General features: G+C 38.6%; 2 protein-coding genes across 8 annotated transcripts; one reads left to right on the top strand and one right to left on the bottom strand.

The window, feature by feature from the left end:
• Positions 1-7,411: 7,411 nt before the first annotated feature.
• LOC306695965 (LIM domain only protein 7-like) lies at positions 7,412-34,815 on the bottom strand. 7 transcript variants are annotated; one of them, XM_079159417.1, is made up of 31 exons: positions 34,803-34,815; positions 34,525-34,604; positions 31,483-31,553; positions 30,832-30,901; positions 29,336-29,442; positions 28,906-28,936; positions 24,959-25,072; positions 24,726-24,876; positions 23,867-24,020; positions 20,979-21,038; positions 20,116-20,281; positions 19,455-19,600; positions 19,074-19,203; positions 18,276-18,899; positions 17,031-17,339; positions 15,975-16,089; positions 15,091-15,252; positions 14,789-14,964; positions 14,606-14,669; positions 14,431-14,490; positions 13,148-13,173; positions 12,907-13,014; positions 12,708-12,797; positions 11,499-11,677; positions 11,195-11,251; positions 10,824-10,876; positions 10,561-10,732; positions 10,244-10,429; positions 10,045-10,153; positions 8,164-8,266; positions 7,412-7,970 (listed from the first exon to the last, which is right to left on the bottom strand). In XM_079159417.1, exons 2-31 carry the CDS (start codon positions 34,591-34,593, stop codon positions 7,948-7,950), a joined length of 3,885 nt encoding a protein of 1,294 aa, XP_079015543.1. In that variant the 5' UTR covers positions 34,594-34,604; positions 34,803-34,815; the 3' UTR covers positions 7,412-7,947. The 7 variants fall into 7 exon arrangements, with proteins under 7 accessions (XP_079015543.1, XP_079015542.1, XP_079015545.1 ...); XM_079159416.1 differs by having other exon boundaries at positions 11,499-11,680; XM_079159419.1 differs by lacking the exon at positions 14,431-14,490 and having other exon boundaries at positions 11,499-11,680.
• Positions 34,816-122,293: 87,478 nt separating this feature from the next.
• On the top strand, positions 122,294-241,674 carry LOC306710993 (glypican-6-like; the record flags this gene model as incomplete). The annotated part of the gene is made up of 10 exons (XM_079179758.1): positions 122,294-122,453; positions 149,237-149,395; positions 185,025-185,416; positions 199,575-199,740; positions 212,532-212,662; positions 214,952-215,095; positions 218,350-218,379; positions 238,182-238,312; positions 239,454-239,629; positions 241,448-241,674. The coding sequence occupies 10 exons, from the start codon at positions 122,294-122,296 to the stop codon at positions 241,672-241,674; spliced, it is 1,716 nt and encodes a 571-aa protein (XP_079035884.1).
• Between the last annotated feature and the right edge of the window lie 2,119 nt (positions 241,675-243,793).

A 243,793-nucleotide genomic window follows, 5' to 3' on the forward strand; every position in this document is an offset into this window, starting at 1 on the left:
TAGCTTAGCTTAGCACAGGCTCTCTAACACCTGGCTCTGTCTGAAGGTAACAAAATTCACCCAGCACCGTTAAAGCTCCTCGATGACATAAATATAACCAAATCGTGTTTTTTTTACACTTTATTTTTTGTACAGTTTGATCGAATAAAGAGAAATAACATGTCAATTAGCTTACCGTCTGTAGCGTCATATTTACAAAATGGACGAGAAACAAGCCAAATGTAATCAAAAAATCTCAAAACAGGGACCCTGCTATTACTCCCTTCAATACATTGATTGATTGATATTTAATCTGATACTTAAACTCATAATTTTATTTAAAAGAAATATGGATTTTCTCTTTAAATAGTTGAGTTTCAGGTGAAATCCGGGGGCACCCTCCGGATCTGAAACCTCAGTAGAACATTATATACATCGGTTTATGGTCTTAATCTCTATTTTCAAGTCTTCTCCAATACAGCATGATGTTCATTTAGTAAATGATGGTCTCATTTAGAGTAAAATAGATGAAAAAGCAGGATATGCTTTAGGGCGTGGCTATCTTGTGATTGACAGGAGGCTACCACGGCATTGTCTGGTCTGGGAATTGTCTGTGTTTTTGTCTTGCAGCTTTAACTCTATCACGTTGCGTTGTCAGTTCATTAAAGTTAATTGTGTCACTTCTGGTTGCGAAAAAATAAGATGGCGACGGCCAAAATGCCGAACTCAAGAATTAAAAACGGTAGTCTACAAACCAATGGGTGACATCACGGTGACTACGTCCACCTCTTATAAACAGTCCATATATGAAATACTCTAATAGCAGAACAAACTAGAAGTTCATTCTTGAACTTGGAAACAGCCGTTGACAACAAAATCCTGACTCAAGGTCCTTACTGTCTGGAAGTTTTGATCATATCACATGGCCCACATCAGTCCACTGAGTTTGCTCAGTTGCCATGCAAATATGGAGACGATCCATGATTATAAGCACATTTAAAACTTCTTATACATATTTAAAACGTGAAGTTTTTATTTCGTTGTTGACCTTGGAAACAGTAATCGACCCTTCACTAAGCCCAGCCCTTGAAGGCAGACAATCATAATGTAGCATCTGCCAGGTCTGACCAGGGTCTGACAGCTATCCTGCTCTGCTTAAACTCTAATGCAATCGTTTCAGATTTCAGAAGTCATTGTTAAACGTTTTGTAATAGTGATACTCGTTACCCGGAGAGGTTTTTAGGAGATATACGTTTTTAAAAGGTTATGTTTCTACGTAAAAACCTGTGGAGCTAACATTAGCAGAGTACTTTAGCACATCATTAACTAGTGTTAGTACTTCCATGCTATGCTAGCTAGTGAAGGTGTACTGAATGCCTACACATACTGCTTTTGCTTCTTAATGATTGTAACAGTGAATCAAGATACCTGGCTTTATTGTGTTGTTCCTTAATTTCATTGTTTTCTGTCTCGATTGCCAGGTGATGTGGCGGTTCACTTTTACACTGTGATCTGTAGGCTTTATCTTCTATCTTCATCTTTTTTGCTCGTTGTCACTGCTGAATCAATTTGTCCAAAAATTAGATAAAAGTTACAGTACGGTTCTTGACGGAGTAGCAGCGTGGGGCGGGGCTTAGAGAAAGGTAAATTGACAAAACAACCTCAGCTCAAGGTCCACTTACTCGCTTGTTCTGGAGCTTTTTCATGGCTCCTTATTAAAGCAAACACTTTGCTGTTTCAATTAACTCTGAGAAAATCTGCAGCCATTGACAGCTAATGAAAAGTACACACATTGTCACGGATCACAGGCTTACATTACTGCCGACTCAGACTGTTAGTGTGTGTTATCAACCTGAACATACAATTAGCCCAGTGAAGTGTTAAAAAGCGGTGAAACCATTTAGTGTTCAAACATTCCTTGAATCATTAACCGTTCTCAAAACTGTGTTTAACTTAAAACATGTTGTGTGCAATTATAAGTCACCAGAGGGAATATGATGTATTATATACTTTCACAAGAAGACAAACTTCCCCTTTCACAAATCCTCTGCTGCAGCGGAAGTCTGCAGAGCCACTAAAACACTGTTTAAAGCCACAATCCATCATTTGAAAGCCAGGCTATGCTCTTGAATTTTGACACTCTAATCCATAGCAATTTGATGCAGATATCTTTCATTCTGTAGAATATTTATAATCTGACAGTTTAGTTATTGTTTTAAGGGATTGCAGCTTTATATTGCCTCATTTCCTCTTCAGTTAAAAGAAGTGACACATTGTCAGGTCAGTACATTCCATGGTTAATGTTTAATTATTTTGTGTGTGCAGGTTTGTGTTCAAGTACAGCATGAAGTCAAACCCTGGCTGCGCTGGAGAAAAGGTAAGAATCAGGAAATGAAAGCAATAATAAACTCAAATCAGAACTTCTAAGACTCCAGGCCAATCTGACATAAGCCTGTTTCATCTTATAAAGTGAAATGCAATAAGACAGGACATACAAACCTGCACACAACAAGCTTTTGTTCTTCTGCCATCCTGTTTCTTGTCGCTGATAGCTCAGCAATGCAACACAAAATGCAAATCTGGTCATGACAGCATTATACAAAACCTTCATACAATCAAGCTGTAGTCCTGAACTTTTGCAACAGCAAACTACTTTTATTAGATACAGAACACAACCAGCTTTGTGCACGATGTTAATTATAAACAAATATTTCACGCTTAACTTGTTTTAACAAAACTAGAGCAAAAATGAACAAAACACTGGAAGTACAGTGTTGTCTTCGGGTGATATTTTTGATTTCTTAAATGGGTTTCTTGTCCTGATCAGTCAAAACAAGCAAAGTATTTCTTCTTAAAGGCACTTTCAATTCACACATAAGAATGCATGCAATTACATTGAGCACTTCAGTAGATTGTGTTACTTAAAATACTTAAAATTCTCTGGAAATCAAATTGCTTTTGCATTCAACTTTCATACTTTTTAAACACTATAAAGTTGCATGTCACGCTATCAGACGGGGGGGGGGGGGGGGGGGGGGGGGGGGATAAAACAGCTGCAGACAGACTAAAATCTGTGATCCTGCAGTGGCCATGTTATCTGTCTCCTTCAAGGACTCAGCCTCTGTGCCTCTGACCATAAAGGTCTGCCTCCCTGTCTGTTCTGTGTAGTTTTGTTGGGTAAGGGGAGGGTGTAAATGTCGCCAGTCTCCGCTGAGCTGCTCTCAGCGCCCAGCAGCAGACCGGAGATTGGTGCAGCTCCCAGTGACAAAGCTGAGCCTAGCACTGTGCCGGTAAACTAAAAGGTAAAAGGCTGCCAGCATCAATCAGCTGCAGGGAACAGAGAGGAAAAGAGGGAGCATCCTCCTCCCCTGCTGTGCCTGCAGCAGGCTTCCTTTCACAAGAAGTGCAACCCCCCTCCCTCCTCTCAGGGCTGTCGGAAAGGGCAAGATGTGGAGAAAAGTCTGTCTGTGACACTGTTACTAATGTCATTTTAATTCGAGCTGTAATGCCATTTCATGAATAATAAGATACCGCATTATTTTTGTCCTTTGTGCAATGGTTCAACAAAACACATTCTGGAGAAAGTCGCTTTCACACCTTTTGAATTGACACCTCTCTTTGCCTTTTTTGCAGCTAGTCTTGGTTTTAAAGACTGTTCCCCTTAACGTAATATTCAAAAAATATTTCTGCACCTGCAACTTAAATGACAACTGAATCCTAATGACCTTTCCTGTAACGCCACCAGCAGGTTGACGCTTGTAGTTTTTGAGTGAAATACCTCAAGATCTACTGGATGGATTTACACACAAAATTCATATCCTGAATTGTAATATTTGATGATCCCTGAGTTTTCATCTTGTCCGATCATTATTTCAAAATGATGTCCAATACTTTATGGCTTTTTGTTTATGACCTAAAATAATGAATTTTTGTTAAGTGCAAATTAGCAAATGTTATATGCAACACACAAAACAAAGATGGTGAACACGGTAAACATCATACCTGCTTAACATCAGCAGGGCTTTATGACTGTGAGCATGTTAGCATGCTGATGTTAGCAGACCCCCTTGTATAAAGCAATGTTTGTGAGCTTGATGAAGTACGTCTTCTTAAGTGTTGACCTTGTTTAGCCTTTGTTCATGAATTATGGCCCAAAACACAACATTTTATCATTCATTACAGTTCAAGTGAGGATTGTAAAAGCAGATTCCAGGTCATACCGCCTGTCTGTCTCTGTCTGCTAGGGTTCTGGACAATGTTACAGCACTGATGTTGCACTGAGAGGACACAGATATCAGCGAGGCACAGACACGCCCACTTCCTCTTCACTGCTTCCTGTGTCAGTTTGTCAGTGTTTTAAAGTCAAACTGTGTTACAGACGCTCCCTTTGTTTGCAGTATTGGGAGAAAACAAATGTCAATAGCCCTGAGAGCTCATCGTGGGTAAGTTTGGGTTTGCTGTGGGCCGTGTGGTTCAGGGCAAACACACAATAGTCCCTTGTAGTCCCCAGTGGATTGCCCACACTTGCCTTGCAGGTTTTCTGTACAGCCCAGAGTTGTCAAACCCCCCTCCCCTCCCGGTGTCAACAGCACAGTTAAAATATTGTTTCATCATTACAGTTGCACAAAGATACTTGTGTTCATTTGAGCAAACCACCAAGAGAAAGTTACTTTGTTTATAAACTTGGATAAAGGTTAAGCAATTATTTTACAAAGACAACTATTTAAAGTAGATAAAGATGTCTTCAACTGAGAATGGACCGGGACAAAACCATTAATCAGGGAACTTTGGACCATTGATGAAACATGTGGCCAACTTAACAGAAAACCTCCCATGGAAACTTTGTGGGAAGAATTTTGCATGAAAAATGGTTTCCTGTAAAGCAAAGTACCATTCCTATACCCAAAGGCAGCAGACAGACAAAGACCAAGGTTATGATTTTCCACTTGGCTGCTCTGCAATCAAAAAACAGAATAAACGCACAAGAAGCTTTTAAAAACTGTCCCAGTGATGCTCAAGACCGATCTCTCTCTCCCATTATGTGCCTCATGGTAATGTGTCCCATTTACACTCATCAGTTACACATTAAAAAACGTACTGGTTTTGGTGCAAACATTTAGCACAAAAAAAAAGAATAAAAGCATTAAATCAATCTGGCTAATCTTTCAAATCTCAAGATAGATTTATAGTAACTAATGTCACTCCATGTTTAGCCTGCCTGTTCAGTTTGACCCTCTGCTGTTTCTGGCTTACTTAACTTGTGATATTTAAATGGGTCAGGCTGGAGTCACAAGAGTCATCCGAAACAGATGGAGCATGTCAGAAACCTACAAAATATCTCTACTTGTGCCTCAAGGGAACTGAACTCAACCTTCCAAAAGACCACGTCACAGCAAACCGCAAAAACATTTCCATCCATCAGGCTGATGTCTCTGGTCCAAAGAGAGCTCAGCGTTCCAAGACCCAATAGAGACATTTATTATTCTAAATGTATTATACAAATGATTTCTCCCAACGTGGTCACTGCCACATTAACGTCTTTGTAATATTCTTGCAGCTTCCTCTTCTCACTCGTCTGAGTTAATAGGTGGCATAAAGACATAACTGTCTGATGTGTGTGAGCTGTTGCAAATGTGTAATTTGCATTTCCACACAACTTCCTTATATGGATAAAATACTGCTTTGTGCTGTTCCAGTACTGTTTACTTACTGCAGTGTAACCTTCCTTGTGATACATCTCAGAACAGACTAGAACTCGGAACCAACTTTTGTTTTTCACCACAGTGGGCACAAAACCACAAACTCTTCTTTAATTCTTGATTTCAGAGCCTCAATCCACTGTTTTAGTTCATAGCACTTCCCTATCGAAAGGCCCGAGGACAGAAGACTTTCTCTTCCCCTTGTCACTTTAACCTTGCTTCATCAACTTTCCGTAAAAGGTCAGTTTACCAAAATAACACAAAGCACTTTCTTACTCAGCCCACACAATGGAGGTTTGGGAGAGTTGTTTTCCCCTTTTCATGGGAATTGGTATATCTAAAAATGGAGAACTAAATTAAGTGTTTAAAAATCTTTTACAGACATTTTGAAAAGCACAGGTAATTCCTTCATTGTTAAGCAGTGCAATGTTTCAGCTATTTATTAAACAGATATGTTTTACCCATTAGCAATTGTTGCTAAAATGTCCATTAAGCAGTGCATAAATGTACACACACAACACATGATCAATGTTTCAATTTGAAAACTACTTTTTAAATTCACAGGTTCACTTGCAGTTCCTCACTCTTAAACCTTACTGCATGAGAGCAACAGTAAATTTGAGATGTTGATGTATTACACAACAGATTGGCAGATTAATTAAAGGTTAGGCAGAAGATTTGTTTATTCTTTCTGTCCAGTTTCTTTTGACAGCATATAAAACACCTCATGTATGATGCGCTCATCTTTGAGTGTGTTTATATGGGCATGAATAAACTGTTTATGATCAAGTTTCCAGAGTATCCAGTTTGAGCATGTCCACACCATATCACGAATATGATCACATTGTGATAAGCCTCAAACGTTGTAGCGGACATCCGAGAGTTTATCAAAAGGAAACGTCTATGCCACAATCTCAACTAATAAACTTCGTTCAGGAACTGCTCTCCCAACCTATAGGTCACTTAATGGTTGAACACTTAATTTACCATGTGTCTGGACATTCTCTGAGCAGATAAAACTCAACACTCAAATTGTTAAGGCTCAGTCTACCATATTTTATGACCCCATCTTTGTGGTTTTTACCATCATTCACATTCCTGAGTACATAGTGAAGCATCCAAATGTTAGACAACTTAGAGAAACCGTTCTGTGATATGCTAGTCCTAGTAAGTCCCTGTATTTTTTATTTATATATATATATATATATATATATATATATATATACATACACACACACACATATATATATATATACACACACACACAGTATATACACATAAAATAGTGACATACTAAGACTAGCATATCATGTAAAAGTTTCTTTGAATTGTCTAATATATATATATATATATATATATATATATATATATATATATATAGACAAGAACTCCTTAGCAACCCTGAGATTAATTGATTAACATTTTTCCAAAATTGGGTGACTTTGAATCTTGTTAAATTGTGTTAGTTAAACCAACAGTGGCTTATGGCAAAAGCCACCATAGTACCATACTTTTTAATACCAATTTATGAATCATAATTGAATTACATAAATGTATATTATTTAATAAATCTGCTACCAGCAACGCTACGTGTTATTCATGTCTATGTATACACACTCATTGTAGATTCTTGGAATTTCTACCCACGGTACGAGACTAACATTTCTGTTTCACCATGAGACCAATGATGCCACCATGTGGTACACAAATAAATAAAAACCCTCAGATTATGTTCAAGTGCACTTTATTTACAAAAGTGTTTCAGTTAAGATTCTTACTTTCACATGAGAAATAAATGCGTTATAGGTACCCCTGATTTACCCCAAAGGGCACTTGGTGAGATTACAATAGAACAGAAAGTGCTTCAGTACAAGTTAAAATGTGCCTCCATACATGGGTTACATTGACATAAAATATCTTTAATGTACTATTGGACAAATATCAATTATGACACAAGGAAATTACAAATAACATTTATTTTATATATTAAACCTACATTTTCTTGGAAACATTAGCAGAAAAGAACAGAAACTAAGTACCACATTTACCAAACTTGATTAAAAACAGCCATTAAATGTCTACTTTGCATGTGGATCCACAGATTGTCAACATTTTATGTCACATCAGAGCGTTTATGGTTTTACCAGCAGTTATTGTTGTAGACAAAAGGCATGGCTTGGCTGTGTGGTCGATGTTTCCACTATTTTATCCAACAGAAGTTCCCAGTGATCCGGCTGCTCCCTCTATGATTTGGGGTACAGCATGTTGGTCACATGGAAGGGACACCAGCGGCTAAAATGGTAATAAGCTTTATTACTTGACAAGCAAATTAAATTCAAGTTTCCTGGACAGCTGTTCAGCGCAGTCCAAGTACATTTGGTTCAAAGTACATGATTAGGATTCATTCCTACTTTTCACGGCAAGGAAATCGGCCATAAAAGAACAATTATATTGATTCAGAAAAAAAAGTGAGACCAATACTCACACTTTAGTTGAAAATAGCAGGGATCACAGTGGGGCTTCCGGTTTCGGATTCGAACCTGGACTCCAGTCTCAGTTCCTCCGAGATGTCGGTGGCAGCCCACACACTGAGAGGAAGAGGGAGAGGTGAGAAAAAGAGAACTCCAGCTGACCAGTAATGTGGGCTTTTCGCTTCTAAATTACCTCACCACATTGTCTGCCACCCAAACAAAGAACTAAGCTCAGTTTCCACAAACACATAGTATATAAATATTCTATGGGTGTTATGTGCGTCTGTAGCTCATATGGAGCAGAGAGACGTAGAAGTGATTTTCACATCTACATGCTAATGAACGTAGGTCTACTAAATGCGGGGGTCCTCTGCCAGAGATTTTCACAATGAGCATCTAAAAGCAAAGCAGGACAGCAGGCTGGCTTCTCCCGCTAAACCAACCACATGCAGAAAACTAGAGCGCAACAGAGAAAAAGCACACAGGACTATGACACCAGACATAACCACCAGGCCAGATGCCTTACACAGATCAGGAAACACACGGGTTAGGAAAGATGGAAGTATAGAAAGCTGTCCGAAATGCTCCTGCTAGCAGATGCCTATTAGGTGGAACTACAGCTACGAGACTCCTAATGACCTTGTTAAGGGTGCAGTCACATTAGTCTTCAGTCTAATGAATTTTACCCCACAATATCAAAGAATGTCACGGTTCAGCCGCACGCAATACATATTGGGCAGCATGATCGTGGGTGTAAAGCATTCTCTAGTCAAGTTTCCATCCAAGTGTAGAAACAATTTCTTTTCATGAATTTCAAAAGAATCGGCAAGAGAAAATACAAATTAATGTGCGTTGCCATTCACCACCGTTATGTGAATATTAGGTGTTGGGTGTATCCACAGCTGGTGGAGCCAATTCTCCAATGGCTCCAATAAAAATAATGTGGAAAACTTCATTCATATGGCCATATGTTTCATGCATTTATCCATTATTTTGTAAGAGCATATTTTGTCTATTTATTTATTCTAACACATCAAGTGCATTTAAAATATCTTTGTAAAGCACTTTGGTCTCCACCATAGACTCAATAACATATGGTTGAGTCGCCATTAAGTCAACCGTAGGTTTCTGAAGAACCGTTGTGAAACTCAAACGAGTGTCTTCTGCTGTCGCCATCTTGGCAATGACGACACAGCCTAACTTCCAGGCTAATCCAAAAACAGGCAAAGCTGTGGATTGTTGGTGGAGCTGAGGCGGGCCAAGGTGACGCAGCAGAGGAGACAGTTAGCCGCCAGCATCTTAAGACAGCACCGGTCACTCAACTTGTCCAACTTTAAGCCTTAATATAATTTAAATGGGTCAGTTATATATAAATTCATCCCCCGTACAGTTGTCATGAATTTTGGAACCAGCCTTAAGTGGCCAATTGAGGAAATGTACTTTTAAATGTGCTTTATAAATACATTTTACTGACCTTGACCTGACGATTTGTTTTAAGTTACATGATTTGTACACAGTAAGTCATGATATATTTGCTGTTTCATTGCACTTTGCTGAGGTGAAAAGGTTGGTGTATCGATAAAAACTAAATGTGATAAACTTTTCTGCTATATTTGGATTTTATTTTTTTTTCTTCTGGTGCTTCCACCCACTATTTTTATCCACAAAGTGAAAATGTGCATAACAGGTGGAAGGAGACACTGTTTTTAAGTCTCATAGTGCAATACTGTGTTAAGGTGATGTCACACCACACTGTGCGAACTCGCAGAACAAAAGGTGAACAAAGACCTGCGACGGAGCTCGAACCAAAACACTTGATAAATGAGGGACGGAGTAATTATTTGCAAGGATTGGAGCTACTGTGACTGCACCTTAACCTGGTCATGACCTCTCACCTGGAAACAGGCGAGGTGGAAGCAGAGACTAAGGGTCTCTATGACCATGGCTGCACCAATACCCAGGACACGCTCACACACACAGCAAGTCTTCCTGCCACTGGACATCCTGGGGCAGCACATGTTAACAATTTGAGGCCAAAATGAATGATAAAGAAAAACAACAGAGAAAGGCTCTATGTTCAAATGAACTGCATACCCGCCATGATGAGAGGAGTCAAATGCATTTCTCTGGGATAATATTGCTCCAGTGCTGTAGCGGGAGGAGGAGTTCCTACTCGGAGCACAGTAACCTGCAGCAGCAGAGTGTGGACGAGGGTAACTGAATGTAGCGGTCGAGAGAGGGGTTTGACGCAAAGCATCCAGGTCGTCCAGAGACTCATACCTGCAGAGCAGACGTCACAGTTCAGCAAACGGTAGTAAAGAGGCTTAAGGGAAAAAAACTGTGGAAATGTCATAACCGAAAGATCTGAAACAGCTGCCTAAAAAGGTGCGGTGGAGTCCCAATACACCCACCTCTTCATAGGAACCCCAACATAGATTGGCTCCTTGTAAAAGCTGCCACTGCGCTGACGTATCCAGCTGTTGTCAGTAAGAAGCTGAGTCCTTTTCTTCATCTCCTCCAATATCTGCTTCCTGTCTTTCTCAGCGTTAGACACAGACTGTCCTTTTCTTTTCCTCTCATCACCTGAACCACACAAAGCTCGGCGGGGTTAGCCCAGTAATGTTACATCACCAAAACAGATGGGGGAATATCATGACAGAGAGGGTAGACTAACCTATGGCCAGTTTGTGGGGGCTGGCTAATGCTGGGGTAGACATGGACTTTGCCCTGTGGAAGGAAAAAAGAAATTAATTAAATTTTCTATCTTAAATATGATTCTTTCATTTCTTGGTTTTTAATAATTGGGCTTTCAGCATCAGCACCACGCTGGTTGCATGCTGACGTTAGCTTCCAGGTGGTTTATCTTATCACAAGAGGTAAAAGGTAGTTTTAAATAATACCCACTTTATAAAAATTACTAATCAACTTGTGTCATATTAATTGTCTTCAAGCAAACAATACTGTGCTAGGCTTGCAGACAAACAGACCGATATACTACACCCAAAGCTAAATGTTAAAAACTATTGGATGATAACTAGTCCTGACCTGTGTGCAAAAGACAGCTGAGCAAAACCACAGGAGTCTTTAGCCCTGAGGGACAGCCTGAGAAGCATTAAGGCCCAGCGAAAGCAGAAGAAAGCCCAGCAGATTCAGCAACCGCAGCAATGTAGAAGAAATCACGACAAGTCAGGGAGGAAAAAACAAAACAAGTCATGTTAAAGAATTTCTAAATAAAAATTCTCAATCTTTCATTCAATAGTCAGCACAATGATTACACACTTAACAGTGTTGCACTCAGCAAGGATGGAAAAGAGCTGACAATGTTGGGGAGAAAAAAAAATTGATTTACCAGGCTTGTTCAGAATTCTTGTCATGCTGCTCTCCTTGTGCATTACTTTGAGGTTTCGATCCTGCTTCTTTCAGCTCATCTCGGCTCTGCTCTTCTTCTCTGGATTTGTTTGTCAATCCATTCACATAGAGCTGGGTGCTGGCAGGGCTCTCACCACCATCAGTCATCTCAAAGGTGTTCTGCTTCAAATGCATTAAAAGAAAGCAGAGAAAAGAAATGACACTTTATAGAAACAATGTAAAGCACTGATATTTAATGTGAGCCAGGGGGCTCTAACATGAATCCTGTGATGAAAGGAAACCAGAAAACGTGTAATAAGCAGTAAAGGTGAGGTTTAGCAGGTTGTACTTGTTACTGTCAGCACGCGTGTCAGAGCTGATGATTAAAACCAACACTTACTTGAACCTAACAATGTTTAAGGAAACTAATTATGCTGCATTCACATGGAATCAGGTATCATGGTGGAGAGATAACACCTTCTGGATGGCACATGAAAAATGCATAAGCAATTATTCTAGTTATGCATGTGCTAAAACATGTAGCTTTCTCCTAACCCTGCGAGACAATTGCGGTCTTTAACAGGCTGTAGTGGGCATAGTCTGACAGCTAGAGTGAAGATACTGTTGGCTGCTAGCTTGTCTGGAAGGGATGAATAACGCTCCAAAGTTAGCCCAAATGTTGGTGAGGAAAATGGGCATGGCAATTTTTCAAAGGGGTCCCTTGACCTCTCACCTAAAGATATCTGAATGAAAAATTACAATTTCTGCATATTGGGCTCCCTAAACAGTCTTGGAATTACATAAATTGGGTTTCACTGGAAAGCCGAGACTCTTTCGGATTCAATGAGCCCAGTTGTATTCATGTGCGATGACCTTAGTCCCCATAGAAGCCATTTCACAGAGTGAGACTACTTTTTGAAACTTGACAAGTCCGTATAAAATGACCTGTAGTTACCTTTGGGATAATCACAGCCTCATGAAACTTTACAACCACAAACTAGAGACATAGGAGGTATTCCTCAGTATATTGACAATAAGGGGGTTTCTGACTGCAATACAGTCTACAGTTATCGTTATACAGTCGTGGGGTAAACTTTTTCTATGGCGACTTTATAGATGAAAATCTGATATAATATATTTCTTTATCACCCAGTTATAACAAAAAATGTTGTGCAGGTCGGAAAAGGCTCAGAGGACCACTCAACATTACCCCTGACTTCCTGCATAACTCCCCCTTTGCATCTTGTTGTGCCCTCTGCCACTGTGATTCAAGCCTCTCCTGATCCCGCTGACATTGCTCCTGAAAAAACAAGCGCCAACATATTTGCATGCTGATTTCAATTTAAGATGATTAAGGTTATCAAAGAGTGTGCTGTAGTTCTGTTTGGGGAAAAAAGAAAAGTCTTCACCTGTAGGAGGCGCTCCTGCTCTTCTTGCCACTTCTCCTGACGCCTTCGATCTTCCTCAGGGTCCCATGACCAGCTGGAGGAGGAGGGGCTGAGGGATGGCACCTGGAGCTGGTGATGCACAAACAGACTGTAGGCTCAAACACGATCACAGTGCAGCACACAAACTCTTTCAACACACATGCATAACTTATGTTTGAACATGCATACAAACATCCTTTGATCAAGTGGCGTGGGAACTTACATCAGATATTGCAGATTCTGAACCTCCTGTGTGAGAAAATAACAGGTCAGCAGAGAACACGATACAGCAGCTCCTAAAGATGATCAAGTTGTGTGTAATGCCATGAAGACCACAAACACACGCCACATAAAAGGATGGGGACACATTAGAAGACTGAGAATCCAAAGCATTTTGAAAATGGATTATCTATTTTTGCAGCATCCTCCTATGTGGCACAAAACCTTTGGCTGTAGCCGTAGCCAGAAACAGTATCAACATGAACCGTACAGATTGCATTGACTCCAGAGCTGGAGGGTTAGCAGGCCACTTCATAGTAAACAAGAGTTACGTGTACAGCCATGCTAGATGCCTAAGTGACTGCAAAACAATTTTCACTGCAGACCAAAATACAAACGTGTTGGACAAAATGAACAGGATTATTGTTTTTCCTCTTTGTAAAGCTTTTCCTGCAGGACTGGCTAAAACATTTGGTAATTAAACATCAAACGACAGCTGTGGATTAGATCTCAACTACTCTCATCTCCTCACAGACTTGACCTGACCAAGGATCAGCTCACCTATCTGCTAACGCATCCCCAGCCTAAAGATACTGCACGGAGCTACTGAAAAAGAAACAGCCAAGCAGAAGATTCAAGCATGCCGTAGTAAATTCAAAGAACGAGTATTCACACACTGCAGGGCAACACAAATCTGCTTTGTTCATATGTTGATGTTCCACAGCAGCTAGCACGCTGCTAGCTGCTGTGTTCACTACACGCAGTGCAAACATTTACCACACAAGTAAACCCATGAGCTGAATCCTGCCGAGCCAAAAGAGAGAAGCCATTGTTACAGGACACACATCAGATTCATTAACAACCACAAAGGACAGCATTACAAATCAGTCATTGTGCAGAAGACCGAGCAGTAAATGAAGAATCTCTTGCACACCATAAATGGTATGTTATAGACATGGTCAGTGCAGTCAGCTCTGTGGTTGCTAGGCAAAGTTGTGCCAAGACAACCCCAGTTTGCAAAAGCAATTATTTATAGAAATGCTACATCTTGAATACTTGGTTTTAATCAAAGCACCCTAAGTACAAGCCCTGTTAAAAGTACTAATTTAATTATGATGCTACTAAAGTAAAAACTCATCTAGTCACTGTGCAGCTTACGATTCGTATTAAAATCAGCGGCTCCCTTCTAAAAATGTGGCTTTAAATGAATACCCAACAACTAACTAAGCAAAGCACCAGCCACCAAAGCTGCTACACAAGGAGTGTAAGTTCAAACTGGAATTTTACCTTTCCGTTTGAAAAATTCTGCCCTCCTTTTCTGATTTGTCCTACTAATATTATTATAATCTATATGAAGAGGAAGGATTTATTAGGTGAGAAATGACAAATTCATACCGTTTACAAGGAGTTATTAGCAAAATATGTTTGTCATGTAATATTGTGCAGACTTTATTCTTGTTACCTTTACTTCTGGCTGTCCTGTGGCTGTCAGCGAGCTCTCCATGCATGACTTTACCTTGTGAAACCTGGGCAGGTGAAAGAACACCAAGATTCACCCGATGAGCACCACTTATTAAGCTGCACTAACAGAAGTTCTGAGCATCCTTTTTGAACTGAAGTGATAACTGGCTAAAACATTGCTCACATTGTCTGTCTGCCCATTCAATTTGGACACGTTCCTGACTGTGGTGTCTGTAGAGACACCACTGTTGAAATGGTGATCGGGGGAACCTATCAGAACAGGCGCTGCGGCAGTCAGATTCAGGGTCATCCTGCTCTGGCCTGGCTGGTTGTGATGACTCCCTTCATTGGTGCTCCAATCTAATGGGAACAACCAGCCATCAAAACTAAGGCCACACCGTTTGTGACCACTGGTCAGAGGTTAAATTAGCACAAATAATCAAGGTGGTACAAGGCAAGACTGTCTTCTTTGGCTCATTATCTTACCATTGTTGCCATAGCGCCGAATGTCCATGGTCAGATTGCCAGTTTGCAAGGACAATGTCATTTTATCCTTCCACTGGTTGTAGTTCATGTGTGCCACCGCAACTCCATGAATAGCAACAACCTCATCGTCCACACACAGCTGACAAAGCTCCGCTAGACTGCCTGAGGAGGGGGGGGGACAGACGCCAGGAATATGAAGACAGAGAAACATAAAAAAAAATAAAAATAAAAAAAACAGTGCCAGCTTCAGAAATGATTTGTTTAGCACAAACAGACGCAGTATTGAGGACAAGGTTGCTGTTCCAAGTTGAAAAGTAGGCCAGTAAGCCGCAGTGAGTAAGTGACACCTCTCTCATTTCTAATGAAATATTCATGGCTGACTTTTAAATCACTGGCTACCATTTGTAGCTTTATGCATGTAAAGTACATGCATAAAAATTAAACATCAACATGCCATTAATCAAATTCTATATAGACTTCTCTTTTTTGGCAATAAAAAAAAAATGTCGCTGCTCTTTTCACAGACACATGAGAAGCTGCTCGTTTTTGCTCTCAACAAACTGCCTCAGACACATAATCTTTGTGTTTCAATAGTGACAATTGTCTAAGCCCGTCTGTTCTGAAAGCGGTTACGGTCTTGAACTACTGTTCTTTTTGTAGGTGCAGGATGTTAGAACAAACGTCCTCTTGAGGAAGCAGCAAAAAAAACAAAAAAACAACAACTTGAGCGCACAATGTGGCACTGCCACCACCGAAACAAAAATGTCTGTCTTGTTCTACAACAAGAGGTTTAAAGAGTCATCACTTTGTCAGACTAACCATGAATGGGATGTCAGTGAGACAACATTTCAGCAATCCACAGATAAATATAGCAAGATTCTTACCAGGTTGAATGAATTTAACTCTCGCGCCTGTGGAGTCCCAATGAGTCTGGAAACCAAAGTCTGGTCTACTGTTGGGTTTAAGAGTTAGGCTCACTCTCATGTCACTGTGATCCACCTGAAACACACGTAAAAGGTGACACCCTGTGATCCAATGTCCTGTGCTTCCTGGTGGAAACTAGATCCATATAGTAAGAAACACACACCGAGAGGCCAGTTTATTATGTGCAATGCAGCGCAATCATCACGGCAGCCCTGCAACAAATGCCGTCTTTGGGAAGTTTATAACGTTCAGGTTTTGTTTTGTTGTCAGAGATGCGGATTCGTCGCTGTGTTAAGGTTTGTGCTGGAATATTAAAAACCACCTCAAACAATAAGGTCATTATTAGCTTTAGGCATTTTAGGGCTTATATCGTTGACGGCCCTGCACACCCACACAGGTGTTTTCACTTACTCTGCTGATTAGAGGTCGATTCACCTGTGTGGGTGAAGGAAGCCACTGTAAGAATATAAATGTTTGCACCATGTCTATTTACCTCATTGTTTTCCAAGTTTGACTCGCTATTCCAAAAATATTAATGTTTTGGTCTAGAATACAAGCTGCTCATTACATAAAGAGTAAGACATATTTAAATAATTACAACATGGAAATGGCCTTCTGCTCTGCATGCCTCTGATCATGACATCTCAGGCAGTGAAAACAATGAGTCCTGTTAATTTATTTACCTTAATGTCTTTGCAATTGGTAGTTTATTAAGTCGCAATAAAGATCAGTTGACCGATTACTGCCTCATAGTAAAAATTGCTGAAGACTACTTGCAAAAGTGATATTTGCTCAGTTCTTCTAATCCAACCTTGGCTCATTTAGTTTTTCTATTGATCAACGGGCCCCATTACTGACCAATAATTGAAATTGATTTGATAATCCCTGATTTATAGAAGAGTACATTTTGATAATAAAAAAAAAAATCCTAGAATAGAACATTACATGTTTCACCAAATTGCATCAATATATACACACAGTACAAATGCTGCATGCTGAAAAATAATCCAGCATACCTTTGGGAGGGTAGAGCTTTTGTTGTGGTGGGTCTGCAGGGTTGAATACGGCCGCAGTACCATCTTGGTTTGGGAGCGGGGCTGATAGTTGGAGCCATTGGTCTGAATGGAGAACGTGACACCTTTCACCGCCTCCCTCTGCTCTGTGCCATTCTGCTTCACCTGGTTAGCTTCCTTCTGTCGGATTGAGGCCTGGTGCTGACCTTTCAGATGGGCGGTCGCATTCTGTCTTTTGAGTGAAGATTTGGTGGTTGGAGAAAAAGACTCGTCTTTCTCACTTTTCAAACGCTGACCTTCGTTTTTGTCTACCTGGAGATTAACAATAACAAGATGTGCTCAAAAGGACTGTACAGATAGTTTTGATTTGCCACATTTTCTCTGCAGCATTTGACATGCGACTGTGCTGACGTTAAGACAGCTGGTACTGAATGTAAAAATAGAAATGTGGAATCTTGTAGTGAGTTGACACCGTTCACAATGGTGCGCCAGCGTTTCTAATATTAATGAGAAGGGCAATCCAAGAAAACAAAGGTAACACAAGCTCACTTACATATAGCACACACACACAGGAAATGCTCTCATTACATTAACTAGCTTGGCTTACTAAACAAGTCCCTCCTGAGCACTAACCTTTCATCAAGACTGGATTATAACCGTCCAGACTGACATAAAATCAGCAGGTGGCAAGTTCTTCTAGTTTAAAATCTTTGACACTCATTTTAATTTTCACAGAGAGAGGGAGAGACAAACGCCATCTATAGTTTATCCCAACATAGAAAGCTACACCATCTATTAAAAACACATTAACAAGCCACACTGCTGCACCAGGTGACATCTTCCTCGTTTATGATGACCATGGGAGTTGTAGGTTATTTTGAGTTTATCCCACTTCCTGTCCTGTTGACTTAAATCCTTGTTAGGGCACAAATGTGCCGGCTGAAACTAGTCCCAGACAAATGCACCAAAACCTCCATTTGAGTAATGTTTGATTAAAAGTAGGGTGCCCAGTTGTTTAAGGAAATTATTTTAAATTCATAAAATAATTTCTTTTTTAAAGATGGTTTTGGTTGTCAAATGGCTTTTTTGACAAAAAGAAAAAGTAGAATAAACAGACTTATTCTTTAAACCAATACAGGAAACGAGCACAAATAAAAAAGTCCCACATAATGGTGACTTACTGTGTGGAGACTATTTAATTAAACTCCAATACATTCAAAGAGCAACAGTAAGAACCAATGAACTCACGTTGCACAGTCTCGGCAGCGAGGACACCCTGGACGGCTTGGTTCCAAAGGGTCTGGCTGTGATTGCAGAGGAGAGACGAGTTGAGCCCTCGGACCTCCGGTAGCCACGAGGAAGGCTGGCTGAGCCGGACCACGATCCTGTGCTGGACAAGTACTTGTAGGCGCCTGCAACCTGTTGGCCTCTGCCTTGCTCCATGGCTGGTTCCCAAGACGTCTTCTGGCTCTCCTCCTGGGACTTGTGGTTCAAGTCGTCCAGAGCACCAACTCCTGCCTGATAAACAGCATCGGGGCACAAAGTGGGAACAACACAGAATGGAGGTTCCTGGTGACTCGACATGGATTCAGAAGGATCCCTGGTGTTGGTTGACTTTGTCATTACATTTGGCTGTAAAGTTGTGTTCAGAGTGGAGATTTGCTTTGTGAAAACATTTTCTGCTTGTGCCACTTCTGTTGTGGGCTGGGGAGGAGCTGGGCTGCACTGCGCTTTGACTTGCGTCTGGGAGCTGAAAGGATAGTCTAGAGAAGGGGTGGCAACTCCTGCTCCATCTGAAGCCAAGGAGGCAGAGTGGGTGTCCTCTCCCAGGGTGTTCCCATCAGAGGCCGGCATGGCTCCATCTGATGATCCCTGAGGATCAATAAGTCAACATTGGAGAATTGCAATGCAAAATGTAAAAGAAAGTCATAATTTTCACAATAATTACACTAAAGTCAATACAACCAGGGACAATGATCAAGGTCAGGCGGGCACAACAGAACCTATCACTTGGGTGATAAGTGGAGACGTGGGGCTGAAAGATACCTCTGTGGAGTAGCTGCAGGCCAGCAGAGCCCGAGTATGTGGCCGGAGATTAGAGCTCCATGATTTTGATGGCGAGGAGGTTGAGTAAGGACGAGGGGCAGAGAAGTTCCTGCGTGGCGACTGCTGGTCTCTGGGGATTTGTCACACGAGGAAGGAGAAGCCGATGTAATAAAGGAAGCAGAAAAGATTGTGTGTGTGTGTGTGTGTGTGTGTGGGGGGGGGGGGATGTGTCATATTAGATGAGTTTACTGTGGCGTACTGAACCAATATCAGGCAAGGTCGGCAGCTTTAGATACACACTTTAAATAAATTGTTGGTAGCAACAGTGTTTGGAAGCATGAACTTAAGAAATGTCCTATTGCATTTGTTGCAGGACCGTACCTTAGCAGTCTCCCTTGTGCTTCTTTCTTCTCAAATTTAATCATGGCCCCATTGGCCATCTGGTTAACGACATGCTCTCCGTCTTGCGATTTGCTGCGGGGGTCAAACTTGGTGCTCCTGCGACGATTCTTCCACTTTGTCAAGTCCTGAAACAAAATGCACAACCCGATAACCCTGTTGCTTAGAACTTCAATGCAATGATAAATTATTTGAAGGCTCAAAACTCACTCCATCTGATCATATTTTAGAAAACTTTTTGTTGACATTGAACGTTACTTTTTGACTTGTTAGGTTGGTTGACAAAACAATCTCAAATTGAACCAGATTTACTGGCATGATCATATTCAGATATAGTAATGCTAAGTCTTGCTCCACTCATTCCTATCACACATCTTCCTCAGCAGATGAAGTCGCTACATTAAGAATAAAGCATTAATGGCCGTTATCAAGGTAAAGAGTAAACTATCAATCCTAATTTTTAAATCAACATGGAAGAAAAGTGTTTAGAAAAAGAAATTCCAATATAAATTCCATGACAACTGAACAAACTTCATCTGCTGAAGAAAATGGGGAGCTTTTGAGCATATCTCACTAACCACTGCTAAATGGACCTTATAGATGATTTTGTCAACATTTTGGTGCAAGGCTTTTCTAGACTTACATCATGCCACTGAGCTTCACTGTCCTTGGCAGCAACGCTAGACTTCCGTTTGTTTTCTTGGCTGCACTCCTTTGCCATGTCCGTGTGGTCCAAATCATAGATGGTGTTCCCATGAGGAACTTTACGCACAGGGTACACCATCGGAATGTCACTGAGTGATTTGCTCCTGGTTCAGACGGACAAAGAGGCAGGACATGGGAATGAATAACAGATCTACAGAGCAAACAAACAGTGTAGCAGAACAACAATAACGAATAGTAGCAATGCAATGCAGCGCACACAAACCGCTGCTTTCTGTACATGCTCCACATCAGCTCAATCACACACACGGAGCACACCGAACATCACAGGCCAGAGTGCCACAGTATTCACAGCTGCAGCACAACACATTCTGCATCCAAACAGAATCCTTAGCAAATTGCGAGCAGGAGAGTCGCATGCAAGTCATGTAACGCAGCAGTATAAATGGCAACAGATGTTGCTGTCTGGATAACACAACAGCCATGACTTGCAACAAGTAATAGCACTGCTGTGGGCAACAGAGGGTGTCAGATGACATTCAAATAACTTACAGCAGCATTTAGCAAGCAGGTGGTATATCAAAACTGTGACATGATATAAATGGGCGGAACCAAGACTGATTACAAACAATCCTGTAGTTTGTCATAAATTCTACTGTCAGGAAAATTGATAGCGGGAGGTATACAGAGTGCTTCATCTTTATGAAAAGGCAAATGTTTGCAGCATAATTTAGGTAGGTGGGTAAGCAGAATACAAAAAAGCACACCCAGATGATGCAGCAACAAAGCAGTTATGGCGTGAGCGGTCTCAAGACAACCTTTGCTTAAAACTGAGGGACTCACCAAATCCAGCCAGGGTTGACCTGAACTGGTCTCTCAGGCCTGACCTGGATTTGATATGCTCTACATAATCAAAGAAAACAGACACGCAGACTGATCAACACCATTATCTAAATATAAGGCACCTGGTTTGATAAAAGTAAAACTGAACTAAAAACACATTACATAGAGAAGAGGCATTGTATAGATTACGAGCAGGCACCATTATTTGACAGATACAACACATATGCCCTCAGTACCACAGCTGTAATATAAAACATACCACAAAGAAGATCTTGGTAGAAATAATGTGCAAAGAATGCGCAATATTTTAGTTTATTGATCCACTCAATTTATCCACACCAAAGCCAGACTCACAGAGAGTGAATTGGAACACATTAGCGCTGGCAGAAAAGGTGTGATAAATTACATGACTCTGTTATGGCTATCAAAGTACGACAAGGCACATGAGTCATCTGTTTAACCATTATAAACTAATGAGTCACTCCGCATGATGCTGTTAAAAAGTCTGCACATCATCAGCACTATAAAAAAAAATAAAAAAAATAAAAAGTGACAGATATTACACAGTGCAGTAGCTAGGAAAACAATCAGTAGCAGTACAAATTCAAAGCATGTTTAATTTTCCTGATAACTTCATGAAACATCTATGTGATAAACAGGGCAAAATTTGCATATCACAAATAAATAGTTTGCCGATGGATTAGCGATTTGCAAATGCACTTTGCTACATGACGAGAAGAGAACAAGTAGGTTAGTGTTTTAGAGCTTGTGTCAACACTCTGTACAGTTTGCATTAGCTGTGGATCTTTAGGACAGTAGTGAATGTTCAGGTTTGGGAGAAAGCTTCTTAGAGATGGTTTGACGCTCTTCAGATGTAGCAGAGATGTTTTGCACAGTAGCAGATGTCGAAAGCCGGGAAATGAAGTCAAATACTTCCACGGAGGAACCCAAAGCTTTCCGGCTAGAGTCAAAGAAAAGGAATAGAAGATACATGAAATGAGTACAACATCATTAACGACTTAAAAAACAATAACTAAGAAAGAAGAAATTCGATACAAATTTGAAAGATGTTGGGTTTGGTTTTAACTTATGTCATCTTTCTTGCAAAGTAGAGCTAGCTATTTCCATGTGCCTAGCAAACTAGGATTTAGGTTGCTGCTGTAGTTAAGCTGGATTTAGTAACTTTTTCTAACGCTATAGCCAAAAACAATAATTGACAGAAAACATCGGACCACATGCAACCATGTCACACAGCAGGTTATTTTAGCACCACACACAAAATGTTTCATGTTAGATTTCACTGAACGAGGTACAGTCAACGTCACTCCAGCCATGTAATGTTTTCTGTGTAATGTGCAAATTAAAACAAAAAGCAACAGTACAAAACTGCAGCTTCAGCTTTGCCTTGTATTAGTAAATAAAGTATTTGTAAATCCTAAAGCGTCAACGCAGCTTTGCTTAAAAGAGCAGTAAAATCAGCCAACAGACCTGAAGCCTTGCATTTTACGATACCAGGGTCTTCTTTGAGAGCCGAGGTAGATCGTGCGCACACGAGTGTCCTCTTCGGGTGTCCAATATCGGGGTAAGAAGCGGTCGTAGTTTGGGTTGTTGGATGTCTGATGAAGGGTCTGCTGCACTCGCCGGAAATGCAAGTCATCAAGGACAGGGTCTGCGTCAGTATAATCATCCTCTGAGTCGTCCTCACTCTGAGCTCTCAAGAAAAGCTCTTCATCAATGGCACACTCTGAAGGACTCGCAGTGTGGTGGGGTTGAGGGGAGAAAGGGGCATCTTCAATGCTGCGACAAAGAGCGGTATACCCACGTCTATGTCGTATCACACAGACATCACTTTTGATAAAATAGTTACACCGAGTATCACAGAAATGATCGCTGAGCTGCTCCAAAATGTTAAAAAGGTAGAAGTGTGGCTGATGATTAATGCATGGAGGCAAATTCACTGCGTTTTGAGGAGAAGGTTACGGTCCAAGCAGTGGAGGGGCAAGTAGTGTGGTTGAGAAATAGAGCGAAGCAGAGCACCGGCAACACACTGGCCTGCCTCATCAAATATTGTATATTATCATCGCTTATATTGTTGCGCAACACTTTAGTTTAAAAACAGATATTTATTCGAGTCATAATATAAATCTCAAAACAAATTCCGAGCCAAAAATTCACCCACCTAAAAAAGTACTTAAAAAAAAGTCCACTTATATTGTTAACTAGAACGTGGACCGGCTGCTGCAAACAAGTGTTAAAAACAAAAGCACATCACTCTGTCTAGATTGACAAAGTAGTTCTGGTGTAATTCTAGCATGAAAGAAAAAATATATAAGGTATAAATATCCTATGGAAATAAGTTCCACCATGTAAAAGTGACTGAGTCTACTTGTGACGACTATGTTGATGAATGCACGTCTCTCCACATCACTGATTTGGGCTTTGTGTGAAGAAAAATAAGTTAATAGAAAAAAGCACATCAGTGCCGATTTGAAAACCTTGAAATTTGATACATAATGAGTTTCGAACAAAAACAATCCATGTCATTGAACCCAGTTCTCTCTCACACCATTTTTTGCCAGATAAAATATTAGAATGACAGCCGTCTTATTCGGTTGGAATGAAATGATCTTGTCTAGGGTATGTTCAAGTCAAAATGCCACATGAAGTAAATATGTGCAAATACAAATAGACAGATGTTCAAATCATCAATGAACATTCAAATCCACAGGAGAATTAAATGTGTGTTTTTTTTTTTTTATTTATATATATATATATATATATATATATATATATATATATATATATATTTTAAACAGTTCTTAAGCAGCTATGGATAAGTGAGTTAGTGGCAGTCAGTGAACTCTCAGTAGCCGAAACATTTGCAGTACCTGGAGAGTGGACTAGCGTAGCCCCTTCCAATCTCGTCTTGTCCTTGTTTTCTCCGTAGGGGCAGCGGTGAAATAAAATCTTTGTTTTGCTGGGTTGAGGGCTGTGTGGTCTCCATCTTGAACACCTGCTCAGCTTCAGCGTCACTTCCACAACCTTGAGACCGCAAAAAAATACGTGGAAAGTGAGAAACAAAAAAGGATACAAGTCTGGAGAACATAAAGAGTGTCCCTTAGAAGAGCGTTAGTGGGTGACTGAGTCTTTACACGGCTAAGTACTTTGCCCTTTCTCATCACACAAACTTTTATCACCACAGTGTGGAACTTGCCACAATCTATCACTGACGTGCACAGAGCCCAAGCGCAGTAGCGAGAAGACAAACGACACATTGAGTAAGAAGATCAGAATGTTGTTGATCCAACAAAAATTTGGTTGATCAAGACGAATAACTTGGTAGCATATGAAATAATCAACTTATTGTAATTCATGAGTTATGATGAATGCATTTCTTCTTTAGCAGACTGACAGTAGCAGGTAAGTCTTCTCATGGGGAAAAAAAAAAAAAAAAAAAAAAAAAAGTTTGTGGATTGGATGTGATGTCTTCGCCTCTAGCAAAAGTAGCATCAGCAGTTTGTTTAGCGAGGACAGCTTGCAAAAAACAAAAACAAAGAGCCCCGACAAACTCGCACTGCATCAAAATAAAGTTTGAAGCAAAAGGGAAAGAACGTGTCACTATTGGCCAGTGTTTGATTACAAAGTGATTTCAGCAAATTATATACTTTACAGTCAAACAAAAAGGGAGTCACACTTCATTCTGGTGGTGTGGAGTGCACAGGTCATTGACTAGAATGATAAACACACCTTCACTGTTATGGTGGAGGGCTCTGAAATCCAGAGAGTCGATGTTGTCCACAGAGTTCTGGGTCTTGTAGCTCGGTCTCATGAGACGACATTCCTCCCTCTCTGGGTACCAGCACTCTTTCACAAACACATTGCTGCCCTCATCAAGTGCCTGGATTTAGAAGGCAGAGTTAAAGTCAATAATAATAAATAAAGGACTACAACTACGTTAAAAGCCTAGAAGAGCAGTTCACCTTGGACAAGGCCAACCCTAAGAGCCCTTCGAAGGCCTTGAAATTCAGCTGAGGACCAGTGTAGAATGCGTCAAGGTGAGCCTTGCGACCCAACCAGTAGATTGTGACGAGAACCTGAGGGAGTAAATGGACAATGTCACTGACCACACACACAACTTCCTTCCCCTTCCCTGCTAAAAAAGGAAAGTGTAGGGTTTTCTATGTATAGAGTATATTTTAGCAGCCTGTCTATTTTACTCACTTATTATACCCCATGTACAGTATGGCCAAGGCACAAAATGAAATACCCACCCTGATCTAACTCATCTCCAGCTGAAAAGCCCACACCACAGAGAATAACTTGTTCAATAATGTACTTGTAGATGTACAGTTTAGGATCCAGGCAAACAGACAAAAACAATTCCAACTGTTGTGGTCAAGAGATATGACCCGACAAATCAATGAAAAGTTACAATGACGATACGAAAACACAGAGGTTATAAATGTATAAACTGTAGATTCTTCTCTGGGAACCATGAATGTCTGTACCAAATCCTGTGCCAATTCATCAAGTAGATGTTAAGATATTTCACAGGATGAATGAAAAACCAGACCTGCTGGTGGTGCAACAGGAAAAGTCAAAGGATCCCCACAGCCATTAGGATGTATCCTCTGGTGACCATGAATGTCTGTACCATATTCCATTGCAATCCCCCATATTTTCTTTTTGTTATTTCAGTCTGGAATAAAGTGGTGGACCGCCTGATCGACATTGCCTACAAAAATGTTGCGCAATTGTGAAGTTCCCTGCAGCATCAGCCACAAGAAATGTTGGTGAGGCGAGGCGCATGACCTTCACAAGAGCCCAAAACACTCCCCAGAATGCTGTTGACAGTCAGACACAACCCTGACACCATTAATTAAGACAGCGAGTAACGGCATGTGAAATATGGACCTCTTTCTGGGGTTTTGTGTTTTATTATTTGAGCTAGCAAAACGATTGGACACGATTTGTTTCTCATTTGCCTTGAGGCGAAGGGCATTATTTGACGGACGGCCTTTCTTCGGGGCAGAGCAGCAGCCTGTGTTGCAAAGGGATTGTCCACAACACTACATGTCAGAATGTTTCTGTTTGTATCTTAATCATAGAGCGGTCAACAGATTGCAAAGATCCACGTAGGGCCTTGAGAGATTTGAATCATTGAATAAATATTTTATAGCACAGTGCTCGATGAAAAAGACGAGGATTATGAGTGGTAATAAATACCTCGGTATGGATTCCCCATTATGCTTGATTACTGTCTGTAGCTGCTACCTTACCATTGAAGACATGAACAGACATTATCTCAATTCTAGCCATCGCAGTGGTGTACCAATATAACCTAATAAAAAGATTACTTTCATGTTTTTCAGCACAAATTACAGTCACTGTAATAAGCCATAGCAGAAATACACATTTCTGTTGGCCATCTACTCCCATTTAAATCATTGAAGCTACAATTGTTGTTAGTATACCTTTGAGTAAACACGCATTACGGGCTCATGCAAGTCTGAAGCACAGAGACAGGATGTGTTCATTATTTGTTAATAGCCTGCCACCAACCTCATGCAAAGCAAATCATTACACTGCACACAAGAAGGTTAATCCTATTTAATGGTGTTATTTGCCACATAGGATTTTATTTATAGTTAGTTATTTAGGCACCCTTAAATCATCAAGCCCTGTTAACGTTGGCCCTAATTCAAATCGGTGTTCGGCAATTAGTAGACACTATAGAGGAGGGATGTCAAACTCATTTTCACTCTGGGCCACATCAGCATCACGGTCGCCCTCAAAGGGCCGGTTGTAACTGTAAGACTGTATAAATGTAACTACTCCCTAACATATTGTTAAATAACTGTCTCTGCATTTGATTGCATGTACAATATTTTTACACTTGAATAAACAGTTATATAAATGTAAAAATATATTTAAGCACATTTCTGTTATTGTAACATAAATCCTTTTAATTTGGGGTTAAGAAACCCACATTACGCTATCAAAGATCAAACTTTGAAAGAAAACAACAAAGACAAATATCAGCAAACAAGTTATTACATTAACTTTGTTCAAAGCTATTTTGTCACCTCTCTGTATCACTAATATCCCTCCCCGTCGTCCCGTGCATGGCAGCTACATCCAAGAGCTCCTCACTGACAGTCTGCCTTTAGCCTCTTAGAAACATTGATAGATGCGCTGTGTCCATGTTGTCTGTGCTTTCATCAACAGCTAATGAAAAAGACAAGTACCTGCTCGTCTCTTCGGCTAGCTGTGTTGTTAGATTGACTGCTAGTTCCTGAACTCGGTCTGCGATGGCGTTTCTTCACAAACTGACATTTTAAAAGTCTGTATCTGGTCGGAGCTCACCTGCTCACGTACCTTTAGCATACACTGGGCTGTAACTTTTGTAAATATATTCTGCTGGGATTGCAGTCTGCCTTTTAATTCTTTATGTTTTTCTTGGAGGCTAAATTTAGCATACTTGTTTGGTGTCAAAATGCTGACGTAAATTGTATTCCTTCATCACAGACACTGCCTCAGCACACAGAAAACATCATTTTTTTTTTCCTCATTCATTTTGGGATTATTTGTCGATCATTTTCAACTCAAATCACTAGTTGGAAAACCGCTTTACCGGCTGTTGCCTCTCCTGTCCACTGTTAGTTGATAGTTTTAATGTTGGCACACAGACAACATGTTGCCATCAGTGAATAATAGTGTGTATAGCATGTGAACCCCGGATTAATTACAGTTTACCTTCACAGTGTGAAATAAAATGTAACTGACAAAGTTAAAAAAACTGCTGTCTAGCGGCAGGTTGTCGTCATTTCACAAAGTCATGCATTGTGGGAGATGTAGTTTATGGTCACTGTAAAGCAGCATAGACTTTAATTTTAAGACAATCATATGCCTTTTATATGGAAGCCCATTTTGGGCAGCAAAAAAGTAATTACCAAAAAAAGATGAAAAGTTAGACTTGATAATAAAAATATCCTCATGGCACTTTTGGTGCATCCATCTGTAACCGTGACACTGACCAGATGTTTCCAGTTGCTGTTCAATGAAGGTCACCACATCAGTTTCATTCTTTCTACACCAGAGCTGCTTCTCGCTGAAAATCCTTTTAAGGGTGCGTTTGCTCAGTACAATCCCATGAGAAACTGCAAGAAGTATTTCATCTGTTGTAAAGCGACGTTTAAAGTAGTCTTTTTGTAAAACAATTTTGCTGCCGGATTCGTGGGCCACATAAAATGACGTGGCGGCCCGGGGGCCTTGAGTTTGACACATGTGCTATAGAACATGACGTAACTGTAAGAATGAAGAAAATCAATATTTGCAATATTAAACAGACCTATCTAAGTACAGAAAACTATCCTTACTTATTGTAAATGTTTAGGGTGCAACAGTACACATCTACATTAATCCACAATCCATCACTGCTGTACGGAAAAACAGTGAAGCTCAGCTCTGTATTGCAACTTCAATTGTTTATGTATCTGGTTGGAGACCTGCATGAAAACTGGGGATTTCAATGGACGCAAATTGACCCTAATTGGTTTATTCAAAGAAAAATGCTACACCCATTTCAAAGAAAGGGTGCTCTGACAAACAGCCTCATTACTGTGTCCGAGTTGTCAGCTATTGTGTGATTCAAATGAGGCTTCCCAGATAACCAAACAACCTCATAAACTTCGAAACATGTAAAATACCAGCCCCACACACACACACACACACACACACACACGTTTAATGCCAGATTATTAGGAAAAATACCATGTAGACAACTAACTAAGTAAAGTGGAGTAAGCCTCTGATGCCTTTCAGGTATTAAAACTCAATAGGCAAGAGAGGGAATCAGGAAAATATATGAATGATAAAAAAAACATTTTTATATTTATGTTGGAGCAGTCATTCTGGTCAAACTTACATTTTTGAGTCGCCGGTCGCTTTCATCTTGCCTAAAATAAAAAAAAAAATAAAGAAATTCATACAGAAGAGCGATGCTCTTAATGCTGCCATTCTCATTTGCAACTAAGCTACTTATCAGCATGTACAGAGAGGCAGACAGGCTATCAACTCCTACAAAGCAGCAGCTTGTCGTCAGGCACAGCTCATACCTTTAAAAGATGCAAAGCACCTGAGAGACTCGGGACTATAAACTTTTTCCAGCACAGGCATTGCAGTTAAAACCACCTCAGTGTTAAATGTGCTCCACACAGCCAATGCAGACAAACATTGGAATCAAGCCGTCATACTAGTCAAGTGGGTTGACCTGCTGGCATGAGCTCCTGTAGCTTGAGGCAGTTGTACACATTCACTTAACCGGACAATACACTGCTTCTGTGAGTCATCTGTACCTGAGTGTTGCACGAGTGGACAGGTCCTGCAGGTCTCCTGGATGAAACAGCTGAGACACATTCAGTCCCACTTTCCCGCAGGCTTTCAGGAATACATTCACATTATCCTGGAGATTAAAATGACAGACAGCAAAATGAGTGCAGGTAGAAAACTGGTAGAGAATCAGAACAGTGTGTCAATGCGGTTTGAATTCATTCATTGATTATTATGAATTAGCCTGCAATAATTAAATTACTTGTAGATACTTTTGCACATCGAAATCCGACATTGGTGAATGGCAGGTTAAGTCAAAGCCACAGCTGATTTTAAATGTAATGTTAAAGCTTTCAATGAATGTCATGATGACCTACAGGTTTACTTTCACTACTACTTTCATTGAACGTTCATTTTCATTAACATTTGTTAAACTATGGAACTAGATTCTCATTTTTACTGCATTTAATGCAACCAAAAAAAAAAGATAATGAATCTTCTCATTTTTAGGTAGTGACCATTGGCTGAAATAAAAAAATACAAGCAGGTTTTATTTGCTCTGCTTGGGGCTGCCTGTAACATTATGCTCGATTAAAGACAGGCTTCCTCCGTTACGTGACGACACTAGGAAGCAGCAGCCACAATCTTAGCAAAGCAAATCAACAATGGCAGTTTCTACACCATAAATATAAGCCCTTACATCACTTAGATCGAGTTAGTCAGATAAAGCTTAGACAGCCTCTAGTGGCAAATAGACAAACTATGAGTCGAATATGTAATTAATATATATATATATATATATATATATATATATATATATATATATATATATATATATATATATATATATATATATATATACACACACACACACACACACACACATATAATCCTAGTTCCAATAACCTTTTATAGATAACATAAATCACAAAAAAAACAATATAGTAGCCAATGTAATAAGTTATGTCAGCGGTAATGTAAAGTGGCCTGTATGTACTTTCTAGTTGCTTGATAACACATGCAAAACCACAAGTGGGGTGCTTTTGGATTTCAAAGTATCTGCAGATTCTCTGCTGCATCTGCACCTCACACCCACCATCACTACCTTCAGTCCAGCATCCACTGTTGTGCTCCTTCTGTTTGTTGGCCCCTGATGGGAGGTGGAAATGTATCTTTCATGCCTTTCTCCCTTTGCTTTGGGCAGTTTTGCCAATTAAACTTGCCATCAAAAACCCAGCCTGAAGCCCAAATACAAACTAAAATCTGTATTTATACTGAATACATTGAAAAACATCAGCAGTTGGGCTGTCGCGCTGAAGTGCAGTTTCAGGATCAGTTCAGACTGTGGCAACACTGTCTCTCAGTGCCTTGAACAGGAAACCACAAAATACGTCAAAGCTTCCTGGCTAGCAGGTGCCTTTTTATTTTCTTATGTACTTGCTTGACACTCGAGGCCGCCTGCGCCATGCCACCAAGCTACCCGTTACGCTCACACACTATAACTGTAAAGTCTAACACTCACCAGGCCAGCGATGGGAGTAGAAAGCCGGTTTACTTTCTTAATAATGCCAGGTTTCAACCGGTTGATCAAGCTATAAGAAGCACAGACAGTTTTTGAATATTCCAGTTTGATGCTGCACATATTTAGAAACAATATATAGTGGTATCATCAGGGTCCCATTCTACAAAATAAGCTAAATAGAGCAGGTCTAGTTAAAAAGAGACATTATCTTCCAAAAAGAACATTTCATTAAAAAAGGAAATCTAGTTCATAAACGAGCTTGTATGTTAGCTTAAAGCTCTTGGTTATTTGTCTAACTAGACGTCTGGGCTAACCTGCATTTGTTGGCCTCATTGTTTTTTTGCAGCTACAGGCTGATGTCATGAAGTTCAGTGGTTACTTAGAAGAGAGGGGCTCATTCTTACACTCCACAGAAGATGGTACAAAAATAGAAAGTTGGTGTGGAAAAAAAAATCTTATCTGATGGTTTATGTAATGTAACATGTAATTTCATTCTTTGGATATGCATTTTTGTTTTGTTTACCTTAAAACGCAGGTTTACCGACACTGAGGCCACACCAGAGTGCAACTACGCTCTCTAACCAGAGGTTCCCTCAGTCATGTCACATTTACTGAAAGTAAAATATGACATCCGAAAAAAGGTTTACTCACTCGCAGAGCAGGACTCCATTCTCCAGAGCAGCACGGAAGTCGTTGCAGCCAAACGATTTTCCAGTCACTTCCTAAAGAAAGAAATAGATCAATTCATCCATTGATTGTTGCATTTATGTTTGACCATAATCAATATACAATGCTGTAATGACACAGTCAAGTGGATCAATAGGATTTCATACTAAACATTCACCTTTATTATTGGCTAATATATAAAAGCATACTGGTATTGGCGCACATGTTGATCTGGCATCAAAAAATGTAATCATAAATATGACAGATATGGTTGCGGAAATTACAAATAATGCCGCCATTTCAGAGTTTGTCCATCAGAGATCCCTGATATTTTTCAACTGTTAAACATCCCTCTCAGTAAATCATTGCAAGTCTTTAAAAATATATATGTGTAACTATTTAAGGGATCATTAGCAAAAACGTTTGTGCTGCATATTTCGTAAAAGAAAGAAAAAAATATGGTCAATCATCATTATCAGCTATTTTTTTCATACCCTCGAATATTAATATCAGCATCATACATCCAACCCTGCTATATCTTATACAAGCTCCCCAATTGGCTTCACAAACTGCTATTGAGTATTGAAAAAAAATTAAAATGTGCAGTGAGGTTTCTACAGTGTTAAAAGTATTTTAATTAAAGGGCTTGGTTCACTGTTGAAGAATGACTTAGTCCTTTATACACAAAGCTGTTCAGTGGCTGTTAGTGGGGAAAAAAACATATGGCAAAAATTAGGAAAACAAGGTCCTGGTGAAAGTTAATTAAAGTCATTCTTCAGCCCACAGTGAAAACACTCCCCTGTTTTGTAGTTCTCAACAGTAAGATAAAGTAAAGTAAATTAAGTGAACTGGATACTGTTAAGATTCAGCTGAAAAACCTTCCAACTACTGCACAAAAGCAAGGCTCTATACATACTATAAAAAAAATGTGTAGACAAACATTCCCACAAAAAACAGCAAATATGTTTTCCATCAAAACAAAGAAACAAAACGTAGCCTAAATTGTTTTACATGGCGTAAGCAAGCACACTGCAAAGTGGGCTTTGTAATGAGGACATAAAAATGGGGCTATTAAGGTTCAGCTCCATAACTAACAGAGGGCCCCAAAAGGCTATTCTTCTCACTAATTAGTTCCCCCGGGAATCCACAATCACAATTCATTTTCGGTAGAATTGGGCACCGGGCACGGAGCGGAGGCTTCTCAGTGGAATAAGACAAACAAAGCAGTGCCAGGTTAACACAATCACTTGGTCAGGATACTGTCTGTTCTATGGCACCAACACTTTAATTGGCAATTGTATTCAATGAATTTCAACCATACATATGTGTGACTTGCAAACCTTTTTTTGCTAAAAAAGGGAGTTTCCCAAATTTCAAAGGATCAAAGAAAGCAATTCTCTCAACTGGGATGTAAATACAGGCATCATTACTAAATCCATGTGCTCCAGTTCCAAGACATGAGGCCTATAGATCAATGTAACATTTGGAGCTGCAGTGACCAGTCGATAAATCTGCAACTATTTTGATAACTGAATAATTATTTTCGAACGTCAAACATTTGTTAGTTTCAGCTTCTCAAATGTGAAACAGGAAATTAAAGTGGTTATCTTTGGATTCCGAACAAAACAATTGAGCAAATAAATCAATAATGTAAAGAATTGTAAGTTGCAGTCCTATAGGTAAATAAAAAAATAAAAAAAAGGTAAATTGCACTGCATTTAGGGATGAATTTCTCTGGTTCAGTAGTGTAGGCACTGTGCTAATCCTGTTTCAGCAGAGACTATATTTCCCATTTACATAATGTAGAAGAGCCCATCCATTCTTATCAAGTCCAGTAGGGATTGAGCAAACATTTACGTGCAATTGCCGCTGGGCTAATGATGAACCAAAACCATTTCTGGACACTTGAATGCATGGAAGCTTATTATCCTCCAATCTGTTACACTGAACATTGAAGCCAATGTTCCTGATGTTGTTTTGCACGAGGGAGAGTTCATGAAACCATTTCCTTGAAAGCAGCATGCTTCGCTTCTCTCCTCTCTCACACACGCACGCGCGCGCGCGGGTGCAGGAGAATAGGGGTAAAATTGGCGTGGGCTTCCTGCCAACAGCGCGCTGGACAGGATTCTCATAATGATCCACTCAGACAATTGACATTAATGGTCCCATTTAGAGTTGGTCAACATTCAGTGCCCACAGTCTACAAGTTGTATTCATTGGTTATGATTTAAGGATTACAACTTCAACAATGTTTTGGCAGCAGCATGCCTGCAACAACCCAGAAAACGCATTGCCATAAAAAACACATTCTCCAAAATGTGTGCATGGAGTAAGCTGCCTGCACCACATCTCATTTGACAAACACCATCTATTTATTTTGTATTCATAGTTTATCAGTTCGGAACAGATACAATATAAATAGACAAGCTGAAAACAGCTTTCAGATGAAAGTATCAGTGTTTTTAGCAGGTGCTAATTTGCAACACCCGTCACTGGAAGAGCTGTTATGACACTAGGAGAATGAGACGGTGACAGTAAAGAACAAACCTCACAGTGAAAGGCTTTTCTCTTAAACATTACTTTATCTGCCTTGCTTCAATTCAATGCGCATTTCCCTCTGAGGCTCTGTGAGTGCTGCAGTCAAATCACTTTTTATCTGTACAACCACAGAAGATTCTCACAAAGGGCTCACTGTGTCAGGAGGCAAACTCCTACCAGAGTCTTATCGAGGTATATTTCGCATTTGAACTCAAGATAAGTCTATAAATGTAAATTAGTGAGTCAGAGCCGTTTAGAATATCAGCATTAACTGTTTTTAAGCAGTTTAAGTTCTCATGGTACACGTGTTTGTTTTTTCGTTTAAATGGCTGAAATATCTGCAACTGACTAACAGAAAACATTTCCCCTCTCCACGAGGGGTTACTTGACCGACGACTGGCCAAATCGTCATGGTTGTTTTGCGCGTTGATAAGTGAAGAGGAGCATAAAACACACGAATGAAACAGAAGGCGAAAGTGAACCGTGTACCTCAATCCAGCGTTGCGCCTCGTTGAACGCGTCTTCACAGCTGACACTGGTCTGCTGGCGCCACTCCATCGTTTTATCTCCTGAATAAGCAAACGGCACAACTCTGATGAAAAGGCAATAGAGGTCAGACTTAGTCAAACACACTTTAATTAAGGAGCGACCACGCCGTGAACCGCAACAGAGCGTATCAAATAAGTTTAATGTCATCAAACATGAGGAGAAATCATGCAAATTGTTTTGAAAAGAAATGGAGAAAATAACGCTGCCTGTTCAGTCACCTTGCGCCGTGTGTAGCTGCTCACCGGTGAAAGCTCTCCGCTGATTGACACCCAGTTTATCGCTCTGCACTTCTGCTGCCGACTTTTCCCATCACTGACAACTTTTAGCTTATTGGTTGAAGTGAAGAGGAAGGTTTCCGCCCACTTCAAAACTACAAGCAAAGTTTTGGATCTATAGAGAAACCCAGAGGAAGATCTCGGTCGACCCCTCTGGTGGCCTGCTGGTGTGTGCTGCTGGTGTGTGTCACGGTGCTCGCTGGTGAAAGAGACAAACTTAGTTAGTTACTTACTTTACTCTTACTGTCTTGGCCTTAAAGTCAACTTTAAATAAATTAAAACTGGAGTCAAAGTCATCCCATAAAATACTTATGATTATTGCAAAATGTAACTAGAAGAATAACAGAGGACATAGGGTCCTCAGTAGATAGCCCTGTCTGCACATGACCAGTAAAACCAAACAGCCTGCTTGTGCCTTCTGCATCTTAGATAATAAATATAAACGGCCTGCATCCCGTTGTTGTTTGGTGAACATGCAGTGGCCCCCGCCGAGCTTCTAGGTCCTCTCTTCTGGTTGATTCAGACGTCCGACCTCACAGCTACCATTGCGGCAGGTGAAAAGTAAGAAGCCTCATGTACAATCACCCATAACCTTCAGAGAGGATGGCGAGCATTCAAATGGCAAATGTGTGAATGAAAAATGTTCACATACAGATACAGAAACAATCTGCTTCTGTCTCTTCTTTCTTTCTTTCATGCCCACATCCTCTGTCCTTCGCTGCAGAGAGAGCAGCAGCCTGATAACCTATGCAGAATATGACAGTGTGTTTCAAGGGTAGGTCTCTTCACTCTCTTGCCTTTATGTGATGAACGATGGACTCTGACAATTTAATTTCCACACACCGTAGGTCACTGCATATGTCTATGAATAGAAAACCGTTGTGCTTTTGTATTCTTTTTACACAATTGAAATCGGGGCATAATAATTATCTGGTGCGTAGGCCTCATCTTGTATTACAGCACATGCTCACTCCAATCCAATTTCCTGCCAAATGCCCAAAGAGGTGCACTATATGGAACAAGGGCGGTGATGTAATCACAATATTTAAAAGTAAAATGAGGTGCAGAGGTGTAGGACACTGTAGAAAATTTAATGACATGCCTATTAAGCACACAGAGAACATTGTGTGAATCAATAATCTTCACAGACTTTGAATTTATTATCTTAAGTGGGGAAATTAAAAATACATTTCCCGCACCATCTGGTAGTATTATTACTCCAACAGAATAGTAGGGATTGACTTTTTTTCTCTTTAACCCTGAACCCTCTCACTTTTCTAAGTATTTAGAGTGAGAGTGTCCTCAATGTTCTGAAATGTTCTTAAAGCGGTTCTCCAAGCTGTACAAAACATCTTAAAAAAAAAAAAAACATCCAAGGACACTCTTTAACCTTTTTCCATTAAGTTATGAAAACAACAGGTCGACACTTAGACGCAGCAGGCTGCGATTTGAAACATTTTTCACAAAATCAGCCTTGCTCTGTTTCTGCACTTCTGAGTTAACTGTGCTATCAACGTGCAAAAGGCTCTGTTCACCCTAGTGCTTGGTATTTGCTTGAATTACCTTGGCTTGTTAGATCCCCTGGTATATTTACATCCATATCCCCATGTGGGAGCGTGACCGCAGCTCAGTCTTCTGTGTCAGCGATGTGCTCTTTCCAAACTGAAGGAAATAGCACTCCACCGTCCCTGCACATGTGATGCTAATTGATCTTGAAACTGAAGAGTGGCACACTTGAGAAAACAGATTGATGCTCATCATCTTTATTACAAGGACGAGGGTTTGTTGCACATACTGATCTGCCGCTGATTAGATGAGGAGTGAGATTAGTCAGTATCAAGCTCATACACTACAATGATGCAAATATCACTGGCACCATGAAGATTCATATCAATTCTGTACATAATATGATCTGATGGGTTTATCATGTATTTTCAAGAAGATATATTGATGTATAGATAGATATATATATGCATAGATATATAGATGTATAGATGTATAGATAGACAGACAGACAGATTTTTTTTATAGAGCCTTGCTTTTTGCATTATATTTACTATACTCATTGGCATGTTTGTGGTGTCTGCTCAAGCAGCCATCAAAGATTGCTTTATCTTTATCTCAGAGAGGGAACAAGTCTATCAATGAGCATGAACAGCATAAAAAGGAGGGATGCAACGGAAAACACAACAGGACAGAGATGTAATGCATTTGATTTCATTTTTGTTGAGTTTTCCTATGAATACATCATCTCATCAGAGCTAAGGAAATTATCTGTTGCATTTATTCATGACTACCAGTAGGTGTTGCTGTAACTCTGCATGTTCATGCATCATTTGGAGGGTGGGGGGGGGGGGGGGGGGTTGATGGCTTGGTATTGAGTTGGGAGACTGGGGATGGTAGACTGAGTGAAATGGACAATGACGACAATCTGATTTGCCTTCACATGAAGACGTTGTTTCCCATATTTCCCATTTGCCTGTTCCCCTGGGTCTAGTCCAGTGTGAGAAGAGTGATGTGATGCTGCTTAAAATACAGTTTTCAATTACACTCACTATCATTACTGTCATCAACAGCAGCAACATCAACGGCTAATCTCCTTTCCATTAATTTCCAGAGGGAATTTGAATTGAAAATAAAGAGCTTTAGACTTAAACTCTAATAACACTATATGCAGGATACATTTAGAATATTTTCACACACACAGTCTTTGTATTAGAAAATGGTCAAAATAAAGGTATTTTAGCATAATTATGACATCAAGTTATCTCTTATTATTTGTACTTGTTTATTGTATATCTATCCTATGTATGAATTCTGCTGTTAAAAAATTCTAAACACTTATAACCCTCAAAGTTAATAACATTTTCCATTCTTGAGGTCAATTTGAAACAAGTAATTTTAACCTCCAGAAAATAATTGTAATTTAGGGCACTAAATATTTTAAAACTGCACGTGATAGTGACCTCAATATCAGCCAAAACAACCTCCACACGTGTGTAAAATGTTCAGCCTGAGGTCAAATTGACCCCAAAGAACACCGATACGTAGAAAATGCAAACAGGACATTGAAATATATATATCATCATGTTAACTTTATGTTTAGCCAGTTTTCCCCATTTGATGGAGATAATTTATAAGCATCTGTTAATTCATTACATGTATGTTGCTGAATTTTGGACAGACACTACAACATGGTATGTAAACCATACAGAGTAATGAACCATTAGCTTCAGTCTCACTCCAACCCCCTTCACTGTGGCATCAACCTGATATGTCTGTCTGCATAGCCAAAGTACTCTTTGTACAGTATTATATTAGCTATTTTACACAATGAGTGAGAGCTATGTGGTAATGCAATACTTGGTGCAGAGACTGCATTAGTGAATCATTAGGGTCATGCTTCTCAAATCTAAGATTATTAGCTGCAGGGCTTGCCTACAGTGCTCCTCTGAGAGACCATAGCTACTATAAAAGTAGCTATTGTCATTGTTTTGCATATTTTATCCAGATAATCATACATGATAAAACAAACATTTGCATATTATTTCACCAATTTACTTATTTATTTTCGTAGCCTACAGGTATGTGCACTCTTACTTACCAGTTGCCTTGCGTTTCTGTGCTAAAAAAAGCAGAGAACGATAAGAATCATAATGTTATACTAGTATAATGTGAGTCCAATACTTTCTTTGTATTAGAGGATGGAGAAGCGATCCGATCCAAACAGCTAAAATGTTATCATCTTGTCATTAGGGATAAGGACCATATTTATGAGTAAATAGTATGTGTATGGCTTGACGTGGACAAAAAAAAATAATTGAAAATTGAGACCATACACTGTAGCAACAACTGGGGCTCTCTGGCTGTTAAAAACATGCTTTCCTGCTGTTGTCCTTTTACAGATAGTATATCAAATCAACACAACAGGTTTAAATTGGCTACTCATCTTCTAGGGACTTTGGGCCAGCATGCCACCAGTGCATTACCACCAATGAGTTTACAAATTGAAGCAAAGGATGCAGTGTGTTACAGACATTCAGATCATGAAATGAAAAAAAAGAAAACATGATGCAATTTCCTTAATTGTCACAGCCTTCAAGCTCAGGTTTGTAGTTCAGCTTCTTCTCCTCATCTGCCTTCCCCTCCCCTCTCCAATGGCTGGTGTGTGTTGTCCCTGCCAAGGTCTGAAACATTATCACAACAGGATGTGGGCTGGGAGAACACTGAGAGTGCTTCCTCTGCAGTGCCAGTCACCTGGGAGATTCTTCAATTATTGCATTTTAATGTAACTTCTGAGTCTGAGCGGGGGGCAACATGGGCATCAGACTTGTGGAGAAAAAAGCTGAATTGATCGTGGTTTGCCTTCTGATTGCTTTCAAAGTGGTTTTGTTGTATTGTTTGTTCAAATCTAAGGAATAGCACTCTCTGCTAATGTATGAATATAAGATACATGTACATGAAGGTAGCACTGCTGTCCAAGTGGCAGTTACAGCTACTGATTACTATTCATTACATGAAAAATGATAATAGGCTATTTAGGATATGTCACTTTTCAGGCATGCAAACAATTATGAAAATACAAAGTAAAAGCTTAAATTAGGCATTCCAAGTTGTCAAGTGGTCACATGATAGTGGACTATTTGCCTCAAAACTGCTCTCTCTGAAGCTGAACTGATTGTATGACTTCTTTTGTGGATCTCCACATCGTTTGTTTATAGTTTTATAGCAAATTAAACTTTTTATGGCAATGTCTGTTCAGAACGAGAAATGGTACCCCTATCTCTAGAACAGCGTCCCCTCTGATGCATGACACATTTGAATCAGGTATTTGACCGCAGGAACAATTCAAGTGTCTTTTGGGAGGCGTTTACCTTGAGAGACCTTTGGAAAAAAACAAGCTTTTGAGCCTTTCAGAAATGCAAAAAAATACTTCAAGGAAACAACCACAACAACAGCTTTAACAGATGTAGACTCACACTCTTGCTACAGTCTACTTCTCTGTGATGTTTCTGTGAATACTTTTTTCACAGCAAAAACATTTTGATTGTGATCTGTTTGCACGCTCAAGGTGCGACGCTGCCAGTGCATTTCCAAGGTAATACTTTTTAAATCGTGTTATTTTGCTGTAATTTTATTGTGAATATTGTGGGTATGACAGAGATAAAGATTGCCACGATCTGAGTGGACAGATGCACTACTGCTTGGACTTGATTACTTCATGTTGTGTGTTCTGCATCTGCATCTGTTATTTGTTCCTTGTCTGTGTTAGAGAAAATAATGTTTGCCATCCATTATGAAAAACACCCAAGTTAAAATAGTTAGCTTGTAAGCTTCTGTCTACAGTTATTAAAGAATTGTAAAATCTTGTCTGTGTCTCTTGTATTAAACTTTAAATTAAATTATTCATCAAGACCACTGTGAACATTGCTTACTAACGTTTTTCATTTACTCATCACTTACTGGGTTGAAGAGCATATATCATAATCTCTACACTTTGTTTCTTGAAAATAATGAGTCAAATCATTAAACTGACCACCACACATTCATTTATATTTGTTGTATTTATTTTCAGTATTGGTCATACAAAGCATCATGGGAATCTATTCTACATGCTTGCATTGACACTGAGACATGGTGCCTTTTTTTGGCATAGTTGAGCATTATTCTGTTAATTACCCCAAAAATACACTGAACTGCTATCTGTGCGACAGAGAAGACTGTTCTTACTTTCCTCTGTGCCACTGTGATACACAACTCTAGATGTCACAACTTATCCTAAAGGATTTATGAATTGCCTGCCTTCTGTCTAAATACAGTAATACATTTGATATCACGAGTGTGCGGGAGGATCATTTACTGATCATAGGCAGAATGTCATGGCACAGGTAGGTGAAAATGTGTTATTGGTCTAGACTCGAGGGGATTTAATTACTGATAATTACCACTAAGCTCCTAACAGGCCACACTGAATCCCTTCGACTGCTTAGCAAAAATTACAAATGTAGACATTTAGATTAAGTGTTGTTTGCAAAAGAAGCAAGCTAAATATTTATTAAAATTAACATTCATCAGATGTTTTGTTACAATAAAGCATCTGAAATAAGCTGTCTATATAAAACAAAAAAATTCAAATTCCTCGCTAACAATTAAATGTCTTACATGGCCTAATGCTGGCTTAAGTGCAGAGGAGGGTTTGTTTTTATCTCCACCTATGTGGGCGGCTGCTCTGTGCGCGCTGAGAATACCATGATCCAGTGAAAAAGATACAAATATAAAAATAAAAGCAAGCAATCCGAGAGTTAATACAAGACAGGGTGCAAGAGAGCATACTAACCCCAGTAAAATATGCATAAATGCTTTGGGTGTGATGATGCGTGTGAGCAAGCAGCATTCAAGATTTTGAGAGGCGGGTAAACAGCGTTTGCGTGCATTTACCCTCAAATAAAGCCGCAGCTACAGTGGTTTCAATCGGAGTTATCTTTTGCTGTCACTTCTCTCTCTCTCTACTTTTCTGTCTGACTATATTATAAGGAATCATTATAAATTGGAAAAGATCTTCCACTGCCTACAAAAAGAACTCAGGCCCATATTTCATTAAAGCCAATGATGCCTATGAGCTTGCACATCAAATCCAAAAATGAGGCGGAGGTAAAGCCATGCAGCTCACCAAGTAACGAAAATCGTACAGTGCTACCAGAATATTGAATGTTTACTGAAAAGTAAAAGTAGTGCATTCAATAACTTGCCAATTTCATTATGCCTTAGGCTGCTGCTTCGCAGCCAATACATCATTCAGTTAAGAATGGGTTGTATTTTGCATGTGCCCAGAAATGTGATACGTATACAAGGGTTACATAAAGCAATACCACTGTAGCTTAGAGTTAGGTCGATTTCCGGTTTTGCCAGTCCGGTCTGATGCACGAGTTTACACAGGTTTGATTTTATGCTAAGCCTCTGAACTGGCATTTGTCATTCTGACAAATTCAAAATTAACCTACATCAGTAACCTGCACAGACGGTGTCAAAGCACTGAATCCAGCTTGTATTGCATATGACAACGTGAATAACTTAATATTATGTTGATTTATAAACGGACCAAAGAGACACTCGTGTGTCGCAACTGCCACTCGCAATTTCCTGCGGAGCCGAGGGCATCCATATAAAGGAGATCAAATTCCAGCAGAAATGGAAGGGGGGAAGAGGTGCATGGCACACGTTGCGTTTGTTTTTTTCAGAAGTGTTTCCGCGAGCTTGGCGGCCCGTAACAGCAACGCGTGTGCGGTTGAGGAGAGAGAGGGAGATGGAGAGAGCAAGTGTCACGGTGAGTGTAAAATTGGCAGTAACTTTATAGCTGTAAACGTAGCTGTGTACAGTTTATGCTTTGTTGGTGAATAAATGTGACAACTCCTCAAGACCCAAGCCAAGTGATCAAGTTGTGCATACTATTGTGAGGAGGTAAAAGAAGTCTGTAATTCATACCAAAGTGAATTTTATGTACCGTAACCACACATTTTACAAGACACTATTGGTTTAGGAGGGTAAAAGAATTGTTGTGATTTCCTCAACATTATTCAAAATGCCATTTGTCTGAAATCAATGAGCTGCAATACCCTTATAATTTAGTTTAGACACATGCCAGTAATATCTGTTTACCTGATAGCGTCTATTGATTGTCGGGGAAAGACCGAAAACAGCAGTAGAATAAATCAAGGCCTTTGAAATGGGCTCTCTTATGGCTTTGGGATATAAAACACCACGATCCGACTTCATTACAGTAAAAGGAAAGTTGAAACTAAAGCAGAATGGTTGATAATGATAATGGCTTTAGCTGTAGCTATTTTTGAAACGTTCTTCTGTAGAAATGTGTGTTAATCTAGACTGCAGTGAGACAAGCAGGGACAAAGAAAATAAAAACTCTCATGGCCATCCTGTCAAAGTGACTGTGTCATAATGTACAATGTTCCCAATTAGTAAGGGTATGAAAACCACAAAAGTGTCAGTAGAATAAATTATGTAAATCAGGAATAATAGCATCACAGAGCTCTTATGGCTGTAGACACTTTGTCTTGTTATTAAGTCGTATCGTTGTCGGATTTTGATTACAGTTGGACACATTTTTCCAACTACGGTTGATATCATGTGTTTATTAGGGGTTGTTATAATATTAGTAATAATATTAACAATAATCATACATTTTTACATATACATACATACATATATGTCAGCAGCTTTCTAAATTGTAAGAAAACAAGTAGCAGTAAATATGAATGGCAGGGGTAATCCTTAAAATGGAAGCCCTGTGTTGTGCTGTGACATAAAAAGTTTTCCAGTTAAAATAATCTTTGTTCAAGTGTTCATGAATAAATGCAGTACTTGTAAGTGTAGAAGTGAGATTTTGACACTGAGAGAAAAAGCATTGGAGGGGGGAGGAGGCTACCTCAGCTTTGAGCAAACATAAATTGCAAGCCAGCCTGAGACCACATTGAGCCCTATACAATAACCTGTGAATGATAACAAGTCAATCAGGAATTCAGCCTGCGTCACCATCCCATCGCTTACTTCAAAGTCTTCAAAACTTAAAAAAACAGCTTACTTTGGTTTGGAGGTTTTAAGCTGTTGCTGGTCTTAAATCCAGTGCACCTTCATAAGGATCACTGTAAATAATGAAACCCATGAAACTCTTACTTTAAAGAGCAAAAATGTATATTTAAGTGAGTTTAAAGGCTCACATCTCTTTTAGGTGCAAATGTGCATCGCACTAGTTGTAGGAGACAAAGATAGATCGGTTTTTGTGACCTGCTACACTAACCTGTGTAGTTCTGTGTTGGAATACAAGAGAGCACAAAGGAAATGTTGAAGTCCTAAAATGGTATTCAGGACAAAATACATTATAGATATACTTACATCTAAATGTTTTTGTTCTTACGTTATGAGTTTTATCATCATAGATGATAACACCCCCCCCCAACTACAACTTGAGCCCCGTTTTTTTAGCCTAGTTTTTAGCAAACTAGCACCATCAAAAGTATGCCAAATTAGCTATTAGCAGTTCCTGTTTACAATGTACCCATGGATGTACAGACAACTGTCACTGATTTTGAAGACAACTTTAAAACGTGATGCTTCTCAGGCACATTCTGGAGTTTAAAAGGAGCATTTCATTTCTAGTGGATTTATGGACGTTTATTCTCTGAAATAATGATATCCTCAGGAACCATAAATCACACTGAATTAAAAAAACATGTGGATCATATTGGATCAACACACACACACACACACACACACACACACACACACACACACACACACACACACACATACACACACACACACACACACACACACACACACACACACACACACACACACACACACATTACTGTAACTATTCTGTTTTATTAATGTTTATACATCTTACCATTAAAGAATGCTGTCTGATATGGACAATAAAACTCGGGAATGACGTGACTTCCACCTACAAAGGCAGAGAGTGGCGACACATCTGAGTTAGTGGGCAGAGATTAATGCAAGGATTTGCTTGTGAGAGAACATGCGTGGAATGGTAAGAAAGGTGCTGCTCCTGCTCCGGGACAGTGAGGAGTTGATGCAAATTCGATATGATAATGACTGACCTGAAAAGAAGAGCAGAGGAGGCATTGAGATGCGTCAGCACCTTTGTGTCTGTCCTGCAGATGGAGGGGGAAGCAGAGTTTAGTTAAGGTGAATCTTGAGTTTTCTGTTCCAGCTACAGTACATGATTCAATTTTGAGATGGTTCAAAAATCCTTGTTGGTCATCACCTGAGAGACAACATGAAGAGGTTTACTTTACCAGGCTCCCTGTTCTTCAGGACTGGTGTCAAGCAAGTAAAGTGGAAATGAATGTGGCCAAATCAAAAGACCTTATAATACAAACCAGTACATCCTACCTAGGGCGACTGTGGCTAAGTGGAGAGCAGGGACGTCCTTCAATCAGAGGATCGGCGGTTCGCTAGTCGCATGCTGTGTGTCCTTGAGCAAGACACTTATCCAAGACATTTAACCAAAATTGCTCCCGTAGCTGTGCCTACAGTGTATGAATGTGAATAGTCTGATAGGCAGGTGGCACCTAGCCATTGTCGTGTGTGAAAGGGTGAATGATAAGTAGTGTGAAAGTGCTTTGAGTGGTCGGAAAGAATAGAAAAGCGCTATACAATTACAGTCCATTTACCTTTCACATAAATAACCATCCTGTAGGAAAAGTAGACTAATTTTAATCTTACTTTAGCACAATCATTGATCAGACCCCAACATTTAATGATAATTCAGAGAGTTGCTTTAATCAGGAAGCTGAAGAGCTGCTTTGGCATTAGCCAACACTTATCATACAGAAGCCTGGTTGAAATCATTGGAGCATTTAACGTAACAGCATGGTATGACAACTTGAGTGCAAAGAGCAAAAATAGCTCAAACTTAAGATTGTGAATAATGTTCTTTAGTAGTATTGCAGGGAAGGTGATTGGCAAGTCATAGAAACAACTTTGCTATATGTTTTTAACAGAGCTGGACAAAGGAAGGCACCATCCCATCGCTTACTTCAAAGTCTTCAAAACTTTAAAAAACAGCTTACTTTGGTTTGGAAGTTTGAAGCTGTTGCTGGTCTTAAATCCAGTGCACCTTCATAAGGATCACTATAAATAATGAAACCCATGAAACTCTTACTTTAAGCAAAGAAAATGTGTGTGACCTGCTACACTAACCTGTGTAGTTCTGTGTTGGAATACAAGAGAGTACAAAGGAAATGTTGAAGTCCTAAAATGGCATTCAGGACAAAATATATTATAGATATACTCAAATCTACATTTTTTTGTTCTTACGGTATGGGTTTTATTATCATAGAGCAGCGTGCCTGTTTAAACCCAGAAATACTGAATTGCCTGTTTTATTTTATGTGAGCATTTCAAATGCTCAAGATGCATCATTTTGAACTCTTCATGACAACTAAGTGTGTCGCATATTTCCTATGCAACATGCTTATAAAAAAAAGCTTCATGAATAGCTAGCAATAATCACCTGGCTGAGTATAAATCCTTGACATCAAATAAGGTGATGCCGGGGTCAGTGACTCACCTGTGTGGGCGGATGAGGAGACGGTGGAGGGTTGGCGGTAGACAGGGAGAATGATGCTGCTGCAGTCGGAATAGTACGCCCATGTGTGTGTAAAAAGAAATGAGGCAAGGACAAAATGATCAGTATATCCTATTAATATTGACTTGCTCTCTGTTTGGTTACTTTTGCAGAATAAAAACCAGCTGTGACAATCGGCTTCTAATACCAGTGCAACAAATGAGTGTGAATATTCACTGCACTGAATATAGTTGCATTTAAATAGAGCAAAAGGTTTGATGTTAGAATAAAAGGTTCAGTGTTATTGGTAGACTAATAGTAGTTTTGAGTCACACGGTTCTTTGCACCAAGGAGCATCAGAATTCAGAAAAATGGACAGGGAGATCACAGTGGAAGCAAAGAGCCATTATAGAGTGATTTACCAGACAGCTCCCTGCACTGTAGGAGGGTAATGAACAGGGCTTAGAAAAGAGATCACTCTCGGAGGAGTGCTATATTCACTACTTCCGTTGAGACAGGTGGAAAACAAAGGATTACCTAAGATTTCGCTCTGACAAGCTTCATTTTATTATATGACGCAGAAAGGAAAAGATGCATTATCTTCTACGACAGCAAGTCGTCCTACCCAAACCACAAAATGGATTGTTGTCAGTGGTTTTTAAAATGACCAACATTACCCCCATGGTGGTTAAAATGTGTCTGTCTTTAGGAAACTTCAAATACTTTATTAGGATTTAGAAAAGAAACCAATGTTGACTATTGAGCAGTCGGCACGTGAATCCTAGTATTTCAGGTCAAAATATTTATACAGTCAGCCATCCACTCCAACCTATTTTGTGCAACTTTCTACTGTGCTTTTAGGAAGGTCACACTTTTTTCTCTCTTTGGCAAAAAAAAGACTAAAACACATAACTATTCCAACACTTTATTCAGGAAATGCTTTTGGGGAGTGTAATGACGCGCCGCCGTTACTTAGACCATGGATAGTGTGCGAGGAAGGACATCAAGGACAATACAAGTTTATTGGATATATATATACATAGAGCAACAAATTACCTCTGCCTGTTTCCTCTTCCCAGGGTGTTCGGGCAAATTACTTCCCCGGGGGCCCGAGCACCCATTTATAGTTCCGGGAAAGACCAACTACAGGAAGCAGGTAGGGGGAAGTGAACATATGTGTTGCTGTATTTAGTTAGATAAGTTATGGGTTGATCATTTACGTTAAGTATAGGATTTATTTATATATAGTTGTTAATTAATATTGGTAGGGTTGGTGTGGGTAAAATTCGGTAAATATTTATTATACATAGATAGATAGCAAGAGACTTACCTGTAGGTGGTATGGCTGGTCCAATTAGATGGACCAGGTGTACAAAAGGGCCCTGATTTTGTTTGTGCGGGAGATTAGTGGAGGCCACTAGACACTGGTGGGAACGTTGGTGAAATGATTGACTTGTAAAATAAAAGAAGCGTCTTCTGAAACCTCTCTGGACTCCTGACCTGTTCATTTGCCTCCACGGCCGCTCGGGCATGTTTACAGGGAGGTTGATCCTTGAACACCAGTGGCCAAGCGTTCTTCAAAAAACTCGAGGATTTCGGTAATGCAGTTTTCGTGTACTTCTTGTCTCCCTCAGAACTTAACTCTTCAGCAACCTACAAACCTAACAGTGACTTTTTAAGTTGTTTTACAAAGTAACCATACCAGACATGGTCCTCACTACAGGGGTTTTCCTGTCGGAAAATGATCCGAAAAGGTGGCATATCAACCATGACCTCCTGAACTAAGATTTATTTTATTTGTTTTTGTAGAAAAATAAAGTTTTGCAGCAAATTATGCATAGACCATGACTTCGACAACCTTATTGATCTAGAATTGGAGAAATAGGAAAAATGCAGTGCTTTGGTGCAGAAACATGCCTTAAATATCTAAGAGTTCTTTTTGAAGTCAAACCACATCTGAATGAAACAAGACTTTTTACAGGCCACTTTGTGTGCTCCACTGCATTTTGCTACAAACACTTAACACAGTGCATCTGGGCTTTGTGCATAAATGTATGTTACAATTCTAATGCTACTGTGCACTAATAATAACACTAATAATACCCAAAGTAGATGTTTTTTTGCTAAAAACTGACATTTAAATAGAACTAAATTAAGAAGTGTTCTTCAAACACTGTTTGGAGGCTTTATTTTGAGGTGTTGGATCGACAGATCTGCTGGTGCAATCAGACTAAGGTCTAAGGACTAAGGTCACATTCAAACTTTAGCATTGCATTTCAAAAAGGCAGCTGTCATTCATTTCAATGAGACCACTGTGTAATCTTTTGAATAAATGAAATGAAAGAAAGCATCAATCTTCAGTAAAGGTAGCTAAAGCTATTAAGTTATAATATCTCATAACTTTGCCACACCATACATCCCACTGGAAAATGATATTATATTCTTTATCCTCAATTAATGTAATCGGCTTTATGAAAACTGCAGTTTTAAAGGACAATGCTGATTTATAGAATTGGGATCAGGGGCAACAATTATTTATAATTTCACAAAAATGAGCAAGACCAGCACCGAGTCTCTGGTTCAGATGGGAATGTACTGTTGAATATCGGTGGCATTGATCGCAGGATGGTTCAAATTACACACATCTGTAAGTGCTGGGTATGGAGAGACTGCTTTACATTTGTGTATATGTGCGCTGTCATTAAGTAAGAGAAAAGTTCAGCCTAAATGCACTGTTTGATGTTTAAAACCATCTGTGAGTGTGAGGAGAAATTCTCTGAACCGGGTGGTTGTGAAGAGGTTCAGTTACACTGGGACACAATCCATGCAATTAAAAAGAAATGAGAAAATAAAATCAATGCAGATCACTTACACTGTGGTGACAAAAGACTCAACTGGGGACAACACCGACCTAAATCTTAATTAGCAAGAATATTGATGCAGCAGCACAAAGGGCAATCCAAAGTAGGAGCACAGATGAAAGTACCCAAAATGTGTTACAGGTTTTGATTCTAAAGTAAACGGGAAGAAAATGTACATTGTAAAAAAAATCGAATCTGAAGCATAGTATTCAGTCTGACTCAAGTAATAATTGAAAATAAAATGGTGACCAAAGGTGAAGAGGTACTCCCAGACCTCATTAGTTTTCACGTGCCCCCAAAGTGCTTGACTTGTTAGAGAAAAATCCAGAGTGGGAATATGTCTGAGCTATCTGGGCTTGTAGGAATTTGCTGGTTGAGACTTGAATCCTTTGTCGCAGTTTAGATTCAAGGTGTAAGCTCAGTATCCTGTTATGTCTTGTCAGCAGATCAGTTACCAAAAGGACGGTGTGATCTATTCGGGAGAATTGTTTCGTCCATCTTCTATCCAATAATACATGTTTACAAGGCGAGAGCTATGGGGTCAGTTCTGTCTCAATATGAATGAATGCACACAAGAGGATTCACAAATGTATTTTGTGATTTATATATATGACTCTCTCCTCAATAATATTTTTAAATGGACACAAAATAGTTATTATCATATAAAAAATGTATACAAAATCCTCGTAAAAAAAGATTCACACATATTTCTGATGGACAGACAGACATTTCTGGTTTTAAATAAACGTAGTAGAAATCCACAAATATATTTATTTAAAAGAAACATTTTCATCAAAAACATATTTTGATGTTACATTTATATACAAACTGTTGAACCCACATTTACAAACTTCTTGCAATGTGTGAACTTAACTGCATCAACTGCTTTATATACCTAATAATTAGGCTGTTTAATACTTAATAATACATCATAGTTTATTAGTTGTTATATATTTTGTATTAAGAAATCTGAATCTGCAAAGTAGCCTAACTAGTAAGTAATATTGTTGCTCTGAGATGTAGTGAACTAGACGTTACATAAAATGGAAATACTCAAGTAAAGTAGTACTGTACTTGTTTACAAGAGCACTACATTCTTAGATCTTAATTTTGCTCTCAAAGTGCATCCGAGTGATGCATTTAACTTTAAATTGTACAACATTTTCTCCAGGAGGAGTATGCCCCCACGTCTAGAAAGTCCCAGAAAGCATGTACTGTGCAGCATTGTAGATCAAAAAAGTTTTAAAACTCCCAAATATCAATACCAGCATCGGCCTCCAAAAGCCAATATTGGTCAGCACGGTGTCGGCAAAGTTTGGGCTCCACGTGTGGTTGTAACCCCCCCGCCAATAAGCAGGGTGTGCAGCCCGTTCTCACTCCCAGGTCAAACACCACCGCTTTGTCACGCCCGTCAACATAGCGAGGCTCAGGTTATGGCACTGTATGATATAAAACAACGGTTGTTTCATCGCTATGTGTTTTCCCTGTCCAGTTCTCTCCTCTGCCGTGTGCTGATATCGGACTCTGTCAGCTGTAGGCCAGAGCAGGATAAAGCGTACCTTGGGCTGCATTCCTTCAAGATTCTGCCACTTCCCGCAGAGTTGTGTGGAGGTATGGTTGTTTATTTATGCGTGAAAACATAACTATAATAATGAAAATAATTATTTATTCTTCTGATTCACTGCTTTGTTCTCACTAACACCGGTCCCACTCTTCACACTTTAGCTCATTTGACTGGCACTGTGGTCTCTCTTCATTCGTTCAGTATATCTGTAAAGTCCCTTACAATATGGTTTCAAAATAACGGATTAGCACAGAATTTCAAATGAATATGCTCCGTGAAACAAATTATGGACTCATTACATGAATTGATTTGCAACACAAGGAAACCTTTTAAGTATATGGTGCCGACAGTCAGGAAATTATTAACCTCCACGGTGTATAAACATGGGATTTCAGTTGTCAATACCAACATTTCTGCTCACAATGCTCATATTCAGCTCCTCTCCAATTCTTAATTCTAAGAGAACATCCAACACTATTCATATGTCATTCTGTAAGGCCTTGTTCAGACTGCCAGCCCAAATCTGTTTTTGGCATAAACAGATTGTATCCAGATTGATTTTAGAAAGTATGGACACCAAGAAAACACATGAAAGCAGTTTTTGCAAATCAGATCCAAACCACATTTGGAGGTGGTTTTAAAAATGCGATACCCATGGGATTTGTACAGATGCGTCTCAGTCTGGACGCTCTGGCCATCCAAATCAGATTTCACACCTTTTTTGATGCAGTTGCAGTTGCAACCACACACACACACACACACACACTCACACACACCTACACACACACACACACACACACACACAGTACTTTGTGGATGACGCCACACCTCTCGCTGCAAAGTGAAGCACACCATGACTGCAGCATGGAACATCGCAATATCTACCACCCTTCTCCGTTGAGTTGAGTTCTGCACCGTGAGTTGTTGTCAGCGTTATTGTTTGAAGGGTGAAATGATGGATCTCTATTTGATTGATACAAGGAATTCTACTCTGTAAAGCCTTGTCTGTGAGCATGATTTGCCTGTGGCAGATGGATTTAGTCTGTAGGATTGGATGACCCAGACTGTCCTGTGTGTATCACTTTGTTAAAAAGACTGTGTGCACCAAAAAAAAGAAGGTTTAAGCAAGGTCAAGGTCATTGTGACCTCATGCCCATCCCATTCATCCATCTTCTACCGCTTATCTGGGGCCAGCAGGCTAGGAGGGTATTCTAGATGTCCCTTTCCCCAGCAATGCTCTCCAGCTCTTCCTGGGGAACCCTGAGGCATTCCCAGGCCAAAAGATAGAAATAATTCCTTCAAGTCCTGGGTCTACCCCAGGGCCTCTTAATTTGACATGCCTGGAAAAGTACTAAAGTGATCAGATGCCTTAACTTTCTCAGCTGGCCTGTTTCAACAAGAAGGAGCAGCGGCTTTACTCCGAGTTTCCTCCGGATGTCTGAGCTTCTCACTCTGTCTTTAAGGCTGAACCCAGATATCCTACGAGGTGAAGGTCGGAATGTAGATGGGCTAGTAAATTTAGAGCTTTGCCTTCAGGCTCATCTCCCTCTTCACCACAACGGTGCGGTACAACGCCGGCATCACTGCTGACCGCTCGCCAAACTGCCTGTCCATCTCACACTCCATTTTACCCTCAGTCGTGAACAAGACACCGAGGTACTTCAACTCCTTAGCCTAAGGCAGTGACTCACTCCCAACACGGAGGGTGCATCCATTGTTTTCCAACAGAGAACAGTGGCCTCAGACTTGGAGGTATTGATTCTCATCCCGACCGCTTCACACTCTGCTGCAAACCGCCCCAATGCGTGATGAAAGGTCAAGTTCTGAGGTCTCCAAACTGGACACTCTCCGCCCCCCTGCTGCACCTTGAAATCCTGTCCATGAAAATCACAAACATGATCAGTGACAAGGGACAACCTTGGTGAAGAAATCTTTGATATTGTGCCAAGTATATAGACAGCTCTCACTTTAGTTATTCAAGGTCCGAATGGCTCGTAGCAATGACCCTAGTCCCCTGTATTCCCGCAGAACCCCCACAGGACATCCCGGGGGACACGGTCGCAAGCCCTTCTCTAAGTCCACAAAACACATCTACACCGGATGGGCAAATTCCTGTGATCCCCCCACAGACCTGCAAGGGTGAAGAGCTGGTCCATTGTTCCACGGCCAGGACGGTATCTACATTACTCCTCTTGGATCTGAGGTTCAACAATTAGTAGGACAATTCCTAGTTTTTTAGTGGAAGGGGAGTAAATATCAGTAACAGCTACTTCCATGTTTAATTGTTAATTTCTCTACACTCCATTACCTATTAAAAATGTATGTGGAATTATCCCACTGTGGCTGTGTGACATGTGATAATAACTAGCATGAGAGCATAACAATTGGATTATCTTTTAAGTTATCTTGAAGCTCTGACATCCTATTGGGAATGATTTATTTTGTCATATATTTCAGTATCTGCAAACCATGAAATCATTTTGAATCCTGCCTTGAGAGCAAAGAAGAAATAAATTATTGTAGCAAGACATGTGAGAACTTAGATGATGGCATCTCAGATAGTAATACAACTTAGACATGTATTCTATTGAGCAGGAAATTCAAAGGAAGAATATAAAAGCCAGCTGTACGTAGCTACAGCAACCTCTTTTTCTGCCACCATCCATTGAGTTAGTTTTGTTTCCCTCTCCTTGCCAGGGGACATATACTGTACTGTACAGCTCAGTCTGCTACTGTACTGCATTTGCAGCTGGTCAGAGATAAAATAGATTTCTGTATACACTGCTGAGGAAATACTGCAAACAGAGGCTGAGGTTTAGCCTGCTGATGACAGTGGCACAGGCAAGCGAATGGCCATCCAGTCTTAGAAGCAACCAGCCCCGCTTTTCTAAATCTAGCGCAATCTTAAGATAACCAACCCTAGCTATAGGTAGATGTGAAGTGTAACACGATAGCATGTAGTGTGTGCGTTTCGTCCCGCCAGGCTGGCTGTCCCGTTTGACGAAGTTGTTAATTGACTACCTCTGCTGGCGGCTTATCGGCAGAGCAACAATGACATTATACATTGTTATACAACACAGCGAGGCAGAATAACAGTGTCTTGCCTTGAAAAGGCTGTGCAGACGGTGCTTTAGAGGCAGATTTCTGCCACATTATGAAGTTTAGTTTAGCTAATGAAATCATACATAAAAACATATCCAAGTAAAAACTCTCCTTCCCCAAGCTGCGCCTAAACATCCCGTCCGTGAAGATCACAAACAGGATTGGTGACAAGGGACAACGCTTGTGAAAACCTGTTTGATTTTGATTGGGTCCCATAACTGTTCAAGTGATTAAGATATTAATATGTGACCCGTGCATTAGCAGTGTTTCCCAAAGAAATACACTTCCACTCCCCAAATCATGCTTGGAGGAAATTTATGGAAATGAATGTCCATGTCCAGTTAATTGCTGAAGTAGTAAACACTATTAGCTGTTACCAGATTGCTATATGTTTAGTTTAGCTAATTGAATTATACACACTGTGCAGTGAGTTATCAAATGGTAAAGAACAAGAGGGTATCCCCTTTGATAAAGAGAAGTGGTCTACCTTTGAGCTGTTTCACGTCGTCTTTAAGTCTTTGTTCAACTCTATTGCAATAGGTAGGTAGCAAAACCGTCAACAGATCCTTCGTTGCCACCAACAGCGCTTTCGAAAGACCAATAACCAATAACAGACTGCTAAACGGTGGCAACGCTCGTCCCAGACTCTGGACTTAGGGTTCAAGAGGTTAGAGCAGAGATAGCAAGCTTGTTGCGTTTGTGAAGATATTATAGCATATATAGTCGCGCTACCAAAAGATGTCCAATATTAGACAGTGATGACAACCTTATATTGATTGCATGAATAACTCATCCATTAAAATGCAGTATTTTAAATAAAGAAATATTTTATTGTGATGTAATAAGTTCTGTTTAAATGGGCACAGTATCACAACTCATCAAGGACAGCACATGGCTCTCAAGCACAAAAAAACCTCTCACAAGGAAAAAGAGGCTTATGTTGAAACATTTATGGTACCAAACAGTGGAAAAAAACTAAACAAGCCTTCAGTCAACACGTCCCCATATAAGTAATCCCTGTGAGACAGCCACTGCAACTTTCTTTCAACTAGTTTATATCCAGACCTGTCAAATGAGACAAATTGCCTCAAGTTTTCCCTGAGTAATGAAAACATTCTCACATCGTCTGACACTTTCGTCTCTTTCTTTCTCTCTTTCTGTCATCCATACAATTCTTCAGTCTGATGTTTTGGATTGATGCAGGTGAAATAAGCTTTTATTTCTTCTGCTTTACTGTCTTTATTTACTGTTATTGTATCATTAATTCAGTTGTATTTGCATCTTTATGACATGAGTTCTCTTCCAGGTGTGCCATATTTTTATTTTAAAGCATATAAAGTTGCAAGAGATGTATATTGCATGAATACAGACTGCAGAAGAATTCCAGGGGTTAACTTGTATAGTCTAGGTTCTTAGGCGAGAATTTGCTTCCCATTAAGCTTGACCATATAAGTGAAGTGAAACAAAGGCATCCTGGATATGCGGGCTACTATGTTGTGCTTTTGATGTTGTTTGTGTAGTGAAGTGGAGCTTCTAAATAGGACTCTGACACATCTGGGATTTGAACGGAACACTTTAATTCTCTCTGCTGTATAACAACTGTTCATGTGAACAGAACTCGACATATCCACGTTTTTTCACTATCATTCTCGTCATTAGCGTCAAGAAGCACGTATCAAGCAACTTCCTGGCTTCAAAGTAAAAGCACTTCCGGTTTCAATATAAAAGCACTTCCGGTTTCAGTACAATCACAATCAAAGTAAATCAGATCAATGAAACAATTTACAACAGTTTGAAAGTCTGCCCAGCAGTGGTCGGGTGGTGCAGCTGCAGTATTTTTAAAGCATCAACTAACTGAAAGCAAACTTATCATTACAATTAACACTTGCACATACCTCAGCATGATAAGAACTACCTAAAATGACAGAAAGCATCTATGGGAATAGATGATGTTTACCAAGATCTTTTTTTGTTTGGCCCATGTCCCATGTGCTGACATGGGACATGCAGCCAGCCACCAGGAGATGATTTATATGTTTTGGCCTCACTTTTTGGGAGCTGTCTTTCGTCTATCTTTACAGTTCATGGTCTGCATATTGACAATGATGACACTTGATAAGAGGTTGAATTTGAAATGTATTATGCTATTAGATAACTCTTATTCTTCAGTTTTCCTAATAATTAGTCAAACATGAGGTTTAGGAATATCATATAGATGTTGTAAGCCCAACTCTTCTTTGCTTGCTAGAGTTTAAAGCCTATGTTAATGAGGACTCTTAAGGTTAAAAAAGATTCCGCTATAAGAATTTATTCGTGTTGTAACGGTTCTGCTGATTTCTGTGTGAAAAATGTGTTGCCCTGCAGGTATGTTGTTGTTGACTAATGCAATCATTAAAAAAATGTTTTGGTTTGATTTGGCGTTTTTTTATATTGCTGTGAAAGATGTACACTATGAAGTTGTAGCTTCAGCCTTAATACAGTGTGCACATTCAGGCGGCTTCACCATCAATAGTGATGAGACCAGAGATACCACGGTGGGACATTTGGATGGTAGCCTTGACAGACATGGACAGACGGAGAGACACACAGACAGACTGATCCATATATTGGGTGCTGTAGTGCTTTATGGTTTTCCATAAGCCTTTCTGGCAGGACACTATTGAGGTCAGAACTCCTAAAAGCCTGGTGGTGCAACAATTATGGACACCTCATTTTGTTTACTTCTCTTTGCCCTTGTATGTAAAGAGAGTTACCCTTTGTAATTACCGATCAGTGTAATTAAAAAATCACTATAATTAATTACAGATCAATCCTTAAGTAATAGGTGATACAGTGTCTCACTATTCATTTTGTTAGCAAAAAAATTATCAAGAACTTAACCAGAATAAGAAATGTGGCCAAACCAAGAACTTCATCCTAAATCTAGTTTTACTTTTTTTCTGTGAGGTTTGCTCTTATGAGTTATCCAAGTTGGATACACTAAACCAGGGGTCCCCAAACTTTTTCCTGTGAGGGCCACATCACTGAACATATCGTTTGACCTAGGGCCCGATCATGGGGGGGGGGGGGTGCTACTCGCAGGTGAGCGACTGTTGCATCGTGCGAGGGGGGGGGGGGGGGGGGGGGGGGGGGGGTGCTACTCGCGTGCTACTCGCAGGTGAGCGACCGTTGCATCGTGCGCGCGGATCGGGGCGGAACACTGCCGTGCGCGATACAGAGAGCAGGGGAATTCTCTCGGCTCTTCTACTTCTTCTACTCTTCTACTTCTACAGGGTGCGCGCATGACAGCTCTCATCTCGTTCGCCCCCTGGTGGTTGGCTGATTAAAATTCGATTAATTGTGCAGACTGAAAAAAAATCATAATGCGTCTCTGGTATTGTTCAGGGGGCCGGACCAAATGTGGAGGCGGGCCGCATCCGGCCCGCGGGCCGTAGTTTGGGGACCACTGCACTAAACTCTCTCAATTGGAGACATTTGCTGTAAATGGCTCATTTCAGCCTGATGTAATGCCATCCTGTGAAGCAAGATTACTGTCCAGAAAACTTCCTGACTCCAACACAGAGTGGCATAAAACTGCATGCGTGAGAAGGGTGGAGAAGTGGTCTGACTTACCTTACCAGTACCCCCACTCTTACTGGTGAGCCCAAGGTGAGCCCAATCCTTTGGCCGTAGACAACAGGAGGCAAGGAAGTGATCTGTCTGGTAACAGTACAGGCACTCCCCTGCTCTAAGACCGTCTGCTACCAATCTGCATCGGCTCAGGTTGAGGGAGTGGACTTGAACAACCCCCCCCAATCAATTTATACACGGGAAACAGGAGGAGTGTAAGTACTAGGCATCTTATCTTTATGTAAAATAAATGATGGACAAGATTAATACGTGTATCAGGTTAAATCTACTGCAAAAATCAATGTTGTTCTTGAAATCTTTGTCTTTAAAGGGACACTGATGCCAGAAATGACTATGCCCACCAAGAACTGGTGGTTTATACTGTCCATATAAAGTATGAGAGCTGGTCTCAAGAGTCTAAATGCACCGGGATGTGAGGTTGAATGTGAGTTTATTAATGGGGAGCTGTCGAGACCAGCCCAGCTTGAGCAAAGGTGTGTTCAACAGGCTGTTAGTCTACACTATTTTTCAGCATCTTGGTAATTAAAAAGGGTATGGTGACATGAACCGGGATATATTTGCTTTCCAGTATCCAACCAAAGCCATTATATTTCCCTAACCCTAATTAAACGTGCAGAATGCAAAATGTGAATCCAGGTCTCTGGTGTCAAAGTTTTGCACTTTGTGCAGCGGATTACAAGAATGTAGCAGTTTATGGACTTGAAAACCGTTGTTGGTGTAACACATGCAGCAAATCCATTGTACATATTACAAATAAAAGGTATACAGTACAAGCAAATGTAGGAGACAGGGTTACATGTCTTGTGCTCATTGTTAAATTGGGAGAAATGTATGGCTATCCAAGCCTCGATGTGTTTCAACTGCAAGTTAGTTAAATGTCACCTAGCATTTAGGAGAAAAGGAGCACGGCTTATGCATAGCGAACCTTGGAATTTTGCAATAATAATAATAATAATAAATAATACATTTGCATCATATGTGAGCAAATTATGTAGTATTACAGTATGTTGGTGATGGCTGTTTCTTTTAGTGTTCTGTCTCTAGATATTTTGTCAAACTCCTTTTCCTCCATCACTTTGCTCTGGTGTAGTCAACAGAATACAACACCAGTGTGCTAGTGAACGTCGACCTAGAATTTAAGCTGTACGTGTCCTGGGCATTTGTAAGGAATGCGTTCCAGCTACAAAAAATCTCACACAGATGGAACAACAATGTACAACACAGCATCATATTGTTAGATCCATTATTAGTCCCGGTGTTATGTTTTTCTTCTCTTCTCCTCTTAGCACACCGACTGTGCACCTCATTAAGAATAACCATGATTAATAGATCGCAGAACGCTCTGGGAAATGTGCAAACCCAATCGGACCATGAGACCAGCAGTCCCACATGTGTAATGGGAAGGTTTACGTATGCCATCCTTATTAAGAAAAATGAAAATATTTAATGTCTTGGTAATTCCCAGAATGCCTGAGGCAAAATGCATCATTTGTCAAAGTTAGCTTGTTCCTCATGAGAATGTGTGTCTGATGGCTAAGCTTGAATTTTTCAATAATTTGCCTCAGAAAACATACGGTACACAAATGCTTTTAAATATCCTGATTTCATTGCATTTGAAAAAGGTGTAAGTGTGTCTCAATTTAGATTTTAAATCAAAAATGGATCAAAATGAGCTTTTAAATTTTAACCTTCGAAATCAGAAACAGTATTGATGATTCTCCCTGTATTCATTTCATTTAAAAAAATCTTAACTCCTGCTTTCTAAAGGGTTCCGAAGAAAATAACACTTTAAAGACGACACAGCTTACTGGTATCGTGCAGCTGCCTTTTTCGAGACACCATGACCACTGCCGTAATTGGAGAAACAACAGGACTGGAAAGTCCCCCTGCTAACCTGAAGACACCGATGTGGCAACATTTTTCCTTCCCTGTCAGTTATATAAACAACAAACACATCGATGACAGAAAAACAGTTTGTAGGCTAAGCTGCACGCAGATCTCCTACCATACACCACCTCAGGCAACACAACAAATATGGCTGGACATATTTGTAGGCATCATAAACAAATAGATTTGAGTGGGGAAAGAACAGGATGTGGTGGCTTTATGATTTTATCTTTGTTACAACATAGTATTGTGCATTCCTGTGAGCTCATGATGAAAGATAATTGGACACCACGGATGGTAAAGTGCCCAAACTCTATGGAACCAGTTCATCAGTTCCATCTGTTATACTTCTGATGGCTGCTGACCAAAGGGCAGGCAATGATACATTCATCCCTGTCACACTCTCACCCCTCCACACAGCCATAATGACTAAGTATTCCTCTGAGCTCTCGCTCACACTCACTCTCTCATTTTCCCTTTTAAAGTTCTCTCTCTCTCTCATACACACACACACACACACAGATACAGATTTTACTCTAACAAAGCTCGGTTCTCCATCACGTCTGCCACCACACGGGTCCCAGGTTCCTGCTGCTGGCACACTGTCCACCCCTAGAGTCCAGTAAGAGGCCCTCTCAGAATCAACAATCTCAACAGAATGCCACAGTGAGCTCACACACTTTCAGAACAATTACTGCAGCAGGAAACTTGAGATGTTACATTACCCTAACTCAAGAGATGCTTGTCTTGCACTGTGGATAATATGTCAAGAGGGCCATATGTTGCATTTATTAAAGAAGCGTCTGATCAAATAAAGCATCTGTATTGTTTTTTTCTTTTTATTTATGACAGTTTTTCACATTACAAGAACAGTGAGCAAAAAGCAAATAAGAATGAAAAAGCAAACACATATGAGGTCATGGATGATCAGTAAATCAAGGAAAATGTGCCTCATTTAAGATAAAATAGCACACAATGTACTGACAATAGTCATGAAAGATCTGTCTTATTGACTAAATAAGCACACTATTTATCCACCTTCGATCTCCCAATTATTTTTGGAGTTGTCTGGAGTATATCTGTTCTTGAAGATGACAGTTTGAGTAAACATCATCTGCATTTTTGCATGCCGTGGGGCACCAGAGGGTGCTTTTGTAGGCTTTTTTATAGGCTTTTCTCTAATTCAAACACAATAATGATGAACTCAATTTTGTCTACTTCATAACATTTTTGCAATTTTACATCATATTCTGAATGAAATCCCTTCCTTAGAAACCTATTGTTTGTAGTCTGTGTAAATGTATCTTTATGCCTGATGCTATTTGCCCGTTTCCTTGGTGGGGCGTGACAGAACTGGCCTTACTGCACTTGTATCTCTGGACAGACAAACCATATGCGCATGTATGCGCATGCATTCACCGTGAACTTTCAGATCGTGAGTGGGGCCTGTTGGCCAGGGCCCCTATAAGCCTCCCATTGGTTGATTTTAATGGAGCATGGGTGTACACTTCATGCTAGCTAGCTAAAGGAGGATTGATATTTTACTTACGTTAATGTTACCACAGTAGTGATGAGTTGATTGGAATCTTTAACTACAGTACGATTTCGCACTTTACTCCTTGAGCAAAAACTGGAAACAAAACGTTTGGGACCACGTTGACCAGCGACTTAATCATATCTCAAAAAGGGAAAGACAAAAAATAATTCTTCAATCATGAGTGGTTCAAAAGGGAAAACTTGGTTAGCTGCTAGCATATACAAAAATAGCCCTGTTCTGTTATTCAGAGAGGAATCTGTCTGGACAGCAAGTAGATTTAAAACAGTGGAAACATCTTTCCAGAAAGGCTGGTAAAATACGAGAGTTGTGAATCTTATGTGGATGATGCTATCAAGTTAGGCTTACTGGGAACAACAGACGTTGCCTCTCAGCTTGACGGTGCGTACATGCATGGCATTGAACAATACAACCTTCAGATTGAAGAACACAGGTATGTTCGAGGCAGAATTATAACCCATATAAAACTTTGTGTAAAGTGCTAAATTGCCTCAATGTATGTGTCTTCTATCACATCTGTTGTTATTTTAAAATGTCCTCTGTATCCCTGACGCGTTTGCCGGCTTGTTAAACCCTGGCATTTTCAGATGCATATTTGATGTGCGATATTATGATGCTCAACCCTATTTTAAGGGCACTTCGGCCACTATTCAAACTTTTGGATTGGATTGCATGTACAATCTTTACAAGGATGATGTTGCTCAACAGATGACAAATGGTCATGAGTAGGCTATTTGATGTTGAGAGATCTTAAACATTGTCCTTTGGTGGTCCTATATGTTGGATAAGATATGTCGTCAGGTCTTCATTGTGTGATTTTAGATGGCATTAATCGGATGGAATTTTTGCTTTTGGTGATACATTGGTCACAGCAATCGCAGTGTCTCGCCTCTCTCACTCGCGCACAGTGTATTGGTTGTGAATGTGATACATCTATGGTATGTTTGGATTGCATCATCACATTTTCTTGTATGAATATTGTGTGGCAACCACCAAAATTTCCATACCAAATTTGCCACTGGAAAATACAGACATCAGTAATGTCACATGTGATGCATTGCATAGCTCCAAATGTAATTAATTGTGTAAAAGGACTTATAACACTAGATTGTTATTTTGCATTTTATTGCTTGTTATTGATAAGACTACATACAGTAAATATAAACAAATTGTATGTATATAATTCAGAGCATCATTTTAAGTCCATACGTTTATTAGTTTATATAGTCCATTTTAAGTTGAGTGGAGAAGCTTGAGTGAGTTTCTTTGTACAATAAACTGAATAGAATAAGTGTAATAATACATTTTAACGATTAAGTCATGTGAAATCTTAAAAACCTGTTGCTATAAGAAAACTCTTTTTGTGTATTGTTTGGAATTTTCCAACACCATGTGATAATTTAGAGGCAGAGGAAAGATTTTTTTGCAGAGATGAGCTAACTCACTTGATATAAAGACATTAAAGGCACTATCACACGGCATGTGAGGCAGTTGTTTAGATTGCTAAGCAGCTACTAAATTGATCTTAACAGAAGATCCCAGCTCAGCAGATGACAGTGATTTATTGATAACATCCTAATTTGCTTCAAGGTAATTAATCAGAACAGTATACTACAATGTCCGGGGAAAAAGGAAAAACTTACATTTTTCCATGTTGGAAAAAATTAAGGCAAAAGGCTCAGTCAGTCACAATCAGCTTTGGATGTGAGAGGAATAATTAACCTTGTGTGCAGAGAAATGCAGGTGTCGCCAGTCAAACCTTAGCTGAAATGAGTTTGAAGTTTTGTTGATCAGCAGACAGAATTTCATTTTACAAAAAGCTTCATGGTGATGGCAGTTCAAAGTGAGAAATCATTAGGTTTCTGTTTATTGCATCAATGACTCTTATCAGAAGGTTATTTTAAAGTACTGCACACAGCTCTGCTTCCCTGTCTGCCCTCAAAAATATTCTAATTCACAATCTGTCACAAAGGGCTGACTATACTGTATAAATATAAACACACCTAATGCATTAGAAATTAAATATTACTATATTATATTATATATTCTGCAGACATGTTTAGGGGCATTTTATTCATGGGAAGGCAAATTAAAATGAATCAAACCCAGTCCTAAAAACAGTTGTTTTTTTTTATTACAAATTCAAGCAACTCAAAATAAATCTGAAATGTTTTTAAGAATGTCCCATTTATTTACAGAGAGGCACGGAAAAAAAAGTTTGATAAACTAATCAAACAATTGTTTTCATGCTCTGGACATTGAACCAACCTTGTATACGACAATACACACACCCTGACTTCTGCCGCGAACATTCATTCGCCAAACCTTTCCCCCAGTTTGCTGTTTATACTCTGACCTGATCTTAAATTAGTTTCTATTCAGCCCTCTTTTATAGTTACTCTGCAGGGTGAAGGTTGCATTCTCCGCTGCTACCTTTTCTGGGGCTCTGCAGTTTCAAATTACTATATATTTTGGATTGAATGCTGTAATCACAAACCACAATCTATTAATGGGGTTCCCTATTATAAATATGAAGCGTTCTCTGGCATATACTGTTTGCTCTTGTGTCCTTGATTCAGTGCTAGTGCATTTACGCAGTTTATGGAATCAATAAACTTGAGAGTATTGCATTAGCCATGCATTTTTTATCACTGAAGGCTGTGAAAGCGTCGGGTGTCTGTCTACTGCTCAGGTTCACATGCCCGGATATATCATCAACACTTCTTCTCCTCAGTCACAGCCTTGACGGTCATGCAACAAATGAGCAATGTGTTAATGCACACATTGAAACCGCTCACAGCAGCCCTCAACATCACATGTCAGAAATACAGCCAACAAGCCAACCTACATGTAACACACACACACACACACACGCACACACACTCACACACACACGGCATGTAGCCATATGTACTTACAGGCTTACTTTGATTGTGTTTGCCTTAAAAGTGTGAAAATGTATTCATGACATCTACGTATGTGGATACGTGTGGATTAAACGCATGTTTGTGAACACTGCAGTAGAGATACTTCCGAGGAGCATACATGTGCTGCGAGCTCTGAATGAGCATGGCTCAGGCTAAAGGAGGCATGTCAGATATGGTCAGCAGCAGCATTATTCTTTAATGCAGATGCCAGAAACAAGAAACCAAAGGTGTCGTTTTGGTTAAGAACTCACCTTTAATGACTTAAAAGGCCTAAGCTGTGAAAAAGCTGTAGTCAAGACGACTTGTGTCAATCTTAGGGAAGTCACTCATTTTGATGAGCTGAAAGTGGCTGAAAGCTGCAGTGAGCAGCAGGAGTGAGCGTTGATTCTCAGCAGGGTTTGTTGCACAACTATTTTACTTTTGCAATGAGTCATTACAGTCTATGTTAATATCACAAACATTGCTTAAAGTACTTCCAACTTCTGTCTGCCAGCCCATCTGGAGTTACTTTTTTAGTTGTGTAAATGACACAGGCCCATCATCTTTCCTGTTAATATTTACAAGGCAGTGTAACGGCAGATCAACCAACCTCAAGCTATCAGATTCTTGGATAACCTCGACATACTCCTCCACCAACATCTGCACCTTGAGGGCCTCCTCACCCACACAGCTTCCTCAGCATATTCTCTCTGTCTCTCTCTAACACACACAAACAAACAAACAAACAAACAAACTGTGTGTTCAAAAAACTGCAGACTTATGGAACAGTTAACTGCACTTTTGACTATCTTTTAAATAAATGTATCTATTTGTTTGTATGGGAATTAAGAATATGTTATATGCATGGTTAAGAAAGAGCAGTATGGAAGTGTGCACTAGCACATGGCGGATGAGATTTAGAGTTTATTAATACAACAAAAAGATTAGAAACACTTTGTTTGTTTTGTTTCATGTCATTAAAAGCAAAACCATGAGCAAAAAGAAGCTTTAAAGCTCACCATTTACATTAGGGGCCATACATAGCATTGCAGCGTGTAGTCATTTAAAATCCATTACTACGTTAACATTCTTTGACACATTCTTTCTTAAACAGTTCCATGAATAAATCTCCTGAAAACTAATTGTAAGTCACACTCCATGTCCTCTGTAGCAGCCCTTTGGCTAAATGACAAGCAAAGGTGTGTCAGTGACACAGGGGCACTTCAGCGGGTGCCCCAGTCTCCAGTGGCAATGATACATGCACTCCCTTATAATGGATCCTCCCTATATAGATTTTATTCCTGCTGTAAATATACAAGACACTGTTTTATGTGGTAAATCACTGTGACTATGACATGTGTGTTATAGTCCTTGATGTGCTTTATGCCATTTTCCTATATTTCAGATTCTGTATGTCTTTGTAAGCAGGATGAGGTTGAAGAATGAAAGAAGCAGTTGCTGTTGTATTTTATGAAGGCTATTATACACACTATTCACATATAATAATAGTATTTAAGCATCAGCATCTTGGATGTTTTCTCCAATAAGCAGTAAAGTAAGGCAGTCATGTTTCTACAGATGTGACCTCTTGTTTTTAAGATTTTTCTTCCGATTGAAAAGCGAAGGATGGTACACGTTTGCTAATGTAATTAATTTCTGTTTGTGAACATACACGACTCAGTATTTGGTGGAGCACCTTCCTTGAACTTACCACAGTGTAAGATTATTTTCTGCTTCAATGGGATCCATCAGCTAAGTCATTATTTCCTATTAGCCGCACAAGTTTTGATTGATTTTGTGAGTTAATGTGAAAATGAAGCTTCATCACATCAGCTTGTGTAGCAGGTTTTTTATCATGGTAGTCAGTGTTATCACAATTCCTCAAGGCTTTAGACACATTTTCATCAGTGTCTTTTTTTTCCATAACGTCTGTTAATCTGCAGTTTGAAAGAAGAAAAAAAACTTCACACTTCAAAAACAGCTTTAACTGACAACTCTTTTTCTTTTTTGATTGCCATATTCTAAAAACACATACAGAGCTATGTTTGTCCTAAATCATGACTAAAATGGCTTTGCCAGATGGTTACGTGATTGGCAAACTATGGAAATGACATAACTTTACATGTTTTATCTCTTACACACACACAAGTTTAAACAAACAAATTCAAACATAATATATCTTGCAAATGGTGGCAAAGTACCTACTGGAGGCAGATGAGTAGCAGCATGCAGTGTTTTGTTATACAACTTATAACTGGCATAATGGTAGAGCGTCCTTTTCAACTGCTTTCTGTCTAAGTTTTTTCGTGTGAGTTATTTATGAAGAGCATTCACACGAGTCATGAGAAAAGTGGAGATAATGCAATTTGCACCGTTTTGCTGGATTCTCAAGTAAAAATAGAGTTTAGATTGCTAAATTCCATAACTCCCAGCTCTTATGTCTGCAATAACTTAAAAGTTGAGCGAAATTGACTGTAAATTAATTATCAACATCAAAAAGTTTTCACGGTTTACGGGGTAGCTAAGCAACAGTACGCAGTGTGTTGCCTTTGTGTTACTTTGCTTCAGAACTAATCTGAAAATCTCTTACCTGCTCATAAAGGCAGGAACGCCCACTGATTCTGGAAATTGCCCCTTCCCACAGGGCTGTTGTACTGCACAGCTGATAGAACTATTTATAGAATACCATTGAAATCAAGTGCAATTTTCTAAATAATTACACGAACAGTTCATGTTTTTTATACTTGAATAATCACTTGAGAAAAGTTTGAAGGTTTGAAACACACACGTAAACTCACACATTAGGCTTGGAAACTAAACTTTCAGCTAAGATCCAACCTTTTCTAATCTACTCCTGTTTCTGCCCTCTGGTTCTCATCGACCTTCATTTTCCAACCTTTCAAGGATGTGTTGAGGAGAGATAATATAACTTAATATTGAATTACCTTTACTTATATTTATTTTCAAGCAATTGCTAAGCATTGTATATACACTGTCCAACATTATACCGTTGGTTCACTCCATTCGTGATGGGAAGAGAAGTCACATCTGTCAAAGCAGAGTTTGCTCATTAGTAGGTATAGACCAGCAGATAAAAGGTTTTCATTTAAATGTAAATCAGAAGGGTAACAAATCCATTATAGTCATTTGGAAAAGGATGACTCTCTTTGCCTTCTGTGCCATATCTTTGACTCTTATTCCCAGTCAGGGTGTTTTTACTGCTTCTCATTCTGGCCAAGGAGATACCAGTGCTAAAAGCTTCAGTGACAACAAATTACAGCTGGACACTGGCGGACAATGCTGTGAAGTCTGATTCATTTGAAATTCATATTTTAATAAGCATCACTATGGATGGAGGCAGGCGTGTTATTAATCAGTTGTGGCCCAACAGCTCTGTTCCTTTAAAATGTCAATCTATGCAGAATCCATTAGTCTGCCTAGCTGCACATCTCATAACAATTGCTTTCAACTGGGTTCAGTAAGCTTCCTGTTTGGGATATTTGCAGTGTTTATACAGACATTATCTTCTGGCTGTATAGTGTCAACCTCTGGGTATTTTCACTATTGATCATTCATTATGTTTCAATTAAAGAATTATTTTTTTAGGCTGTAAAATGTCAGAAAAATAGTGAATAGTGACCATCACAGCACTTCAGGGCCCAAGGTGATTTGTTTAAATGTCTTGCTTTGATAAGTTGGTGCTGAAATTACTGCTCATTGCAGTAATGTATTAGTCAATAGATATCAGCTTATATCAACGTATATATCTGTCAATAACTACAACAAATTCCACTATGGAAATGCCAAAGATATGTGTTTGTAGTTTAGAAATACTTATGGAAATACTTGTAAATTTCCCCACTGCGGGACTAATAAAGGATTATCTTATTTTATTATAGAATCTGTTCACCAGGCAGTGCTGACAACACTCTCGGGACGGCAGTGTCCGTCGGTCAGTCTGTCCACCTCTTTGGTCCAGACAGAATGTCCCCATAACCTTTGGATGGATTGCCATGAAATAAAGACATTCATGGTCCCCACAGGATGAATCCAAATGGTTTTCCTTTAGTGCTACCTTGAGGTCTAAACTGTGGATGAATTGTTTTGGAATTTGATACGGCTATTCAGTGTAAATTGAAAATGGCTTTTGATTCCATGACTTTCAATCAGCACTAGCATCAAGTTAAAATTTTCATCTGTAGTATAGTTTAGTTTATGATCAAATTCCTGAAGAATTAATGACATTATATCAACCTCTGCTGTACTTTGTGTTTAGCACATATTAGCTATTAGATATTGTAACAGGCCAAATTAAAATGGTTAACCTGGTGAATATTATCTGCTAAACAGCACAGGGGCATATAATACCAGACCAAACTAACAAGACTTTTCTCTGTTGTTTTGGACACATGTCCGTCTTTCATAATTGCATGCATTGCAACATGTTGTTGAATTGTTTCATTTAGCTGTTAATACTTTTACATACAAAGCCATACATGCTCTCATACTCAGGCATGTGCACATTAAAGTGGGCACATTTATCCTGTTAAATTCTCAGAGTCGCCCCTTTTAGAAGAGCCCCCTAAAGGTAGATGGAGTGTGTGTTTTCCTTTGGTTGTCTTAATAGGGTTATTGATCATTCTGGCAACTGCAACATTTCTATAAACCAAATGAAGGCCATGCTCATAGTGTGCTGTGTCAGAGCAGAAATGCATTTAGATTACTTCATTCCACAGAACCTCCTCAGAGATAGCTATCTCCTACATTCCCTTTGCCTCTTTTATATCTAATATTTGAATTTTCATGATATTTTGAAGAAAAGCCTTTTCTTCAACTTAAAGTGATGCTATTTTCTTTCAAGGTTGGCTCCATCCCCTCGGAGCTGATGATATATTACAGTGCTATTAAAAATAAAGGATTCTTAATGGAACACCTAACATCAAAATGGCATAATTATTCACTAAGGAGATGCCGTGGAGTAAGACTCTATATAATAATAATAAAAAAAATCCTCAACATACCCACAAGGATCATTAAGGTTTCATCTAATGTAGCTTGAATGCACATGTCCATTAGTGTAACGATGTTTAATAAGTGCAGACATCTAGAAAGTTTCATATGGAATACTGTGAAAAAGCAAATGTGATATTATTATTTATAGTGAATTTGCAGCTGCAATTTGACATTGCTGCATAATGTGTGTACTGTATCATACAGTAGGTTAAAGAGGGGGCTGTAAGGGACATATTTCAACATCCACAAAACCCAGTGTTTCTCACAGGATTTTTTGAGACTAAGGGACTAGGTGGGTCAGGACAAATGCTCCCACAGAGAACATTTTGTACATTTTATTTGCACTTTGAGAGCAAAATTAAGAGGCTAGATCAATGAAGAACTTCTTTTGTGAGACAGGGTTAGGACCGGTCGGGTGGGTTCCCGACATCGCCTCAGAGAGGACAGTCTGCCCTGGGGAACAGTCGCGCCGGGAACAGCAGGCTCAGTCACTCCCCACCGGGAGAGAGGGCGCAGAGAGCACTGAGTTCACAGCCAGCCTCCACAGCCTATGTGATTTTAATGGGAAACACTGGCAAAACCACATAAACAATTGACAGGGAATTAGGGAAGCAATGCACACATTAATAAAGTCAGACTGATCGGCGCAGAAAAGAAAGGCCAATCAGTCGCAAGTAACATTTACTTCAACTTTTCTAAAAAACTGGACGTAACAATTATGGCAATATAGCAAACTAGCAAGCAAACATAGACTGTATAAAATATGAATGTAGACATCACCCACAGGTTTCTGAAGAGCCGTTGTGAAGCTCAACGTGGGTGGCTCCGGCCTTCGCCATCTTGGCAGTGACGACACAGACTAAAAATGGACAAGTCGGTTGGGCCTGTTGACGCAGCAGAGCAGACAGCTAGCAACCTAAGACGGCACCCACCTGTCAGACAAAGCAGCCACACTCTCAATTACACCTAAACATGTTCGTTTTTGCTGTAAAGTTGGGCATTTCAACATAGGGCCGTTATGGGGATTAACTTGCTTTTGGAGCCAAACTCAAATAACAATTTGAGGAACTGCAGTTTCTTTCTTTCACATTGGCTTCATATTTCAGCACTGGAGGTTGCCTCTTATAGGCAGTTTTTACAAAGACAGACAAAACAGCACTCAAACTTTTGTTAGAGATACCAACGTCAATGTTTGGAATTTGACCTTTTGGTCATAGTATCCGCATTCAAAAAATCTGTGTAATTTCTTAAAGGTTGAACATGATTGCAAATATGAGTCATCCAGCCAAGTCTAGTTAGTTAAAATTGGATCAGTGGTGCCACCGAGACACTTGCTGGAATGTAACCATAAGACAACAAACCCTCTTTATTGCAATTCATTTGATTCATTGGATGACACACGGTAACAGTGTCAATGATAAACTGACCGTTGCATCTTCCCAATTAAAAAATGCTGATTGACAATAACTGGTTGTAATAATCACATTTGGAAATGATTCGTCACAGACACATCATGTTTCTGATGAAGAAATTTCACATTTTTTCTTCATTTTTTACTCAAATACCATTGTATTTGACAACAAACCAATGTAATTAATTTCAAGTCATTGTTGCATGAATATAATTCCATAGACTACAATACTGTGTGTCTAATATGCAATTACCGTACATAGACAAGTCTTGCTAGGTTTAAGTACTTCTGGAATATTGGATGGATGGATGGATGTATGGTAAGGCTGACGAATTTTTGACTGTTTATACTGACTCCGAGAGGGTTGAAGTGAAAAAAATAAAATGAATTGGGATTACTCGATTAATCTATTACATAACCGGTAGAATATTTGATTAGTCGATAGCTGCAGCCCTAAACTAAACCGACCCCTGGTAAAAACTGAACAGGGATCATGCTGCAAATCTTAGTTTGTCTGTCTGGTTGTATGTGGGTATGTGCTTTGCATACATCCAGAACCGGACTTTGGTTTCTATTTTGGTTCTTGAGTTCACATTTCAATAAAAAAATCGATTGTCGATTCAAAACGATTGAATTTGATTCTAAATTTGGAACATACTGGTGCTAATTACATAATCTACTCCAATAAAGATGCTGTGGCAAATTGTGGCATGAAAAAAAGGAAACATGATATTTTTCTATTTGAAAAAGTTAAGTGAAGTTATCAACTGATTGCATAATATAAACTCAACAGTTATTCATGCTAAACTTTTTACTAAAACGTTTTAGCATTCCTTAATTCTGGAGCTGTGAATTAATTCAAAATCAAGAAAAATATAAGAATCTGGATTCTTACATGAATCATTATTTCCCCACCCCTATTTGGTTCGTGTATTGATTGGCATCCCAAGGGATTGCCGCGTTAACATGTGGGGGCTAAGCAATCAGCCCACTCCGAACAGGTAGGCGCTCCGTACATGCATGTGTTGTGAACGGTCACACGCTCCAAACGTTCAAGCCTCCTGATATTGTTGCAAATGGCAATACGGTAGCCAAGTAATTGGCCAGCTGCCCCCCCCGACAACGCAGCAATCGGCCTATTTGAAACATGAACGCACCCTAATGGGTACTGCACTAGTACAATAAAGCAATGTATGGAACTTATTTTAGTTTACATTTAGTTTACTTAATCAGTAAGTGTTTCACTGTGTCATTTTTTTAACAATGGCAAATCCATCACTTTAACGGACAGCCCTAAAATGTTATGTCTTCCCAACAGCTGAAGTCTAAAAAAAGCTTCCAGTGAGAGCACCAGATGTGTTTCTGTTGTTGATGTTGCTTTTAGTAAGACACCAGTATCTTAAAGATTGATCCGTTCAGCAGCAGGCCAAATCAATCCATTTAACAGTCAGCTAAAGTCAATAATATCAGGTCCATGTTAACAGAGTGTCCATTAAAAGCTGTCCAGCAAACAGACTCCAGCCACTTCAAAAACTAAAGCCACTGCTGCTCTGTTCCCAATGTGCTCTTGTTCTCTGTAAGCATCGACAGAGACCATGTTGACATGTTTACGACTGTAAACACCTTTGAAGTGTATTTCAAGATGGTTTTCTTTGAATCATCCCAGTTGATTAGCCAACTTTGAATACATTGCATTAAGTTGTTTGTGGAGCCTTCTGAATTCTCCGATCCTCCTTTTATTATACTGCCAGAGAAGCTCAGTGTCGACCTATAGGCAAACAGAACTTTGTGTCAGCCTTTGTATTTGTTTTTTAAATATCTTGCTGTAAGATATTTGTTCAGACAAACACTCACTGCTGGCTTTTTTAAAACAAAAAATGAGAGCTGAGCCCACAATGTCACTCTTTAGTGAATGCCCAATGAAAGATATTGAAAAAGTGAAACACAATGTGCTCAACACCGTATTGATACATCTCTCTGCAGGGTGGGCTCTTTGTAGTCAGCGACTTGGAGCAGTTGCTACTTAGTATTTTGCTGTAAAAGGGAAACGATGTGACATTTCTCTGAAGTCTTTGACTGTGTTTCACCTAGAGCTGTAATGATTCATTATTTGCATAAGTGCATCAATAATTAATAGTGCCGCTTCACCTGCATTGATCTGCTAAAATAAATAATTGGATTGAATTTTCGGTCCTCAGCCCAAAATCTGTGTAATTAGCTTTGAAACTAACTATTTACAATCTTTTAGATGTCACATTTACCCAAATAGGATGTATTGTTCTGGGAGTAATTTTTTGGTAAACAGAGTTTTTATTACCAACAGGAGCTTAATTTAGTGCCTCGGTTTTGCTGATTAAGGGGAGTGTTAGAGCCTGGTAGAAACTGCAAAATAGGTTTTCCTGAAGGGAAGTGTGGGTCATCACTGTTTTGGGAAACATGTGACTCTGGTAATGTGTAACTTGGCCTTTCCGAGGTGTCAGGTCCATCACCTCAAAGCCTGGAAGACCTCTTGATCAGCTGTCCTCACCATGACATACTTTATTCTTTGTGAAAGGAAAAAAAACAATTACAACATCTTATAATGTAATACTTATTAGACTGTCAAAGTTATAACTTGCATAGTGAGTCAAGATGCCAATACTTCACCCAGCATCCCAATGCTTAGCAAGTCCAGCAGGAAGCAGAGACCATGCAGGGAATGTGATCCCTAGCTCTGAGGGTGTCATCTGGCCCTGCAGCAGCAGACACACTGACTACTCATGGCGTTGGGGTTGTACTATAAAAGATGTCCGCCAGACACATTGGCAGCAGGAGAGACACAAATCGATTCCTTGCAAGAAAGCACAGAGAGCCTAAATGGGGGAGGGCCTCTTTAGCAAAGCTCTTATTAATTAATAGTGTCTCAAGAGGGGATTACATGATCTGATTCCTTCTTCTTCATCACAGCACAGCAGCTAACGATATCTCACACCACCCGCCAATGTATATGATCGTTACAGTGGAGTATGCAACACTAGTAGAGCATCCTCTCCGCCTTAGTATGGGTATCGTATAACAAGATCTCAGTCATGTGTTTCTATTCAACTGAGACCTGAAAGACAGACTATTGCAGTGAGCCAGCTTTGCAGTCCATATCATACCATCCAAGGACTGTTTAGAATGCGCCTATCATGTGAAAAGTCCTGTTGTTACCAACACACACAGCCGACACATAGGCCAAGGTCTCAGTGTATAAATACATTATTTCCTTTATAAGCACATGAGTCAGTATATACTTTAAGCACTATTTATTAGCTGCAGGAATTTACAATGTAAAAGTGCTGTTATGTATTTTATTTCCTCTACCTATGTACATTTCCCCATCCATATTTCCCAGGCAGGCTAAATGAGCTGTAGCCTGCGCGCAGCAGAACACATCAGCATTAATAAACCATGAAAAGGTCATTTACACGTCATTCTGTGAATTGTTGTGACCATTTATAATCAACCTTGTGTCAGCTACACTTAAATCCCCTTACCCAAAGAATTCTTACATCATTACCAGTCCATACACTCTGGTTCCTACCACTGTTATTCTGCCAACGTTAATTCGATTTTGCCCTCCCTTGGAAATGATGCAAGAACTCAACTACTGTAAACAGCTAACATTTGAACTGGTTTAAACTTTATAGTACTCCTTATCAAATCACTAACGTTTGCTGGCTTTCTTTACATCAACAGTCACCCACAAAGAATGGTAAACAACTTATACTGCTCTGCTACTGTGACTACTGCTCAATGGCACCCAGCCTTTGCACTATATTGTGCAGTCCTTGTGGATAGCATCAGTTTATCTTTCTGTTTTGCATTATAGTAAACTGACACAATTTTCTCTGTTTGCACAGTTGCTTGTTGGGGTCTCTTTCTCAGGCATTGCTAAATGGAGTGATGAGATCTCAGATAGCATTAATACCAAACTTGAAATATTATTTAAAGTGTCATAAAGCACTGACAAAAAACAAAACAAACAGAAAATGATTCTTACCTTCTTGATTGCTAGTGAAAAACAAGTAAAGCAGCAGTATTTTGTGATGCACCTTTGATCTGCTGTTAGAATTGTATAATAGAAACATTTATAAACCTCAGAATTGAACAAATCTCAAATTAAAATGTTTCATTTTTTTGGAGGGTGTTGCAGTTACACTTTTGATGCTTCCATTAAGACCTGTGACTCTAAACTCAAACACAAAAAAATCCATTTCACCAACTCTTGCTGGGCTAATGAAATATGCATTTCAGATGATGGTGTCAAAATACAATAAAAGAGGGATGTCATATGTTGGTAATGTCCATCCTCCACCTCTGGGAATGTAACATCTCCCCACCACCCCACAGCCTGACCCCCATAACCTCATACGAAAAGCAACAGCCAGGTCAGGAGGATTTGATGTAATGACAGTGTCAGCTGGCTCAAAAAACATCAGCTGTGTGTGTACTTGTACCACTCAGACCGTAAACCATGCATGACTTCCTTTAGGTCAGAAATATACTGATTCACTCACTCTAGAATGTCAGATGAAGAAAGAGATTCACAGTTAACTTTAATCACATTCGTTACAGTAGGTTGACAAAATAGCTTTAAGGACAGATGGGGACAGGCATTTAGGTGAAGGTGGCTTTCAAATAGAGATGGCCCAGAGAGTGCTTCATTACATCCGTGTTGTCTTCTACTGGGCATTGATAGAATGTTTGTTGACTTGAAAACTTATGCTTTCACTTATCATGTTTTGCCTGATCAGCTCTGCTTAACATCTGTTAATTTATGTTAAGCAGTGTAAGTTTAGATGATATTGTGCTGCCCCATATTTATATTGTTTGTATGTATATATATATATATATATATATATATATATATATATATATATATATATATATATATATATATATGTATGTGTGTGTATAACTGCATATATATAGGTGTATATGTATATATATGAAATGTGTGAACACAACGCACCTGATTTTGCAGTCGCTCCTTAACTTAATGGGTCTTTATGATGTACCGTGTTTAGCTAATTGTTTTGGTTTTATGGCCTGCAACTTAACTGTCATAAGCATTGTTTCCAGATGTAGCAGGCAGCTGTTTTCAGTGAAATAGCTCTTATAAACCCACTGTATGCTACTTGTCCCGCACCAAAAGGCAACTAGAAGGTGAACACAGTGGAGCATTTAGCAGCTAAAGAGCTGGATATTTTTCTCGGCAATTAGTAGGAACCTAAAAATAGGTAAGAGGTTGGGTGGCCAGGAACACAACAAATATAATCTAATGTTACCCGGTAACTGCTAAATGTACAAATAAGCAATTATTCAATTTTAATTTTTGAGTTATGTATGTCAGTGTTCTGTTAACTGCTGGTATTCACTGCCCCCACGTGGCCAACAAAGTTTGTTGATGCAGAGTTTAGGAATCTTATAGGACTCCTTCCTGATCACTGTCTGTGTTCAAGTCTAAGTGCTCAAGATTATTTAGCTTTGATTAAAATTTGATACTACTTTTAATGTGTGTAAAATAATTAACCATACTGCTATGTATAATGCTAGACTCTCCCTTATAGCCCCATTAATGTGAATGAAATCACAGCACTAGCTTAAGGGAGGCATCATTAAGTCTCCAGCTGTCAGTCATTAAGTTGACATATGAACTTCAGCGAGGTGAAGGAGATGTCAGAGGTGTCCACTGCCCTTCTCACCAACTTGTGACAATACGCTGTAAATTAACTGCATGAAGAATTCTGTAGGAATATTTATAAGGTGGTCAGCATGCTGATAATCCACCCACCAAATTGTTTATTGTCATGTTTTATGTGCGTATTATTGCAGCAATTTTTCAACAGGCAGTGCAAGTTCAGAAGGTAATTTAATAAAAGATGTAAAGACGGAGATCCACATTGAGATTTCCAGTTTACCCACTAAACGTTCTTCACTTGTCAATAGCCGTGATTCAATGCAGCAATTATAAACAGCTCAATATGCCCTGTATATCTGTCAGTTAGCATTTTCATTGCACAATTCTCTGGTCATCTGGAGTTTAAACCTTGGCAGCAATTTATCAATGCTGGGATTCTAATGCTGTAATTCCTCAATTAACTCATCGTGTGTCGATAGGTTTATATGTTGCAAGGGTCCATGGAGAATGATTGACTGTGTGATGCAATAGACCTGTTATATTCAATTCAATTCAATTTGTTTTTGTATTGCCCAAAATCACAAATTACAAATTTGCTTCAGAGGGCTTCACCATATGTACACATGACATCATCTTGTCCCGGAACCCTCACATCGGAACAGGAAAAACTCCCCCAAAAACCCCTTTAACGGGGAGAAAAGAGGAAGAGACCTGTGGGAGAGCAACAGCAGAGGGATCCCTCTCCCAGGATGGACAGAAGTGCAATAGATGTCAAGTGTTGAAGCATAACAGAATTACAAGACATTCAATGTAATTTCAACACATTCAATGTATGACAGAGCCACGGCAGTTGGAAAGACCAGTTCCAGGTATAACCTGATTATATTTAACCTCACTAATCATGTTGAGGATGTCTTCATTGGTCACTACAGTGACCTGTAAAGCCTTTCATCCACCTGTTTATAGTCTCCAATGGAAACAGGTAATTATCCAATTGCACACAATCAAAGGTCTTATTTAGGAAATGTGATTGTTGCTGAAGATTAATCATCATTGATTAGAGACCCTGTGATTTGAATCCGTCCCTTCTCAAGATTAGTTAGCCATTGATCTGTGACATCAATTTCACGCCTACGATCAACCAATCGACCCAGACGTAATTTGTGGCCTCTGCCGGGCTTTTTCGCCACCTCCTCATTCATCAGAGTGCTACCTGCAGTGGCATTTACCCTTCCAGTGGCCATACAGGATGAATAGATTGCATGCATTACTCAATGCATTAGCAATGTGTTTCTTGGTATGTTTACAGTGACTTATCTTTGAAGTTCTAGCAGATAACATTCCTACAATTTTCCCTTTCCTCAGCCTGAGAGCAAAAGTTAGTGCCGGGTCTCAGCGCTAACTTGTGGCACAAACCTCTAGACCAGTGGTCGCCAACCCGTCGATAGCGATCGACAGGTCGATCTCGGAGACTTTCCCTGTCGATCTCCAAAATAAAATAAAAATAAATAAAAAACAAAAAAGAAGAAACAAAAAATCCTCTGCTTTTATTTTGAAGGGGATTTTGTCTGCAGCCTGTCTGCTCATCATCCCCGCTTGTGTTCATGTCTCAAAACGCGCAACTGGTGGGCCCCACCGAGGCGGGTCTATGAAGCAGTTTAGTCAATTGCTGATTAAAGATATAAATGAGTGACATACAATTTAGCCAATCAGCGTCCTCAGATAGATTCAGAGTGGGGCACTGCTCCTCCAAGACCCGTTTGAGAGGAGAAGTTTCGCGGAGATTCTGCAGTTAAAGAGCTGATCCCAGATCAGCCTGACCTCACAATCAGACAGCAGACTAGCGGGAAAGGGAAGCAGAACATGAAGCTTCTCTACTAGCTACCTAGTACCAGACAGGTTTGGCTAGCTCAGGGGTCGGCAACCTTTACTATCCAAAGAGCCATTTTGCCCTATTTTCCACCAAATAAAATGTGTCTGGAGCCGCAAAAGCTATTTGATGTCAAATTTCTCGCCACATATCAAGCATTCAGGTAAGCCAGCATCGTTGGCAGTGAAAGCAAATTAATACGTCCATGCAGAATTAAACTCTATTTTCCTCCGTGACTTTTCTTCTTTAGGATTTATCCATCGATAGTTTACCGAGGGTGGAGGTCTGCAAATCATGATCAATCAGTTACAAGAAAATGCGCATTACGACGTAAGATGCAAGTGGCGGATCGCGTAGCGCGACCGTTTTTGAATCTATTACTATTTTGCTCGACAGGGTTCGAATCCAGGTTGATGCGATCTTTCCATAAATATATTTTCTTCAATGTATTTCTTTATACGTGGCTGTGATGTACTGCTCACTTATACAATCGTAATCCCCACAATATATATGAGATGTGGCTTTTAGATCTCCAGCAATATGTTTGTGAATGTCATGCTAACAACTTATTTAGCTTTTTAAAACAACGGGGACAGATCCAGCACGGACAGTTAGGGAGTGAGGGATGAGGAGGTAAGGAAACATGAGAACAGCAATGTAGGGAGTGAGGGATAAGGAGGTAAGGAGACAGACACCTCACCGACTGCCTCAGACTGGCTGTCTGTGCTTATGAGCCGAACTACAAGGCACTCACAGACTCACAGACGGTGTTCAGTCACAGCATCACACTGACTTGAGTCACATGACTTCTGATGGCATTGTGATGGGACACAGAGCTGAACTGCACTTACATTAGTTGCACTGACTGAGAATGTTGTCAGTGTTGTGTTGTAACGTCAGTTGATAAATACAACAGTTAATATTGGTAGTTCATCCAGCCTGCTCATTGCAAATGTGTTTTTTCTTGTTCATATTGTGTGCGGTTAACCAATAATTTATTTTTTATGTTGCACTGAAATGAAGTCATGTAGTGTGTTCTTGGTCACATCCATTTGAAAGCTGGACCAAAGTGTTTGATTTCATTCAATTACAATTAGGCCAAATAAAAAGCCTCAAGTTGTAAGTACAGTCTGGACAGTCTTTTTCTCTCAACGCCTCAATAAGTAGATCTTGTCGGTCACCATGGCAGAGGTCAGGGATCTTGGGCTTAAAAAGGTTGGTGACCACTGCTCTAGACTCCCTGATTGAATGAAAAGTCTGCTGACATGTCTGTCAAGTGAGAAGTGTTTGTCAGACTGGGCATATTACCTACTGAATTATGCTTATTTTCAGACGCTGTAAGAATTTCAGTAGATTCTGCTGTTAAGCAACATCTTTTCAGCAGCCTGCTTTTTTCGTAAAAAAAAATACAGCGACAAATTGTCAAAAAATGTATGACATCATTGATATTGATATACCTTTACAAATTGTTGTAAGTTGACTTAAGGAAATAACTCTTAAATGGACATACTTCTCAGATGATTTTATGAGATAAAGTTGAGTGCTCCTAGCAACCAATGTGGTTGCCTCTGTTCATCCCTTGCTACTGATCAGTTATGGCAAAATGACACCCTCTTAAACGAAAAAATAGCTAACGTGAACACAACGTCAGATTGAAGAATAAAAATGAAACCTCAATTCTCTGATTATCAAGTATCTAATTGAAGGCAATAGTGTCAATGTGTTGTTGATTATGAAGAGAGACCACATACTGTGCTTAAGTGTTCGACTGGGCTCTTATTTTGATGTTAATCCATGTCTCAGAAAATTAAATTTTTATATTAGTAATTTGCAGACTATAACATCATTAGAAAAGGTAATTGATTAACGTATTTGGCAAATTGCTAAATTTTGATACTCAATGTATCTGCTGAATATGCACTGACACCATATTTCATTAATTATGCTACAGTAGAATGTCTGCTTAGCCCCGAGCGGGACCCAATTGGGTCCTAGAGGGGAGGGGGGCGACAGAGTGTACACATGTAGTACAATCACTTCTGAGAACGAATTAAATGATATTTTATGATATTTCAAAAACCTACGTGATGAAGAAATTCTGATAAAATGGACCATGTAACCTATTTTAATCACTCAAAAACATATATATACACAAAGTACTACAAGATACTACAAGTACTACCACAATTTCACCTATTTTTCGCCAGGAGAAGGCGAGCTATGTTCTCCGTTACTGATCCCAGGCGCGACTTACGGCACTTTCACAGACACCCCGCATATCAAACAGCACCAGGACAACACACTGAATCAAACTATATCTTCCAAACGTCTCTCTGTGAAACTGTTCAAAAGTTAAATCGAAGAAGCCACAAAAAGCACAACACCACACTGCCAAAACATTACAACCGTAGCATACCTTGAGGTGGTTTCCAGGGCGAAAACGGAGAAAAACGAAGTAAATCCAAATGAGAAATGTGTTCGCAAGCTCATTATGTTCGTCTGAAACCTAAAATGGCCATTTTCCGTTCATCTGACACAAGATGATGGTTAATATGCAGACCGGCGAATCATACAGGGGCTTGGGAATTGGGGCGGGAGTGCGGCATGGTTTTGGCTTTTTAGTGGCTGAAAATTCTGTCAATCACTTCATGGAACACACTGGTGTGTTTGAAATAACCACCCGCTTCGAATGCGGGGTTACATGACAAGATCCGCCCACCATAGGCTGAGCAAGGGCTCCATAGACACAGACAGAGACGAGGAAATTGCATGGAGGAGAGATATGAGAGGTCAAAATGGCTCAAAATGATGCCAAACAGAGGCTAAACAGCTCTGTTATGATAGATTGTACAATATGAGTGATATACAAAGTGAAATATAGCGAAATATATAGTTATATAGTATATAAAAGTACAATGGAACAGCTGCAAATCCTGGTTCGAAATTGAGAATTTGGCATGTTTCTTCATACACAAACTGCTATAAATTGGGTTTACTTCACTTTATTTACACCAAATCTTTTTTGTGAGGCACCTGCACCGTTTTTGCTATGAATTGGGAATGTTTTTAGGCTTTCCAGGGCCTCATTAAAAAGATTGCAGTGCTTTTTCTTCAGGCGAACCTGGGAATTTTCCCTGTTTGCTATTAACCAGTAACATATACACAATATTTACTCATCTCATCAAATCTCACAATTCCTAGTGTTATTCAACCATCAACATTTTTAAAATAGACCTTGTAGTTACAGAATTTTAGTCTCTTTAGTATGGGTTACAATTTTCGAGCAGAGGACTAAAAATAGGCCTAGGGGTTAAAAGGAAAACATGACATACGTTATCTATGGTTATTTAAGGCCCTCACAGAACTTGGTTAAAGTTAGAGTAAATGGTCTTGGTTGAAAGAGTCAACTGTGACTTGAGGCTTTTGTTGACTAAACCTTACCACATGTGGAGATCCGGATATTATTCCCTGTCTCCTGTGTCATGAGTGCTGCGCTTTGTATACCCCCCTCCACCCTGACCTTCTTCCTAGACTTGCATGTGGTACAAAAACATATAGCAGCAGGAGAATGACGTACTGGTAGCACAATAGATACAAACTCACAGCTTGCATACTTATTATGGAAGACAGGCAGTAAGGCCTGATCTGCAAGCTTGGATTAGTAGTGTCAATTTTGCACAACAGATCAAGGGAAAACTCATTGCTCCCCAAAACCATGTTTTCCACATAAAAGCATAGATAATTGCTGGGGAGATTTGACACACAAATGCATAATGCTCAATTTCTGTGTAAAGCAATGATCTGTGCTATGCAGATGGAAATGCATCATCAGAGAGAAACTAACTTTCTATTCTAAAAAACACACTTTGTAAATGAATGAATTTAAATGAATGCATTTTTTTTCTTTCTGATTTCCATTTTCATTATCGAGCAAAGGGGAAACACTTCATTTTCAATACTCTCCATATTCCTCAGCTTTCTTTCCACTGACAATGAATGGAATCCTGGTACTTGGTGGCCGGTCACTTAATATTGAAGGATGGAGATCTTATACAATGGTCAAATGTACGGACAATCTACGTCACTATGCCAATCTCTCTCAACTTCTAATAGCATAGTATAATGGTTGTAGAACATGTAGCAATGGAAACTGGTTTATTTTGTGTGTCTAACACATGATGGGAGATATAGCTTTCCTATTTTTTAATATGTTTAATTTGCGGCTTACAAAAGATTCTTCCTAGCAAGAGCTATATGACCAATATATCAGACAATATTAGAGCTGGGTATAGTTACCTTTTTAAGGCAAGCATTATTCGATTTAATGCAACATGTCATTGTCCGAATATTTGACGGAGTTGACAGTTCAGAGTGTCGAGATGCCGTCAAAAAGTTTAAAAGTATGGCTTTACTACACGCCAGTGGCGTCTGACAAAAATGAATGTGGTGGTGGTGGTAAAATTGTACGCAACCGAATGCTTCCATTCACATGATGGTATTGAATTAAGTAGGGTATTGGTAATGTTACCACAATTGTTTTAAGATACCCAGCTCTTGATTACTGATACCGATACATCAGTATTGTCATTCATCAGTCAATAAGTAACAACAAATGGCAAAAATATATTTCAGGATACATTTTCCGAGACATAGTTTGTCTACCAGTGTTGCAGTTTGTGTCTTGGTCTCAATTCTTTAATAACCAAATGTAAGGGATCCTTATCCCAGATTTGTTAATGTTATCTTTTTAAGAAAATGAATATAAGCTGATGTACTGTTAGGACATTTTTTATACTCTCCAATATTGAAATCAGTATGGACCTCTGGTAGATGGCCTGCCCCAGAAAAAGTGCAGACCGTTCCAAAGTGTCTACATTTTTTAATTAATGGAACTTATCATGCTTTTGTGAGCCCATGGACATTAGGGAGTATTTTGTAACCTACTTTATATATGTGCTTCCTCACAGTTCTGTCCTGTTTACACAGTGATTTACATTATATTTTAAAATAAAAAAAGTATTCATTTGTTTGTTCTTTAGGTCATGTTCAGCCAAAGAAACTAACGTGTACTCTTAATTAAGTTGTGATAATCATACACCACTCCGTCTTGCTGTTCAGTCTTGGGGCTATTTCCCACAGAGAATGTCAACGTAGATCTCAGTGGATTTAGACTTTTACAGCACAATCGGCTGAATGGAGTGTTACTATGGTATTCATTCAAGAAATGTCCTAGTTTAGACGTGCTGTATGGGTTAGGGACGTTACCTGATCGTTTGTAGTTGGGATAAGCTGATTGGTCAATGAAAGATATTCACTGTATGTATCACGACTCTGAAGATCAGTGAAGCATATTGTGTCAAAACATTAGTTATTGCACCTGATAAAAAGTGATTAAACACACAGCTGGGTGCTCCAGTTTACAGTTTGAACTCAACCACAAATAGACTGTGAGCTGCTAATGCAAATGCATTATGGCCACACATGGTGGGGGATATTTCTCTGCGTATGCACTGATTGAGCAGCTTTCATGGAATAAATTGGATTCCTCATTCCTTGTTTAACACGTCTGTGGCTAACACCCCATTAGCAGCCTAACACTGACCTGTGTTGCGTTTGTTTTTGAAACACTGGTGATGGTGTGCTGAATAATGTTTGCCACTGGCAATGTGAAGACTATACAGCCCGACGTTTTTGTTTTTTAGCATCAGCCCTTGGTGCACAGGTTGCAAATTTTGATATCTAACTGAGGAGCCCCGATAGTGCTGACATTCGCGCCTCTTTAAGTGCTTGAGCTAATTTAAGATTCACAGACTTCACAGACTGTGATAAGGTGCTCCACGGCCCTGAGGTCCTGATTTAAAGCTGTCAAGGTGATAAGCTTAAAAAGATGATCTGATATGGGAGATTCTGACTATTATTCCCTATCTGCCAGATGTTCGTCATTTACACTTGACAACTACCAAGCTTGCTGCTAGCTACTTGTCGGAAAATTACAAGTAACATCATCTAAAATGTTCCTAACAATGCCAATGGTGACATCATGGGTAGCTAATGAAACATATGACATTCATATATGACACTCTGGTTTGCAGATCAATAAATGTTTGTGAACCCTTTTAAGAGACTCTCTGAACAATTAATCAAAAATTATCAAGCACATATACACAGATTGAGTTGTTTAGTATGCTTCCCACCATCTTCAGTGTTGTTAATAAAAAAAAATAGAAATGAGCTTTGGCATCCTGCTTGCTTTGCATTAAATTAAACATCACCAAGCTCAGAAACTCATTTCATGGCACATTCCCATTTCTACTGGGTCAATATAGAACATTTCTCTGTACTGTCGCTCTCAGCCCTCCTGCTTTCTCACCATTTATCATCCATACTTGACCTCTCACTTTGCTCAAGAGGCCCAAAGCACACTGCACATTGGCCTTCTCATATAGAAACAGTAGAGGGCGAATCTGGGATTTCAGAACAAAAAAGTAAGTCAGGTGTAGAAGTGAGAATATTCTCTGTCTGAAGTGATGTTATTATTACCTTATGTGTTATCAAATCTTCTGTTGCAATAATATTTAGTGTCAATTTTCACTTGACTTGCTTCAAAACCTAGTTATTGTGTCAGTAAATTCGCCAGTGCCACCAAAATGAAACCAGTACAGCATAACCCTTCTCCATTGCAGTCAACCCTGAAATTGTTACTTATATGCAAATCTATGTTTTGTTCCACTCTTTTGTTGACACCGACTGCTTACTTACGTAATATACAAGAATGTCAGTTTTGTCTAGCTGGATGCTGTTGTGTATCGCACTAACGCTTTTTAGAATAGGAGCTGCAGCTCTATCAGCACTTTCAAAACCAACTTAAAAGGTCTGTTAAAAGCTGCTCAGCTCTGTACTCACTGACCTTGAATCTTATGGTCTTTATGACTTGCTTTTATCTGACAAGCATATTTGTGATGTGCTATTGTGTGTAGCTTTGTATTGTGTGTCCTGTGTGTTCTTTTTTGTATAACTTAGTATTGTGTCTTTACCTTGTACTGTTTGTTATTGTGCTTTTATTGTTTTGACCTGCCAAGGGACTACAGATGCGAATGAGTTTAAAGCTATAATCTGGTACGGTGCATCAAATGGTGACATTTATGTTTTAAACTGTACATGGTCCCTTTTAAATAAAATAAATAGAAAAAATATATATATATTATTATTTCAACAGTAGCTAAAAGTTTACTGGGAAAAGTAAAAAAGAAAAAAAGTCAATACTGTACACTACTATAGAACACAAAGGATATGCACATTTGTATACTTTTAATTTATTTGTGTAACAATGTGTTACATGCACTGTACACAGATTTACATTTGATCTTCCCTGTAAAGTCAATACATGTCTGACAGATAGATTTATGGAATGGTTAATGGACTTACAATTATATAGCGCCTTTCTATTCTTCTGACCACTCAAAGCTCTGTAAACAACATGTCAACATTCACCCATTTACGCACACATTCATTCTTACACTGAAGTGTTTATTGTGCAAATTATAGACAATTTTACTTTCTCTTTTGCACATGTGCCAAAACATGTGCATTAAAAAAACAAAACATTCTCATTCATAAATGTTGCCAAAGCAAATGAGAAGAACTGCAATGCTAGTCTTGCACCTGGTCTTCTGGATGTTTTGCCAGCACATCAGCTATAACACATTTACATGATGTTAAATCACAGGTGTATGTCTCTCAGCTTGTTGTTGAGTTTATCTGGCCCCAAGTAGTTAAAATAAAGTCCCACTACCCAAAACGTATGTAACGTCATGTTTAAACTAATAGGGTCAAACCATGAGAAAGGTTTATATGTAAGATGTGTTCTTAAGTGTTAAGTGTACACTGCCATTACTTTGCAGAAGCAAAGATTAGAACAGTGGTTCTCAAACTTTTTCTGTCGCACCCCAATTTGGAGGAAGAAAAATATTCATGCCCCACCGCCCCAACAAAATTGTAACAAAATGGTCCATGTTGAACTTTTATTGAAATAACATTTTGTGACGCCATATGCTCACACATACCAGGATAATTTTATTTTAAATATGAGCTTTAAAATGTAGCATTCTGGTGTACTCTGAGAAGAAAATTAAGTGATAAAACATTTACTTTAAGCAAAAAACGAATTTATTATTCAGTTATTAATCAGTATTTCAGCTCTATTATTATTAACCTCTAAAAGTTTGTCATATAAAAACAAAGATAGCAAGAGTAGCAAGAACCATTGTCTGTACAAATAAAGTGATTAGTTTTCATTACTGTGTGGGTTAATATTAACTTCTACTGTTACTGTACAGCTGTTAGGATTGTGGCCAATCTTCTATTTGCAAATAATATGCATGCAATCCAGTTCAATTATTTAAATGAAAATGATAATCTACTCTGGCTAAGGTAGCTTATCAAGAGTAAAATAATAGCTGTGATTTAACTGCACGTGGGACTGTTAGTACACTGGCTGTGGTCATCACAGTGAACAGTGTCTGCAGTGTGATGAGAGGGCACGTGAGCCCTTGTTGCTGTACTTTATCTCCTTGGAGCAGAGGCTGCATTTCGAATACCCTGCCTTATCAATGTATTTAAAACACTGTGACAGCGGGAAGCTGTACTCACGTCTGTTTAGACCTCAACCTTTATCCAGGCCCAGCCCCACCTTCATCCAGGCCCAGCTCCACCTTTATCCGGGCCCAGCTCCACCTTTATCCAGGCCCAGCTCCTTCACATCTCAGCCCTGCATCAAGCTGCGCTACACAAACAGCCTCCTCTTCTGAAGCTCTTTGACCTCATCATCTCATCAGTATCTGGGCCTTTCATTCTACTTTGAGTTAAAACAAACAACCTGCAAACAGATCCGCCGGTGTTCCGGTTTAACGTTAACGAGTGACCGCGTGAACTGAACCGGAATACAGGGGGCTGCATGTTTCATCACGTTACGTTTTTTCCTCCTAAATCGCGATAATGACGAACGTTAACAGACCACAGAGTTCCGCATGCAGTGAACGTTAACTTAACCCAGCAAGTCTGAACTGTAACGGAACATAACGTAACTAAAACTTTAACGGAGGGAAAGACCCTGTAGACATCTTAACGCTGATTGGCCAAGACTCGACACGTCACATCAAAGAGGTTTTATTGTGAAGATCACCACATGACCTTTTCTCCTCGTCTCACTCCAACCTGAGAAACGCTGGCTGGCCAGTTGACCCCCCCCCCCCCCCCCCCCCCCAAGAAAACAGCTCTACGGATCGTGGATGATATTTTGATTCAAAACGGCGAATTTTGCCGAAAAGCGACAAGTTTGCAGGTATGAATACAATTCTGCATTTCCCCTCGCGCCCCACCTGCAATACCGCTGCGACCGCTGCAACTCTATTCTTGGAGAGAAAGGTGCTCAGGCTATCCCATTATTGAGACACATAATCACTTTCATTGTTTGCACGTAGGTGTCGAAACGCTGAGCACTTGGTGAGCTCTTTCAATAAGTGGTGCCAACCTCTGTGTCTGGAAGTTGTCACTTCATGAAAGTATGTTTTTATGGGTCCATTAACAGCCTTCGTTTTATTCACTTGACCCATTCTCAGTCAACATGGGTAGAGCCACAAAACATGCATAAATGAGAATTATTATTCTTTTCTATTCACAGTAGATTGATTTCTCACACAGAAAAAAAATACTCTTAGTAATGTTATTGAAGAAAAGGAACAGTCTGACAGCAATTCATGAGTTAAATTGATTGAGCTCAGTCTCGCCTTCCATTGTGAGAATTCACAGAGGATATTACAGAAAGGCTGTTTTCCATCACAGACAAGACACAGGGTCTCCTAAGCAGATGGACATTTTAATTAACACAAAGCCACTGACTCTGTTAAAATGCCAGGAAGCCTTATGGGAGCAATCAGAAAGCAGTACTCTAATATGTTGGTGGAACTTGGTGATTATACAATGTATATGGTTATCTTTGTTCTATCAAAGAAATACAGTTTATAGCAAATAATTGTGTGTAAAATGTAATGCTTTCATGTTACATTGTTGGAGTTAATGCATTTTAATCAGAGTAAACGGTATAACACTAACCTGAAAATAGTGTTTATCTCCTAAAGAAAGAAAAGAAAAAACACACTGGCTGCTTGTTAATTAATGCCTGTTTCAATCAATGCTGAGGAAGTAGTCCAGGTATGGTACAAGATGTGCTGATCCGGGGAATGACTGTTGCTCTCTGCAGTGTTAATGTTGGAAATGGTGTATTCTGACGAGGTGACGCTTGCCAACCTGCAATGGTCATGACAACATGGACATAGAAGGCAAAATGTGTGGGTGGTTTGAAACACTGCATATGCCATAGAGGGAATTAAATTAATAGGCCTACTTGTTTATTGTTAAATGCAGAACACAGAGGGGCAATGGGGTGCAATAATAACGCCAGGTAGGCTATATACGCCTTTTGTCCTCACAAAAAAATGATTAAGCCTGATCGAAAATCAGCAAAATAGTCAACAGCATCAGGGTCATTAACAAAAGTATGCAACATTCACAAAATGTGTCACTGAACGGAATTAGATTGGCTGTTTTGCTGTTAAAGCCCCCCCCCATAATAAAGTGTTTTTTCCCCAAAAAGGGTTGTCCAAATGTAAATGACTCTTGATATACAGCAACCTTTGTAAAGCCAGTAACAGTCCTTCACAGCTAAGTGGTTCTAAGTCGATCCTTACTGTGACACACATTACTGATTTTTTTTCTTTTTTTGCACAATGGTTTTTCATAGTTAAAGTTCGTTTTTAAGCACAGAAAAAGTTTAATTTTAAGCACCACAAATCTTTTTGTCTTCAGTGTTCTTTGACAGTTTGGCAGCATAATCATAATCTGCATGAGTTTTTTGTCAGCTTGATTTACCCCTTTCCAACTGGGATGGAAATCGTTTCTTGTAGGGATTTTTTTCCTTCCTTTTCACTTTTTGGTTTTTGTAGTTTCTATGTAAAGTATGTACACTGTATATATTTAAACACTAAACATGTACCAGATTTGTCAATCATGTTACATAAGCCTAAGACAGGCTTGCTAAACCTGATCAAAAGTTGAACAAGGGCCATATTTGGAGTGTTTACAGATGTTTATGCCAATGTCTCCCTGTACCCATGTCCCAATGTACAATCACTCAAAGTCTCCACATTATCAAATAATACATTTGAGGAGTAGCATAAAACCCAGCCAAACATTTAATGCTGCGTAGGTGTGTGGGGGGCATTCAGAAACAGCATGCATGCTCAATAAACTCTCAATGGGGCAATAAAGCTTAAAACCCCTTTGCTATTCATTTTAACGAGATAATACATGCAGTTTGAATGTAGGGTTTCGTCTCCTTCTGCAACGGAGCGCTTCCTGGACGTGAGCCCGAGCCTCCCATTCACAGATGCTCGGCATGTGAGAGCTGAACAGAGGGCTCCCAACACAGAGGTAAACTGAGGGCAATTGCTCGGTGTGAACACCGTAAAGTAACTCATCAGCAAAACAGCAACCTGCCACCCCAGGACAGCAACCCAGTATGCTCAGGTCACGCTTTTCAAGAAAATTACAATGGAGGAGTGTGCAATCTGTGAAGAATCTGTGGAGCATAATTCTGTTCATCAACTTGAGTATCCCTGAGAACAAACTGGATCTGCCCTTGGGAGGGCAAGCTGTCAGCTGATAGCTAACCGTCGCTAACTCAGAATTGTGTGTGTGTGTGTGTGTGTTCCTAACATAAATCTAAGATGTGTTACATACAGGCAACGCGCCAGCAGGGTTCACTGTAATAAACTGTGTTAAATCTCAATTTATGACTGTATATTTTAGACTAGTTGTCAGTTTGTACTGCATTGGGTTGACGTTTACACAGAAACATCACTTATGGACACTGCAAAACGGAGGTTGGTGTCTTTATCTTCTTTAGGATGATGCATTTCCAAGTGAAATGTAAAATGTGGGCAAGGTATGGAGGCCTTTCAGTCAACATATTTAGCTGGACTGTTTGAGATACAGAGCTCAAAAAGATTTTGACATCTATTAAGCATATAATAAGAGATGACTGAAGAATTACCAAAGGGACACACAATCATGATTTTTCTTTTTTTCTGTTTAATGTGTGTGTGTGTGTGTGTGTGTGAAAATGAACCATTTAATTCAGTTTCCTGAAATAGACTGTAACAACCGTTGTCAAAATTGCATCAGCTGTACATGGCCTTTATAAAGTGACCCCTAGTCAGTGTCATTTTTTGTGTGTCTAAATGCAGTGCTATAGAGTTAGTTCCCGTACAACAGGGGTGCCCAATACATCGACCGGTCGATCGCGGAGGCAGTGCCGGTAGATCGCATGCCATTCTTTTCTAACACACGGGTCACCACGTATGCACAGTGAACCGCGCGAGCTACTGCAAAACTCTGCGAGCTAATTAGTTAGCCTGATGCAGCAGTCGCCCTCCTGCAAGCACCGCTCTCCCGCAAGCACACCCCCCCTCCCCCTAAAATGTTAGGGGAAAAGGCTGAGCTGTTGTAGCCTGACAGAAAGTGATTATACCACCCTTTGTTGTATCGTATTCTCTAAAAACTGATCTTGATGTTGGGCGTGTCAGCTTCAGTAGGAACATTTGCTTCAAAGCTCACAAGCTTATGCAATTAAGGACATAACAAGACAGACACACCAGTCACATACATGATCTAGAACCAGAGAACGTTTCTAGTTGGCCCCTAACACATGGAAAATAGCACTGAAACAATTACTTGCTGACACTCAGGGGGAGGCAGTCTCATGGCCTAAGAGCCCCCACATCATTTGCATTGCAAACAAACCGGAAAACTTTTGAAACTGTTGCAACTTGAACTCTGGACAAGTTTTTCAGTCACCAAAGCAGCGTGACAACTTTTACCATGGGAGCGCAGCCTATGGGGCTGTGATGAGAGGCTCGCAGCGCTCACAGGGCCCGTGCTTCTTGCAGAGAGAACACATTTCTCTTAACAGCTTGGCTGAAAATGGACCACCAGATGGCATCTCTGCATCTCTCCCGACACTTGATTAAGATCCGATGCCTGTGGTCTATCCTCTCCAGAATCAGGGCTCTCATGTGGAGTCGAATCAATATTTGATTTCCTCTTTTAAGTTGTGTCCATTTGAATATGTTTTTCACCATAAAGACCTTTAAGGCAGACACAGATATGTATATGGTACTGAAATGCGCTGCTTGAGTGAAAGTATACCTGTATACTTTAAAAACAGGTGTGCATGAAGTCAAAGTGAAACCTTGAAACACAAGGGATTTGGATGGGAAATTACTTGTGAAATGTGTCTTCTCAGCATACAGTATATCTTGGTCTTCCAGGTGATGGACGAGGCTGTCTCAGAAAATACAGGGGTAATTAGAGAAAAAATAGGGAATTATGCTTCATCACGTCTTGGCCTGAATGGTGGTTTTCTAAAAAGACATCACTTTCGCACTCAAAGCACATTTTAAATTTATACTTGCCAAAACTTTTCTGCTTGCAATGTGTAGTGGTTCGCCTAATAATAGTGGTTCGCCTAATAAGTACCCTTTGGTTAAGGTCAAAATATTTGAATGTGCATATTGGAAACAATTTGTTTATTTTGTATTTGTATCAAGGGCATATTTCCATGCAGCATTTTAAAGAAATCTACTTATTAATTTTATAGCAACACCATACTCAATTTCAGTAATAGTAACCCTATGTCAATATGTAGAAATTGTTAATAAGAAATCTTAAAAAAAAAAGAAGTATTTCTCAATTTAACAAAATGTTAGAATGCACAAACATATAAGTGTTGGCTTTTAAAAAAAAATTCAGTTTTAGAGTCAATGTGTCAAAAATGTGCATAAAAATACAAAACCTTGAATACTTGAAAAGTGTTCTTTAAAAAATTACAAAAGGGAGAGCATTTACAAATACTTAGTAATGACCAGACAGTGTTGTGTGATAATCATCAATTACTTGAAAATATGGTCTTTACATTGTTTGAGTTGTATACCTAGTATACCTCAATTACAGTCTTCATTGGTATGTTTATTTTTCCCTCTTGCAATGAACTTTACTTATTGATCCCAATATTTCAGGTGTTGAATAATTATGTTAACCTTTTTAACAGCCAGCTTCATGGATATGTGGGAGGGGAGATAACAATTTGTAATGATACCCGGTGAGGCAGATGACCTCAATATCAGGTCTGGGACTAAGAGCTACTGGAGCACTGTGTGTTGACAGAATTCAGTGTTAAAAGCTAAGAGGGCCAAAAGAACCAATGCTTGTCATACACTGTCATGCAAATGCTTCAACCTCTGTGTCAAACACAGCATTACTAATTAAACACTGTAGCCAAGTAAGCCAGTTACGAAATGTCAGCCAGCACATAATCATCAGTCAACAAACATTAATTTGTCTTGGGAATTAAGTAGACTGAACTTCAATCTTGAACTTTACCTTTACCCTTTTCTAAGGTGTTTTTTGCTCCTTGTTTGCTGGATATGTGAAAAAAGCAGTTTGCTAACATACCAAAATAACTTTGTAATTTTAGCAGCCCGTTCCTGAGTTCTTCTGCCTCAAAGTGGCAAAACAAACAAACAGTAATGCAGCTTTAAAATCAATTCCGCTTGTGCACAAACACTGTCTAACTTAGTTTATCTCATTGACGGCTTGTCCATGTTATGATGCAGAGAATCACTGTTCGTCCAAAATATTTGCGGTGCTGTTTTTCTTTATCTCTCTCCATGCATCTCTGACTTGGACATACTGACTTGGTATCCACGGACATGTAGACAGACAACAGTCTTCCAGCAGTGTTCCAGAATTGTTGAGGGCCTCTTCTACTAATCTGACTGTGTGCTTGAGAGTGACTGGAGGTCAGAGCACATTATTGACTGGTCCTTAGATGTAATAGTGGAGAGTGATGGGATCAAGGAAATGAACCCTTGTTGTGACATCCACCTCCATGAGAGCTGCAGTAAATGGAGCATTTTGAAAATCCCCACTTCTCTCTTTTTCTGACTTTTCTTGAAGGCCAAATATTTGTGATGGCTGGTACCCGAGATAGAGGTCAACACATTTTGTAGGTAGGTCAGTCGAGCTGATGTGCAGTCCACTCCCCTGTAAAGGCAGGTTTTAAAAGGGTGGATATCCTAGGACAGATTAATTACTAATATATCTGGTGATTTTTGTATTTTTAGCCATGTGACAAGTCATGCCACCAAACATAGAGTACACCCTCTTGCACAAGCCTTTTCTGTTCTTACTCGGGTGAAATCAAACAGATGTGTCGCCACCGCCATGTGCAACTGCTAGAAGTTCTTGGTAAAATGAAATCTTGTGTAAAACTATGATGAAAACTAGAGTTGAAATTTACTTTTAGAATTGTTAATTCAAAAGCAATTAATTCTAAACTCAAGTAAAATGCAATATCCATCAGAAAGTGAATAGTTTGAGAAACATATCATGTATGCCGCTGAATTTCCCTGCAAAAAGATGATCACAACATGCAAAGAGTAAAAGGCAGTGAAACACTGGTTAGCTCACCAATTGCAAGTATACCAAGAAATAATTACAAAAGGAAACCCTCATGCGCACAGGAGAACATGCAAACCCCACGCAGAAAGAACCAAGGCCAAGATTTTTACTTTATCGTTAGTGCCAACGCTTACCACAGAGTCCACTTGTTGCCCCAATTGGAAGACTGTCCTCTCACCAGGAACAACAGTATCAATCGTTTGATCCAAAACAATTTACGGCAATTATGACGGGAGCAAAAGGGGGAAGGGGTAACAGCTGTTACTTTTTCATTTCCAAGCACCATTTAATGTTTAGTTTAAAGCATGGCCACGATCGCTTCATAAGTCAAACCATGACTTATTATTGTATTCAAGTTACTGTTATTTTTTAACCAAACCATTCTCTTTTCCTAAACCTAAACCATGTCATTTCTGTGCCTAAAACTAAGTGAACTTTATCCATGGTGTTGAAACTGAAAATCAATATATTGCAAAAGTTTTAGAAGGCTCAGACAAATTATGCATTCCTGATTGTAGAGGCATCATATCAGAAATCACTTCTGCGTGTCGTTCTAGAGCCAATGGACAAAGAACATATTTGGTTGTTTATTATAATTTAGGCTCATTTGCTATCGCAAAACTGGTTTTATTGTTTTCCTGAGTTAAAACCACTGCATGGTAGCCCAGGCTAAATTTTACCCCGAGAAATAATGTTCACATTGGGTGACATGGCTGCACAACATTTTACTTCCATTGTCTCCATTCAGGTTGGGGTGGTGGATGAGCATGTAGTTTGTCTGACTCATTAAAGGTAACCATGCCTTAGAAATATCCCATATCTGTTGAAGATCCTTCTCAATTTGTTCTGTAGTGTAGCTGTATTTTGCCTCATGAGATATATCAATTTAAGGGATGTTATTGTTTGTATTGGAAGGTGTTACAATGCCCTATACAGCTGCGTCAATCTCCTCCAGAGCCATTGTCGCTTTTGTTTGTAATGTCTGGCTCTGGAAGATGACCTATCCATTGTTAATACTAATGCCACAAAGCTCTGATTAGCTAAGTTGTTTTTCCAACTGAGGAAACAACACCGGACCCATTTGACCTGAAAATATCTGAGATGTGGGCGGCATTTCAGAGGTCTCGAACCAAGCTGGGGACGCAAGTCAAAGGCTATGTGTCCACACAACAACAGGTCAATTCAATTTGAACTGGGGAAATTCAGTGCAATTCAAAGCTGGGTATTCTAGTGGTGACCTGTGATCTAAGACACATACTGTGTGATTTCCAGGGGAATGGCTGCTCTTAAATATATTTGAAAAGTTGTATTTTTCATTGTGGAAAAAGATTATAGAAGACATATACAACATGTGGTACAGTAGTAGGATGGAGAGACAGGATTTATCTTAGGAGACTTCGAGCACATATTTTACATTTCATTGTGATCCGTGCATATTTCTCATAGTGCTGCTCATGTTGGGGGAGGATTACATTTCATATGGATTCATGTAGAGTCTCAAAAGGGTTAGTGCATTGACTTGCCACCACCTAAATATTACACCTAACATATGACATGAGTGCATTGCCAATGCATACAAACAATTTGAGAAATGTTTTGGGCAGATCATTCAGGTTCTCATGAGGTCGCAACCTGTTAACGCAGAAGATCAAATTCAGATAATTGGAACTGTGCAGTGATGCTTCAGAATGCTCAAACTTCACACAATAATGGTGGGGGTTGGCTCTCATGTTGCCTCAGGGTGCTGAGCAGAATCCACAGTTTAGCATGTCTCTTGAAAAAAGCTTGAGGAAAAGCTTATTTAGGCACACTGACACAGGGAGTGGAGTAGGAGGCAGAGGATAAAGAAGCTAATCTTGTCAGCCTAAAGACTGCTCCTCTTTCTGAATAATACTGCAGTTTAGTATTCTTTGTCCTGGCATTTAAATGGAAATATTATGAGACTTGGGCCTGTTAAGGAACATTTCACAGCTGCCTCTGCCCTGAGAGAAAGCAGACAATTCGGCATTAAGGATTCTGCAAATGTGCTGCATGTGTTTATCGGTTCTAATGACCTTAAGAGTATGGATATTACCAGCATACTAATCACCTGTGTGTGTGTGTGTGTGTGTGTGTTTACGTGTGTGCGTGTGTGCTGTGCTGCTGTTTTGCATTCCAATAGCTACTCTGGAACAACATACATGAAAGCATTACAATTTGTTTTTATTTTTGTTCCCACTCCCACCTTAAATATGACATTGTATAGCTGCAAGGAAGTACCACCTCCTGCCATCATGAGAGAGAGGGTACAATTAGGTTGATTTGCAGCGATTAAAACATTATGTGAGTGCTTTCCAGCCACATCTTACGGGTCACAAAAATATCACTCATACACAGTAGAAGGCAATTTAAAAACCTACAGACTGGGTTGCTGACACTTTATATGTATTTAAGTGGAAAACTATTGTCTGAATCTGCATCAAGGCCACACTTTTCAATACTGTGGGGGTATTGCTTCAGTCTTTTGTTCAGACTGATAGAAGCTACGTGTTGCCTCAAACACCCTTACACGTGTTACCTCAAACACCCTTACACCCTAATCTGTAATTTTGTATACCTCCATAAATTATTATTCCACATTGACAATTGAGTTTGACATGTAAATGGAAGTTATTGGATTGCAAAATGGTAAAAGGAGCCAGTTATTTCCAAGGACTTTTGCCGTTATCGTTAGTAAATAGTCACAATTGAGAAACATTCACTATTTTACCATTTTTTTAAATTTATGTAGTTCAATATATTCTTTCTTTCCTCAGCATTTTGCACCATCACCCCTTGCAATTGTAGCAGCTCAAACTGCCACTTTATTACAACAGCCACAAACAAAAAGTGGCCAACCACACAAAGGAAAACCACAGATCCATAAAGAAAATCACTATAAAAGCAGTACCAACGGAATATTTATTAACCTCAAAGGTGTGTGCCGTAGCTATTGATACATGGGTTCATATTAAGACACTGCAACATACCCTTTTGCCGAGCATGTATTATTCATAGATTTTAGCAGCACAATAAGCAGTTTGTAGATTTCGGGCTGCCAATCATTGGCATTCTTTAAGTGGTCTGGCTGCTCATTGAGTGGGAGATACATGAGGGTGGGGTGCTCCATCACTCTTCTCCTCTTCCACTAAAAGGCTCTGACATATCTCCCTGGAGGCCTACAGCCAGCCTGGTGCTCTCTGTACACAACTTAATGGCTGCTGTCACTGCACAACTCATCCATGATAGCCTGCTCAGCAGCAACCCAATTACCAGTTTTTTGGGACAGTTTTGATATACATGTTACATTGTAGCAGAATTACACAATGAATGTCAACATTTTCTCAGTTGTTGTGTGTTCAAAGCAGGGACGCAAAATGTAACCCCCTATATCTACATAGTTCACCATATACTTTACCAACCCTTGAAATTCTGGGTATATTTATTTGTTTTCACAAATACCTTTCGAGTGTCATCTTTCTATTGTCCTCTTTAATAAGGTTATAACATGTATTTGTTGTTGTAAATTTGTTTACAAGCATAATATCTAGGAGACAGGGCTGACAGTAGTGGACTCTTAACTGGAGAGAAATTCAAGACTCTATGACCAAAAGAAGGCACTCCAAGTCCCGGAGTGCTCTGACTTCAGAGCAGTTTGCTGGCAAACTATCTGAATGCAGTACCCTCAAATAGCTGTCTTGGGGACTGGTCTGCTGGTCTGCAAGCATCATACAAGTAAAACTGAGCAGAACACCTGCTGAAACCCCGCAAACAGAGCAGTACCCTGGACAAACCTTATGATGCTTTGTACATCATTGACCAGGGTTTAGTCTGTCTTCTATTATTAGCAATGTCTTCGCTGACCAATTGATGTTTTGACATGGAACATACGTTTCAGTTTACAGCAAGTTTGTGTATTAGTCTGTTGCATCTGTAGTGCGTTGTCTGTGTGTAATCCTATTTAGTACAGACTGAGGTGATACACTTCAAAAGTCACACAAAAGACCAAAAAGGCTAGAAGACTTACTTTGTATAGACAACCTATTGTGCTACATTCAAACCCCATGTAAGTGCAACATATTTCATTATTTAAATCATTATGTGAATCTTTGTACCAGGCCATTCGCAATGAATACATCAAACTTCATAAAAAGGAATTGTCTAAAATGGAGCACTCAAGCAATTAAGTTTCCTTCACCATAATTAATCAGTGAAATGAAATCCATTATTTCTGTCTTCACTGTGATTCACAGCGACAAAGTCATAATTGCTCTCCATAAGCTAGAGGAGCATAGGTGTTTCTGAAGGTTTTAAATGCTCTTTCTGTTCTTAAAAGGCAACTCAGCCCGACAGAGGGTCACTGTTGACGAAATCTAAAGCGTGTAATCTTTTGAAATAATGTTTATTTGAGTCCCATCTTTACAGTCGAAGCAGTTAAAAGTGTGTAAACACGAAATATAGAACGACAACAAACTTGATAAAATGTCGTTAAGTCTCAACAAGACGATTATGCCCAATATTAGAGTGAAATGTGAGAAAAACTGATTATCAGTACAATGCAATGAGAATAATGACACAGCATTTTGACATGATTCATTCCTTGCAACTAAATTCCTCACACATGGAATTTTGAAAAATGAACTATTGATTGTGTTCTGATGCTCCAATAAGGACACATTCAAGGATGCCTTTTAATTTCTGAGTAAAAACGCTATTTACTTGTACGAAAATATTGAATAACTTACAAGATCATAATTTGTATGTGTGGTTAAATTAATTGTAGATCATTTTAAATTCATTTTTTTGTTATTGCAATATTTCTGAATCCTATACACCAGAGGTCTTCAACAGGGGGTCCGAGACCCCTACGGGGTCCGCGGAGGTACTGCAGGGGGTCCGCAAAATTGTAGGTTGATTAGAAATCTTTTTTCCAAACAAGAATCTTACCATTATTTTAATAGTTCAGTATTGTATGCAAGATAACAGGTATGTTTATGTATGACAGTGGCACTAATAGGCCATCACTCATTTCCGTTTCCAAATTTATGTTTAAAATAAAAACGTAGCTTGTATGCATGATTATCATGCAATTGACAGACAATGTTGATATTGACATTGGTATCAGTTGACACGGTACGTTAATAAATGGCAACCTACTCACTGTACCGTGCACATGTTTACAATAAAAACATGAATATATGAACCTGTGTATTATTTGAATAGCTTAGTATTGAATGCACAATAAAGAGGTATGTTTATACATGGCACTAGGCCCAGTTTAATATAAAACACAATTTTATACACTATGTATAGTCGGGGGTCCCTGCTCCATCTCTCTATCAGTTTGGGGGTCCTTGGCCTGAAAAACGTTGAAGACCCCTGCTATAGACAAAGTTACACACATTCTTAAAATGTGACAATAACAGTTTATGTTTGCTGATATTAGATATCATTTAATATTTGTGGATTTCTATCATCTTACAAGAAAATACTGCAGCACAAGAGTGACTTTCTATTGGAAAAAGATTTTTTCTGATTAATAATCCTTGAACTAAATGCATGGTGTGACAGAGGCTAATGGGGTGAAGCGGGGGAAAAAGCAGGGTGGGGAGAAAGAGCAATAGAAAATGATGAATTTTGCCCAGCTGTTTGCCAAGGCAGCAGGTTTCTGGAACTATTGCTGATATGAAGTCGACTTGGATGTCATCCATGAGAGCTTAGTGTTATTCATGACAACAGCAGGAATCACTCACTCATCATCAGGAGGAGAAGAGTCTTCGCGAGGCAACGGAAAAATGAACTGAAGGAAAAGAGTTCAGGGGATTTAGGTGGTTGGAGCCAACTCCATTAATTACACTTGTATTGTCTAATAACACATCCACTTAAGCACCGTGTGTCTCTGATGGTGTTTTAATATCAAACTGATATTCCTAGTGTTTGAATGTGTAGTTGCCGTACAGGTGGGAGCAGATAACAAATCATCTGTGCAGTAATGTTTTCACTGTAAATGTCCTGTGTTTATCTTAATAAAAACCCCATTAATATGGTTTGCTTCATACACTGACTTTGATGCAGTGTCACAAATGCACTCAACTCCAGCAAAAGAGATGTTCCTCAGAGAAATGTTTGTTATTTGGATAAACTATATAGTTTCTTTGGGGTGAGGCAAAACATTTTTTTAGACTTTATTGCCATTAATTAAATTCATTGATTAAGGTTTCAGAACCCCCAATCCACCATGTTTTAACTTTAAAGTTAAGGTTAATTCAGGTGCAATATTGAGAAGAATAAATGATAATGAGAGAAATAATGATGTATTTGTAATGCTAGTGAAGCATTTACATTAATATCATCAGGAAGGACAGGAGAGATGTTTACTTATATTTACATACTTTCACTCAGTTGTCAGTTTGTTATCTTAGTCCTGCAATATATCTTTGATGAAGCTAGTTTGTGGTGCCTTTGAACTGTATTGCATTATGCAGAGAGGTGTTTCTGTTATGTAGCCTAGATTCATTGATTTGAATGGGGTGGAAAAAATCAGTACAATACAATTCAACAGCACCACAAACTGCAGCCTCCATGATGATTTTAAAGTTGAATCAGTTTCAACAAAAGCTGAACATAGGTAGGTAAGTCCTGTACCTAATAAACTGACAACTGAGCATTGGATGCATATAACTTTGTGTGAGCATATCTCAACATTTAATAACATCTACATGTGTCTCTTACTTGATGAAGTGATTTTGTGTTATTCCACGATACTCATGATATAAATGAATCACCAACACATCTTTGTAACGCATACAACGTCTTAAAGATCGGTTAATAATATCTGCATACGAGCTGATAGTATCTCCTGGCACAGCCAGCCTGTCAGGTGGTGTTTAATGTTCCTATTAGTCAAGTCATTGTACATCTTTATGAGAAGGGCTTGTGTTACTGGGAACAGTTCATCACAAAAAAAAAATCATTATCTACTCACTCCACGTGAGTGAAAAGACAGCACTTCTTACAGTTTCATCACAGTTGTCCTGCCAACGCTACCAGACTTCCTCCTGGATTTATTCAGTAATGAGCACTGAGTATTAACTGACCCAAAGTCATAAAGTTATTGCCCGTTGAGAACACCTCAACAGGTCTACTTTAAGATAAAATGAGTCACAAGAATGTAGACAAACAAACAACCAAAAGAAGCCAATGTTTGGATCACTGGCATTGTAAGTCACTCTGTCACACTTTGTAAAAACTAAATAGCCCTTAAATATCATGCTTGCTCAACTCAAATAACTGCCTTAATTTATATTCAGTCATGCTTTCCAATTTTAGAGATGACAGAGTAGCTGGTGTTTTTTCAATAAATACTTCTCTCTACTTTCCTCTCTCCTCATCTCTTTATGCATCTACACGTATGTGTAGTCGCTTGAATGCAGAATTTAAAAAGACAAATTCATGAATTAAAATACCTAAACTATAGCAGCTTTGGCATGTCCTGATGTACTGGAGTTACAGAGAAGTTCCTGGTGAAATTAACTTGCAGAGGACCAATTTTGTAGTATGCAAACTTAAAACATGAGATAATTTCCTCATTGTTTCATGTTTTTCAAACGGCCGATACATGAGCACGGGCCATGTAAGACCTTACTTTTGTGAAACGAGTCAAATGCTCAACCCTCCCACTGTTAGAAATAAAAGCATTAGAACAATTTATTTCTATTTGCAGCACTGTTTGTTTATGTTTGCCTTGGCCCAAAGTAGACTAGATGGTGTCCACGGATAACTGTGGTGACATACAAAACATTAAGCACCAAGGAAATTGGATTAGCTTGGCGAGTGAAAAATGCTTCCTGTTGATGGTCCTGTAGATGTATGTGTCTGATGTCCTCTGTTAAGGTCCTGTAACACAATCCTGAGTAATACAAATACACGTGGGACTGTTCCCAGCAAGCTTTGTCTTATTTTGCACCATTAGTTTTTCTTTTTTGGAAGTAGTCTCTGCCTTGTGATATCTTTACTGGTGAGGGAGGTAGTTGTTTTGGCAGATACAGGGTACATTTAATCCCCAGTTTTCTCACACAAGGATGTTTTGCAGCAGTGGTGGATGTAGGTTTGATGTTATTACAGAATTTTTAGCAGCATTTCTTGTAGAAATAGAAAATACACACACATAGATTTTTTGTAATCTATGAAGGGATTTTACTGTAAGTAGATCAGCTTTTGGAATAGTATAATACCTATAGAATTGCCTTGCAATGTTGTAAAGCTTTCATTTGTCCTTTTTTAGGTTATTTTAATTGCTTATGGCAGCAACCTCAGCATTAACAGCCACAACTTAATCTTGTCCTTAAGCTTCGCTTCTTCAGCAGACGTTGCCTTATATTAGCCAATGAAGATTCCCTGAAAGCTAAACTTCACTGTTGACCCGTAATAATATTGCCTGAACTAGAATTCCCTGAGAGCAGGCAATTTATTATTCTCTTTGTTGTACTTTTGCTATTACACCTCCAAATTAGACAATCACGCCTTATGTAGCTGCAAACTGGGATAACTCAATTACCTCTCGCATGTGGGTCGTTGTGAAAAATTGGGGTGTTTAAACAACATAACACAGCAGGCTGTGTAGCCCCCATATAGCTGTTTTTTTTAGGCATTCTTGTTGCTGCTGCTGAATACCTGAAAAAATTGACATATTGTTTTGTAATTGAAGTGGAAATATTTGACAAGACTATTTTCACAAGACTGTTCTTATTTTGATTTACTGTTTCAAAGCAAAGAAGAAAATGTTTGACATTTTACAAACAGACCAGCATTTTGTTGTCATGTCTGCAATGAAAAACAGGATATTTTCTATTTTTCCTCAAGAAATCAAGCTTCTATTTGAAACTTTCTAGAGTAATTTGTTAACAAATCTGCTAACATGTGAGGCTACAATGTATCTTGATCGCATGTTGTTTAATCAATTCTGCTGACAGACAATCTTTAACTGCCCAAGCATCTTTAAGAGCTCAAAGTGATGCATTTGAACTTCAAGGCAGGGTCCTTGCTTCCTCTGTTGCATCTTTAAAGGTCAGTGGAATCTCTGGAGTTCTGGAGCAGATCTGATGCGTGCATTTTTTTCATTCTAAGCTTCACAGAGTAGGAAAGGCCAACCTTGTCATCAGAAAGGAGATACAAGAATGAACCCTTTCAGGTGAGACTAAATAAAGAACTAGAGAAGGGCCAGGGACTGAAACTTAATCCTCTACTGGTACTGTCCCCAATTGGAGAGCAGCTGTCACAATCTTGGGTTTATTTGGTGTTGTGACTTTTCTCTTTTGGTATATATATATCTTCTTTTTTTAGTAGCATTTAGGTTGTAAATGTGTGCTCACTGGCGTATGCCAAACATAGTGACTTATAGATGAATAGCATTTTATAGGCTTCCAAACTGATCCTGACCAGGCAGCAACCTCTGGGTCTGAGAAAGTGAAGCCAATGCCAGATAAACTTGCAGTCTTTTAAATAGCCCTCATGGGGCGACTCCTCTGGTTGTAAAAAGAAGTCTGATTGTATAGAATGCCCGGCAATAAGACTGTAATGTTTTATATATTCAGTCAAGCATTTTAAGAAGTTTCAGGTGAGGGCCAAGACAAATTTAAGAGGCAGGAAGTTATTTATTTCAAGGAATGGGGTGGACGGGGTGACAGAGTCGATAAGGCTACAAGAAAATGACTGTGTAGTCTGACTGGGGGAATAAAAGATGAGCTGAAGTTAAAAAAAGCCCTACTTGTGTCATCATAATGACAACTTTAACATTTCACCACAGCTGTCATGATCAGTATTTTATTTTCTGTCGTGAAAGAGTGCAGCATCATACAAAGAAAAACGATCTCTTGAAATGCCAGGCAAAACAGAAATTAGCAAGTACTATTAAGTATACTGATGCATGTGACATGAAAGCCATTTCAGTACAGTGGCAATAACCCTAAACAGTATACATTTACCGTTTTAAGAGGGGAATCGACACAGATGGTGTAAGAAGTGCCAGCTGAGACCCGAGATTTTACAGTTTTCATTTTCAGCCTCGTTTCAACCTCAATGTCTAGATGTCTTCACCAGTAAACGACCAAATCAAATGCTAGAGTGAAAGCTTTGGGTGTGCTGCCTTTGTGTTTCAGTGTCCACAGAGGAATGGCACACATATTCTAAACAAGTCTGCAGCCATGCTAGCCGCTCTATGAGACTAGCATGGTGTTTTGGGTAACTTTAGCATGCTAAAATGCTCACAATGACAATGCTAACATGCAGATATTTAGCAGGTCTAATATTTACCTTTTTTTTTGCCAAACGTGACTAAATTCAAATCACAGCTATGGCTGATGGAAATGTCATTTTTGCAGGTAATTGGTCCTAAACCAAAGCACTGGACAAATCAAAATTCTGGAGCTAGATGGATGTGAGGGATCACCAAAGTTGTCAATATATAGCATGGGGGGGGGGGGGGGGGGGGGGGGGCAAAGAATGTCTGTACCAAATTTCATATTCATATAACATTTTATATTTATTGAAATATTTCACCTGAAAAAAGTAAACTCACTAACAGAAAAGTCAGGAGATCACCAAAGTCACTAGGATTCATATTTTTACAAAATGTATTTGTATTTAATCAGCAAACATTTTCTAACGGATTGGGTTGCAGCCGTGGTAAATATTTGGGTGCCTCATTAAATCATTAATGAGTATTTCAACCTCACCTTTGCTGTTTTGATATCCTAACAAATCCCATCTCTAAACTGCACTTTTTAAGCTCTGCTTGACTCGTAGAATACAACTGATTGTGTAATTAACTGCTACCTTAATAGATTAGATGTTGATTTCACACAGATACAAGCACAAATTAGATACGGTAAGAGCAGGACCACAACCATGTCATTTGATGCGCATAAAACTGGCCTCAGAGATGACAGTATTGTTAAACATGTTGTGTATTGCACCAAATTCTGCCACCCAGAAAAGATGGACAGAAAAAGCAGACACCCTCATGTGTTTTCTAAGGCAACCAGGCAAAGTGAGATGGAAAACTGAGTAATATGATGGTGTGGATTTGGTTCAGTCTTAACTCCTCTGGAGATTTGACGAGAGTGGAGTGGCATTCTGGAGGACAAATCAACTGAACCTGACTCAGTCTTGTCATGAGACGTATTAACAGCACTCCCTAAGAAAGATATTACCGAAGGTTGCCTCATATCTTTCCAAACTGTACCCTCACTCTATCAGACTCTGCTTTTGCCCAACTTGTTGCTTTGTATAAGAGAAGTCTCATAACCCTCAGGCGCGTTCAAACCTGCTTATGCAGAGCGTCCCAAAAGACTCTTCCACACCTGAGTCATTCATTTCCATGGAGATATGGTTTACCAAGTTCTCACTTCATTCTGCGATTGTGACTTTGATCAGTGTCACCCCCAAGCGTGCCGTTAATGAGCGGAGCCTTGTGTACGTAAATCAGAGTCATCATATTCGTCACCTCAAGTGTTGATGTGATAAGTATGAATTGCGTCTGGAAGGAGGCTGTGCGTCTTCTACTGCACTCCAGGACAGAGTGAGTTGGGCACAGAACAAATGTAGCTAGTCTTTCCTGACTTAACTCATGGTCTCAATAAAGCCCAAAGTGTACAAACTGCAGCTTAAATGCTTGGCTCTTTCGACCATATTTCAACCTGACACATTCCCCTTTATTCATTATTAAAAGCCATAAATAAATATACAGACAGGAAATCATTTTGTGATGAATAACTGCAGGTAAGCTGTGTCGCAACTAGGTACATTTACACCGCATAAGAATACAACCCAGCTGAGTCTAGGAAACCTGCAATTTTAGTGTACATTCATTTGTCTGTGTGACAAGTTAACAAGAACAAATGGCTTTGTTCATGTCTACTTGTTGTTGGTACACACACAGCTAAAAACAATGACAATGCTGCAGCTAAATACTTGTATAAAATCATACTAGAAGGACACAATACAAATAGATGTAGTACTTATTTTTATGGCAAAAAATAGATACTTTTAAGTCTCAAAGGCCAAACGAGCATTGGCATTTATCAGCACTGATGGTCAATGACATATATAACAAATTGGATCAATATAAGTTTAGTATTGACTTAGACTTATATAAACCTGTATTTACATGTTTTATCCTCTTGTACAGTAATTATCATTATGCATTATGTAGCCTGGTTAAAAGTTTCATTATTTAAATCCTACCTTCCAATCACAGAAGCAGTTTCTAAAGTCATGGGTGTGTCCCATCTTTACTCAGTCCTCCTATATTGTCTAAAAAAATCCTAAATATCTGTAAATTTGATTCGTCAATCAGCACTTGTCCTGTCATGCCCATATCTATGTTTAGAATGTACATGCGACTGCGTATATCTTTGATCAGAATGTACAGGTAGGTTATTCAAAATTGCCATAGTATCAGTGGCTCTCGCGTGTCAATGGTTAGCTAATTTGATATAATGGACAAATAATGACTTTTAAAAAAGCTATGAGGAATCGGAGGCACTAATCATGTCGATGGAGGAGAGAAAACCCCACGTTTTAATACAATATAAATATATATATATATTAATTATCCTAAATCATTTAAGATTCCTAACTTGGGAAATCCTTAGATTAGGATTTTCTGTAATAGCTAAGGTAAAATAGTTTTTTTTCCTACATGTAGTTAGGAAACATGCATCCTAAATGTCATCTTAAATTGAGATACAATTTTAAAATAAAAGAAATGTGGCCCCAGATTCCTTGTTGACATAAAAAGATGTGATTATAACTGCTTACTGCTAACTGATTACAGCTTAATATTCATTCACAGTATATTTACGTAACGATTTGTTGTTATGAATAGTAATCAGTAATGTAAGGTGTCTACATTATGCAACAAATGCTGTCCCTTTGTCACAAAGATAAACACTAGAGATTGTGTTGCGTGGCCAATGAATTGTAATGCTGTACTATAGAGGTAAAGAACACAGGCTGTAGGGTTCTACATGATGCTGCTCTGTGTGTGTGTGTCTCTCTCTCTCTCTCTCTCTCTCTCTCTCTCTCTCTCTCTCAGTGTGTGTGTTCGTGTTCCTGTTTAAAATCATTCTCCACTGATCACCTTGATAAATCTAAACTTCGGACTTAACTGGTTATGTGAAAACGAGAAAACTGTCACAACTGAATAGCATCTTCATTTTTTTCATTTCTTTATCTTACAAACCTCTCTGGATCAGATCTTTGATTTAAACCTACAAAATGCAACTTTTTGCCCTGGGGCAGGAAGTGTGCTGTTGGTCCTGCACGCCTCCACTGCAGTTGGTCAAATCTCTATCCCAGCGCTTGTCACTCATCTTGATGAGCTGTCGTTTCTGAAACAGCATCTGTCCTGAGGCGGCCGGCATCTATAAAGCTCACGTCAGGTGTTGGAGAAGCAAGTAAATTGTCTGTGCTCACCTCCTCAGAGGCCATATGCAACAAAACGACAATGCTGTATTCAACCTTTGCTTTTGCACAGCTTCCCTGCCACACATTTAGCATGGTGATAGCTTTTTTATACTGTTGACATTGCTTTGACTTTATTGAATTTGACTGCACCAAGCTTTCCCCTTTGTATCCAAGGCACAAGATGTATGCTGAAAATCAACAGCGGGGGATACATATTATATAGCCTTACATTGCTTTGGCAGACACCTATACCCCTGTGGTACAAAGTGGTGCATACAGATTAAAATGATTGCCAAAAGTGACTGTCTATCTTCTGTCCTGGAGCAGAACAGTACAGCAGAATGGATTTATTCTTGCAATAATACACAAATTCATTATTTGAGTATCCTGATGTTATATCTTAAAGCAGAGCAACAGGACAAAGAAAGACCACTTGAATTTAATTAAATTCTAACTAACAGCTAACTTAGACTGCTGAAGTCTAAGTTGCTGTGCAGTCGCTCAAATGTGCTGCTTCACAGCCGACATGGACAAGACGAAGGATTATTGCAATCAATCACTCTTAGACTGTGCATATGCCATGCGAGTGATGTGTTAAGATAGAATGACTTGAAAAAATCGAAACATATCCTTTAAAAAAGAAGTTATCATGAGTCCTATCTAGTTTTGGCATCCTACACTCACTCTGCGGGAAGAAATTGTAGCAGAATCTACTCACAACATGGAACATTTTTATCCTTTCCACAATTACACACTTTGCTTCTTAAAACCAGTTCCATTGTATATTAGATGGAGTACTGGCTCATGGCTGATGGAGTGTTGACATTGGTTGTTACCATGGTACTGCATTCACTTTGCGAAGAAGATCTCCTGGAAGTAAACATATAGGTTTAACATTAAAGATGTGGGAGCAGTAATAACCTGAATGTTGGCTATATATATATATATATATATATATAAGTTAGTCAGTTTGAAATGAAGAAATAGTTTTAGATAGCATTTTAGTTGTCGTTCCATATCCTTTGTGTGGATGTGTGGGATACAAAATATATATATATATATATATATATAAAAAAGAATGGTATTAAAATATTTTTATCCCACACATTCTTCTTCCTTGTCAAAACGTGGCACCTACATTGGCCACAATGCAACTTTTGAGAGATTTGGTTTTGCTTGTACGGACTAGCCTCAAGCAGAGACGAGGCTGGGGGGCTTCAAATCACACTAGCTAAAAAGACACAACATAAAATGATCAAAAAATCCTGTTTAATATCTTACACATTGGACAACAGAACATCAGCTTATATCTTAAGCAACTCATTTTGATGTTATGATGATTCATTTCCATCCGCAGCCACACTGTTTGTCATCAGACCCTGTTTACAATAAGATTCAGATCCCTAATTACTAAGCCATAGGACATCATTAATTAGCTCAAAACTGTTTTCATCCCAGGAAAACAACCACCTCAAACTATTTTCAATTATGTATGATACATAAAAATGACTCACAGTGCAACAACTTGAATAAATTACCATGGCTTAAATGGATATCAGAGAAAGTGAAGTCTTCTGTTAAAGGAACAGTGTGTAAAATGTAGGGGGATTAATTAGCAGCAATGGAATATAATATCCATAACTATGTTCAGTGTATAATCACCTGAAACTAAAAATCATAGTTTTTTCGTTAGCTTAGAAAAGTTAGTGGGTTGTCTTCCACGGAGTCTGCCATGTTGCACCGCCATGTTTCTACAGCAGCCAAGAACGGACACTGGCTCTAGCGAGAGCCTTTCACGTTTTGCAAAGGAAGGGATACTTTCCGAAACCCGTTATTAAATGGGCCCTGGTGCTAAATCACCAAAGTATTGAAAAGCCCCGACGGTAATGGTGTTTTTATTGGTACTTTTTTAATTTTTTGATGTCAGTTATTATCACACTGCAGCACACATTTGCTCTGCTCTCTCTGTCGGGCTTTGGTCCTTCAACTACACACACACAGGCGCGGGCAGACAGGCCGCTGTGGTGAAGTGAACCGGGTGAAGTGAAGGATACTTGAGTTGACGACAACTACGCTTGTTACTGTATGTGCAATACAATTTTTGCAAGTAAAAAGCCAATACTTTATCAATACATCAGTGTAACAAGCACGGAAATGTAAACAAAAGTGAAACCTAATTCAATCGGCCACCGCCGTTATGTTTACACAAGCACGATCAGCCTTTTTATTTTCGTAAACTTCTCTGCTAGCTTAGACAAAGCAGCCAGAAGGACAGAGGAAAAGAGGGCTGACGGATGTCTGTGTTCTTCATTCTATACAAACTTCACTCAGAAGTGCTATTTTCTTTTTTTTTACATTTGTACTAAAGTTGTACTAAAATCTAAAAGATAACTATCCCTACCTAAAGGCTACCATAGTTCTCCAACACACTTTGAAAGGGAGAGGTGAGCTGAGGGGTAATTAGTTGGTTGCAATCTGCAACACACCACTGGATGCCACTACATCTTACACACTGGGCCATTTAGGATTAGAGGAAACAAATTTACACTGCCACCGCAGCACGTTAATCTGGAACATTTGATTAGAGTAAATAAAAAGCAAAAAACAACAAGACAATTGTGTTCGAGTTTAGTTTTATTATTTAGTTTGTTTTATGTTCGTAATACCTACTGTACATTTACTGGTGTGCTTTTCTTTTAGTGTCTGTGTTTGGCACTCTCACCCAGAGAACTTTGTTGAAATAATAGGTGATCCTGTCTGCTTGTTTATTCTACATAATGCCTGTCAACAATAGATTGATGCTCCTCTGACATGACCTTTCCCATGTTGTGTGGAAATGATTAAGGGCATACTGTGATTTAACATTTGAGCCAGCATGCCCTTTATTGATTGTGTCTTCACATCTGAGATCATTAGCCAGTGTAGACGTCTTGAAATATATTTGATTCTTTTTATATAACTTTTCATTCATCAGTGTACAACGCTTTATTACAGGCATTAATTAGATATTCCATTCATGCAAATTGTTAAATTGGACATGCCCATATGCAGATGTGATATAAATTAAGGTGAGATGCATGTATACTGGTAGAAACAACATACGAACTATGTGGCATTGATACTGCAATAATTTTGAGCTTTGGTAAATTAAGACAGTTTACTTCAAAGCAAAACAAAAATTAAAGACCAAACTCTCACAATGCGACTGCCAGTAGCTTATTTTTTCAGAATTAAGAGCAGTGGTGATGGATCATGATAAAGTTTGTCTTTCTTACAAGACTTTTCCACCTATTTACGTTGTATTGCAATTCACAAGGCACTCATTGCACATAGCCCTCATGGCTAAATTGGGATCCACCTTTAAATTATACTAATGGAAATGATTTACTTTTTGAAAGTTCTGTTGCTAAACTCCATGGTGCATAAACACATAGAATTATGGCTTTTCTACTTTGGGTTGTGCCTAAAAAGATACGGTTCTCCTTGGATCAACTGTAGAGAAGGATGAGGAGCCTTAGACTACTAGAGTGCTGCTCCCTCAGTTTAAAAAGAGCCTGTTAGTATGATTTGTGCAGATGATTAGGATGTCTCAGTGATTCCTCTATGTCGAGATATTCCAGGCATATTGAACAGTAAGGAGGCCCCGGGTCACGCCAGATGTATATTATATCAGGGACTGGGAATTTAGATATCACCTTGGAGAAGCGGCAGGTCATTGGCTGTGGGAAAGGACGCACAGGCTACTCAGTTTAGTCCCCAGCTTCCAGGACACGTTTCTAAATAGATGGACGGTTTTCATGGTTTTAACACAAAACGTTTTTTTTAGTTTGAAACATGCAAAATGTAAACACTCATGAACATACAATTAGAGGAAAAACATATTATTAACCCTTTTTTTAAAGTTATGTTTAAATCCTGTATGTATTCTCAATCTATTTGCTTGGATATTTTAGTTTTCAATAAAGGCATCAAAAAGTCAAGTCCTTCTATCTGAAAAAAGGAGCACATATTTGTCTTAAACATCCATGAATTATAAGTACACAATTAATTATTCATCCCCTCGCTTGCTGTGCTAATGTGAACAAAGTGACCTTATCCTTCCTCTGCTTACACTGTACGTCACATACAAGCTTTGGCATTGCATCCCACACTGCTTAAACCACACAGTGATTCAAAACTGTGAAGTGAAACGCACCGTTCAAGCAAACACTATACAATAGTGTCACTTGTTTAATATTTAATACAATGAGTTGTGCTTTTTATTTAAATGCGTTCTGTTGTGTTTTGTTTTTACATGCAGGTAAACAGTTCCGTAAGAGTTGGACATAGATGATCTTTTAAGTGGAAAAATAACAACATTTGGCCAAGGCCATGAATGAAATGTTTCTTTTCCTGTTGAATCCATGTGCACCAAGCTTTCCCCTTTGTATCGAAGGCACAAGATGTATGCTGAAAAACAAAAAAAAAACAACAGTGGGGATACATATTATATAGCCTTACATTGCTTTGGCAGACACCTATACCCCTGTGGTACAAAGTGGTGCATAAAGATTGAAATTATTGCTACATACCAGGCCAAAAGTGACTGGTATGTAGCATACCAGTCACTTACGCCACAGTGTAAGATAATGGCGTCAGTCAACTGTTTGTCCTCTTGGTTGGCTCATGTGCAGGTCCTCTATCTATTGATTTTGATCGATTGGTCCATCTTTAGGTCTACCTGTCTGTCTTGCTATGGATTCAAAGTTAAAATACAATTTTGGCATATTAATATCACATTAAAATGGGATTAACTCTCTTTTTCTTTTTTTTGTGAAGCAGCAAATCTGCCTAGTGAAAGCTCAGTTTTCCCTGTGGTGCACTGAGTATGAGTCATGATGAACCCTGTGCTGACTCCTCGTGGTGAGCTATCGATCCACTACCAGGATCACCTTCTGGGTATCATCTCTAGGCCTCATTAGCAAGGGCTTATTGGCTGAGTAGGGCTGTTACAGTGCTGTGCAGATGAAACCAATGGTGAAGGGGGAAAACACATTTGATCTTCTTTTGATCACCTTTCATGCCTCACTGGCATCGCCTTCCTAAATGGAATAGAACAGATCCCCGAAACAGTGATAAGACATCTTGTCTGCCATGAAAAAAATCAGTCAATCATTTGGCCCCATCATTCCAACAAAAAGCATATCAAACAGGTTTTATAGAATAAAAGCCCCTCTCATAAAACCATCGCTCACTTATTGTAAAAAGTATCAGTTGAACAGTGAATGTGCAGAATGTTGGTTTTCTTTTTAAATTAGTTGTGATTAATTAATTGGTTATTGTGACATACTGTCTTTATTTATTTTTCATTATTTAATTTAATTTAATTAATCCATAAATCAATTTTATAATTTAACAATTTTCACAATCCCTGAGAAAAAAAATATTTTACACAGAACAAAGTTGAACAATATAGATGCACTGTAAAAAAAAAACCTTGCCAAAACTTAAAATATCAAGGCAACTTGATGCAACCGATTTTCAAGTTTTCTCAACTTTTGACTACGGTAGTTGACTTAACTAAGATTTACAAGTTTGGACAAAAGTTCTGCCAACTTAAATTTTCTTGTTCACAGAATTATGAAATTCCTGTGAGGGTAACAATAAAATTCTTGTTTCAGTGCCATGTATTTCTACCTTTGACAAACACAGATATTTGTGTTGAATAAATATACTATTCTTGTTTCAGTGAGACAAAAAATATACGTTAAAAATCAATACAAATTTATGTTGCTATATAATTGTATTTCGAGTTCTGCCAACTTAAATTTTCTTGTTCACAGAATTATGATATTTCTGTGAGGCTAATAATAAAATCATTGTTTCAATGCCGTGTATTTCTGCCTTCAACAAACACAGATATACTAGTTGAATAAACATATAAATCTTGCTTCAGTGAGATAGAAATGTTCCTAGATAACTCAATGAAAATGTATGATGCTGTAATTGTATGAAAGGAATTCTCAATAAATACATTATAAATATAATAAAAAGGCACACAGCTCAAAGTTAGCTAAAACCTTGTTTATTTCACCTTGGTAAAAAGGTTTTGAACACGAGTTAAATGTACTCAATGAGGTCAGTCTGGCCTTCAGTAAATGGATTGGCACTGGATTCAACAAGGCAATTATGCAAACAGTCAATGCAATGAACTTGAATATTTAAAACACAACATACATGTCCCTGTATATATACACATGTATATCTAAATATATGCGTGTGTGTATATGTAAATATATGTGTATGTGTGTATGTGTATATATACACACACACACACACACACACACACACACACACACACACACACACACACACACACACACATTTATATATACATACACACATATGTATGTCCTATGTGCAAGCTTGTACATAACAATGGATTGGCACTGGATTCAGCAAGGCAATTATGCAAAAAGTCAATGCAATGAACTTGAATATTTAAAACAACATACATGTCCCTGTATATATACACATGTATATGTAAATATATGCGTGTGTGTGTGTGTGTGTGTGTATATATATATATATATGTGTATATCTCTATTATATGACATAAATGGTTAAACGAGAACAAACAATGCATTCAAACAGGAACAGAACGGAACAAAACAAAGCTTTAGGTCCTGTCTGGCTTCTCCATCAGATTTAAAGCAAAAGCTTTGTTTTCAGAGACCGTATGCGCTGTGAGCATCGAGAGCCAAGCTCAAAAAAGATCGTCTGAATCGATTCGAAGGTATACCTCATCTCCTTTGGATAGTCAATGTTCATGGCATACAGTAGGCCAAAGAGGTATCCAAAGGCAGTAGAGAGGTCTGGTAGGTCATGAAGTACGATGGTCCCTTACAACACAACCGCTACATCGCGCACATTTGGTGATATGGCAGCATCATCATCTTCAATGATGGTGAGGATGGCAACAGACACACCTCTGAGGACTGTCTTCTCATGGTCAGTGTCCTGAGGAAGAGCAACACATGCATGATTGAGTGCTAAGGAAAGTTTAAAGACAAAATACATTTCTACTCATTCTAACTTTAGTACCATTCTACTGGCTCTTGCCATTTGGCTTGTGGAAGTTTTAAAAAGAAATGTTAAAATTGTGACTCAACAGCATGGTTGCTATCACCCACCAGTGGGACAGTATAGAATTTTATTGTGGATCGCAATTAAAACACTCACAATAAGTTGATCATGAATATCCTCATGAGCGATTTGAAAAAGCGGTCTAGCTTTTGGTATCACGGTGGAGGAGTGAAAAATAGATCCTGATTTTAAAAGAAATACACAAATTATTGCATCAGAAATAACAGACTCAGTAATTTTTCTTATTTATGCAGTAAAGTAACAAAAAGTAAGATTATGTAATTCCAGTATATTTTAGTGCCGTTGTATGAGTTATTATCGTGAATATTTTGGCCAGAATAATCATGACATGACATTTTTATATTGTCCCATGCCTGTTCACCAACCTTGTATTGGACGAGTATTCTTAAGAAGTATTTCTGCCAAAGAACAGCCAACAATGGCTAAAATTGGGAAAAATGGAAGCTCCACGTGCTGTATTGAAACTATTTACATTTTTACAACCTTGTCCTCTCCTCAAATGCACTGTGTTCAGCAGCCTGCAATTCAGTCGACATTTCACGGTATTTTTGTCACATGACTGATGGTCTTAGCCAAATCAATCATGGCTTCCGAGTTGTGCTGAAGAACGCAGAATTTAATGCATTTTACAGGATCTGGTTAAAGCAAAAGGATTTTTTGTGGCGAGATTTTAAATGAGACATGTAGAATAAAATGTTTTTGATGAATTATCATCATTTTACTTACCAAACACTCCAGGAAGAACTTCGTTGGGTCATCCCGGACAAAAAAGGGCAGGCCCCTCAGTGCTGCTGTCTTTCGGTGAGACACAATGTCCGATGTCTAAGGAGTATTCAGTGGAAAACACAAAAGCATAACAATTAGTATAGTGCCTTAGTGAAGTTACACAACATCTGACATTATTTATAGTAATGAGGAGGATAAAGCTCAGGTCAGACCCAAGTATCATGCTTAAGAATGAAAAATCCAATCCTGCGGGCAGTTTTACTTTCTACTTTTACGAAATAGAAATACTATTTTCAACTGAGGAGAAAGGCTTTGGTGGACAAGGCTTCTTAGACTGCTTAAAATAGCAAGTGCTAAAAATGTTGAGGCCAAAGTGAAGACCGGCCAACAGGTTAACTTATGCATGACCTTAGCTTCAGGCACTTCACTCACCTGTTCATCAAGCTTTTCCAGGAGATCTTCCATCTTCTCACCAAAAGCTCCCTTCCTCGTCCGGTAAAGTCTCAGCAGACGAGGCACATATTTTTCAAGGGATGCACTTAAAGTCCCCAGGAGGTCTTTGCTGGTGATCCGGTTGAATTCTTCAGATATCTTAACATAACAAAACAATGAAATACGATGTGTACATAAAATTCCTGTTCAAAGTATGCACCATTTTAAAGGGATATTTCGGACTGTTTGAAGTGTGTTTGTATGAGGTTCTTCTCCATAGTCAGTGTACTGCTGTGGATTTATTTTAGACACCTAAAAAAACGTTTATCAGTTTAAGTGTACGCTAAATTTAGATTTTTTTTTCCAACTCTTTATCCTGCTGTCAGACAAATCTTACTGAAGGGGAAATTAAGCCTTTATCAATGCTCTACTCAAAGCCATTAGACAGATACAGTAATTTACCTCACAGAACACAAGAGTTGCTGGCCTGCCACTGCCTTGATCGGTTAGTTTACATTACTGTGACTTTATAAGTTAGTTTGGATTAACCAAAGTCACAACAGTCCCCCAATTCTACTAATAACTAATAATGATTTCTTTAGGTGTCTAAAATAAGTTTTGCTGCTGCCGTGTCCAGAGCATTACATTGCATTTCTGTCTATACACTGAAATAGCATACATTTGCATACAGAAATAGTTTGAAAATATATATAATTTAGTTCCAGCAATAAAGTTCCATTAGAAATCCAATAACCTTGACTTTAATTGTTTTCAGTTTGACAGCAGTTTTTTTTTACAAATTTCGGGATTGATGGTGTACTGGGGTGCAGTGTGTTGGAGGGGCCTGTAGTTGAGTGATAGGACAGGACAGGACAGGGTGTAGTAGAATTTGTCAATATATCTGTCCACCACCAACAGCAGTTCCTGTATTTATTCAGTTAGAGTCAATGTAGTATAATCGCTCTTGCCCAATCACACACACGTGATGTTGTGGACAATCTGGGACATGATTGACCTCCCCACGTTTGGGCTTTTTCAGGGTGAACGGGCTGTCATCATCATCTTCCCCTTTTCTTTTTCTGTTGACATCTACCTCAATGCAGCCCGCCTGACGCAGCTTTGACCTGTAGTTTCCAAGCTTGTACCTGATACTTGTTTTCCATCCATCATAGCCCTTAATGCTACCTGGCTCCTTCAGGCATGGATACTTGAGAACCAACGCAGAGGCAACTGATTCAAGTTCATCTTTCTCAGGGTAGCTTTTGATTTCAAAAATCTCACTATCCACATCTTCCACAATCAATTGAACATCGTCTGGTCTCACACTGTTCTGTGATGATGTTCCTGCTTCACTGTCAGATTGTTCAACATCATTTGCTTCATCTACAGTGTTGGCTCTTGCTATTGTTCGAAAATCCTTAAACGTGCAGTTTTTATGTTTTCTACTTCTGTGAGAACTGAACGTTGGGCGAGTGTTTGTTTTAAAAGCACACCTGAGAATGGGACATCGTACAGTTTCTCGATTCTTTAAATGATGTCCGAGATGGTTCCAAAAAGTTTTTTCACTGCAGATCTCTTTAAAATCACACAATTCACATCGAAATGTAGAATATTCAAGAATTTTCCCAGTTGTGTGTGATCTTGAGAGGTGTGATCCTAATGCACCAGGTGTTTTAAATACACATACACAGTCCGTGTGAATACAAGGCCAGTGTGCACCTTTTCCGTGACGAAGACGATAATGTTTCAGAAGAATCTCTTGACTGGAGCTTGCGAATTTGCAGAATTTGCACTGCATCCAAACCCCCCCTGAAACAAAAGACACATATAGGACATATTCAGTTTTTCAAAAAGCATTTAAGCTGCAGACCTTGTAATTTGCAAATATATAATAACTACCATGATACAGCTTTATCTCATCAATATGAGACATACATGTATCCCATGGAAACCATAACAACCCCATCCATGTGACTGAATAAATAATGGCCAGGTCTGTCATACAGGGGGAAGAGGACGTGCAAAATAGCCAACTGAAAACATATGCCTGCTAGAAAGGATGGCACTGCAGTATTGAGTGAGTGAATTTTCTTAATGACATTTTATATCAAATCATTTTAAGAGGTAAAGAAAAGGTAAGCACATTGTGTTGATAGAGAAAACCTGCCACAAGTTGTTTTATTTACATGTTTAAGGATTATACAAAGAAGGCCAATTCCTTTATAGATGCTTTAGTAACAAGGTCTTAAAAATCTTAATTTGAGTATATATTTTGCTAGCCAAATCAATTTGTTTGGGATATTAAACCTTTGTTTCTTTATAATGCATGTAATACTTAATTTGTATGTATACAGAGCTTGTAAAATGGTAATATAGTCCATGAATAAGAGATATGATATTACAGATAATTACAATCCCTCCTCTATAGTGGAGGTTGGTTTATGGGTTTTAGCCGGTTACACCTACAGTCTATGGGCGTATCTATGAGTTACACTCGCTGTCTTTTTGATTCCTCACAGTTCATTATATTTGTACTCACTCTGGTGTTTCAGAAAATAACGCACAGCACAGCACAGCCCATACAGTAATGATGCATCTGTTCTTGTTCGGAGCTCACACGCGATCTGCGGAGACTCGCACTACGGCGACAAGCGCAAGTGTAAACAACGCTTTACCAGCTCACACGCGCCAACAGTCACAAACCGCCGCAATACTGACGTTAAAGAATGCTTCACATGCCGGCTTTTTTACTCTGAACAAAGTAACTTATAACACAACAGTGTTGGCGCCAACAGTGGGCGGCTCCCCCATTTGAACAGACCTTGATTCAACATGTTACTAACGTTACCTCAGCTGCCGCCCAAACGGAATGATATCACCCCATATCTCAAGTCCCCACGTTATACACAAAACATACACTACTTTATATACATTACAGCAGTAAAGAGGCTGTGTAAAACGTTCTAACTGGCTTGAACGTGAACGTAACCGCCATACTGGACCGGTGTTTTAGCCGGGCAAACACCGGGAAAGACTGGCCTGTGTTCAACAAATACAATTCAAGTGTCCACTATAGCATAGCGCGGGCGCATTGCCGAAGCAATAAATGCTGCATGTAGCCGTAAACATCACCGTTATATAACGGGGCTTACATAGTATTCTACACACAGTTAATAACGTAGCTAACAAAGCTACATGTGGTAGCTAGCTAACTAGTTGAACTCATTTAATTCATCTGTTGGTTGAAATAGGTCAGTGCACATTACTGATAACATTGGTTGTCTAGTAAAAAACACACTTACCTAACTAGGTAACTTCAGGTTAGTTTCAAATAGTTGTCCAATGTCCAACATCGGTCCAGGTAGTTAAACTTTCCATCCACAAGATGTCCGACCACCACGCTCCGCATCGCTGTCAGCCCCGACTCAGACGCGAAAACCCCGTACATGACAGCAACACGCATGCGCGCCGTCGTTACGGGGTTTCCAACTCGAAAAATAAGGCTTCACTCAGAAATGCTTGTTAAACCGTTTTGAAATTACTTATTAGGGAAACGATAGGGAGGAGTTTGCAGCTCCACTCAGAAATGCCTGTTAAACCGTTTTGAAATTACTTATTAGGACAACGATAGGGAGGAGTTTGCTGGCCTGGCACGTTTTTGTTAATTTCATATGGCAAAGCTTTGTTTCTGAGTCAGGTTGATTTGAAAACATGTATGAGGTCAACAATTGCTAGTTGGTTTTTTTACAGTGTGATAACTTCCCAAATAGAGAAAATAGAGAAATTATCTTTGTTGCAATTGTTTAAATGAAGAAAACTGAGTTCCTGAGCCATCTCTAAATCATCAACAAATGTTTCATTTTCAGTCACTGCTGCTCCTCACAATCCTCTATAGGCAAAAACTGATTTTCCATAATAAAAAAAAGGCCTTATATACAGAATAATATGAGGCAAAATTAATTTCATTTTCCATTTCATTAAGATCACACAAATGACTGAGTCTGTCCTCTGCAGCAACGAGATAATGTCCGCATCTGACACAGAAGAGTAATATCCTCTGTCTGATTTAGGCCTGCAGAGATCTTTTGTTCTTGTGATATATCTCATCTAAATGTCCAAACAGAGGGCATTTTTACTCATGATTTGACTCAATTGTGTGCTTCCTTATTCATATCTGATTATTTAATCATGAATTCACAGTCAGGTGGATATTTTATCACATTTTTCGTAATTTTTCACGATATATATTCTTAAATATTTTACACATAATGATAGTAACAGTACAGATATATTATAATTATCTAATATGAACAGCTCCCTTTAAACCTCGTGTAGATTTCCACAAAGTCAAACTTAACGGCCATTATATAATTACAGGGGGAAATCTGCATCTCTGATTGGGGCTGGTTTTTAAAACCATTTAAAACTTATTTTTAATTCAATAATCTGATAGCAACTGGAATTTGTATATTTCAGAGTCAGGGAGTAGTCTAGCTAACATGTTGTAGCTGCACCGTTTGGTAAAATAGATATGGTGGTGTCTCACACATTTTTTAAAAAGCTCAATTAAGATAAGTGCTTTTTGGTAGAAATGATGTGTCCTTTAGGAGAGGGTGTTCATCATGGTCCTTCCTGGAGCTCATATGGATAGTTTGTTAAGGTGTATGCATCTTAATGCATGTAGACGCAATCAGGCGCTCTCAAGCGGTGCTGCCAATACTGCGGTGGCACTGTGGAAGTGAACATGTTTACACCTAAATTGAACCCAGAGACTTTTGGGTTAGTCACAGTCAGTTTGGTAGCCTTTTTTCAATGGTATTTGAGGATTACTTTTTCAATATGTACTGTATCAGGTTCTACAGGATTTTCCTAACAGATTTCTTGGCAAAAGCTCTTCAAAAAAATGATGCTCTTAGTGCATTCAGTGCATTGCCAATCATATTTTGAAATATGATTGGCTGAAGAACTGTGGAGGTTCTTAAATTTGGAAATCATATACTGTTTAAAAAACAGTAAAAGCAGTGCCAGCAAAGTTTCCAAATGGATACTGTGAAATTACAGAAAAAATCTGTTCCACAACATTATAGCTAATAAAGGCGTCCTGTTCCATCTGCTGGGCCTGGGTCATATCACCTTAATTCTGTATTCAACAGATTCATACATTGATCTACAATGGAAGAGAAGTGAAGGATTACCAGTAACAACAAACACCTGTTGTGAGGTCCTACTCCTCCTCCCCTCGTGTCCGCACTGCATCTGCTACTTTTTTCTTGAATCCTGGATCGAAGGCTGGTCCAATAAATCAATATGCTATGCGTTTTGGAAATAAAATGCTGGCAAGCAAAACACAACTACACAATCATATAGAGCTCTTTTCAATTCAATTCATTTTTGTATAGCCCAAAATCACAAATTTGCCTCACAGGGCTTTACAATCTGTACACATACGACATCTTCTGTCCCAGGACCCTCACATCGGAACAGGAAAACTCCCCCCAAAAAAACCTTTAACAGGGAGAAAAGAGGAAGAAACCTTAGGCTTAGGGAGAGCAACAGAGGAGGGATCCCTCTATCAGGATGGACAGAAGTGCAATAGATGTCATGTGTACAGAATGAACAACACAACAGAGTTACAACACATTCAATACATATGACAGAACCACGGCAGGAGGCAAGACCACGGTCCAGGTATTATAACCAGGATCCACGCAAGGAAAATTATAATAGATCTGTGAGGAGAGAAAGCACAAAGACTACGTGAAGAAGGAAAATCAGTAATGTGCGTTAATGGTAAATGGACTGTACTTGTACAGCGCTTTTCTAGTCTTTCCGACCAATCAAAGTGCTTTCACACTACTTGTCATCATTCACCTATTCACACACTGATGGAAGGGGCTACAGGAGCAATTTGGTATTAAGTATACTTCAGTGGTTCTCAAACTTTTTCTGTCACGCCTCACTTTGGAGGAATAAAAATGTTCATGTCCCAACAATAGGGATCTGAACCTATTACTTGAATAACACACTTGCTTCTGACAAGTCATGTACAAACTACCCACAACCACCTTAAACTAACTCTGGCTGAAGACGGAAGTATTTATAATGCCATATATTCCGTAGTCATAGTGAGATACTAGGATGCTCTGGTGGTCGGATTTTAAGACCTCAGGGCACCTTTTGTTGCACACCACCCCCCTCTTTCTCTCTCAGCATCTCTTCTGTCTTCTAAAGCAAAATTAAATCTGAAAATATTTAAAATTAGATACTAAGAATCACTCTCCTTCATCAGGGCAGCTCTGTCAAATATGTTTCACAACCCTGAATCATGGCGAATTGCACTTTTGCAGTGGATATTAGAGTTGATTTTAACAAGCAAGCTGTAGCTCCTAATACCACAAAAACACACCGCGAGCGGAGTGTTTGTACGAGGTATTATGAGATGCACTCTACTTTTATACTCAAGAGAGAATCAAGTTATAACGAGATACTGTTCTTGTCAGATTTTCTTCATTATAACAAGACAACCTTTTCTCCTTATTCTTCAAACAAAGTTTTCTCTTTGTTGAAGAAAACATGTTTTTAATCATTAATGTTAAAGTGTGCTGCCATAGTTAATGCATTATTTGTGGCTGGTGAAGTTAAATTAGGTAATATCGTCTTTATAGAAATAAAACTAGCAAACGCCTCTGCCCCATTGAAAGCATTGTGGTTTTTGTACATGAGAATATGTCAACAATGTGAAAAAAGTGGACTCTGCGAGGTCATTTCACAAAATTGTATACACTGTCTGTCAGGATCTGACCTAAAAATGATGAAATTGAGTTAAAAAAAATAAAAATGGGAAAAGTTGCACATACTTGTTAGAGATGAAATAGCACCTAATTAGGAGATCTACTCCGCCTACGCCACCTCTAGGTCCCCGCGCCTCCACCAACACGTGTCTGACAGTATATAATGTGCTCTGGTGCGCATTACCAAGGAGGTTGCACTAAGGCAAAGGACAGTACGCGCCACTGGATGCGAAACCAGCTCAAGTCGTAGCGACTCCACTCCATGTTTTGCCCTGCCCTTGTGCGCTCTACTCACCGTGCAGCGTGCGTCTCCGTTGCATTTCGCTTTCCTCCCACTGACACGAACACAGGGCTGCTGCCGCTGCTGCTGCTGTGTGTGCGGGAGAAGTTGTTTGCACAGAGAGCAGCACCAGGTAGCAACTGTCTTCAGACGGATCTGTCCTAGCCGGGAGCTGTCGGGCTCGCCGGGGTCTTTTTTCTTTTATCGCGGGGGAAGAGACGCCGCATTTTGCAATGAGGTGGATGTACCGATATCTAAAGTGATTATTTTTTTTAATTTACATTTTTTGTTTGAATGGACATCTGACATCCTGCTCACTGGAGGAATCCCTCAAACAGCTTATTTTCTTTTGATAATCAGTGTGTTTTTTTTATCTGACGGAGCTCGTAAGCTATTTCCCTGCAAAACATTATCAAGGATTTCACTGATGTATGCGATGTGGAGACTGCAAGTCGCCTTATGTACTCTGTCGGTGCTGTCCCAGTCATCTGCTGCTGAAAGCAAAGCGCGGAGCTGTAGCGAGGCAATGCAAGCTTATAACGCTAAAGGATTCAGCCTCGTCAATGTGCCTCATCATGAAATATCAGGTAGGCGAAATCGACTAATCAATCACCGGTCGCCCCCGTTCGCCACGTGCCGTGTCTCGTTTCCCCTTCGAATGGAACATTTATGATGATGATCGCCAGACACACGACCTGAACTATGTGATCTCCGTCAAACCTCAGACATTTAAGTCGCCCGGGACCGTCGTCCCCCCTTTTTTAATTTTTATCAGAGGCTCCAAATAGAGTCAAAAGTACCAGTCTGTTTTGGCAACATGCCACGTTTCATGATAGGCATTGCCAAAGGATGTGTCTGAATGTAATGTAGATGCAGCCGGTATGTTTGTTGGGCTTATTGCGAGCATGTCATTGCAGTAGAGTGGAACAATATCAGTTTTTCCTATTTAAAGTTCAGTATGATCCTCTCCATGTCCACAGTTGCTTGATGATGAATCACTGCATTTCATTTATTATCTTGCATTAAGTCGACACCAAACACTGTATTTAAAATCTACAGCTAAAATGATCCACCTGTCATGTTGCACATCAAGTTTCCATCTATAGCTGTAGAGTTAAAGTACATTGAAATTGGTAATAGCACATCAACTTAATCACCCCAGTGAGTTGACTTCACCCACAGGTTATAGATTGATAGAAACCCAATTTAACAGCCCAAGACTTGCATGTGAGCCGTCAGTACGTGATGTACTTGCAGTCCTCAGATTAGAGATCGTTCACCAATACAGCTTCTTAAATGGAGACAGTGAAAGATTGACTTTGCGATAGTGGAACACAAGAAGATATATTTTCAAAGTAGCTGCATACCTGTTGCTGGCATTCAACAGAAGATCATGGAGCTCTTGTGTTGTATTTTGCCAAATAGTGAATGTAATTTACCAGTAGGGGGCTCTATGCACTCAGCACGAAATATTCCTTTTTGCTGAGGGTTCCTTTTTTTCTTCTTTTTCGATATTCCTCAAGGCTACAGCTTAGGTTTTAATTCTTGTGCTTTGGTACAGCAGAGATATGGGGTTTTATCTCTTGTGTGGTGGTAATCACATTTATGGTCAAAGCAGGAAAGTAGATTAGTCAGTAAACATAGTCAGCTTCATGAGAGGGAAGACGGGAAGCAGAGAGGGCTGAATTCAATCCCTCTTTTGCCTCGTACAGACAAAATAGAGATACCGTATTGGTAATTGGCAGTGTCAGGCAGTAATGATCATAGAGCCGCCTTATTTCACTTGAACAGGGTTTTGGCTGGATGGGAATTTGATACTTTTGTTACTGGTTGAACGTCTGTGTGTTAGTCTCTGTGTACAAGGGATCCTTGCAGTACGAATAGAGCTTCTGTATTTCATCTAAGAATTAGAAGTCCATGAGGCAAATTTTCAAGATCGTGCCCTTATTGACTATTCAGACCTTTTTCAAAATGTACCAAGTAATCACTTGATAGAATGCAGCATTAATATAATCTGCATCTACAGCAGTAGTGAAATATGCAAAAGCAAAAAGGAAAACTTTGTTCCCACATTTATTCTGCAACAAATATTCAGCATCAACTCAGAGGGAGACATTTTCAGCAGACGACTCAAATATAAAGGCAACACACACTGTGGTTGAAATAATTAATGTCCGGAGTTTTTTTGCATGATATCATGCAAGTGTTCAAAACTTACATCAACTAAAACAATGCTGCTGCATTGTTATTTTTATTCAATTATTTGTTTCTGATATGACAAAGCACCGCAAGACAGACGTAGTAGTGGCTACTGATGTTACCCCCATTTCCTTTTTGTCATGGTTTGTGATCGAAGGTGTCGGATAATGTTTCATGATTTATTTGGAAATACCTGGACATACTGTTATTAGATTATGTAGAGTTGTTTTTATTCTTCTATGTCATATAACATTTGTCCTCTACTTGGAACCTCAGCAAGTCAAAGTCAACGACAGAGGTCTGTGGCCACGTTACAGATCGCTATGTTTTTGGAGCTGTGATCAAATCCTAATTGCAATTCATCTACAGCCTGTGCACCGTGTGTAATTTGATTTTGTTGTCTCCAAATAACCTTTGCATAAATACAACAGGCGTAAGATATAAGCCTCAGGAGATGGGATAGTAGAAAGCACTCAATTATACCTAATTAGCTATGCTAATACAAACGTGTGGAAAGCTGCATATGCAGTGTTAGCGCTCATCCCTCCATCATTTGCCATGTCATGCTACTTTGCCTCTAGATGCTAAACACACAGGTTTAATACTTCTGGAGAAGTGGCTACCTCAGGTTGTAAGCCGCCATTTGCATAAGCTAATTATTTTTGACAGCCACTGACAAGCTGAGCTACATTATTTAAGAGGTGACACACACAGATGTGTTTACACAGATGTTAGTTTCTGCATATTAAAATACAATAGGCTAATAATTGAATACATTTTTAATTTGAGTTAATAATACATCTTAAACAACTTGAATTAAATAAATTGGACAGTTATTGTAAATATAAAAAGTATACCTTTTTTAATTACGTGCGTTTGTGTGTGGGGCTTTGATGGTTTCTTTCTTTGCATTTTGGTCAGAATAATCCCATTTACACGGCTACTATCTAATTCTAAAGGCCATCCACTATTGACATTTTACAACAGTGTTGGAATTGTTCCCATGAGCTCCAGTCAGAGTCATAAAACTTATCAAGAACATAAAGAACCTGGTTAACTATCAGAGCAGAAACCTCAAATTGATATTTCAAGGATCGCACCAGGACGCTAGCTTTTTGCTCTCTTTTTATCTAAATTTGTAAAGTGGTTAACTGATTAATCACCGCCGATAGGACGTTTTACAAACTATTGCTATCAGGGGAACTGGGCTCCGCTAGTGGCTGATGGCTGTTCAGTCACCATTCTGCATGGAGGCTCCATACACATGAATATCGCTTTTGCTGAAAATATCTGTGTGCATGTGATCAACTCCTGATGATAATCGAAACATTTGTTAAATACCCCATGGAATGGCACTCGTACCCCGAGACCTGGAGAGGGGAGGGAGCGCTGGGGCTCAAAGCGCTCCAGCCATAAATGCATGACAGACTTTAAACCAGGTTTTAGATATTTATTATTGTAATTGTCCATGAAAAAAAACGTCAATGCATAATTCTATAGATGGGATGGTGGGCTAAAATTTTGCGGCTCCGTGAACAACTGATTTTACAGCAAGCTGACAAGTGGTATTTATATCAACATTGTCATGTCATCAGTTTTCAGTTCATTACTCCCCACAAAAGTTTTCTCTCGATTATATAACGCAACACTATCAGCTCTTGATTGGCATTTTCCTGCTCCAAACCATCGTTTTGTATCATCTTGGCAGATATTCTGCCAATGCATTCCATTCAATGTATAACTGCCCAGTATGTCGTTTTTTTCAGTGACAGCGTGGCTGGGCGAGTAATAACCCCTGAAAATGACAAATGTAGGATAGAAAGCATAAACATTCAGTATACAGCCTCCCGCTTCTTCCGAGGCAGTCAGAATTACGTATGTGGCTTTATGAAGAGATGTAATGCACGTTCAGCAGTATAACACATCTGTCATACTCACAGCTGGGCTTGGCAAATTTACATCATACATCATTATATTTTGGGACTGAAATTACTGTTTGACACCGATGCAGACATACAGTTAGAGGTTGACTTCATTGATTAAAGAGGGCTACTTTCTCTTTCTGCCTAAGGACTCTTGAGAGCCTCAGATGCCTCACAGTGCGGGAGTGATGGGAGGTAGAGGCCAGTTAGAAAAATCTTACTGGCTTTAAAATAGTTTTTATAATGTTGATGTGTCTCGGAAGAGTGCCAGCACGCTGCTGAAAAATGCCTATGACTGCCTGGTGGACAGCTTCATTCAACCAGGTCAAGCTTATGATTCCTCCTCTCTCGTGTCCACGTTGTCATCGTACATTCGCCTGCCTGGTGTTTTACACAGCAGTCAGCCAACAATACAGCTTGCCTGTGAAGATCACCCCTGTGTGCATGTGTCAGCCGTTAGTTATAGTGTCATGCACACAATGCTGCTTGATTGTCAGCCCTTTGTTCATAAACACAACGGCTCCCGAAATGCCTCAGTCAGGCTCTGCCAGGGAACTCTTGCTCCGAGGCTTTGCTGTTAATATCAACATCTACTTACACAGAGCGGCTCGGATTCTCATGGGTGGACTCGGCTCTTTGCTTCGTCTTTGAAACAAAATCACTTGATGTGCTGCAGTTCCTATTAATGCAGTGCCCGACTCTTATATTTCTTTTCTCAAGAATAACAATTACCTTTGAGGTTCATGGGTAGCAACTCTTAAGAATATTATTTGATCCCTCGTTAACAGAATAGTTATTATCTGCTACACAATCCGGCATCATTTTTCCTCTTGTGGATTCCTGAAGCTGCAACTCTCTCTGCTTATGACTGTGATCTGTGCTTTGCAGGTTGTCAGACGCATGCAGTCCCCCAATTCCCTTAAATGCAACCCAGGTATCAGAAATCTTTGCTGTTTGTACTTAAATGAAGGATCCTCGTGAACCTTCTGTAACAGTTAATATTGTCAACATTTGAGCTTTCTCGACAGAGATCACTTTAGCTCCTAAAATAAACCATCTTACAATACTGATTAACATCTGAATTTAAGATTCTCAAGAGGCTGACTTAGATGCAGTTTTCAGAACTTCAAGAGAACAAAATGTTGTATTCATATGTATTTTTAAAGCAGGTTTAAGCCCGTGTTGTTCCATACCAGATAAATGTTTGAGGGTCTTATATTTAATTGGTTGAAATTGCAAATGATTCAAGAAGATGACACAATTTATTCATAATTAAAGCTGTAAGTACAGTTTATTTTTGCAAAGTTCCCTTAAGATTCCATTGCTAGAATCAGCTTTTCAAGTTTGAAGCTTTTTAGCAATAAACTGTACAGAAATTACAAACAATCTGTCTCACCATTCCACTGAGGATTTTTAAAATGACAGAATCTGTTGCACTGAACTATTTTTAATTACTCTACATGCCGGGCAGGTGTGTGAAATAAATTTGGGGGTGATTTTAGATGTGTTCACTGCCAGATGCCTAATCACAAAATAATGGCATGACATGAGACCTTTAGTGAAAGTGTGGGAATACCACTCTAAAAGCCCTTGCCTAGCAAATATCCATATAAAAATTCTGTAGGGCATATTTTCCAAAGCCCATTAAGATGCTCTTGGCTCTGCCAAATTGGAAATAAGTCTCTTGCCAGCCTGTATACATCTTCAGAGAAAACAGTTAATGAGATGTGAGGGAGATTAGGCTGTGTGTGTTTGTGAGTGTGTATATTTCTGTGTGTGTGTGTGTGTGTGTGTGTGCATAGCAGTTTAGCCTCACTTTCCCGATCTCTCTTTTTTCGTTTCAGCTCTATCGTGGTAGAAAACGACAAAAGTGTTTTGTTTTTCATTGAGACAGATTGTATGCATTGAACATCCAAATGAGTTTCAATGTAAATCATCCAGCTGTGCTTTTGCACCTTTTGTCGGTTCTGGCGATTGAGAATATTCGTCACCTGAAGAATGTGTCAGCCGTCTGCAGTCATTCATGCATGAAATGCATATGGCCTGCAAGCTTCCTGGCAGCCTTCCTCAGCCCCATTTATGGTGTTTTCTGAGTAGTGTGAAAAGCCTCTGGCTAGTGTAGGAGACTGCTATAGCTTTTTACCCCCCAGTTTTCAATCAACCGCTGGCCTAAATCAGTAATGGAGGGTGGGATTAAGGATCTCAACACTCCCAAGCCTTAAGAGGAACTAGAAAATAACAGCAAAAGGTCTATGGATGGATGTGATTGTATGTTTATAGGGATTAGAAGTGAGAGCACAGAAAATAAGTATGAAGAACAAATCTATTCGGTAGAAGAGAGCATATAGGCACGGAGAGCGTCCTTGACCAGCCATGTGTTGAACTCATGACTTGAGAGGTAACTCTGTGTGTGATACAAGGAGGGAGTCAGGTAGGATGTAATCCATGTGAATTTGAGGGATTAGTGATCTGACTCGCTGTTTGTGTTGCTCAGAAGTATCGCTACGTGCTGCCTTTCATACTTGTTTCTACAAAAAGAGAGGAAGCGTTCAACTTTGCTTCTCTCGTTAATACATTGGTGAAAGAAAAACTGCCTCGGGAGGTAACAGAAGGGAAAGTCACATGTGGTATACCTCCACTGGGAAAAATGATTCCCCTAGGATTCCTCTGTCAGTGGGGTGAGTGTGGTGCAGGAATGATTACATCGTGGCCTTCCTATTAATGTCTGAATAGGGGAGACCCTTAGGATTCACCTGGAGCCATATAAAACATACTGTTTACTACACAGACAGCGCTAATCACTCTCTAAGAGGGTGTTTGTGGTTTTTCTACCATCATTTCTTATAGCGTGTGTGTTGGAGAACCAAGGAGTTCTGTTGTGTTTCTTGCTATGGTCTTTCTTTTTACCCACAGAGACGTTTTGCCTCTGGAGGGTAGTCTGAATATAGAAGTCCCAAGCTTGACACCAATGATAAGGCTCAGAGAGATGAGCGCCACACAGTGCTTTTGGGAAAACCCACACGGGTATGTCATATCAAGGTGTCAAGGATGCAAATACATTTCACACTGGGGACTTTTTGTTTTTGTTTTTCAGTCACACACAAGTACACATGGCTGAGGAAATTTGCTAAATAAGCTGCCCCCCAGGGACTTGGAAGTAAACAAGCATTAAGGACAGATAAACATGACGTGCCAAAATTGTCATGGAAACATCAGATGCTGTCAACAGATTCAGACAACAGTGGTGGAACTGGCGTTAAAACTTGACAATGACACTGTTGTTGTTGAGAAAAAACATAGACAGTTTCTAGACCTGAAAGGCCTTCGTTGTGGGGGGCTTTTGATGTAGCAAAATCAAAAAGAGCAGATGCTCCAACATGCAGATATTTTTTAGTACAAAGAATGCCACAGCAGTGCTTCAATGGCTAACTTTAAGACCTGTGAACATCATTCAGGACTCTAAATATAGTTATACTTTTGTCACTGAGTTGTTGAAGCAGAAAATTGAATATTGGATACCTTCATGTAAGGTCGTGTGGGGGTGTAGTAAAGAATAAGGCTGGTAATATTCTGTCAATACTTTCCCCAGCATGCATGTGGCTTTAAGCTACAAGACCATTCAATCCTACTGAAAACATAAATCCTCAAAAACAGCTCATAAATATATACTTGTTTAGTTATTTCCCTAAAAAAGCTGCTCACTGTCGTTTTTACCAATCTCTACTCAAATAGAAGTAAATATTGTATTTATTGGGGACGATATTTAGAGGCGGATTTGTTGCCCGGTGGAGTCTTTACATTTTTGGGACAATTAAACTATACAATGCCTGTTTTAAATGTCATACAGTGCAAACATGTGGCTCATTTTGAAGGTTTGTGGACAAAAATGGAGCTCTATGCACCGATGAATAAGTTATGCCAGGCGTGGGCTTCACAGTCTATACCTGTAAGTGGCATCAATTCATTGTTAGTTTTCATGGGATCTTTTTGTTAAACAATATTTACTAGTATGTCACCTTATCCTAAATAAACTTTCTTGAATAAGTAGATATACCCTCAATTGATTGCGGTCCCGGTCTGCAGCAACAGTTCTTTTCCCTTTTCCAGAAAAAATCAATTAGTTTTGTTCCCTAGAGCAAAGGAAATTCTTTGACGTTGCCTTGTACTCCATGACCCGAAGTATAAGGCAGTGGCACATTCTCTCCAATCTGTGCAGCACCCTACCTAGATACTGAAATCAACTTACGGCTGAGTGGAGAGTTCTGTTTCCTTCTTCTATATCTGGTTACTACGTGCCGTCTCTGGTGGTCACCCAGGATTAATAGAACCCTAGTTACACATTGAGTTGAATGTATTTGCTGAAGCTGATGTTGATGATTTATTATGTGTATATTGGAGTAATGTACACAATGTGGCCTAACCAGGCTATAATATAACTGGAATACAGTGTGTGTGTAACATACTCGCTGAGATTAAGACATGCTTGGCTCTGATGCTGTGTGGGTGCTGCTTTTGTGCTATCTTTTGCCCTGCAATAGTGGAGGCTCAGTGAGGGTTCAGTTCAGGAGATTCAGTGATAAAGTAAACAAGTACTTTGCACTCTCAGTGAGCTGCATGTGTGAAGCCGTGTGTTACTCCTGCTTCTCTCATTTCTAATAAATGAGCATATGCTTTATGAGTCATATGCACTTGATCAACATTTGCAAATGGGACAACAGGGAAAACATTTCAACTTAATATTCTGTGGCAGCACGGTACAGTGTTTACCTAAATGGTGCAATCAGTAAACTGGGATTCAAGTTCAATGAATTCATGACAGCAGCGTTGCAGTGGGTGTAACAAGAGAGTTCCAACTGCATGACTGCATCTCTCAAGTGAATAGATGATACTGCCTCCGCGAGTAACAAGGCAATAGCAACCACAGTGCCAAGCTTGCAACACTCTTAAAAGTCTTCGGATTTGTTATAAATTGTGTTTTCAAAGAGCGGTAGTTGTTAGCCAGGACAAGACATGCAAGGAAAGCATGTTGTCTTAGTTATAAATTAGTAAATTCATACCGATTACAAGAGTTCATGACCCAGTTAAGTGTGATCTCGTTTGCGGCTTTGAGGTGGAGGGACTAATTGGGGATCGTTGTTATTTTTATCTTAATGCAAAAATGTAGAGGGCTGATCTTAACCCCGGGACACATTTCTGGGCTCTAATTATAACGTTAAATAATAGACTTTGCAGTGAAATGCCCTGGGGGGTATAATGACACCCGCATGTGTCGGAGGTCTGCCCTTTGTTCCTTTAACCTGTTCTGCTTCATTACCTTATTACTCCAGTTCATGGACAATGTTGCTTTTATACTCAGTGATCTGTGGGAGAAAAAATTATACTGATGTTAGTGGTTTTTATGATGATTGATCCCTGCAAAGAAATTCAAAAATGAACATTAAATAATTAACAACACTTTGAGGGAGACAAAGGCGAAAGAGCTTTTGCAATTGAGATAATAAAATAGTTATTTTTCTTTTGCACCGTTTTTACAACTTGCATTTTTTAATAGCTTGCATAACTGGATGCATTTTGCATGTATAATGGCACCACATATTGTATTATTTATTTATTTGTATCAAATTTGCTTGTAATTAAGCTTTTTGAATTAGGACTTGTAAAGTTCTTCAGAACGGCATTAGAATTCATCTGGAACTAAAGAAAAACAGCAGGAGTGAAGCAACGGTTCATTTAAATCACCCATCCTTGCAGCTGATGAGAGGGTAAAGCAGTCTTGCAGTGAAAGATATATAGGCTCACACCACTGACTTGAATGGGGCCACATAGTGCTTCTCCAGGGGGCCTCGCTGTCGTGACAAATGTGACAAGCTTATGTAACCCCAGTGGCAATAGAGGACCAGTTTTAAGAACTGAGAATATTGATGAGGCTTGAGAATATCTCCAGCCTTCATAGTTCCAATTTCATTAATCGAAAGCCTGTGGGGAAGGAGGTCCAAGCATTTTGGAAAGGGTTTATTGAAATGGATGGGTTAATGAGCCTGTGTCCAGTGTTTACATATTTTTGGTCCCTCGAATCTTTTCATGTGTCAAATGAAACATCTGCCATTGTGATGCTTCTTGGCGAGTCCTCGTTCTTTTGCTCCTGGAGGGTGCTAGAATCTGAAAAGAAGCCAGTCTCGTCTCCTGCTCCTAGAACCCCGCTGATTCTTGTCCCCTGTGTAAGCTGCCGGTAAATGAGTGGGCTGGTCATCTCGTACCCTGGGGCTCTACCTCGGGCTCTTCAGACCACCAGCTGTTGTGTTTAGGGCTGAGTCATGCACCAGTTGGCATGATGAATCCCAATGACCTCACCATATGTCTCCTCTTCTTCACTCCTAGCCTCAAATATTCAGTGTGATGAACTGAAATACACTACAATAGTATCAAACATCTTGAAGACTTGTGTGCTATATTTTTGAACTTTTTTTAGGGACATTAATGATTAATCATCATCATCAATAATTAGATTGATCAAGAACACGTGTGCACAGTTGGCATGACAGAAATTATAAATCCCGGGGCATTGGTTCTACTTAGTATAAACAAAACTCCACCAACACATCAGTGTGTTGGTTCAGAAATGCTTTGATTTCAGTAGCTTAAAAGCAAGCTAAATCCTGTAATTGAGTAAATGCATTGTGCTGGATAATGTGCGTCAATTTATATGGCGGACAGGTAATCTGGTAATGTTTAAAAGCTAGACTGTGACTAAAATGAGAATAGCTGGTCCACCTTAAAGGTCAGCCCACCTTAAGTTAGCCTGAGTTGGACCGATTACTTCCTTTCACTTTCACTTTAACCTGCAGGTTGCAAGCAGGACACAGCGGCTTGTCTTGAGTGTTCAGGTGTTGTAGCATTTAATCACGGACTCGAGGCTAAACTGTACACACACAGCAATGCTACGTTCACAGCTATAACGTTACTGCTGACTTCATTACGTTACTCACAATCTTAAGTCTGTTGATAGATATCAAATTCCTGTATCTTGGTATTTGTAGGCTCCAGTCCTTTCACTGATACAATAATGAATAAGGCACCAAGAGCCTTTGTTTAGTATCATGTCTTATGTATGTCCTTCAGAAAAAGCATTAGAATTATGAATCATATTTAATTGTTTTTGACTATTTATTGAATACGGACAGTTGAAGCGAGATCAGAGTTGGCAATTTCAAGTGATGCCATAGTTTCATTAATATAAGATCCAGAGATCTTTTTTTTTGTTAAATGTATGTTCTACCTCATTGACCTCATGCTTAATTAAATGAAACTTAAATTGCAGAAAGGCATGTTTAGTTAGTAATAAAATACTTTAGGAAGAAGTAAAATAATTGTCAGGACAATAAAATAACATGAATTGAACTTTATCAAATATATGCTTTAGTCAAGCTGGTTGTGTATTCTCAAAATCTAAATTTGACATGTTTGATATGACTTATGGTGCACATGTTACCTTATCATTATGAACTTGTTTAACATAAGAGAATAAGAGATTAAAAATAAGCTTTTAGCAGCCACAGATTGCTATAATCCAGAAACATCTTATGAAGCACTGTGTAATGCCTCCTCCCATGGGTGTGATTTGAAAACTCATATGTTATTATGTTCTTATTTTCACTTACAGGTTTCACCCTGAACACTGGTGTAAATTCTGTTTGGAAGATTTGTCACAGGCACTATCCATGACAGAGCCATGAAGCAGTACAGTATAATGAAGGTCTGCTTTGATAGAATTCATGCATGACTGGAGCTCCACTACGATGGCTTACCTTTGACATTTAACACAAGAGCCAACCTGGAAGCACGCATATCGGTTTCAGATAATAGCTGCGTAAGAAATGTAGGGTAAATTAGTCGGAATGCAGGAGTCAGATTGGACATTTGTAAAAAGCTCAACGTGAATGCTTCAACCTGTAAACTAGACGAAGTGAGAGCAGCAGATCAGATTTCAAAGAGTATTTGAAGTTGCCTGACTACAAATAATGAATACTTGGGTCTTGATATTCACTGCTTAATTTGTGACTCAATCACAATTCAAGACTAAATGTGATTTAGTCTTGAACTATTGTGCATTGAGGACACATTTTGTATTCAGGGTATATTTGATCTGTGTTTAAAAAGCCGTGTTCACAATCAGAACATTTTGGTTAACAACATTGTTGGTGTCAACTTTTGGGTTTGACTCAAAACTTGAAGGTAACTTCTGCATTCATGTCATATTGGAGTTAACGTGATTAATTATCAGTTTCTGAATGTAAACAGCATTCATGTCAACATCCACATCGTAATTATAACCTTTTCTGAAATCTCTGATTTAATGGAAATGCCTGAACATTGATGCCTCACTATAGCCAAAGTTTGTTGTTCTAGGCAATTAACCCCAAATTAAATAGATATAGTGTTATGTTGTCATTGCAGAGCATTTATAACTAGGGTTGGGTACCGAAACCCGGTGCCAATATGGAACCGGTACCTATACGACCGATACCTACCGGACCGAAACGCAACGCAGATTTCGGTGCTTCTTTTAGGTGCCTGAGCCGATTGAAATACTTTTTTTTAACACTACTCTGATGACTCCGTCCTGGCAGCAGGTAACGATAGCTACCGTTTGTATAGCTACAGCAGCTAGCTAGCCATCAACCTTTTAACAGAGAAAATGCCGAAAGGTAAACGGTCAAAAGTGTGTCTGTTTTTATTTTGAAAGTCCGTTGCTCACTGGCAGCGGTGGAGGAATGGAGACTACTGGACATCGCTGCGGTAAAGTTAGCAGACACTCAGGTCTCCGTGGTCAACTCAGCAGACACTTAGATGTTAGTGACCTATACGCTGAAATTCACGGTAAACGCATTCAAACGGCACAGATCGGGAGCGAGCGAAGGACTTTGAAAGTTAGCGGAAAGATTTAACGTGAGACAACATCCGGTTTCTTCAGAGGAACATCCGATTTTCAGAATAAGATGCCAACAAAGTATGGATTAAATTCACATTAAGTCTAAAACATGCTACCTGCATCTCGTGAGTTAAAGGGAAAATACACCTACATTGTGCGTAAGTGTGTCTTTATTCTTTGATCGCTGGGTAACCATCATCACCTCTGAGTTACAGCATTATATTGATGAACAGTAGAGCTGCATTCACATGCTCTGTCATGAAGACGACACACATTTAGATGAAACGTGCTGAAACATTGTATTCCTGTTGCACAGCAGTGGAACGTTTCACATGAAGTCACACACTGAGCACAGATAGTGAAGAGATATAACTGCTACTGTGTAAAGGGAATACTGCTGTTAAAAAGAACCTTATTTGTTTAAAGTGTTTGCAAACCAAATGTTATTGCACTTTTGTTCATATAGCAGTACTTTTAAAATAAAAGTGCACAATACACTACCTTTGAATTAATTATTGAACTTTGCCATAACAATGAGATTAATCGCAAAAATTCCATGCGATTAAAAATTGTAATCGTTGCCCAGCACTAATATGTATAGTATACTTTAAACAGTTAAATATATTGTTAAATTTGACTTGGCAATAAAAAAAGTATCGGTTCAGGCACCGTTTAGGCACCGGTATCGTTTTAAAAGTATCGTTTTAGCACCGGTATCGGAAAAAACCCAAACGATACCCATCCCTATTTATAACCGTCACATTTTTGCATGATCGATGACATGAATGCTTGATATTTTCCATCTCTGCTGTCCCACATGACATGATCCCAGCAGAAGACTTGCTTATGACTCACATACTTACAGTAAATCTGCTGAATTCCCTGCAATGTTGATGTCTATGCCTCTAACTTACAGTCATTGATTATTTGAGAAAAATGCTATTCCCTACTCATTGTAAATTTCAATAGCATGGTATCCCTGTGATTTAAATTAAGCTTTTCTTTTGACCCCATCTTTGAAACATGGTTTGAGGTACATGGCCATTCGCCTACAATTTGAGATATTGCCTTTTCATATTTTCAACTCACTAATAGCTTCTCATTTAGCCCAACTGGTCTTTCAGTTCAGAACCTGGCTGTTGCAGTTCTGTCATTGTGCAAAATGAAACGCCTCCAGCACTTATCATCTGTGGGGAAATTCTGCAAAAACATGTTTGGAGGAAAATAGAGGCAAAAAATGAAAAGACAACTATTTTTTGCCCTCTGGGATTTCAATCCAAACAAAGCAACACAATTGTGTACTCTCTGTAACAATATTTATGCACACGGTAAAACACTTTTACCTAACAGGTTAACCTGTTAGGTAAAAACTAGGTTTATTTACACCTAGTTTGCTGCTGTCCTGTTTCAAGCACACAGGCTGCTCATCAGACTAGAAGGAGGGTTTCAGATTGGCAAGTGCGCCAAAAATCTTGTGCTTGATTTTATTCAAGCTTTACCTCGCTGCTCCACGCCACACCGAACTATATAGTTATCTATCCATTACTGTCACGCAAGGTTTCAATTCTGGAAGTTATTTCAAAGTTAGAAAACCTTTTAGCTGCCTCCAAGTGTGGTAACATATGGCTGGGGCGATTGTGGGAATTATCTGTGTCATCTTGTTTGGACATATTCAATTTGGGTCCCAAGCCCCAGTGGAAATAGTTGAAAGTGGGTGATTTGGTTGATGAAGAGGAGATCCAGATGGCAGAGCAGCGGTGAGATCAATCGAGCTTGATGCATTTTTCCCACTTCAACATGCAGACAGATGTGATTTAACAGCAATTGAGTTTACCTAAAATTTTGGGATTTTTGTTGACAAGTAATAACACCTAAGACAGCATGTGCAATATTGCTTGTAAAAAAGGTTTATGTGTTCATGTGTGTTATTTCGTCATACCAATTGATTATTATTAATCGTACCTAGATTTAACAGGCTACAGAAGGTCCCTGTTTAGGATTTTTAACTGAATATTACACACAAGGATTGATTGTGGCTTCATTCAGAATACAACACATCTTCTATAGAATTATTCCTACATATGTTAAGATTGAAGGGATTGATACCAGAGCTGCACCTAACAATTATTTTCAGTTTTCCCTCTAGTAGTTGTTTTCATATATTGTCAGAAAGTAGATGAGAAAAGCCTGTTGTAATTTCCCAGAGCCCATGGTGAAGTTATCAAAGTGCTGGTTTCATCTGACCAAAAGTCCAAAACCCAACGATATTCAGTTTACAATCATACATGGAAAAGAAAAGCAACACAATCTTCACATTTGCGTTGCTGGAACTAGCAAATATTAACTCTTTAAAAAAAGAAAGAACAACAACATAGGGTCTAGTCTCTCAAATTGCCATACTTTGAACTTTGATTTCTTCCAGTCATTGCTAAATGATCACAGTTACAGATATGCGGTCATTTTATGATGTTTTTGTTTTTTTATGAATCACTGTCTAATGGTCAGTATTTTTTCCTTTCTGAACTGCATGTTTTAATAGAATGGACTGCAAGAGGTGATATCATGCAGTTAATCATAGAAAGTAAAAATAGTACCCAGAGAATCATCTGACAGTTGGTAGCCTACTTTTGCTTTGCATTTTAAATACGATGTATACTTCCAGAATGTAAGTGAATGCAATACTCCTTCATTATACAGATTTTAAAAGTTGACCTTTAAACAGAACATATTATATGGCGTAAGTATGAAAAGCATCGCTTGAGCCTCGAGAAAAGCAAATCTTCTTTTGCTCAGCATCACAATATATTGATCATAAAACGTTTTGGTCCCACCTTCGTCAAGAGTGTTTTTCCTTTTTATATAACATTATAGAGTATTCATACAGTCCTCCATCATTCAACAACCTTTAATTATATTGATGTGATTTTGCTCCCTTTTGCCCTCTAATCTAGGTCATGTCAGCTGATAAAGGGTCCTTTTAATGGGCTGCAGCTCAAATAAAGAAAGGACAGCCATTGGTTCAAATGTCTGTGGGGCCTAAGCTGTATCTGAGTCAATAGATCTCAAAGATAGTGGTGTCAACCTTTCACGGGGAGCTGAAGCTCAGCCAGCCTTTTAGTCTTTACTGTCCAGTGTGCTAAACTTGGCGGAAGCATTTAGTCCAAAGAAAGTAAACTTTCAGGGACTGTCATTGAGAGGAATTCTAGACTTTGCTCCTCCTCTCCTGGTCAGATAAATCCAGTTGTCTTTTAACCGAGCTTCATTACCATAGATTTTGGGTTAATGTTAATTGATTGTACTCACATTTTTGCCACTTTTCAATGACCTAAATAGCCTTTAGTTTACAGAGAGTACTGTTGCTTCAACACACAACACAATCTATTGAACCTCAAAAAGCTCGTCTAACATGCCTTTTCAAGACAATAACAATGATGAAATTAGATTTTATAATTCAGTGTGATAATAAGATTAAGGAATATGGTACAATTGTAAGTGTGAATTAATGTGGGTATATCCATGTCATTAACATCGACCTTTATGTTATCTTAAAAATTGCTTCCTTTAGTTAGCAAGAGATTGGAAGTGGTGGAAGTCACGAAGTGGAAACAAAATTAATTTAAATACTAACATGAAGATATACAGTAGGAGGTGGATGGTAGGGATTAAATCCTCTATCATGGATTATTATCATATTTCACAATATTGCTATTATCATATACTTTTTTCTGAAAAAATATATTCAGTGACTGCTAATGGATAAAATACATAACCAGACAGGAATGTTTGATTTTGGTGTCTGGTATTCCAATGAATTAAATACCTGACAAATCAGGTTGTTTAGAAAGTGGGGACGGATTAAACCTGACCAAACCCAAATATCACCGGTACTTACGGGTGTCTCCTGATTGCCTGCAGCCACCAACATCTTGTTTGTCTGCTCATTCTGCAGACAAACGTCCAAAGTTTAGATCAGTCATTAGTGTAACTGACGAATAACAAACACTTTGAAGCTGAAGAGGCAAAAGCAGTAGACCAGCATCAAACAAAGTAAAATGTGTGCATTTCATTATAAAATGTTGTACAATAATTCATCAGACACAGATTTTATAAGAATTAAAAACTCAATTTTGATTGTGTTGAAAGAAGGCACTTGATTGTCCTTCTGTGTTTGACTGTTGTGGGAAATTGTTGTTTGCGATGGATAGCTGTGTACCACTGGGTATGTAAATCTGTATAGTAAAGGAAGTGATAGATTTTAAACATAATCAATGCGAAAAACTGGGAAGCTGAATTACAGAAGAAATGAATTATGGATATCATAGGAGACCTGGCACAAGTAAACTCAATTGAATTAATTGAAATGTCAAGTATGGACTTCTGCAGGCCTCTGCCCTCATTTGAAGGCAATGAGTCTCTGTGACAGCCGGACGATAAGAGCAGAGAGGGGGCAATATTCCAGAGGCAGTTCAGTATGAGACTGGAGCTGGAATCTGCTGGTGGATCAATGATAATAAATGTGATTCATTCAAGATGGTGCTTCCCTGTTATTGAGCTTGGCCCTGCTGTATTGTGAAAACCCCACTAACAGCCAGCAGTCTAAGATATCCTGGAAGCAGATAAAAACAAATCCAGATTCCAATCAAATCGTGGGTTACTGGCATTGTACACGCTGTGTTGCTCTTTTTTATGCTCTTTATAGTAAAAGGTTTTTTAGGGAAGCACACTTGGAATAAAACTCACCAGCTCAGTGTACAATAGATGCTGCCACACTCTGCAGAAATTAATTTAATTTACCGCATCACTACACCTTTTTATGAATTTTCAGCATGGGTGAATAAAACATTTTCTTCTCTTGACTTCATGATCTGTTGGCTTGTTTGGCACGGAGCTTTGGCGAGGATGTCCTTACTTTAAAAATGCTGGCAAGGGTGGTCAAGGGATGTACCAGATGGCATGGCCCATATGCAGTTTGCCCTTTGGCCAGGTAGACTAATGAATCCTTTTGGGAGTGAATCACACTGTCTGGCATCAGACCCTCCATGGGTATTGAACTCCCTCTATTCCCGCAGTTGCCCTGAAATATTCTGTAGCTTTTTCTTTTCCCTGGAACATATGTTTGTAGTTATGGGGGATGAAATAGAAAAATGAATTATTTAGCATTTTAAATCTCCCAAGTAGAAGATTATGGAGTAGTTGTACTACTGTATGTGTCTTTCTGTGATGGACCCTCTACAATCAGCTGTTTACTTCAGCCATGGTGCTGTTTTTGGACTGGATTTTTTTGTAAAGCTTTCTGTTTCCTTATATCTTAAGATGTACATCTGATAAATGTGTTTTGCTCTCATGTGCTGTCACCAGGCCTGGGATTTCATAATTTTAGGGGCATAGCCACCTGGCCTTTGATGTTTGGTGTGAAGTTTTTGAGGGCACAAAGGCCAAATGCAAGGCCATCAAATGAAAGAATGATTTAAAGTCCACAAATATAATGAATTTGGGTTAAGGGTGATTTTATTTTGAATGCAAAGTATAACTATCAGTGAAATTAATGAATAAATTAATAATTTTGTGGCATAAAAGAAGTTGGTTGTAGTTATTATTTCCTACTTTGTTGTGCTGTAGCCTACAGAATAGGTTAATACCGTTAAAAGTCCAGATATGAACAAAGTGGGTCAAAGATTTGTGGCGGTATTTTAGTTGTTGAAATATATTTATCCTCTTAATTATTTCATATCTATATTTCACATACAGTGCCGGTTAGTAGAAGGAAAACATTCAGATTTATTCTCTTTAAAGACTACAAAGGAGGGGGAGAAGGAGAAGGAGCACAGTTTTGGGTGGGTAACTTTAGCGGAGCGGAGAACAGCTTCTGGTATTCTTCAGCATTGTTTAAAGTGGCCGGCATCAGCTCTAGCGGTTGCATCAAAGCCGGAAGTTGTGGGACAAAGCCCCTGCAATCCTACGTCTGGTGTGGGAGTTTCAGAAGCTGTTTGACAGTCTGACATGTTGTGACACAGTATCATGGCCCCTTTACACTGACAGTGGAAGCAGAGATGTTTGTTAACATACTACTTCTGTCCGACCTCTGCGGTCTAGATGTAGAAGTGCAGTGTGGAATTAAACGCAACAGGAACTACTTGCTATCTTATAATTTAAATAATCAAACTCCATGATTCTTTTGCATTGCAATCTGAAGAAATGCATAATTTGAAAACACTTTGTACTGTTGAATTTTAGCCAGGAAACTCTCCAGCTAGTGAGGGATATGCAGTCTATATATGCGCCCCTGGTCGGTCCATTGTTGGCATGCTACTCAGAAGGCAATCAAAACATGATGATTTAATGGAGATTCATGAAAATGTAAGTGGTTTCATGGAGCTGAAGCTTGTGGCTATTTTCGAAGCCTCAGTTTGTTGTTGGAGCAGTTCATAACCGCGCAGCAAAAAGACCTAAGACGTAGCCCATGGGCTCCAGCGCTATTTCATTCATGACCCTGTGGCGGTTGTTATTTAGCTGTACGGAACCATATATGTTGGTATTTGCTAAATGAAACATTCATTTCTTGTGTTGTTTCTTTTTAAATAAATGAGTATGAAATGACCCAATAGCACATTTCACACCTTACAGAGAAAAGCTTCAGCTGAGCTGTGACGAAGAACATTAGTGCATATTATGCTGTATGATTATGAGTGAGATGGGTTACATCCTTTATTTTTTATTATTGCATTAAATCGTCAATTAACTCGATCTACCATGTTGAAGTGGAAGCCTTAGGACCTCCTAACTTCAGCTTTGAAGCCTTATCCTCATCGTTCCCTTTGAAGCCTTATCATGAGTCTGCTGAGACCAATCGGAGTTCAGCGCTCTCTGACGATTGAGGTCCCACACCTTGGAGCTTAACAACACAATATACAGACCCACCTGCTGACAGCCATTTAGCAGGGTCAGAGTTGTATGTCCATGTGTAACACTGTACATTATCTACTTTACTATAAAATGTAAACGTGTATTTGCTTTGAATTGAACCATTTGAGTCCTTATACAAACACATTTCCCTCCTTCCCCTCGCTGTTCTTGTTATTTGCTGCCTCTGCTTTCTATCTCTCTATAGTAGAAGTAGACAAACGTTTTAGCAAGCTTACCCAAGTTTTTTAAATGAGCCAGTATGCTGTTCAATCCTCCCAACCCCCTGCTACTTTGCAGTATAATCATGCATGACATTTTTCTCCAGCTGAAGCAAAAGCGTTTTAGAGAAGTCTGCTTCTAGTACTTTTTTTTAACTTCAAATTCTACTTTATGACCCATTATCTATTATCTTGTGTTACTGTATGAAAATAAAAAAGCATGCCCTCCCTTTACATCCATTTGTAATAGTTGTAACTTAAATAAGTAATTTATCTAGTCCCAATAGCCATTAGTTTTAATTTCATCGAAATTGGCCAAAGATTTCAGAAAGATATCATATTCATTACTTCAATCTCGAAAATCCAGTATATGCTCATTTAAATCTGAGACTATTTAAATTAGTTTGCAATCCTACTTTTTTAAAATTATTTCTGCCAGGAGATTATGTATCCTGTCCTGCATATGTGTGCATGTGTCTGTCGGTTTGTCTGCCCAAGGCTAATCTGCAGCCTAACATTATTTGTGCTCACTTGTAACTGTATGCTCAAGGACCTTAAAGTGATTCACAATTTTTGGAAAAAATGAGATTTTGTTGATTGTTTAATACCATCATAGACTACTGACTCCTAACTATTCTTAACCTGGCAGGTAAAGACAGCTTGCTTGCAAAGTGAGATTCAGTTTTGCTGCATCGAGCCGGTGCAGACAGCTGCATAGTTTACAATGAGAGCGTATCTGTTGCATAAGACAAGTGATTGAAAAACACGTCTGCGGTCTAGACGGGAGGATGATAACGCCATTTTTAACCTTAAACAGTCTCTGGTTGCAGCTAAATCCTGCCAAGGTGCATTAGTGAGACGTGGCCAGCTACATTGTTTCAAATTTCAATTAAATATCTTTTACATACTTATTTGGTAGGAAATACACATGAAATAGCAATACTAGGTCTTATAACCATGCGCTGCATTCAGCAGTGCACTCTTCCAGCAGATGATGTACAGATGATTTACCAGCATCCCATGAAATAGGAATTCAATAAATGACAACCCTCTGCATGCACAGTGCATCCTCCCATCACATGTGCTGTCAACACTACTGTACTGTCTGCCAAAGGACTTCATGCTTTCAGGGAAGTCTTGATTATATTACTTGAGTGAATACATTTTATTTTTTTCAGGATATTTTAGTACCAGCAGATAGTACACAGTTAACACCTTCTGCGAGCTTTTGCTAGCTAGCTATTACCATGTGAGATTAAGCATTTGTCAATTGAAGAGTTCACTTTTAATTCACCTCTTTACGTTCATCTTGATTTGTAAGACATTTCTTCTAGAATTTAGTTGTTCGCTATAAATCCTAAGTTTCCACACATCCCACACTGTCGGCTCAAATGTTCAAAGTACGTTTCCCCATTAGTTATGTTGACAGCTAGATAACTCACCACATGGCACATTTCACATTGTGTGTATTTGAGAAAATAATGGATCTATTTGCCCGAATTAAAGGATTATGTCTTCTTATGAGATGGTAAATGGCTAGGTTTTATTTGCATATGACATGGTAAACACGGCCTGAGCAGACAACCCCATATATTTCCATTTTATTCTCGTTCTTTATTATTTCCCATGGAAAGGTTCCACCTTGAAGATTCCCGGAATTTAGCAACACTAATCTCACCAGGGCATCTGCTGCAATTGTTGAGCTGTAACATCACATGGCTGTCTAACAAACTGTTGGCTCTACTGCCAATTTTAATGAACCTCTATTAGAAAGAAAGGATAAGAAATGTGTCATCCTTCACGTTTGCCCATTAGACATGACTGCAGCATCTGCCTGTGTATGAAACCTCAAACACGCGGAGTCCATGCTTCTTTAACATCAAGGGACATAAAGCCAAAGGGAACTGAGGCCAAATACAAGGCAACTGTAGAATAAAGTGCACCATATGATGTTAGTTCTTCTTAACTCTCCACATGATCATACCTCCAGGTCCATCCATTTTCTCCCAATGACTTGTATTCCTGACATGGTTATTTAGCAGATCAGATTGTCTGTGGTTAAACATATGTGTCACACATGATAATCTTAAATTAACATTCATAATGGGTTGGGGAACTTTCTTCTTCTGTGAAAGAAGCTTTGTGGCTGATTGCATGTGTCAAACGGGCTTTGTCTTGCCGTTTTTTCACCAGCCGTTCATCAGCAGTGAGCCGGCCTGTGCGAGCATTCTCTGAAACTGTAGTCAGCAATTTCACCTAATTACAATGCTACGCTTCAATCAGGTTTCGCAGTCCATGAAGATTGTGATCCAGAGGAGCCAAACACATCTGTGCATCAAAGAAACTGAACAAAACAACCAATGTGTGATTGCATTTGTAAGCTGCACAATATTTCTTATGCCTCACCTCCTTTTGATTAGGAAACATTGAAGCTAATGCCAGAACTTTTCACTGTAAAATCCCTGAAGAAGATTAGCATTTATCCTAATTAGCTTGCCTTCTGTAATTACATACATTTAAATCTCTGATCAGCTTGTTCTGAAAGGGAAAGATGTGTACGATGCCTCTCTGACATCTGCAGTCGAAACAGCTGCAAGGACAGAGTGGTACATTAGAAAACTAAATACATGTGCAAAGGCCTTTATCCACGCTTTTTTTTTCACAGTGGTTGCATAACTATTTGCTCATAAGTCATAGATAAACCCGTGAGTAAATAATGTTTTATGTATGTGTCTATGCTGGTCTGTCTTTGCGTGTGCTGATCCATGAATTTGTGATTAGGTTAGGCGCATAATGAATCATGAATGTGGATGGATGTGCCAGATCTAATGTTTAAGATACAGCTGTGTTGTTTAACATCTAAGTGGAAGCAGGATTTTCTCATCTGTATATGAAGAACCTGACGTGAGACTTGTATCCTCTTTAATATATTAGCACTTCTGTCAGCGCTGTCACCGCAGGCTTACATTCAGTGTGGGATTCTCTGCTGCTCACTCAGTTAAAACAAACTTTCCACTCTCACTTTCATCCTTTGCCTGTTCGTGAAAGCACATGTTACCAAATAGCTGGACCCAAAAGTGTTTTTTTAACAAATGTGCAAAAGTTTCAGCAGCAGTAAAATACTTGTTTACAGTTTTGATTTGGCAAGCCATTTTAACAGATGCTATGGATATGCTCTGGGACTGTTCCCAACTTCCCACTTGCTCCTCTTCACCTGCAGCCAACAAAAATGTTAGCGACAAAAACAGTGTTCTGTTTCTTTGTTGTTGTTTTTTTGCTGTAGTGCTGCACTTCCTAACAGAGCTCTGATTTGTCAAAATCCATAGCTGAGGCTATTTTCTATACAGTAACAGCAAGGCTTAATTAATTAGCATGTTTCAATGGATTGTTCGGAGTCGACTGATTGTGTTTTTTATTATTCTCAGGTACTGAGATTTTTTTTATAATAATGATGTTCTTTTATTATATTTGTCATAATGGAAAGAAGGGACATTTAGTGCAACTCTCTCACATATCTATTTTCTTTAATAGTTTTGCAACTATATAGTAGCTATAAAATAGATCTGCACATTATGAAATCGCATTGTATCGTACTGCTTTGACAAAGGTGGGAATTGGGTCTTGGTGGCTGTTAAATGGATACATTGATTCTTTTTCATTACATAGTTAATTTAAACCAATTTATTGTATAAATTATCTTGATTCCTTGAGGCCTATCATGAAGGCACTCACAATTGATTTGTTTAATTTGTCTTTGTAAATGTATTCTTATAGCAACATCACTTGTGCTTCCTACCCGTACAGACGTCCCTGGGTTTCTACCGTTTCACCCTACATCTTCAGTTTTGTTGGTATTATTAGTATTGAGTCGTACAGGTTTAACTCAACCTGGCAGTCTGAGCACAACTGTGATCTTGCAAGCATAGAGTGTATTGGCAGCTTGGTTTCAAATTCCATCTTGCAACCCACTAGAACGGGACATATATGGTCCAGTGAGCCAGAATCCCATCTAGATTTGGGGACGATTATTCCCCAAGTTCACCACGGTAGGCCTTTATGTTTGTATTGTTTTTTTGGAGTAGAGCTCACAATGTATAAACACAGTGGAAAAACCGTGCAGGAAAGTTTTATCAGTAAACGTAGAATAGTTTTGTCCTTTATTATTTTGGCATTACTGCTGTCTATATGCTGCTGTTTATTTTGGTATCTGTATTGTGGAGAGCAGCCAGAAAAATAGACTAGTGAGAAAAGGAGAGAAGGAATAACATGTGGCAACAAGTCACAGGATCATAAACATGCAACTCAGACTCCTACCTGCTATTCACAAAGTCCTTTTTTATGTCGGTTGATATAAAAGCAGCATCACCACTTTTCAAAGTGCTGAAAGTAGCTGAATCTGTCAAATTATGTGTTTATACAAAAAAAAGACTGAAAGAGGAACAGAGGGGTGTGCAACCTTTAAAATCACCATGGTTTCCTTTTAGCTGTCATTTGCACTTAAGGACTTTTTATTGATTTAATTCTTTTCTCTTTCTTGCCAACCTTTAGTTGCCAACAGTAGTGTTCTACTTTGACACGTTAAGTCAATTTGTTGCATCAATGGAAACTTCACATTGAAATGGACTTACTTCAGAGTTGCAGAGCTTCCTAATGCAGCGAGTGAATGTCATCTAAAGTTATCCATCATGATGACAATAAACCATACTCTTGTGCCAAACTCTTGCTGTGGCATAGTTTCAAACAGCCATTTCAGATCCTGGGAAACAAGGTCCACACAGCTGACCTGAGGCACTTTCTTTGACATTTGCCAACCAGCTGATGCTTGCCAATTGAAACTGACCCCAAGTCAGCCTTAAATTCCCCCACTCCTCAATGTCAACATTTTCCTCGCCCCAAAAATGTGATGGACCATGTTGCACTACACGTTTAATGAAAGTGATTGAGCGCTCAAATGTAAGCAAAACGGATACAGCACAAACCGCCACGATAACTTCACCTGAGAAGATAAACAACAGAGATTTATGCAAAGAAAAGATGGAAAAACATATCAATGAAATAATACCACTAAGCTACAGTTACCACAAGCTCTCTGCCCTGCACAATATTGTTTTCTCTGCAGGCATGCGTGGAATGAGGATTATCACACAGGGTTGCATCTCAACAGAGTGGAAACAGCGTGTGCCAGTTGAGGAATGCTGTTGCGTTGCTAAAAGATTACAGCGCTGTCGTTTTCTAAAGGACTTCTGCATTTCAGCTTATTTTGTTGTTTTTAGAGAGTTTGGTCTCAGTGGCCAGGAGGCTTGTTCGTTACTCTAGAGACAATAGGCTGGTGTTGAACTGTTGATGGTGCACCTCATTACTGCAGCTTGGTGCCTCTCTAAGGACTGATTAAGGATTAAGCACATTTGAGAGTACCAACACGTACATACTGCGGCCTCCTTGTTTCACTATCCATGCAGAGCTCCTTCATCGATAGCTTACTGTATATGCATGCAGTACAACAGTGAGACTGTCAAGACTTGCATTGTGTAGTCGAATACATAAAAAGAAAAGTCCCACACTCTAAGTCTCTTCTGCACCAATCCACCACTAGTGCAGCGACAGTCATTTTCTCTGTCTCTTCCTTAAATGTTAATTAATAGGTAGAACTGAAAAAAAAAAAAACTCTCAAAACTCAAATCTTTCATGCTGGCCAGAACTTTTTTTTTTTTTTTTTTTTGACTAAACCTCTGATAATGATGTCTGATGCTCTCAGATGTAGAGCAGCAGAGGAAAGATTATACAGCAAGTATGCAAATGTGGCACCTCTAAAATTGCTCTATTTGTATGTATCAGTAACGAGTCGAAGACAGGTAATTATTTTCCAAAGAATTTGCACTACGGCTGCCTCTTTTTAGCAACATCCTTGCCGGCTCCACAAATGTTGCTGTCCAGGAAATATATTTTTGAAAAATATATTTATTTATATATGTATAATTATCAGTGCACTCTCATATGTTTACACAGTAACTGCAATCTCAATCTTCTGTTTGTTTCTTTTTGTTTTTTGTTCATTGGTCTTCTCTTCTGACTGAAAAGTCCATGATTGAGCCCCCAAGTCCGTCTCATAAGCTCTCATGAGTCTCATCAGTTCCATAAAGTGCTTTTTGACAGTAATTACAACAAACTAGATCCTGTAATCTAAAATATTTTTGAATAGAACCATGTTATGTATTGGTTTGTAAATGGGCCAATTTAGACCACAGGGTTCTCTGACTGTGATTCATTTTGGAAGCTCACTCACTTTCATTTTCTCATAACTGTCAGTTGTTAATGGCCAATTGGTGTGTTTGGCTAACCGCTAACAGCTAACTACCAATACACACACTGCTGTACCTCGCCTCCACTCACCCGTTGCTATGCACGCAGACAGCTTGAGTTTTGTTTTGTTTTTTGCACGATTGCATGACGTGTCTTGTACGACGACTTCGGGCCGCTGCTTGTTTTTGAGTTTGAACTAAGTGTGTTTTACGATGCCATACAGCCCATTGGTATCTGAAAGGGGAGTCAGCCAACTGTGAGTTGTATTCATTCAATCACACAATACAGCAGTGGTCGTTGCAGACGCACCGAAGAGCTGCACTCTAGCGAGTGTATTTTTCTGGTAGAGAGCACTGTGATTCTGAAATTCTAAAGCTGCAGTAATCCTTTTTTAAATGTATTTGAATAGTGTATTACATAAGTGTGAGGACTGTAGTATGAAAGGGGTTAGCATATTGTTTACTGTTTGTTGTGTTGTGACCCAAAAACAATTAAAAAATCAATGAAAGCAGTTGTCAAGATATTTTTGGCACATGTCTACTATTGGTATAGCCTTCACACTTCCTCGAAACAGGAATATAGTTTCTGAATGCACTGCCATTCATGTACATGTGCTCAGTTGCCTTTACTGCAGTGCTTTGAACTGATGTATAATGAAAATCCAGCATGAGGTGTATGCACTGCTATATCTACGTTTCTCTCTGTTTCACACGATAGCAGGGTACCGACAAATATTATCCTTCCCCATTTGTTACGGTCTGTCCCTCTTTGATAGCTTCGGTGATGAGTCCCAAAATCACAGGAGAGTTCTGATCAAAGACTCAGCTCAGCCTTTTGAAAAACTGAATCCTGCGGCAGTGATGGGTGTAAAAAAACGTCTCTGTCTCTGTCTCCCTCAGGTGAGCACCTGCGTGTCTGTCCCCAGGGATACACCTGCTGCACACCCGAGATGGAGGACAAACTCAAAGAGGAGAGCAAACTGGATTTCGAGAACTTGGTCAATGAGAGCAGCCGCAATATGAGGACGGCATTTGTCTCGAGGCATAAAAGGTTTGACGGTAAGCTATATCTGCTGACATACATATTAATTTGTATCCCAGACACTTCGACTTTTAGTAAATATTTTCCACACAAGCACTGTCAAACTTGCCGTGACGCCACGACTGAAAATGGCTGGCTATTATTAATGATACTGTGAGAGAATGTTTTCTTTTCATACATTTTGGTCCTCTTCTTCCTCAGTACAGTAAACCTTTTGTACGTTTTCTTTCTCTTGGCTCACACCACCAGCTACCTCATGAAACTTTCACAAGTCTAACTAAATTTAGTTATCATTTCTGTTGTTCAACACTCACAGACTTAGACTATATTATTTTTCTGACTGACTCATGGAGCATTGCACAATGTGATGGTGCTTTTGTGCTACTGGAATTTATTTACAAACTGACAGAACAAGACATTTGGTGAATAAACGTCATTGCCGTTCTGCATGCTTGAATGCAAAGTTGTCTGTAAAAGTAAAATCATGGTGCACATTATTAGATCAAGGTGTCACAGTGTCTTCATGTCACTCGTCATATTTTTTTTTTTTTTTATGTAAATCAAAATTCTCGTTGGTTTGTATTGGTAGTGTAACAGTTAGCAGTAATTAGGTAGGCAGTGGATCTGTGATCCGTACACAGGCACACATGTGAACCGCATATTAATTACACAGTTTAACAATCAGAGTATAAAATATTTGTAGCTGCTACTTTTGCCTGGAAACATTTACTCGTACTCCTGTAAGCAACATATGGTGAGGTTAGCATGTCACACACTCTTGATATGAAAGTGAAAAGAATTGTATCTTTTTTATTTTTATTTTGCTAATGTAGAGTCTGTAGTTGATAAAGATTATAATTACTTGTGGTGTGACGGATCATAAAACTCACCGTTCGTATCATATCACGGATCGGCTCAAAGATCGGATCAGCACAAAAGTCAAAAAGGGAGCAAATGTGTTCAAATGTAATCTTGTAGAATGTAGTTTTTGCCAAGAAACCTGAATAAATACAGTTGTTTGAAGGAGATGTTTTTACAGCAATATGAAATCGATATTAAAGAGGGAATGATGACCTATTTAACTTCCTAACACTAGCAACTGGTAATATATGATACAAACTACTAATTTAACAAAAAAAATATTTGTATTAATAAAATTGCAATAATTTATGCAAATAACCACTAAAGATGACATGTTTACAATGAAAAAAAAAAGTGTTGCATACCAGCTGCTTCAAATAAATAGCATAGCATCAAAGTGTCTAGTTTTGACAACACGTTTTTATTGACATTGAATACCAAATGTGTCTTACATTCTGTTTCAAGAATATCAGTGAATTTGCAGCCGTGACCCTATGTAGCAGATGGTAGAGGGTTATGCAGGGCCTTCAATATGAAAAAAGTGACGGCAATAAATGTTGAATCAGGACAATTTCTGTGTTTCTTGGCAAACTGCATGTTTAAAATCAACTCATTTTTTTTCTCTTTATGTGATATCAAGTGTGATACAAACTGAAAACTGAGTACCGGCACCAGAAAGGATATAGCTGGAATAAGAGAGATGAGCGTTTTACCTGGCCAGAGACAATCAAGAATAGTTTCTTTCAAGTTCGTCACTTCTGAGTGTTAAATGATCCATCTGTCAGGTTGGCAATCAACTGAGCACAATACCTGCATCTCCCTGGTAGAGTCGGATTCAATTGCTTTTGTTTTAAATGGCAATATTAGTTTATCAGTAGGATATTTATAGAAATGCTGAAGGGCTTGAGTGGAGAATCTAGATAATACAATATATCCTATCACATTTGAATCACAAACAGCAGTGTTATTTCCATTAATGTTCATGATGAATGTGAAGATGTATTCATTCACACAGAAAACTTCGAACTACGAATGTCAGAAGCATTGACTTAGTTATTTAACACTACTTATATTGAAATAAGAGATATATCGAAGGTAAGCGTCATTGGTTTCACTGTTATGCATGCAAGGATACTAGAGATGCCCCGAGCCAATGCTAAGGATCATCTGATATCTGCTGAAATAAAGCAGATCAAATTCTAATCCTTTCTTTTCTCTACTGTGATTTTTCCACATCTGCCTGCTAGTGTGGCAACACTGCTCTCCCTTATGTCAGCCAACGGTACAAGCATTTCCTGCATATGCAAGGGAAAATTGGAGCGTGTGAATGTAAAAGATTGAAGACACTGATGTTGGCGAAATGCTAACAAATCTCTCTTTCTCATTAGCAAAGACCAGTGTACCATACTGTATATTCAGGTCGTCATTTTTAACCAGTGCAGACCGTCACTTTCACAGTTGTTGAAATGACAACCATTGGTGGTGACAGGTTATATCAGCTGTCAGCAATTGATTCAGTGAGAAACATGAGGGCAAATTAAGTCTGTTTTGGGGTTAAAAGTGCTCTGTGCAGCCGTTGTCTTCACTGGACCTAAGATGGTTTGTGTGGGAAGAAGCTCAACTCTGTAACGCAACCGTGAGTGTTTCTGTAGTTCACACAACGACAACAGGCTGATCCGTCTTCTCTCTAGCTGATTGTGTCACGGCAATTTCAGTCACATTCTGCAATAAAACTTTCATTCACATCATATCATTAATTTAAGCTTTACAGCTTAATATTTTAGAACCAGGCTCTTCAGCATTTGGATCAAGAAGCTCATGAAAAAAATAAGGTGTGTTGGATTAAGTAGGCTACAATCGTTGAATGTGTCAGATATATATTCAGTCGGCATTTAATAAATGAAATACTGGATCAAACTCGGTATCCGCACACACTCAATATTAAAGGACTCATATTGGAATCAGGGGCAAAATAAACTTGATTGGGACATCAAACGGTTACTGAACTAAACCTTCAGTAGTAAGAGTAATTCTGTACTGTTGTGTGACCTATTATTGTTTACCTTTAGTTTACTTTTCCATCTAATTTTGACAATATGACAACCACTATCTTTTTTTCTTTAAGCCATCCTAATGGAATCCTCATTTCGAGGTAAAAGATTACAAGATTGTGTCTATTTAACGTCGAGGGAATACGTTTCTTTAAAGATTATGCTTTGAGTGGCCTCATTAAACCCTATTTCAAAACACTTTTAAGATACTTTTTCACAGAAGAGTGACGTTAGTGTAAGGCACACAGGAGAACTCCTGCAGAAGATGCAGAAGTTCAAGCTCACCATCTTTTACATTTCTGAAAGAATGTGTGGGAGTTTTGTTTTAGGTGCTCATTTCAACCCATATTCTTAAAGTTCTAAAAGTCATGTTTCTGTGTGCACTCTGTCTCTCTTGAACTAAGTTGGAATGAATGCGGAAAAAAGAGTTCTGTGCTCTGTTGCCTTCTTTTATCAGACACATGTAGACAATTGGCAACAAAAGATAAATATATAACATGTAATCACAGTTGAAAAAATATTGAATATGAAACTTAGATCTTGGTGTTGATTACATGGAATAATAAAATTGTACAGAACACACGAGGAACATTTTTTTAAGGCTTTTCTGTGGAACAGATGTAATACACAGACTTAGAAAGAAGGTTCTGCTCTTCTTCGTAACAACTAATTGGTAGCCATAGGTTATGCAAGCGTTGCCAGATTGTTTGAAATGTGCAGTAAAAGCTTTGTATTAGAAAGTGTGTTTCTACATTGATGGCGCCATTTCAAAGACAGTTCCTCTAGAATAATGTCCATATATCTGTGTAGTTATGTAGTGACACTGGTGACACAAATCACTTGTGCAATTCCATCTTCTTCACGTGCCCATATCGCCAGGCCACTCGACATCACATTCCTTCTCCTTGCGTTAAGCTCCCTCCACCTCGTGGGGTTTGAATCATCCCTCATCAATTTTACATGCCCTCATTTCTGTCCCCAGTTATTTATAGGGCCCTATTATGAAAACCTTAACTTACTTTTTGATTACTGACTGCTTCCCCTGGAGGCCTGTGGGTTTTGATGCATTATTGAGCAATCCTGAAGCTATAAATGACTGTTGCACACTAAAATTAAGGTTTGGGTTTTCTGAATGTCCAATCATGTGGCCAAGAAATCAGTGTGCTTTATATTCTCCCAGAGAGACTTGGAGTCTGGTCATATTCCAGTCCAATTGATGGACAGTATGGGGAAAGAAACTCACAATCCTACTCTACTGTGTTGCAGGTCTGCATTTCTTTGGCTCACTATGGTTACCACCCCCAACAGGTTTGTTTTATTAGTCTCTGAAAGCATTAGTGTTCTGTGCCTAGTGGGTGTCCTGAGGTAACCTGAATTAAGGAGAAGAAATTAGATAAATATTTACAATATGTATGTGAGTGAGAGAGAAAGCTGGAGAGACGAAGATGGAGATAAAGACAGAGAAAGGCTGGATTTGTGAAAGAGGCAGAGGGGGAGAGAGTTCCGTCACATCTGTTAAAGATTAATTGCAGGGGATGCACCATGATAAAAGATGCCTCATGCACAGTCAAGGGATTTGAGATTGAGACCTTTGAGATTGAATTTGATTGAATTAAAAAATGTTCTCATCTCTTTGAATTCTGGTCTAGTATTACATATTTAAAATGTCACTATCTTCGTAAAAAGGGTTTACTCCTAGGGCTAGTTGGCAAGTAGTCACTGGTTAAATAACGTGAAGCCGTAAGTTGGTTTTCTCCCTGTTTTTTATGTCACCAGCCACCACTGGAAATCTTATTTCATTGAAAAGTGAAAAAGTGTATTGATTTCCCCAACATAATGTTTTTCTCTCTCTCTCTCTCTCTCACTCTCACTCTCTCTCTCACTCTTACTCTCACTCTCACTCTCACCCTCTCACTCTCCCTCCTTTCTTCTTTATTTTTTTTATTATTTTTTTTTAATGGCTGCGATGTACATCAATTGAAGCTTCTTGTTTTGCATTTTATACATCCCTGCATTTCTGTATATTCAGAGTCTTTGACAACTTGTAGGTGTGTGGGAGTTTAAGAGGTTAATATACCGAAGTTTGACTCTATTATATGTCCAGTATAACGCTTTCTGTTTGTTCTTGTTGTATGGTAGATGCTCATTAGGTTCAGTTTGGTTGATGCTTTTCTGTGGAGACCCCGGCAAGAGATTAGTGTGTGTGGTTGGTTGACTAAAGTCTGGGTTGAGCAGCAGCCTTGGATGACTGAGCTCTTTGATCCTGCCCCAGTAGAGCTTCTCCGCTCAACGTTGAGAGCCGCAGTGCCCCTCATTCCCTTCAACGATCCCTTATTCACACTCGACTTAAACCAAGACTCACTCGAAACACAACAACCCATTCTCTCTCAGCTGCAGTCCCGACAAATTCACCAGTTGTTGCATTTCACAGATTCATTCTTTATCTGTAATATTTTAGCTCAAGGTGAAGCGCCTCACAGATGGGACATTTTGTCCTTTCAGGTTTCAATGGAAAATAAAATATTTCAGATTTCAGTAGACAGACAGAGACCAACAGTCACAGCTTTTCCTGGGCTCAACATTTAATCCTATCAGGACTTATTTTATGTTAATTGTTTAGTGCATTATAGTTGTAGAATACTAAGTGAGTAATTTGAAGAAAAAGCACCGAGCACATTTTTTTATGCATGAAAGAGCAGAAAATGGGACATAAGTTATGTGATTCATTATAGTCATCCTATTGGTTCTGTGCATGATACTAGCATCTTTGAAACAAAGAAGGAAAAAAGCCTCATTAAAAAACAACAGGGAGAACGACACAAATCTGTGAACCAACATGTTTCTTAGACTAATGCACCTTTATTTATCTTTAGTTTAAACCCATTTTCCCCCACAAAACAAAAAAATACAATAATGTTAGGCCACCTTTGATTTTTTGCAGTTGGTGAATCATGAAATGCTTTTGAACTTTCATATCCAATGAACCAAACCATGCAGCTTCAGCTTGGTGAGCGCTGCTGGTTGGTGCATAGGGCGAGGCAATATAACCATGTTTACTCTAAGCCAAGAGCCCTTCAAATAAGGATTAACAAAGCACTAACATTAAACTAAAGACCTTCTATGAAATGTAATTTGCTCTGCATTATAGTAAAATAATGAAGTAAATCTTCTAATTATGAGGTTGAGAAATAGCTTAAATTGGGTTTCGATAAGAGATGAATAGAAATTATTTTGGGTCCATTTATAGAATAAAACCATTATATTGTAAATGCTTTAGATGTGAAGTAGCTGAAGCAGTGTTTTTTTTGTTCTTTAGACAATCCAAATACATATTACAACTTACATAGCCTCCAAACCAGATCATTTATCAATAGCTTTTGTGTCAGACTGACAAGGAAAATATGTTTCAGCACTATGCTACAGGTATGGAGGTTTGGTATGACACAACACAGTGATGGATTGTCCTTTGTTCATAGCGTCTCTTTGTTTGTGACTCCTCAACTCTGCCTCAAAGAGAGACACTATGGTGTTGTCGCCTCAGTGCAGTTATTTTTTGTTCCACGAGTGTGACTTTCAAAGACTAGAATTATTTAATGCTGGATATTAACAGCAAGGCCATTTTTCTTCCAGAAATTCCAGCCTAAAGTTTCATTGGGCTGACAGTGAATAAACACAACAGAGAAAACGTTCTGACTTAAAAAATATTGAACTGAAAATCAGGACATCCAGAACCAGTTCTGCTCTTACATATCTCTCTATGTAAAACCTCTGGTATTCTACTAATGTCCCCAGACATCACAAACTCAGACTCTTTACATTTATTATTCATGTTCAACATTCATTGAAGTACTTACCAAGTAAAATTTTGAAAATGCCCACAATTCATTGCTGACATCAAGTGGTTACATCAAAACAGGATCTCAAAGGTCCTCATTATTCTATACTTGGCCCAGTTCAGCTCTGAAGTTATAAACTACTGTAGAATTATAATTACCAATTTTGTTACTTTTAAGAAAGTAAATAATTTCTTTACTCCAAATGTTGATACATCATCCTTAATATACTTAGTGTCACAATGTATGTCTGTTTTTTTTCTGCAAACTTGAATGATAACTTTTAACACATTTAATTACTCCATGCACAAACTCCACTTCTACAGACTGAGTACTTGAGTTTGTAGACTGATTTGTAATTCCCATTATCCTCTGTGCATAATATAATAGCCAACATTATTAATTTATACTATGAATAAATTGAATAAAGAGGTTACACTTGATACACAGTGCAAGATTCTGATGAGATTTGGCCCCATTTAGACATTGCTCTCTAGTTGAAAGTTTGGCTGCTATGACCCACTCGACACAAATTTGGCAGAGGTAAACTTGATAAATACATTATGTGCTGTGGGGGTCTCGGTGCCTATTAGTCAACAATATGGAGAGTATCTTGGTATGTAATAATACTCCTAAAATTCATTTATAAGATAAACGAGACAAAGTGTGAAGCTGCTAGTCATCCTGGTTACCATATTTGTTAATAAAGTTACGGAGCCATGAAATGTAAAGTTTGTTCTCTGGATTTCACTGCAAAAGGAAAGCCAAAGGCTCATCAAATCAAAAGTTCTCTTGGGAACGTTGGTACACTTTCATGACAATCTGCCTATTACATCAAAGAATATTCGTTTTGCAAAGTTAACGTCTTGGTGTGAGAATGATACCACAGGGAAAGCTAATGGAGAGTCCAAAATTGAAAATGTTTGTCCTCTGGCTATGTGTTCAAAAAAATGTCATGGCATGCTGCCTGCCCATAAGATTGTTATAGTTTCTGTCGACAATGTGCTCTGACTGTTTGTCCGAGATGAAATGTTACAGCAACACCAAAGAAATGAGAAATTGTCCTTTGTGACATGTCAACTCAAGTCAAATTAGTTTTATTTATGTAGGCCAAAATCACATGACCTTAAAAGGCCTAGCAATCAGTATAGCATGCGACACCCTCTATCTTTAAACCCTCAGTTTGGATATGGAAGAAAATGAATCCTTTGGTTCAGCAACAGAGGAGAGATTGCTCTTCAATGGACAGACATGTAATAGAGGACGTATCTATGGACAGAAATAACAATCATGAAACTGTCCTATAGACATGAATGTGAATACAAAATAGCAACTAGTTCTGAATATTTGGTTAGTAACTCTTTTCTTTTAAGACAATCTGTATCAAAATGTTTGATATAAATTATGCTGTACTGAGAGGGTTTGCATCTATTGTGATATTCTTATTTTGGGCAAGGTATCATGTTGCATTTATGTTACCTCATGATCCTCCTCCGAAGGTGATCCAATATCATGTTATGTACATTGTCTCATGAAATTAATTATTTCAATGACGAACCTATGAAACCAGCTGGCGTTAAAGGTGCCTTGTGGAGTTTTTGTGTAAACCAAAAAGTTGTGTTTATTATAAGTGTTACTCACATGTGTGTGTCCTTGAGGTCTGACAAATGTGATGAATGTATGCTGTTCCTTATAAAACATTTGCAACGGCGATTCGTCTTTTAAAGTTTGAAACTTGCATTTTTTTTACATCGATGTTTACTAGAAAGCAAGTTTGTGCTTCCCTGCCCTTGTTGGCGCATTGCTGCGTATCTTGGCGCATTCCCTTTAGTTAGGGAAAAAAAATGGATGAAATCGTGACATTGACCATATGACATTGAGCTTTACACCTCAGAGTACAGGACACATTACACAGGATAAAACAAATGTTCACAACTCAAAGGACACAACAGGACCCAATAACCATCAGATGGTACAAGAGCCTCATTACACAGGAGACAACACTAAATTACACACAGAGCGGGACACTGGCGAGGACAGGGCACACATTGATTTAACCCCTACAGTCCAGTGATGAAGCTGAAAGCTTTGTGACAGTCCCATGTCAATTTCTTATGAAATCTAAAACCATGTGGACACCAGTTCCTGGAAGTGTTCATAAATAAATAACCTCTGTTTTGATGTCCCTGTGTTATCCTAAGTGAATGTCAGAACGACTGTAATTCTCTGAGGACTGAGGGAATGGGGTCTGTCCAGCAGTGCTTTAGCTGAGAGTTGGTGGCAGCTTCCATCATCTGGCACAGGCTGCGGCCCGGTGTCACTTTTGTACTTCAGGATGGATGGCTCTGTATGGCCTGGACACTGTTAACTCTGTCCCACTGGTGAGCTTCAAGGAGAGGCTATAAGAGGCATACCTTTCCACAAGCCACTGTAGCAAAAATGAGGAGGAAATCCACGGGCCTGGCGCAATGTGATTCTCCTTTCCAATATATTTATTAAATTTAAACTTTGTGTCAGATATTGAAACATATACACTGTGAAAACTCACTTAGAAAAAAATCCTGTCTGCGGGATATTGAGTTTCCTCGGGCTACAGCTGCGATCGTGCCGTCTATTGAAAAATGTTTCCCTCCTCTTGTAAAGGTGGTGATTTGCCTCCCTCGTAGATCCCCACGGTTTCGTCTCCTTTTGATCTCCATGCATCATTTAAAAATTATGTAAACGCGGTGACCGCGAGGTTGGCATAATTTCTAGTTTACCACTTCACCTGTGATGAATTTTAAAAACCAGAATATGAGGAACGTCAGAGTAGCTCCCTCTACGTATATATATATATATATATATATATATATATATATATATATATATATATACAGTACTTGTACAGTAGGAGCATTTTGACGTTTTAATCAAACAGTAGCAAAGAGAGAGAGTGGAATTATTGAAGTATATGTCTATTAACATTTATGCTAAAATAAAATGGACTAAATTTAAATTAAAGAGGGGTTTAAATTTGACAATAGGCATGTGCTTAAGGGTTAAAACTTCAAATGTAGAATGCAGGGCAAATTGTGGTTTGGTTATCACATGTTATAAAAAAGGTAGTTGTTATACAACAAGGTAAGATAGGGTAAATCATTTCAATATAATATAGGGAAATTATGCAGTAATAGCTTGAGTTATTTTTCAGGGAGCTACAGTCATTTTCAAGAATTGAAGGTACAGATTGAAGAGCACACAATCTGTCCGTGGCCACAGCACGTCTGCATGTTAAGCCCATGGCTCTTGTCCTGAAAAAATGGTGCAGTTGAGAAATGACAAAATATCTTGTTTAGTAATATGTCTGTACAAAAATACATTTTTAATCAAAACAATAATTTCGACTGAGGAGCCTTAAATTAATGGGCAAGTAGACTTAGAGTTGTCAAGATTAATTTTTTTTTGTTTAATGTTTTTAATAAAACAAAATTGAATAAAAATACAAATTTAGAGACACACAATCAGGTTCTGGCTACATGGCTGTATAGCACTGCAACATTGTGTACAGCAAAAGGATTTTGACAATTTACATTGTTGTTAATAATTAACAATAATAACATCCCATGCGTAAACTTAGTGTTGTCCGCCTGCTTCCTCTTAAAGATTTTTACCAAAACACACAGATGCAAACACTTACTCAAAATGCCAGTCATATCAATCAAAATTAGAGAATCCTAGTCGCTTGGTCAAAATGAAAACATTGGAAATTGAAAAAAAAGCTTTATTGACAAAAGATAAGCCTGTCTTTCCGTTTAAAAATCAAAAGCAGACTGCAGGCTGAAGCTGCAATATTCTCATACTACGTCCTCCTAACGTCCTTGAGTGAGTAAATGAGCGACTACTGTCCTACCAAGGAAACGAGCAAATAGCATCAGGCATAAAGATACATAATGGTCACATTATGTGATTTTCACTGCGGCGTTGTGCTTCTAGCAGATATTGTTAGGTTGGCTTGATAAGGCCCGGGTGAAGTTAGCTCACTGCTCCGACTGTGAGCTTTATCGCACTCCTCGCCCGTCGCTTTGGGCCTATGCTTCAAGGAGGAGCAGGGCTCCAGGCGCAACTGTCCACCTGGGTGGATTGTTCTCAGTGCGAGGGCTCTGCAGCGATGTTGGAAACCCACCTGAGCCATTTTGAACCCCTCTCGTTACCCATGCTTTGTGTTTGACACTTTCTTGTTGTGACATCGACATTCATATATATACAAACGATTTGTTTGATTAAATTGTTTACTAGAACACACAAGTGTTCATAAAGCCTCCTAATTTTACTCTTAAAGTGTACCAGAATGATGAATTTAAATTTACAATGTAGCCTACAAAATGTAATATCAACTTTCCAGATTTTTTCATATCGCAATATATTTCTCAGAAAATGAAATATTGCAATGTTGTGTAGCCCTAACAACTGTGTAGTGTCTGGCCATGGCTGCAGTCCTGCTCCTGCCCCAACCTTCATCTAAGAAATGATCTGGTCACAAGGACACAAACCAACAATACACAGACTGTGTTTCTTCTTCTGAGAACCTCGGTGTCCTCACTCAGACTCAGGAAACACTCTGCAGGATGGATTAGTCTCACACAGCTCTGCATGGAAGCTTTCATGGGAAGAGGCACTCCAACAGCCAGGTTGAGACAAAGCTGCTTATCCACGGGGTCGCAGTAATGAAATAGTGTGTGCAGCCAATTTGCTCCTTGCTACTAACGGCTGTGAATATCATCCATGGGAGGAAATCACTTTGATTTTCTGAGCCTTGCTAATTGACTTCTCCAGTGCCGCTTAACACTGAACTCAGATCTTGGAAGACACAGAGATGCTCTCAGCAAAGTTTTGTCAATATAATTACCTGAACAGTCAGGAGCTTTGCCCCCGAGTTTTGGTTTAGAGCCACGTCTGTAAGTGGCTAAGTTGTTAACTACTTTATATTTTACTACTCAGGATTAATTACATCACTACTTTACTGGGATAATGGTTTATGTTGTGCCATTAGATTGCAAGGCATTGGCACCACTGCTGGTGAGGATTCACAGTATAATGTTTAATTATTATATTGTAGCAAGTATATTATTGTATTCATCATTAAAAAAAACTATCTGCTATGTATTATGAACGCATTGTGTAGCAAATACCAGGGTTGCTTGGAGCATTTTAGAGTGGAGGTGGCCTGCCCCAGGTAAAATAAAGAGAGAGAAAAGAATAAAGAGAGGAAATTATTGCATTTATAGAATATAATAGTTGGCTTCTTAAGTCGAAGAGATGAGTCCTCCAATTAAGCATTGTATTCGTATAACATTGTAAAACAGTTGGAAAAAAAAAACCTTCCTTCTCAAAACATGACGCCTACGTTACCCACAATTCATCCAGGTCACCTACAGTTCGGTCAGAGATTTCGATGTGGGATGCTAGTAGTGGCTAATGTAGCCTGGAGCTGCTAGCCTCAAGCAGAGATCAGGAGCAGCTGTAGAGGTCTGACTTCTTTCTAACTCCACACCCCCAGATTTTCAAACTTGTAGTCCCAACCGACGCTGACTCAAGTAACATCACTTGAGGTAATTTATCAGATTTTGCGCAGCTTCCTCTGGAGCCACATCTTTTTTCACGTATGCACCAAACAGACTTGGATATGTAAAGTCGGTTCAGTTCTCCTTTCAGGGAAAATAAGGCCGTGCATTTAATGAGTGAGCCAATTGTTTAAATCATCATCATCTACTCATCATTGATAACAAGATGCGTCTAGATCTGTCTGATTTAGCTCAGCATGTGATTACCACTTCCACAAACTAATTTCCTTGGGGAATATTACTTACCTTCTGTTATATTTAAATTCAATTTCAACATCCAATATAGAATATTTAATATAAAAGATATAATGTACACCTATCATGAGCAGTAATCATCAGTCTTCATCAGCATTCATATTTTTGAGTAAACTGATTATTATTTGTGACACATCAGTATGCCCCCTATGATTTCTCATAATTGGACATTCAAAGAGCACCTCATGCAGCATTTAAGTGAGCCATTAGAAATGACTCAACAGAACACTGTACATTGAGCTTTGTGAATGCTAACGTAGAGCACTGATCAATGTGACAAAAGAGCAATAATTACAATGCATTTTGCACAGGCATTCCAAATTCTCACACACATTTTTGTCTAGTGCCCTTAATAGTGTCATTAAACAAACATGACAAAACAAGTATACAGACATTTTCCTCTTGTCTGTTGCAGTTCAATTTAGCATACATTTATTTCCATTTCTAATAAACAGTATTTCACCTTTACTGACAGCTGGTGAGGCTCACAACCATCGTAGTTGGTTGTAGGACAATAAAGCCAACAACTTTGTCATGTATTGTTATAATCACTATTAATAATGCATGTTTGTATGTTTATGCTACTTTGTCTTATGTGAGTAAACTCAACAAATACGTCAACTAGATTAGGGGTTGTGTCTTGAAATCAACATTAATGATTTAGCTTGGAGAGGCGCCATCATCACAGGAGAATTTACAAATTATAGCTTACTTAACAATACAATAAGTTCTTTATATGTTGTATTCAATTTGACAAAGAATAACCAGCATTGTCATCAAATCATTATGTAATGTAAATTCATTAAGCAATTTAAGGTATTCTCCACTGGATGAAGCCAATGGGTAATTGCCTTATTATAGTAATTATGCAATAATGTAATGCTAGGACACAAACTGAAGCCTAACAAGCTTATAGGAGTACTCTTCAAATATTGATAGTCAGTGGGTAGAGGACACTGGTAGGGCTTTGCTGTCATGATTTATAAGTCAAACAACCCCCAGAAATACTTCCAGGGTTCACACTTAGTTTAGCAAGTACTGTAATACTCGACCCCGCATGCTACACAGATTTACATTATTACAACATTATTAATTGGTACATTTATGCAAGTTGCATCTGCTGATTTGTGGGCACTGTATGTGTGCAATTATTGATAAAGTAATAATAATTGGTTTCTGGCCCCATTGTTGCAAATTAACAACCAGTTTTCTGTTATCTCGTGAAGCTGACAGCCTGTTCTTGGCTCTGGGATGTCACTCGATGCAGAGATTGAGTTAAGTATTCTGCAGAGAAACAAAGTAAGATCATGAACCCATTACACTGCAGGTGTGTCAGCCAGTCAACCTCAGAACATTTATCTTTTTGATTTCTGTCCAAGCGCAGACCTCTAACTGGGCATCCAGAAAAACACACACACACACACACCACATAGTGATATGACTGTGCTGTTATCGGCTTAAACAAACCTGCTCCCTATCCTGTCTTTCACACCTCTCATTATTTGGGCTTTGTCATACAGTAAGCCACTTTTCTGTTTTGTTTAATTTTGAATCGGTGTGCCATGAAAACGGCAAAAGTATAAAAATACCACAACATTAACCAAGAAGAGTGGAATTAGATTAAAAAGCAGTGCTTGGTCATGATGCGGTAGTGTGAAGGACTGCAGGTCAGGAGGCAAGGTCGAAATAGAGTGTCGGGAAATGGAGACAATATGTTGAACTGACTAAAAAGAAAAGAAGAAACAGTCTTGAGTGAAGGGTTGAATAATGGTCTGGAAGTAGTAGAGTGCTGTGATAGGTTACCTGGGGCATTGTTTGCTGTTTTGGTGGCTGTTCGGTTCACAATGAACAAGAAAATAACAAGAACACATCACTAAACAATACAGTTTCTGTAATCAAAATGACACAACAAACAGCATCAATAACTCCCTGAGATTTGACTCAATTTCAACAGAAATCACTCAAATCACAAAGTCAGTGTAAGGCCGTGTTATTGAATTGCATAATATGGCATGGGTGTTATTGTGTTCCCCTACTTCTATTGGCCTAGACTTGGGTACATGTTGCGTACAGTGGGGATAATACTTCTCATCTAACAACTGTCCTATGTGCACATGAACATGTAGCATATAGCACCATTTTTGGGCATATATCACCCTCCTACTGTATCAGATTATTTAACTTTCCCATACATCGCTGTTAAGGTACTTTATAGGCTTATTCTGTTGAAGATTGTGCAGACCGGAGACTACCTCAGCATGCGTTGAGCAAAAGGCGGGGAACACCCTTTATTAATATTAAATGTAGATCTTGAATTTCTCTTGGCTTCCTGTTTCTGCCTTACAGCATTTATTTGAATGCCCAAATACGTACATGGTGTCTCATTAAATCTGAAGCAAAGTACGACCTTGTGCTGAAGCAGAACGGTGTCCATTTCTCACTGCAAAAGTGAGGCGTGAGAACGTGCTCTACTTTTCTCATTCCTGAAACTCTCCAAGCCTCATTAACTACGAAAGCAAGCCAACTAGCTGCTGTGAATTGTTTGTAGCATTAGCTCTAGCCAAGAAAAGGTTCTGTACCTCGCTGAGGGAGACTGAGTCCCTGCCTGAGCAGGCAATCACTGAGGCAGACAATAATGGGAAAAGTTTGATGTATGGGTTGTGTCTTGTGATGTGATGAATGGTCAGGTTTGTAGTTAAAGTATCGCAGTAAAAGTACATATAAGTACAATATTTTGTTAAATCTGAGCCAAACATTCCCAGATGTATGGAATAGATGTACTTAGGCACAGAGGTGCTTTAATAAGCTAAATGCTAATGTCAGCATGGCCATGTGCTCACAATGATATTGCTTACATGCTGATTTGTATCAGGTATAGTGTTTACCAAGTTCACCATCTTAGTTTTAGAGTATTACCATGCTGTACTTTGCTAACTAGAATTAGTACAGCTGAGGCTGATGAGGATTTTTTTTGCTGAGATTTTGTTATAAACACTTTTGGATGAATACAGATTTTAACTTATAGGAAAGGTCAGAGGATCACCAATGTTTTTACAATACATCCTGTGAGGGACATGAAGAGTGTTTGAAAATACACAGCGTAGAAGCTGTTGGACCAGTACAGTACAAGAGACACATGGGCCGCGACCAGCGCGGTTCTGCTCATTTGAGTTTTTCAGTGTGTGTTGCATATCTTTTCCCAGCTAAAATAGACCATGAAAATGATCTGTTTGCGCGATGTCAGTGGCAGCACTGCAGCAGCAATGCTGTCTGTGTGGACACCACATTCATACGAGACGCAGCAGCTCAGCGGCTGCAGCCACGCTGATCACACAGTCTGTGTGGCTGCTCTTACCTGGTAACATGGGTTCAAAATGAAAAGCAAGGGGCTCCACTACGAAAACAGAATGGCGGTAGCTGGTAATTTATCATAGAGAGTACAAAGTGTGTTCCGCCCTTCCCAAGCACCAAATTGCATGGCAATCCATATAATAACAGTTGTTGAGACATTTCACTAAAAAGCATAAATAGCAACCTGGCGGTAATGGAAGAAAGGTCAGGTTCTTTGCAGTTTTGTGTCAATCCATCTAGTAGTTGACATATTTCACAAGATGAGTGAAAACTTTGACCAGCGGGTGTTGCTAGAGGAAAGGTCAGGGGATCTTCTTTGCACGGTGAACATCTTGACACAATTTTATGACAATACATCCAACAGTTACAGATATTTCAGTCAAGGCACAAGTGGTGAACTGGCAGAACGACCTTGCCATCTTAAGAGCGACGACACTAGTGTAAATGAAAACTGCTCTCACATTGCAACCGACCTTATCTCTTGAATTCAGCACTTCTAACTTGGCTGCTGACAATGACTCAACTTCTCAAAATGTATAAACAAGTGCTGCACTCTTGCAATCTTGTACCCAAACACACACACACACACATACACACACACACACACACACACACACACACACACACAGCATACAAAACCACATCTCTCACTAGACATCAACGCATTTGTCTTTTATTTACTTCTAATAGCCCCCCTCACCCCCGAAACAAAAGAAAATTCGTAATTAAATGTCCAAAACAGTCGGTCTCAGAGATGAACCTTAAAGAGCCAAACCAACAGTGTTCTTCTTCAGAATGCTTATACCTCTGTGTCCTCTATGGAGTTAGCAGGCTTACATCATGTTTACAGCCTGCAGCCTTGTATAAGCAGGCTAAATTAAGATCCGTTGCTTAATTACAGTGTGTGTGATACTAGCATGCATACAAATTCAAAACAGTCCATTTATGCATTACTTAAATCAACAGTTCATGTAAATTCACATTCTAGTTTTCTAGATTGCAACTGTATTGATGCATTTGTGACTCCAGTTATCCAGCCGGCTCTGATGAGAGATCAGTGAGAAGTCATAAGAAATATATTGTTTGGTGGTGTAGGGAATGAGAAATGGGTCTGCATGGATAAGATGTAATGCACAAGAAAACTGAAACTCACCAAAGGTTAAACAGGCCAAAGAAATGTCATCAAAATGCCACTTAAACAGGATTTGGCCTTTTGGATTCTTTCATCGCATCAAACTTGTGCCAGCTGTGTGGCTTGAATATGAGTGAAAATGCAATGCGGTCCTCTGAAAAGGTCGATCAAGATCTGTTTTGAAATAAAACCTGGACTTCAAGATAAATCACAGAAGAATTGTGTGCATCAGAGAGCATGTTAATTTGACCAGTATCGCACAATTGAAGATCTAATTTGTCACTGGAAGTAGATGATGGAATTACAATTAGATGATGGAAGACAGTGGGGAAAAACTAAATATAAATATCACACGTTTTTTCAATAATGCATGGTTAACACAAGTTAAAATGCAAATAATCACATTCTCCAGGAGGTTATGTTATGTGTCTTACTGTCAACCTATTAATTAATGAAAAATACAGAACATTAGAGGTGTGACTAATGGAAGCTGGCCCTTGCAGCTAGGCAACTGAATGAGAGGCACCTAAATGACTGCCAAAGTAAATGTTCATAAATGGGATTATGCTGCCTACTCTCACTCAACTGCACTCCTGCTTCATTCTCTGCACTTAATTCCATCACCTGCTCAGGGCTATGATGTTCTAAACACAGAGTGTATGTTTGGCATGAAAAGTAGGGATGAGGGCACAAGGAAGTCACGCCAACCAAAACAAACAAACAGAATGCTATTAAATACTGCCATTTCCTTCATTTATTTACATTTATAGCAATCTAACAAATGACATATTATGATGAAATTGGTTATTTTGCTTTTCATAACAATCATAGTATAACAAGAAAATTGAAAGTTGTATGTAAGTGTTACATTATGAATGCTCTAACCCTGATTAAAAACACATTTAATTTCCTTAATAGAGACCCAATACTACTTTTGGACACATCATATGTCTTTCTTTACTGCAAAGAACACTTTACTGCCTTATCTTTGGTTTATGTGCACATCTTGCATCATTTAGAATCATAACAACTGTGAATAAAACCCAATTTTTTAGATCTGAAAAACATACACATTTGGTTTTTTGCTTTTTAAGGCTCTGATTCATGACTGCAGCCTTCCTTACCGGTAAATATGTATTATATGATCTTACCGTACTCCGAGATGACTGCCATTTATTTGAATTAAAATTGCTGACCAGGACATAAGCCCCAAAAAAAGCTGCTCCTTGTTTGTCGTTCGTTGTTTTTTAAATATTGTCTGGCCCACTGCACATGCATATCAGCGAATACATAATTGTAAAATAGTCATTATTTACCTTATTTGCAGCTCTAGATGTCCCTTCAACACTTTTACGGATTCACTGTCTCTAATGGGAAAATGCCATACAATACTGTATGTAGTAAACATTATATATAAACAGTTGCCACATTTTCTGCCAAACAAAACTGGTTCTAAAAGCTCATAAACTAATGTTCTTCCATTCGACACAGTCCGTGCTAATTAGTTTATGCCTGGCAGTCATCCCTAGCCTGCGGCCACCTTGGCTACACCTCACCTTCATTTCCCCTCGGTTACTAAACACAACAGGCACTGCAAGTGGAGGATTTCACCCCTCCATTCCTGAGCCTTAGGCTGATGGGCCCTATTCACTACAAATAAGAGGATCAAACTGAAACGGGTGTGGGTGCAGTGCAGTCGCTCAGTACATTAGGAGGGAAAAGAGGACAGTATCCATAAGCATGTTTTCTCCCAAGTTGTGTAAAATATCTTGAAGCAGTCCAATTTGGTTTGACAACTTAAAGTGCTGTTAAAAATGGCAACCTATTCTTTTCCCCTCTTTTTGAATCTGACATATCCAGATGTGCCTGATTGTTTCAATGACTGACACGTGTGATTATGTGAGGGTGTGTTTTTTGATTGTGTTAATGGAGGTTGGTGCAGTTATGTAGCAATGTGGAGGGAAGTTTATCAGCCAATTAACATCTCATACTAATTTCAGCTTCAAACCGCCCTTAACTTTTTATATGTTGCAGTAACATTGTATCAGAGTTCAACAAAAGCTTTGGGATACAATATTGGTAGATTTTTTTTAATTGCTTTGACAGTTTGTTCTGATAACGTGAATTGTCACATCCTTCATAATCGTATGTTAATCTTTGAAGTGTAATGCAATTAGCCGTCACTGATTAATCTCCTCACATTACTGCTGCTGCTGCTTGTTTTGCAAGTTTAAGGTAAAACGTGTGCCTGACTGAGATGATTTTATACTTCACAGGAGTTCTGAAGCAGAAATAACTTAAGGCTTTCTTTGTTGTTGTTTTTTCATTTTGTCAGGAAAGGAACAAAACAAATTATTTGTTAAACATGGTGTGCTCCAGGCAACTTTCAGTGACCCACCAATTCAACTGACTTTATTAGTCTGAAAAATGAGGGACGGTGAAAGAGATGACTGCTTCAGGTTTCATTAACTCTAAATCACTTTCCACATGGAATGCAACAGTGCACAAAGGTAATTAATTTCCTCAAGGACAATTATTTTAGTGCTTTGAGATAATGACAATAACTCCTCAAAGTTCAATCTCTGTATACTGCAGGTGGTTTTGAAGAAAAACTTATCCCCAAAGGCCCAATTTAGAGTCAGTATTGCGCCATCTCTGGTGATAAAGTTAATTCCCTGTGCAGCTTGGATTTATCTGAGAGAACTTACTAGGATCTATAATCCACAAATAGTAAGGGTTAGGGTTAGTGTATGGGGACAATAAGCCTATTTTTCAGAGTACACTATCTTCATACAGTGCTTCCAAATATACTGAGTTGCACTGAATGCTTTATTAGTATTTGTATGTCCCATTGTCAGACACTTAAACTAGTTTCCTGCTGTACTGTACAGTACATAATTAGAAAATATCTGTTATTTCATGATAATGTTAAAACAACACTAAATGTACTCTTTGACTTTTTAATACTTTTTCATCTTTTCATTTCTAAATGTTATTCTTTTTTGCACATTAGCCTTTTTAGCAAAGCCTCAAAGGAATACATGTGTCAAATAGTGTTTTGATATCTTCAAAATATTTGCCCTAGTAGAGTGAGCCTTTAAACCTAAACGTTAGGACTCAAACGCACCACAGATAGGAGCATGAGAAGTAATGCTGTAATGTGCATACTGTGCAAGACAGTTTTAATATCACCAAATGTAATTTCATATGTGTGTTTACAATACAAAATGTTATTACAAGTATTCATTACTGTCCAAGTCGCCAAGGTATCTGAAAAAGTCCAAGGTAATATTGTATGTAGATTTAATGTAAACATCACTTTGTCTTCAGACATTCCTTTTATTTTAAACATAAAATGTCTCGTCTTAGAAATAACGAAATAATAATAAATCAGCTGCACATAATGTGAAGCCCAGTGAATGACACACAGGCAGACAAGAAGAGGTGATTATGGATGTTATTTTTGAGGAGAGAAGCTTACAACTCACCTGGGAGTGGGTTGGGATCAGGAAGAATACATTATCAGTGGGTGTTTTAAGGTCTAGCATCAATCTTGGTCTATCAGATAAGTCCCTCTCTTTCCCTAAAAAAAAAAAGCAGAGCTCTTCCGTACATGGTGTGTCGTCAGTTGTGCAATGGAGTAGAGTTAGGAACGGCTTCTCCCAAGAGAAAACAGATGTCCTTGTCTGGGAGTTGCAAGGCGCAAATAATATTGCACCTCAAATTTGCCGCCAAGGGCAGACAATGTCCCAGTTTGAAGTTACTGAATTCACTGAGTATATTGAAATCCCTGTCACCATGTTTTCCAGGTGTAAAGTTGGCCACAAACAGGTTTAGGTTGAAAGATATTGAATAAGAAGATGTCCCCACCAGAAAAAAAAAAACGGCTTTGGATTGTTTTCAAACGCTTGAAATGTCACATTTACATTTTCCTGACAAGCGGTGTGGACGTCAGGGGGGATGGTTGGTCGGACAGTCAACAGTGGTTTCTTTTCCCATTTCTCTAATCTTCACCAAGTAGTTTTGTTAAAACATAACTGCTTTTTAGGTAATTTTGGAAGACACCGATAGTCTATTACCATTGCTTTGTTTTAGTCACTACCGGAAAACTTCCATTAAGGTCAATAAATCTAAATTGCATTCCGTCAAAAGAGAACTTCATTATATTTCAACAATGTCATGGAAGGTGTGAGTAAGGTACTTAATTAGAAGCCTCTTTTAAAACAGCACTTCTATTATTTGACCTCCTGAATGTAAGAGAAGACAGAAACCAAGGACATTACCAGCTGACCATCATGCATCATGGGTCCGCAGACTGCACATCTCCTGTGGTTCACAATGAAAGGCTCATGTAGCATGCGCTCTTCTGCTTCCACCCTGTCACAGGCTGCTGATGGGTGGCAGAAGTGATGAATGTGGGGTGAGATTGCCTCTCTCTTTAAAGACTGTGTATGCCGGTTGACACAGAGCGGGGAAAGATTCAAACTAGCAGAATGCCAAGGCTAGCCTGGTCACAGCCTCACATTCATATTACTGTGTGTCGTCTTTACTGCGCGTGCTTGTTAATAATAACCTGCTTTGTTGGTTTTCTGGTTTCCTCTTGGATGAGGTTGTCAGATAATGTTGATATTCTGTCACTTGGATTGGATTAGACAATGTCTTAGAAGCGCTGCAGCAGTGCAAACACAAACACAAGCCATTGTAAATGCCATTGACTGCATTACAAGTTCTTGTACACATCTGCCAAGAATTCATCTTTAAAATATATATTCAGGGTAACATTTAACATCAAGCTTATTGTCCATGTAAGGGTTAATATGTTTCTTCACACACATATATTGAGAATATTGTTTGTATCATATTTGGTAGTACTGGAGAACTACTGTATGTGAAAGTGGTGATAAGTAGAAGAAGAGAAGTACCTCAATGAGAGACCAGTCACAAAGGGCACTTCTCTCTTCCTCCTCTTCTTTTTATTTAATTACTATGCCAAAGCCATGCCTTTTGGCTCCAGTCCTCTAATATAATTTACCACCGTCCTTTATTTTAAAGGCAGCTCCCTCCTGTTTCATGCCATCATTCAGCAAGTCTTAAACTATCATAGCCCTGTCTTATCCACACCGGGGGCAATCGCAAATCAGTGTTCTCTTTAAATGATTTAGATGTTCTTTTATTGAGTCGCCTGCTGCTTCTTATGCTGGCGCCAACATCAGACCATAAGTTTAGGTACAGAGGACCGGCTCTGAATTGGAAACAGTTCCAATTTTATAATAGCAGGAATTTTAAGAAACATGCTTTTTGAAATTTTGTAACTAGATTTGTACTTTTATAGTAAAATTACTTTAGACCTACTGAGCTTCCATCTACATCTGGTTACACATGCATCAACACACAAAATACCGTAGTATATTGTTTTGGAAGAACAATATGGAAAAACACCTTTCACATACCGCCAGTATCTCAACTCCATCAACATTTACAGTATTGATGACCAAGCTAGGTGATTACACTCAGATTCAATAATCTGTCATTAAATTGTTTATTTCCCCAGTGCTATATATATTGTATATTTGACTCATTTAGAAATATGTCTGTAATTTAGTAAACCACTCATGTACTAAGCTAGAGACAGAGAAGGGAACAGAATGTATTGGAGGACAACTCCTGTACTGGTGTTGACAGTGTCACTGGAATTACCAATCATTGCCTGCCTTGAGGGAGCCAGTTTATTACAGTACCTGCTATTTGGATCATGTAGCTTCTCTGCATCTCTAGCAACAACATAAAGATAACATGAAGCAAAAAGCTTTTACTAATGCATTTCAGTGATGTGTCCTTTCTCTGAAACATGCAGTATTTCTTCCTCTGCTATGGGGGTTTAACGGTTGCTCTGTGGAATATAAATTCAGGGTAGACGGCATCAGGCTTTAATGACAGCGGTTCTTCATGTGAGAAATGACAACATGGGCCTGGCTCTACAATGATTACTGTAAACCAGGGTGTGAATCTTCATGTATACTGCTCTTGTGATTTATTGATTGTATAGCTTCTTTAAAAACTAATAATGAATCGTTATCCCTGAAATGTTCAGTTATACTCAATTAGTTACTTTATGTAACCCAGGGCTTGACATTAGGCTTTTTAAGTCCCTTGTACTTGGGCAAGTAGCTGAGATGTTTTATCCGCCCGATAGCCAACCGTACTTGTCCGAAATTAAAAGTGTAGGCCTATTAAAAGATAAATACATTCAACAGAGATTTGGACAATTGGATAAAGAAAGGTCAAAAATTCTAAATGGTATCTTTTTACTTTGTTCTTGACATATGTAGTGGTTTATATTTGCATAAAAACACAATTCAAATGATAAAAAATAAATTATTATATATATATATTTCAATATTTGCTTTGATTGAATATTTTTGGGGGGCATTAGTAGTTGTATTGATGTATTGTAAGCTGCTTACAGCTAGTGTAAGGAAGTTAAACAGGTCATAATTCCTACTCTAGTATTGCTGCGAAAACATCCTCTTCTACAACTGTATTTATTCTACATTATTAAAATGTATTATTGCATTTCTCGCTAAAACTAAATTTTTCAAGATTACATTAGCACACATTGTGATATACCTTCGCACAATACACATTTTTACTGTTTGGAGTTTGAACGCATCATAATGACTGAATGGGCCCTCTGTACATGTTAGCAACGTCATAAGCACGACTGTGCTAGGGCAGAAGAGTCGGTCACTGTAATTACTCTGAGCAGCATGATGAGAATGAATTACAATATAATAGGTCTACGTGTCTAATTAAGTAAGTTGTTCCAAATGTTACCATGCTGTTAGCTCCGTTTTTAGCCAAGAAGAACAGCGCTGCCAATTAGATGCTTACATCTAATGTTATCTAGCTCTATTTACCGATTTCAATGGATATGTTGTACAAAATCGAGCATTATCAGGGATCAGCGACTAGAAAGCATTAATTTCAATCTCCCGATTGCATTTGTTTTTATACAAATATCGGCCCCTTATAAAGATTACATTTACTTGCCAGATCGGACAACAGCATGAGGCATTCCACTTGCCCGAACACAGAGTTTACTTGCCTCGGGCAAGCGTTAATATTGAGCCCTGTAACCTAATTTCTTATACTTTGAATTAATGCTTTAGAACCCCAGATTATCAAAGGCCAGGAATTGTAACTACATTGAGCAACAATAACATGGAATGGTGCCTTTGTTTACTAGTAGTTCTATCTTTTTTACTCAGGTGTAGAGTGTTTGGCAAAATTGGTATGTGATAACATTCCTTCATTACCCTTTATTGGATACAAATTATCTTTCAGCTAATTTACAAATCTGCAGAGAAAACTGGAATCAGTATCCACTCATCCTTTATTTACAGAGCCAGATGGTACATTTGGACACTATCAAGCATTTCCTAATACAACAGATGCTGAATTGTGAAATTTCTCTGTTTTGGCTAGCTGGCTGTGTACCAATGTGTCTAAAAGCCCATTATCCAAGGCAAATATGTGGACCCCCCCACCCTCACCCCCCCTATCTGCTGCTATCACAGAGCATCAAGTACAGGCAGAGTTATTTCTTTGAGAACAGAGAATGGCCAGCTCTCTACATAAAAGTCTTCTACACTCAACCTTTCTCCCTGAGATTTCAGCAGAGATTCTCTGAGCTGTCAGAAAACAATTGCTCTCTGTGAAAGGCAGGAGCTGGTGCAACTTTAAATTTAAAGATGTTTTAAATGAGCTGCCATTGTGTGATTGATGGACTGTGTGAAACTTGCCTCCCGTTCCTCCTACAACAGAGGGCTTTAATTACGAGTCCTTTGTATTGATGCTGTCAGCTTCAGTGTGATATGCATCATGTATGGGGTGAGAATGGATTTTACCACCTGGTTGCTTTGTACAGTATCATTGCACACAATGTCATTGGTTGAAATTGCATTGTCATCAAAGTAGAGTGATATTGTCTGGAGATCAAGGCCTTTGGTATTCATATATGCACTCATCTGTTTGCTCCCCTCAGAGTTTTAAGTGAATTTGATTTTGATTGATGAACAATCATGCATGAACTGACCTACCATTTAATCAGTTTCTACTCTATGTATATGTATTTTTCATGCAAACAGTTAATGTAATACTACCTTTGCATTTTAGGAAAACAATATTTATGAGCACTCTGAAGGCAAATTTGAATAGCTTTCTTTTTGTCCATTAAAATGTACAGTATCCACGTAAATTGTGATTTTAATGTTAATGTAACATGGGCTATGCACAACATATGCATTACACCAGATGTAGCTAAAGGTTCATTTTCATCTGCAGTCCTGAAAGGTGTAGGCTGACAGTGATATGTACATTGACATATAACTGATTTAACTGTAAGAAGACAGTTGTGGTGTGTACACACTGTGTAGAGATCAGTGACCTTTCAGTACCACCAGTTATCCTAATATAATTAGGTAAAAACAATGTATCAGTTTAAGACTATGGTACAGATGTAGAAGGCTATTGATTTGATATTATACATTTTATAAAAAATCCAATTAACAGATGGGAATATCTATTCGTGGCTAATCGAGTAAATGTAATGCCCTTTTGAAATCAAGGATCTTAATGACATTGCTGCACAAATGCAATGTTGCCATAAAGCATTTTCATTGATATGCAAGGTTAACCTCAGTGGCTCAGTAAAACCAGATTTATTGAAGAGATCAGAGTCAAATGATTTAAAAAATTCTCTGATAACTGACACATTTCTATTGTCTCATGGTAGATATTGCATAGGTAATTTGATGTTATGAAGGTTACCGTTTACCCTGGGGAGGTGGACTTTAAATTGTGCTCCTATTCTGCTGCTTTTTCCTCAGATAGCTCGTTCCAACTTACTATTCTGCAGACTTATTATGAATAGCAAAATAAATCCTTTTATGCTGGGCACCTGAATGCTTTATTAGAAACAAAGTCAGTCACACAAGCAAGAGAACGCCATATTTGTGAAGAAGAAAAAATGAAGCTGAAGAAAAATGTGTAAAGAGTGTCAGTGGCCTGTCATCGACTATTGCTGTGCACCAATGTGTTGTGATAGCTGACTGTAATTTATATCCAACTCGGAGCATGGGTAAAATGTGTGCAAACTTAACAGATCATGTGAGCTTTTATGTTCTAATTCCATGTATGCTTTTTTTTCTGGATTTAGTACAAAGTCAGCCATATATTGTAAATGCCCATTTCGGTTTTATTTATTTTGTAATCATGGATTTTTTAAATGTTGTTCCCAAAGGTATCAAATCCTAAAGATTTGGACTTGAAGGGAAGTGAGATCATGGGGAGACTCACTTTCCTTCCTCTAGGTCCACAGTCTGATCCGATTTGTTCCCTCGAGTCCATCGGCTGGTGAAGAGTTTCAGTGGCGGGTATGATGTCATTGTTCCCACTTGGAACTGCGCCAGAGACTTAAACATGCCCAGTATAAATTTGGGAGAACAAACTGGTGTCTTCTCCTGTGACCTTTAACGTTCCTCTGCATTGCTGCATTACGTTTTGTTGAAAAGTCAAGGTAATTTTTTTGCTTGGTTTTCTGAAAGGATATAATGCGAGTTCACCTCCTCTGAGATCTCCTGTCAGGTTGTTCTTCTGTGAGGCAGTAATGCCTCGATAGTTGGATTTTAAACCCCTGAAGGATGAAGCGGAAGCTCTTTGTTACTTTCACCAATGCCACTGTGGTCCTCTTGATTTTAAATGTGGGTGTTCTCCACTGACTAATGTGACGTTTCTCATCCAGTGTCATTAGGATATGTTAATTCATAGTAATTAAGGTCCTGGTATCATGCTTTCCATTAATGAACGATTGGGAGTCATCAACATCACCACGGATATGATTGAAAGCAGATGTTTCTGAATGTTTAAATGAATCGGGCAATAGTATTTAGTCAAGACGTTCTCATGTGCAGAAAATGATTACATGAGAGATTACAGCATGTGTTTCTCAGAAAATTTAAATATGCAGTTAGCCATAATGTTTACGTAGTTAAGTAGGAAGTATTTCTAATCTTTTTTTTATAACTGTCTTCAAAACAGAATGTCACCATAGGGAATTTGGTGATTGGAGTTTTTCTGAAATACAACCATGGACTGTCCTGTCCCGCAAACTTGTCCAGTTACCACAAAAACATATTTTGCAATTCAATTCATAACAGACAGTTTGGATAGATATTAAGAAAACACTGTTCTTTGGCTGAAGCATAAATATGTGTCCAAAGGGAGAGAGAAAGTCAGACAGCCAGTAAAGAGAAAGCTCACAATTGTGTGCTAGTAGTCATTCCCACTTGCCATTTTCTTTCATGCATATCTTTTATCTAATACTGAACCAAAGGAATACAATAGCAGGGGTAGAATTGTCACACTGGCAACATATTTTGGATAAATGAGTATAGTTTGTAAAATGGGATACTATCACGATATCACATTTTTTTTAAATACCACCATACACAGAATATTAATTGCATACATGAAAATAATTTATTGCAAAGAAAATTGTCCACGGTAATCTTACATTTAAAATGAAATGGACAGTATTGATAATGTTAATACTTTTTGGTTTAGAGAGGAACAACAGAACCAAAACCATGTATTATTGTTTGTCCACTTTTGCAGCTAGTTCAGGGTAGCAAACAGAACAGAAAACAATGTTATCACAATTGGCTGAAGACACACACACACACACACACACACACATATTCTGCATCTTGTGCAGGTAAGACACACACACATACACACACACACACACACACACATATATTCTGTATCTTATGCAGGTAATGAATATTGCAGAAAACTACATCACAACAGATACTTGCAATGACTGCATGGCTTGTTTTGTTTAGAGTGCTGGCTTTAAATTGTGAATAACAATGAAATGTAAATTACCGGGGACTGTTTTGCTACACAGTGCACATACTGCTAACATATACTGTGGGCCTGTGATGAAAGTTTTGGCTATATAATAAAACATACATGCTTTATTGAATTTGTTTATGGAGGCCATAATTGGAGTAATGGTGAAATCAAACTTTGAAATTCTCTATTATAAGCATCATAAATAGAAAAATACTCTTTCATTTGATAGTAAACAGTATAGAAAATGTGTTACGGGTGTTTTACTATAAATTGTTTCTCATTTCTATTTGTTCATAATTGTGCACAGAATATATTTTAACTTTCATTGCAATTTTTCGTTACAAATGGAAAGAAGCAGAAAAAAAGGAGTGATTGATGGGTTTGACAGAGCAAAGGAGATACAGATAAGAACAGGATGGAAATGCATATTACAATCTCAGCATCTGATGTATATTGCTATAGTATGTTGCCCACATGCTACATGTGACCTTGTACAGCACATATCCTGTGTTGGGTGTGTTAAATTGACAGCAATCTCAAAAGATAAACATCAGATGTGCTTTTTGTTAAACTACAAATATGTCCCATGACATGTGACTTCTTAAATGTATTAATGATTTCTGGACTGTTCTCAGTATTTGAGAGAATGTGTTCACATTACCCAATGTCAAAATCAAATACGTTCATGTTCGGCTCAAGTACGGTAACACATTGAATATAACGGTGGATGAAATTTGACACCTTTGTCTTCAACCTGGAATATGAAACACTAACCTTGTCTGTAAGAGGATCTGGATTAAAATGGGCTGACGAGGTCAGAGATGTGGTTAGCTGCTAGTCCAGCACAATTTACTGGTCAGCCTTGAAGGTGACCAGTAAATGCTCAGTAACAATGTTACTGAGAATATTTATATGAATAACGAGAGATTGAAGAGTAGTGTATTTGTCTGCATTGTATTATATAAATGTTACAATAATCTCATTAAACAAGACTAAAGTTGCCAGTATACTTGTCTGATGGTCAAATAGCTCTGGAAAACCACCTCCCCTAACTCTTTTCTGATGTCGGACTAGGGATGGCTTTGTCCGACTATTTCTGTAAAGAATTCACACGTACTTCACTCCATGATGGGACACTTACAAGATGAGAAAAGGGTTTGAATTTATCTCGCTCCAGCTCTTTTTTTCCTTCTTGACACAACCATTTCTGTCACTTTTCATTTCTGAACAACTGAGTACAGCACAATGAATGCCTTACGGGAGCGACTATCTGAAAATGTGCGCCATTATCCCAAAATTTTAAATATATTGCATCTCCCCTTCCTATCACGACCACATGTTCACTCCGTCTGTGGGGACCATGAATGTCTGTGACAAATTTCACGGCTATCCATTCAATAGATGTTGAAATATTTCACTTAAAAACAAAAATGTTAGCCTATAAGTGGTACTAAGGACAAGTCATCAGATCACTACAGTCAGTTCGATTCATCTGTATGTGCGTTTGTACAAATGGTCGGGGCAGTCCATCCCCGATGGACTATCTCAACACCAATGGTTGTTGAGATATTTCGGTCTGGACCAAAGTGGTGGACCGACAGAACTAGAGCAATGTCTCATTTTCCCTCTCGGCCATGTTGTTCATGTGCACTGAACTGGTTGGAGAAAATCAACTGCAATTTGAAACCATACTTTTCCCTCAGTCTCTGAGTACTCCAGTGGTGAGAAGCAGTTTACTCCGTTAACTTGCAGTTGAAGTGGTTCACTTAAGTAAGGTTGTTACAAAATCGTTCCCCCTTTGACATCTTTGAGATATGTCAATGCTGCTGTGGCTGGAACAAACTGTAGAACATAGAGGTTGAAAAGTGTTGGTCAATATCAATGATAAGAGCCCTCTAAATGGTATAGTATAGTAGATATATGCTTTAAATTGTGTAATTAAGTGGACATAGTGTTTGCTAATGTGTTTACAGGCGTTCACGGGGTCAATATGCCAAGTACTTATGAACCATATTCTGAATTATGTGGGGAAAAATGTGTATTAATCAGAATTGTATTCATTGTATATGTTTTACATCCTCTGGCCATTAGATAGACATTGCTGGGTCTCTCTGACTCCTTTCAAAAAGTATTACATTCCTAGGCTAAAAGATATAAGATGTAATAATATCCAAGCTAAGCTTTACACAATGACTACCCTCGGGTCATTCAAGACTGTTGGACCATTAATTGAAATGTGTTCTTAATTAACCAAACTCAGAATTAGAGATCCCATTGTTTGAGCCGGTAAGAAATGGATTTTCAAGTGGTGTGAAGTCAAATTAATGGGTGAGTGCAGTTGTTTTATTTTAGAATAAGTGTTATTATCAGAGCAACAGAAAGGTCACCTTTATTAATCATGATAATTATTCATAGTAATTAGGCCAGATATCAAAGGAGCACTTTTCAACTGTTCAAGAATAATTGATTCATTACGCTCAGAATTACTTCAAGGGCACTAACACGTTTTATATTTTGTATATTACCGTTTCTGTATTGATTATTAAGATTTCTTTTTACATGCTGTCCCCTAGGAAAAATGTGACGGTGGCAAAATTATGCATTATAATAATAATGATCATAAGTCAGCAGCTTTATGTAACACCTTTACAGAACTTACAGATACGTAATGTTACAAAACAAAAACATAAAATGAATCAAGACTTAATCAAGAATAATTGTTATAATTGGATTTCTCGAGACTCTAAAAAATAAATAATTAATTTTACAAAGCCTGAAGACCTTGAGACCATTGTTCTTCACATCAAAAACTCATTAAAAATACAGTACATTGCATCACTGAGCTTGTTTTTGTTTTTATTTAATTAAAATGTTTATAAAACTCTTGAGTTAATAATTTGGTGATGGGATTCAGAAACCACTACACAGTTAAAGAACAATGACTTATCTCATGAAGAATGATACAAATTGTTTTTGTACAGTGGAAGTCAACAAATAGTTGTTGCTCAGGCTGTTGAACTGTCATTGTTAAATATGCCTTTATGTGTATTAATAAACTCAGTAAGAAGGTGTAGTTTTGTCTTCTCACATCATGCAGTTTCAAAATGTTAGCTGGGCTTTGTCCGTTCCCTGACCTCTCACTCAAACAGATCATTTTTATTACATCTTCATTTTACAGTTTGTTTGTACCGTAAAAAAATAGTACACAATCTATGTATTGTATTTTAATATATCTTAAAGTTAGTTTAATAAGCAAAAAATTACACTTTTATAAATATTTTGGTCAACACTATTTTCTGTTTCATAGAGATTGTTAAGCTCTGAAATTGAAGCCCATCCTTCTTTTTTTTCTATATTCTTGCAACATCCATATTGCCTTTGCCAACTCATTTTTTCTTCATTTCTTGAGAGATTTGGATGATTCCTCAATCTGTTGTGTCAGTAAGCAGCATACACCCATGTATTGACATGTTTCCAAGTATTAAAACCCTAAAGGCCGGATAGCTGAATGTTATCCAAGGTCAATAACTCTCAATGATTCCCTGGCCAAACATGTATTTTGGCCAGCAGAGAGCAGTTCACTCTTCATGAGTTGGCAAGCTGCTAACTGAAACTCTCAGTACAGTCTGTTTCATCAGGTAAAAGGCCTTGAAATCACATAAAGACCCATTAGTCACGCAGAAGAAGAGTGCTGATTAATGCAGTGTACTTGCTATTTAGTTCAAGAACTCAAGTTGAGATTATATCATTTTAAGCTTTGCTCAACTGCTTAAAGTGATATGTACTTACAATAATGGTTAACTGAAAAAATGAGTAACTTTTTTTAATGTAGACTTGTTTGTAAAAGCAAAGACTAGTATTATAATACCCGTCAAGTAATTTCCCTCTTACGATTTTGCAACATTAATTCAAGTCAAACAGGACTGTTTTTCAAACACACAGACATTGTGAATACTAAATGACAATAGCACAAAGACGATTAAAGGTCCTTCAATTGCTGCTCCTCACACCCAATGGTATGAACTAACCAACATTGCCACTCAATGCCTTGGTGGGGCCAAGAAAGACATTCTCACAAAAAAAGTGAAAACTCGTCATCAGGATGCATTGTGGATGCAAAAGCCTGGCACCCTTTATGTTTCAGTCAATGACCACAATCCAACAACGTGATCGGAGCTGGTTTAAATCAATTGCATATAATCATAGAAACCTTGAATGCCATCGGTCACCACTACCTGGAAATACAAGATTCTCAAAGCCATTATTTTATCAGGTTGAATTATCTAATTATTATCAGTCCTTCATAGTTACTTCACAGTACTGCACAAAAGAGTGCATGATCTGTTCTTAATGACCTCTAATTTCACTCAATTAGCCTGTCTGAAACTTCATTTTGTGAGCTCAGAATGTTCTTCCAGCGTAATTCATCTTCGTCAAGCCTTCTTCTACTGGTTAATTTCTTTCATGGAAATAATTGCATTGAACTTGAGAATATTACATGGACTATACAGACATGAAATACTGTCCTAATCTTTTTGAAAATATGTTACACAGACACAGAGAGAGTGAACTTAATTTGTGCCACTGTTTCCTTCTTAAAACCCTGTAATGTCAGGTAGCCTGATTTCGGGCATGATTCGCATTCTCAATTAAAACATGAAGAGTCAAATGTAGTAACTCTGGCCAAGGGTTCGTACATTTCTTTAAAATGTAAACATATGTATCAATTGCTTGACATATAACTACACTAAATCATATGATTAATATTGAGTTACTTTGGTTTTGTGATATGAATTCTCTTGAGTGCCACTAAAATGGTATCACAGATACAAAATTGCATGCCCAATACACAGGGGCTTACGTGTCCTTGATTTGGGTCCAATTGGAAAAATTGAATGAAAAATCCCTGCAGGCTTTTAATATTTAAACAAATGTGGGTGTAATGGCACATTACTTAGTTGCAAAGAAACTAGAGTGAGTGACTAGGGACTGATCTACTACCTTTTGTAAGGTGCCACTAGAGACAAAAGAGGATTGGCTCAGCAAGTTGCAAAAAAGGTGTGTAAAAGGGATTCCAGTGCAGTCAAAAAAGAGCTGTAACTCCCACCAGTCTTGAAAATGAAGGGACACTCAAACCTCTGGTTTCACATTAGCATGAAGAGCCAGAAGACGCAGACGTTGTATATTACAGGGAGTTTCTAAGGCACTGGCAATGGTGGTTTAGCCTACTTTGCAGAACTGTGGATTATCATGCAGAGGACAGAGTTTGACCCCTGAACCCAGCTGTTGTAAGAGTGTTTGTATTATCCCACTTAACATAATCACTAGTTCATTTACACATTTTCCCATCAAAACAGTTTACATAAAGCCAGAATGACCCTTGTGGTTTGATATCATTGAATGATTCACACAGTAATGAATGAGTGTGATGTACAGTGTGAGGCCATGATCGTCTGAATTATCCATCTTTTTACTCATGTTTTTGGTTTAAGATTACCAGCATGATAGTGTTCTTTGAGAATGTGATTTACAGCATTCTGTTAGTTTCTGACCATCAAATATAAAAGGATAGTAAAATAAAAATAAAATTAATAATAAAATGTCACTGTACCTTAACTGTACTTTTATACCCCACACGATTCAGTATTTTGCATGACCTCTTATCAAACTGAATACAAATTAAATATGAAATAGTCTTAAAATGTTAATCTTAAAATATTTGCAAACTGAGATTTGACTATTGGCATTTCTTATGTTTTTAAATGTTTCACACATTTCTTTGATTTTTGTTTTCCTTGATTACATACAGCACAGCCTGCCTTCACAATATACAAAATAGGCTACATGTGAACTTATTCATCGCTCCATATGGTTTAGTCATATCAACACAGGAGGGAAATGTATTGTTAGAAGTAAATATGTAACCCATGTAGCTGTGTGACAGAAATCATAAACAATACAAAGAAATGTCACACAGAAATACCCAACCAGGAGAAGAGTCCCTGTAGGTTTTGTTAGCAAGCATGACATGTGAAATGTCTGCAGTGTGTTTGTTTAGAAAGAAGGGAGGAGAAATATTTGGCATTTGTGCATGGAGAGATGTGTTATGATCTTTCCAACATACACGCCTGTGTACTCAGGAACATGGGATCCTGATTTGCTCAGCTTCAGTGAGACTCCCCAACAAACACTGCTTTTGTCTCTTTTTTCTTCCTTTTTTTTGGCTGAAGTGATGCTCAAGAGATTAGGTGCTCGAATGGAAGAAAGCCACTTGGGCAGATGACAAGAAACAATAATGTAATTGCTGGGAATGAATGTCAATGGGGAATCTTATAGTTACACTTGTGCATTTTATTGTCTGTGTTTACAGTAATTTACAATGTAAAACAATATAAATCACATATCTTACAGTCTCAAAAAAAAAGTAGTATTGTATCCTTTTATCATTAAGTATATTGAGAAATATCTCTTTCTCCTCATCCTCATTATTGTCTGCTCATGAATTTGTGGACTTCCACTGCACATCGACTTATAAATGAAATCATAAAGCTGATTTCAGAGGCATCTACATTTACTTAGGTATGACAGTGTACTGCGTGTATCTTTGTTATATTTTTTTGCGCATGCGGGTGAGTTCAGAATCGTGACCAGTTCACACTTTAATCTGATATTGGCCACATTTGAACAGCCAAACAAAAAACTAAAATCCGCAATAAATCAGAACTGAGCATAAGGCTTGCGGTGTGATTGTAGTCTATGTGGGCTTGTTGAAAAAAGAGAAGAAATGTAACTTGTAAATGTTCTTGTAACAGCACAATCGGTACCGCACCACCAGAGAAGGTGTCAGTCATCCGTTGCCATGGGAAAACAGAGGTTTGAAGCTAAGACACTGTTTCCACAGAAGGTGATTTCATCCTCTTTTGAAGGGTAGAATCATTATAGTTTATTTTTCCATGACCAGTGAGGCGGTTTCAAATTTCAGTTTAGCTTTATTATGAAGTTTTATTTTTGAAAGACAACGTTACACAGTGTAAGGTGTGTGTACTGAATTAACGACAAAAATAATGATAGAAATAAAACGGATGTGCTTGTCTCATTTTTTATCATACCCTTTAGATAATTCGAAGCGAATTAAGCCTCTTTAAATATACTGTAACACTATATTCAACTATAGGTCCAGAGGCCAGTTGTCTCGGTTGACAAATAAATAGTTTCAGTGAGGAACTAATGCGTTTGGGAATAATGGTGGATGCTCCAGTTGATAATGTATACTAGTGTCTGTGTCTAAAACGTATGAATATTTTGTTACAGTATGCAATCAGAACCTTTGCATTAATCATTCATAGTCCTTGTGGCCCATTATTTCTGCTACTAAATTATTAATTCTTTGGACTGACTTTCTTCACATAATCAAGTACCTATCGTTGGCTGCTATACATTAGTGCTGTATACGCAGACAGAGCCATAAAATGAGACATTAAAGTGCAACAACACTACTCTGACTAGATTAAACGGCCCTCTTCAAAGCCTTTTGTCTGGTTTATATTGCAGGAAAAGACATTAGATACTGTAAATATCGGCACAATAACCCAACTATTTGTCTTTTCCATCTCTCCCTCCTCTCCCCAAACCATCCATCCATCTAGAGTTTTTCTTGGAGCTGCTGGACAATTCTGAGAAGTCTCTCAACAGTATGTTCACAAGGACGTACGGGAAGCTGTACATGCAGAACTCAGAGGTGTTCCAGGACCTGTTCACTGAGCTAAAGCGCTACTACACAGGGGGCAACGTCAACCTGGAGGAGATGCTCAATGACTTCTGGTCCAGGCTGCTAGAGCGCATGTTCCAGTTAATCAACTCCCAGTACCACTTCACAGACGACTACTTGGAGTGCGTCAGTAAATACACAGATCAGCTAAAGCCCTTTGGAGATGTGCCAAGGAAACTTAAGGCCCAGGTCACCAGGGCCTTCATCGCTGCCCGGACGTTTGTCCAGGGGCTAATGGTGGGTCGGGAGGTCGCCAACAGGGTAGCCAAGGTGAGTTTAATTTTCTCCTCATACTCATTTTGATGTTGCTTGGCACTTAAGCAATCGTGTGCTGTTGAGCAGTGTTGCATTATGCTTTAAGATAAAGTATTACGTTTGCAAATATCCTGTAAGATTTAAACTGCCTGCAATTGCATATGTCTCTTCTATAACAAAGGATTGTTTATATGAGGTCATGCATTAGTCCATATTTTGTGACTCATTTAATTGACTCAAACACAGGAGAAACATGGTTTAATAGTTTAATTATACGCACTGTACCGATGGTCTATCCACCTACACCGTCTTGATTCTTAAGTCTTTGAAACCTCTTCATTGGACTTAACATCATTCTCCTTTAGATTTGGTTGCATCTGAATTATTTATTAAAGGCTAAGAAAAAGAGAAAACATTTTGATTCTATAAGAAGAATTTATTTTTAGATTCACTTGATCTCCGGATGTGAGGGTCAGTACGAGACATTTGTTTTTCATATGACATGTGGAGCACACAGTATGCAGTGTGCTCCACATGTCAGAAGAATCCCCCGCAGAGAGCAAAGCTTTGCAAAAGAGAGAAAATTAAAGCCCATCACCCCCTGAGATTTCTGATGTGGTGTTGTTTGCAGTGTTTGTCTTTGCTACTCTCTTTTTGTTACTTTTAAGACTTAGTGAAAATTATTAACATTTTCTACGCTGACATTTCATTTGGTGATATGAATAAAGTTTTCTTCTTTTTTTTGTTATTGCTAATGGTTTGGCTTGAGAAATTGGTTGATTTGATTCTGATGACTAAATATGTTTTCAGAGCATTATCAAACACTGGAGATTATAAATGTGTTTTTGAGGGCTTAGAGGATATTTTTTCTAATTCCATGTTAAACGTAGAAAGTTATGCAACAGTTTTTCATCAACGTCTAAACTGTAAACATTATATAACCAAAGCTGTTTGCTCTTGATGGTGCAGTGCATTGCTCTATGAAATATATCAAAAACTGGCAGGAACTATTTACACACACTCACATACAATATATATATTTTTTTTATTTTTATTTTAAATATTTTACTTACTATACATACTTTCTTAAAACACAAAAAAACACATGGAACCTTGAGACCCTTTATAGGCCTATAGCCATTGATTTATCTTTAAATTTCAACACTTTTACTGATTCATTTCCTCAAAAATTTTAATACATTTTTCACAAGTCAAAACATCAGTTTAAAAAATGTCTTCGGAGTTCAGCAGTACAATTATTTACTTTCATCTGGTTTCAGCTTGAAGCTCGCTGTGCCTTTCAGTCAAACTGGGGGGCCAAATTGTCAAAAGAGGAATGTGAGAGGACAAATAATAAATGAGATCTGCTGACTTTGAGAAAGACTTTAAATCATTCCCATGTTTGAACCTAAATCAACTACCTCTGTTATTGTGAACACAACTGTATGCATTATATAATAAAACAACTTAGGCATATGACCACATATAAATATTAAAAATATTCAACTCACACAGGTGTGCCCTCTACTGAACTCTATGGGTAATACTCTCTTCCAATCACAAGCTTGCATTCCCCGAATAAAAATTAGCAAAAGTGTAGCCGTCCAAACACGACGTGTGTTTCATACTGTTGCGCACATCCTGATTCCTGAAGAGTGGATATTTCAGACCCATTTTGGATCTCTGCATACTAAACAGGCACTGCCTGCAAGACGTTCCGTTTGTTAAGCATTAATACTAGAACTGGTTCTGCTGGGCGATTGGTTCACCAGTTCACTCAGGTTGAGGTGGCCAAGAACCGTAAGATATATTTGCATTTTCACCCTTCCAGGGAATAGCCTACCACTACATAGACTGCCGTTCGGCTAAGCCATGGTCCCATGGGGCATGATGTGTGGGCACCGTGCTTCAGACCGAGTGCGACCGATGCACAGTCTACATGCAGCATGGCACCGTCGGCGGCCTGTTTGGTAAGGTTACAATAAAGTAACCCTCGGTATTTAACAGAAAATGCTGTTTCAACAAAAACTATACAGTCAACAACAATAAACAAGGGCTACAACTAATTATTATTATCATTTTATTCAATAATCTGCTGATTATTTTGTTGATTAATCAATTAGTCTATGGATTTTTAGAAAAATGTAAAAAAAAAGTATATCATCCTCAGACTCCAAGGTAATGACTTCTAATGTCTTGTTTTGTTGAAACAACAGTTCGAACTACAAAAATATTGAATTAATTTATTATATTGTATTTATTTGATAAAAAATAAAAGTCCATTTTGCTTGAAAAATGAATGAAACCATTAATCGATCAACCAAATAGAAATGAATTGTCTTTTGATTATTTGATCATTACAGCTCCACAATCAAGTTCACCAAACTTCCTTTTCCTAACTTATTTAACGTGTACTCTTAAGTTTAAATAAAGCTTAAGTGTACACTGTCAATTGTGTCATTTTCTTACTCTATTAATATTTTATTTATATAGAAAAATACACTGCAGCAAGAGCCAATTTAACACCAACGCTGAATAGAACTTAATACACATTGGGTTTAGTGTTGAATTTAAATCTTAAAGCGTTTCACAAACACGGTGAACAGCCAAATATGTGACTCATCTTAGACCAATACCTGCTTTTTCATAGAAATGCCAATTACAGGAAACACGCCTGGCTGCTGTTAATCATTATTTTTTTATGAAAACTAAGACATCTAAAACTATTTTTGAAGTAATGCAGTCAGTTTATGACAAAACTGTGGCCACTAAACATGACGTGAAATAGAATAATTTAAACTTAAAATCAACATTATCTTTACAAACAAAAAAAGCAACATTCAAATTCATAATCTACTTTTTCCTCATCATTAGACCAGAACCTATACTGTGACCAACTTTTATAATTATTGTGTCTGAAACTGAACCATCAGCTTGATGTATCATCACCCTCCTCCTATAACAACAGACCTCACTCAATTATGGGGAGTTGTGGGAATTTACATCATGATAGTATTAAAGTGCTAAATCCTCCCTGCTGTATGTACCCTGCTTTCATATATAACCTCTGAAGAGTCAGTGATGGTTCATTGTTTATTATTGTCCTTCAGCTTGCCTCTGAGCAAGCCTTTCACCATTCCTCAGTGGCATTGCAGTTATTTAAGATGAAGAGTTAAAATGAGCACCTCTATACATTTGTCCTAGGCCTAAAAGGCACCCTCACTCTGGATGAAATCCCATTTTCCTTGGTTCCTCATCAATTATGAAGCGGAGCCAGGAAACAGTGTGGCATTGCTAAAGGCTGTCAGGTTGGTGAACAACCACACTGTAGAACTGGAGGTGAAACAGGCTTGACATAACAAATCACCTTGACCTAAGAATCAGATGTAAGTGACAAAAAGCCACTTACATCTCCTTACAACACAGTCTTAAAGTACATACCATGTTCTCGCTTCTTAGGTGTAAGCACACCACTTTATACAAGGCACTTTGTATTCCATAAGCAACAGGGATTTATATACTTTATGGTCGAACGTATCATTTGTGTGGTGTTATACCTGCAATTACTCAATCTTCAGAAATCAGTGTTTTGCTGTGTTTGGTCATTCAGCAGTTTGTGTTATTTTAGCAAATCACTTATGGGCAAACGGTGGTCAGGCTGTAAAGCTTTGTTCAATAACCCATCTGAGAGGAAGTTGGAATACCGGGTATAACGTATTATCATGTAGCAGTGGTGGAAGATGTAGACTTAATTAAAAGGAATAATATCACAATGTAAAAATTACCATTAGAATTAGGTATTTACATGTAGCTAGTATCAAAAGCACTCATCATGCAGATTATGTGTGTGTTCAATGCGCTGCAACAGTAACTTGATTGATCAATTATATGATCAACAGAAAATTGATCTGCAAGTATTCTGACAAATGATTAATCATTGAAGCAAAAGCAGTCCACAAAACAATACAGCTGAAGACATTACCTTGGATTCTGAGAAACCGTAATGACTTTGACATGCTACATACCAAAAGATTAAACAATTAATTCAGAAAATAATCAGTGAGTGAATAGGTAATGGTAATAATAGTTGTAGCCAAAGTTGAATGGGTTGTATCATTTATAATATTGCATTATTATTTATTATTGATGCATTGGTAGCTGATCATGGATCTAGGATGGATTCTTATCACTCAATCTTCTGAAGCAGATTCAGTGGGCTCAGTTGTCATGGAATTTCAAACATTTTCATTTATTTCCTGAGCGATTTCTTGTCTTCGTCGAATTAAACGTTTACATTGAAAGATCCTTCTTGACCTGCTGCAAATTTCTATCAACAATGATATCTTATCTCATTAATTATACACAAGGCATATTTTGGATCTACGTAGATCAAAAACTTCTGAGTTTCTCTAATTCTTCTTACACCACAACCATTTTAACACCATTGAAAAATGAAATCAAGGCATATTTTTTCCTAATTCTGGGAGTTAAAATGCCTTCTGGCCTATGATTCGTTACAAAAAATGTGATAGAAATTTACTTTGGCATGTGTTTTGCATATTGTACATGGCCCCTAGTGAGTGGATCTTACTAGAAACCGTTAAGGCTTTAACTCAAATAACCAAATCAGTCGTGAAAACCAGAGGTTTCAAAATGTCAAAATGTGCCTTTTATATGAAATGGCTGCTTTCAACCATCTGTCTGTTCAATTTCCACGTTACTTTAACACAGGATTGTGCACTGATGATGATGAGCCATACATAATTACTGGTAACCGGCAGCTCTGCATGCAGTCAAGTCAGAACAGGAGAGATATCGCTCCATAATATGGGATTGCACTCGACTTGCACTGAACAGTTTCCTGGACCACGATCCTGGATTAAGAGCAGAATCTCTCTGGATTACAGTTTATGATGACCATTAAGAGTTTTATCCTGGGTACTTAAAACACAGTCCAACCATATTAAGACCTGCTCAGAGAAGATTGCAGGGATTTGGACCTTTTGAAAGGTTTAAACTTCAGGCATTTAGAGCATTTATCACTCACTCTGCATACGCACAGGAAGCCAGCCTAATTCATGGTGCATACTTACTCGTGATGTTGGAATGAAGTAAGATATTTTGTACTAAGGGATTTGTTTTTCCTGATGGCTTAAACTGTCATGTTGATCTTATTATACACTCATTTCCGACCACGAACTGCCAGATAATTTGACATTAAGCTCCAAGGCAGTTTCTAATCTTTACACAACATTTAGACAACATTTACCTTATATTATTGCTCTGCCCGATTGCTGAAATGAAAGAAATATCACATATCAGTTACATGTGTTTTCTCTTGTTTTTCTTGGGTGTCTTATTTATTTTCTACTTTACAGTGTAAGTGCAAGTGCATTCTACAGGCATGGATACAAGCTCAGACAACAGTATCACTCTGAGTCAGTCTGAAATTAATTAAGTTGAGATGAAATGAAAAACACCTATTTAAAACCCTTTAAGATCACATTACTTCTCATATTGTTCACCCATTTAAAAGTAAATTCAAAAAATGTCTGCAGCCACAGTACTCTGTATCGTGCTACATTCTAAGCCTGTCCACTTTATAGCAGCCCAATTAAATGTGAAGGATTTAATTTGAGTCCCTCTTGATACTGTACACTTTACAGAAGCTAGAGACGCTCTAACTTCTGTTGCACTGGGTCTAGGGTAAAGTTGATGACTGTTATTAATGACGCCACCTACTGTAGAACTCAAATTGGGTTGGACATTTCACAATATTTTCTTACATTTTATATACAAAACTATTAATAAATGAATGCGAAAAAAGAATTGGCAGATTAATCAATAATGAAAATAACAAAATAATAAAATAATAAAATAATATAATAATATAATAATATAGTAATAAAATAATAGTTAGTTAAACAATAAAAGTTAGTTAATTAAGTGAAATTGTATGGTATAAATGATATTGTATAACTAAATCCCAATGAGTTGTTCATAAGCAAAGCAGTACCAATGGAATTGGTTGTGGATTTTCTCTATGTAGATATTCTTTCACAAATTAAAGAAACAGCATGACTGGTTGAAGAGACACAATGACAAAATGTCTTCTTTTAATCAACATAGTGAATATATTACAGTGTCCGTTATGTGATCTTGTAGAGATCTTGTATTTGTGATGAATATGTTGCACAACCAGAATGTGGGCTAAAACAATGTGACGGCAGATTCTGCTCAAGGCAGATTATGGGATCTCCTCCATAAAAGAGTATGGTTCATGCATGTTTCTCAGTTAAGGCCCACTTACAGATGCACTGGACCAACGTGTCCGTCTCTCTCTCTCCCTCTGTCTCGGTCTCCTGTCTTCCTGGCTCACAGCTCACACAGCTTGCTGGGGATAAGGCCTCAGCCACAGTGCTGTGATGGCAGATGGCAACTGGCTCAAAAAGGTTGGCACGTCATCGGGAAATGTGCTGCACCAAAGATGTCCTTTTTAATTAAAAGATTTTGATCTGTGGTGAACTGCAGAATGTTGGAAAAAATCAGAGGCATCATGTGGTCTAAAATACATGGACATGATATGAAAGGTTAATAAAGAAATATACCATATAAATCTCTCCATGATCTTCAATTTCACACTGAAAACTCTAAACGATAGAGACTTAGTCAGCCTGATACAGAGTGGGAGGGCATTTTCAGTTGACCAAACACAAAAGGATGGAAAATGGTAAAAAAAAAGTAGCAAAATATCCATTGAATTCTAACATGTCATGATGTAAAAAACATCCGTCTTATCCAAGAACTATTGAAAATATGTCACATCAGTTGACTGTGTCAACCCAGATCACATCTTATGAATACTTTTTTGCACCTTGACTTAAAGTGTATGGCACCACATCTTTATTTAACAAGCACTTAGAGAAGGTTGTCAGCACCGATGTTGTGACATTTGTTCAGAGGTTTCTTGGCAGTCACGTGAGACCTGTTTGCCCCTGACATTCTGGCTAGTCTGTAGACTTTCAGAGTCTGACGGACACAGGGTGAGTGCTGTGCTTTAATCCATGAGGCTTCACAGCAGATGGATAAAAATACAGTGTATGCTGATCTTGTACCCACCAGAGATACTGAATGTCTCACTGTATGCTGTGCCTAGTCATCGAGCAGCACAGGCTGGCTTTTAACATGTTTGCACTTGTCTTGGTAAATTAAAGAAACAGTCTTAACTGCTGCTCCAGACATGCCACATAACATGGTACATGTCAGGGTAGATCACCAAGTACTGCTGTGTTGGTTTGTGGGACACAGCTGCTCACATGTGGATTAATCTGTCACTCTCAGACATTCATTGATTTGACAGCAAGTGATTTTAGTGCAGCCTCTCTGGAATTGTCTTTGGCTCCATCTTACATTTAACATGGTGAGTGGAGGGAAACTAAAGTTCACAGAGACGCACAGAAAGGAGACGTAATTAATGAATGTACAGTGCTGCAGACCAATGACAACTTGTACACTGTCATGTGACTGTATGTACCAAATGAATAACATGCATCTCAAGTTTACGCATTTGGTTGTCTTGTTTTATATATGCACTTCATTTCTAATTTTGGACATGACTTGGTTTACACCACACATTTAATTGCAAACCAGAGCGTACTGGACACGTTTTAGATATGAACAAAACGGTTAACGTGTGGCTAGGTTTAGGCAACTAAAAGTATTTCAATTACATTTTGTATTCATCTTTATTTGCTAAATATCACACGGTGAACTGATTAAATTTTTAAGGTCTTAGGTCACTGAGACCTCAGGAAATAAGTTTTGACAATATCTACAAGAAGCATTAGTTTATGTGTAGTGTATAAAGGTTTTACTGTTACCTTCTGTGAGTTTATTCCAGCTGATGTCATGAATTTTATGAACATATGAAATTAATTTCAGATTTTTATGTAATCCTTCAGTTAGGAAGAAATAAGTCAAGTTTTTACACAGATGTTTGGTGAGACCAGGCACATGTTTCTCTTGGTAGCAGATGGTAGCTCTGACTTGCACAGTGACGGATCACTCATATTGCCATTGACACTAATGGCTGTGGAATTGAGTGGGGACATTGGGGCACCAATGCAGTCTTACATCCATGTCCAATCAGTGCAAAGCAGCGCAGCCTGTCACAATAATTATGACGGAACTATTGAGACAATTTTTTGGCGACAGACTCAATGTCCCACTAGTGTTCCCCTTGATTGGCCTTGGTAGCTTGCAAAGTCATTGTCATTTCTCACAACTTCATTACATTGTGGCACAAAGCAATTTCCATCTTCTGTGCTCTTCCCACTCTTACTCCTAAAGGGAGTTCACGCCATATGTGCATGACAACACCCTGTCGGATAGACAAGGTGATGTCTTCCAAGAGTGTCTTTTCGAGTTATCTCTCATTATGATAGTGAGCCTTGTCCTTTAGTATAATGATTTAGTTATCTTGAATATGTCTTATTGCTGATAGTGAATTCAGGTGAGTGTAACGGCTGCTGACTGTGGCCTTTTATGGGATGAAATGAGAAGTGCTTGCTTTATTATTGCTGGGGCTCATCCGATTTATAATCTCACATTTCCAATCCTCAATAAAGTTAATGCTCACATCAGGAGTCTGGCTGAAATGCTGACTGCATATTTAAGCTGCTCTTTTGAAGCAGCAGGCTAATGAGATGGCCGATGTTTATTCCTTACCCCACTCTCATTTGCAGTACCCAAGTTCATTCACTTGGGTACTGCTAAGTAAAAGTACTTATACAACGATGTAAAAATACTCCATTACAAGTAAAAGTCTGACATTTAAATGTATAAGAAAAGGTATAGCAACATGTACTTAATGTATAAAGTACTTGGTGTACAGAATGGCCCCTTAGTTACTTTAGGTACAAATTAAATATCAAACTAAGTATTTTTTACATAAATTAACATTTATATACATATGTATATATATAAATTTGCTTCAACTCGACCAACTACAACAATAAAAAGCTACTTACAAATGCTTACGTAATGATAACCCAATGATACAATATATATATATGTCAGTTTTTCTGCATTATGAGTACCTTTGATACTTTCAATACATTGAGGTGTTTTTACATAAATGACATTTGTCATTCAGGACTTTCTAGAGATGACCCGATCGATCAGTCTCATATTTCCGATTTTGTGAAGACATAAAGCTTGCAATTTGTCACAACTGCAAGTCCAACATAAGCCACAGAGGAACAACCTTAAAATCGTTTGGAACAGCTAATTTATACACTCATTATATTATAATTCATTGCCATCAAATACGCACAGAGTAATCACAGTGACGGCTCGTCTGCCGACAATATGGACCTAGACAGCTAACGTTAACTGAGGTTACATTGACTTGCAATATGTTACGTTCAAGCTCTACTCAGTTAAAATGAGTACTCAGTAAAGGCTGATTTGACTTGTAAAATGTAGTTCTTGGTGAGAAACATGAACAAATACAGTTGTTTAAAGATGTTTTCACAGCAATTTAAAAAATAATGAGGGAATTATGACCTGTTTAACTTACTTGCGCTCTTGTTTACAATATATAATTAGAACCACTAATGCCAAGATCGTTTTTTATGTCCTAATTATTTGAATTGTGTTTTTATGCAAATAACCACTATAGATGACATTAAAAAAGTAAAAGGATAACATTTAGAGTTTTTGACGGCTGACACCGATTTATGGGATATGGTTCCAGGACGATGGTGAAAAAAATGAGTCTGGAGCCTTGCTGTAATTTAAAGATCTAAGAACGAAGAACAAAAATCGAATCGGTAAAAAACTGAATTGGCAGGTCAGAATTTAAAGAAATCGTAATCGGACAAGAAAGTTCAAGAAAGCGTCTCTTGGAGTTTCAGTTGAAATGTAATATTTGTTCCTGTGCAGTATTGTTACTTTTACTTTAATAAAGGACTTAAATACTTCCTCTACACACTGGCTTGCACTCCACGTGGTGTTATCATAGCACTTAAACATCAGATGAGTAGATTAGTTTTTTAATCTCATTCTGGATCTAAGGCATCCTACACTCCATCCACTCAACTGTAAATAAATGCTAACAAGATTATCAGATTACCCTTCATCCAGGGCATACAGTAACTGCTGGGCACAGTAACTGCAATGATGTAAGAGTATTCCTGTAAGATAATTGCCTTAAGAGGCACTATTTTAATGCACATTTTGTAAAGGCTCACAAAGCTCAAGGGCAGATTAAAACACTTTTTCTTTGTATGAAAGAAATGTATTTCTTTGGTTGTCACTAAAAAGTCACACTGAATGTAAAGACTGCAGTCAGAACGGGTCTATAGTTGGGAAAACTCTCCCAGTGTTTTCTCCATGTCTTTTTAATAGGCTTTTCATAAACTGGGCCAAGTTTAATTGAATTGACAGAAACAGATTAATCCCAGAACTTTTTTTAAAATATTCTTATGACTATATACTGCACTTCATTGTTCAAGTTGGAAGAAAGAAAGAAAAAAAGTATGATGGTATTAAATTGTACAAAATGATATTTGCAATGGTTTAAGGATGATGAGTAGATGGTATGGTATAGGCCTGCTATATATTCATTAGGATGCTCTGTATTGCTGGTATCATTTATACCATAACAGTGGAACAGTGAATTTATCAAGGGAATGTATTCCAAAGTCATCTTGTCAACTAGTTTTTGTTTTATGATAGCGGTTTAAACTGGATTTAATGTCCTTGCCCATGCACAAGGACTGGGTGGAGTTGAGCCAGCACTGAACACAAAGAGGATGAGCTCTCCCTCTCTCTTTCGTCTGTCACCATAACACATATATTTATATGCAAATAAGCCTGTGAAATAAAATGATTCAAATAGCTTGATAGGAAAATGTTATATTTAATCTGTGGGGTTTGAGTTGTTGATGGAGGAGAGGGAAAGAGAAAAGAGAAAGAGATAGCTGGAGATAGCTGGAGATGCATGAGCATGCGGGCAGAGGTGGAAGTGCAATTTAAAAACTGTCTCGTCCCAGTCTAAGGTACAGCAGACTGGTGAATTGCATGTAGCACTCAGATTTGACTCATGGATCTTTACGTGTGATACGATTTTAGTCAAAACAGAAACTGTAGTGACGGCACAGAATGACCAGACTGAAATCTTAAGGTTAAAGCTGCATGTGGGCTGGACAAGCACTGTAAATCAGTTAATTAATTAATGATAGTTTGGTGTTGGCTGCTTTTATAATCTGCTAGAAGAATATTGCATATATTTTAACAAAATGCATCATTGTAGAATCATAAAATATGTATTTGCAAGTGACAAATTCTTTGGGAATCAAGAGGCAGCTCTCTCCAAAGCAAACACTGTGACTGGCATGTGCTTGGTTCTGTTTCTGTCCAAATGTGGTGGTTCCTGCCACCTGCCTGTTCCCTCTGTTTGTGTCTTGCCCGTTTTTTTCGATCTGTTTCTTCTGTATCTGTCTTTCTGTTTTCTTAGTGTTTGTTTCTCTGCTGTTTGCTGTTCTTTTTTTGTTCTCCCTCCAGCACTGCCTGTTAATTAGAAATGTTATCAATTAAACACTAGTTAACGTTGTGCATTACACCAAATGATTGTGACGGGTCCATGCATGCTGATAGCACTATAGTAAGTAATAAAAAAACATAGCACAAAAAATAAGGACATTTGTGTTTGGTAGATTATTTCTTTGTTAGAACAATGCTTCCTGGAAATAAATCTTATACCGTTGGAAAGCATGTTTATTTCCCTTTTAAATTTTGCCACATTTGAAAGGAACATTCATTTGTGGGATGAGCAGCAGAGCTGAGTATGTGGGTTGCACCCATGAAAAATTCGCCAAATGTTCAAACAGCTTATTCTGCCATTGACTCTTGTTTGGTATTGTTGGGTGGATTGGATGATTGAAGTCTGAAGAAACAAGACATATTGCCAATTTAACAATTTATTCATTCAACAAACAGGAGCAGGAAGCGGAGGCTGATGTATAAGCAGAGAATCAATGACAATATGGAAAAACACAGGGATGTAAATTGTCTGTGTTCAATCAAAATGAAAATTGACCACACTCCTAGAGTGATATAAACAATGTATGCAAACACATACCAGCGGATGACATGCAGCGGTGGAATTGAGAGCTAATAACCTATTTTAATGGCCCTCTTACAAGACATCACGGGATGTCAGAAGCAGTCAGAAGCAAATGTCAAGAATGGTTAATTTGTTCCTTCTGCCAAGCAGCAATATAAATACACTAATAGTGTACATATCTGTCTCTTTCTCTTCCATATCTCTCATCTCACATATGCACACACAGGTGGTCTGGTCATTGTACCAATAAAATCAATGGCACTCTGCAGGGGGGGACTGTGACTCATTGGTGGAGCAGGGTCATCCTTCAATTAGAGGATCGGCGGTTCGATCTCCGGCTCCGCTAGTTCATGTCGACGTGTCCTTGGGCAAGACACTTAACCCCAAATTGCTCCTGCAGGCTGTTCCAGGGGTGTGTTATGAAGTTAGTTAGTCCTGATAGGCAGGTGGCACCTTGCATGGTAGCCCCTGCCATCAGTGTATGAATGGGTGTGAATGATGACATGTAGTGTTAAAGTGTTTTCTTTTTTCAGGTTCATATCACTTTTATCTTCAGCTGTAGTTATATCAAAAGTTAACAAAAGTCAAATTAACAATAATAATGATGACAAAGAAAATAGAATAACTCAAAATGAGTAATGAATACATCTTTTTGATGTATAGTTGTATGTAGGCTCTGTGCAAAGCCCACGTGTAGCCTGCACAAGTGGTCGACACATTTATGCTTTTGCGCTGGTCTGTCTGCGTCGCTCTGTAATTACACCACCAAAATGCTAGTTGGCGATAGGGTTTCTGTGCAATTGTGTTGAGTTTTTTCTTGTACTTCAAACAATGGCGACTGAAACCAGACACAGTTCTTTGCTGAAACTGAGCGGATCATGTTGGAGTTGGAGCTAATACATCCAATCAAATATGAATACAAATTCTGTTACTGCGTTACCTATTTCTTGCCTCAAATGTTTTCAGAATCATGTTTGGTGTACTGTTTAGCTGTAATATGAGAACGTTTGTGACCTGGTCGCCATGTTGAAAACAGTTGAGCCAACACCATGCACTGTCTATACCGGTCAGAGAAAACTGGACCATTTGGGTTCCACCCATTTCCGCTGGATATCTCCACCCTTACATTAATGGAGAGGTACCTGACAGGCTGCAGTGGAGGCTAAAGCACAGGGTACAAAGCTACAGTTTACCTAAAGTGCAGCTTCAATGCACAAGTTTAAATTGGTCTTCAGAGTAAAGGGTGTTTGAGGCTCTACAAATGTTAGGGCAAATTGGTGATTTTAGACTACAAAATAAATAAAACTTGACTTGACCTGAATTAATCAGTGATTGGCACTGATGAATGAACATGAAATTGCTCTAGAATTGACTTAATTCATGTTATTAAGTATAGAATATGGTGTCCGGTTGTATCCATCTTATGACTACCACTGACGGATCTGCCAACTTTCCCTGCACACACACACACACACACACCAACAGAGTGTGTGCTGAAAAAAAAATCTAAAGTCAAGCATGAATACAGAGCCTGACAGGCCAATTATCAGATGTACTCTTCGTTCTGCATCCTCTGCTCTGAAGGGAAGCAGATGTGAGAATCCTGTCGCTTTCACTCAAGCCAGTGCAATGACATGGCCCAACAACAAAAGGCACAGCCTTCATAAGGAATCGAGATGGACAGAGTTGTAAACATTGTCTTGTCAAACAGTTTTATCTGGTGGGTTTTCACATTTCAAGCTTCGGAAGATGTGATCTAGTGTGGCGATGTTTGTCAAAAGTTGAAATACGTCTGACTCTCCCCGCCCCTGAACTTTTAATTGGGAATTACATTCCTTACTATTGATGCTTGGTTTCTGTGGAAACCTCACAATATTTTGGAGAAATAAAGAAATGTCAGAAAATGTGGTGTGCAATATTACTGTTTTATGACAACTTCTCTCTCCCTTTTAGGAATCATACAGCATGTTCTACAAAAGCTATTAAGGTTTAATGAGCTTGAAAAGACTTGACCTAACTGAGGAACTTCTCTTTGCTTCATAGGTGAATGTAATCCCAGCATGTGTCAGAGCCTTGACCAAGATGCTGTACTGTCCATACTGTCGCAGCATGCCGGGGCTGAAACCCTGTCACAACTACTGTCACAACGTTATGAGGGGCTGTTTAGCGAACCAGGCAGACCTAGATACTGAGTGGAACCTCTTCATCGGTAAGAAATAAAACATTCTGATTCAAATTGAGTGCCCTTCCACCTGCTTCTCGTTTACGCTTTGTAATTCTTTTCAAGGTTTGTGTCAGTGTCTTTTAATGGTGTCTGTGGGAATTCAGTAGGATGTGCTGTGTTGGATTCAGCTTTAAAGGATTTACAGAGACAAAACTGAAATCTTATTTGTGAAACCATTCCTTATTTTTTCTGTCTGAAATGTTGTTTGCTGTTGCTGGAACCATGGCATAGTGCTTAGAGCTCTGGTCCCTGCTGTTTGGGATTGATAAAGGAGAGCAGATCCTAGGCAAACACATTTTCTATAGTGTTTTCAGCTGAGCTCAGTGAGTAATATAGCACTTCGCTAAGGCTGTAAGTAGCTGGATGCTGTAAGCCCTCCTGTTAAATGGATATCAAGGAGGCACATAGTGTTCCCTCTGGATCTTGTAGGCCAATGCTTTATTTGTTATGTACCCCAATCCCATCTTCCCACCCAGACTAACAGTTTTATTTTTTTTTATTTTTTATAAATGGGGCAACATTTTTTCAGAGACATCCCTGAAGACTGTGTGTCAAGTGAACTGCACTTCTAAGCTTTTGGCTGTTTTGTGACAGGCCTGTCATTTGAGAAACCATCAGATGACGTACCGCTTGTTCTCTCCGATGGCATGTCTGAAGTCTCAGATCAACACAGGCCCCCATGTACTGAATGAGATGTCTCACAGCTTTATGACATGTGTTAAAAAGTTAGTGTCTTGTTCGGTTGTGAAGAGCCAAATCTATTGCCGCAAAGGGACGCTCTGCTTGACAGTAATGGGAAAAGCTGTTGTTGCAACAGAATGATGAATCTGGTTAGACAAAAACACCCTTGGGTTGTTAAAAAAATTGATTTGAAATTTTTAACAAATTTTTGGTGCATACTTTGTTTTTAGGTTTGGAAAGACAATGTTGAGGGTATCATAATTAGAAATATAAAACCCAAGGAATTGTTTGTTTTCTCCATGAAAGACGAATTTTTTTTATGTCTACTGACATTTTGTATTCATTATCTTTTACTAAAGAACTTCGGTTTGCTTACAATGCAGCTTACAAGAAATATTGATTTTCCTTTCAGAAACAACTTCTACATTTATCACAGGTCAGTTCTCACCACTGGAGCACATCTATGCCGTACAGAAATGTATGGATTGAGCCCATACACAGTCTGTCATTGTCATCCCTTCAAATCATCACTTATTAGTGAAGGTTAGATTGGAGGCACAGCGTTCAATTTTTAAGAACCCTCAATGACATTTACATGTGGACTTCGCTCATGCTTAAATGTCATTATTGATACCATTGATTTTTAAGACCACAGTATAAAGGAAAGTCAAAGCTTTTTATTTAGTTTTAATCTTCATCAGCAAGGGACAAGATGAGTTCTGAAAATGGTCTGTAATCTTTATAAATCCGGCTGAATCAGGGACATTTATGTAACAAATAATTGTTGGGCTTTTATTAAAAACTGAAAAAAATAAGTGGAATGCCAAATTGCCTAAACTAAAACCAGATACATGTTTTTGCCTCATTCTTAGTGGAAGACTGTTGCAACATCTCTTTTTGGAGAGAGATTTCTATAGACAGGACACACTAAAGAAAAGGTTGAATGATTCATACTATATTTACATTATAAATGCATTGTTACGTTTAGTTAATTGTCGTAAAATAGTAAAAACAAAACATTTTCAGTTAGTTACCTTGGATTAACATTCAGTGTATTTACAAACATTTTCTCTAAATAATGCCATTCCTTCGTTCTGGTGTGAAAGGACATGCTCACACTCTCCGTTCAAACATGGAAGAAGATGTGTTGGTAGTTAGCATCGTAGGTCCATGTGTTTAGCTATTTTGTACCAAGACAATCTGACAGAATTTTTTTGAAGACTTTATTAGCTTTGACTACCACAGCGCAACACGTAGCCAGCAGAAAACCCCTACAAGGTTAAAATGGATTAACTCTTATGTGTAGAAACTCACTAGTCTTGCAGAATCAGTGATACTAACAACCCATTGCACAACGCTCACTTTTCATATTAACACCAGAGCTACATTCAGTTATAAGGTGCAGTCAATTTACTGACCTATACATGCTTGTAAAATGTATAAACATTTTTTTAAAAGAAAATGGTGGTGCAGTTATTAAATGAATACTGTTTGCTTTTAATTTAAGTAAGCCGGTTCTCTGACGATTCAAAATGGCTGTATATAATCTTAAACTTTGCATGGGGTGTGTACAGCACTTGTTCTATTGTAATATGAGCGAGGAAAGCCGAAAATGATCACTGCCAAGCTTTTTTTTACCTCTTTATTTTACACTGCTATACATTTGATTTCTATGTCTCGCCCAAAAGTACCGTTGACATTCACAAGTACCTATCTACAGCTCTGTATATATTTTTCACATTACTAGATAAAATGAAACATTAAAACATACATTTTCTTCCCTATATGATGATATATGATATACTGTATGTTGTTGTTTTTTATTTATTGTAGAAAATAGATGAATAGGAATAGAGACATAAAATCAATAAAAACAGAACATGATTTTAGTTGTATGCATGTCAAGCCAGTGAGGTCAACTTTGTCTTCAGTGCTTTAAATGTACAAAGTCATAAAACCGTCACTTCACATATAATATTTTTAAAAGCACAAGATGCATTTATAAAACAAACTATAATACTAAACAGATCAAGAAAACTTACAAGCTTGAGACTGAAAGTTCATGCTAGGCAATTTGACAAATTGATAACCACTGATTTGGATATACACATATACCAGAATAAATACCAGAAGAAGGAATGAATATGAAGATGTGAATATCACACTGCAAGTTTTACAAGCATTACTAGAAAGACAAGAACAAATGTGCCGCTGCTGTATTTATTCCTAAAATCTGTGCAACGTTGAAACAATAATAACTTGGGGGAATACTTTGATGTAGCCTACATTTCATTACGCAAAAGAAGAATGATTTCAGCATCCGTGACATACATTTCAAAGTTGCAGTCACAGTACAGTAGTTTACAGTTTGTACAGGTTGCCGTAAGGACTTCAAGGCTTTCAGACTGAAAATGGAAGACAGGCTCGTCTGTGAACAACGAGGATAAACCTGAGGAAGGATGTGATTTACCTGCTCGTACCTGTGCTGACTGATTTTAGGCATCCTGACTTTTGTGTGTGTGTGTGTGTGTGTGTGTGTGTGTGTGTGTGTGTGTGTGTGTGTTTGTTCGAATGATCAGGGAAATAATTCATCGTTTGGCCAATGGGTGATACCAAACCATCAGTCACCTGCCATCGTGACAAATTTACCCAGCTCTGTATCCTGACAGACACATCATTATCATTTTTCTTGTCAGCACCTTGTTAAAATACCCTCAGAGTGAGAGGGAGGACACATGCTGTTATTCTCACAGTACTGCAGGTTTTCAGGCTTACACCATGATTACTGCCATTTTGTATTTTTCAGCTGCATATGGGCAAAATTAATGGAAGGTTTTGATTGAGTCTTTGTAAAGTGATCTTCCAATCATAGCTTTTCAACCGTAACTGGGCACGCTGCCCTTCAGGCTGTGGATCTCTCCAAGCAATGTGCGTGTAGCTTTAGTAAGAGTAATACTTCATCGAAAAAGTTTTAAGGGTTTTAATGGCGTTCCAAAACAAAAACACAAGAGCTTTTTCCAGCCATCTATTGTTTTCAGTTTGTAATTATTTGTTTTATACATACAACATGCCTGTGAATGCATTATTTATCCTAGTTAAGATATAGGCTTGTGTTGTCCTCTGTTGAGTCCATTGACACCACAGTGTAAGCGATCCTCATTGATTTGATTTGCTCATTTCTTTTTAATTGCATGGATTGTGTCCTAGTGTAACTGGACCTCCCCACAACTCCAGTTCATGACAATTCAAGGCAATATAGTTGTTTGTCCTCCAAAAAAGTACTTTCTTTGGTGTCTGTGAGATTATGAAGATGGACTCCCTGCTAGGGCTTTAGTTTAAATGATAAAGATAGCTTGGTAGAAACTAAGCTTGCACTTTGCTTTTACTGCACAGTGTAGCCTTAACACTGCCTACAAATGTTCTACCTTTCTCACTGTAAAAGCTCTACAGAGTCACTCTACATATTCAGTGGTCTTTAAGATTCCTCAAGTATGACATAAAAAAAATCCTACATCTTTAACTGAAATCAGAGACAGTTACCAGGTGCAAACACACACACGCACACACATACAAAGAGGCACTCATGCTGACTGAGTATCAAGCATGATGGTCTCAGTAACAGACATGACTGGATGAAACCACCTTCTGTAACTAGTGGGTTCCAGCCTGTCAGAGAGCTGAAGGCTGGATGACTCACTTAGCCTAGTGGAAGTGATCTTCATATCCTCAGCACAATCAAGAACCAGTATATTGTCTTTATAATTGCTACTGGCTGTGCAGAATCTGCAAGATATTGCTCTTCTGTACATGTGTCAGGAATGCTTACGTAGCTTTACTTTATATACAAGCAACATATCATTTTCGTAATACTGTGAGTTATTGTGTGAGCTGATGGCCAGCTATGATTTATTTAATAGTTGTATTGCCGCCACAGCAGAAGCAGAAGTGTCTCGCAGTTGCAGCAGTAAAGAAAAGTGTTAATGTAAAGCGACATGAGAGTTCATATGTGAGGAGTAACAGACATGGGAATTGAGACATAAAAGTCAATAAAACAGAAATAAAATCGTTCAAGAAACATTTGTTTGTGAGCTATAATCCAGTTTTAAGTGCATGAGAGAATGCCTGTGTAGACTCCCAAAAGACAGACAGATATGTTTGCAAGTTCGTGAGTCTTTCGCAATTGATTCACCTCTTGCAGCTGCAAACTGGAAAACTTGTTACAGGAAAGTGACGTCAGACGTGTTTTAGCAGAGTGGTTTTGGCAGTGTTTGTGTTTCTAGGAGTGACTTGGGAGTAAAAGTGGTGTTACACAAATAATGCGCCTTACATGATGTGTTAAACGTGATGGAACAAGGATTGAAGCTAATTTGGAGTTTCCTCACTTCCTGTCTGTTTACTTGATATGAAGCCATTTTTTTCCTGTGGTACATAAAATAAGACAAATGAGTGACTGTACTATAGAACATGTTGGCAGAGACAAAATGTGTTTGTAATCTCTTATTGCATGTTGCATGTGTTTTCATTCACTGGGACTGAGCCCCTCAGAGGAGGGTCAGAGAGCTCAGTGGTCTGTTGGGACAAAAATTAATCCATGGCTTTTCTACCCCAGTAAGTCTCTGTAGGGAAGTGTTCGGGCCCTGACTGCTACAAAATAATATGCACGTCTTCCATTGCTTGTTTAATAATTATCATACTTTAAGTACAACTTGACTGGAAATTGTAGAATTTAGGATAGTTTATAGCTTGTCTATAATCTTATTGAACATGTTAGGTCACCAAAAATTGCTTAAGAAGCAGATAAAAGTGTCCCCCCCCCCTCCATGCACTCCATGCAACACCAGGCTGGATGTGTCTCCTTGAGGTATCATAGCCTGTGAACTGGCATTATCTCTAAGTGGCACTCCATGAAATCTTTGCAGGTGCTGAGTAGCAATAATTGCTGACATAAGGAGACAGCAGCAACAGACAACACATCAAAGAGCCATGCTGTTGTACAATATTTAGGGGACACGTTCCTTCACTAAACAGAAGTCTAGTTTTCTTCTGTGTCCCTGATCATGCTCAGTGATGCAATGATGTCTCCCTGACATGGAGCTACTCTGCACCACAAAGATGCAGTTGCAGAGTTGTTTTTGTTATTTAAAATAAACTACTGTACACTGACTATGTTCATTATGTCACCCAGAACAGTGGTATGTGTTGCAGACATAAAAAGCACTTGTTGGGAGGGAAAAAATTTGACTTCAAAGGAAATTTCCGGAAGGGCAATTGCTGCAATAAACAAACTGTTGCTGATGCTCTCCGGAAAGATACACTTACTAAGTTTAAGCAATTTCAATATGTATTTGATAAATATTACAAAAACGGTGTCACTGCTTTGATTCTAAGAAATACTAGTCAGTGTTTAACACCTTTTCTACAGCCTCTTTATCATTATAGAGAATGACATACCTTACGTTACACTGGAGCTACCAGTTTACATCATTTGGATAGGGATATGCTATTAAATCCTAAAGACAAGGTCACACAGCATGATTTTGAACACAGTCTAATCCTGATAGGACCGGTTCCGTACTCTGGGTTTGCCTGAGACGTGACACTCTGGTTCTCCCATTGACTCCAGAGCAGTCATGCAGAGCCCAGTAACATTTCTCATTTCACTTGGGCCAGTCTGGGATATGTGGTGTGAAATAATCCACGATTTTTCACCACAGAAATCTGAGTTATCCTAGTGATGGCCAACGAACCAGAAGAGAAATCCTTATTAACTCCCACTGAAATGTATTCTCCTTCATCCATCAAAAGCTTTATACAAAATGATATCTCAGCAATGTGCCTGGATCAGTACACATTAGTAAAATTATGACTGAAGTAAAAGATAACACAGTCTCCTAATTTGTCAATGTTATTCTTGTCAATATTTAGTAGTTTCTCAGCAATAGGCAGGAAACCAGAGAGCACATATATTATAACTGATTTTCTAGGTACCTGCTCAGGATGGATCTAGTAGTGTGTGACAGAAATTGATCTTAGAGTAGGTGTATTTATTGAACACTCCAGCACCACTCACTACATCAACATTGTATTGACTAAGCAGTGACCAACAGTGAATGAAGTCAATTTGATCTGTCAGATGGCAAAAATACCTGCGGAACAAATAAAACATCCAAAAAGTCATAAAATTATAAATCACAGGGTTAAAAATACCCTTGACAATTAGGAACCCTTGATTCATTCCTCAACATCTTCACATAAAAGTTGTTGATTTGTCATAGATTCACACATGAATGACGGCTGTGTCCCCCAAGAGACTCTGCGGGTAGTTTGTTGGAGTCTCTCCAAATCCCTCTGGGTGAGGGAAAAAAGGAGAGTTTTCCATTAGAAAATAACCGAGCATGAAGCCTGGAGCCAAAAAATCACCACGCAGCCAGCAGTAAACAACCATGCCAATACAACCCCCTGTGTCAGTCAATGGATAGATGGACAGATGGATGAATGGTGCTGCAAATCGATTGTTTATCTGTTAATATCAAAGGCAAAAGACTTATTGAATCATTATATGAAACTGATGCCATAAGATGTATATCAGTCAAGTACAATATCAGATGAAGGGGAAAAGAGAAAAGCATTTAAGAAACCATTTATAAAGAAAACAGGTTTTAAAACAGCAAGCACCACTTTTATTGTGTGCAAGCCTGAAAATAACATACCCTAAGTAAAGTAGTTACTTAAACACATTTAAATAAAATCATAATCTCTTCTGAAAGGTAACTCTTTGGACTTAACCACATGAAAGTGTCATTGAACAATAACAGAAGTACAATCATAATATATCTTCTTGCCTGTTTTTATTTCAAAACGATTTACTATTGTGTCTTTGATGCACTCCTGTTATAAAAGAAGCAATTGTTGTCACAGAGATTTGGAAATCTTAAAATTATTTCCACAAATGAAACCCTGATGAAACAGACAAAGGGTAAAGGACAAGTATAAAATATGAGGCAAATATAAGAATGAATAAAAGGTGGTAGTATAAAGTATGGCATGAGTAAGAAACTGAACAGAAGTGAAACAGCGCAGCCTGTGCACTATGATACGTGCCTTTCTTTGACCTCCTAATGATTTATTGTTGGAACAGATTATTCTTTAAGATACTGTTCATCATCAAGCCATCTTTTAATAAAAGTGTTCCCGTATGTGACATCATTTCAGAAGTTATTTAAGCATGTAGAAGTAACAATTCCTCTTGCAATTCATATGGCTAACTTATTCTCACAATCCATCAAAAATTCATTAAGCTATATGAAAAATAGGTTGTCAGAACTCAGCTGAGGATATCATTTAGCTCTTTGAGTCTTTTATAGAATGAGTTACAGATTCGCTGCCAATTTCTCCTCTACTCTCACTGTATTCCACTGAGGCTTTATCTGCGGTAGCATTAGAGCAGTACTCTGCTAAACATAGGCAGCTGAAGACTTCACAGGACTCGGGTCGGCCCCACGCAGTGACCTCCAGCCAGCTCCTGATGGAAATCTAACCAAGCATCACGCCCAATTTGAGACTCCAGAGTAAACAAACAGGAGTGCTCTTCAAAGGTACAGCTACTAACAGACAGAGGAGTGGGGTCTGTCTGTAGCTCTGTGCACTAGTAGGCTGTAAAATGCTACACAGGCCTGTATTACAACATGCGCAACCTAAAAAAAAGTTTTAGAATTATAAAATATAATAAATGATTTTTGTTCAAGAAGTTGGATTGTTGGCAGGACTTGGGGCTGGGTTTAGGAATGCTTGATTTGTGAGTTGACTGATTCTGAGTTGTTTCAGGTTTAACATGTCATCGTATCATAACTTGTATGATATAATAAACAAGGACACTTTTTAGGTGATACACTCCTGTCTTTGTCTAATCAGTAACAGGATGCATGATATTTTCTATCAAAATTAGATTGATGTTGCAGTTGTTCCAATGAAGAATGAAATTTCATCCATTAATTTAAACAGCATAATACGGCCAATAGCTGCAATTTTGAATCCCAATGCTCAGATGCGTCATTCCTCCAGTTTTGGTCAAAATCTGTAGGAGATATTATATAGTATTGTAGCCTTGGTCATGAATTGAGTCAGCCAGCTGTCTCTGAATAATTTAGCTTCACTAAATTTCACTGTGGCGATCAAAAGAGCTGCTTTCTTGTCTCAAATTAGTTATCATTAGGCTCTGTTAACCTTGGATTTCCCCAAATTATCGCAGTGTACAGATGGAAAAGTGTAGATAAAACAAACACGCAGCATTAGATCAGAAAAAGACTGTAAAATAAAAACGTTGAACCTATTAAGGAAATAACAGTAGGTCATAAACAAAACAAAGCTAAATCAAAGTTAAAACATACATGTATTTACTAATGCTGCAATACAAATATACCAAAAGTAGTAGGCCATACTATTTGATATCTTAAGGAGTCTACAGTGACTACAGAAAATAATTAGTTGGTGACTTTTGTGCTCTGTTGTCTCATGATGTATAACATTTTTCTGTTGTTTTGTTTATCATTATCGGTCTTCTGGGTTTGAACCCCTAAAAAAATTGCATGTTATTGTTAATAAATGTTAACACCCAGATTTCCAACCATCAACAATAGTTCTGTCTGAAACACATGCGTCGTGTGATCTGGTCTAATCCAGATTCAAATCACCACCAACATCCAATCAGCTGATCATAGGCCAATGGTCTGTCCACCAGATTTTAGCCAATTCTGTTTGTCCATTTATGTTGGCAAAGGTATTTATATTTACTTCATGTACATGTGTTTAGAAATACTGTACATACCTCTTTTTGATGAATTTGGGTTGCAGTGAATGGTTGCACAATTCTGCTAGGGTGAAACGGAGCCCCTGGATATTATTACAACTTTATTCAATGTTAATTGGCAATACCAGGTTTGAGTATTAATCTTTATGCTTTTAATTCACCTCCCCTTAAACGAGCTGGTGCTCTCTCCTCTGTGCTCAACCTGTCCTCTAAATCACTCCGCTCAGTCAAGCGGGTGAGCTTAATATCCTGCCCTGTCAATAGCCACTGAGAGGAGGCAGACTTTATGTTCCTTAGGTCTCATGACAGGCACTCTGAAATGCTGGCCTGAGGGCAGCAGCTCGAACTCATTCTGCGAAGGCTGGTCAGGACAGTCTTGAAAGGTTTTGGCTTTCTTCAGTGCTGGCCTGTTACTCTGTAATTATGAGAGCAATACCGAACTTACTCCAATGATCTTATGTGTCAATTTCACAAGCCTCCTAAGATTTTTACACACCAGGCTACAATACACAATGTTAAACAGACTTAGGTCAAAGTTAAACAGTCACAGCCGTACAGAATGTGCAGCTATGACACTTAAAATGGGTCTTCATGTTCCATCTCCTACCAACAGTCACTCATAACATAACCCTAGCTGAACCACAGGGTGGCAGATTAGAAAACACTCCTGAGCATTACAGTAATGAAAGACACTGACAAATGACCTGTTTTGTTGTTTATGTACGAGGAATACTTGCCCTGGTTTTTTATGAAGTACTCAGGAGTGCTCCCAAAGTCCCACATTGTCTCACAGCTCACTGGTGATGTTTTGAAACTGAATTTTGAACTGTGCTGCAACAATGAAGCTTCAACAGTGACAAGATAACTTTGCTGGTGACATTTTACTATATTTTCTTATCGTCAACAATAATTGAGCCTATCAAGTGTTGAATGGAACAATGTAAACCTATGACTTCTGTGCCGTAGACTTTCATTGTTGTTGCACTGGCTGATATGTTCCTTCATTAAGATGAACTACGTCACTGTTGTTTAGTTTGAGTTGACCCCACGATGCCCAGCTGTTTTCATTTATTGAGCCTTCAAAATTTTAATATTTATTGTGTCGTGGAAAATAATCTTTTTAACCTCCCGGTGAGAAATAATCGAGATGAGAAAACTCTTAAAATATAAAAACATATTTATTTAACAGACACTAATGATAATTCAGCTGAATGGATAGAGCTCTTTCCCCACAGATGGTTCGGAGGTCTAACAACAAGGAATAGACAAAAACAGAGTATATGCACGTTATCTCGTCTCCTCCCTTCACCCCCCCTTCACAGATGTCGTCCTCCTGTCTGCCGCTGCACAGACCAAGGCCAGTTCCCAGCCTTTTCGTGGGAAGAGGGTTAGGTGGTGAAATAACACTACAGCAAGTCAGAAATGCTAAAATACCGATGAACTCATTTATCGTTAGGTTTTAAATGAGCCTGGTTGGCCTCATCTACATATATGCAGGTTTAAGTGATACAAGTTATACCTAAAAGAACGATATGATAAATTTCCACAACATATTGTATTTAAGATTTCAAAGATTCACATCTTCAGTAGGAACCGATCAGTTTGTCAAAAACAGGCTTTTCAGTTTCGGTCTTTTCATGGAATTCGTTGGCAAAAACAAAGATGTAGAATATATTCAACCTCCTCTTTAAACTTGTATTTCAGTAAAGCTTTCATAAATAATGTCAAACTTTTTTTTTTCCATCAGTGGTGATCAACAACGTACACCCTGTGACAAGGATATAATTTAAGTTTTGGATATAAAAAGAAGATCTTCGATTCAGAATTGATGTATTCTAACAAAAAGACCAGAAAGCAAGTTTGAACAAATAATAAATTCAAGGAATGACAATAATTTGTTAATTTTTAACAGAAGCAGTTCAGGAAAGGTTTTTTGGCAGTTTTTGAGATGCAGTCACTTTGCCAATGGTTTGAGCCCTCTCTTTCACCAGCAAGGACGGGGAAAGTCTTGCTTTTTTCAGTTACAAGTCATCAGGCTTTGCCCACTAAGACTATACAGAGAGGCCAATGATCACTTCGCATCAACATTCTAGTGATCACTTTTGATTTAATTTTCCTACTGCTAAAGACTCAGTGGATGAGGTATTTCTGCTGCCCTTTTGCACAGAACAGCTCCTGTAGATGTAAATAGGCTTTTCCTGATTGGTCTGCATCCCTGCAAATGTCAGTGCACAGAGATGGGAGTCCTACTGATATCACTGTTCTCGGCCATTACCACTTAACCAGTGCAAAACCCTCAAACAAGACTTGGTGGACTTTTAATTACTTTTTGAGAGACAAGATAGACTCTAATGAAAATATCACATTATTTTTATTGCTGACATTTCCGAATTTGAGACAATCCATAGAACCATATAGCATATTAATATCATATTGTTTTAATGGAAATTTAAAGGGGGCAGGTTGGTGGTTAATCTGTTTTAGGTATTGATTCAGGCCAAGACTCATCCACAGCAATATGGTCATGATCCCTTTATTTGTTTGTTCTTTCGTTTGTTTTTGATTGTTGCTACCTGTTTGTTAAGAACGGAGATATTTTTTTTTCATGTTTTCTAAATACATGATCAGATGTGATGTGAGGTTTTGAAAAATAAACAAGGAAACAACAAACACAACACTGCTTGTACTTGATTTCATCACTTGCCTTTAGATGTGTTGCATGCTTATGGTGCCTTATGGAATTCATGTTTAACAGAAAGAACTAACTTAGTGTCTGAGATGTAATTAGAAGGTAATAATTTTATGCATTCATTGATATACTTTCACAATTTAGAAATACTAATGCAAAAAGATTAAGAAATCAGAGCTGGAGTGATAAGCATGTATGCAAGTCAATGATTTGTTTTATGTGTCAGCTATTTTATCACGTTTAAATTAAATTTCTACTTGATGTCGCACATTCTCTTGCAAACAGTTTCTCCCAAGATCTCTTTGTTACTCAATGTGTGTTTGTTTGTTTAGATGAAGGTACTGGCAGGTTCATTTTGTGTTTGTGTTTATTGGCAGTCAACACATTTGGAGAAGGGAGCATTCTTTGTTCTCTTACTCGGAGCTATGTCATAGACACATGATGAAGCAAAGCACCCTGGGGGTTTTGCACTGAGTACCTGCAATGTTCAGAGATGATGTGAACATATTGACACATGTAAACAGTAGTAAAAGTAGTAAAATGTATGTGTGTGAGTGTTTAATATCTCTGAGCTGACATGTGTCCTCTGTGCTTTGACAGATGCTATGTTACTGGTGGCAGACAGACTGGAGGGACCCTTCAACATTGAAGCAGTTGTAGATCCAGTTGACATCAAGATCTCTGAGGCCATCATGACCATGCAGGACAACAGCATGCAAGTGTCAGCCAAGGTGCTCTCTTCTGGATTATCTTTGTTCACTGTCCTATGATGTGATTTGTGACTTCTAAAAGTAACATACCGTTCCATAGAAAACATTGTATACATAAACTAATTTAGACTTGATTAATCATTTTACATTTTTTGTAATTGTTCTTATTTAATTAATTGGTGAAAAAAACAGGTAATTCAACCAAGCAAATAATGAGTAACGGTAAGTGGGTTATTTGAGTGTACCTCAACCTAATTATTTCTAGTTATTGTAGGATTATTTATCCATCTGAAATAACATGATGTTGGTGAAAATACCATCATACTGTATGTTTATATGTAAACACAGCATAGTTGGAAGCCTTGGATAGCTCTTGGAACACAGTGCTTCAACACACAACCCTGTTTCCTAAAATTCTCCTTTATACCTACAAAAGCAAGGGTTCTGAAATGTTATTACACCACACATCACAGTAAGCTTTTTATCAACATATTGAGGAAAAAAAATAATGTATCTAAATCCTAAAATGTTTCTTGTTGTATCTTTACAATATCCACTTATGGCAACACTGTGTCGAAGCCTGAGACAGGATGCGTTTACTCGTGTGTTTAGGGGTCTAAACCTATCCACACCTGGGATGCAGGACAGGGACTCTGGTCTTTTAGTCATTAAGTAGTCTTTTAAATCAATATTAGGAGACAGTATAAAATGCAAGAAAAGCAACTCATTTTCTCTGTAGACTTGAAATTGCTTTTCAGTTTCAAATTCCAAGCAGCACATTCAAGATGTGATCACACAGAATAGTTTGTCATTGTCTTTCTTGTCAAAAGGCTGGTTTTTCAGTTCAACAATTCATTCAGACCCTTTGGTGTTTTCTGGCCTATCTTCATGCCAGAATTACAAAGGTCATGTGTGAATTAGATGTCGCATTCTTTTCCATGTGAAGAAGGCTGTAATTTACAACTTTTACCCATTGTCTATTCACTTGACCCTCCATCCCTGAAAGGTTGTGATGGGCTGGCAGATTGCATCGAGAGATTACAACCTTTTCCCCACAGTCACATTTGAACCATGCGTACCTTCATTCCTGCTGCTCAGACCTGTTGAAAATCGGTTTGCTTGTGTGATGTACTGTACAGGATAGCGGAATTGTAATCATGGTGAAGAACTGATAAATATTATAGAAAAGACAGCCTCTTGTCATGACAGCCATGCAGCACATTAGAGTGCTCCATCACACACTGAGCCAGGGGCCGGCAGACAGGCCGGAGAGGAATGCTAATGAGCTGTGCGGTTATGGTGGTCTGTTGTTTGGGCCCGAAGAGCCTGTGGAGACCAAGCCGTCTGAAAACAATCTATTCTCACAATGAACCACTATGATCAACACATTGATCAGTGTAAGGTTCAGCTAATGATAGATCAGCATTTCTATTTTTGTATTACTATTAACAACACAACTTCAATTTTCATTTTGGGAGAGTTGAATAACTTTCTCTTTATGATATCCAGTGTTTGTCAAAGAGAAGAGTGTTCTCTGATATACAATTATTGTCTGAGTATCACTCAGCGATCTACACCTAAATATTTAATGAAATACAGAAATTCCAGATTTTCCGAAGCCAAAATTGTCATGGCTGTAGATTAGAATGGCATGGGTTTATTGAACATTAGAATATGTTATTGGCCACATTAAAAGCAAACACTAACTGATAGTGTTTAATACACTCAACATCACTTTTGCTAATTTATGTGGTATTTTTATGCTAACATGTTGCAGTCTGGGCCAAATAATCTATTTTGAAGCAGCTATGTTGTACTGTAACAATGGCTTTCAATTGCATTCGAGTGACAGCATATCAAGAGTTAAACCCTCTTGTTTGGGGGCAGACTCGGGCAATAATAGACAACATTGGGTCTAGACTGGTTCTCTACAGTTTTTCATCTCAAATCACAAACCAGGAATTGTGCTGTGAGCAAAAGCTTTTGAGGGAAAAAAATGTCAGTGGGGCAAGCAAGCAACAACTTTGGTGGAATCGAAATGGATGTGTATTCTACAAAGAAATTGACTTAGCCCTGGCTCAGTGTAGAGTCCATGCAGCACTGGCCTGCTGATAACCTCGTTTCTAACTATTCAGCACTGCATTGAGAAACTCACATTTCACAATAAAGATGAAATATTGTTTTAATGTTGCACATCCAGACTATTTCCCTTAAGATACAGTAAATCCTAAACACAATGTAACCTCTTTCACTTTTCCCTTTGTGCTTGCTTCTCTCTGCGGTAATTATATCTCCCTCTGTTCATTCTAGGTTTTTCAAGGGTGTGGCCAGCCGAAGTCATCAGGAATAGGCAGGTCTGCACGCGGCATCTCAGATGTGTTCAGTGCTCGTTACAGACCTTACACCCCTGAAGTGAGGCCAACCACTGCAGCTGGAACAAGCCTGGATAGACTGGTATGTACAGACGGGATAACCAGAACTCTACACTGCAATTGGAAAGTGTATAAAGAAATGAAATAATAGTTTGATTAAATATAAAAAATAAAATTACTTGATTTAAACTTTAAAGGCCATTTTGGTTTGCATTTATAGTGTTAAATGTAAAAATAGGCATTTAACACTAGGTTCTTAGAGAAAGATAACTGTTAAGTAGAAAATAATCTACGGTCAACTCATTTGTATGAGAAAACCAATACATTTCTAAAATAAATCTCTAATCTCACTTTGAAGATTAATTAAGTCTGAAGCAGCCAGTTCATGATGGTTTTATTGTAGGAGCCAGAAGATGATGCTGAACACTCTTCCTTTCTTACTCTGTAAGACACTTAGGCAGCTCAACTGAATTTCAGAAGTGTGTTCAGAATTGTTTTAATATACTTGGTGGAGGCAGACTATGCTTAAGGCTAATTTACCAGGGCTCAAGTCCAAAGGCCAGGAAAAAAACAAAGGCCCTCAATGATTCCAAGAAAAATCATTGTAAATCCATCTGTGTAGATCTGTCTGTGTGTTTTCCACCCCGCTCAGAGTTAAAATATATATTTGTTTTTTACACTCTTTGTGCCAGAGGTTGCAGAGAGCACATGCTTTGCACCAACCTTCCAGGACATATTGTTTCGAACATATTCCTCAGTGTGTATTGTTGCAGGAAAAGAGCCATTAGAACAATAAGGAAATGTACTTTATCACAAAGAAATTAGAACTGTGCTTTATCCCAGAATGTGCACTGCTCTTAGAATCAGTTTTGAGAAGGATAAAACTAATTTGACATCCAGCAACCGAACTTCAGTATAATGACAAATCCTAAGACATTAATTGAGGCTATAAAAAGCTCCATTTTACCACCCCGTGCCACTGAAACACAACGAGGAGGAGGCTGTTTGTGTCAAGCTTCAGTTTACAGCAACACAGAGGCCCTCAAGTTGACAAGGTATTAAATCAGGCCTCACAAACCAAAACTCTGATGTCTGTAGCCTACAAGTAGCCAACAACAACAACAACAACAAAAACTGTACATCTTTTCCCATTTTGCTTCAAAATATGTGTTGCTGCAATGTCTCTAGGTGCTCATAAGGGCCTAATAAATATCATATATTCAATCTCATCATAATTAAATTGTAAAAGGAGTAAATTATGCTATAAACATGTTTTTCATTTGTCTATGTCAATCTGCATCATCAATTGTTATTATTGCCTTACATGAAAGTGTCAAAAGGTGGACTGATAATTAAATGAATGAATGAATAATTGACCGTCATTTATATAGCACCTTTCCTGCACACAATGAAGCACCAAGGGCTTAACAATTCAGCAACAAAACCATCAAAAACAAACAAGTTTAAAAACTATACACATAGACAAGTAGGAAGGGAGAAAATGTGTGTTTCTATCATCTAAAATCTACAAACAGAAATTCTAAACAATTAAAAACAGACAGCTGCTATTGGCTATATTAAAAAAAGATATGTTTGGAGTTGTTGTTTAAAACTCCCCATTGAGTTAACAAGTCTCTTATTTAATATTATATTGGGGGGGGGGGGGGGGGCTAAAAGCAGCATTGGGTGGAGGATCATAAAGACTGTGATATAAAAGGGGGCAGGGCGAGAGGATGATTTTAAAATCAGTTCTAAAAGATACAGGGTGCCAGTGTAGGGTGCATTAAGTATGAATATGTACGATATCTCATTTTAGTTTTTGTTCAAACCCTGGCAGCAGCGTTCTGATGGTCTGTAGTTTTGCGATGGCTGATGATGATGGCTGGCCAGAATACAAAGCGTTACGGTAGTCAAGACGACTAGAAACAAAAGCATGAACAAGCTTTTCTGTATCTCGCTAGCTCACAAGAGGTCTCACATTCACTATAAGAGGTCTCACATTCACTATGTTGCGCAAATTATAAAAGTCAGTTCTGGTCAATTGATTAAAATGAGCTTTTATATTAAGGTCAGAATCTAAAATGACACCAGGTGTCTCACTTGTGGTCGTGTCTGCGAACTTCTGTGGTATAAGAAGAGATAATGAGTAACATGCATTATAACATTTCAATTGTACGATACACTATCCTTCTAACAGTACCGCACTGTATCTTGAATAACCTTGATAGATTTTTTTCCCCTTAACAAATGTCATATGTTTCATAACATTGGTTTTATGAATAAATTACAGTGAAAAACATTTCACTGTAATAACAACATGGATTGGATATTATGAAACCATATTGTTTATGTCACCAATTTGTCCTTTGACCAATCCATTTAACAAGTGCTTCTTTATGTAATCCTCTGTCCAAATCCATTTATTAAATACATTACTGTTCTTTTAAATAAAAAGGCACAGTTGTTAATCTTCTGCCGTACAAGTTGTTTGACAGGATTAAAATGGAAAATGTGCAGAAGTAGAGAGGCAGATTAAAAGCTGCAGAATGTACTGTCGGTCTTTGTAAGTAGTCTATACTCTCCAAATTCTAGCTGTAGTCATAAGATATAAACATGTTAAGTGTGCTAAAATAGATGTGTAAAAACAGGCCTTGTTTGAAGAAAAAAGAGAACTAACCAAACCATCATTTTTGCTTCATAACACACACATCAAAAAAGTGTGAAAGGAAAAGATTGCTAAAAGGCAAAACGCACATTTAGAGAAAATCCACAGGTTACGTTACCTTTAATAATTCATCTTTACATGCTCGCAGGCCAACTTCTTGTAAAAGATGGGGGGAAAAAGTCTTCTAAGAAAAATGAGTTGAGGTGCTTGAGACCTTTCACTCACCTAAATATGCCTCACTAATCTTACTCTGTATCTGCATTTCTATTCATACATTTATGAAGCAGCTACAATCCTGAAATGTATCTGTCAGCATTACATGATAATATATATTTAGCTGAAGTGATTGCATTGAATGAAGTAACTGCTGTTATTATTAGACTAATTCACCATGTAACGCTGCTGTTTTTTATGCCGGTCCCGATCTTTGCAGATTTGCAGATTTGAGGGCTGCAGATTTTTAAACAGATTTCACAGTAGGAAATAAATTGTGTATAAAGGTTTGAGGTGCTAAATCTCATAGTGGAAGGAATATTGCAGCAGCACCATTTGTCAATTAACTTTTTGCTTCACTAATAGACATTTGTTTGCTCCTATTCTCTCTCTCTCTGTCCCGATTTCTCCGATGTCCAATTAAATCTCTTTCTTCTTCATTTCTCTGCTGCTCCCAGAGGGTTGTGTGGAGGACAATGCAACACAGTGTAAGCCTTTCATTCCTCCTCTTACTTTCACCGAGTCAATTGTTTTGTGGTGTTCTAATCAACCTGCCCAGCTTCGTTACCCCTTTACATTATTCAAAGTTGATATTGATTGCTTGTTTGTTAAATGGCTTTTTATTTACTTTGGTTGAATTTTTTTGGGTGATTTTTATTCTTGAACTGAACTAAGCTGAGCTAACTGAATTTCTCCATTCCTTGTTTTGCTTAACATAATTTAGCGTTTGCAGCATGGCAGGTCAGTAGTTAGAACTGTTATTTCCTAACAGTGAAAAGTTTGTGAGTTTCAGTTGTTCCTCATGTTTTAATTTAGCATTTTCTCTTTGGGTTTCCTTTAGGTTCCCACCATTCAAATACATACACCTCAGGTTGATTGGAGACTTAAATAATTTGCCCATATGTTAGCTTGTTTACCCCATGATGAGCTAACGAAGAATCCTGAGTGTTTCCTTGCTTTTTTCCCAAGTGCATGCTGGGATAAGCTTGTGCACCAGCTGTGATGTACAGAGTATGCTCTCTTGTTTTTGCTTCTTGTTGTGCATGAATGTTTGTTAATTTATTATCATTATTTGATTAACATTCATTTTTAATTACATCTTGAATATGCTAAATGCTTTCATGAAGGGCTTTGGCAGTACTCAGTTGATCTATCAAACAATTTGTCAGCAATCTGTTACTTTTGGCATAGGTGCAACATGAATTATTTCAGATAAAAATAACACACATTAATACATTGTTAACATCTTCCCAAAATAGGCAACAAGATGTTTATCACTGCCTGTTAAATATATTCATGATCTACATCGTATTAACATACACAACTGCACATGTACAACTTGTAGTAAATGCTTGAAACAGTAGCATGCTCCTACCATCAGTGCACTCAATACATTAGGGTCATTATAGTAGTATTTATTTGCCGATTCCTAAAGTCTTTAAACCTTGGACACAGAAGGTGAGATTTATGTGAAATCACAGAGCAAAATCTTGCATGTAATTAGAGTCTGGTTTGCTAAGGCAGCAGCCAATTACATAATCAATGACTAGGACCAACTTCTGCACACATTCTGAGAATAACGGAAAGGTCAAAAGGTGCCGTTCAGTGGCGGGATTTGTCTGAGATCAGCTAGTTTGATTAAAAAAATTAATTGGCTTCAGGCACAGAAATGAGGAGCAAAAGGTAGAGTAAGTCTGATTGTGATTACCGATGAGCATTGAGGGTTTATGTATGGGGTCAGATCAGTCTCAATAATCGCAAATGCACACAGATAGACTCACAAATGCAAACAGAAAGATTCACAAATGCAAACAGAACAATTCACAAATATATTCGATTTACAAATGCACACAGAAGGATTTACAAATATATTCGATTTACAAATGCACGCAGAACAATTCACAAATACATTCCAATGCACAACTAAATAAATTACGATTTATATAAATGTAAAAAAAAAAATCACAAATATATTTCTGCATTTGTATGTATTTGTGTGTGGATTTGTATGTATTTGTGTGTGGATTTGTATGTATTTGTGTGTGGATTTGTATGTATTTGTGTGTGGATCGCACTGCATTCATTTGCAAATCGCTTCACATTTGTGTACGGATTTATGAGACTGTTCTGCGGTCGCTGGATTCACAAATGCGTTTTTTTCAACATAGACCTGTCTGTAGCCAATCAGATGTCAGCCTCATTTTCAACCAATCACATGAGCGCAGCTTCATACATATTCATACATATTGTAGCCGTCTGTGTTCACCCAGAGCTCTACGATACCTCATATCAGTAGAGACCGGACCAAACTATGTGTGTGTGTAAACCATATGGTACAAACAATGAGGCCACTAGGCTGCTAGCGTAATGCTGCGGTTCACACCAAACACGATTCGCGCCGCGTTAATCGCGCCGCCGTTCTCGCCGGGGGACTATTTGTGTTCATTCGCGTGAATCGGTGAATCGCGCTGGACGCGCCGGTGAGGGAGCGCGGCTTAGTCCGGAGGAGCTCCGTGGAGCTCCGTGGATTTCATCGAACTGTATTCACTGTGTCTAGCAAGCCACACGTCGGCTGTTTACCATAGCTGTATGAACACAACATAAACTGATTTGGCTATGATTTAACGGCAATAAACCAACAAAAAGGAACTCCGAAATAACATTTATACACATAGTTTGGTCCGGTCTCTACTGATATGAGGAATACAGAATACAGTTCGATGAAATCCACGGAGCTCCACGGAGCTCCTCCGGACTAAGCCGCGCTCCCTCACCGGCGCGTCCAGCGCGATTCACCGATTCACGCGAATGAACACAAATAGTCCCCCGGCGAGAACGGCGGCGCGAATCGTGTTTGGTGTGAACCGCAGCATTACGCTAGCAGCCTCGTGGCCTCATTGTTTGTACCATATGGTTTACACACACATAGTTTGGTCCGGTCTCTACTGATATGAGGTATCGTAGAGCTCTGGGTGAACACAGACGGCTACAATATGTATGAATATGTATGAAGCTGCGCTCATGTGATTGGTTGAAAATGAGGCTGACATCTGATTGGCTACAGACAGGTCTATGTTGAAAAAAACGCATTTGTGAATCCAGCGAGGGCAGAACAGTCTCAAAAATCCATACACGAATGTGAAGCGATTTGCAAATGAATGCAGTGCGATCCACACACAAATACATACAAATCCACACACAAATACATACAAATCCACACACAAATACATACAAATGCAGAAATATATTTGTGATTTTTTTTTTTACATATATATAAATCGTAATTTATTTATTTGTGCATTGGAATGTATTTGTGAATTGTTCTGCGTGCATTTGTAAATCGAATATATTTGTAAATCCTTCTGTGTGCATTTGTAAATCGAATATATTTGTGAATTGTTCTGTGCGCATTTGTGAATCTTTCTGTTTGCATTTGTGAGTCTATCTGTGTGCATTTGCGATTATTGAGACTGATCTGACCCCATATTTATGTGCTACTGTAAAGCTATCAGTCATCATTACTCCTTATATACTATTTACTCAAAATAGTTTTCATGTCAAATTTATTTGCTGCATGTCTCAGTCTCGGTCTGGTTTCGGGTGATTTGTGCTAATGTGTCCCTACCATCGTATTGTCAGTATTGCAGTATTGTCATCTGCATCTCAGATCACAACTGAATTAGATACAAGTGCAGATACATATCCTCTTCTGTTTCCTGCTAAACCATTTCAAGCTAGTGTTTTTATTATAAAGAGTCCCGTAGCTGACTTATGTAGGAGTTTTTCATGTTGTCAATATCTACTGTAAATACAGCTTGTTTAAACAATGTAGTCTGGTTTTGTGTGCTTTGATTTATGATTGGCTGGCTGTGTTTCGCTTTGTCTGTGATTCTTGATTTAAGTGAGATTACTGGACTATTCCCCTATAAAACTGAGTCCTAATTAACTGTATGATACTGTATAATGTTTATTAATGGTATGGCCCTACAGTGTCTCTAGAGGAATCTGTCTTCCTGTGGTGCTGATTCATCACTGGAACTGAATGACCTTGCCCCTCTAATTCAAAGAAATGCTTCTCTCAGTCATAAATACTGACCAGAGATTCCGTTTTTTGATTGTTTGTGTGCATATATTGTATAGTTTGTTGTGTATTGAGTTTTTTTTTTTTTAAATATATGAAATTGATGGCAGCCCACAGAGGCTGTGATGTTTACTTTTAAAGAGGAAAGAGGTGGATTTTAGATTTTTTTTTTCATGTCAGCTACAAACCCACTGCTAAATCTAAAAGCTAAACATTAATGCGCGGCGAACTGGCTGTGTTACATCAATATTGGAGCTGAGATTTTGTTACATTTTTGGCCATGGTATATGGCACGGCTCTAGGAATAACATTATCGGTTGGTTGGTCCACTGCTTGAGTACAGACTGAAATTTCTCATCGGAAAGATTGCCATGATACCGTGTACAGACATTCATGTTCCCCAGAGGATAAAGCCAACTGACTTTGGTGATCCCCTGACTTTTCCCTTTAGAACCATCTCTTCAGTTCTTTTGTTTATGACAAGATTTCTGCAAAACTAATAACATCCCCCATCCTGCCTTAATTGTACAGTTAACATGGTAAACTAAAATGATAGACATGATAAACATTAAAGTTGGTAACTATCGACTTGTTAGCTGACGTTAGCGTTTAGCTCAAAGCCTAAGTAAAGCCTCACAGAGCTGCTAACATGGTTGTAGACCCTTAGCCTTGTTCTCTACAAAACACCACCATTCATTTGAAGACACTGCTAAATATAATGCTCAAAATAAGATGCTCGGTCCAGCCGGTAAAATGCTACATTCATATAAAGATAATATGAAGAAACATAACTATTCCTTCTGTTCATCACATTCTTTATTTACTGTCGAGATAAATTAAAGTGTTGAGTAAACAGTATAGTATTGGAGCATATCTTCCACTATTATAGATAGATAGATACTTTATTCATCCCGCAAGGGATTTATTTTTCCAATGATAAACAGATGACTGATGACACACATCTGACAGAAATTACATTGTTCTCTGTCAGCTTCAACTAGCATTGCTGACAGGACATTACTGTCAATTTCTCCATTACACAAATATGCTCACAAAAAAAATGTGATGGATGTCCTGTGGAGAATCCATTATTGATTTCTTTGAAAGATTTCTAAATATGTTGAGCCTCTCTAATGGGTTGTTTGTTGTTGAGCACTGTTGAAATGAGGATGCAGTTGGGAAGAAAGTAAATCGGTCATTAGCAGTGGCCAGGCCTTTCTCCACGCTCCATTTCACGTTGTTTTAGCAGAGCGCCAGGGCCAGGAAACGATCTGGCAATGACCATTTTTCTCAGGAAGTGTAAAATAAATGATCGGTATTTTATTCCTTCAATCAATCACAGTAATCCAGTATTGATGGGCACCACCTATACTTTAGTGTGCATGTGTTATTGTAGCCACACTATACTGAGAGGACTAAAGGTTTTTTTGGAGATTTAGGGAAACACACTAAATTTGAATGCATGGTAAGAGACACAGAGCTGAACATCCCTTAGCGTCTGAATGGGAGTAGAAATCTCTATTCCCACATGAAAGTTTCTTCCCGCCAGAGTAATCAGTCATTGAGGAAATCACTCCGCCCAGTGCAATTGCAGACACAACTGCCAATTATGACCGATGGATACAAGGCCAAATTGGTTAAATCCATGAGTCGTACCATAAAATGGATCCAGTTACAGCTCTAATGAAATTCTGCCATGTACTGTCGATCGGTTCGCTACAGTTTTTTTCTTTGGTAGACACCATTTCTGTGTAGATCAGCAGGCGAAAAAAGAACAAGTGTTAACACCAGTTAATCACTCTGGTATGCTAATTCAGTATAGTGGGCATGCTGAGCTAATGTTTTAGCAGCAGTAACAACCCCAGGGTGTGTGTGTTGTTGGGGTCTCTAAACTCTACATTGTGCTGACAAAGATCTGGGGGAAAATTACGAAATCCTTTTGTGGTGTCAGAAGTTGACTATTAAATATAATGACTGTGGCTGATGGAAAATGGAAGAGTGCCACCTGAGAATTTGGTTCCGATGATGGTATGTGTTGTGCAGTTTGTAACATTAAACCTTTCTACATAATTGATTCCAAATCAATTACGTAGAAGGCTCCTTTTTGTGTGAATTTACGGGTTTTCCAACACTTGTTTTTTTAATCTAATCTTCACTTTAAGTCTTCATTTGATACCTATCAATGATGAGTTTAAAATAATGGGATGTTGTGAACTGCATTGTTTCAGTTTTCACCTCCATGGCCATAATAGAGGGCGATGAATCTGTCTGTCTGTCCAGAGGTGATTCTGTCTGTCAAAAGAGATGGAAATCTGACAGAGACCGATGTGTAATCAGCCGTGTTCGCTCAACAGAGACCTGTCTGAATTAGGATTAATGTATGTGGACAGACACAACAGATCAATGTGGCCACCTTCTAACTTTTCAGAGTGTAAAGGCAGCTTCATCCCTTAACTTATTTTTACATCCATGCCTTCCCCCACCTGCTTTACTTCCTCACAGTTAATTTGGGGTAGTTTGCTCTTTTACGTGTTTTTACCTTTCTCATTAAACACTCTTCTTTTTAGTACTTTCATGCTTTGCTAAATTAGCACTGCACACACCAACTGATGCATCAAGCAGATAAATGTTCTTTATGGTTATTGGGGGTTTTGATGCTCCAATCTCTCACAAAATTATATAATTGAGCAGAAATGTAGCATGAAGAGTAGACCAACTCGCAGCACTCTGTGTCAGCGTGTCTATTACTGCTGAAAAAGAAAAAAAGGCCTAGACACCTATTGTGGTAGACGGCACAGTATGGTTCATGCTGCAGGGAGAGGTACATTACAAAACCATGGTGATATTTTGTTGTTTGGTAGTTTCCAGTTAGTTTCTTAGTAGGCTCTTCTCAGCTTCTGAAGCTCACTTACATATCTTACACTACAATAAGGCTGCTTGATTTATAACAACAAAATCAACAGTGTTCTGACTGATATTGGCACAAAGACTTCCTGTCAGATTTCCCGTCTCATTCGCTCTGACGTAATGAGCATCAATGATAGCCTCCTTAACCTCAACATCTCATGTATGTGGACTTTCAAATCTAAAGTGTGCATCTCCCTGTGCAACATAGTTTACCGTAATCCTTGCTAGTGCTATTAGACATGATAGAAACAGGTTATTTTATCTGTTGATTGTTAGCAGGCGTCTGCAGTTTGCACTTGGAATTAAAAATAGAGGTGATTTTGCTGATTTTGTGTTTCTACATAAATGTAATGATTAACAATAAACCTGGCAACCAGGGGACATGTGTTGGAGACATGCCATTTAGAATTCCTTTTGGGCCACTAAAGTACAATATTGTGAACAGCAAAACAGCTTTCCTTTGTATCTTATATTCATGTAAACTATATGGTTAATTAACATTCTGCTGCATGTGAATACAGTGTGGCCACCATGCATTGGGATGCACTGCTGTAGTAATTTCAGTGTGCTAACCTGGAGACATTCTGATTAATCAACCAATTACTAGACTCTGTCATGTTGCAGTGAGTGACAGTTTTCTTATCAAATCACTAACAGACACAATGTAATAATCTCTGTTACAGTTATTCACACATTTACTCAAAGGAAACCTGAACCAGGTACCAGTCTTTACCCTTTTCTTGTAGCACACACTCTTGGCACCACATTAGCTTCAATTTCAGTGTAAATTAGAGTAACTTCCCATCCCAAAGCTAAATTTGGGCTCAAACTGATCCACTGAACCTGGCTGCTTTACCATCTGAGCAGCTTGTCAGTAGGCGCTGCCAGAAAGCCACAGCATGTACTGGGATCTTTCTCAGCTCCTGCTGAACTGCTCATCAGAAAGCTGTTTAGACAACCACTGTTTCCCATGACATAGTGTGGTTAGCACGCCTGCCTAAAGGTAGAAGGTGTTTCCCTTGCTTCAACACAGCAGAGCCGTTTGAGCTAAACTCATCTATGTGGGTAGGCAGGCAAGCTAATTTGAACCACAGTGTGTCCAAGGAAATCCTATTAAGTGCATTATTCAAAGCCCTGAATCACAAAATGCAGGACCATTGTGTTTGAGGTAAGCTAACCCATTGCTATGAGCACAACAAGGAACTGACCATTTTGTGCTGCTTCCCTTTGGAGTTTTTCCTACTTTTTTAGAATAAGTCTTTACCATGCTTTTTATAGTTTAAATCCCTCAGTGCAGAGAGACTGGTTCAATCCACAATACCATTAAGTGGCTTGTGTTGGTGTCCATGTGACCTAGAAAGTGGAGGAATTGTAGTGATCCTGCACACTATCCTTGCATATTTATCAAGATTACATCTAAACTCTGGTTAAGATTGATCAATACAGCTATTCTTTTCAGCTGTGCAACAGTGTCTGGTCCATTTATTTGCCTTTTTTGCTTTGGTTCATAACGTTTGTGCCAAGATAACAGAAGCTCACTTTGGTCAGTGCTTCAATACTGATGCAAGAACAGTGTTCGGGTCCATAGTATCTTACTGTTGTTCATTTGGTTTGGTAAAAGTTACAGAGGATTTGTTTCTTATGCAGCGTTCTTGTGTGATGTTCGGGCTGGACACTAGTAGCTTTTTTGCCGTCCCAACTGTAAATTATTCATCCATTTCCATTTATGCTCATTACTGTTGTACTGATGAAGGGGTTTGAGTCTGTTTCAGTATGCAATGGATATTTCGCCTGTCAATGTATGGCCTAACACATTAAAACATTCACATTTTTTACATTTAAAGACTCCTGACTCAAGAGTTCAATGAAAAATTGAATTAACACCCACATGCAAGGGATTTAAACTAATTCATACCATAAATTATAGAAGTGTGGAACTGAATATATTGTATCATAGATTTTAGATTCTTCTTCCGGCCTGAGTCCATATGCTAATGCATCAAAACTGCAACCAATTTCTTTATAAAGTTGCTTTAGTAACTTTACCTTACAGAGAAGCATCTGTTTACAAAACCTTTCCTCCAAACGGTGCGTTTACCCTTGGGATGGGACACAAAACCAGCTGTGTATGAAACTTCCATCTGTGCTTACATTAGTCAGGTCACGGTTTGCTTAGCACGAATATGCAGTACTAAAACTGCACAGTACCCTTATTATTTGAGGTCCAATTTTACTGCTTTAACTATAATGAGTTCAGTTGTGTCCAATAGGACAGTAATCATACTTTATCAAAGACAAAAATAATAATATAATTAAGGTTTAGCTTGCGTCTTGTATGCTGATGTATTGAAGAATCACCTTGTTTATTTAATGACTCATGCAATATAATGTTCTCTAACAAGCGCATTCATTCAGTTGGAGACAATACCGGTTTGGGCATAGACAACATATAAGATTTATACTTTCTTTCTCTGACTACCGTCATATGTGTGGTTTTCTACTGGACCATTGAAGAGATAGCTGAAATTAAATGTCTTCCAAGCCCATTTCTGTGTCTTAACAGTCAGCTTTCCCTATACAGGTTTCATAGGCCTTTAAGGGAAGGCTGGTGTGTGTGCTGTGTGTGTGTGTGTGTGTGTGTGTGTGTGTGTGTGTGTGTGTGTGTGTGTGTGTGTGTGTGTGTGTGTGTGTGTGTGTGTGTGTGTGTGTGTGTGTGTGTGTGTGTGTGTGTGCGCATGTGCTCGTGCGTGTAATTCATCGAACTATGAGTGTTGGTACTGAGGTGCTAAAAATAACACCATGTGTATCATTTGCCTGTAATTCATCCTGGAACCTAATCGAGTCGTTAATGTAGTGTTGACTCTTCTGTTCTCCATCTCTGATTTGAGCAACATCCCTCCAGCATTATTATGGGCACAGGTGTTTGTTTTTTTCCAAACTAATGCTAATATCAGCGTACAAGAAAAAGTTTTTTTTTTTATATTTTCAAAAATGCTTGCAAAATCTGTAACTGTAACAGTATCTCTACCCATACAGAAATGTCATACAAAGAATAACAACACATTTGATTAACTTAATACACAACTTAATACAATCTTGTTTGATGCTTGTTTTCCCTAAAGCTCTCTTATTTTTTATATAAAGTAACCAGCTGAAGACACCAGGTGATATTGTTGTGATACTAAATGAGTGATGTCATTGTATCTGTTACAAGAAAATTTGCAGGTTGAATGAGACCCAAGTCAGTGCCATAATGCACATTTAAATAATATTCCTTGCCTTTGATTTGGAAAGTGCAAAAGAAAAGTAGTTCATCACTTTTTAGTAAAAAAGGAGAATGTGAGTTCATTTTTGCCATGGTTCTCATGCTAGGAAATCTCAATATTTTTGTATTTATAGTATTTACGAAATAGCCAGCTAAAATATTTGTGATGATTAGATTCCTTGTTTTGCATATTTTCTAATTTCTTTGCTCCCAATGGAGCTGCACTTTAGAAGATCAGTGTCTAAAATGTAAGATCTTATTATTGACAGATACAGTAAATATGATGTGATATGAGCAAATCCTTGTATGACTATACTGCAAGTATGATTACATGAATAACAAGTGCACACATATCCACACACACACACAATGCTATACATACTTCCTGTTGTTGGAATTAATAGATTTGTGGGGTATAATATTATGATTATAAAACTTCTACCAATTACATAATTAGCTGTAGACATGATCAGAAAATATTGCATTAAACTGTTCACCTTTTGTGAGAGTTAGAAACCACCGCTTTTACGGAGCCAACAACATATTTTTACATGTAATTAAGACAGAAGTTTATCTAAATCCTTGTCTGCATCAGTATAAATAGTTGTGTGTAATACCCCCTAAATTGAATAGCTGCATTAAAAGTTTATTTGGCAGTTTAGAGAGACTTCATGTGTAACTTCCTGTAAACTGCTCCTCTGATACCATCCTATCCTGTCAGAAACTCTGCCTCCTTTTAAGAACTCATACTGACCAGGGCTTGTTATTTCCCATGTCAGCAATTCTTCCACACAATTCAACATCTGGATTTGATAACTGTTCTAGTCTATGTGGAATAAAAGCTGTCCTGCCACAACACTCCAGCAGCAGGGCTCAACTCTCCTCTCTATCCCCTTCACCTCTAAAAATCAAACTGCAAAACATATTTAATATTCGTGATGGCTTGGCCAGAGAGGTGCAGACTCTTGAGCCCTTCGATATTTCTCTGTGCTATTACCTTGGCCATCGCTGCTACCTTGTACTTGTCATAGCTTGAGCCAGTTAAAAAATGCAGCTTCTGAACGCTGTGATTCCACAGTTAGTAACATTATATACTGGATAAAACCAAACTACTTCTCAAATACAAAGACAAATACAAATTAAAAAAGACATCAGAGTGCAAAGAGGGCTACTGTCGTTGCTAAAAGTAAACCTTTTTTTCTTGTACTATAGCTATACATTAACAGCTATGTAGTCCACCCCTGCAGACCCGTTTTTCTTTTTTTCATCCCACACTCAGTATGCTATTGAATAGTCACAAGGCTGTTGTCCGCATGCAGTGTCCTCACTGACAGTTACAGGCTAATCTAGTCTGGAGTCACATATATTTATTTTTTAAAAGGATGGCTTTCACTTTAATACTCATATGAATGCTAAAAGTCTATATTTTTTATCCTCTTCACCATGAAGTCTTTTGGGGTCACAGATATTTCTTTCAAAATGGATGGCTTTCACCTTAATGCTCAAGACGTATGAATGCTAAACGGCAATATTTGGCCAGACTTTAACCATTCAACAATGCTGCCCATGAAATCCAAACACATAAGCCATTTGTTCTTCAACTATTAGTTGTTGTTTCTAGAATAACTCATGTATACAAATGAACATGTAGCAATATCATTATCAATCAGAAAATAATCCAATAAACTGCTCATTTTTTAAACAGATTGTTACATTCAATTTAGTATGCTTTATTTATTTAATTTATATTTTAGATTAAGTGTGATATATGGGTGGTATTTGCTCTAATGATTTGAAATTGCACATCAGCTAAGCTCATACTTGAAGTCAATTGTAAATTCTTGTTTTTTCTCAGCTCTGAAGACGTTAAATATTTAAAGCAACATCTAAATAAGCTTTAACAAAGAAAAAAACATCCTTTGGTTTTATTTATTAAAGTTTAATCCTAAAAATGTGCTTCATACAACCATGTGGTTATGGTTTAATCAGATTTGATTAACAACGGCCGGGAAACATAAGCAAACAAATTTCAGCTGCCATCACATTTTTATTCAAATGTCCCTAAATTCTGATTGATGCACAGAAGTCAAACACATCACCTGTTTTTTAAATGAGCCCAGCCCACCTCAAACCAGGGAGAAGAGCCCAGACATTAACACAAATACAGAAATGTGTTATTTCAACTCTTGCAGAATTGTGTGTCTCCATGTACAACCTTATTCAAACTCACACTCCAGTAAGAAGCTGGTATTGTTTTTAACTCCAAACATCCAGGATGCCATCATTTGTGCTTCCATTTCCCACCGTCATGATTATTGTTACTGTGTTGACATATTTTAGGTTGTGGAGTATTTATTTTAGATTGGAGCTATAGCTCTAAAAAATGCAGCCGGGCTTCTTACCTGGTCTAGAATGAGGAAATATATTATCTCCCTATTGGCCCTCTGACACTGGGTTCCTCTGAAAATCTGTATTGATTTAAATTTTATTGTTAGTATTTAAACCACGTTCTGGGCTTTTAAATCAACATTAGCCCAAACACACATTGAGATCATTTTGCAAGGCCCGTGTGACTGTCTAGTCTCAGATCAGGGGGCACTGGGATTTATCTATTACGGCCCGTAGACTGTGAAGGCAGAGTTCTGCCCTAGTATCCTTTTTGTTAATGTTGCTTTATGCTTGTTTTATTATGCTGAAGCAGGTGGATATGACCTGTGAAAGCCCTAATTTAAATTACTGGACCTACATTAACATGCATTGCTGCAGGGTACCCTACATGCTCTAATACGATCAACAATCACTTGACACCACGTCCAAGACTCCAAGCCCAGGAGGAGGCGGGTTGGGATAAAGCTTTGTTTCAATAAAATATTTGATCCAGGCAGTACACAAAGGAAAGGAGGAAATAGATAAGAATGGTAAAACTATGCTTGTATTCTTTTTGTATTTTGGCAATTGAAACTGCAAATTTGGAGGAGATGCTCTGTTTTGTGTTGTCACAAGGCCATGTTTGGTATTTTTCTGTTGGCAGATAATAAAATGTTTTTGAAAAATTATAACTCAAATCACCTGGAGTGACTCAGCCAAAAGTAAGGGGTCACTGTTATCATCCCTCCTCTCCATGCTGTCTGTGAAATGCCCATGTAGTGCAACTACACATACAGCCAAGCCAGTGACCAACAGCCCTCTCAATTATTAGGTCAGACTTGAAAGATGAATATAGGCATAGGGACCTTTGACCAGGGGATTGTAGTTTTTTGCCATTACCTCTGTTTTGCAGATAGCACAGTGAGTCAAAGTGGATCACATTGTTTTTGTGAAATTGATTAAGATATACTTTGTTAATGGACACTGTGTGTTCAATGCAAATAATCCCTGTTGTTAACAGAGACATAGGCTACATCCACACTTCTCCATTTCCATTTTAAAATCCATATCTTTTGCTACGTTTACACTGAGCGTCCACACTACTCCGGGGTTTTAGAGCACCGAAAACAAAGGAGTTTAGAAACGCTACCGAAGACAGGTACGTTTGAAAACTCTGGGGATACCTCTTAGTGTGGACAGGCGTCTTAAAACGATAACGTAGACACCCGCTTTGGCTACTTGATTGGGTCTTAGCACTCACGACGTGTCCTTCCTTGATTCGTCACGCCCCTATCACGTGACCCTTTTCCGGAAGAAAACAAACAGCCTTGATTATCAATCAACTACCAGTGGTTAATTCAACATGGATAACTGATTACAGGCATGGCTGACCGTGTTGTCTTTACTAGCAGCTGTTGTGCTGGTAAATTCTGCATTTATAATTCTACTACTGACGACATGCGGTGGAAGCAGCTGTTATTAGATTGATTAGCGAGCGGCATGTCAAGCGGCGTTATCAGCCATACAGAGCGAACATCTGAAGTCACGGTTTGTGGCTTTGAGGAGGGCGATGGACACAAAACGGAGGACTTTCCTTTTCTTATTAATGCTTATTTTGTTCTGCACAACTATTGTGAAGTCCACACAGAAATTGTAAATAAACATAAGCATAAATGCTCTCCAATACGACAGGGACTTTAGCCACCAGCAGAGCTACGAGTGTGACAACAGACAACAACGAAATAGAAGAAACGAGTGAGAGAGTGTGTTGACCAAATTTATTGACCCATAATTTAGTAGTAAACTTTGATTTGTAAGTGTTTATTTTGAAGTTAATTAGTTGTGTGTGTGTGTGTGTGTGTGTGTGTGTGTGTGTGTGTGTGTGTGTGTGTGTGTGTGTGTGTGTGTGTGTGTGTGTGAGAGAGAGATCAAGACCTGCAGCCTTATCACTAAGTCTGAAAAGTAAAACTCCTAAAACTTTCCATGAAATGTGTCTGTTTAAGTATATAGAGGAAGATCTTAAGTATCAAGCACTACCTTTCATTTTTAAAGACTACTATAATACTCGTATATATTTATATATATATGTCGTATTTTCTGTAACTAAGCAACACATCTACTTCCTGTTAACACCGGCACTCGCATGCCCAGTGTACGTGAATAGTTGCGTGTTATTTGTTTTCAGGCTTGCTAGTATGGACGGAAACGATGCTTCTGTGAGCTATAGCTCCGCTCCCACTTGTCACAGTGACAACCAGGCAGTTTAAAGATGGAAAGATAGAAAATAGACTCAGATAAAATAAGCAGGTACAATAGTCCAAATGAGAAAAATCAGTATCATTGTTCTTGATATCTTCTACCAATAAACCTGTAATTGAAGATTCTGCATCTAATCCTGTGGCTGCAGCAGCACTGATGCGGTAAAAGCAGTAACTTTTCTAGCTGGAGTCATACTCACTGCCCTGGGCGCTCATGCAAATACACATGGTTCGCCCTCAGTGCAGTGTCTACATGTGCTTATGTGTGCGTCCATTTATTTATGAACAAGTGTTTATTTATTGCTGTAGTTTTATAGTGGTACAGGCTTTTCTGAAACTGAACCTTTGACACTGTTTATGTGGTCTGCATGTGTTATACAGATGGAACACAACTGCATTATACTTTCATAGGCATCAATTTCCAAATGAATCATTGATGGATTAATTTACTTATATGTTTATGAATATACATTTCTCAGAATGTCAGAATAGACCATATCAATTTATAAATGTTGAGGTTCAAGTATAACAACCAAGCACATTCTGATATGATCTATATTCTGTTGTCAGTGCCAGGATGCTTTGGGCCATCATGACAGCCACACCAGCATGTGTTAAACCTTACCAGCTTTGGTGTCTCCATGACAGGACTACCACATCAAATATGAGGGCAGTCTCCTGCAGTGGCATCCTGTTGGTACAGGACCTTTCATGTCTTGTTAAGACCCGAGGCTTCACTGTATGCACTCTCCCAAATCCCCAGTGTAGCTAGGACATGATGAGGGTCGTGTGTGCGTGTGTGGTATTTGGCTGCTTTTTTGGGCTATTACTGGTATCCACATGAACTTTGTATGAATAATGAGGGCTTTAACTGTAACTGGAAGGTCAAGAATAAATAAATGGGATGAGAATATTTTTTTTTTCATGGTTTTCAGAATCATACATTTGTAGATGCTAAGAGTGAATGTATGAATTAGCTGTGTGAGATTATTTATATTCCTGAAGAAATATGTGGATAACTTTAAGTTTGGTGGTCTGGTGTTGTGGCCATTGACACTGGTTTCGTCAATGGATGTAAAGAAAATGGGATAAAGCGTTGAAGGCAAGGGCCCGTTCATTCTTAAGAAAGTCACTCATTGGCACATAAAGAAAAAAACAAGTATGACTTCTGACTTCAGGTGGAAATATTCATCCGGTGATCTTCTGCATCCTGGAAAGCCCAGAGAGCAAGCACGCTAGCGTTTTCCTTTTAACCATGAGGAAGGAAAATAACTCTGGACATTTCTACTTGTGCATTTTGCAACTTTTAGGACCCAATCATTTAAATAAGGGCTTTTTAAGTGTTCACACTGGGAAGTGTGAACATTTTTTTTTCCTTTTCCTTATGTGAGTTTATAAAGAATCGTCTTTCTGAGCTCACATGACAGACCCGTAAATTGTACTTCCACCATTTGGCAACTATGTCAAATTTGCTTCAAGGCTGGCACTCTTCCTGGGGGCTTGGTTTCCTCTGGTTTGAGAAACAGTTAACCAATCAGCTTATCAGTCTGTATTAGAATGTTGACATAATTTTCCTACATAGTTAGCTAGCTATAGCTACATGCATGAAAAACTGCGATAGAAAAATGGTGACAAGCATGGATGAGCTGTACAAGTGGTTGGTAAACGACTCGCAGAGAAAACAACTTTCATCGACATACTTTTTTGATCAATGTGACGTTGAGTGTTCCTATACTGCTGCAGCAGCGTATAGTGTTCAGTGTTGGCTGAAAATGGTGGCACTGCTGCATCTCTTGCTACTGAACTAAATGAAATATTAGCTTATATGTCAGATCCTTAGATAGATAATAATCAAAAAACATGTGTTTTTGGTGGCCATTGCTTTGCATTCAGTAGACATGTTCATTCAAGCTAATGATGGCTGTATCATTACGCACGAAAACTCACACTATCAATGGAGCAACATGCTGTATGCATGGTTTTAATCCACTGAAGGCGTATAAACTCAGTTTATGTAGTCAAGTAAAGTTTGTTTGTTTAGGCTTTCCAGACCCACAACAGCAACGGTTGCCAACCCAGCATAAACTCTTTATTAAAGCCCAAAAAACCTGATAACATACATGAAAAAACCTCAGGAGGAGAAATTCTAGAGAAAGATTTGTATTTGTCAGACATCAGGGAGTGCAGTAGGAGCTCTGTGTGGGAAAGTTGCAAAACATGAACAGAAAGTTGTAGCAGTTAGTAGAAATACAATATGCAGCAATGGGATTCTAATTCTACAATAGGATTATACCAGATCCAATACATGTAGCACATTTAGTATAAGAAGCACAATAAATGAGTGTAGGAAATGGGTATAAAGAGATGAATCCATTAAAAATCACTCAGTTTGTCATATTTTGTCAGGTAGGTGGGATTGGGGAAGGGGAAGGGGAGTGGTGCTAAATGAACCACAAGGTTGACCACTCCATTTCCCACCTTTACTAAGTACATTTTTAAATCTCAGTGAGGGATTGTTTTCAGATCAACAGCTGGTGCATGCAGATGTGTCAGACTGTCAAATTCCTGTCAAATTCCTAGCACCCACAAGAAAGCAGAGTTAATTTATACTGTATGAGGTGTACTCTATTCAGCAAAGGCTTTATTGAATGAACCACAAGCTACACCAAGATATACAAAATATTGCTGTGCCAGAATGGAAAGCTTGACAAGTAGTGCAACAGTAACTAAGGGTGGTTTAGCAAAGGGTGAATTGCAATTAACTAACTGAAAAACTCTAATAAAAAGCATGCAAAAATTAACTAAATCATAAAACTAAATCTCCTAAAGAGGTGTAAATATGTTTGCAATGCATATGAGGGCATATTTGCAGTAGATATCTCATCCAAATACTTGATGAAATTGTATTATAAAACGTGAGCTAAAATCCAACTCTTGGGATCACATTTACTTTAAGAAGTCTAAGGACACTATTCCTGATCTGATAATAGGTCGCACAGAACAGCTACCACTGGTGAAACATATATGACACCTGATCATTAAAGACCCCTAATGAATTATTGCCTATGTGTGTCTGTGTGTGTGTGTATGTATGTGTATATATAGTGGGTTTTTTTTGTATTTGTCATTAATTTAACAACCGTAACACTGTATTTGATCACTACATAACTTGCAAAAGTTTGAATGATCATTACAAAAGCAGTAAGTGGAATTATTTTTGTCAAATATATAACATAAATACAATCAAAATATTTTCAACTTTTATTTTGAAGTAATTGGAAAAAAATGCATCTATTGCTACAAACCACCAGGTTGATATGTCAGAATATCAGATACAGTGGCAGTCATATTTTCTTTCCTGTGCTTCATGAAAAACCCTTTCAACCAATGAAGAGAGGCCTGAGGTAAAAGGCTGTAACTTGTATCCATCACTCCTCGCTTGTTAAGTTGATGAAAGGGTTTGTAGTGGGAGGTGTGCAATTCCTTGTGTTTGTTTTATTAATTCTCGAGATTTAGTTTTGGTCCTGCCACAGTACTAGGCCTACAACTGATTGTCCTGATTGAACTCTTTTAACAACCACTTGAACTGTGTGGTTCAAAGATTTTAGCCACAGCAGACAACAGTGTTTCTTCTCTAAAGTTAAGGTAAAATATATCAAGATATGTTTGTATACTTTGGCAACTCGGCTGTAATATTACTATTAAATAGAGGCATTGGGCTTTGCATTAAATCAAATGTTTTTTTTTAAATATTTGGGTATAAATTGTATGAGACAGATATTTAACACTCTAAGCTTTTCAGAGCCTTGAAGAATTCAGCAGCTGAAATTGCTGAAAGTCCAAAACAATTTACAGAAAAAATTGTAACCCTGTTGAAAGCAATAGAGATTCACAGAGAAGGTTGTGACCCATCAACAATGTTCTTTCTTGCCAAAATATATTTTAAAACGCACCTAAACACACACACAAAATGAATACATCAACTCACTGTCTAATACAGTGGTCCCCAAACTACGGCCCGCGGGCCGGATGCGGCCCGCCTCCACATTTGGTCCGGCCCCCTGAACAATACCAGAGACGCATTATGATTTTTTTTTCAGTCTGCACAATTAATCGAATTTTAATCAGCCAACCACCGGGGGGCGAACGAGATGAGAGCTGTCATGCGCGCACCCTGTAGAAGTAGAAGAGTAGAAGAAGTAGAAGAGACGGGAGCTTGTATCGCGCACGGCGGTGTTCCGCCCCGATCCGCGTGCACGATGCAACGGTCGCTCACCTGCGAGTGGCACGCGAGTAGCACCCCCCCCCCCCCCCGCGCACGACGCAACAGTCGCTCCCCCCCCCCCCCCCCCCCCATGATCGGGCCCTAGGTCAAACGATATGTTCAGTGATGTGGCCCTCACAGGAAAAAGTTTGGGGACCCCTGGTCTAATACAAGGCTCTTTGTTTTATGGATGCAGGATTTAATACATTTGGAATTTGTTTGTGTATTTGTTTTGAGTTTTTAAGCTGAACAAAACCTGCCTTTTTAGTTCCATTCAGGCTTTTTTTATTTAGCTGCACTAATCTTCCATGCTGAATTTACTGACATTCCAGGAAGTCACTGCAGCCAACAAACAGGGCAGCTTATAACTCCTATGTAAAAACAGCAACTTGTGTTTTCTAGACGTTATCTTTTGTATGGATCAACTAAATCAATATATTGTGTAAATGAGGGAGCTTTAAAGGTGCTGGTCAGCGGATTTAGTTTCATTGAGACAGAGCCAGGCTAGCTGTTTCCCCCTGTTACCAGTCTTTGTGCTAAGCTAAGCTAACAGGCTGCTGGTCTCGCTTCATACATAAAGAACGGAACGACAAAAGGGACGCAATGTGCTTCTGTACACGATGAGTCCTCTTGTTCTTTGTTTTTTTTGCCTGTTTGCTGGTCACCCCCTCAAACTTCTTGCTGAGTCCAGATGGAATCAGTCAGCTGATGGCATGAGCATGACAGCTCATGCCATATATCAAATTCTAAAGTCTGTCTTGTATGAATCAAAAATTAACACAATATGGATAGAAGTGGACAAGAAGCAAAATGAGAAGGAAAAGAATCTCAGTCCCAAAAGTACTTCTCTCCTGATGGAATAAATGAACAGAAGGGGTATTGCAACTACTGTACATACACGTTTGCTGCCACATGAATGTTTAAAATCGCAATGTTTCACACTCCTATACAGAGATGTAGCTATTGGAGTCTGGTGTATTTGTGTTTGTTTTGTCTCTCTTTTATGTTTTAACTGAAAGTAGTGGAATCAATTTTAAATTCTGATAACTGCGTAAATCTGTGTCACTTCTCATCCTGACTTCTCAGCCTTTAAAATACAAAATGATCAACCCTAATATATATTATATTTCTGTTTTGGTCCACGGCAGGTGACTGACATCAAAGAGAAATTGAAAGAGTCCAATAAGTTCTGGTCCAACCTGCCAGATGACATCTGTGCCAAGGGCAACCTCACAGAGTCTGACGAGGATCAGTGCTGGAACAGCCACACGAAGGACAGGTGAGGACTTCTGTTACTCTTTATAACCACAGCAAAGTCACCCCACTCCACAGTTATCACATTTTGCCTGCCAGGGATTAAAATACCCACACTGTGTTCCCAGATTAACAGTCTCTGTGTAAGTACAATGGTTAGTGCTTATATGGAAAACTTCAATATAAGCTCCGAGGCTCTAATACTCAGAGGACTGTGGAGTTTCAAACACCTCTTATCACCACTGCAGCGTGTAGAGTGTCGCCGAGCTATACAGTAGATTGGACAGTGAGTTGTTTTCTCTGACAGTGAACCAGGGACGCTGGCAGAGAAAATGTATCACCCCATCACTTTGGCCCTCTCCAAGTGACAAAATCACCAGATGGTGCAATAAAAGACATGCTACATATCTTGTTTGTGCCAGTAACATTTTTAGGCATCGCTGTAAATCTAGAAGGTAATTTGATTGCCCAGTGATGATAAACCATCAGTATAAGTTAGACCATGTTAGTAATGTGTTATGAATTCAGCGGATTCTCCTGTTACTTAAACATTGACATTGACTTTGTATAAAACATATCAAATTAAATATGAAAAAAATGGTTCACTGGTGACATATCAACATATGGAATTAAATGATACATATGCAGTGCATTTTTTTTTTATTGCGCTTCAGTTAAATTGTTTTTGATTTACTATGTTTAAAAAAATAGTAGTCATCTGTGGGCATCAGGCACATTAAGGGCTCTCTGTAGCAAAGTGCAACTACTCCCAACATGAAATAGACTATTGAGCCTGATTACACACTTGTGTTTTGCTTGATTTAAGCAGCTTATAAATCCATCTAATTTCAGTTGGTCTACTTCAGTCAGTTCTCAGCCTGTTTTATTCATTTGCAGCTATTTGTGTTTTTAAATATGAGTCGTGTTCCGTTAAATAACACTTCTCTATTTTAATTATTAGGGAAATCATGCAAATATGGACAACATTGTTTTCTACATATTGTAATTTACTTAACTTTTTTTGCGGATGTATATATATATATGTATGTCAACCAGACGTTTTGAAATACATCTAGAAAATATTTCCATAAAGGCCCATTTAAAAAGTGCTTCCAGTATATGGAGATGTTAGGTGATTCAAGTTGTTGCTGTGTGATTGTGTCCAGATATTTCCCTGAAGTGGTGAAGAAGGGTCTAACCAACCAGGTAAACAACCCAGAGGTGGATGTAGATATCACCAGGCCTGACACACTGATACGACAGCAGATCATGGCTCTACGTGTCATAACCAACAAACTAAAGAATGCTTACAATGGAAATGACATCTACTTCCAGGACTCAAGTAAGTTCTCCAATCCCTTAGGTGTTTGCAAGTGCAGGTGGAGACGAGATAATAATGATAATTTACAGTAAAATAAAGAGAGAAAAGTTCCTGTCGGTTTTGATTTGGACCACACTTAGACACACACACACACACACACACAAAACCCCCGCAGAAATATAAACTGTAAACTGTTTCGAAATAAGATCCCAGGTGTCATTCATGTAGCAACTCATCATACAACTCCACAGGATGCATCAGTGTTGCACTGAGGCAAGTCTGACATTATTAGGAGAAGAAATAACTGCAGGTATGGTGACACAGACATTGATAGAGAGCCACGGCTATGTTTAGGATGATGTACATCGCCAATGCTGCCATGACAGTAACCGTTCTTTCCTCCTGATTATGGATCCCATTCAGCTGACAAGATGGAAGATTCTCTGAGCTTCAAATGAAATGTGTGACTGCATGACTACTGCCACTAACTTTAGTACAACTCCATTTTTGTTGCCGTCATGTTTGTTAGGAGTGTAGTCTTCTTCGACACTAGAAAACCCAGTACTGCTGCAACAAGATGTTTTGCATAGATTAATATCTCTGTCACCTGCAAAGACCAGGCATTTAGGATGAGAAGAAATTTTATAGTGAAGTCAGTTCATTTTAATACATTCTCCCCAAAAACCTTACTCAATCACCATCGTTACTGCCTCATTGAGCCCCCTTCTCATTTGAATGCATCATTTGTCACACACTTGCAGTGGTTATTAGGGTTATTAGTAATTAAGTTACCTTGCACAGCAGCTGGATTATTGCGTTTTCACAAGATCATGCAAGAGATGAGAAATTCCATCTTGTCAGGCTTCAAGTAATTTGTTTATGTCCGGTAAGCCAGAGCACGGACCAATCAGCATCCTGTGAGGAGCTATTGGCTTAGGTGTGTGTGAGACGACAGAGAGAGGCGCTTCTTTGTTCAAAATAACAATGGCGGCTGCTGATAGGTTAGCGTAGACCTGGTGAGTATTTCTTCATTGAAAGAAAAGCAAAGAACGATGGAAAACATGTTTTTGCTCCTCTTCACTTCGGAAAGAGTTTAATTGATAAATGGTTCATCCAATCATCTGCCACCTATATTGCAAAAGTGGTTCTGTGTAACAAACCATCTGGCAGGTCAGGTTAGCAATGAAGTGCTTATAAATCATTTGAGAAAATCTGAAAGCCCATCGTATTTTAGCCCTCTTTTCTCACCGTTTTTTGGTCTACATTAAACGGGTGGAAGGTGATTTTACTCTGGCTCACACAGTGAGAAAAGATGAATGTATTTCATCCGAATAAGACGGTTGGATTGGAATTTTGTTTGGAGAATTAAAGTGAATTTGTATTCAAAGGGTAGATCTAGTCTGTTAAAACACAGAAGTAGTCAATAAAACTTTACAAACTGAAAGGCACAATCCATATATGTATTTCATATATATTTATTAAGAGAGCACAAAAGATTATTAAAAGAACATAAAAGCCACAGACACAATCATGAAGTGATACCTCTGCTGCAAATAGTTTGCTGTTCAGCGTAATGACAGTGATATTTTCACTGATGTACGTACCAAAGTGTATTTGGATGGTGATGCTTAGTGTATGAAAAAACTTAACAAACTACAATAACCAAATTGTAGCACCACCTATGTCTCTAGGATCCGTGGGTGAGTTTTGAAGTGCCACTTTCTGGTGTAACCAGGGCTTTCTCACTTCCCCTTTGCCATGAACCAAACTAATGACTGCTTGTGACGATATTATTTTTATGTAAATTTCAATTTGTGTGATTTTCTTTGTCTGCCGCAGGTGACGAGGGCAGTACTTCTGGTAGTGGCAGCGGCTGCTCTGACGGCTGCACAACAGAGTTTGTTTTTGTTGGAACAGAGGCTCCTGTGATCGGAGCCGACAGAAGTGATGAACGCGCAGCAGCAGCCGCAGCCGCAGGCAAGTCATTTTCCTGCGGACCCTCCCTGCTGCTGGTGATGGCCGCCCTCACACTCCCACTCCAGGCATTGCAGACTCAATGGAGATAATACATGAGTGTGGCCCGATGACTGACTTTTATACTATACGTACAGTATGTTGAACAATAAGTTCTACTGCTGTTCCCTCACTGGACATGTAGAAGCTCTTGGAATCCTGTCGAGAATGGCTTACTGTGTGGTATGGTACCGTAGGACTGGAAGTGAGTGCAGTGCTGCAACCTGCTCGTCCCCCAAAGAATGCTCGGTGCCATCATTGAACCAGCTTTCACATCTCTGAAAAAAAGAAAATGTGGTGATTTCTCAATATTCTAAAGTGGGTTTTAGAGAACATACCTCTCTTTGAGAAAAAATCATCTGATCTGATTGTTTTTTTCTTTTTTTTGTATAATGGAATTGTGCAAATGAGACAACACACATTTTGACCTATTAGTCTCCTCCGACCCAGACACAAGTCTTACTGTGTGCATGCGTGGAAATGATGTTAACTGACAAAAAACATTGTTTTTAGGTTTTTTGTATACAGGCTACACAGTTTTTGGCATTGGTTGGTACAGGATTGTGCAGTGCTAGCAGTTCACCTGGTTTCCCGTTTGGTCATATCAGTGTGGCTTCAGGAAACAGCAGTTCTTACAGCCACGTTATAATTATCTCTAAGAAAGTGCTAATGTACTGCACTAAGAGAACTACTTTGCACAGATTATTTTTGTCGGCTTCATACGTTTATAAATCTACAGCAAACATCCACCCCATAGAGACAGAAAATCTATATTTTCAGATCATTTAACTGAATTCTACTTATAAACAGTTGCAGTATGTATTTCACTGGAAGGTACTGTAATGTAATATTACTGGTTTAGCAGATGGCTACATTTTTATAAATGTATTATCTGTTTTTATAAGTTATATCACCTGTAAACATTAAGCCATTATACTACAATTGCCTGCTAACGATATTCAGTTACCGGATTTACTCTTTTTCGGATTGGGTACTTAACATCCGCTTCAACAATTCAGATTTCCTTTTTATTTCTCAGAATTTATTATGGATATTAGGTAATGCTAATGACATTGTCGTTTATTTTCTTGGTCCCCGTGCTTTAATTATTTATGGAAATGATTTATGTATATATTACATACTGTATATGTAAGACTACACATTTTAACCCTACTCATGAAAGCTCAGCCCTCTGACAGGCTCTACAGGTTTACCCACTCACATCTTATGGAGCACCACAATGAAATTTGCATGTTCTTGTTTGGCCAATCAGAACAGACCCAACACCCTGTCTGGCTGCAAGTTATACAAGTGGTCAGGTCTTCTTAAAAGGCATGTACAAAGTCAGCAACACAAAAAGAAGCAAGGTGCTGAGGTCTGACTGTGCTTTTAGAACTAGCGTTATTATTCATAACCTTCATTATACCTCTCAACAGCCATGTACCTCTAACTTGTTCGGAAAGGAGCAAGGCCAATAGTTTGCCCTCCAATACAACACCATGGACATGACCTCTGGTCACACAAAAAAGGAGGTTCCAGAAATGATGCAGGCATTACAAAAAACAAACAAAGGAACAAATGTAGATTTTTCCACAAAGATTTAAGGCTGCCACCCTTATGATGGAGTGTGTCTGGAGGATCCAATCTCATCAGCTCATAAGCACCTGAAATGCTTTCACACAACCAATAAGTAAGTCTCTTGTCTCAACAGAGGCCTTCTCCAAACGCATTGTTGTGACAAATTAACAGCTGCTGTGAACATCTCAAGGAGTCTGCACATTACACAGAGCAGAGTAAGCAAGCATAGGACACAAGAGTGATCGCAGCATCAAGCTGCAACAGTCAAGACCTGTAAAATGATCTGATGTTTTAAGGCACAAATCAGGCTTTGTGGTCCCTTCAAATGAACAACTAAAGTAGATTGATATCCACATTGCCAAAGTTTGCAGCAGCAACATGGTTGTCTTCACAGACAGCACCTTAAAGAAAAATATTCCTCCAGTGTAATATGACTCACAGAGAGACCCCAATCACCACAGGAACTCCCATTGCAGAACAGATGGAAACATTTCACGTCATCTCACTCCCTGCGGAAAACCGCTTTAGGAGAAGGTGGCTGAACAGCAGCCTCCCACCAAAGCCAGCAGGCTATTTAAATTGCTGGTGCGTAAA

Source organism: Pholis gunnellus (genome assembly GCF_910591455.1).
Source record: "Pholis gunnellus genome assembly, chromosome: 1".
Taxonomy (NCBI): Eukaryota; Metazoa; Chordata; class Actinopteri; order Perciformes; family Pholidae; genus Pholis; species Pholis gunnellus.

What these genes read in the sequence shown, in the direction of transcription:
- LOC306695965 (XM_079159416.1), bottom strand. Translation starts at nt 34,593, where the DNA reads ATGGAGTGGCGCCAGCAGACCAGTGTCAGCTGTGAAGACGCGTTCAAC. An exon ending in CCTCCACCATAACAGTGAAG is followed by an intron (nt 24,021 to 24,725) that starts GTGTGTTTATCA and finishes TGCGGTCTCAAG; the next exon opens with GTTGTGGAAGTGACGCTGAA. An exon ending in GCACAAGGGAGACTGCTAAG is followed by an intron (nt 19,204 to 19,454) that starts GTACGGTCCTGC and finishes ACAAATCCCCAG; the next exon opens with AGACCAGCAGTCGCCACGCA.